The sequence below is a fragment of the Cyrtonyx montezumae genome, unplaced genomic scaffold, assembly GCF_038088225.1.
Source record: "Cyrtonyx montezumae isolate F1298 unplaced genomic scaffold, pur_monq_1.0 scaffold_7, whole genome shotgun sequence".
NCBI classification, from domain to species: domain Eukaryota; kingdom Metazoa; phylum Chordata; class Aves; order Galliformes; family Odontophoridae; genus Cyrtonyx; species Cyrtonyx montezumae.
This window is the reverse complement of record NW_027072078.1, coordinates 10,516,746-10,792,029: the sequence shown is the minus strand read 5'-3', so window position 1 is coordinate 10,792,029 and position 275,284 is coordinate 10,516,746. Positions and strand designations below refer to the sequence as shown.

The following is a 275,284-nucleotide window of genomic DNA, read 5'->3' as shown; positions in this document are numbered from 1 at the left end:
TCTTCTGACGTGTATGTAATCCAGAGATGGTAAGATAAGTCATCTCCTTTGAAAAAGGAAACAAATGAAACATGAAACTCCTCCAATCATTATTGATAATGGAAATGCTACTTGATCAGTTTTATTAATCCTGTAATTAAGAGCCACAAGTATAGAAATTGATTTTAAAAGAAAACATATTCAATTAACCTGTCTTGAGAATGGGAAGTGTGTTATAGCATATTAACAAAATAAAAAACTTCTTAAGTTTTTTTAGTAGAGACCCTCTATTTAAAAAAAAAGTCAAAACATCCCCAAACCAACTACCACCCTTACTTTTGTATTAATGGCAGGATTTGCAATTGAATACTAGCACCAAATGCCTCAATTGTGCTCTATATAGATACATGAGCTGTCTTGTTGAAACTGTTAATGCAAACCAGTGATCAATACTGCTTTAACTATTATTGAGAGCTTTATTAACTAAAATTTCAGTGACTTGTACTGACATAATCCCAGTAAAGTAGAACTGCTGTGTAAGCTTGAAAATGGAGGCAAGTCAGATGTTTTTATTTTACCCAAACTAAACCTTGGGTGGTGTGATTATCAAATACATGTAACAATATTGAATACAATAACAGTAAATTTATTCAAGTGCACCCCAGTTATTGGGTAAATCACTTTTCAGCAGCCTGAAACAAGAATTTATTAGGAATCTGGTAGATGACAATCTATATCCCAAACATTGTGTGAACATACAATACAATGCTATACTGAACCAATTCAGAACATCTTCATTCAGCTTGCATTTGGATAGTCTCTATAAGATACTAAACTCTTGACTGTGTTCCCCCACTTCATGTTTTTTTCCTCTCTCTTACACCACCTGGAGGGGATCTTTGTCTTTCTCAGACAGAATTATGTTGATTTTGTTCTGTAGGTGGATAGTTAGCATGTCACGCAGCTCTGACAAGAAGCCTCGCTCGGTGTTACTGTGTTCACACAGAATAACACTTATACCGTTGGCAACTGCATCCAGAATATCATGGTGGGACATCTCTCCTGCCAAGAGGGAAAAAAAACGATGTAGATTTCTTGTAGTTGAGGTGAGTAATTTGTTTGTGCAATGTATACAGAATCTCAGCTAGAAGCTGAGAAGAAACCCATAAGGGGAAAATTAATGCCACCTGCTCAGTATTCTCCTATAACACTCCTATTCTGGCATCCCTTGAAGGATATTTGACTGATATCCCCCCAGTGTACAATTGAGACAAAACCACAGAAGTTCCATGCTGTCTTCAAATAGTGATATAATTTGCTACTTAGAGCAAGAAACTGAGTGCAGAGTATGGTTTTGGAAGTGAACTGTGTAGTGTCATGCATTTGCTCAACTGGGTTGCTATGATGAAGTAAAGCAACTGAGAAAGCTTTGCAAACAACTGTCTTAGGGTCAGCTCTGTAGTACTGTATATAAGGGGAGAGACAGAATGTGCCTTGCCAAAGAACTTGACTGAATTAAGCACACAATGGAAGGCATTCTTCATGATGTGGAGCAGGCTGTGGGGAGTGTCTGTTGCCAAGTCAGAACAAGGATAATGGACTGTGTCCTTTCCGTCAGACACAGTGGCTGTCATACCCTTGGAAAGATTTTGTAGACAATGTTATTAGCCACTGAGAACTCCGTAGGGAACTGGGGAAATAACCTGTATCTTGCTAAAGAAACTTGCAAGAGATTCTGCCATGTGTTGAAAAAAAAAGCACATATAGTAACATGTAGTTCAAATAACCATCACTATACAGCTATCTGATCCATGTTACCTGTACTCTACTGTTATTTTTCTGTTATTCCAATAACTGATTGTTTCTCAGTTCTAACAGGTAATTCTTCTTGCCAAATCTTTCAGCAGCCAGACAACCCTCTTTCTTCTCTTTTCCTAGTGCCTGTTTTTGTAAAGATAAAAAAAAAACCAACGTAGTCTCTTACCTGTGAGATAGAGGTCAGCTTCCATTCCCTTCAGGACACTGCTCCCAGAACCAGCACACACAGCAGCTTTCTTCACTGGAGAATCTGCAGGACACAAGGTGCCATAAATAATTTCTTTCCCTCTGTTTAGCCCTCATGTCAGTATAGTTATTGTGAAGCTATACTATAAACCTTGATTTTACGGTCAATGTACATTTATTGGAGGAAGAGACACAAATATCAGTTTGAAAGAGTCATAGGCCCCATAGCATCTGTAATAGTAAGTAAAATCCTCTGTGTAACAAAAAGATGTGTAGAAATTTATCTACAAGGGGTGGGAGAGTTTGTAGAGAACTCCAACACCATGGCTGGTTGTTGGCTACTGCAGATCAGTTCTTTTCTAGTGAGGTGTTGTTACTTACATATCTGAACTCTTTGATTGGCTCCTGCTCGTTCCAGGATTCTGAAGTTCCACTACAGTTTTCCAAACTAAAGCACCATTTGCACCCTAAAGCAGATTTCTGTGCAAGCTACGAGCTCCTCCATGCTATTAAAAATGTGTTTGCTATGACTGCTGATTCTAAACTATTGCCTGCATCATACTGACAGGAAATTTTCCGTATATATGTCATATTCAAGAAGAGGGAGGAGAGGTGGAAAGGCACATTATTTTCAAATTCAATTAAGATATTACAGTATCTTGCCATATAACTGCTCTTGATTTAGGCAGAATCATACTCCACACCATAACAAGGAGCTTCAAAATAGGTTTAGGTGCAATTGATAGCATTAAGAGACTTGTAACAAGGCTTCTGTCTCATAAGGTGCAAAGGTTTCTCAACAAATCTGCTCTCAAGAATTCTAACAGCTGTGTTTCTTGGAAGTTAAGATATGTAACTTGGCTGAAAGGATACTTGTTCCAAGTTATAGTAGTGAGCCACAGTTTGAGACAGTTTACCTTCTCTGTCACCATTTCTCTCTCATCAAAACATGGACCATCATTCAGGAGACCACAAAGCATCTTTACTACTTTAAGGTGCTTTTAAATTTAACAATTAATCGCATCAGGGGTCATGTTATGAGGCAGTACAGACTTAAGTCTGATATCTTGGGCAAAAATATGCTAAGTTATTATATGAATTATTAAAAATATCCCATAGTCAGTTCATGCTGTGCTTGCTTCACAGTGACAACCACCATAAAACATTTTCCAGTCAAAAATGACATTCCAGATGACATCCTTTTTGCATGATTTTATCACCAACATTCTAAAAGGCTGCTTCTTGTCTTTGACAGCACTTGATGCTGTTTGCAAGTAAACCTGTCCAAGGCAGCAATTTCTCACACACCTACACACACACAGCTTGTTTTCCTGGAACAGTAGTTCAAATGGGCATTGTTAGTGGCAGGTTTCCTTACCAAGTGTCTTGCCTGTTCCCACGGCGAGGCGGACATGGAGTAATTTTAGGTGGCTTTTGATACGCTCTATTATGTCTGACAAGGAGGCTGGCTCGGTCAGCGTGCAGAGACGTCCCATTCCAGTATGTGGAAGAAGTGGCTGAGGAGAAAAGAAATTCAAATTACTGTGAGAAAGCTGACTCTAGAAGTTCACGTTACTTTCCGTAATGCACAGAAATAAATGTATTGGGCATTAAGGAAGGAATATGCATGTTACTGAATGTAACATACTAACTACAGTAGCTTTCAGAACCAATTTTAGAATTAGTTCAGGCCACACAGTTATTTTAATTGTTTTGGAAAATGGGTGTGGCTTTAAATGCTGGCCCACAGGCCAGTGTTTCAGAGCACTGAAAGGCAGCATAGGAAACCTGCGATGCCAGCAGCTGGATTTCAGTTTTTAGGACATCAGCTCACACAAGCTATGTTGACTGGAAGTAATATACAATTTTATTACCTTCTGTAACAAGAGAATCTCAGTCTTGTGATAAAGAAGGCTGTTCTGGGACAATAATGCCACCACCTCCAGCAGTGCTTTCTGAGAGCAGTTCAGGCTGACTCGTGTTTGCTCCTCACCATCAACCCTGAGGAAAGATGTGTTTGGTTCTGGCTAAGAGACTAGATAAAATTTCAGCACTGTATTCATAGAAAATAAAGGTGTTTATCACAGAGGTCTCCTGTTGAGAAAGGGGAAATAAAAGATTTAACAGTCTAACTTAGTCTACTCTCCTAGAGGAAACGACGAGGAGATTTAACAAAACTGTACTCATTTTCTATTTCTTGTTATCTCTCTTCACCACTTTAATCTCTGTGATGCTACGCAAAGTTGATAGTTACCATTTAATAAAATACAGATTGATCAGAAGGTGATAATTACCCTTAAAATTTATGGTTCTGTTGCTGAAAAAAATAGCACTGCACAGAAGAATAAAGTGGTTACAAACAGTAAAACACTTTTTTGTTGTTGTTCCAGCAACTTAATGTTCTCAAGCAGCAGAAAGTCAATGTTAGAGAGTGAAGCAGATACCTGACAGGGAGAGTAGTGAGACAGAAGGTCTCTGGGATATCGCTGATTTTGGACAGCACTGTCTCTAGATTCTCAGCAGTGTCTGCACAGAATTCTACCCGGTGAGTGCCCTCAGTTGGATGGCTTGGAGCAGTTGATGGGTGCAGTGGGACAGAAGTACAAGCACCTGAGAAAACAGAGCAAGGACTGGTTTTAGAAAGCTGAATGATGTGGCTGATACTGATTTAGCATGTATCCAGGAGAGGTGCAGCTTTGAACAATATTTCCCCTGACCAGAACTCAGGACTCTTGTTCTCTAAAGTGCAAATAAGTTGACTGATATGTATCATCTGTTACTTTTAACACCATTCAAGTTTTATCCTAACAGTTGTACAAAAAAAAAATCATTTCTGGTTTGTAAAGCAGGCTGGAAAAAGGCACAGCTGTTCTCGTTTATAAGCCACAGCAGAAGATAAAAGTATAAAAGAATTTCAGGCACTAAGTCATGTAGGAACAATGAGATTATCTATAAATTTATAAATTACAGGCAGCGATTTAAAGTCAGCAGCCTCAGCTCTAACCGAGATAGACAGTAATCACGCTGCACCTGTTCTGGCTGTGTCCAACAGCACACAGGCACCTGGAAATGTCCTCTGGTGTTCGTAGCTGGTCTGTAGCACACCAAGGTATTACTTGTAAAAGGCAGAGGAAAGGAAAGCATGGAGGCAAGGCTCCCGTGCAGAATAATTTGATGGATATGAATACCGCTGAGTAATTGGAACCAATGTCGTTTTGTTTTGAAAAGTCTCACCGAGTCCCTTGGATAGCCAGTTGTTCACTCCGTGCGGTACGGCATCGTACGCTGTGTGCGGGGAGTAAATCCCGATCCTGTGCTCCAGAGCCCGGACCACCAACCGCTCCTTCCAGGTCCTCCACGTCACCCGCTTGAGCGGAGCAAAGATGGGAGGGTGATAGGAGAGAACGAGGTCTGCGTTCTTCTGCACCGCCTCCTCCATCACCTGCTCGGTGAGGTCGTTGGTGAGGAGCAGGGTGCGCACAGCGTGGGGAGGGCTGGGTTCCACCAGCAGCCCCACATTGTCCCAGCTCTCAGCCAGGGAGAGGGAAGCGAAGTCATTCAGGGCGGGAACGAGCTCTCTGAGGTTCATGAGTGAGCGGGAGGGCAGGCGGCCCGCGGCACGGATGCGACGGAGGGACCGACAGAACAGCAGCATGCGGAACCGGCGGGGGCCGCGCCCGCGGCTCCGCGTCTCATCGCGCCGGGCGGAAGTCCCGCCCGAAGCCGCTTTTAGCTCCGGCGGAAGCACGCCGGGACCGCGGGGCGGAGCTTCCGCCGCTTCCTCCGGGCCGAGGGGCGGGCTGTGTGCGGGGTGCTGGGCTGGTGTCTGTGGTGGGAGTCTCATCTCGTGGATGCATGCCATTACTGTACGTAACGCCGTGGGGAGAAAGCTCAGAGCCGCGTAGACGTTTTAGAATCGAAAAGATATGGGGGTTGGGGGAAGGGTGAACCAAACGCTGTGTTTTCCCATTGCAGGTGATTGCTATATACCCACCTACCTCGCCTTTTGATGAGCAGACATGGTGAGAACTAGAGCGCTTCTTATGTACTTCTGTGTTCTCTGAAATGTTCGTGTGTTGGAAAGCGAATGGCTGCTCTGCGTCTCACGTGGTGATGTGTTGTACACTGATGCTGTGCAGCATTTGCAATGAAAAGCGCGGGTTGCCATTTCAGACTTTTAAAAGGTAGTGTGAGAAATAAAACAGGTCAATCTACTGTTTCATCGATCTGAAATCTTAATCAGACTCTCAGTTCTAAGGCAGTAAGTTTTAAGCATCATTTGGCTAATACTTGGTAATCCAGTTTGTTTCTTTTCCCACCAAGCTTTGTTCGAGTTGCAGGCACTTTCATAGCCCTTCAGTGTACACAGCACTGTACATTTACAGGCTTCTAAGCTCATTTCATTTTTTTTATGATGGATGAAAGTACTGATACTACAGATACAGCTAATTTGCCACTTGTATTAGAGGTACTGATAGAATATAATGTTGCTGGAGAAATGGCTTCTTTGGTGCCATTGAAGGACACTACTAAATACCTTGATTTGTATGAAGCAGTAAAAAAAATACATTCAAGTGATTTTCTTTAATGTTCGTTAGCGTGTCTGGTGGTGCCCCATTGATGGTTGGTAAAAAGGAGAGATTTATAAAATTAATAGAAGACAATGCAGTGGCTGCCAGCAGCTCAGTTTGACGAAATATCACAGCACCGTACATTGAGCAAATGTGTGTGTGAAAGCTTTATAAATGGTGACATCATGCAAATCGTCATCAAAGCAGTGCATTTCATAAAGCCTGAGGGATTGAAGCTTTATCAATTCTGAAAGTTTGTTAAAAGCATGGATGCTGATTATAGGGACGTCGTTAACTTTTCTGAAAGAAGGTGGCAGAGTCAGGGTAAAATGCTAAAAAGACTTTGTGATTTGCATTCAAGTCCTTTACAGAATCAAAAGGAAAATTTGTGTCAGAATTTAAAGATGAAAAATGGCTCACACATTTAGCATTTTTGGTGGATTTGACCACTCTCTTAAATGAGTTCTTAGACATGTGTCTTCAGTGTGAAAATCAACTTGTTTCTGCTGTGTTTCAAACCATAACAGCATTTGAAATTTAAACTTAAGTTATGAGGAGCACAAGTTACAGAAAATGATTTTGTGCGTTTTGATGCGTTGGTTAAACACAGTCCTGGGAATAGCTAAAGATATGCAGCTATGCTTTCCGAATTGATAAAGGAATTTGAAAATAGATTTCAGGATTAAAAAAACAACAACAATATTTTGGTGTATTTGCAACTCAGTTTTTAATCATATGGATACATTAGCTGTTAATTTTCAAGTGGAACGTTTAGAGTTGCAATCAAACATTCAATTCAAATTAAAACTTAGTCATGTCTCTTTATCAGACCTTTCCAAGCCCTCTCTTACCGGAGAAAAATATCCCGTACTTCACGATCACGCCTTATTCGTGTCAACGTTTTTTGGCAGGACATACGTTTGTAAGCAGTTATTGTCAAGGGTGAAGAGGGGATGAGTAATATTTCATCAAAAATCTCTGACAAACAGCTTGAGATCTCACTAAGAGCTGCAGCTGCTCCCACTGAAACAGACCTTGACTCATTAGTTTGAGAAAAACTGGGTCAAATATCCCACTAGTTTTATGTTTCTGTTGCTGTTTGTAAAAAAAAAATATATATTTATAAAAAGGTTTTGTTACTTATATACATGAACTATATGATATATTTTATCTGTGGCCTGGGACAATTTCTGTTTGCCAGCGTGGCCCAGGCAAGCCAAAAGGTTAGATGCCTGTGCCTTCATGGCTGTAGTTCTGTGTATGTGTAATGTGATGTGTAGTTTTGTATAGTTTGTTTGTGGGGGCAGGTTATGCGTTGTGCCATTCACAATTAGCCTGCTCACTCAGAAGGCTGTTGTCTAATAATACCCATCACTTCTTCCTCTGATTGTAATCCAGTAGGGTATGTGTGCTGCAGTATAACCTCCTGAAGTAGATATTACCATGACTCTTCAAATTTGCAGTGAAGTGACCGTGTAAGATGAATAAGGTGTCTCTGAAATGTAACAGCACAAACTGGAGCTCCTGTGTTGCTGTGGCAAACTTGGTTTGGCATGAAACTCACTGAAACTAATGAGTTCTGGTAATTCTACTGGAAGTGTGCAAGGTTTGTGATAGTAGCTTACCTATGACCCAGCGGAGACCAGTGCTTATGTGCAGTGGAACCTTGCTCCTGTCTTGATGGGAGCAGGAAAAAAATCTGATCTGTAGCTGTTAGCATTTCATTGCTGGCTTAATTATGCTTTGTGACTCTTTCTCAGGCTGTCACGCTGCACACTGATGTAGGAGACATTAAAATTGAACTGTTCTGTGAGCGAACACCAAAGACATGCGAAGTAAGTTGAATAACCAGAGTGGGATTGTGTAGTGTTGAAGGAAAGCAGTAAAAATAGTGAAGAGCACAGAGCAGGAGAAGTGTCTGTTCCAGCTAACATTTTCAGATAATAGAATATTCCATTTTAAGTTGGCATGGAACATGTTGGGCAGTGTATTCTTGTGTGTTGTGTCATGGAGTCTTAAGCTTTGCTGACTGTTTCTCACCAGATAAGATTACTTGAGAGTTATTTCTCTCCAATTTCTGGTGTATTTCAGAGTGTCCTTTGCTCTTAAGGTGAAACTTGGGACATGGCCTGGGATTCCCATATTTGCATTGTTTTGCATGCACTCAAACAGATGGGACTTCTTTTTAAAAAGAAGTAAGAATCACTGCAAGTTTATCAAAGACCTCAAGTTTTCTGCATTAAAATTAAGCTTATGTTGAAATTGGTTACTTTAAATAAATAAAAACCTGAGGCTTGAAGTTATTTATTACGAAACTGTGACACATTTACAAAATAGAAATGTGAATGCAAGGAGTATTTATGGATCTGTCTCAATGCTCTTGTTCAAGTGGGATGGCCTTGTGCGGTCAACCTTATTTAAATCCTTTTTATCTGTGAAATTGTCAAAGGAGCAACATAAGCATAATTCATTATGACTGTTCTGATGCATTATTCTGTGGGATTCACTGAGTAATGATTCTTCAACAGAACTTTGTTCTGTGGGAAACCAAGGAAACAGGAGCTCTAAAGACAAACTTGAAAATATAGCACGTAAAAAAGATTCATGGTTTTCCAGCTGTTTCTTTTTTGGTGATAGATCATAAAATCATAAAATCTTTTGTATTGGGAGGGACCCTTAAAGGTTTGTTTCCTATCGCTACCGAACCTGCTATAGAGCTTGCTCCTTGCTTCTTAAAGCCCCCTTTTAGACACTGAAAGACTGCTCTCTGGTCTCCCCGGAGCCTTCTCCAGGCAGAACAGTTGCAGCTCTCTCAGCCTGTTCTGATAGGGCAGGTGTTCAATACCTTGGATCATTTTTGTGGGCCTCCTCTGGACATGCTCTTAACAGGTCTATGTCTCTCCTTCACTGAAGACTCCACACCTGGATGCAGTGCTCCAGATGAGGCCTCACAGACACAAAATAGAAGGGCAGGATCACCTCCCTCGACCTGCTGACCATACTTCTTTTGAATAGGCCCAGTCGGCTTTCTGGGCTGCAAGGGCAAATTGCTGTCTCAAGTCCAGCTAACCATCCACCAGTACTCGATCCTTTCATTCCCCACTTTGTGTTATAGTGGGGTTTGCCACTACTCAGGTACAAGACCTTGTACTTGGGTTTGTTTTACCTCATTAGGTTCACCTGGGCCCAGTGCAGGGGAGTTAGAACAAGACAATCTTTAACCCTTCCAACCCAAGCCACTCTATGACTTGTGAAGCTCACATCATACCTGTTTCTCCCCTCTCCGTATCTGTTCATATTATCTGCAAATGGCTTCACTGTTGCCTGTTAGACTTTCATATAACGTATGATGGTTTTTTTTTCCTTTAATTGTGTTCGGTACTGTTTATAGCAGTAGCAAAAACCTAAAGAGGGTTGGATGAAGCCTGAGTGCTGCTTATGCTTTTTCATAGCCAGTGGTGGTCTGGGACAGGGGACAAATGCCATGACATGGTCACAATGCAAAGCAGAGGCAAAAGTGTTCTTTTTGGTCTTGCCATTTTAGTAACAGGGAATATCATTTCTGGCTATTTTATTAATATGGTTTGTTTCATATCCTTAGAATTTCCTGGCTCTTTGTGCTAGTAACTACTACAACGGCTGCGTGTTTCATCGGAATATAAAGGGCTTCATGGTTCAGACAGGGGATCCATTAGGTAAATTCTTCTGTCAGAGTCTCTCTGTAAAAAAATATACATAAATACTAAAGTAGAACATAAATAAAATATCAAGAAATACAAGGAAATTGTAAGCATCTATAATAATTATTAAAACAAAATGTAAATAAAGTTAATTAAAAAATATATTGCATTGCTAATTGAAGTTTTAATGATGTGAGCTTGCAGAGAAGCAGCCATTACCTCGTTCTAAATAATCTAATGCAGTATAGCATTCTATAAACTATAATTTTTCCAGCTCTTTCCATTAAATATGATAGTTCAGCGGTTGATCAGGTAACAGTTGCTGCTGTGGTTTCTCAGATTTCTACCTAGAAGGTTACATTGCCTCTAAAGCAATTGGGAAAAATGTCTCAGGCAGCATCAGGTGCTTGGGAGAACATCTAATTCAAATGTGTGTCTGTTTGCACTCATGCTGAGTTTAATCTGAGGATATAGCAGATCTGTTTGTTTCACTTCTGATAGGCAATTGTATAGAATTATGGCTCTGCTCAGTGTTAAGACAGGAAAACCTGGTTCCTGGCTCAAACACACTAGGGCGTGTAGCCTTTGTTGAAAATTTTTATAATGTTATGTTATTTTATTTCTGCATTTTCTAATCTGAAAATCCAGTAATTTATTGTGGTATTTCTTCGTCAGGCACTGGGAAAGGAGGAACCAGCATCTGGGGCAAGAAGTTTGAAGATGAATTCAGTGAATACCTAAAGGTACTTCTGTGCTCTCAATATGCTGTTATGTTTTCAGATTAATTTTGTTTACAGGTTGGTGTGTTTAATCCAGCATAACACGGAGCATACCCATTTTGTAATTGTAAAATGAAGTATAATCAAGGAAGAGTTAGTAAGCTTGTTATTAAAACGGAAACAGATATTTTATTACTTGGTAAGTTAGTTTTGAGGGTTCTCATCAGGGAAAACAGAAGTAGAACCAATTTGTAACATGGTATTTTTAATGCACTAAAGGCAGAGAAGTGTTTTTTATTCGCAAAAGCAGATTTGATGAGCTAATTATGAGTTGTGATACCATAATTGTGATACCACGTTGTTGGTTGAAACGAACTAGATTAGTTTTTAATAATGCTGTAGAAGAATACCAAGTGGGGCCCCATCCCTGGAGATGCTCAAGGCCAGGTTGGATGGGCCCTGGGCAGCCTGATCTGATGGGTGGCAGGGTGTTGGTACTGGCTGAGCTTTAAGTTCTGTTCCAATCTGAGCTATTCTGTGATTCAGTGGTCAGGTCATTAAGCACATTGTACATGTTGAAGTTCTGCTTTCACAGGTGATGGGTTATTCATTTTGAGGTTTTTTTCTTTTTCAGCATAGTGTCCGTGGGGTGGTTTCAATGGCAAACAATGGTCCAAATACCAATGGATCACAGTTCTTCATCACTTATGGCAAGCAACCGCACCTGGATATGAAGTACACTGTTTTTGGGAAGTGAGTGACCCTACTGTATGCCTCCTTTTTACAGTGTTTAATGGACATGTATATCTAAAAGCATGTGCAATGCAAATTTAAATGCTTCAGATTCTGAAGTTCTTTAAAATATTGGATGTGAAAGTTTGCTTTCCACTGTCACCAGGATTACTCATTGCAAAATGCTGCTCCATTTTTCTTAAGACAAGGGAAATCGCTTGAGATTGGCATATTAAAAACTAGTTCAAGAATGGAGCTGAGTTGAGTTGGTGGGTTTTTTTGTTTTTTGTTTTTCTTTTTTAAAGCACACTGTTCCTGCTTGCTATCTCATCCCATGCCCAAATGGGTGCTGTCCGATTTACACAAACTCCAGAACAACTGGATACACTGCTAAGGGTTTGCTGAGAAGCAAGAGTCTGCTGTGCAATTAGAGATGTGAATGGTCACACTTCTGTGTAGGTGATACAGGCAGTTTATGAAATCGGATGAGATTGTTTAAGGTGCATTATTATTCTAAAATATTCTTATGATAACAGAAATTGCTGGTAATATACCATCCTCAAAGCACACGTTTAATCTCCGAGTCTTTCAAGTACTGGTTTTTCAATCTCAAAATCATGCTGATATCTTTTCTTTTGCTTGTTAAGAAGTCTGTAAGTCTTACTGAGGAAAAGTTGCACTTTTCAGGGACTTAAATATTCAAAGGGAATGGGTGAAAATTGAAAATGCTGTTCCCTTCCTCTTGCATTGTTCGTAGGCATCTGAGCATAGATGTTTCTTTCATTTATGAGTTCGTTTAGAGGCGTGATTGAAAGTCAGGTTTTTTTGGACATCTTTCTTAGAAAAGAGTGAATGCTCTAACAGGAACTTTGTCAGACTGACCATGCAGTTGTCGGTACTCCTGCCCCAGCTGAATCAGAACAGATTATGCAGTTTGTGCACCAACCCACAGTCCAGCATCCTAGCTTCAGTGAACTGATGAATGTGGCAGTGAACACTGTTGTGCCATTAGATGTACACAGTTATGGATGGTTCTTAGCAATTTTGTATTTGAGAAGGTGGTTCATAGGTACATTAGGTTGGAAAGGACCTACAAGGTCATCTAGTCCAACCATCCTCCTAACACCATCCCTATGCAACTACTAAATCAGATCCCTTAGCACCTCATCTAAACGCTTCTTGAACAGCGCTAGGGATGGTGCCTCAACCACCTCCCTAGGCAGGCCATTCCAGTGCCTGACCACTCTTTCGGAGAAATTATAATCACAGAGTATGATAATAATCAGAGTAATTATAATCACAGGTTTGGAAATTGATTTTCCAGTCGTGGATTTCAGTAATGCACTGAGATGTTTGGTATGACCAGTACCTTTCTGCTGCTATGGTTAGTCATGGGTTATGTGCCATATACAGTGTTTGGTGGCCTTATTTGGATCATTTGCTTGCAGAGACCTTGCACTGTGACGCTTAAGCTAACTGTGAAGTGTTCAGAGATGCCTCTACTGTGGAGGCATTGTTAATTGGCAGGAGGAGGTTCTGAGCAGTTCTGCTTTTCTTCCAGAGTAATTGATGGCTTGGAGACCTTGGACGAGCTGGAGAAGCTGCCTGTGAATGAGAAAACCTACCGACCTCTGAACGACGTTCGCATCAAAGATATCACGATTCATGCCAACCCTTTTGCTCTGTAGCCACTAACAGTCGTGACACATTTAGAGATGGGTCAGACCAACCGCTGGATTGGCGATGTTTGATGCGCCATCATTTGGGGTTTTACTGGAGCTGGGCTGAACCGGGGTGCGCTGAACGTGGGGTTTGCGGAGCTGTTTTGGGGAATTGTCCCGGGGTGTTTTGTGTTCCACAAACCCATGTTTCCACAGTGTATTTTGACTTTTATTGTCTTCTGAGCATTGCTTTACGTACTTGTAAAATAAGACTTATATATACATTTTGCAGATCTCTTTTCTGTCATGTTTCATAGTGGTACAACGTTGAAGCAATGGCCTTTGCACACGGCCAGCTTTCTGAAACCTTCCCGTGTCAATACTAATATGCCTTACTTAGTCATTTTTTCAGAAGGTGTAGTACCGTCTAATTTTTCCCCCTAGGTGAAAGCAGCGTTCCAGACAGAGAAAATTCCTCTGCCAGCGGACGGCGTTTGGCTTCTGTGACGGAAGCAGGACAGCCCCGCAGCGGTGCGGCGGTGGGCGGGGCAGTGGGGGAGCGCCGCCCGCTCCAGAAGGTTGCGCGGCGCCTCCATTTTGTCGCGGCTGAGAGCCGAGAAGCGGCGGCAGCGGAGGCTCCGGAGGAGGTAGAGTCGGCTGTCGGAGAGAGCGGCGACAACCCGGGCTGCTGAGGTACGGGAGCGGGGCCTCGCTGCCGGGCGGTGGGACTGAGGGACGCGGTGCGGGAGCGGGGAGCGCCGTCTTTCCGTCGGCGCGGCCCCGCTCGGTGCCTCCCAGCTCCAATCTCCTCGGGCCGCCATGTTGTGGGTCCGCCCCGCGGCTGAGAAAATGGCCGCGGCGGCCGCCGCGGCGAAGCGGCACGCGGCGGGGAGGCCGGGCCGGGGGAGCGGGGGCTGCGTGTGGTGGGGGAGGCCTGGGTGCCCCGGGCGCGCGGGCGGTTTAAAGAGCGGAACGTGTCGTGGGTTGCAGATGGTGAGCTCCAGGCACAGCAGGCAGCCCGAGTGGCGCGAGAAGGAGCGCTGGGAGCAGCGGCGCGGCGGCAGCGAGCGCCAGGGGAAGCGGAGATCGCCCAGCGGGGCCCAGGAGAGCAGGCGCTACGGGAAGGAGAGCTCCAGGCGGCCTCGCAGGTGAGGGCCGCTGCAGTGTGGTACCTGTGGGCCCGTGCGTGGGGCTGGGCCGCTCCGGCACGGCCTTCGTAGGGAACGTAGCGGTGGAAGTATTTCAGGATTTACGTCCTGAAACCTAAGCAGAAAAACAAACTGGCCAGGGTATGGAACGTCACATCTGTCCTACGAGGACTGGCTGAGAGCTGGGGCTGTTGTGCCTTGAGGAGGTTCCGGGAAGACCTGAGATTGGCCTTTCCCTACCCGAAGGGGGAATATAAGAAGGGAGGGGGGCGGAGTCTTTAGCAGGGCCTGTTGTGATAGGATGAGGAGAAATGGTCTCAAATTAAAGGAAAAGAGATACAGACTGGGTATAAGGAAAAAACTTTGCATTAAGGGTGGTGAGAGACCACCTCATGCCCAGAGAGGTGGCTGCTCCGTTCTTGGAGGGGGCTCTGAGCACCTGATGGAGCTGTAGGTGTCCCTGTTCAATGCGGGGGCATTTGGACTACATGATCTTAAAGGGACACTTCCAACTCAGACTACTCTGTGTCTCTGTGAAGATGCCGGAATTACTTCAGTTGGGTTTACGTTTTGCTTCTAGTAAATGTTCAGAAGCCAAATCCATAAATGACCGGGAGCACCACGAGCGGAGGCGCTACGTGGAGGAGTACAGGAATGAGCACACACAGGGCTGTGACAGCGGGCAGCGGCACCGTGAGCATGACAAGAGTGCCCAGCACCACCACAGCAGCAGGTCCTCGGGCCGCAGCAGGAAGGGCAGCTACAGATGGCAGTACAGGATGCAGCACAGTGCCTACCACCACCACCGCCACTCACAGGTGGTTTGTCCAGTTGTAACTGAGGGGCTTGTGTCTTAGGGAGATAAGCTCCCACCTGGGCAGCAGTAATTGGGGGGGTTTGGGGAATAGATGAGCCTTTTTGTTCCTATTGATTGATGATTCTTTTGTTTGTTTGTGTTCTGTTTTTTTTTTTTTAATCTGTAGTGAGAACGTATACTTTGAAGTTACGCTTGTACAGCTGTGGAACATAGTCTTGGTTTTTGTTAGTTGGCTGTAATTTGAGCCATTAATGAGTAGAAACTATCAGCTGGAGTATTTGTCCAGGAAAACATATTATGACATCAGATACTTACTTCTGTCCTACTCAGAAATCCAAATGCAGTCTCTCAGACTTGCTTTTGAATACGTATCACTGAAATAACAAGGAGATAATGTCAGGTTTTTACATGTTTTTTGGTAATGATTAAGTAAGTTGCTTTAGGTTTCAGATCTGTAGAATGAGATGAGTACAGTAACTGTCCAGTTAGCAGGGTGGTTTTTCTTACCTTTATTGTATATTTAACTGTTGAAAAAGCTGAAGATAGGGTTTACAGTTTAATATCTTTAGCTGAAACAGCCTGAAGTAAAGACGTGGTATTTTTGTAATATAAAGAAAAGCTGTTACTGAATATTCAAATATTCAATATTCAAAGCAGTGATGACTTGATTACTTAAGAGAGGTATTTTTATTTAGCCGCAAGGCTGTTTTATATAATGTAATTATTAAGTCCTTTTGCTATAAGAAATGAGGGCACTGAAAACCTAAATGAAAATTCAGTGAACCAATCTTTTTAAAGAAAAAGCAATGTTGTACTTTTTTATTGCCTTGCCACTTTGAGTATCTCATCTGAAAATCTGTTCCTTGCCATGTTTTTCTCCTGTAACATAAACTATGTGCCCTGTGAATTTCCGGGGACTGAATTTGAAATTGCTCCTGCCAACCGTTTGTGGCCTGGCGTGTATCTGAATGCCCGAATATCTCCCCGCTGAATGAATTTCGTATTCTGACCTGAATTGACTCGGGTTTATTGATTGGCTGGACCATCTTGGTGCCGTTCCAGAGGAGTCATCGAAGGAAAAGATCCAGGAGTGTAGAGGATGATGAGGAGGGTCACCTGATCTGTCAGAGTGGAGACGTACTAAGTGCAAGATGTATAGAATATTTTTCAAAACTTATTAACATTCAGATGTCTTATGCTAAAAGAAATGACTATGTGAGGGGGCTGTGGCAGTCTTTTCTTTCTTTCCTTTTGTTCTGTTTTATTTGGGGGGAGGGGTTGGGATGGTTAATGTTCTTCTGGAGAACTTAAATGTATTTCTTTTTTCCTTTCTCTCTCCCCCCCTCCCCCTTTTTTTTCCCCAAAATAGTAATATGGTAGAATGAGATACCTGTAAATGTGACTTGATGAGAGTTGTCTGATAATAATCTCTCAACATAGTTACTTTTAAAGAAGCACAGTCTAGAATAACCTTCAGTGGTAGCATTTAGCCTTTTCTGTTTGTTTTATTTTTATTTGCTTGTATTTTTTAACGGCTGAGCAGTATGACTTCTGGGGCTGATGGTTCTTTTCTTTATAGATGAGATTGTTGCTACTTTGGGTGAAGGTGCTTTTGGAAAAGTGGTGGAATGCATCGATCACAAAGCGTAAGCCTGTTTTTTTTCCTAAGAACGTGTCGTTTGTTGCAGTGATAGAATCACAGTGTGGTTCATGAAGTGCTCAGTGATTTTATTGATTCTATCCCTATTAGCTCATATGTTACTCTGTATTAACATTTGGACGTAATGCATTCAGGGTTCTTTGTTTTGTTTTCTTTTTAATTCATTAATAACAACTCTGGTAGTTACAGATGCTTTGAGGCTGGAAGTGGAGATCAGACTGCTCCACTTGTTCATTATAATTCCATCTTGGGGCAGGTTTCTTGCATGTTCTTTGGAGCATGTACTGTTTGCTGTTAGAGAGTTTTTGCTGTACCCCTTGAGTTGAATTCAAACACGCGCTTGTGCTTAAAATATAAAAGGGTGTAAGTGAGCAGTGCATTGGGCAGAGTCTCCAAAGATGTGCCATGAGCTGCTTCTTTAAATATGCCCAGATCAGCCCTGCTTCGTGAGTGTTGGCACGTGCTGTCCCAGCCCAGCATTCATTTTGGGCCCCAGTGCCAGTTCCGCTCGCCAGAAGAAGCACCTAGTGTTCGTGTTTTGCAGTTGCTGTGATACAATCCTGGGAAACTTAAGCAGGAAAAGCTTCATTTACTTAGGCAAAGTTATTTTGTCCCTGGTATTTTTGCTTCCAGGGAGTTTAACCCTTCCTGCAGTTAGATCTTACTAGCAGGTTATTCTTTCATCTCACATCACTGTTGACGTATAGTTGGAATTTAAGTTTCCCCTTCGGTTGAGAGGTAGAGTTGGGTGCAGGAGGCTGTACTCTTCTCAGATGTGAATGTGTACTCCATCGCAGCAGTTGTGCAGAGCTGCTGGAGGTGGCAGCAGGAGGTAAACCGGTGTTCATTCGTCAGGAATAGCACTGAAACACCAGGTATTGAGTATACTTGAAACTAGAGCAGCTAGATTTTACTTGTGCTTGTGTCTGTATGGACCTTTGTTATTATTAAAAGTCAGTATATACTTCCAGTTCTTGAAGGGAGCTTTTAAGCGTGAAGGTGAGTGACTTTATATGGTCCAGTAATCTCAGGACGTAGGGAAGTGGCTTTAAATTAAAGATGATAGAACCATAGAATCACTCAGGCTGGAAAAGACCTCAGAGATCAAGTCCAACCAAAGCATAACCACACTGCCCTAATTCTAACAAACCTAAATGTTGTACATTTCCTGATGCGTCAGGAAAAGACTCTGAAATGCCAACTTTCTGGCTTTCCTTATATCTGATAGAAGAAGTGCTAAACTATCCAGGCCTCTTTTAGATTATTTCCCATGTATTCTCATTTTCTGAAAGCTATATTAGGAAGAAATAATTTACTCAGAGGGTGTGGTGAGGCAGTGGCACAGGCTGTGGAGGTGTTGAAGGCCAGGCTGGGGCCTTGGGCAGCTTCATGTGGGGGGTGGCAGCCTGCCTGGGGCAGTGGGCTGGAACCAGGTGGAGTTTAAAGTTACTTCCAACTTAGAACAATCTCTGAGAATGCTTTATCTGATAAGGTTTACAGGTTACATTTTTTTTTATACAGTGTATGGCAATTAGGGAATAATTGAAACTTAACTACTTCTAATGACTGTTTAACCCATTTATTTCAGGGAAGGTAGACATGTAGCTGTGAAAATAGTAAAAAATGTGGATAGGTACTCTGAAGCAGCACGTTCAGAAGTCCAAGTACTCGAACATTTAAATGCATCAGATCCTAGCAATACATAGTAAGTACCTTGTCTCTTTGATTGCTCCACTTTCTATAGTACCAGTGTTATTGAAAAAAAAGAACTGGAATGCACCAAACACCACCTGCAAACTGAATATTACAGACTCAGAATGACTACATGATAGCTTTTGAGTATTTTTCCTCCTAAGTCATCTGAGTTTACCTAGAGCTGGAGGGCGTGTGCTGTTTCTTGTAAGGGGTGCTTGCATTCTCCTCCATGCGCCGCTATACCCCAGCTCCTCTAGGGGCACCAGCTGTCCTGCAGTGCAGGCCCGCCCAGGCTCTAGCTGTTAACTTCTGGATTGGATTTTCAGCTGATCTTTCTCAGGCCTGTGAAGCTGACCTGGGATTCTGCTGTAGCAAAAAATATATTAATGCGTGGGCAGACTAGCAACATGGAAGCACTGTCTTCTCTGTAATGCTCATTGTAAGTTTTGGAAAAGCTTAATTTAGTTCTCCCAGATTTGTTTGTTTCTTTTACAGTGTTTTCCAGCAGGCTTCTTGTTGTTTTTGGCTTGGCATTGCCTTCTGTTAACAGTCTGGTTGTTCTTTATGTCCTGAACCACCATTCGTTAGGGTTTCTGTTTGTTTTGAAGCTCTGCTGCTAGAAGCAGATGGGCTATGTACAGAGGAGTAGTGGGTGTCTGAAGGGTTATTTCCCATAGCTGTCCACGTCATGTGTTGTGCACCTATGAGCACTGTGTAACTCACTGTTGAAATGTGTATTTTCCTGCTTTCTGCAGTCGCTGTGTCCGAATGTTGGAGTGGTTTGAGCATCACGGACATGTCTGCATTGTTTTTGAGCTACTGGGACTCAGTACCTATGACTTTATTAAAGAGAATGGCTTTTTGCCATTTAGACTGGACCACATTAGACAGATGGCGTATCAGATTTGCAAATCTGTGAACTGTAAGTATATGTTGTGCGTAATTGTTTTTTTTTTTATTTTATTTTTTGTAATTTGTTTAATTAATTTTCTTCACGGGCCTTGCTAACTTACCTGTATTTGTTACCTTGCAGTTTTACATTTGAACAAACTGACACATACAGATCTGAAACCAGAAAATATTTTATTCGTTCAGTCTGATTATATAGAGGAGTATAACCCAAGACTGGTAAGTTGCTGTCATCATCCCCTTCTTCCCCACGACCTTCTGGGTTTATTTCATCATTTGCATCTCGTGGTGTTTGTTTCACTACAGAAACGTGATGAGCGCACACTAAAAAATCCAGACATCAAAGTGGTGGATTTTGGGAGTGCAACATACGATGATGAGCATCACAGCACTTTGGTGTCTACGAGACATTACAGAGCTCCTGAAGTTATTTTAGGTCAGTGGAATCCCTTTTTGTCTGAGAGACCTGGGGTTTCAGTTCAGTGCTGATACCTGTAAGCAATGACCACATATGGGAAAACTGGAAAAGGTCTTGTTCAGAACTGGGCCTGTCTGGGTGGAGTGCTTCCTGTTCTCAAAGCAGTAATGAGCTTGCTGAAGTCTGGCACACTGATCTCTTTTACCTGGAGGAGTGTATGCTGTACAGTTGTGCTACCTTCTATCTGGAACTGTGCTACAGAAATGTGTGTACTAATGCACGAACTGTTCATTGTAGCCTGGTCCAACCTTGAGCTTTCTCAATGTTATTTTTTCACAGCACTAGGATGGGCACAGCCCTGTGACGTTTGGAGCATTGGGTGTATTCTCATAGAATACTACCTTGGATTCACAGTATTTCCGGTAGGTATCTGAGCCTCGGAGATGCAGCACATAGATAACTGCACTCCAACTTGGGAAAAACCTTGAGGGAGGTGGGGTTGCAAAACACTGTGATAAACTTCTCTGCATTTCCACACCGAAGGGATAACAGAGGTTGATTCATCTCGCAGACAACAGATACCACTCAAATGTGTGTGTTTTGATAGCAGTACTAAAAGGTGGAATTTATGAGCAAAGAGAAGGCAGAGCAAGATTATGAGGGGGGAAAAAATATCTAATGTGAGTTACTTCTGGAAGCAGATGACTACAGCATCTGTTTCTTTCTTCATGTGAGATTGATTACTGTTGGCAGTGTACAGTCCAGAAATCAGGTCAGGTTAGCGTGTGCATCATGGTAACTTAGTTTAGTAAGATGAGAGAGATGTTCGTTTTCCTTCAGACTCACGACAGCAAGGAGCACCTGGCAATGATGGAACGAATACTGGGACCTTTGCCTAATCACATGATACAGAAAACCAGGTAATTACACGCGTCATTTATCAGTGCAGTATTTGCAGGTATCGATTCAATGATTAAATTCTATTCTGTTCTATTTCTCTCATATTCGATTCGATTCTGTTCTGTTTTATTTGATTATTCTATTATTTCTATTCGATTATTATTTCTATTCGATTTGATTCTATTTTATTCTAGTCTATTTATTCAATTCTATTTTGTCTGTTTTATTCGATTCTATTCTATTATTCTATTCTGTTCTATTGGATTTGATTCTATTCTTTTCCATTCTCTTGCATTTGGTTTTATTCTATTCCATTCTATTCGATTAGATTATTCTATTGTATTCTATTTGATTCAATTCCATTATTCTATTCTTTCTATTCTATTATTCCATTCTATACTATTTTATTATTTCTATTATTCTTATCCTATTCTATTCCATTTTTCCATTTTTTCTATTTTATTTGATTCCATTCTGTTCTATTTTCTATTCTATTATTTTCTATTTTCTATTTGATTCTATTCTTCGATTATTTTTTCTATTCTATTGGATTTGATTCTATTATTCGATTCCATTTTATTCTGTTGGATTCGATTCTATTCTTTCTATTCTATTATTACATTCTATTTTATTCTGTTATTTTTATTCTGCTGGATTATTCTGCTCTTTTCTGTTGGATTCGAATCTTTTCTGTCTGTCCAATTCTGTTGTATTATTTTGTTCTATTTTATTCTTTATATTCCATTATTTTATTCTCTTCCGTTCCATTATTATATTCGATTCTCTTCTGTTTGATTATTATATTTGATTCAATTCTATTCTCTTCTATTCGATTCTACTTTATTCGATTCTGTTTTATTCTATTTGATTATAAGTTTGAATATTCCGTTTGATTATTCAATTTGATTCTTTCCATTCATTCTATTCAGTTCTACTTTCTTCGATTCCATTCCGTTCTTTTTCTATTTGTTTCTGTCCCATCCCCATCCCATCTATCTCCTGTCCTGTCCCATCATTCTCCTGTCCTACATCCTATCCTATCCTATTCTGTTTGATTCAATTCTATTTTATTCTATTCCATACGATTCTGTTAGATTCTTCTTTTGTTTATCCTATCCTATTTTATTCTGTCCTGATTCTATCCTGTTTTATTCTCTTCTATTGATGCTATTCGATGCTATTCTGTTTCATTCTGTTTCATTCTTTCTATTCAATTTTATTGTATTTTTTTCCTGTCCAATTTTATTGTATTTTATTATTTCTATTTGATTTTATTGTATTGTATTCTATTCTGTTCTATTTGATTCTGTTCTGCTTTATTTTATTCTACTCTTTTATTGTTCTGTGTAATTCTGTTCTGTGTTATTCTGTCTATTCATTTTTGTTTGATTCTCTTCTATTTTATTCTCTCTATTTGTTTTTGTTTCTCTTCTATTTTATTCTTTCTATTCAATTCTATTTCTGTTTTGTTCGATTCTATTTTATTCTATTTGATTCTATCCTGTTTTATACTTTTCTGTTTTATTCTATTAATTTTATTCAGTTTTATTATTTCTATCCTGTTCTGTTCTATTCTACTTCGTTCTGTTCTATTTTATTCTATTTGATTAGATTCTATTCTATTATTTTATTCTATTTTGTTCAATTCTATTCTGTTTTATTCTATGTATTTTATTCATTCTATTCTATTTTATTCTTTCTATTCATTTCTGTTCTGTTACTTGATTCCATTTGATTCCATTCCATGCTGTGCTGTTCCATGCTATTCCATTCTCTTCGATTCTTCGATTCTATTCTATTCTATTTTATTGTATTCTTTCTATTTTATTCTATTTCTATTCGAATCTATTGTATTCTGTTTGGTTCTATGCTGTTTGATTCTGCTTGATTTTATTTATTCTATTCTATTTGATTCTATTCTCTTTATTCTGTTTGATTCTATTCTGTCCTATTTAATTCTATGTTATTCGATTCTGTTCTATTCTGCTGTTCGATTCTATTCTATGTTATTCGATTCTATTTGATTCTAATTTATTCTATCTGATTCTATTCAATTCTGTGTGATTTGATTCTATGCTATGTTATTCTATGTTATCCGATTTGATTCGCTTCGATTCGCTTCTGTTATTCTATGTTACTCTATTCTGTTACTCTATTCTGTTCTATTCCTTTCTATTCATTCTATTCTATTTTAGTAGATTCTAATCGATTCTGTTCGATTCGATTCTGTTCGATTCGATTCTGTTCGATTCGATTCTGTTCGATTCGATTCTGTTCGATTCGATTCTGTTCGATTCGATTCTGTTCGATTCTACTTTATTCAATTTGATTTGATTCGATTGTATTCTATTTATTCTTTATTTTATACATTCTATACATTTTTATTCGATTCTGTTCTATTTTATTCTAATAGATTCTGTTGCATTTGATTCCATTCGATGTTATTCGATTCTGTGCTATGTTATTCTTTTCAATTCTCTATGTTATTCTGTTCTGTTATTCTATGTTATTCTTTTCTAGTTGATTCGATTCTATTTGATTCTATTCTAATTGATTATTCTATTTCTGTTCTGTTCTTAGTTTTATTCTGTTCTTTCCCTTCTATTCTATGTTACTCTATTCTATTCTAGTCTATTCTATTTTTATTCTGTTACTCAATTATATTCTATTCAGCTTGATTATATTCGATTCTGTTCTGCTATTCGATTCTGTTATTCGATTCTTTTATTCTGTTCAATTTGATTCTATTCTAGATTGTAATCGATTCTGTTCTATTTAGTTCTATTCTTTTATTCTATTCAATTTTTTAATTCTTGATTTTATTCAATTTGAATTGTTTCTATTCTGTTATTCTATTCAATTGTATTCTGTGTTGTTCTATTCAATCCTGTTATTCCGTGCTTTTCTTCTGTTCCGGTCTGTTCTGGTCTGTTCTGTTCCATCCCATTCTTCTATTTGATTCTATTTTAGTCTGTTCTATTGTAGTCGACACTATTGTATTCTGTGTTATTCTCTTCGATTCTGTTATTCTCTGTTTATCTGTGTTATTTTATTCTTTTATTATTTCTATTCTATTCTTTCTGTTCTATTCTTTCCGTTCGATTTTATTCTATTCTGTGTTATTCGATTCTATTGTTTTATTCTATTTGATTTTATTTTACTCTATTTTATTTGATTCTGTGTGATTCTGTTTTATTCGATTCTGTTTGATTGGACTTGATTCTGTTCTATTCGATTCTGTTATTCTATGTTATTTGATTCGATTCTATTGTTTTTCTATTCTATGTTATTCTATTCTGTTTTTCTGTTCAGTTCTGTTATTCGATTCTATTCAATTCGATTCTGTGTTATTCTATTCGATTCTGTGCTATGTTATCCTACTCGATTTGATTCTATTCTCATATTCTATTCAATTCGATTCTATTCTATATTATTCAGTTAGATTTGATTCTGTTCTGTGTTCTATTCTATGTCATTCTATTCGATTCTATGTTATTCTATTCTGTTATTCTATTGTATTCTGTTTTATTCTATTTTATTCCACTCTGTTTTATCTATGTCATTCCATTCTCTGGTATTCCATGTTACTTGATTCTTTTATTCTATTGGATTCGTTTCTGTTATTCTATTCGATTCTGTTCTGTGTTATTCTGTTCTATTTGATTCTGTTATTCTATTCAATGTTATTCTGCCCTGTTCTGTTCTGTTCTGTTCGTCTCTTCTATTTGTTCTGTTCAGTTATTCTGCTCGATTCTGTTTCTTCTCCCCTCTCCTTCCCTTTCCCCCTCTTCTCTTTTAGTCTATTTTATTCTTTGTTATTCTGTTAGTCTATACTATGTTATTCTATCCTATGTTATTCTATTCTATGCTATTCTGTGTTATTCTATTCAATGTTATTCTTTGTCATTCTATGCTATTCAATTCTATGTTATTCTATTCCATATTATTCTATGTTATTCTATGCTATTCTTTGTTATTCTATTTTCTTCTATTCTATGTTATACTGTGTTATTCTGTTATTCTATTATATTCTATGTTATTCTCTATTATTCTATGCTATTCTATTCTGTTATTCTATGCTATGCTATTCTATGTTATTCTTTGTTATTCTATGTTATTCTATGTTAATCTATTCTATATTATTTTTATTATTCTATGCTATGCTAATCTTTGTTAATCTATTCAATTTTATTCTTTATTATTCTATGCCATGCTTTATTATTCTATGCCATGCTATCCTGTGTTAAGCTATTTTCTATGCCATGCTATTCTATGTTATTTCTATGCTATTCTATTCTATGTTATTTCTATGCTATTCTATTCTATGTTATTTCTATGCTATTCTATTCTATGTTATTTCTATGCTATTCTATTCTATGTTATTTCTATGCTATTCTTTATGATTCTATGCTATGCTATGCTATTCTGTTACTCGATTCTATTTTATTCTTTATTATTCTATGCTATGTTATTATTCTATGCTATTCTATCCTATGCTATACTATTCTATGCTATTCTTTGTTAATCTATTCTATTTTATTCTTTATTATTCTATGCTATTCTAATCTATGCTATTCTATTCTATGTTACACTATATTAATCTAATCTATGTTTTTCTTTATTATTCTACGTTATTCTATTCTGAGCTATTCTATGTTATTCTATATTATTCTATGCTATTCTCTTCTATGCTATTCTATGTTATTCTTTGTTATTCTATGTTAATCTATTCTGTTATTTATTATTAAATGCTATTCTATGCTATGTTATTCTATGTTATTCTACGTTAATCTATTCTATGTTATTGTTTATTATTGTATGCTATGCTATTCTATGCTATGTTTTTATTATCCTATTCTATTCTATGCTATGCTATTCTATGCTCTGCTATTCTATGCTATGTTTTTATTATCCTATTCTATTCTATGCTCTGCTATTCTATGCTATGTTTTTATTATGCTCTGCTATTCTATGCTCTGCTATTCTATGCTCTGCTATTCTATGCTCTGCTATTCTATGCTCTGCTATTCTATGCTCTGCTATTCTATGCTCTGCTATTCTATGCTCTGCTATTCTATGCTCTGCTATTCTATGCTCTGCTATTCTATGCTCTGCTATTCTATGCTCTGCTATTCTATGCTCTGCTATTCTATGCTCTGCTATTCTATGCTCTGCTATTCTATGCTCTGCTATTCTATGCTCTGCTATTCTATGCTCTGCTATTCTATGCTCTGCTATTCTATGCTCTGCTATTCTATGCTCTGCTATTCTATGCTCTGCTATTCTATGCTCTGCTATTCTATGCTCTGCTATTCTATGCTCTGCTATTCTATGCTCTGCTATTCTATGCTATGGTATCTATTCTAGGTCACTATTTATTATTCTATGTTATTCTATTCTATGCTATTCTATGTTATTCTATTCTATGCTATTCTATGTTATTCTATTCTATGCTATTCTATGATAATCTATTCTATGCTATTCTATGTTATTCTATTCTATGCTATTCTATGATAATCTATTCTATGCTATTCTATGATAATCTATTCTATGCTATTCTATGATAATCTATTCTATGCTATTCTATGATAATCTATTCTATGCTATTCTATGATATTCTATTCTATGCTATTCTATGATATTCTATCCTATGTTATTCTATGTTAATCTATGCCATGCCATGCTATTCTTTATGATTCTATGTTAATATATTCTTTGTAATCTTTATCATTCTATGCTATTCTGTGTTATTCGATGCTATGCTATTCTGTGTTATTCGATGCTATGCTATTCTGTGTTATTCTTTATTATTCGATGCTATTCTATGCTATGCTATTCTATGCTATGCTATTTTGTTATTCTTTATTATTCTATGCTATTCTACGTTAATCTATTCTATGTTATTCTTTATTATTCTATGCTATGCTATTCTATGCTATGTTTTTATTATTCTATGGTATTCTATCCTATTCTATTCTATGTTATTCTTTGTTAATCTATTCTATTTTATTCTTTATTATTCTATGCTATTCTATTCTATGTTATTCTATTCTATGTTATTCTGTTATTCTATTCTAAATTATTCTATGTTATTCTATTCTATGCTATTTTATTCTATGTTACACTATATTAATCTAAACTATGTTTTCTTTATTATGCTATGCTATGCTATTCTTTATGATTCTATGTTAATCTATTCTTTGTAATCTTTATCATTCTATGCTATTCTATTCTGTTATTCTATTTTAATCTGTTTTATGTTATTCTATTCTATGCTATTCTATGCTATTCTATGCTATGCTATTCTATGTTATTCTTTGTTATTCTATGCTATGCTATTCTATGCTATGTTTTTATTATTCTATGCTATTCTATCCTATTCTATTCTATGCTATTCTTTGTTAACCTATTCTACTTTATTCTTTATTAATCTATGCTATTCTATTCTATGCTATTCTATTCTACGTTATTCTGTTATTATATTCTATGCTATGCTATGCTATGCTATGCTATGCTATGCTATGCTATGCTATGCTATGCTATGCTATGCTATGCTATGCTATGCTATGCTATGCTAATCTATTCTATGTTATTCTTTGTTATTCTATGCTATGCTATTCTATGCTATGTTTTTATTATTCTATGCTATTCTATCCTATTCTATTCTATGCTATTCTTTGTTAACCTATTCTACTTTATTCTTTATTATTCTATGCTATTGTATTCTATGCTATTCTATTCTACGTTATTCTGTTATTCTATTCTATATTATTCTATGTTATTCTATGCTATGCTATTCTATGTTATTCTATGCTATGCCATGCTGTTCTATGTTATGCTATTCTATTCTATTCTATGTTATTCTATGCTATGCTATTCTACTCTATGTTATTCTATTCTAGGTCATTCTTTATTATTCTGTTTTATTCTATTCTATGCTATTCTATTCTATTCTATGTTACACTATATTAATCTAATCATTATTTTTCATTATTCTATGCTATGCTATTCTATGCTATGCTATTCTATGTGATTCTTTATGATTCTGTTAATCTATTCTTTGTAATCTTTATCATTCTATGCTATTCTATTTTGTTATTCTATTTTAATCTATTTTATGCTCTTCTGTGCTCTGCTCTGCTCTTCTGTGCTCTGCTCTGCTATTCTATTTTAATCTATTTTACGTTATTCTATTCTATTCTATGCTATGCTATTCTATTCTATTCTATTCTATGCTATGCTATTCTATTCTATGTTATTCTATGCTATGCAAATCTATGTTATTCTTTATTATTCTATGTTATTCTATGCTATGCAAATCTATGTTATTCTTTATTATTCTATGCTATTCTATGCTATGCTATTCTATGCTATTCTATTCTGTTATTCTATTTTAATCTGTTTTATGCTATTCTATGCTATGCTATTCTATGCTATTCTATTCTGTTATTCTATTTTAATCTGTTTTATGCTATTCTATGCTGTGCTATTCTATGCTGTGCTATTTTTTATGATTCTATGTTAATCTATTCTTTGTAATCTTTATCATTCTATGCTATTCTATTCTGTTATTCTATTTTAATCTCTTCTATGCTATGCTCTTCTATGCTATGCTCTTCTATGCTATGCTCTTCTATGCTATGCTCTTCTATGCTATGCTCTTCTATGCTATGCTCTTCTATGCTATGCTCTTCTATGCTATGCTCTTCTATGCTATGCTCTTCTATGCTATGCTCTTCTATGCTATGCTCTTCTATGCTATGCTCTTCTATGCTATGCTCTTCTATGCTATGCTCTTCTATGCTATGCTCTTCTATGCTATGCTCTTCTATGCTATGCTCTTCTATGCTATGCTCTTCTATGCTATGCTCTTCTATGCTATGCTCTTCTATGCTATGCTCTTCTATGCTATGCTCTTCTATGCTATGCTCTTCTATGCTATGCTCTTCTATGCTATGCTCTTCTATGCTATGCTCTTCTATGCTATGCTCTTCTATGCTATGCTCTTCTATGCTATGCTCTTCTATGCTATGCTCTTCTATGCTATGCTCTTCTATGCTATGCTCTTCTATGCTATGCTCTTCTATGCTATGCTCTTCTATGCTATGCTCTTCTATGCTATGCTCTTCTGTTATTCTATTTTAATCTATGCTATGCTCTTCTATGCTATGCTCTTCTGTTATTCTATTTTAATCTATGCTATGCTCTTCTATGCTATGCTCTTCTATGCTATGCTCTTCTATGCTATGCTCTTCTATGCTATGCTCTTCTATGCTATGCTCTTCTATGCTATGTTATTCTATGCTATGCTCTTCTATGCTATGCTCTTCTATGCTATGCTCTTCTATGCTATGCTCTTCTATGCTATGTTATTCTATGCTATGCTATTCTATGCTATGTTATTCTATGCTATGCTATTCTATGCTATGTTATTCTATGCTATGCTATTCTATGCTATGTTATTCTATGCTATGCTATTCTATGCTATGTTATTCTATGCTATGCTATTCTATGCTATGTTATTCTATGCTATGCTATTCTATGCTATGTTATTCTATGCTATGCTATTCTATGCTATGTTATTCTATGCTATGCTATTCTATTCTATGTTATTCTATGCTATGCTATTCTATTCTATGTTATTCTATGCTATGCTATTCTATTCTATGTTATTCTATGCTATGCTATTCTATTCTATGTTATTCTATGCTATGCTATTCTATTCTATGTTATTCTATGCTATGCTATTCTATTCTATGTTATTCTATGCTATGTTATTCTATGCTATGCTATTCTATTCTATGCTATTCTATTCTATGCTATTCTATTCTATGCTATTCTATTCTATGCTATTCTATTCTATGCTATTCTATTCTATGCTATTCTATTCTATGTTATTCTATGCTATGCTATGTTAATCTATTCTATTTTATTTATTATTTAATGCTATTCTATGCTATTCTATTCTATGTTATTCTATGCTATTCTATGTTAATCTATTCTATTTTATTTATTATTTAATGCTATTCTATGCTATTCTATTCTGTTATTCTTTATTATTCTATGCTATTCTATGTTATTCTATGTTATTCTGTTATTCTATTCTATGCTATTCTGTGTTATTCTATGCTATGCTATGCTATGCTATTCTGTTATTCTGTTTTAATCTATTTTACGTTATTCTATTCTGTTATTCTATTTTATTCTATGTTATTCTATTCTATGTTATTCTATTTTATTCTATGTTATTCTATTCTATGTTATTCTATTCTATTCTATGCTATGCTATTCTATGCTATGCTATTCTATGCTATGCTATTCTATGCTATGCTATTCTATGCTATGCTATTCTATGCTATGCTATTCTATGCTATGCTATTCTATGCTATGCTATTCTATGCTATGCTATTCTATGCTATGCTATTCTATGCTATGCTTTTCTGTTATTCTATTTTAATCTATTTTATGTTATTCTATTCTATTCTATGCTGTTCTGTTATTCTATTCTATTCTATGTTATTCTATGCTGTGCTATTCTATGTTATTCTTTATTATTCTATGCTATTCTATGTTATTCTATGCTATGCTATTCTGTTATTCTGTTTTAATCAATTTTACGTTATTCTATTCTATGTTATTCTATTCTATGCTATTCTATGTTATTCTTTGCTATTCTATGCTATGCTATGCTATTCTTTATTATTCTATGCTATTCTATGTTATTCTTTGCTATTCTATGTTATTCTATGCTATTCCATGCTATTCTATTCTATGTTACACTGTATTAATCTAATCTATTTTTTTCTTTATTATTCTATGCTATTCTATCCTATTCTATTCTATGCTATGCTTTGTCAATCTATTCTACTTTATTCTTTATTATTCTATGCTATTCTATTCTATGTTATTGTATGCTATGCTATTCTATTCTATGTTATTGTATGCTATGCTATTCTATGTTGCTATGCTATGCTATTCTATGCTATTCTATTCTGTTATTCTATTTTAATCTATTTTACGTTATTCTATTCTTTGCTATTCTATTCTATGTTATTCTTTATTATTCTGTGCTATTCTATGTTATTCTATTCTGTGTTATTCTATTCTATGCTATGCTATTCTATTCTATGCTATTTTATGTTAATCTATTCTATGTTATTTATTATTAAATGCTATTCTATGCTATTCTACGTTAATCTATTCTATGTTATTCTTTATTATGCTATGCTATGCTATGCTATTCTTTATGATTCTATGTTAATCTAATCTTTGTAATCTTTATCATTCTATGCTATTCTATTTTGTGTTATTCTATGCTATGCTATTCTATGTTATTCTTTATTATTCTATGCTATTCTATGTTATTCTATTCTTTGTTATTCTATTCTATTATGTTATTCTATGCTATGCTATTCTCTGTTATTCTTCATTATTCTATGCTATTCTATGTTATTCTATGCTATGCTATTCTATGTTATTCTATGCTATTCTATTCTATGTTATTCTTTATTATTCTATGCTATTCTATGTTATTCTATTCTGTTATTCTTTTCTATGCTATGCTATTCTATTCTATTCTATGCTATTTATGTTATTCTATTCTATGTTATTTATTATTAAATGCTATTCTATGCTATTCTATTCTGTTATTCTTTATTATTCTATGCTATTCTATGCTATGCTATGCTATTCTGTTATTCTATTTTAATCTATTTTACGTTATTCTATGTTATTCTATGCTATGCTATTGTTATTCTGTTTTAATCTGTGTTACTCTATGCTATGCTCTCCTATGCTATGCTCTTCTGTTATTCTATTTTAATCTATTCTATGTTATTCTCTTCTATTCTATGCTATTCTGTTATTCTATTCTATGTTATTCTATGCTATGCTATTCTATTCTGTGTTATTCTATGCTGTGCTAATCTATGTTATTCTTTATTATTCTATGCTATTCTATGTTATTCTTTATTATTCTATGCTATTCTATGTTATTCTTTATTATTCTATGCTATTCTATGTTATTTTATGCTATGCTATTCTGTTATTCTGTTTTAATCTATTTTACGTTATTCTATTCTACGTTATTCTATTCTATTCTATACTATTTTATGCTATGCTATTCTATGCTATGCTATGCTATTCTATGCTATGCTATGCTATTCTGTAATTCTATTTTAATCTATTTTACGTTTTTCTATTCTATGCTATGCTATTCTATGCTATGCTATTCTATGTTATTCTATGCTATGCTATTCTATGTTATTCTTTATTATTCTATGCTATTCTATGTTATTCTGTGCTATGCTATTCTATGTTATTCTTTAACATAGAATAGCATAGAATAGCATAAAATAATATTTATGCTATGCTATTCTATGTTATTTTTCATTATTCTATGCTATTCTATGCTATGCTATTCTATGTTATTCTTTATTATTCTATGCTATTCTATGCTATTCTGTTATTCTATTTTAATCTATTTTACGTTATTCTATTCTATTCTATGCTATTCTATTCTATGTTATTCTATGCTATGCTATTCTATTCTATGTTATTCTTTATTATTCTATGCTATTCTATGTTATTCTATTCTTTGTTATTCTATTCTATGCTATGCTATTCTATTCTATGCTATTCTATGTTAATCTATGTTATTTATTATTAAATGCTATTCTATGCTATTCTATTCTGTTATTCTTTAGTATTTTATGCTATTCTACGTTAATCTATTCTGTGTTATTCTTTATTATTCTATGCTATGCTATTCTATGCTATGCTATTCTATGTTATTCTATGCTGTGCTATTCTGTTATTCTGTTTTAATCTATGCTATGCTATGCTATGCTATTCTGTTATTCTATTTTATTCTATTTTATGTTATTCTATGCTATGCTATTCTGTTATTCTATTCTATTCTATGTTATTCTGTGCTATGGTATTCTATTCTGTGTTATTCTATGCTGTGTTATTCTATGTTATTCTTTATTATTCTATGCTTTGCTATTCTATGTTATTCTATTCTATTCTATGCTATTCTATGCTATTCTTTATGATTCTATGTTAATCTATTCTTTGTAATCTTTATCATTCTATTGTATTCTATTGTTATTCTATTTTAATCTATTTTATGTTATTCTATTCTATTCTATGCTATTCTTTGTTATTCTATTCTATGTTATTCTTTATTATTCTATGCTATTCTATTCTGTTATTCTACCTTATTCTATTCTATTCTACTGTACTGTTATTCTACTCTACTCTGTTCTTCTGCTATTCTATTGTTACTCCATTCTATGCTATACTATTTTATTCATCCTTTTCGACTTTTTGTTTGATTCTATTCTTTATTCTATTTGACTTTATTATATCCTATTTTGTTCATTTTATTCTTCTATTATTTTCTTTGATTCTGTCCTATTGTATTCTATTTCATTAATTGTATTTTATTGTTTCTATTCTATCTTATTCTGTCTTTTTTATAGTAGTCTATTCCATTCGATATGCTTCTATTTCATTATATTTGAATTTGTTCGATTCTATAATTGAAAAATATGTATGCTAGAGTAGAACAAATGAAAATAGTAAAAGAGAGGAATAGAGAGGAAAAGAAAAGAATAGGGAGGAACAGAAAAGGAGAGGAACAGAAAAGAAGAGAGAGAAAAAGAAAAGAAAAGGAGAGAGAGAAAAAGAAAAGAAAAGAAAAGAAAAGGAGAGAGAGAAAAAGAAAAGAAAAGAAAAGAAAAGGAGAGAGAGAAAAAGAAAAGAAAAGAAAAGAAAAGGAGAGAGAGAAAAAGAAAAGAAAAGAAAAGAAAAGGAGAGAGAGAAAAAGAAAAGAAAAGAAAAGGAGAGAGAGAAAAAGAAAGAAAAGAAAAGGAGAGAGAGAAAAAGAAAAGAAAAGAAAAGGAGAGAGAGAAAAAGAAAAGAAAAGAAAAGGAGAGAGAGAAAAAGAAAAGAAAAGAAAAGGAGAGAGAGAAAAAGAAAAGAAAAGAAAAAAGGAGAGAGAGAAAAAGAAAAGAAAAGAAAAAAGGAGAGAGAGAAAAAGAAAAGAAAAGAAAAAAGGAGAGAGAGAAAAAGAAAAGAAAAGAAAAAAGGAGAGAGAGAAAAAGAAAAGAAAAGAAAAAAGGAGAGAGAGAAAAAGAAAAGAAAAGAAAAAAGGAGAGAGAGAAAAAGAAAAGAAAAGAAAAGAGAGGAAAAGAAAAGAAAAGAGAGGAAAAGAAAAGAAAAGAGAGGAAAAGGAAGGGAAAGGAAGAGAGAGGAAAAGGAAGGGAAAGGAAGAGAGAGGAAAAGAAAAGGGAAAGGAAGAGAGAGGAAAAGAAAAGGGAAAGGAAGAGAGAGGAAAAGAAAAGGGAAAGGAAGAGAGAGGGGAAAAGAAAAGGGAAAGGAAGAGAGAGGGGAAAAGAGGGAAGAAAGGGGGGAAAAGAGGGAAGAAAGGGGGGAAAAGAGGGAAGAAAGGGGGGAAAAGAGGGAAGAAAGGGGGGAAAAGAGGGAAGAAAGGGGGGAAAAGAGGGAAGAAAGGGGGGAAAAGAGGGAAGAAAGGGGGGAAAAGAGGGAAGAAAGGGGGGAAAAGAGGGAAGAAAGGGGGGAAAAGAGGGAAGAAAGGGGGGAAAAGAGGGAAGAAAGGGGGGAAAAGAGGGAAGAAAGGGGGGAAAAGAGGGAAGAAAGGGGGGAAAAGAGGGAAGAAAGGGGGGAAAAGAGGGAAGAAAGGGGGGAAAAGAGGGAAGAAAGGGGGGAAAAGAGGGAAGAAAGGGGGGAAAAGAGGGAAGAAAGGGGGGAAAAGAGGGAAGAAAGGGGGGAAAAGAGGGAAGAAAGGGGGGAAAAGAGGGAAGAAAGGGGGGAAAAGAGGGAAGAAAGGGGGGAAAAGAGGGAAGAAAGGGGGGAAAAGAGGGAAGAAAGGGGGGAAAAGAGGGAAGAAAAAAGAATAGAGTAAGGAATAGAAAGAAGAGAGAAAGAGAAGAGAAAGAATAGAGTAAGGAATAGAAAGAGAAGAGAAAGAGAAGAGAGTCGAGGAATAAAAAAGAATAGAACAGAGAGCGAGGAACAGAAAAGAATAGAAAGCAAAGAAAAGAAAGGGAAGAATAGAAAAAAAAGGTATTAATAAAATAGAATTTTATTAAGAACAGAAAATATAGGCAACTAAGTACAGAACACTAAGAGAAAACAAAACTGAGAAAACAAAAAGGAAACCATAGTAGAGAACAGAGGTATAGAGAACACTAGGTATAGAAAACTACAGAACTGAAAGGAACAGAATACTAAGAAGAGAAAACTAAAAATAGAAAACTTAGGATAGAATATAAAAGAGAGGAAAAGAAATGCAAGAATAGTGAAGAAAGTGAAGAATAGAAGAGAATGGAAAAGAAAGATAACAAAAAAACGAAAAAGAAGCTAATAGAAAATAGAAAAGCAAGTAAAGAATAGAAAAGTTTAGAGAAGAGAAAAAAGCTACGAATAATAAGGAATAGAACAGAAAGGAAAACTGAGAAAACAATAGAAACAAAAATAAATAGAACAGAAAGAAACCTAATATAAAAGTATATATACGATTATACATATGTTATTAATTATATATTCTATAGGTTATAATATATTACGATTAGAATCATTTCTCATTGGGAGGAAGCACACTGATTACAATACTTGGTCGGGGACAAATCAGGTTTTAATAACAAGTTGTGCTGTTTGTTGAAGGAAGCGCAAGTATTTCCATCAGGACCAGCTGGACTGGGACGAGCACAGTTCTGCGGGCAGATACGTCGCAAGGCGCTGTAAACCGCTGAAGGTAAAATGAGAGAAGGGAGAGGGCTTGGGGAGGGGAACTGTAATTAGAAGATAATAAAACATGGTTTGTGGTGTTGTAGGAATTCATGACGTGCAGAGATGCTGACCACGAGAATCTTTTTGACCTCATTCAAAAAATGTTGGAGTATGACCCAGCTAAACGTATTACACTTGAAGAAGCACTAAAACATCCTTTCTTCTTCCCCTTGAAACAAGAGAAAAGGAAGCTGTCTCCTGTAGCAGAGCAGGCCAGGCCAGACGGCATCAGTCCACCAAAGAAATACAAAAGATTTTAAGTGTTTATTATGTCCAGTTGTTTTTGTAAACGTCCTATTTTGTATTATGACTTCTTTGGGTACTTAATGCAGCTGCTGAAATAAAAGTTATTTAAGAAAAAAAAGAGATGAAACTGATAATTTCCTTACAAATAAAGTCTCCATACTTCTTTATTTTTTTTAAACCTTAACTTACGGGAAGAGCACCCTTATGAACTAGGCCTCCTAAAAGGGAAAAAGATGAATGATTATTAAAAAGTCACACAAATAGTAAAATACTTGGACTAACAGGGCAGTTTAATGATGCTTGCAGACACCACTCCGCGTTACGTGTAAGAATGGCCTTTATTTGCTTGAAAAAAAAAGTTACAAAGTAAGGAAGATCACTGTAGTATTAAACATTGCACTGTGATCACTGCTTTCTTTTCTCACGTGAGTATACTCAGAAACTGAGTATTTCTACCAGTGCTCACTGTTAGTTTAAAACAGTACTGTCTTTACCAGCTCTTTCCTGAAATTACATGCTGTCCTGAGAAGTACCCTCAAGAATTCAGATGAAATTTTGGTGAATAGATTATCTGGTTTCATACAGCAACTGCCAGCATAAAATAATCCCACGTAAGGGGCAGGGGTAGGTTTTTTTTACTCATCTTACCTTTTCCAGCAGTCCTGTATGGAACAAGCAGCACAGGCAAGGCACAGCCCTGCCCCAGCACCAAGCAGCTTCACTCAGGGCTCTATAAAGCTGCCAGGCAGCTGCACACAGAACAGCACTATCTGCCTAGGGGAGAAGCTGCGAACTGGTCGTTGGCTGTTATCAGCCTGAGCAGTAAGTGGTGCAGTCCCTTAGGAACTTGGGCCACCAGCTGTGATGGCAGGCTCGGAGAGGCCACTCCTCATACCCCACCATTGCTACAGAGGTCACCACCACCACCGGAGCTCCCAGCAGTGGGACAGGTGCCTCATGGAACAGCTGGACTCTGGGATTACTTTATGCTGGAAGTACAGGAGAAGAGATGATAAAGATTTTACAAAGATGGACCATCAACAGGGTTATCTGGAACAGTACAGATTAAAGTGTCACACCAAGATACCACACAAGCCACGGCCTCTTTGCAGCAGAGGCTTTTTACAATTTAATTTGCAAACAGAACTGCCATAAATCTCATTTACCAAATCATGTCTACTCCAATACAGATAGAAAAACCCAAGGAGATAAAATGAATTTAATTGTGGAAGGCTTTAAATTACATTATTACAGTAGAAAATACAGGAGGTAGAATATAACTGAAAGGACAAATGCAGGTTAGAGTCATATCTATAGCTCCTGTAAACTACTTAAAACATGGTTTTAAAAACTAAACCCAGTATTTCAGTAACTATAGAAAACAGTTAAAATAAACTTGCAATGAGAGCCCTTATATCATGCTTGATACAGGGAGGTAGGATGTAAGAATCAGACGGACACATGAGACATGACACTTAATTACAGCTCCTGTTTGCTTTACTGAGGACTGCTCCAGAGGTCAGTCACCCTCCTCTGCTTCAGATTCCGACTCTGCAACAGAGAACCCTGATGAGCCACTGCCCCAGGCTGGCCCCCTGCACCCTGCCCGGCAGCCCCAGACCACAGGGCCTGCTTTTCCACCACGAGGGCACTCCTATTCTGAGAAAATCAGTTCGTGCCCACACTTGACAAAAACACAGCTCCAAGCATCTCCAAATAAAGAACTTACTTATGAGATAAAGCTTTTGATTACCTTCCTCAGCATTCTTGAGCCATTCAACAAACTTCTTCATTTGCTCCAGGAAGACACTCTTTCCTTTCGCAAGATGTGCATCTTTATACCACTTAAGGATGGGTTCTTCACTCAGAACTTCAGCTGTAAGAAAGATGTTCGAGTGATGTTAAGAGGACAAAATACCAAGCAGCAGTCAGCAAGGAACCCTGCCTAGCAGCCTTTGCTTCCTCCCCTAGAAGTTCCAACACATACTTGCTGGTTGCTCCTTGGGCATGGCTGGACATACCTGTGCTATGCGTGATTCCTAAAGTTCTGAGATAAAGTTCTGTGCATTTCAGATGGGTTGCTGAGGGTTTTCTGAGCACTGCCTCTAGAAGTTGCTTTCTCCTCTTAGCAGTAACACAGCCTCGAGTATTTCACACTAATTTGAGTTCACATACTGAGGAAAGCTTCAGTCAACCACTAAGAACAGATGACAGAAGGACACCACAGCAGCTGGTTTCTGTTGTTTACAATTTACAAATACAATATAATCTTCACTGCAACAAGTTTCCTTGTGCCTCTAAAGGCCACAAGCATGTCTTTAAGTAATACCTTTTAAACAGCCATTTAGCAGAAGCCCTAGAGCACCTCAATACCTTGGTGGTCTCAATGTCTGCCTGTTCAGACAGTGAATTAGGAATTATACAATCTATAGTCTTAAGTGCTTATAAGTCTTAACGCTTTTCCCTAGGAGACAAGAAGCACCTGTCCTTGTTCTAAGTACTTCTTCATGTGCCAAAGACTGAAGCATCTACACCTACATTTTATACAAAGTTCTACATTTGCAAACAGTAGAAAATTATTCAGCTACTGAAAAGCAGTGTCATAGCACTAAGCTTCCCTAAAGGCCTTACCAGGATCGAACCATTCTGCCATCCAGGCTTAAACACATCCCATAGGGATTTACCTTTATAGAAGAGCACCACTATTTTCTGGAAGGCCTTCATGAAGTGAATGTTGTCATAACAATACTCCTGAATCTTCAACAGGAGAGTCAGCTCTGACTGACCTTGGGTAGTAAAGGCAGCAAGTAGAGGGCTGTATTGCTGTAATAAGGAAAAACAAGTTGGCATGCAGACACGTAACATTTCTTAACACTGATCACCTGTCTACACTGGCTTCACACAGTTTTTATCAGCCACTGCTTAGAAATTTACAACCCACATATCAGGGAAGCAACTCCTGCATCTCCAGGAGCGCCAAAAATCATACTACGTTTACCTCAACAACAGGAACAACAATCAATACTACAGTTGCAAGGGGAAGAGCTCCCCATCTTATGCTGTCTCTGCATTATGGTACTTGTAGGTTTCAATTCACTTAAAAAAAATAAATAAATAAGGAGCTGGAGACAAAAGCAAGCCCAAGCCCTACCTCAAGAGATGCCAAAGCCTCAACTTGTTTACAATACCTTCAAGTGCTTAATGGCTTGCTCTGCTACCAGCTCCTCCTTTTTGTTCCACTCCACAGTGCTCATCACACTTGACCAGATTATGGCTATCACAGTCTGTTCCGAGATGTTGTTTTTCTTCATCTCCTCCTTTACATACAAGATTATCTGTCACAGAGAATAAAAGATTCATCATATATGTCACAAATGACAAAAACCTTACTTGAAACGTCTAAAGACGGCTTGGAATCCTTCAGTACAGCTGAACTCAGGTATTAAGGAAAGACCACAAAGCTAAAACATGCTGGTACTTCCTCCAGTTGCTAGTGGGAACTAGTGCCTGAGCTCACTATTTAATTAGACATGCATCCTCTTCAGATTAGCATTAAATACTATTGCAGATAAAATAATTTGATCTACATTCCCACAGGAAAAGAACTAAAAAACATAAAAACAACAACAAAACCCACAGCCACATTTATACCTTGCCTGCAGACAAGTACTTACATCCTTAAATGGATCTCCCCGTGACATCTGCTCCTGAAGTTCTTTCTGCAGCTCCTTCCGAGCTCCTATAGTTTGTTGGTTGCGAACATACTCAGAAAGTTCTTTCAGCCCTGCTTCAGTGAAGTACTTGGAGAAGTGTTCAACGCTTTGTTTGTTGGCTGGGAAGAGTTCCTGAAAACAAAGCATGCGACAACTCTTTCAAAAGAGAATCGTGTCAAGTACTTAACCAGTAAAAGCTATTTACCAAGCTGCCTTCAGAAGTGAATCAGCAGTGGCAGCGACACTCACCATCAGCCTGTTATCCATGTTCACTTTACGAAGACTCACAGCCACCGCATTAATGTCTTTCTCATTTATCCACGATTTGAAGAGCTTGACTGCAAAAGCTGCAGAAACACCTGTGAAATAGGTACAGTATATTACTGAAATTCAGAACAAAGGGAACTGAGTGTGTACAAGGCACACAGACTGCTGCACCTCTGCCCCAGAGCAACAGCCAGACTCAGCTGAGGCCCTGGCAGTCTGCAGTACTTCTGTCTGAGGACACAGCTGCTGGCCTGTTAAATTCCTCTCACAGCTCAGTATCACGATGGTTTCCCCATAATAAGCTCAGCTCTCCCTTGTGCAATTTAAGAAGGATCCTGAGGAGACAGCACACCTTCTGCACCAACAAGTCCCCTTCCAGAACACAGCTGCCACTAGCAGGGCAACTCTAGCGACTGCAGCCCCCAACAGTGCAGAGAAGCCTTATGCACAAGATTCCTAAAGGTGGAGTAAATACCTTCTATGTTGTAAGCCAACATGTTTCCCTTTGCTAATTCTAAACTAAAGCTATCACCAGATGAAGTCGGCATACTGTCATCATGGCTTCCACCCACCTAAAGTAAAGCTTTGCATTCTGTTCACATCATCCTTCCCCTAGCAGAGGAGCCAGCAACACTTACCTTCTTTTACCAAGTTCTCATTATAAAGACTGTTGAGAATGGATGCGTTAAGTGTTCCATTGGCTAGCAGAATACCCGTCAGCATGGCCAGTTTGTTCCGCTCAGACTCTGAAAACCCTTTCAGGAACAGCAGCAACTGCAAGAGGAAGAAGAGTTGTGACGTCCATGCTAGGTGCTTACTTTTGCTACTCAACCAGCAGCAATGCTAGCATGCATGCTGTCAGTCTTCTCCAATAGTCATACAAGCTTGCTGTTCAATTAACAAGATTCTGTTCTATTTTAATAACCTATTATATAATTCTTCCATATAGTGACTAATTAGCAGAACATGAAAGTCTCTCTCTCTGCCAAAACAAATCTACTCCATACCTTTTTGACTTCATCTTCAAAGCCTTTCTCCAGGTACTTGTAACGCCTGATGAGCTTGTTAAAAACCTGAAAAGAGACAGTGTGTCTGAAACACTCTGGATTATCATTTAATTTGAGTTAGGAATCAAGTTCAGTACAGCTGGTGATCTGAACTCTTTTAAAGCACTTATAGCTTAGAAGAGTACCCATTCTATACTGGGCCCAAAACCAAGACATTTCTAGGAGGTTTCTTCAAGCCATACTTTTTTATTTTACCTGAACTTTACGCTACACAAACATTTCATTTTTGACCATGGAAAGGATTAAGTAAAACTATACATTTCAGAACTCACCTGAGCAAATGCTTGCATGGTTTCTAGGTCTTCCTGTGCTGCAAATACACAGACATCTGTGCGTGTCATGTCATCTGCCAGGGTACCACCTGGGGCTAAGGAAGGGTTTCAGTATTAGTGCTGTTTACTCCTCAGAAAGAATCAAATACTCATAACACGAAAATATGCTGTCTTCTCATGGTAAAGAGAAGAATCACATCACTAGAGAGACACCCCTGCATTTCTATCTGCTCTGCTGCTGCAAATGCACTGAACTTCAAATCAGTAGCTTAGATAGGAACAGACAAATATTCCAACTCCCTACAGCTAAAATGGACTGACAACACATACTGTTTCTGTCCAAGCAAGTTAACATGACCATACATGCTCCTCTTCCCTTAAAGAAAAAGGCTGAAGCCACTTAATCGTAGTGACATTTTACCTATCTTCTGCAATGCTGCTGCTTTCTACATCAGTCTTAAATAGCCACAGAAGACACCACAGGAGATTAAGCACGTAGAAATGCATATTCACAATTCAGTGCCTTTGAAATGAGCGGGAAACTTTGGCCTGGAAAGGTCATTTCTGCTTTTTAGGCTGAAAAAAATCAGAAGGTGCTTCTTCAATACTCTTCTTTAGCTTACTACATTTGACTGGTACCCAGTCTCATTCACAAGAGTGAGTTCCAGTCGCCAACTTCAGTGTCAGAACACCCTGTGATCAAATTCTATACTATTCTACATACAAGAGAAATTCTTTTGATATGTGGTAGACAGAAACACTTCCAGATGGAAATAAGCACTCGTGATATGAACTGTAAGAGGTGGTATGTTGTTATTTTTTCCCCATGTCTGAATGAAGACCAGAACTAGTCTACATAGCTGCTTCTGCCCGTTATACAAAGCAAGTTGAACACAAGTCCCCTCTGCGTTTTTTCCCTCAGACTCATTCTAGGAAAAAACATTTCCTAACATAGCACATAGTGGTTTTAAGACTTAAATGAAACTCCCCCCGTCTGTACATTAAGATTTCCAAGCAGCGATGCCTCGTGCAGGCAGACAGGCCCACCTTTTCATGCAACCAGCTCCTGTAACATCAGTAAGAGCGGCTCTTGCCAGAACAAACATTGCACAGTAACTTCAGCCTACGTAACACTGTTTCAGCACATAGCCTTCAGATAAGCAGACATGCTTAGATACATTGCACAATTCGGGAAGCCTTGTTTCTAGCATTTCCCTGAGCAAATCACCTGACAGTTGTCCGGGCAGACCACAGACAGAGTCCTCTTCACACCCTGTATTTTAAATAGTTCCCTGCCATCTGAACCCTTTCTCACTGAACAGCAGTCAAATGTGAATCTAAACCTAGGACTGCATCCTTCTTAGCACTTTTCAACCTCATTTATCTTCATCTTCTTCTTGCCTGGTTGGTCAGCATCCCTTCCATCCTTCGCACACAAGTATGAGCTTACAATATCTTCGATCATCACATTTTGCTACCTCAGTCCACATGCTTTCTGCTGACTTGGCCACTACCTCATTTCTCACTCCCACACAAATGCTAAGAGCCCAGCATGCCCTCACTGCCACTAGCTACAAACTACTTAAAATACCACTTCCAAGACACGTCAGTTTTTTCTGCAGATATTACCTCGCAGAACAACAGGGAAGGGTGCACAAGGTGCAGGATCAAGTCAGAATCCTCTAAGACAACTCCATTGGCTCTGTGACCACAGATGAAGAATACCAACCAAGCATTTGTTTCCCATTATCAGAAATGGGCTTTATTACACTAAGTTTTACTCCTGGTTTAAAGAAATTAAAAACAAATTCCAATACGCCTTTCTTTAAGCTAAGTTTGTAAAGCCTACACTTTCAAGAAGGCAAACTATCTCAAGCAAAAGCATGGTGTGATATACAGAATATCTCTGCAGTAGTCTGACTGCTGAGTTAGGCCTGAGATACTCATGCCTACAGGCATGAGTACAGGTAACAAACCCTGCTCTGCATATCCAAGAGGCTCCCTGAGAGAGCCTTTAGTGAGAGAAAACAGTAAGCTTCTGTCAAAAGTCAAATAAGTGAAATGGGATGGCAACCCCATCGAAGGGTACTTACCCAGCATTCCACCAGCCACCAGGATGTCAAAAAGTGTTTCTGCATAGCGGCGATAGTCGAGTTTTGCACCAGAAGCATCGAGGAACTTTGCTACCGCCTCCAAGTCAGTGCCCGTTTCAGTTAAACCTTGAATAATGCAGTCCTGGAACTGGGTAGGGTCAAACCTCTCTTTTTCATCTGCAAAGACAAAGAGTTTGTTGAACTCCAAGCTGTCACACATTTAGTCGGTCTCTAAACATGTGAAAAGTATTTTTTTGTCCTTTTTGTCTTAGAAAAACAGAAAGAAATCTACACACTGCCAATCCTAAAGTGAAACAGAACCGTGAACGTTTCAGCCTCCTGAGACGACTGGGGGTTATTAGCATAAACAGTACCCTAACAGTGCAGCCTAAATGAATTTCAATGGTCAATAACAACAAATTGATGCTTTCACCTCCACACTCAAGCAAGGGGACACTGAAAGCTACCAAAAGCCAAAACAGACCTTATTTGCCTTTAAATGAACTCCTCAGTCCTTTCACTAAGCAGAGCAGTGATCTGGGATGATTCGACCCTAAAAAAACTCAATCTGATTTCTGAGTTTGAGTCTTACAGCCCTGCTCATACGTGATCACAAACTTCTCCCCCAAAACAAAGGATTAAATACACACCAGAATTGGGTAATTCCTAACACATGCCCCACAGCTTTTTATGTTTGATCCAACTACCCAAGTTCTGTTTCAGCCCTCTGGGCCTCTCACTGTTTCAGGTGAAATACTCTTAACTGAGACACTGTATCCCATTAAGATTTACGGGCCAACTGACAGTCTGTGCTTTCTGGACATGAAGACCACCTCCTCCTCCACTTCAGGTGGAGTTAAACAAAAAGCCATCACCCTTTGAGTGCCTGGGGGAAACGTAGAAACCTGAGCTCTTTGTATTAAAGAAACACTAAATGATTAACTCTTTTATATTATTTTAAAGCATTATTTTAAAGCATATTTTATATTTAAGATAAATCATTTGATCATGTTTTTTCCAGTTATGAGGGCTGCCCCAGAAGTAATGCCTCTTGTTTTATTATGTTGTCTCACAACACCAGAGGTGAATGTTGGTGGTATAGCAGTAGAGGTTGAACCTTCCATCAACATCCCATTACATGCTGCTGCTGTGCGACAGATGGCAGCAGAGGAACAGTCTGACAAAATGGCGTCTGACATGGAAGTGTGGAGGAAGCAAAGCTGTGTCACTGAACTCCTTCACATGGAAAAAACAGCACCCATTAACATTCACGGACAATTATGGAGACCAATCAGTAGATGTGAGCACAGTGAGGCACTGGGTGCTCCATTTTAGCAGTAATGACAGCAGTCACCTCCACTGGCGCAGGCTTTTATGAACACAGCATGCAGGCTCTTGTTCATTGCTGGCAAAAAAGCATAGCTAATGGTGGCAACTGTGCTGGAAAACAGTGTTCTGTAGCTGAGAATCTTCTCTATCGAACAGCATTATTGTGCTCTTTGTATCTGTTGTAGCTTCCACGGAAATACATCAGAGACATGACTTTTGGAGCAACCAGCACAATACACAGCACTCATATAACCAATAGGCAGCCTTACATGAAGGCTGTTTGTCCTTAGATTATATAAACCATGGGAAGAAAAAGCCCTCAAATAAAATAAGAGTTCTGCTGTAAGCCTTTGCTAGAGCACTAAGAGCTTAGGTAGCATTGTTAGCACCTGAATTTCTATGAGGCATGTCAGTGTCCTTACATTCAGTGCAAGTTACAACACATCCCTATCAGCAGGGAGGAGGTCTGAAAATAGCAAAGCAGTTATTTTCCACAACACATCTATGAAGCTCATTATTATTGCAGAGTTGCTTGGAAGCCGACAGTGGTTAAAGATGTAAAGTTGGTGCCACCACCTGCTATCAGGTACTTCTGTGCCCCTCCAATTACTACTTCAGTGACTATGGCACCTTCACTGTCATCGGTGTGACACAGAACACTAGGGACACCAGTAAAGGGCATTAAGATGACATAAGGATAGGAGGCAGCAGATATAGTTATTTAAACCAGTTTCAAATCACTCAAGAAAGGCAGCAGTCATAATCTGGCAATAAAGAAGGTATCTCTGACCCCTTTTGGAGGATCAGGACTCAATGAGCCCTGTAAAGCAGGTCATCTCGCACATCCCTCCCTTGCAGCTGCCATCACTTACATGAGGTTACAGAGGGGTGGGCCCAGGCTCCACATTGCTCACACCTGTGCTCCCAGGGCTGGCTACAGCCCTTCCCCAGGTGCGCAATCACCGCTTCAGCCCATACCCCGATGGCTGCCATTAGTGCCGCCCCCACCTCCCCTTCACCATCCAATAAATACGTCCTACATCACTGCTCGCAGCGCCTCAGCTGTTAGCTCAGTCTGCGGGGTCCCCCCGCAAAACGCGGACAGCCGGCATCCCGCTCAGACGCCGCTCCGTAAGCGCGGCCCGCAGCAGCCCGTGACTGAGGAGCACCACAGGGCCGCTTCAGGCCGAGAGCGCGCAGCTGCTCCAACCAAGGTCACGGCCCCGCTCCGCTCCGCCACGCTCGCGAGGCTCTCGCGCAGGAGGCCGCGGGCCGGGCAGCGTCACAGCAGGGCAGCGCTAGGCCGCGGCCCCTTACCTCTCTTCCTGGTCTTGAAGCGCTGCCCCGATAGCGTCGGCTTCTGCTGCTTTTGATTCATAAAAGACGCCCTGCGCGAAAGCACAGCACAGCTCTGTCAGCGCCGCTCCTCCTCCCGCCGCCCTCCATTTTCCGCACGGCGCGGCCTCCCCACTCCCTCCGCGGAGAGGACCACCACGGCCCCGTCCCACAGCACGGCCCGGCAGCCCCAAGGCGCTTCGCCGCCGCCCGCGCGGGGGCAAGGAGCGATTTCCCGTTCCCCGTCCCCCCCAACTTCGCGATCGGCGCGGGCGCCGCGGCCGCCCTGGCCCCCGCTGCCCCGCCGCTGCTCACCGACTTTAAGGTGGAGAGAAATCGGCAGAGGGCCCGGAGCGGAGACGAACGCGAGCGGCGGCGAGGAGCGGCAGCAGCGGAACCCTACGGGCGGAACTAACGCGAGAAGAGGGGGAGGGCGGGCCCCGCCCGGGACGGACCATCGCGCCACGCTGCAGGGGGCGGAGGCCGAGAAAGAGGCCGAGAAGGAGACGGAGCTCCCCGGGGCCGGCCGGCCCAGCGCCGTGGACCTCCGGCTCCTGGCGGTGCCCACCGCCCGTCTGCGGAGGCAGTCGGCCCAAGAACCATCCCTACCCCGGCAGCGAACGCGCTCTCGCGCGCGCTACCGCGACAGCATCGCACGCGGCAGCTTCCGCCCTCCCCCCGCGCGGCGACGCGCGTGGAACGGTCCGCGGGCGGCAGCGCCCCCGGCGGCGCGGGGCGAGCGCGGGCGTCGCCACCCCGAGTGCGCTGCAGCGGCCCCGCGAAACGTAGGCGGCGGCAGCTGCGAGAACCCCGTCCCGCGGGTCGCTGAACGCGCGCTTCCAGGGGAGCCCGCATCGCGTGCCGAGGCTCGCGTTCACCAGCATGGCGGCCGCCGCGTGTTATGAATGTAGCGGTAACAGCGTGCAGCCCATTCCCGAGGCTGCTAGAAAAATGTTTGTTCTGGTGCTGAGCAAAACGACCACCAGCAGATGGGGTGGGTCCTGAAGCCGTGGCAGCGTCGCAGTTAAAGAAGACTGCATCAGGAGCACCAGGCGCAGACCCGGGGCCACTGATACCTTCACCAGGGCTGAATTGTTCTGCAGGAACGGGAGCTCCTTATGTTAGCATGGAGCTTTCTGTGTTCCAGTTTCTGCCTGTTGCCCCTTGTTTTACTGCAGCATACCACTGTTGCAATCCCTGACATACCACCAAAGAGAGTCCACTCACATCAAGTCCCACATTTTATAAGTTTATAAACAGTTATGAGATCCTGTCTCAGCCTTCTCCAGACTCAACAGTCACAGGTGCTTCACAACACTCAGCCTTTACTCATATGGGAGATGTTCCAGGCACTTAATTGTTTCTGTGGCCCTCCTCTGGACTCTTCCTAGGGCATCCCTGTCTTTCTGAACTACAGAGTCCAGAACTGGACATAGTATTCCAGCTGTGACCTCACCAGGGCAGAGCTCACCTTCCTCCATCTGCTGGCCAGGCTCTTTTTAATGCACTCCAGGACATCATTGGCCTCGAAGGCATGCAGCTCTTTCTCTGCAGAACTCATTCCCAGCAGCTCAGCAAATAACCTGTACTGATGTATGTGGTTATTCCCCTCCAGGTGCAGGACTCTACACTTGCCTTTGCTGAACCTTACTAAGCTCCTCTCTGCCCAGCTCTCCAGCCTGTCCAGGTCTCACTGAATGGCAGCACAGCCTCCTGGCACATCAAACACTACTTCCAGCTTGTAATATCAGCAAACTTGCTGAGAGTGGACTCTGTCCCTTCATCTAGGTCACCAATGAAGGTGTTTAAACAAGACCAGAGCCAGCACCGACCTCTGGGAAACACCACTAGTTACAGATCTCCAACTAGACTCTGCACTGCTGATCACAACTCTTTGATTATTAAGAGCGGTAAAACTATTAATTCCTAAAATTCTATCAGTTGTAATTTCTTTTCCTTCAATCCTGGTTATAATATCATCTTGTAAAGACTCAGTGTATTCTGGTCTAAACAGACAAAGTTATAGGTTAAAAACTACTTACATCTGCTGTAGAATCATGTTCCTGACTTCCAGGAGCACAAGCCTTCTCTTCCTTCAGGTAACGCACAGCTTCCTTTACCAGCAGTTGTAGCAACAGCACTCATCCTATCTGCAGGCTGTAGAACAGTGTATCCATTAGAAGACAGCATAAACAAAACCAGTATGAATGTACAAGTCTAAAAAAATCACATAGCAATGCTGAGATGGAGATACCTGCAAGACTAGAGAACAGCAGAGGCAATTGCTGCTGAGTTCCTTGCCCCCAAAAGGGCAAACTACTGATTAACCCTGAGCTCATACAGCTGCTAAACTTCCACCAGGTGTAAAGCATAATGTTCCTGTGGCTAAAACTCTTGAGCTGTTAAGTCACCAGGTGTGTAAACAGAGCAAGTAATTATGCTTTATGAACAGAGATCACCTGCGCAACCATGACTTTAATTAAGGTTGCCCCCAGTCTAACTTATTTTTATTTTTATTTTTATTTTATCCCAACAAACCGTTTCCTAGGCTGTGAATCTTATGTGTTGTCTAGCCTGGTAAGGAAATGTAAATATTCAGAAAAAAGGCAGGAGATTCATGTGTGACAGCACCAAAGGACAGCAAAGTGAGCTGCATTTGCCACTGTCTGAGGAACACACAAGATATGTTATTTTTCAGTTGAGGCTGGTCCTCTGGAAAGCTTACTCTGGAATACATGTTTAAAAAAGCAAATATGAATTCATAAGTGAATAGCTTAAGAATTATATATTTTACAAGAGATTACACTTAAAGCCTGAAAAATAATAATTTTTTTATCTGTTATATTCTTTCACCAGGCACATCTGGTTAACTTGTGCTTGTTCCTGCTACCTTATACAGTTGACTACCTTGAATTCAGACTGGAGGGTGCTTACCCTCCGCAGTCTGTGTTTGCCTGTACTATAGGCATTGTGCTATCATCCAACCAGGCATTCAGTTATTTACACTCCCACACATATAAATAATAGGGTAAAACTTGGAAGAAACAAAATCATTATTCTGTTCAGTCTACAAGGCAAATGTACTGAAAATACACAGTTCAGACCCCTCTGGTAGCTGGCCGTAGACTCTCGGTCTGTCCATTCCAAATTTCCCCCTGTGGTGGCACCTGCAGGTATGAGCCCAAAGCCTGCAACCCCATGCCAGTTGCTGGCACCCAGACCCCCCTGCAAACAACAACCCGTACACCCACACACTACGAGTCATGCTCAGTCAGCTGGTCAACCCAGCTTGGTATTTGCTAGAGATCACATTGCTATATGTACCCTCTCTTGCTTTTGGCACATGTGCTCCTGTTGGTCAGAGCCCAGTTTCTGGTATTTACACACGCACAGGTATGCAGAATAGAGTCCTTCACCCAGAAAAATGGTCAGACATGGAGTTTAATCAGACAAGATAGACTGTGCTGATCAGACATGGGTAGTCATACAAGTGTGCTGATGTTCAGCCTGGACTACCTAGTTATCACTCTTCCCATGCTCATTTCTCACTATAAAAGCATGAGGTGTCCCTTTTCCTGCTTTTGGTTCCTCATCAAATTGCTTCACTGTAAGTTTAGTACCAGACCCCAGTTGCTTTTCCCTCCATCCCATAGTAAATCCCACACCACATTATGCCATAACCCTCCCCAGTCTGGACAGTGCTCTGGACATTCTCTTCTGCTCATGGAGGTTATGTCCTCTCCATGACAGCCCCAGGAAGAGTCAGTGTAAAGGTTTAGGGGCTCCTTTCTCTAGCTGGGTTTGTGGGGTTCCCCTGCCTTCCCTTGTGCCTCTGGGCTCCTTGGTGGTCATGAAGAAAAAATTTTTGTCACACAGCCCAAGTAAGTACTCTGCTAATAGTATCCTTCAAGTACGTCTTGTATTTTGGAATTGAGACAACTACACTACAGATTTAGGACAAGAGGACTACCAAATCCCCCGAGTTTGTCCATTACTATGAAATTCATTACTGCAGCAGATTAATGGCTGTCCTTATTTCAGCCAGGACAGTTATTTTTTCACTTTGTAGTGTCTTGCGTGATGCTTTATTTCTGCTCTGTGAAAAAAACAAATCTGATAACACACCAAGGTTTTAGCTGTAGCTGAGCAGTGTCTGCGCAGAGCCAAGGGTATTTCAACTTTCCATATTGTTCTGCTAGTGAGGGGGCTGAAGGGCACAACGAGCTGGGAGGGGACAGCTGACATAATCTGGCCAAAGGGATATTCCATACCATAGGACATAATGTGAAAAAACTTTAAACTGACCCGGGAAGCAGCTCAGGGACTGGCTGGGCACCTGTTGGTACGTGGTGTGCAATTGCGTTGTGTATCATTTGTTTTGTAAATATATATTATATTATTGCCATTACTATTATTTTCCTTTCACTTCCTTTTCTGTCTTAGAAAATAATTTTTATCTCAATCCACATGTTCTACTTTGTCAGTTTTTTTCCCAGTTCTCTTCCCCATTCCACTGAGAGCAGGGGTGAGTGACTGGTGCTGGGCTGCTGCTGGGTTAAACTGCAATGATGGGAAAACACAAGGCTCAGCAAATCACTCACTTTGAATTGGAAGACCAAACACTGGTTATTCTTACTTTCTGTAAGTGCCAGATTTCACTGATTTCATTTCTCACACTGTTTTCATTGCTGTTTTTTTTTTTTGTTTTGTTTTGTTTTTTTCCTTGAAACAGTACTGGTTATAGATCAGCATCACAAATAGTAGGATAGTGCCCTACAAGTACGCTTTTATTGAAGACTTATATAAGAAAACTCCAGTTAACAGACCAATGAAATCTGGAAAATACATCATCAAAAATACCCCAAGCTAGATCACATTCAGACATAGTGTTTGCAAGTACTTTTCAATCATATTGAACCCAAGGAAGGGATTGCTTTGATACTCATTCTGAAATGAGAGCATTTGTCTAAATCACAACTAAAAGCTGAGAAGATGAATGAAATGAAAAGCTGAGAAGATGAATGACTGAAAATGACGAATGACTGAAAAGCTGAGAAGATGAAATGAAAAGCTGAGAAGATGAATGACAATGAAAATCTCATTTTAAGGAAAAGAATACAGACATATTAAGGAAGTGACTGCAGGAATTAATAACAGTCTCGGACTATGAAACTGCAAAGCATATTGCCAGCTAAGCTTTACTCATTAGCTGTAGCACCCTACAATTTATCAAGAGGAAGATAAAAGGAAAAAAAATAAAAGAAAACTTTACCAAAATAAGCTAACAAGTTTCTAATTACCTGGAATATCAATTTATTTTTAAAGGCATGTAATCTTCTTCTACTGCTACAGATGTACATAAAATGATCTGTCTGATGCTGTGTGCAGATCTCATGCTCTTCTACTTCAACTAATCCAAACCTGCAGGCTCACCTTCAAAAAAAATGAAATAAGCTTAGACATGTTTATGTAACTGAGAGCAAGATATGAAATAAAACTTGTTGAGTTTTTTGCAAGTGTTTTGGTAAACAATGACATTTGTTAAATGTGTTCCTAATGTTACTTTCATTACTTTGAACTATCAAAGGTGAAAGCTGAATATTCATTTGTATGAATATCTACCCTGGCTCAATTCAGCCCAGATATTTTCCTTGTTTTCTCTGAATCAACTCTGAACTTGCTTTTCAGTCTCCTCATGAGGACGTACTCCATCAAGATTCATATAGCTGCCACTACATCAGTTTAAAACCTCCTTTCTAACATGTCTGCCACAGTGCTCATAATGCTTGGCACAGCTGAGTTAAACAGTGAGCTGACACACCTGGTTTTAATGACAAGCTACTCTTGTCATTGTTCCCTCTTAGCCCAGCTCCCCTCCAGTTTTTTCAGCTCAATTACCTGCTGCACATCTGCTACACAATTTCTACTTATCATTGCAAGGAGTGACCCATTTCAAAACAAAATATTTCAGAATTAATAAGACTTCAGTCCTTTTATCTGAAATAGAACATCTCCTGTACCTGACACTCTCTGTTCACCCACAGGTGAATGCAATGGCTGTGACCTACTTCACCTTTTCACTGGAAAGAGGGAGCAAAACTGGATAAGGCAAAGGAGAGGTGGAGTGAACACTGACAATACAGTGAATAGCAGTGGTTGTATTCTAGCTGAGAGAGGTCAAAGTCAGTAGTGGTTCAGAGCGATCTAATGGCTATGGAGTAGACCTAAGATGGGCTGCCAGGAAGTAAAAAAAAACCTATACTGGACTACTACTGTGGTTACCATGGTAGTAATAAATATCACTGTCTGGAAAATTTTTGGCAGTATGTACTCTTAGGATCGCTGTTCTACTATAATATTGATGCATGTCTGTCACTAACTTGTACAAAATCTAATTGATTTATTACAAATATTTTCAAAATTGCATGCAAATTCTTCAAAGTTCATGGAGTAACTCCAGAATTATTCCAGTATAGCATAGAGAACAATTCAGTTTATAAAGAAATATATTCTTCAAAATGAAAGTTGACTTAGTTGACAGTACGTTAGGTCTGGTACTTGTACCTTGTTCTACAAATACATGTATACGTGTGTATATTACAGTTATATTTCTTTCTTGCAGGAATGCTTTCTTTCAGTTAGTAAGTTGATGAAGGAATCACCTGGTTATTCCATACTTAGGATATATCAATGGCCCATGGCTTAGAGCTTCCAGGTTTATCTTTTGGAATCTGAAAAAATGTAAAGAAAACACAATTTTGCTAAGTGAAAAACTTCATGTAATTCACAAATGCATGTTCCTTTTCAACCATTTGAATGTCACTGAATGAATAAATCCACACTTTTTGCATAATAAAGAATTGTGAAATCAACCAACTTACCTCTAGTCAACTGTGAACAGTTAATTAAGGACATATCTCTAGAGCACAGGTGAGCTCACCACCTGAAAGCTTCAGGTTACTCATAGGAGGAACTGACATATGAAGTTCAGTTGTGCAACATGTTTTAATGGAACTGCATTAAGTCTTATGGCCACGATGTATGCAAGGAAATCCTAAATTTTTGAGGGCAGTTATAGAACATCAACTCCTCATGACAGGATAGAAACTCATTTAAACTCTAAGTAGTTAAAAAGTGTACGCACAACACCTAGATGACAAGGGTTCTTGATTGCGATTATGACTGCTATTAACAGAGAAATTCTATCAATGTGAAATACTTGATCACTGGATATTGTGTGCTTCTGCAGAAGTGAATGAATGTGGAATTCACAGTCCCAATCTCTAGGCAGGATGAGGTCAGAATGACTCCAACTGGCTGCTGTTGGAAGAGACAGCAGCCTGCAGGTTTGCCTAAGCCAAGTTCTGTCCCTTTTCATAGAGAAATTTGCAGACTATGTTAGAACACGACTGTTCAAAGTCAGCTTCATAGGCCTTTTGATTAGACTTTCCAAAAGTGAAATACTGTCTTAGTGTGTGGTACCTCTTTTTACCTTGAAAACTGTATTGTAAATAGTCTGTGATTTCTGGAATGCCATAATATTTGCAAATACACAAAGAAGATCTGAAAGCAGCCCTGTTTAGATTTTATACCAGAAATGTGTCCCTGATGTTCTGCACAGGCTAAGGACTTCTGGCTCCTCAGATCTACAAAAAAAATAAGTTGGGTCAAAACACAGCAGCTCTTGTTCTCAGCAGGGTGGTAATTTAATTTGAATGCTAAATTAAAGAATCTTGGCACAGTTTGGTCTGTTCTCTCCCCATTTCCCTGTCTGCAAAATGTTTGTCTGACCAGACATGGACAGTGGTGAGAATGTCTGCAAAGCCTTTGCTGTTAATCTGCCTGATAACTGTTCTCATGCTTTATTCTTTTCACTTTTTTTAAATTTCTTTTTTTCTTCTTCTTCTCCAGCTTACAAATAAACATAAATCTGGGGCAAGTGACAGTGTATTATGCAACACCAGACATATCTACTTATAGAATGCCAAAAGGATGAGTGCAGTGGAAAACCTGTTGAAGTGGCCTTAAACTATTAAGTCAGAAAACAATGTGGTTACTCCCCACTTCTTCTTTGTGAAGAATTTTTTGTGTCATCATCATTGACTTGGACAGACAGGGGCATTTAAGTCAGCTCCTGCCTCAATCTCACAAAAAAAAAGCATTCTCCAACAGCTACTGTTCTGTTCTGCCAGCTCCTAGTGAGAGAAGAGCAAGATGGAAGAAGAGTAGATTTAAGGTCCTACTCTGTAAAAAAAAAAAAAAAAGCAGAGGGTACATATAAGGCTATCCAAATAACTTCAGTGACTGGGGGAAGTTTTGAGAGAAGTGCACAGTCAATCCTTTTGGTTGTCTGTTCTATTTGAGAAAATATTAGAAGACAAGAGTGCGTAAAAAAAAAAAAGCCAGAGCTGGCTTTATGTTTCAGTTGCAGACTGGGAAGCTGTACAGTTCTCAAACCTACACAACAAATCTACAAGAAATCATAGTATCTAAGATAGACAGAAAATAGGTATTTTGCATGTTTACTGAAAGCATGTAGTAAGTTTGGAGTATTTAAAATCCATTGTCGCACCTAGATTGCACGTAGCATCTGTTACATTCAGAAAACAAAGATGTAGCATGACCTGAATGGTAAGGCTGTAGGCAGTTGTAAACTTAGCTAGAAGTGGATTGTACAATGGGAAGAGCTGCTGCTAGCCTCAGCCTTCTTATAAAAATGAAGGATACACTCACTGCAGTAGCTCCAGGAGTACTTATAAGATCATGACACAGAGAATAAGCTTATATGATGTAACAGGAACCTAGACAGTTTAGGCCTCTGCACTGAATACTTTAAATTTGCACCCTCAGATTCTGTGTATGCCACTGTCACTGGTGTTGCCTGCATGAAACCATATCTAGATCTCAAATGCTGTATTTGTGAGTGCTCTTATGCAACCAGTCTATATCCTTTCTCTGCATTATTACAAAACCTGAATGCATATCAGACTGTATTTCTGTCTTCCTGGTTTTTAAGGAAGAAACGTTCAGAGTGGAACTGGCATAGATTGGGAGCTTTGAAAAAGTGGTGAAGCACACCTACTCTGTGTCTAGACATAGTCATATTTCCTCGTAGAGATGCAAATTAAGCGGCACTAAAGACAAACTCAGACCATAATCTCAAAAGTATTTTAAAGGGCCCTTAGGTTAATTACATTGGAGTTATCACTTCTGAGGAAAAGGGACAGATACCTCAGAATTTTGGAGTGTTGCTAACTGTGGCTGTCAATTCATATTACAGCTACGAAAACTGCCACTGCTGAAATAAAATGCATAACTCTGTTAACTGTGGCATGCTGAATAATAGAGATGTGGCTCTGGCACTTGTCAGACTACCTCTATCCAGGTTAAAGAGGAATGCTGAGGAGATAGCTAGCTCATGAAAGACATGAAAATACTGTTACCATCTTAGTAAAGATATCATCACAGGCCACATGAATCCACTCAACGGTTAAGGGGCTGTTCAGCGTGAAGTCCAGGGGTAGTCCTCTTTCTTTCCGTGCAGCAGCTACTGCATCATGTAGTGCAAAAAACACCGAACTGCCCAGGAAGAATCCAGCCTCACCCATGCCCTAGTAGAGGAGAGAGGCAGCTGGAGAGATTGGCTTAAAAACTAACAGCAGAGTTGAATCTCTTATCTTCCCCATAGTTATCCAAACTTCACTGACTAGTACTAGCTAGTGTTTGGTCAAGTCCAGCATATACAAATTTGGCAGCTTTACTCAGATCTCTGGGAGCTTTCAGATGAGAAAAACATCAAGGTCCAAGATTTGGCTAGTGAGGACCATTTTAAAACTTACAGTTTAGCTACATTATCAAAAAAATCTTTCTGGCCTCACTTCAGTTGTTACATTATAAAGCCATGAGATAACTTATGACTGCTCACATAAATTACTTGTTCTATATCCAAGTGATCATACTGAGGAATAAAGCTCCATTTAGCTCCTCTTGCACAGATAAAGTCACTGCCATCTACATCTGAAATTATGTTCTTTGTCTCTATCTGTTTTCTTCATGTACAAGAGTTTGTTTACCCATAAGGATGTAGAAGGATATAAGCATCTGGAGTGGACTTCTGGAAATTACAATTCCTTTGCCATATCTACTCTGTATTCAAGGCTGTAACAATTGGCATTCCTGTCTTTCAGTAGTTAGAGGCCTACACACTCCTCTGATTTCGCCTTTTATTTTGAGGTGCTTTGGTTTTGCATTTGTTTTGAGGCTACTAACTGGGTGCTTCCTCAGGGGATAATATTCCCTCAAAACACAAAGGCTGGTGCTCTGCAAAGGCTAATGGAAGAACTAAGCTCTATTTCCATATCTACTGTAGATTTTCAGTGAGTTCTAGAATATCATTTAATCTCTCATCTCATGACTTCTCTACTTTTTAAAAGGATCACCTTCTTCCATCCTTTCTTGTTGGGCACTTTTAAATTCTTCAGGATGGATTACTTTGCTTTCAATGCATAGCAGAACAAAGAGCAAAAAAAGTTTCAATTTGGATTAGGGCATCAAAGTGCTACTCTAATGGCAATAAATCATAGGAGGAAAATTAATAAAAAACAGTGCTTCATCATTTAAATACATATAATCTTATAAGCACCATACTTGAAACTGTAATTACTTTGGGGAAAAAATGTGTCTACCATACTATATAGCCACTTAAGGTTTTGCAGCAGAATCACCCGGTGTGCTTGCAAACAGTGGGCTCGGTATACTTACCTTGGAAGAATAGACAGCAATTGAGTTGCCTGAATTTGGCAGTAAATAGACATGGAATTGCTCAGGAATGTCACAGACTGCAGGGATCTCATAAGTATCTGGGCCAAGAGTGAGCTGCTCTCCTTCTGGAGAAAAGTAGATTTCTTCTAACGTATAAAGACCAACCCCCTGAATGAAGGCCCCTTCAATCTGAGCAAAATAAAGAAGTTAAACTTATACAACTCATTCAGGCATTTTTAAAAGACAAAAACATACACAGACCTACTGAGATTACACATAAACTGGCATCTTTCCTTCCAAAATTAGAAGTTAGCCAATGTAGACAGTAATAGGAACAAGCTGTCCTCATCTGACTTACACAAATATTTTCATTGGCTAAAGTTCTACTTTTCCTTATTCCTGGCTAAATTCACAGTAACTAGTGCAGTTACCTCTGATCTGCATCGTCAAAAATGAGTTAAGTGAAATCCATTGACTTAAAGCTTATTGTTCACAGGAATTTCACAAAATTGTTCACAAAATTTCACATATTGTTCACAAAAATATTGTTCACACAAACAGTCTGCCCTGTTTGTTATTTTCTTACAAAGATTTGTGGATAGGTAGGGAATCCATTACAGAGAAACAATCCGTCAGGCACAAATAGCTGATAAGTTGGATATGAAGAGAAAACCACAAAGAAAGCCAACATAAAGTAGGAGAAAACTGCTGAGGAGACCTCTGGGCTATCACAATATTTTATATGAACACTGGTGCAAGATGAATATGGCATTGAACTACTAGGAAAGAATGATTTAATATATTTGATAATCCTTGGATGTGCAGAATGAGTGTATTCGTTTAGACAAAGAACACGTACATAAGGATAAGCTGGTAACAGGATAAATAAATAGGATAAGAAAGGCTGTTTAAATTTAAGTCAGATTCTTAGGAGTGTTTTCTTTGATTCTGCAAAGAAATGACAACAATTTTGCATATTTCTGAGTTCACCACTACATTCTTATTTACAAACTATTAGTGAGTGTCACCGCTTTCGTCATTATTCAGTTTGTCTGCAGTTGTAGATAGTCAAATCCCATATCCTACAGATACAGAACCTTTAAAGAAAGGTCTGTTCCACGCCTGCAACATTTTCCATGAAACTGAAGTCAGCAGTACCCCACAGGCTGAGATTAAGCCCTCAGTCAGTAATTCTAGGGTACAGTAAATTGATCAGGAAAAAGTCACAAGTTGGTTCAGGATGCTGATCCTTACAACACATTTCCAAATGAAGATTGATGGTTCTTCTTCTCTCATCACTTCTCAGATGATAAATAAGACATAGAAAACTTAACCTAGTATTTTTTATAGCTGCAAATAAAAACAAGTTGTACATCAAATTAGTCCACCCTCCCTGATAATTAATACATAGCATGTCTTAGGCTTTGGTGGACATTAAGATGACCAGTAGTAGCAACCTTTTAGATATAAAGAGGGAACTAATATTTGATAAAAGGCAAAATTGTAAAAGTACATACCTGTCCTATATCTATGTCTGGATTTATGCTAAAAGAGGCATCCATCACAATGTCTGTCCTAGTGTTCTGTTGGACAAATAAAAGGTGTTATAAAGTTAAATTTAAAATACATAACAACAAAGGGATGCTAAGCAATATATAGTCTCACTTATAGATATGTAATCACAAGTATTACAAATTTACTCTGAAACATGAAAGCTACTTGAGACAGGCTATGCTGATGGAGAGCTCATACATATAATTCACTTCTGATGACTGTCTGAAACTTGCAACGTAATGTGCACATCCAGTGTGTAACAAGATGATAATGAACTCAAGAACAGATTTGTTGCTTTTCTCTGGCAGAAACATAATTGCTGCAAGTGACATTTAGCCACTTTCCATGCTCTGCAGTGAGTGTGGAAGCACTGACACACCTGTAAGGAAGTTCCCCATGTACAGAAGTGGACAGAGAAAAATGTCTACTGGGTTTTCTTATATGAAGTCCAGTGGCTTTCCTTTCTAAATCCTAGCTTGTGTAGTTTGAAAAGATTCAGAGTTTCCAGTTACTTTGGTGTCTAGCTCCACATGGGGTGCTAGACAAATGAGGCACTGTAGATAAATGTAATTCCCCAGCAGCCACGAAGATATTGGACTGGGGCTCCATATAAAGCTGCTGAAAGCTGTCCATGTACTAAACCCTCATTATAACAGGCCATGTTGTATGATTTCCTGTTTTAAATGCAGCTCTGTTAAAAAAAGGGCTGTAACTAATGATCTGGACTTGTGTTACAGAAAAGCTAACCTGTAGGAAGATGTCCACAAAGTCTAATTGAATTTCAAAGCTATCATAGATGACTGAAACATTAGATCTTTTTTATTTTATGCTGTTCTCATAGACTTTCTTATTCTTCTATTCAACAACAGATTTTGTCAAAGAATAGGATGAACAAATTATAATGGATTCTATAGCCATTTATTGTTCTGCTGTTCCTCTATTTTTAGTCAAAAGAGCAAGTGGAAAAAAATGCCACGTGAATGCAATGATAGTGGTCATTACCTTGTGTGCTCCCGTCAGTCTATTTCTACTTCAGAACAGGCAGCTCCATAGTGAAAATATGGGAATGCATGTCCTTTCTTTGTTTCCCAGTTCATGTTTGTAACAAAACCTCTAGAGGAAATAAAAACATTCCCAGATAATATGAATTTGATCAAGACACCCTCCTTCCACTATCCTCATTCTCACAAATAATTCTTGTTGAGGTCACTATAGGAACCTTTTAACATGAGAAGTAAACTCCCTAAATGAATTATTTTCATAGGAACTTCATAATCAAAGACAATCTGGGGTATGGCACCACTGATAAATATCTGTAGCACTGAATACTTCAGGCAAATAGGAAGGTTGCAGTCATGATGATCATCAAGACCTGTGGGTTTCCTGTACTGTGCTGTAGTTGGCCTTGAGGAAGACCCTGTGCACCCACCTTCAAATCTTTTATATCCTTGGTTAGCTAGGCAAGGATATAGAACACTTCTGAAATCAGTATGGGTTGAAAAGATGACTTCCTGTTGTGTAAATAGTGTAGTTTGATCCAGACAACTTCAACATGGTTTGTGTGCTGCATTTGATACGGCCTTGAGAAGGCTGAGTGGGGACAGTTTTATCCTATCTGTAACATACTGACAAAATGGCACTTCTGATGACAAAGGGATTAAAAGACTAACAGCTTTCCTTACTTGAAATACCCAGTAGCTGAAAGGCTGTAGCTCTCCTTGTGAGCTTCACTGATCTGCAAAAGGCATACTTATTATTATAGAGGGAAAATGTTAAAAACTTTCTGATATTCTTTATCATATTTAAAGAAAAAACAAAACTTCAAAAAATTGTTTAAAGAAAATGGAAGCCTAAGTAAAAGCTTTACATTTCCTTGTGCCCTGAGCAGGTCTTTAGGAAGGGACACATTGCAAAAGACAATCTAAAGCTGGCCAGAGTTATTAAGGCATTGTGTTACACCACTTGCTTTTCTACTGTTTCTTCTCTTCCTCTCCTCCAGTTTACTTAGCAGACAGGTTCCTTTCTCCCTTCAGAACAATGGCAAGTGTCACACTGTACCCATGGTTTCATCATAATTTAATAGTAAGAAACAAAGAGAAACATTTACCCAGTCTTCCCATTTGCCTTTAGGATTCTTTCTTCAGATAGGATCCAGACGCTTCCAAAGGATTTGACAAGCGTCCTAGAGAAGAAGGTAAGCAAAACCCAATCTATCTGGTGTTTTCAAAGAAATACAAGCGCTTTCTTGGTGAAGTTAGTTTGTTAAGTGCTCCTTCAACATTTTCTGTTTTACTTGGTAACTGCTCAAAGAAAGGCTGATTTGGGTTAGCAAATTCATTCTGTAGTACATAATTCTCTTTGGTAAATTACAATTTCTTTCCTCTGCTAACTGTCAGCTAGAAAGCAGCACTTGTTCACACACTAGGCTGCTGTTGAAACCATAAACAAAGAGAAGATAGGGGACCTAATTCCCCATCTATCTTGATTTACTAGATATACCAGTAGTTTGAATGATTTCTTTTGAAATAAATGAAAGTAGAATTGATTCCAAAGTATTTAAGTGGATAAGGGTGGCTCAGACTATTTTAAAAGTGCCTAATATGTATCTTATGCTAAATTTTCCTTTAAAATTTGTTCACATATTCAGAATAAATTGAAGATCCATACTTTTCTCTAGCTTAAATCTAAGAAAAAACAAAATTTGTATATCTGATATAGTAAAGCTTAAAAAGCTACTCTTTTTAACAGTATTCTATGATTTGCCTTACTTTAAACTGTGCATATAAATTAAATTAGCAACAGACACTTTGAGATAAAAGAACTGATGCTTTTTGAAAGCTGCTCAAAAATAAAGATGAAGTTATGAATTCTCAAAGGGGAATTCATTATTTAACAGAGCAGATGATCATGTGAAAAAATGGTAATAAGTCTAACCTGTACTGCTCTTGCATTGATTTCTGTTCCAATTGATCCTGCTGTGTACTTGCCATTAGGTACAGTTGCTGAGCTTGTTTCACAGAAGTGTATATATGACAGTGGTATCTTCAGTTCGCGACTAGCAATCTGTAAAAAAATTAAATAAAAATATTTCCAGTCCCACTTGAAGAGACAGTCTCAAACAGAAAAAATAAGACATTGTCATTCATGTCTCTCTATATATGCACACAGAGAAGTGACCTAATTCAACAGTAATGCTATAAGTAGGACAATACTGGACTCTTCCTTAGCAATTATTCTGTAATACAAATAATTTATTAACAAGTTCAGATACCAGAAAATAGGATAAAATAATACAATATAACACTTTGTTTTTGTTTTGCCATTAATTGTTCTACTTAATCAGGTTTGGGTTATATATAAAAATATTTCAACCAAGATTTAAGAATAAATCATTTGTCCTCATGGATTTGAAAATCTTATTTTTATATTTTCCTTTCAGTCTCATTTCAAACAGCTTTGCTAGTTTGCTTTCAAACTTCATTGTTTTTCAGCATTCTAACATCTAGATATCATTCAACTCATTTTGAAGGAATGGATTTGTGTTCCACTGTTTGCAGCAGAATGCATAAATGTGGACTGATGCTATCATCAGTGTTGGATATAATGCAAAGTTATAATTTTTCAGCACTTTAGATCCTTCTGCAAAAAAAAAAAAACATGTAACCCTTTTTGCATGTTCTCTCTGTGCCTCAGCTACCCTAGACTCAGTGAGGGCTATCACACGGATGTTCAGCTACTATTCGGAACTTAAAAGATTACTTTCATTATAGCTTATATTTTCCCAGGATTAGTTTTCATCAGTAACTCTGAAAGAACAACACAGTGTTAAACCTGGCTTTCTTACTGATACATTTGCCTGTTTGCACATATTAGTGGCATTCTTCTTTATGGTTCAGTTATCTTTCTTGTTGAATTTTACTCTCAGATGGTAACTGTAACTCACCTGTAACATCTTAGTGTGAATTCCTTGCCCAAGTTCAACGCCACCATGAGTGACTAGTACAGATCCATCTATGTAAATATGGACAAGAGCACCAGCCTAAAGAAGAGATACAGAAACACAGTGATTCTCTTACTGTACTGAATGAAGAAGGTGCATAAAGAACAAGGGAAAGAGAGATTTATTTCACAACAATCAGTATATTACCAAGAACAAGTACAAATTCTCCAGTAATCTGACAATAAACTTCATTTAAGAACAGGATGGATTCTAAATGAGCTAGTATTTACTAATAGGAATTCTGTAGGGGTCACAGTAATTATTTCAAATTAGAGAAAATCATATCTCTTTTCTTGTGAAACTGAGAACAGAAACATACTGGCTCAAGTTGTAGATGCAGCCCCAGATCCACAGGTAGAGAAGGACAGAGCAGAACTTGAACGTGGTTCAAAAGCATTTTGGACATACAGCAAGTTGTCTGAAGATAAATGTTATAGAATTAATAATAAATGTTTTCTTTCAGAACAGAGTAGCAAAGTTATACTGCTGTTTTTCTGAAATCAAGAGATTAGTTCTAGTATTTTTTGCTTGTATGTATTCACACAGGATAGGAATAAAATTGATGTTCACAGTATATAATTTTCATGGAACACTGACTATTGTTTTTCCATTCTCTCTCACAGGCTGTCAATAGCCTTAGAACCTTATTTACTTTCTGTTTGTATTTTGGTGCAGTCCTATGCCAGCAAAAAGCTATTAAACAGGGGAAATGCAACAAGCAGTTGGAAATAGAAGCAATGAACTGTCTCTCATGGATAAAATGAGAAACAAAGACATTTCAAAGGGATACTGATGAAAGAAATCATACAAGCCCCTCAGTCCTAAGAAGGAATAATTGGATAGTAAAGAAAAATTCTGCAAAACTGCATTCTGCAGCATGAAAACAGCTCCCAGCAGTTACAAACAGCTGAGCCTGAGATGAGCTATGAAATACAGTGCCTCCATAACTTCGTTGGCTTTTTTTTTTTTTTTGCATGTTATTAATTTTACATTGAGAAATAATGGTCATGTGATCTCTTTGGTGTCAACTTGGGACATTTGCAATCAGGTAACACTTTGCAAATGTCAGCCAGTCTCAGCTGACAGAGACCACAGCGAACAATAAATCTATTCTGTATTATTCAAATCTAGACCTTACAGTAGCACAGTGCCTGACCTTTATCTTGACTGCTTTGGTGAACTGTAATTGTTGCATATCCCTTTAATTGATCTTTTGAATCAAGTGAACTGTTATGTTTACCATGAGAACACCGTTGAAGGAAATATATGAATCTCTCTTTAAACACTTAATCTACAAATTTGTCCAGAAACAATCATGAGATGCAGCAAACAACAGAGAGATGAACAACATGCATTTACTTTTTCATGCACTGCACTTCCATAAACAAAGTTCAATATTTGTTTATTTAACCTGGAACCCATTTGAAAGAATTTCTGGTTCGAGGCGTGAATTAAAAACAAAGAAACCATGAGGACAAAACAAAACCACAAAAACAAAACAAAAAATCCCCACCACAATCACAATCAGAAAAAACAGAAGTGTAAAATTTTCCCAGAAGTGTTATCATCTTGAGACATAAGAAATTCCACCAGCAAACTTTACCTTATCACATAGCTGGGACTATCTGAACTGGAGGAGTGAGCATTTCCCTCATGAGGAACCAATCTGAAGTTCCACATTTTGACACGGAATTATTTAGTTTTTTGATGGGTAAGTATAGCAAACTGCAAATCTGAGACCCAGGCTCTGTGAGGTGGATAGTCCCATGTAGAGCTAACATTTCTGAAGATGTCAGTTAGATACAGTGATTTTCTTTCTGAAAGTGAATATTCCTCAGTTGATAATACCTTGTGTCACTCTAGCAAGTAAGAATTATTTTCTCTTCCTCTCTCATTCCTGCCTGCAGAGACTATACACTTCCTCTGTTTTTGGAGAGATATAGAGATCTTAGACAATAAAAGCACCATTTTGAAACAGTTACCTGATGAAAATAGGTTGCATTAAATCCAACGGAAAACTTCATGGGAATGATGGCAATCCCTTTCTTCTTCGAGTAATTCTTCTTGTTAAACTCTTCCACCTTTGCATTCCAACCGTAGTAGTCAGACTTATCCAAACATTCTTCCCAACATTTCCACAGATTCTCTGCATTAAATTTTTCTTTGAAGGCCGTTTTGTTAACTCCTTTGTACATGTTTATTTCCCTAACCTAAAGAGCAAACAAATTTACAAAGAGCTGAAAAGAAAAGTGGCTTTACTATGTAATAACATATTACACAACATAATGGCATCTCATATAACCATATGGTAATATAATTAGTACTGAACTATATTGAATATAACATTATATCAATATCTGTAAGGAAATCACTAAGTGGTATGATCTCTTCAGTCAGGTAAAATGTCTGTGAATTTCAGTGGTGCCAGTGGGACTGTTCACACAACAAAAGGCAGTGCAAAGACAGCTGGTAAACTCAGACTGTAAATAAGACTAGACAAGAACTGCAGAACAACATGGAGCTAGGTGAAAAGATCAGTAGTGGTGAACAAGAGTAAAATGTACACCTATCTCAGGAGAACTCCCTCTCAGAACTCCCTGTCAGGAGGGGAGAGAAAATTCATGGCATATAAGAAAACCATTTTGCCTTGTCTAGAGCTACTCTAAGTTGGCATGAGGAAATCAGTCAGAAGTGTGGAGCATGTATGGGCTGAGAGATAAGCAGATGGATAAGGGAGAACAGAAGTTAAGGTTAAATAATTGTTTGGTCTTTAAAGTTAGGTCTGAATGCTTTCCTGGAATGTGACAAACAGGACAGGGAAGAGATTCAAAGAAATAAGGAAAAGACATGATAGTTAGAGTCCTAGGAAAGGAAGATTATTTACGAACCACAGCTAACTAAACTGGTGACAGACAATAGAATGAAGTTCTGACAAGCTGAGATTCGAGTGACAGCTGAATGTACACAAAATGGTAAGAAACTGAACACACTGCAAGAGATGGTGCTATTTTGACTGAAGCTGGATATACTAATAGCAATCATCAAATATTTTTCAAAAGATCCTGTGTCATCTTTGTCTACTGTTACCTCTACTATATCAAGTATTGTTTGATGGAAGAATAGTTCTTGTATAAAGTAGCACTCAGTCCAAATAAAGTTGCTAGATCTGGCCCCTAAGAACTGATTTAACAACAAGGAGCTTCCAGAAGTCCAGGTTCTAGAAGTCTCTCGTATTCCACATTTTATTTGTCAGACTTAGTTCTTTTACCTTCTCATGTGGTAGTCCAGCCCTGGTTGCCACAGCCACAATACAGGTTTCCACAAACAGACCTGCCTGAGGAAACCCAAATCCTCAGAAGGCAGTATTAGAAGGCAAATTAGTCTTGCAAGCATGGCCCCTGACTCGGAGATTAGGGATATTATATGCATTGTCCACTTTCAGCACAATATACTCAATCACCTGCAATAAGAAATTAAAGAGATTTAAATGGTTCCATTTCCTGTAACAAAATGATGAAACCTATGAAAGAGTCTCAAGAGACCAATAAGTTGCAATTGCTTTAAGGTGGAGCAGTACTATACTTAGGTGTTCTGTTGCTCTGCTGTTTTTACACAGACGTATATAAACTGCATTTAAGTAATAGGAATTAGAATAGCATGAAAAACATTACCAAGAGGAAAAAAACAGAATTTCAATTTGAGGAAAATGAATGAATAATTTTCTGATAATAGGAAATATTCTCTTGTATCTCTGTCCTCATTCAACAGATCTGTTTTTTTTATGTCCCAAATTTTCTATCATCTAAATTTTCTATGTCTAATATCACCTGATGAGAAATACTGTACTGCCTTAATGGCATTTTCTAAACAATATCTGGGGCACAGATGCATTTCTACTTTATGCAGGCAAGAGTTGAACTTAGAAAGAACAGACATATTCTTAAGAAAAATAGATGGGAACAAAGAGCTGTTGTTTTCTTTTTGTGACCAGTTCCGTCTGTGCATGTAGCAACAGTGAAGAAGGACTTACCAACTCAGATTCATCATTTGTACAGCCACCATTTATAGAGCATTGAAAATCGGCAGCAATTATTCTTCCATCCTTCATGATTCCAACCTGTAATATTGCAGCCAATACATTTAGTGGTCTTTCCTCTTACATATTTCAAATTTCCCTTGAGAAATAAGGTAACCACTTATTTAATAATATAAACATATATATTTTAAACAATAAATAAATAAATAAATAATATTAATAAATTATATGTATATAAGTGGATTTGTAAGAAGTTAAAAGGAAGAGTTTTCCCACTAGCTAAACTTTCCATTGTGCTGAAGAGCTGGCTGCATTTCTCAGAAGTGGCTTGTATTCAATTCTGATTTAAGTACTTGTCATATTAGGATGGGCTAAGGCTAATGTTAGCAGTATTTTGAAAGAAAAGAGATAGATATTTTTTGCTTATTACTCGATATTGTATGGGCTGTAGGATTAGGAGGATAGCTGTTGTTCTTATTCATACTATTAGACAGGATATTTTTAGGACTGGGGCAAGGTAGGTGTTGGGTTAGTATTTCAGAAGAGGTGGAGTTTATTTCTTGCTGCCTTTTGCCAGTCAATAAAATGAAGCTGATTTATCCCAGCTGAAATTATTACCCACTAAATGAGAAACATAACCTCTCCTGTCACTCACCTTATATTTTCCAAAGAAAGGGTGACGTCCACCAGTGATTAACATGCCCATGTTTCTTTCAAGGGTAAAACGGACGGGGTGCCCGGTCCTAAAGTAAACGTAAGTCCTCTTTAATGACAGTTTATCTACAAAGGTTGAAAAGGCATTATATTTATATGGCCAAACTCCTAGTGGTGGCTATAAAGCAATCTATTTTACATTTTAGTTTCCAACTGACCATCATTTTATTGACCATGCCTGCTAATACCATTAATGCTAATTCAGCAGATAAAACGTAGATATTCTGCTGCAGTAACAAGGTAGAGGAACAGAGCTTTTCAGTGACTTTCCTTTAGTGTTTTAAACTGGAAGGTACAAGAAGCACGCACATGGCACCACAAGGAAACCTGAGTAGTGAAAACCTGTGGCACAAAGGGTTAATGTGAGCATACCTAATAAATCCTAAAAATAATTTCAGGATGAAAAACACTTTCACTAGATCACAGAATGAGATTCAATCCATTAGACCTGAGAAAGGCCTGGTTTGTTGGGATTTGTGCAGATAAACCCTGGAAAAAACTTTATGAAGGCTTTGTTTTGGCTGTCAGATGGGCAGTAAGTGAATTCCATTGCCAGAATCCCAGGTAATTTTCAACCCTCTATCCAAGACTTACTGCTATGAAAGTCAAGCAAGATAATGTCTTCAAGCCAGCACCCCAAGGAAGGTTCAGGTTCAAAGTTTCTTTCTATTTTGGTCTTACAATTTTTAACTTGATTTAGTTAAATCATTCATTTTATTTAGTTAGACCAACTTACTTGTTGGCTGCCACTGCTGCAATTACGGCAAAAAATGAAGGCTTGGTTATCTTCCCAGCAAATGCTCCACCATCACGTTTCGTGTGGCACGTAATCTTGTTGGACTGGAGGTTTAAAGCTGAAGCCACTAATTTCTGCAAAAGTGAAATCTGTGATTTTACCGAGAATTATCACCTATCAAAATATATTAAAACTACCTATTTTCCATGGCTAATTATATATTAGAAGCTAACAAGCTTACATACAGTGAGCAGAAAAACACAGTTGTTGTGGATACAAAAAAAAAAAAAGTTTTCAAACAAGCTAATGAGATGCTAATGAAAGCACAATCTAATCTTTAAAGAGTTGTCAAAATGAAACAACAGCTCCATAAGATATTTTTATTTTCGATACCAGACAGAGTAAACTCTACACAGAATTGCACAGTTCATCTGCAGCTGGATATAAAGCATCCATTAAAATATCAAATCAAATGGAACAGAGTGATTGTTTACAGCACACTAGAGACTGCAGCTAATATGCTGACAGATCACTGCAATCTGAAAATATATCTCTGACACAGAAAGTGTAAAATATGCAAGTCAGTAATTAATGGCAAAAGCTGACACTAGATATGTAGAAACTATGCATATTCTTTAAAACTGTATATTCCTATATGCTTATAATCCAATTATCCTGTCAGCTAAGATCTGTTAACCTTTTTTCCCTATTACTTCATATAATTCATAAATTCTATATACTTAACGCAGAATTAGATGGATAATGCCACATTATTCACTCCATATCAATTCTGCTCATTTTTGTCTGCACTGGATTGAATCAAACAAACAGCTTCCTGTTCTTAAGACATACTGTTACATTCAGCTTCATCATTAGTAGTCAGGCCTCTTGTCTATATTAAAAAAGACATTCAAATCATTTAGTCTGAATTGGGAGCATAATTAAGGAGTTTCAGGAGAAGCACAGAAGAATGAAAGGAACTCCAGGTCATATAGTTCAGGTTTAAAATTATTTAGGAAGGTAAGAAACATGTAACAAACATACTTTGTTTTACCTTTACATCTGTTGCATGCTGAGTTGATACATACACATCCATTTCTTTATCTTCCATTCTTGGAATAACAAGCACACTATTTGTTTCCAGGTAGAAATGTTCCTGTCCTCCCATATGCAATTCACCTGGTATGCGTATAATTATAGGAAAATCTAACCAAAGTTTTAAGTGAACTGTGAGGGAATTAATATTTGCATAAATATGCAAGTCAGAAAAAGAGTTCTGAGAAAGAAAATACATTCAGTTATTTCTCATTTCTTCGTATCACACATTACATCTTCTGGAAATATGTGTTTATTTAGAAGAAAGATGCTCAACCACCAAAACCCTTTATAGCTGTATTTCTTTATTTCCCTGGGATACAATCAGATTCTATTTAATATATGATGCTTCTTTTCCTTAGGAGGTTACATCTTGTCTTTTCTAACAAGATTCTAATATATTCTCTTCTAAATCACTCTGTGAGAAAAAACATTCCCTTTATCATTCTTTCTTATTCTCTCTCCATCAGTATGCCCTTATCGTATTCACTTTTCCTACCCATTTCCACCCAACACATTCTTTTTGTATAATTTTCCTTTCAGAGAGGGAAATTTGTCAGTGCATCACAATATAGAAGCTAATTCTTTCAGATTTATTTTGTGACCTTTACTTCACGTCATCCTTATGTCTGATTAGTTATTCTTAAAACACATGTTTATGCAGCAGCAGTAGATTCCAGGAGAGGATGACATGAAGTGATGGGAACAGCTGGGAAAAGACATAGCAAAGCAAAAAATAGAAATAAAAAAAAATCACAGAGGTCATGAACTAGCATGGAGAGGTCAACAGAATTGACGAGGCTCAGCCACAGAAAGAGCAGGAAGACATGAATCTTCAAATCTGTGAAAGACGATTGCAGAGGTAGAGAATAGTCAGTGCAGCATGCTCACAGAAGTAAGAACAGTGCAGTAGTGCTTAAGATACAGCAAATTCAGTTAGATGTGAGAATAATCTTTCTAATTGTAGGAATAAATGGTAAAGCACAGGGAAAAAATTGCTAACAAGGGTTAGTTAATCTTCATTTCATCTTGATTACCAGTGAAGGAAGAAAAAAAAATCAACAACAGGGTTGTCATTGTTAGATTTTCTTGAGATCATAGAAAAAACCTGAATTCAGTCACCAGCTGGCAATAGATTCTGAACAGCACAACTCCCCTTCCTCTTGATGCACAACATGCGCAGATTACCTTCTATGATTTTATCAGCACATTTAAATCCTTTCTCAATATCTCCTTTTTCTAGTCTCCTTTCTTCAGTAATGTATGAATTATGTTTTATTGCATCCTGCAGCAAGAAAAAAAAAATGAACGCGTTAATTATTAATTCACTTAGATGATTTTTACATGGTACAATCTTCATTTATCCATATGATCCTTTAATTGGATGGACAGATGGTTGCAGCTAAGTATTTGAAAGAGCAGGACAACTGTTCCTCTTCCACCATGAGAGAGCTTCTGTTTTTTATTTTTCATAGTTCATATAATTCTGTCCTTCCCCTAGATTAGAAATACCTAACAACTGTTAATGTCATTCAGAGTCAATGAAAATATTTCAGTCGGTTTTCTCACTCCTGGAGATGAGCCAGACTTGAAGATTTTCAGAACATGGGTGTAGGATGTGTGATTCCAGAATTTCTGCAAACGTAAGCTCTCTAATTTAATTCTACACTAGCCTACTCCTGCCCAGAATTTGGGTCCCACAAACATGGAAATTTTCCCTTAACCATTTCTGAATATTCTAAAAATTATTCTGAAAAAGTCCAAAGCATGACAAGACCTGCAAAAGGAGGGAATAGCGAACAAGGTGACTTAAGAGTTCTATCAGACAAGGACAAGGAGATGCATTGTTACCTTAATGGTGAGGACTGGCTGAAGATCTTCATACACTATCTTCACCTTTTTAGCTCCACACTTTGCCTGAGTCAGTGTCTCTGCAACCACGGCACAGATTATCTGTCCAACACAAATGACCTGCAACACACCAACATACATTACCTGAGGAAAAAACACAGGAAAGGTTACATTTCTGTGCAAAGAGTGTTCTGTGGAAACTGGTTATGCACAAGTGCCATCATTTAGATTCTGTTCCTCTAATAATGCTATTGCATGCAGACTTAACTTCTTTAGATGACAAATACTATTGTCATCACTCATCTGCTACAACACCTCTGCTGCTCACATCAGTAAGCGTAAGCGTTTTCCCTATGGCCATCCTGAACTGGCCAAGTCCTGCATCAAGTAAAATGCCATGTGGCACGGACTGCTTTCCTTCTCAGAGAGGAAGGAAACTCAGATAAGAGGAAAGAGAGAGAGAAAAGAAACATGCTAGGAAATACACCTTCCCCACTGCAAATGCCAGCCTGAAGTATCATTTGTGCTGTAAGACAGCTTGAGGCCTTGGACATTCTATACAGTCACACTGGCTGTGCAGATCCCATATGTTTCAGTGTATGAAAAGCTCTCCTTAATTTATTTATTTTTACATGACTAAAGCAAAACATCCAGGCACTCCTCCAAGAGCAAAAAATACCTTGTCTTTTGCGAATGCTTCCTCTTCATCATTTCCATTTTTCCCTGTAACATCTTTTGCTGTTACCACACTAATCACTCCTTGCACCCGAAGGGCTTCTGAAATGTCAACTGATCTGGAAAGTAGAGCATGCACATAAATGAATACAGTATATAGTACAAGTATTTTTCGTATAACTAATTCCATGAACTTCACATCAGAAACCTATTCCATAGGTCTCAATAAGTCTCATATTTTTACATATGAGAACATTTTTACATAGAGAAGAAACTGGAAGAGCGTTGATTATCATACTGAGAAAAAATAAAAGCATCAGCAGCTGTTGCATGTACTACAAAAATACCTCTAAACTCTAGCACCAACACATTCAAAATCTAAGAACAGCTTTACTTCCTACATTTTCTGTACTAAAAGTGGTGAATGCATTAACACGAACTCTTCCGTCTATATCTGACACTAGTTTAAGCATACAGTAAGGACATTATTACTTACACATAACTGCATACCTCATTATATGGCCAAATTAGATAACGAGAGAATGTGCTTAACATATTTATATGTATATATTTTTCTTTTTACTTACTTAATCTTTGCATGGGCTTTAATGCTAGTGACGACAGCCAATGAAAGTTCTCCATCCACTGGATGAATGTCATCAATGTAAACCGCTTCACCAGTGGCATGCTTAATACCAGACTGGTGCATGATGGGACATCCCACAGGGTCTTGTGGAGACTGTCCTGGATCAACATCCTGCAAACAGGAAGGCATCTTCAAGTCAGAACAGTAACTACAGAAGCCCTTACTCACACATTTTATCTGAGTTCATTTTCTGATGATAAAATCCATATGGACATGATTTAGATTTTATGAAAATATTATTGGGAAATATTATAAAGAGCTAATTTGTGTTCCACTAGCACCAAGATGCCTTGATTGAGGTTGGAGGAATATACTGCATTAGATATCATTCACATCTCCAGTAAATGTCAGTCTTCTGCAGAAAGATTGCAACAATTAAGCAAGCAAGCAAAAAAAATCTTAAAGGGGACATAATGACTTCTTCCTATTGAGGATCCATGGCAGACAAGATCGAAAACCTTCTGGACCTAGCCTGTATGCTGGATCCATACTTTTCCTGAGAGCACCCTTTTCAAGTCACACTTGCAGATTTCAGACCATGCTTTACATCATTTACTTTGGAGAAAACATATCTGAAATCTGGGGTTTAGTCAGAGATCATCCTAAATCCTTCTTGCTCATCTTCCTAAAGAGATAAGTAAATTTTTATTCTGCTGAATGCTAACCATACCAAAAAAAAGAGGTTTAATTCATGTTTCTGCTAATTAAATCCCCATCAAATCCTTCTAACACTTAAAAGAGCCTGGAGTTAACTGCACTTCAGACACACCTAATGAAAGTACATCTTTGGTGCTCTCTGTTGTTGAGTTTCTGATAAATTACATTACAATGGTCAGAGCCAGTGAAAAACTTCAAACATTTGTATTTTTTTGCACTTCTACTCAGTAAAAGATTCTTCTCCTTAAAAAAGTTAGCATCTGCAAAGAACAAAAATTCATGTCTGAAGTAGGAGGCGTTTTGTGGCAAACTGATACTAAGCAGTCAAAGTGAGACTTTTACAATTTCTGTGTTTTGTAACAAAACAAAGATATGGGTGAAAATTTTTGATTTTTTTTTTTATTATATTTAAATTTTCTGCTGAACGAAGTTTTTAATCCATTAGCTGTTTCTCCCTCTGATACTGTAGCTTTGCAAATAAACTTCTAAGGCTTGAACAATCAGAGAGATACTGCAGCAGGTTATTCTGTTTATTTTTACTGAGATTCACTGAACAATGTAAATGCTGCTGAGCTCACACATAACTCACTGTTCCAGCAGCTTCATAGTACAGTTAACATAGTACAGTTAAGGAATGAGAACTGAGAAGGGCACAATATTAATTAAGACAGAGTCTGTGGCAGTCTCAGCTGCAAATACACCCCACCTGATAGAGTTGGACATCCTGGGGAACACCACTTTGTAGCATTCCCAAAGCACTCATCTTATCCTGTGAGAGATCAGCATACCTGAAGGGATACTGAAAGGAGGGTGATATCAGACTACTACCATCAGACCCTTATTTAAAAAAAAAAAGTTTTTCCCCTAATATATTTTGAAATTGATCATAGCACCTTTACTCTCCCCTCTCCTATCCCCCTATCTTTAGGAAACCAGAAATTTCTTTCAGTCTGTCTGCTGATGTGGATATGCAGTTCTTGTGCAGTCCTTACCATCTGATGTAAGCCATGTAACACTTCCAGGTAAAATCTGAATAAGAAGCTGACAAGCAGAGTTCTATACTCTACTTTTCCACCTGAAGCTGATGGAGGAAGAGAAATTTCCTCCAGCACAAGTTTGCAAGCTTCACTCAGCATCTGATCATTCCACTGTCTGGTAGAAGAATAGGTTAGCATGGACATACACTTTATAAATAAAAGACAGCTGAAAATATTGCAAAGCATGTGGGAAGTATTAAGTAAACAGCATAAGTCGTATCAAGAAATAACTTACTAGGGAGTTAACTTACTAGGTCCCCTGTTTACAGCTCTCAAGTTATTTGACCCTGCTGACAACTTATTTCCCATTTATTTCATATTACTTCATATAATTTTTGTGATGGTATTAAATACTTAGCTTTATGAGCTTTATCATAGATTCACCAAGTTTTTCCCCATATATTTGCAAGTGACATTCATACAGATACATCTGTATTGCTGACTTATTTCCTGTCACAGATCAATACATACCGCCATGCTCCTGATCTGTTCTCCAGCTAGAGTTCTCAGCTGCTGCAAGAGAGCTTGGTAGATTTTTGTTTTTTCCTTTGGGAGTTTTGGGATAGTCTCCATGAGAATATCTCTGAGCTGGGCCAGGCAACAGGTAGCTCCTATTACAATTCCTGAAACCAAATGAGTTTAGATAGTGAAATCGTAATTCCATACTAAAAGCAATACTTATATAGCTGATAAGGCCTCTAAGGATTTGCTACTGTTGATAACTTTTGTCAACAGATTGACAGAGAAATAAGAGTAAGATAAATTTCATATTACATGCAAAAAGAACTGCAAATACTGTTTGCTAATTCAGAAATGTTTCCCACTGAACATATATCTGAAAAATATTACATTCTGTATTTGTACACATAAATGTACATCATGTTTTTATGCAGCGTATCCACAAAGACACATATGAACATATGAACTATGTTTTGATTGATTAGCATGAATGATGACAAAATTACTGGAATCCTTCAGGAATGAGCCCCAAGAACTTGATCACATTTCCTCTAGTATCAGAGAAGCCACTACCATTGATTTCGCTGAACTTTGAAGCATGCAGAAAAGTCTTCAAGTGTCGTGAAAAGTTTTTTATGAATAACGGGGCCACACTCTATGGAAGAGGGCTTAAATGCAGAATTGCATTTATAAATGAATAGATGTAAGGAACATGAGGAGAGAAAAAGGCAATTATTTAAATACATTAATTCTTCTAATTTTTTTAGTAAGATTTCCCATGGAGACGATGATGTAGCACGATGTGCCTACTGCACTGGATTCTTAACTCAGTTCTTTTCATATGAGTGCATCTATGATAATTTCTACTAGCTGAGAATCAGACCCAACCACTTCAAAGAAAATCTGCTATTTTGGGTTGAAAATCTGCATCTAGCAATTTGCGTTTAACATCTAACCCTAGCCTAATTAAGGTTTTGCAAACCCTATTAGACAAATGGCTGTGACTGAAAGGTTCATAACCAGTTAAAAAAAAGAAATAAAGATGATGTAGGGCCTTCCTGTATGCTTGCTGTTCGCAGGAATCTGAGATTTGAACAAATATACTTTTGTAGAACAGTCTAATGAATTCTCACCATCCATCATCATCTCTAGACCATAAGTAAGCTGACATACTGGTTAAAAGGCTTAGTAAAATGACTGCTACAGGAGAGGAAACAAAAGCAAAGCAAAAAAGAACATTCAGCAGAAATAAGAGTCAATGGTTTTTATTGCTTCTGGTGTCAAAATAGAAAAGTCAATTCAGTCACCACCATTTGGGCTATTACTGGAGATAACTTGGAGACTTACCATCATCTGTGATACTCACAGCTTTTGCATTCCTGGAATCCTCAAAGGATGGAGAATGATTGGATGATAGACATCACAGCCATTTTTGTTGAGTCCTGTGAAGCAAAGTACAATACTTTAGTTAGAGACCTTTTTAAAAAATTAAACGTATTCTTTGACACAGAGATTGTGAAGCTCAAAAGCATTCTAACTAAGTAGTTGAAAAGTCTTCTGGCTTTTTATTATGTAGTGTCTTGAACACCACATCCTATTGTTTTTCCTTGGCCAACTTCATCTGACCCGCTTTGTACTTACTCCTTCTCATACAATTTTTTCAGATCAGTTTGAAGGCTGATCTGAAGTCCAAAGTTCAGTATTCTCTTTCCTGACTTTTGCTCCATGTTCCTCTGAACTGGTTTCTGACCCTTAGTCACAATTGATTTCACCTCTCACCTCAAAGCTGAATATAATTCCACTTTTATATGAGAGTTACATCATTTCTGTGCTTCTGTTTTCTCTTAATGTAACATCTTTAATATATATGTATATTCCAAAAATTGTGTATGTATGTAGTCATTAGATTATCTCATGACTTCTCTCTACTGTAAACATCATGCTCTGCATAGAATCCTCTTTGCTCTGCAGTAGCTGTCGGAGCTTTATCAAAGACAACAGGGAACTTTCTCATACTATAAAGAAACCTTAAGTTTTTAGACTGAAGAGATTTGACATTCTGGTGTTTTGTGAAGCATTACATCATGGTGGGGGAGGGACTGGGAGGGAGGGATGAGAGGGTATATTACTAGACAAATGCCACATTAAGTTTTGCAGTGCAACTATAACTGAGAACTGATTTGTGTATCTTTCTCAGTCAGCTTCATAAAATGCAAATTCACAGAGAGTGGCAAAGTACCACAGTCTCTATCTACGGTGAGAAATGCCTCCTGGTTGATTACTCCTTCAAACAAATAAAATAAAAAAACAGCAAACAAAGAAACAAACAAAAACCCAAAACAAACCAAAAAAAAAAACCAACCTACAAAGTCTCAACCCTGTCTACAGTATGCAGAAACTAGCCAGTGGCTAGGTATCCTGGCATATGGGGTTACTGCGCTCTTTTCTTGAGCATTCTTTTGTTACACTCAGACTAATGTGGATGAGAAATATCTGATCCTTCAACTTGAGTGACTCCTTCCTTATCCATACAATTTTCTCTCTGAGGTTACTAGAAGTTAGTATAGACCCTGTGCTCAGGTTATGGTGGTTCCAATCCTAATTCAGTTTCTGATATGCTGCAAAAAATCAGAGAAGATGACCGTGGCCTAAATATAGAAGCACAGTCACTAGGGTAAAAGAATGCTTTTAGGATCCCCAGAAGATAAAATGGGGTCTCAGTTATGTGCCCATCGGAGAATGTAATCCCTGTGTCAGAAGGTCTTCTGCTATTCCATACCTATGCTGGTGTTCCCCACAACCACAGGTGCCTTTGGATACTTGGCTTTCAGCTCCAGAAGCTCCTTCAGACTAGAGGGGGAAATCCATGTTGATTTCTTATTGGAGAAAATTATAGTTTTTCTTTGCTGTTCTTGAGCCATTCTCTGTGGTGAAAATGATAAAGCTTTGTTGGTTTTGATTAATGTCAACATATACAATTCTATTACTATCTAGGACGCTATAATAATAAACGATGAAACATTAATAGGGGTTCTAGATCTGAGGTTTATATAGTGCTGTACAATGCTGAGTTCTTACAACTATGTGACTGCTAAGGGCCAACTAGATAACTTTTCAAGAGACACTAGACTAGTGGTAGGTTAGTCTAATGTTTTCCTTTCTCTTGCTCTGAAAGTTTCCCTTTGTATACAATGTAATAAATAAGAGAGCAATCTGATCTGATTTAGAAGGAAATCAAGATGCCAAAATCTCACTGCGTAAGTGAAATACACGTATTCTGTCAGTGAGAGGATCACTGTATCACCACCTGCCAGATGTCTCCTATCTCTCTTGCTAGACCCTGATTAGTTTCTATGATAGTTTCTTTTTTTTAAATAAAAGTAGCTTCTTTCTCATTTATCTGCAAGAACTGATTTGTTTGGAAATACAGTCTCCTAGGGCTGGTTGATCAGTACTTGCAATTTATTTATTTACTTTTAAAGGGTTTCTAAGGCACCTTCTGTCATACAAGGCTAGATTTATCCCTTTATTCCACTGAGAATACCACATATGTTCTTAGCATATTCAGCAAGTACTACATGGAATCATGACTTCAAAATATGGAAAAGGGACCACTGAAAAACTTTTTTGTTTTTGTTTTTGCAAACAAAGTAGTGAACACATAGACCGGTTGGCAAATGGAAGGACTACTGCAATTATGAATTGGTTTTCTATGTAAAAGACCTGCCTGAAACACATGTAAAAAGGAGCATTGTGCTTGTGGACTCAGTCACAATTAGTGGTTGGGTATTGCTTTGTCATAGAAGAATCTGTCACTAATATTGCTCTCCAGATCTTCACAGCTGTATTTTGAGCCAAGCATTTATTTTATGTGCTTTTTCCAGTATCCACACATTTAATGCATATCATAGAATGGCTTGGGTTGAAAAGGACCTTACAGATCTAGTTCTAACCCCTGTGTCATGGGCAGGGCTGCCATCCACTGATCAGATTATACAGTTCTCCAATTCATCAAGTAGTTTCACATAGAGCTTATGGCCAACCTATTTAAATTGGCTGAGAGCTTGCAAAAGACTTCAACAGAATTTGAACAAACTCAGCATAAACATTCTAGGCCACACTCAGACCTCATATAGCCTGAAGAAACAGATCACTCCTCCTGGCAACTTAATCTGAACATGCCGAACAGATGACACTATCTCCTTCCTTGATGAACAGTTTTTTTAGTTATGAACAGTTTAGCAAAGATGTTTAGACAAGTATAAAAGTTGCAAAATATCCACTTAATGCTTGCATTCTTACAGCATGAATCTCCCAATTGCAAATCAAGAAGCAGAAAGTTAAATCTGCCCTCGACCTTAGGAGACATAAAGAAACTTAAACCTCACTATGCATGTTCTGCACTGAGATTCTATCTTTAAAAACAGAACATGTACTCTGTAACTTGAAGTGATTACAAAGTTAACTGCCATAAAGTACCGTTCTGTAAAGCAAAGAATTAGGCTTTGGCTTCCCAGGATGCTAATGAACTTCTGAGTCCCTCAGGTGGTTGCATAATAGCAGTGAGAAGTACACAGGAATATTTGCAACAAGAGTACGAATAAGAAATTTCACAATAAGCTTTTGAAATATGAGGATTAAAAAAATATAATAATAATCAGCCTGAACCTGCCTGCTTGGTCTCTACTTGATCTGGTCTGGTAACACCCTATTCTATCATTTTCACAGCTCTCTTCTCTTGCCACAGGTCATGCAGCACTTTACATATCCTCCTTTCAAGTTTTCATCTGCTCTGTGACTTTCTAATAACTAATGCCCTAATTGCCCTTTTCCCTCTCCATCCTTTCTCATGTGTAAGTCAGCCCAATCTCAGGTTGCCAGATGGAAGGAAACAGTGGGTCCTGTGGTCATTTGAATCCAACAGAGAATGACAAGACAAAAAAGACTGAGCAGTTAATCTGGGAACTTTCCAATGAAAGGCTGTGTGCCACACAAAGGTCTGAAATTAAATGGCTCTCAGTAAGGAGATGCTCCAGGAAAACAGTTGAAACATTTCTATTCTGGAGAGGCAAACCATTTCTTTCTTGAAAATATAAACAATTTGGAATGTTGATGACATACAAATTATCCACATCAAAATGCTTCAGTATGTATGATGAAAAATGCTTTTTTTCTATTTATCTGAGGATGGAGTCATCATGACTATAGTATTTGCAGGAACTCAGTCATGCTTGCATGACCGAGAAAGTTAAAGATGAAATATGAGTACTTCCTACTGTTAGTTCAGGAGGAAATATAAATTCTTGTGTTGGATCCATGGGTAGGAATTCTTCCAGATTGCAAAGACCTGAACGAATCTGCAAAGAAATTGGAGTAAAAATGGAGAGTGAATATTTTCAGAGTAAGTTGAAAGTCTGGCAAAATATGAGATTCTTTGCTGAAGTGACACTGAGTTTTGACACTTTATGGGTTGAATTCCATCCAAAAATTTGAGATGGACAAATTGATTTTTAATGTTTAGTTATGTTACACCTATTCACAAACTGCAGCAAGACAGGAGGCAGTCACAATAAGTACTCTCGAGCCTTTGCTTAAATTCCATCAAGAGTCAAGAACGATCTTACAGTATTTCCTGAAACCAATCACAGCAAATGTGTTACATGAATGGGTGAAATATCTACTGAGGGAAAAAAAACAGTGCCGGATGCTATAGCTACGCTCTTTTCATTGACTGTGACTTGGAATGAACTGTCTGACACAGTTTGAGATGACAACAAACAATGTAGTAGTCCATCTGACCTGACTTTCTGCTGAAGTCTCTCTACCTTTTCAAGAACTGAATCGCTGGCAACACATCACAAAAAAAAAGCTCTTTCTGTACTTGCTTATAGACGCAACTTTTCTGTTGAGGCCACTCATGAGGTTATGCATTCTCTGAGTTTTCAGTAGTTTACATGAAAAGAGACTGTTCCCAGTACTGATTAGGATTTTATGCCTCATTGATTTATCATCAGAATTAAAAACCTTTTCAGACTAGAAAGCAACAAGTCTCAAGTCTCTTCATCAATGAAAGAAAGAGACTGACATACCCTAGTCTTATCCCTTTCCCAAGCAGTCATTTCCTCTCATCACTCTGAACCATAACTACACTAGCTACAAGACCTGCCTCTGAATGACCAAGTCTAGTCTACTGACTGACTCCACTGATCAAATGGCAATAAATTCCAGTTGTCCCTTCATAATAGCTAAGCAACAGTTATTTAATTTTAATGAAAGCAATCAAAAGGAATATAAATTGGTGAAAGCCAAGCAAGAGAACAAAAAAGAAGTGCTGTTTTATAACCAGCAACTACTGCATTGCTAGATTTGTGCTTCATACAACTGTGTCAAAAACTGGCCAACAATTCAAGTACTTACACAGGCAGAGACAATACATTTAGGTGCACAAACAAACATTCAGTTACAGCCCGTGCAGCTCTAAGATTTTTCACTGCTAAAATAGGTTTGCCTTCAATCACTGAGGACATTTTACTTTAGAGAGTTACTTTACAGTTCCTTAAAGTTTTTCAGCCAGGATAATTATGTCCATGGAACTCAACTTCCCATCACAAAACAAGGAAGTGTTGCATTGGGGCACTGTGGTCTCTTCTTGCAGGTGGATAAACACAACAAATTGCCTTAGTCTACTGGAGTTCCTACAAGTACTCTTATTGATCCCTTGGACTTTTATCAGAAGGTGATTTTTAAAGAATGACATATGCAAAGTAAGAATAAAACGTTATTTTTCCCTTCTTTCTTACTGTTTTCAAGCAAATCCAATATATCTATTACAGTAGAATGTAGAAGACACTTTTTCCTTAAAGATCTTGCACCCACTAACACACAGTAAGGTTTATGAAAACTTTTAGAAGCACAAAATAATACTGCACAGGGATAGCTTTGTTTCCCTGTGAGTTGGCGTCCCAAGAACACACAAACAAGCCATGCTGATGGCTGTAGAACTTCTGTTAAAGGAACTCAACTTCACATTAAAACCAGCTTTTCTAAGGAGACCGTCTCACTTCAAGCTTTCTTCTTCACAGAACACAGACGACTTAAATGTGTAACAGGGAGGTCCACACTCTCACTGAAAAGAGTCACTAAATAAGTCATGCCTCCCTGCACTGTAATCTTCATTCTGACTAAACAGAAACACAGGTAAGTTTGTGCTTCCTTTCTCCAGCACCCAAACCATGAAATTCAGTCTGGGTAAAACATCCAAGGACAGAAAAGAATGGCCCATTTCTACAGATTTTGTAAAGCAAATAGGAGGTAATGAAAAAACAAACAAAACAAAACAAAACAAAACAAAACAAAAAAAACAACACATTCAGTGTATCTTATCCGAACTCCTGTAGAAGTTGAGCACCCAGGTTCTTCCTGATCTAAGCAACACTGTCCAGTTTCTCTCATTTGGCAACATGTTTGCTCCTAAAGAAATCATATCCTGTTCTATAAAACCAACGTAGCAACTTCATGGTTTATTTGTAAATTATCACCTTGATTTTTCCTGTTCCAAAGCAGATTTATTTATTCAGGCAATAAGCTGGTCCAGGAGACCTCTTGAACCTTGGGGCCCATAGGAGTGACTTCCTTTTCGGTACCTGAGTGTCCTTACCCATAAGGTGAATGGAAAAAAGCTAACAATTATTTCAGTGGCACTCAGATCAAAGTGACTGAAGTTGATGTAAAGGATTCTTCTGTTCATTGCAAGAGTACGTGCAAAGTTAAAGACAGCAGTGACTGTAAGTACTTAGCACATTTGAAAAACAAAGAGAAAGATTTTTCAAAAACTCAACCGAAAAGAATTTCCAAATTAAGCTAGGTTTCAGACAGGTACTTCAGGAAGGCTCAGAATTTTCAGATCCCAACAACGATCTCCAAATAACAAACACATTCAAAAGCATTGACCTACCCTAGCAAAAGATGCGTAGCTGTCTATAATTGGTCTGTATCCAGTGCAACGGCATAAATTACCTGAAATAAACCACATAATGAAGCGTAAGAGATTTTAACAATGTTTGGAAGCACCGGCAGAATGTGGAATGGCCTGGGATGAAATCTGTAGATATGAAATTTTGAAAATTATGTCCCTAATTCCCTAATAGGAAAAATCATATCTGCAAAAATAAGAAATACTACTTTAATAGTGATTATGATACATGATTAAAATTCTTTATTTTAGAAAAATCTATTTTTACAAATGTATGGCAAAAATAAATGACAAAAAGCATCTAAGTGTAAATACTATGATTACTCTACTACTATTGCTACTACAATCACTGCAATCTTTGGATTTTATAAGCCAATAAAAAATCTGCTGCTGTTGGCCACTACCATGGTTTTCATACACAATTAATAGCAGTAGGAAAATCTCTGCTGGAATTTCTGGTGCTTCTTGCACGAAGTTAAAACTGTTTATTGGGAGGCATCAATTATTTTGGGAACTATGGGATTAGTAGCAAATTTGCAATTACAAAGTGAGCTCAAGTTGCTTCATCTATCATAGTAAATCTTCAAGAGTCAACATACAATGTCATATCCTATCTTCCCTGCAACTATCTGTTAAAATTTTTAATTGGGATTTTACATTATTGGTATGTGAAGTACTTATACTGAAGACAAAAAAGAATCTATTTTGATTATATTGATTGTGACACTGAAATCATGTTGCATATTGAGGCAGGTTACGGAAGGCTATAAAAACAGTCTGTTCTAAATGCAGAGATTTTCAGAAATACATAGTCAGGACTCAATGACTTTGAGATGTTAGACCACAGCAGTTATGACAAAACACACTCTGAAACATCACCTACTGCTTTTGAGTCAAATCATACTTGCTACCCCAGTTAATATTTATTGTCACATTTTACTTTTTAAAATTTAGTGTCAGAGACATACCATCCAAAGCAGAAATTATCTGTTCCATCGAAGGTTTCACATGATTTCTCAGTAAAGCATATATGGACATCACCATTCCAGGGGTGCAGAAGCCACACTGGGAGCCAGGGCATTTGGCAAGTCTTTCCTAGAACAAAACATATGGCTTCACTGGCTTTCTGAATAACCATTTTCAGGTTTGTCATCAACAGACAATAGACCAGTAGAGGCTTTTTTTTTAATTATCCTCCCATGACCATTCATGAAAAAATTCCCTGAGCAATCATCTAATTAAAAGATAATACTATATATCAGTATTACAGTTCGACACACATGACTTTAATTCCTTGACATGAAAGCCAAATGGGAGGACAAGACTTTCAGTTTAAATATCAACAATAACGACAAAGGCCAGAACATAACAACTCATCCATCAAAGCTTCATCGCAGACCAATCCCAGAGTCAATATCCTTGGAAAACCAATATAGAGAAAAAAGAGAATATACAGAAAACATTCTTAAATCAATGTGGTCAGACCACGATTTTCAGGGACAAGGTAGACTGAAGGAAGTATAGATCTGATCTATTTCAAAGGAAATCTCCAGCACACAGGGAAAAGGTGCCTAATTGAATATCAGTCAATCTAGTTGCCACCTGGGGTAACTCTACAACATAAGCAGCATGTTGTCCTCTATGAGCTCACTAGATACCATGCTGGTATAATAACTGAAACTGAGCAGTGCTCTTTGTTTTTCTCAGTCCTTTCTGAAAATTGCCACACTACAAAAAACAGGAATGGACAGGGCCATGTTGAGGAGATTGTGATATAATCCCCGCAAGGCAGTACATTAGGGCAAACACCTTCCATGCTCCTTATTCTGTTCCCTGTACCCACACCAGACCAACAACAACACAGCAGTTGCTACCTGAATTCCCAATAACTCCTGACCATCTAAAAAGATCAGACAAAACGCAGTCTCTAGAACTCTTTCAGAGATTCTGTATTGTATGAACTCACAGTACCTTTTCACAAATCCCATCTCCTTTACAGACATAGGATGATAATATGATTTTCCTGTTCTATGTGTATTACACCATCCGGTGTGCTCTCACCTGAATTGGATTAATCCTGTTTTTTTATGCTTCCAACCCCTTCCACAGTAGTAACAGCAGCACCATGCAGTGAGCATATGGAGAGCAGGCAGGAGTTGGCAGGATGGTGTCTTTGAGATGTAGAGGAGAACTGCGGGTTAAATAGCTTTGTCATATGGGTCATGGAGGAGGAAATAAAGGGTGTATACTCCAGCTACTGGGCTATAAAGACACGTGGAAAGAATGCACAAGAATACAAAGTCCTGCACTTGGACTGTGAGAGCGTGCACGTTGTTCCTACCGGTATTTCTTTCTATGCACGAAGCAATAAGCTTTCTTAATTAAAGAAGAGAAAGGTTAAGTTCAGAAAAAAATTACCATATGCTCCATTAAAACCTGAGGAGTAGAGTTGGATGTGAGAAAGTTAAACAAAACATTTCTAAATGACCTAAGTTTTGAGAGTCAGGGAGAGAAAGAAATTAGAACTTCTAATCTGGTCTAAACAAAACTGTACAATCATAACATAATGTGTTCATTGCTGAAGTTCACAAAGATTTTAGCTATGATTATGGGAAATGTCTAGCAAAGACTTATTGACAGTGACATATATTCAAATAAGCACGAGAGTCAGAGGAAGCAGATGATAAAAGGGCTGCAGAAATCTCAAATTATAAAGAACACAATTTTAAAAATATCAGTTCTCCACAAAGGTGGGGTAGGGGTTTTTGTATTTGTTCGTTTGTTTGTTTGTTTTGTTCTGCTTTATTGTTTGTGGTGGTTTTTGTTGTTTTTACTTGTTTGGGGGTTTCTTTTGCAAAATTTGAGATCTCAGTCTGTTACTGCATCATAGCAGGACCAACTATGCAATATCTTCTGTAGAGAAAAACTATAGGTAAGGCTTTTAAATATGTACCAGAATTCCCCAAAATCTGTCTAAATTGAAAGGAACCATGTTCAGGTGAACACAAGTTTTCCCAAACATCAGTGTGAGGATACCGTATCTTCTTGGCAACTGGATCATATGTAGATAACATCACAGTGCATGCACCACAGCCTCCTACTCCACAGCCATATTTTGTTCCTGAGAGATGGACTGCAAAAGGAGACTGTTAAAGAAACAAAATACAACATGCAGAAGACACCTTTTCTTTATATTATGCTGAGTCTACTTTGTTTAATGTACATTAGCAAAATTGGAGGGATCTTCCATCCAGACAGCTCCAGACACACACAAAAAAAGCATACAAGATAGATGAAAATAAAGCAAATTAAGAGATAAGAAGGGTAAGAACTGAGAGAAATGAGTGCAAGGCAAAATTCTAACACAGAGGTTTTCAGTCTCAATGGTCAATACCTGGTAAAGCCCCAAAATACTGAAATTGAGTACCCTGTAATTGGAACATGTTGAAGAAATGCAGCAATAGGTTCTCTTAGGAGCCTTACCTGTAACACTTTCTTAAGCCTTATACATAATTATCTGTATCTTCTTTTCCAAAACAGTCACAACAGATTTCATTATGTTTCCATTGCTGCTTCCTGAACATGAAAGGAGTATAGTATCCCAAAAAGAGTATAGTGCTCACACGAACAAGACTAAGTTCTGTATAAAAGGACTTTCTCCATTGTGTGCCTCAGTATAAAAGTTCCACTGTCAATTCACATGCAGTGAATTCACATGGTGCCATGCAGTCCATGGAATCTACTGAATCATTTCATCTTAGCTCCTACATCCTTCAGTATGATATGTACAGTCTTATTACTCTTCCCACTGGGTAAGTACATTTGGATCCATTTTTCTTACTGGTAATAGATCATGTTTACAAACTAATTTTGTCATGTTTCTATATGTTACTACACTCAGTGCAATTTTTGTCCTCTTAAGCATTCCCAATAGTAATGAATATGTAATCATAATAGTAATCATAACAGTAATCCTACTGTGCTTGACTGTTAAAAATATGCTGATTATTCCACTGAATGCTTGAACAATGCAAGCTAATAAAAAAGCTACAGCTTGTAAAGTATTTTCCACTACTGCCTTTCTCCACTTAATCTTTACATTAATGTTGTTTTGCTTCCACCATGGAAGGATCTCAAATGCTAAATTAATTTTGCAACCTGCATGGCATTGTTTTACTTAGAATAAATCACTGAAGTCAATAGAGTCCTGACATCAGTTTAGGAACCTGAAAAATTCCAACTGACAGAAAATTAAGATAAGAAGATAGTAAGAACTCCTTAAGGGACTGGGGCCTAAAAAAATGGTTTACTATAAAAGAAGTTGTTTGTTTATTTCTTCAGTTATGATTTTAATGGCAAATGAACTCAAAGGTTTTTTGTTGTTTGAGAAACTGTAAAGCAGCATTTAGGCAAGACCTAGAACAGTTATACTTCAGAAATGTTAAACACACATAACCAAATAATGCACATAAAGCATTGGATTGCTGTGCCATTAAATATATTTCTTACTTCTACTTATTGTTCTGTTCCCAACAAATCATATTAATCCTCAATTATAGCTCTTTACAGAATTGTAGAATTCAAAGGCAGAGCTCAAACAAAAGGATACGTTTCTTTCTTAGATAATAAAGGAATAATTCTTCAGGATCTGCCTGTTTCTCAATTACCTATGTCATGGAAAAAAAAGAGAGAGAGATTATGTGTTAGGGAGTGGATATAAGCTTCTCACAAGGATTAACCATGATATTGAAATGCTGTGATCGTGGATTAAGGAGGTCTGTTTGTTCAGCAACAGGATCCTGACACTTGATCACAATCTACGGATGTATCAATGAATGTGTCAGATAGTACTGGTGAAATATATCCTTTGAAGTAATAGAAATTGTGGTTTATTCAGAAAAGTGAGAGGGAGGGGAGGCTAAGTAAATACTGGATGGAAAAGAATAGACTAGATCTTTTCACTAGATTCTTTGTTGACTCATATCAGCATGAATCAGAAATCTCCTAGTTTTAAAGCCACACACTTGTGTGTATGAAAATACTGTGTATTTTTATCTCTGTGAAGGCAGTACTAAACCTTGTCTTCAGAAAGTATAAAAACATACTTTAGGACCTATCAACGCAGAATGAAGAGAGATCTCAATTCAGGTTCCCTTGACAGTTTGGCTATATCAGCAGTATGCTCCAATTCACCAGCTTCAACTAGTTCAGGAACACTGTTTTGTGGAATTCAGAGATTACTAAAAGTGCTACAGTAAACTCTCAGCTTCATCAAAGAAGGGAACAAACAGCATAGGAAGTGTTTTGAGTTTCAAAAATATTTTCACCTAAGATGAAGGGATGGTAATAATTTAGGCTATTTACAATCATGTTTTTTCAAAATGTTGAACCCCTTTTTCTCAATCCACCCAAAATCAGGATTTTTTTTTTTAACTCTTTTTAACTCTTGCTCAAGAGAATATTGACCAAACAAGGGAAAAAAAACACAGAAACCTTTTTTTCTTTAACAAATAAGTCAAATTCTTTCATTTCAGCTGTTATATATATTGGGTGATATGTTTATATGTTAATAGGAACTCATTTTTTCTTGAACTGGAAAATCAGAAAAGCTGACAAAATATTAGATGAAGATGACAAAATATTAGAAAATGAAATGTGAGATTTTGACATTTAGAAAAAAGAATCAACCTTTAATTTTCTTCTGCTAAATTTCTGAAACCATACTAGCAAATAGCACATCCTTCTACTAGTGGTGTTCACTCCAAATACATCGACTTTGAGGATGCTACTGTAAATTTTTAGTAAATAGTAACTAATTGTAATTCTAAAATTTTCATGCAATGTAGTATAAAGTCACTAACACAACAAACTGCTTTTTATGGCTGCCTAGAAAATACTGAATTAAGACAAAAATAACAGTTATAGAGATGAGATCTTGAAACTTCTCTCAGATAACTTCATGCTTAAATGTGATTTCTTAAAATGGCAATTTAAAAATCCTTAGTCTTGTACTGAAACCATAAAGAAATAATAAAAAAGAAATAAAGAAAATTAATTTTCCAAAGGAAAGAAAATAACATTTAAAAACTTACCTTCTTGCCATTCACAAAAAATACAAGGTCATCTGACTGTTGGTCATGGTAAGCCATGCTGCCACATTAATATCTGAAAAAAAGTTTTATACAGTGAGAAATTAATGAAATGCTACATGCTCCTTATCTAGTTCGTATGATTCTGACTCAAGTCAACTAAACCTGCTCTGTGTCCCACAGATTATCAAATCAAGTAGACAGGGAGGAGCCAGTGTAAGGTATCCATTTTCACAGCAAGTAATGTATTTTAAGGTGCTAGTGCACCAATTTTTTTACTTGAACTCTGCAGTCTAACTCTGCAGTCTAGTCTTCTCTGGTGAGGTGAAAAACTTTGAAAATAAGATCCGCTCTAACTCTAACTTTGTAACCTAAGTAGATCTGTTGTAGGGCACTTCTGGGTTTTAAATACAACTTCAAGGCTTCTTTTTAATGTTATGAACTGTAGAATAGATGCCTAAAGCTAAAACCTGTGCTTTTCATTTAGTCTATCACTGATAGGCATTATAGTTAGTGTTTTCCTGTAATCATGTTTTCAACAGAATCAGGATTACTACTGAACACATTGTAAAATTTCCTACTGATATCTCTATGCTTAATAGCCTGATTGCTGTCATTGCCATTATGAGTTGATTACACCTTATATGATATACCATATGTGCTAAGTTTATAGAGAAAGATATTCCAAATTCTGATTTGGTACTCTAGAATCTTGTTTAGTTACTCTGGATTCGCATTTAGTAAACAAGGTCATTAATCTCAAAATGCTTCATTACAGCTGGCTTGTTTTTTTTTTAAGAAAATTTATGTGCATGACTTTCAAAGTCTTCTCTTTTTTAAATGTATATGTCACTTTTTTATACTATACAGCAAACGTATCTCTCTCATTTAGAAACAGTTTAGGATTGCAAGACAAAGTAGTCAGTTCCCTTTCTTTTTATCACTCTCCATTGGGAGGAAATTATTCCCAGCAGAGGTACGTGTTGATTCTTTAGTATTGTAGCCCCTGAAGTATGTCATGCGAATTATCACAATGAAAAACTGAAGTTGTGAGGTACTGTAGGCAAAAGCCCTAATGAATTCTGCTAACTGCAGCACTACTGTGGTATTTTTCATGTGTTGCACATACAATATACAGGATTAAAGGACAAGAAGAGAAATAACCCTATCTAATACTGGACTTTGGCAATCCAACATCTATCTTTTAGAGCACCAAAAATCAGAACTAATTCCCTGTATGTTAGGAATTTAAGATTCTCCAGACATAGCTTGGGTGTGATGAGAGTAGAGACTTACAGAAATACTTCCTTACCATAAAAACAAGAAAAAAGTTTTTACCTGCCATTTCCAGTTTGCATGTTTCTGTACAATGTATATTAACATGTCTATAGCCATCCAATGCACCATGCCTTTGGAGACCTAACGCTTTGCTTATGTAGCTCCTTGAGTCTGCAAATCTTTAATACTAAAAGTATAACAACAAAAACACACAAAAAACAAACAAACAAACAAACAAAAAACCCACCTCCTGAACACTTGTATATTCCAACAAAAATTTATTTAATAACATCCCTCATAGGCACATTGTCTACAAAAGGATGTTTAATAGCTTCCATGCAGTTTTTCAAATATCTTAAAGCCAGGAGACTGTTTAATATCTTTCAATTAAAAAAAAATCCACAAGAACAGGTATTTAGTATATAGCTACGTTTTACTGAGACAAAGAGAAAACATAGTCACTTGTAAAGCAACAGGGAGGAATCTTTGCTAATAGTAGCTGAGAAATACTGATAAGTAGATGTGATCTGTACTGCAGATAGCAAGCACAGGTCTAGAACATGATGAATTTCGGGAGTACAAACAGGTAGGGCAACATCATTGCCTGTAAGAGTTGGGCCATAATTTGTACAGTAATTGACTTGCCTGAATTTACCAGCATGTATTATGATGCATAGGTACTAAGGAGAGTCACAGACAGTGGACTTTCCCCAATTCATTAATTTATTATGCTTCCTGTTTCATCAAATCCTGGGATTTACCTTTAGTCTGGAGCTACTACTGACATGTGGGGTTGTAAATCACCTCTAACAAGCTCACATTCTTTCAGATGACCAGCTATAAGCTTTTTGGCCTGCAGTTACAATGTCACACCTTCTAGTTGCATGCTCTCCTATGTCTCTGTTGTCCTAACATGTCCAGAATAGCACTTGATCCCTAGGTTTAAGCACATGAATTTCACCCACTCACAGAGATACAGAGACACAAATTGCAACAGTAAATATTTAATATTTTAATAGCCAAAACAAAGGAAGTCTGACCAGCTAGCATGGTTTCCTTCACAACTTCAATATCTACTCATAAAAAGTAATGAAAGGCAAGAAGAGAAAACAGACTGTGGTAAACTGAGGAGAAGTGAAATGAGAGACTGCAGGCTGATGCGTCAAATCAATTAGAGCCATTAATTTTCATTATAAATAGCAGTAAGGAATAATTGATACGGAGGTTCACTTGACTCACATGTTAAATGTGTGATTGTGCAACTTTATGAAAGAACCTACTACAATTATTTCAAGTGTTACTTTGTGTAACATACACACATACACTGAAAAAGTGCCAATTTTTCTGTGTTACCATGCATCTTATATCAAAGTCCCAAATACAAATGCCACAGACTTCTGGTCATTTTTGGGTATGTGTGAACACGTTCAGAATTGAAATATCAACTTTGCACTTCGATAAGAGGAAAGGCTGAAGTTTTCAGTGAGTTCAGTTCTAGGGACTATAACATTGAAATCAGAAAACCATGACTAGTGCATTCATAATACATTAATATATTTGATGTAATTTCTTGATCTAGTCTTATATTACAAATACATACATACTTCAAATTTAATAACATTAAAATTTCTGTTACTATTCTAAACCATGTTGCTTTATATTTTCCCATCTCCAGCTGCTACTACTTGTGTGCTGCCTAGGCATCAGATGACCAATATCGGCAGATAACTACTGCTGTTTTTAAATTGTTTTTTGTTGTTGTTGTTCTGTTTGTTTTTGTCATTTTTTATCACAGTAATGCTCAGGAGTGAAAGGAAAGCTTTTAACTGTACTATCATTGCTCAATATAGTGCTGAGAAAAGAATTAAGCACAGTCTAAAAATCTTTTCCAGAGACAGGTTCATCCAGGCCCCTATATAAAAGCATACTGAATTCCATGTGAATTTTCCCACTAAGTCCAGTGGCTTTTGAACTGCTCCATGATAGAAAGAAAGCCTTAATGGGAAACTACATCTAAGTGACTCTTCTGGCTTTGAGGATAAAATTAGTCCGTATAGATCAGTCACACCAATTTGTCTGGCATAGCAAAAGAAAATAATAACATGAAGATGTCTGTACCAAGACAAACCTAAACTGACTTTACCATAAATCAGAGCATGACTTGAAATCAAAAACAGACTGAATTAAATAAATGAAGTTCTAATTTTTCAACAAAGATCACTGCACAGACCCTGCACTGCAAGACTTAAATCTCAGGAATATTAGCTGAAGCTTCTCAAAAATCAAGTAATATGAAGTACATAAATGTAATAAATGTTAGTAAGAAATCTAACATACCTTTATAATACATTCTAACTTTCTTCTCCTGCAGATGATTAACTGATCTTTCTGGGGCTGCAGTGCAACAGAGCCATTCCAGCAGACCCTTCTTGTGGAATATGTATGTTTGGAAATATATTTTTAATAATTAAATGTTGTCACTGAAGTGGTGCAATCTATAGCAGACAGAGAATAAAGACCGAGAGAAGAGTAATGTGTTTTTTTTTTTAATATGTTTCTATTCTGAAAATGAGAAAATATTTTATGTGAGTTGATTAGTGTGTATTGGAGCAGGAAATCAGTAGTTGGAATTCTGTTCAGGTCTCATGCACTCTGGCCCAAAGAGTGGAGGAAGCATATTCATCATTCGTAATCTAAGAAAACAAACAAAATAAGAAAAGAATTACATGTTAATATTGTTCGACTGACAAACTTCCAATATTGTTCTTATCAGGTGGCTCTAAGTTACCAGTAGGGTGTTCCACAGAAGATACCCACAGATGATCTCTGGAAGGAATGTAAAACTGGGGTCAAGATGAAACAGGCACAGAGAAGCATGGATTTGTGGGCCTCACCTCCTGCAAAGTCTTGTGATGAAAGCAAGTCCACAGACCTATTGATTTTGGTGTCAGTGACATCTACCACAATCAAAGAAATACTAAGAGAGTAACCTGTAAATGAGAGCTCAGAAGTGGCTTTGGCATGGAAACAAAGGTTCAGGGCACAGTCTGGATGCACAAACTGGCCAGGACTTTGCTTCACAGATTTTATAGACTAACTATAAACTTAAGTAGAAAAAGAATGGCTTTAACAGTGGGAATAAAAAGACTACAATAAACAGTTGCAGAAAACAGTAGATCTGAAGGGTCAGGTTTATGAAAAATGTATTACTTCATTTATTTTTCTTCTGTATTCTTTTGTTAGCTCTGCCTTTCTCTGGACACAGCAAGGAGCACCACAAAGAGGTGACAGTGCCAGAGTGGAAGTTACCTTGAAGAAGGATGAAGCTGCTTGGAGACCGATCTAGCATCCAGTGTACACTGGTAATATGAATTATTTGAATCTCTATGGAATTTGCCATGCAGAAGTAAAGAGAAGGCTTCAGGAAGAGAAGGGATTGAAAAAAAAAATGCTTTTAAGGGAATGAAAGATTATACAAAATCAGATAAATTCCAGACAAGTGCTTGAAAGGAATTTGCTGGAATAACTTATTTGTTTGAGATCTGCTACAGATGTTTCAGATCCAAGAAGTTGTCAGTGGAAGGGACAGTATGATATTGCACTATATAAGGTATTTCCAGCTGGAAACATCTTAGGCTCTTCACCATTCAGGGGTGCCAAAAGCTAATCTTGTTCTATTTACTCAGAGAAAATTAAACAGACCATTCCTCCACCTTGCTATTACCATCTTAGTAAAGTCATCCATGCAGGCAGCTCGTATTTGTTCAGCAGTCAGAGGGCTGTTCAGTGTGAAGGTCTTTTTCAGTCCTCTTTCATTCCTCACAGAAGTTATTGCATCCCTCAATGCAAAGAACACAGAGCATCCCAAGAAAAGTCCTGCCTCGCCTAACCCCTGAAAAAAAAAGTTTGAGCAAATGAGAGAAATGCATGCCGTAGCAATACCAACTGAAAAGCTCAGATGTTGTGACTCAGAGTGTTTTATTCTTTAGTATGCTTTTCTTAAATTTAGAGGAAGCATCAAGTCTGCTGCTGCTGGATGCTTCCAGTGACCTAACAAGGTTGGCTTCAGATACTGGCTTTTGATTTTAAAATCTTTTTGGCTTCTTGTTGAACTGAAATTTAGATAAAATGACAGATTAAATTAAAACAATCTGAATCCAGGAACAGATACAGCTAAGAAAGAAGCCTGAACTCAAGCTAATTCTGTGTAGACAAGGAAACACTGACCTTGGTAGTCTTTACATTCTCTCACTGACTCAGACATAAGATTCACATTTGCTCCTTATCTCAAAAGTAGGTCAAATCTATACTTCTTCAGGATACTTTGTACTGAAATACTGAGTATTTTAATCTGAGTTTAATTAAGATCTTGCAATTGTAATCTGCTTTCTACAATTTCAGAACCAAACATCTTCCCCAAACATGCTGCATGAATACAGAATCACACTTAGAACAAATTCTGAGGGTAATTACAGATGTTCACAGAAAAGGGTAAAAACTGTTTGAAGAGGGATATTAGCATCAGCTTTATAAAATCAACTACGTAACCACATAATGTAAACACAAATTAAAAAAAAATCTTATTATGTGTCACAAACACAACTTTAAACAATTTTAAAGGACTTATTTGTTCTTCAATAACTTTCACCGTAAAAACATGCTTATTCCTCCTGTATGCTATTTTACTCAATTCTAAAAGCGGAACTAATACCTAAAGCAGATGAAATTTTGCAGAACTGCCTTCATCTTGATTTACCATTACTACTTGCAACTGACAAGAATATTTACTGGTGTAAATTGAAGCAATGATTCTACTGCTGAATATTTGAGCCTATCTTACATACACATTCCTATTTCTTATCACTTAACACACACAAGCTGCATACTCTCACTGTCGTGATCCTTTCTCCATCAATTTCTTGATTATTTTCATTCTAACCCCTCAGTCTATCACTATAATTAAAATTTTTAAATTATGTTGCAGATTCTGTGTATGGCTTGTTAACAAAACCCTGTAATTATTACCTGCAAACCATGAAAGCTATGCAGCGAAAAGTTCTGTCTGTGACTAGACCAACAATTCCTTATCCAATGAATAATCCACCCTTCAAATCCATATCTCTCCAATTTAGAGATACAGATGTGATGGGGCAACCATGTCAAAAACCTTGCAGAAGTCTAGTTAGACGGCTTCTTTCTGTTCCCTGATGCCATCACTCCATCGTAGAAGATCACTGCATTGGTCAAGCATGACCTTCCCCTGTGAAGCCGTGCTGGCTGTTTTAGATCAACTGACTGTTCCTCATGTGCTTCAATGTGTCTTCCAGGAGGATCTGTTGCATGATCTTCCCAGTCACAGAGGTATGTCTCACCAGTATGGAGTTCCCTGAGTCCTCCTTTCTCCCCTTTTTATAAATGGGAGTGATATCCTGTTTTCTAGTCACTGAGACTTCATCTAACAACTGTAACTTTGCAATGGATGGAGAGAGGCTTGTCAACCACCTAAGCCAGCTCTCTTAGGACCCTAGAATGCATGTCATCCAGCCTCATATCTTGTATTATTATCTTTTCATACTAGCTTCCTTGTTGCCAAAAAAGTAAAGTCATGGCATGGAGATTTATTTGCTATGCTTAAGAAGATATACTTGTTTTATGTTAATTTCTCTGATTGTCCTGGGATCTAAGACTGAAGTCCTGTGATGGTTTGCTTACCTTGGATGAGTAGATGGCATAAAGATTTTGGGAAGATGACAGCAGGGAAACATTAAACTGTTCTGGAATATCACAAACAGCAGGAATCTTATACTGATCTGGACCCCGAGTATGTAGGACCCCTTCTGGAGAGTACTTTAATTCTTCCATTGTGTAAAGTCCAATGCCTTGAACAAAGGCACCTTCAATCTTTAAATAAGAAAAGACATAATATTTATGTACCTATGTATGTTAAGATGGGGCAAGAACTGATTTGTATCACTGGCTCTTAGAAGATCAGTTTATTTCCTGTTTGCCTAAGAGGATTTTTCAACACTTTATGGCTACTATGATGGGAAAAGCTTTCACACTCTTCTCTCATACCAGAGACAAGTGCATTCATGATGAATGATGAAGTCTGTGGACTAGCCTACAATGAAGAAAGGTGTTTCCATGCTTACAGGCAGGAAGGTAGATTAAACAACATGAGAAATAAGAGGATGCGTATCATAAACAAGATTTAAGTCCAGCAGACAGTGAGCACATACACATGAAGGAAGTACTACAGGTTGACACGAGAGATCGTGGCTAAAATTCAGGCCTTGCTGACACAAATGGAGAAAGAGTGCAAGTAAAGAACTTGCTAATATCATATGTTACAGGTTAATGTTTTCTGAATTAATGGAGAAATATTCACTTCAGCTAAGACTATCAGTTTAAAAGAAATCAGACAGCAGGAAATTCTTGGAACATACCTGCCCTATATCCACAGCTGGATTTATGCTGCATCCAATGTCCATAACTATGTCTGTTCTGAGGTTCTGTTAATAAAATTCAGTGTCATGTTACTGATAGGATAGAGTCATAAGAACACAGTATAGGTTAGAGTTGGCATTCAGTGGAATAACATACACTAGAATGCACGCTCTTTCATACAAACACAATTTCAAAGTAATCTCCCATATCTCATTACAAGCAAAATGAGCTTGTCTCAGCTTCAATGGAGTTTTAGCCAGAGCCAGCCATCACAGATTTTTTCCATTTTCACAAGGAAATAAGTACATATAGTGGGTGTATGATCAACAGGCTATGACACTTACCTGTCTAAATGGTAAGGAACTGGAAATACAATATTAATTTTGCTGTGATTTGTTTGCTGACTAGCAGGGAGAACACAGGAAGAGAACATGTCAGATGTCTGCCATAATCCAAAAGTTGAACCTTTATGCCAGTTGAGATTGCACAGATGTCATACTGTTCTACTTCCAATTTGCATTCACTCTATGAATATATTTATTATCATATGAAAAAAGGTGATTTATTCATGCAAAACCTGAAAAGCTGTTGGAACAGTGAGTGACACAAAAAAATCTAGAGGAAGATCATTCACATTATTTACAAAACTTACATGATGCTCAGTTATTACCTTGTGATCTCCTGTTAAACAGTTAATTTCAACCTCTGAACAAGCAGTTCCATAAAGAAAGTATGTGAATGGCCGTCCTTCCCCTTTCTCCCAGTCCATATTTGCATCATAACCTCTGATGGAAGACACGAAGTCCACAATGAATAATGAATGTTTGTATCATGAAAAAGCACGTAAGCACACAAAAGTTTGGAAATATTTCAAGTGAAATCTAAAACAACAAGTGCATTTGGTTGCCAATTCCAGATGTGTGTTCTAATGCTGCCACTTTTTTTTCCTTTTGTAAAATGCACTGTGATCACGTTTGAGGGAAAAAATGAAAATACAGCACAACTTATAGGATATATAAGTTAATAAACTATAAAAATAGTTAATTCATATTTATTATCACAGTAAATAAACTATAGCCTGCTTTGCGTATTTGCTGTTTTGAGCAGCAGTCACTTTCTCAATATCTCCTGATTTTCTAATGGAAGCATCAAGGAGCAAATATGAGATGCAATACTCTGTTGCTTTCTAGAGAATCTGTACAGAACCAGCCACAAATTAGCATTTGAACGCTACACTCCAACCTTGTCACATATCAAAGGCTTACATAAAGTACAAGCTGAGCTATTAAGAACAATTGGACAAGGTCTCACATACACTGAACTGTATTGTCAGAAATTAGTCCTGGTATTTAAGACCATGTATTTTATAGGAACAAAAATACTTCACCTAAAGTAGCCAGTAGCCGAAAGACTCACACTTTGTTCAAAGGCTTCTTTAATCTGTAAAATATAGCAAGTTTTGTTGTAGGTCAAAGAAGGAGTCTAGAAGGAACACAACACACATCTAATTACTTTAAAAGAAACGATAAACATGTTTAGCAGCATGTGTTGCCTTAGTACTTAACCAAATTCGAAGGAGCAACCTTTTGGTAATGCAATAGGGAACAGACTTGTAAACAGCAGTGTTCTTACAAAATCTTTATTGTTGGTAACACCAGAATCAGAAAGGATCCTGCTTTACTTTCCTGATCAAACTCAGTAGAAATGGCTCCCCCTTTGTCAGCTGAACAGATCTGGTTGATATGTCACTAAGACAAAAGATCTGCATGACATATCTGCATAATGACAGTTAACAAGAGAGAAATGCTCCTTGCAGTATTGTTCTGCCAGTTGCTTAATAATGAAATATGAGGTTCTAAATCTATTTCCTTTCAGTGATGTTAGATTTATGTAGTTTACAAGTTAAGAAGTTTTGGATTTTTTAATACATTAATTTAAATTTATTTACTTTGCAAGTCAAAATTATTATCTGCATTGTTTAACATTATTTATTAGGTTAGCTATTGCTGCTAATGTTTTAGGCGTGCCTGAATTATCCACACTGATTTGGCACATAGATCTGGCACTGAGAGCTGCCAGTTATCAAGTTACCATATGTATCCCAGCATTAATTGCTGCTGCCAGGAATTTATACTGCCAAGAAAATATTTTTATTTTTTGCAGTTACTACAGTATTTAATCCCAGGAGAAGAAACACCCTAGTGTGCTGATCTGTAAATGCCTCAACATAGGGACTGTCATTTTCATTAGACAGTAGATAACAAGAAATATTGGGTCATCAGAAATAATGAACATGCTTTCTTTTAACATACTAATACAGCTAGGTTCACAGCCATATCTTCATAGAAATAGCTGATGTAGCAGAAAAAAAAATAGTTAAGACAATGCGTTGCCTAAAATTATCTTACCACTTCAAGTGGACACCAGATACAGGCCATTAATATGAATAGCTTTAGCATTAATTCTGTATTACCTTACAGTAAATGTAACTAATGTTATAATGAATTACATAGCAAAGCAATGGAAGCAAGCATTTCTACTACCTTTCTTGCTGTTCTGTAATACACTACACATAGCAGATGAAAGTAAGAGGTTGAGAAGGTTTCTGCTTAACTGTGAATTTGTGATTAGTGAAAAATAAAGAACAGCCTTGTAGGAAAACTGGTACTGTACACACATACCTTGAAAATCTTCTTGTAACACTCTGTTTAAGTTGAGGATAATCACACTATTGCACAAGCTAATATTTTATCTGTATAAAAAACTCCAGAATCTCCAATTGTGACACCACAGATAGTTTTCCTTCCTTTCCAGCTAGATATGATGTAGGGAATATTTTGCATGCATCCAAACAAAGCACCTACATTCCAAATATTCTGTGAATCAACCTGTTTGAAAGCGTTTAGCTTTAAGATTATCAGTCTGAGAAGATTAACAAATGACAATACACGTGTCACAGTTTTTGAAAGCACACACACACCTCAGAGGTTTCACGTCTCTTACCCAATCATTCCAGTTGCCTTTTGGGTTCTTGTTAATGATAGGCTGCAGGCGTTTCAGAAGAGTTTGGCAAGCATCCTGGTTGTGGAGAGAAGTCAGAAGAAAGCCAACACAAAATTAACAAACATAAATTCAGCAAATACAGTACTACTCATGATACATTCTAGTTATTGCTTAGTTAATATATCCTTTATTGTAGTTCAGAAAAAGTGTGGCAGGAGTTGTCATTTTAACTGTGTAAGAACAAACCTTATAAAGGCTTGAGTTAAAAGGGCTTGTATTGGTACTAGTAAGTAGATTTAGAACAGGAATAAAATACAGAACTTGTATAAGACTAGTTTGTTTCTGTCTGAAGAAGCAAGGGGTTGGCCAAATGTAAGCCTTTTGAAGGAAAGCTCAGATCATATTCTGAAATTTCATTAGCATCATTACTGAGGTATTATCAATGATTAGTATCTTTTTCTTGTCAATCTTTAGCGATAATCTCAAACAATTTCCATGGAATTACTACTACCTAAAGTTTGGCAGGCATTAAATACCATGAGGAACTAAGTGTTAAGTGAAACACTTCACCTTCACAGCCATGCCGTTGACATCCGTCCCGGCAGATCCTACTGAAGCACACGCATTAGGAACAGTAGTTGTGCTCGTTTCACAGAAGTGAATATATGACATTGGGATGTTTAATTCTCGACTAGCAACCTGTTTCAGGAAGCAGAACATATTCTTCATTTCAGAAACATTACTAACATTTCAACTACTCCCCAGTACTTGCTAGAAATCAGTAGTATAAGGAAAGAAACTGTTTTATTAAGTTCTCTTCTAACCTGCAGCTGTAGTCATTCTGCTGAGTCTGTCAGTACAAAGAGACAGAAAAGGACAATGTTTTAGGTGCACTGAAACTCTGGATTGAGATTCTAGAGTCCAACACTCAGATCCTGATTTTTCGGATTACATCCTCTATGACTGAGGATAAATTATGCATGCCAAGATCCCAGGCTTTCATCAGCTCACTAATTATCTTCAGAGATTATGTCCCAATTATTCCAATTACCCAGTAAACAAAGATGATGGTGGTAATATCACCTCTTTGGACAATATAGTAATCTGATTACTGATTTCTGTTTTGTTATACAATAGGGATTATAGAACTTTCCCCAAATGATCAAAAGATCTTACTTCTAAAAAGGGCCCTCACATACCACTGGAAGAATAATCTATGTAGTTTCTCTACCTCTTTTCTTTTTGCTATCCCTATCACCTTTGCTTTCCAACTCTATCAATCCAAAGCAGCAGGGACAATGATAATGAAGAAACTGTTAATCTGGTACACTAAATATGTAAGAAGAAAAATTTCCCACTGTGTATTACATGCAAGCATAAGTTAATGGATCATTTATTACCTGGATCATTTTTGTATGAATTCCTTGTCCCAATTCAATTCCACCATGCGTCAAAAGCACAGACCCATCTGTATAAATATGAACCAGAGCAGCTGCCTAAAAGAAAAAGAAAATTATTTAAGTGAGAAGTTGTTTCATAAGTTAATGGATCAAAAAAAGAAAGGAGTTTTATACTTAATGCTTTTGAACAGAAGGTGACATTTTGAATGCGATAATAAGCTTCACAAGAAAATGATAGAAATCCTTGGAGGACTGCTTTTTGCTATTGCTAGATCCTGAAATAAAGTCAGACTTAGCAATAGAATCTCAATAGTTTCAAAAAAAAAGCTGTAAGAACCTCTGTCATTGGTGGTTCTAACTGATAACTGAGTGCCTTTGGACACAGGAGTTTTGACTGGCTGCCAGTGCTAGACACAGCAGGAAGGCACTGAATGAGATTTTCCTCATGGATTCAGAGGGAAGTAGCGCTTTAGACTACAAAGGCTCTGTACAGGGACAGACCAGTTTAATATGATACAATGACAACAGATGACTAATTTTCTACTGATAAAATGTTATTCATTCTGAAAAGTAATGAACACCATTGTGAAACAAATATACTGAACAAAAATACTGCTGACCTCCTTTTCCTTCTTGAATTCACTCTTTGACAACTTCAGAGGGTTAAGTCTAAGAAAAACCTCCCATATTAACCCATGGTCAGAAAGAGTAATTGTAATCACTCCTAAAATACTCTTGATCAATCCTTTATCTATATCACATCCATAGAGACCAAGCTGACTTTTAAGCACGCAGAGTTTAAGCTGCCTGGGTCCTGAAGACCAAACAACTATGATCTCGGCTTGCAGACAGCTGGAAGCTAGCACAGTCTCCCAGCAACAACTATTAGGAGAACCATACCTTTCCAGAAGTTGAAATATAACACTTTTTTCATACTATAAGGTAGAATAACTATAATCTACTACAAGTGAAAAGTTTAGCTTATTTATTCTTTAGAAAAACTAACCTGAGAAAGGTAACGTGAGCCTAGTCCAAATGGAAACTTCATTGGAACAATGGCAATCCCTTTTTTCTTCCAGTAATTCTGTTTGTTAAATTCCTCGATAGCTGTTCTCCTATTGTGGTATGCAGATTTCTCCATACATTCATTCCAACACCGCATTAAGTTTTGTGGATCAAGTTTTTGTTTGAAGTGTGTTTGCTCATCCTCCTTATACATATTTATTTCCCTAACCTGAAACAATAAAATTAGCAGATACCACAACCGCATTAAAGTTAGACTGACTCTATGGGAGAACTAGTAGACAACTAGTCTTAGTTTATTTTCTATTTTTTGAACAATTACCAGTTTAGTTCAGTTTTAAAGAACATGCTACTCTTCAATCATCAGACAAAAAGAAAGAAATTGTATCACAAATCATGTTGAACTTAGAAAGACTTGTTCAAACATTGGAGCTAATCCAAATAATTTTAACTTCATAGATTTCATTTCAGGAGAGATGTCTTTGTATTCTCACTTTTTCTGGTGATAAGCCTGTTTGCTCTGCAACTTCAGTTATCCAAGTTTCTGTCACCAGACCTGATTGAGGAAAACCAAATCCTCGGAATGCTGTGTTTGATGGCAAGTTTGTCTTGCATGCATAAGCCCAGCATCTCAAGTTGGGAATCTTATATGCATTGTCCATTTTTAATAAGGATACTTCTGCTACCTGAAGTAGGGAACAAAAAAACAGAGGCAAATTTCAGAACAGTAATTCTTTCAGATTCACATTTAAATCTTCCTCATCTCATTGAAAGACCTTCAGTTTTCTGACAGTCATTAAGCACACACACAAATCTTTTCAGTCATTTCTCAAGCAGCATGATATTAATTTAAGTTCTTTTCACCTGATATTCACAGAAAACAGAGGATGTTACTAGTAGTTGAGTGCCAGTAGCTAGTCACTAGTTAAAGATATAACTAATTATTCGCTTTAAGATTGGTTTTGCTTCTGCTTCAATGTCAAAAGCCATACAGAACTAAAAAATAGGTGGAACAGATTTAAAGCAACAGAAGCTGTGAAAGAAACTGATGAAAGAATTCTGAATTATCTTGTCCTATCAAAATGCACAGTTAAGGTTTGGTTCCAGTAGAAAACCTATGTACTGCAGGCTTCTGGTTCTTATGTAATATTTGTTGTTGGTGGTTTGTTTGTTTTTTAGAGGTTTTACGTGACACAAAAACACAAGAAAAGGAAAATCCTATAGTAGGTATCTCTAGTTAGACTTTGGTACTCAATATCAAAATAAATAAGCCAAATTTTTTTAATGTTTCATGGTCAGGCCATTGGCTCTCTTTAGTGCTAAGCAGATTTCTCAGAATGGTAAATTTAACCTTAAATTCCTACAATTTCTACTGTGCTTTAAAGAATAAACTTCAAAGCATTTCTGTATATAAGCAATCAAAGGGTACTGCTGTAATAACTGTGCATATGGATAATGCCATACAATGGTACATTTTCACTTGGGGGATATAAGTTGAAATGTTATTTGTGGGATAAAAACAGAGGGCATATTTTTCTTGTTACAATCACAACTTTTATGGACTTCAGAGAAAGTGTGTGCTTGAAGCTCAACCGTCTTGAGAGGGTTATTGATAAACCAGAGTTATATAGTTATCTAGTATATATAGTTATACTACAATGCTAAGTTATGCTCGAGTTTCTTCCTAGAAATGTCTGTTTTAATCTTGATGTTTTAAACATGGATTATTCTGCTAAGCCAGTCCAATTTTCAGAAAGAGATTAGCAGCAATAGTATGAGCAATTGCACTGACAGATTTCTCTGCACAGAAAATACCTTTAGGCAGGACAGTAACCCATATAGGCAGTAACCTCAAAAAATGTTTCACTTACAGCTAGAATAACCAAGCACAAATAGCTAGTGATATTTTGTATTTTGTAGACCTATTAAGCAAGGAACAGTTGTACATAGCACAATAACTGCAGAACTGGGACAGAAATGCACAGAGCTAGTAACAGAACAATTATCACTATGTTTATATTCTGAAGGCTAGGGAAGATTTGCTCAGCTTTGCAGACACAAAGCTTTATAGGCACAAATATAGATACTACATATTTTTAAATGAACACATTGTTGACACGTCTGCAATGGGAAAACAAGCCTTAGAGCCCATGTATGAAGTGAACGTGTAGAAAAATATCAAGAAATTGACATAACTATACAAGGAAATGTAAACTGCTAGTGCAGATGTTTCAGTAACAACAAAGACCTTACACCAAATGACTATAAGACTAACATAACACCTGTGCAATTGAGTTTGACATTCATCATTTTCCAGCTAATGATTTCTCCATGTTATAAGGTTTGTCAGATTATAAAATCCTTACCAGGACAGATTCATCAGGGGTGCATCCTCCATTAACATAATATTTGGCATCTACAGCTTGGATCCTACCATCATTCATGAAGCCAACCTACAATGAATCACCAATTACCTTAGATTTTTGACACCCAATTATTTATTTACTGTTTGTACATTTTGCAAATGAATCGAAGCAACATAACGAGGCTCGCACTGCAACATTAATTTCTGAGCAGTAAAAGGACAACAGAGAAAAAGCACAGATACAGAAAACAAGAAGCCTATCGGTAAAGGAAGAAGCAGGGAAGTCCAGTGTTTTTTTGTGTGTTGGCACACAGATGGCTGAAGTGTCATCCAGGAATGCCCACAGGAGGCAAATTCCTTTCTAACTATAAGAATAGAAGGCAGATGCAGTATGACAGTTGCTTATGTTAATGATTTCAGCTGTTACCGTTAATGATAGTTGGTGAGTTCTCAGCATGAGCTACAAATCTTTCCCATCTTCAGGGATGCATCTTAGACAACTCCTTCTGCTTTATCTATGTATGCAAGATTGAAATGTAGACAGAATTTTCCCTAATAAACTGCTCTGAGTAATAGCATTGTATGCGCATTGAAGACAGAAATTTCCTCCAGACTGACTTTTCATGCATCACACTGTTTCTATGAAAAAAACAGCTGCTCCTTTGTGTGAGCTTAACTGCGTGTAGGGTTTAAAAAAAACCTACTGAAGTCTGAGCTAGCCTCCTTCCAGGTCCCAGGAAGAAAGGCTGAAGAAGATATAAAAGGAAAGAAATGAACTACAAAGCAAAACTCTGCAGAGATAGAGGCTGAGGCAGGTTGTAAAGCAACTTTACCTCTTTATTTCCTGGCTAGTAGTTTGTTTTTAAATGGGTCATTATTATTCTAATTAATAGAAAAAGTATTAACCAGTAACACTGAACTCTTTATTCAAGGAATACAATCAGGTGTTTTTTCACCAAATTCTTGAGGTACTCACTTTATATTTGCCAATAAAAGGATGTCGACCACCAGTGATTAACATATCATCTCCCCGACTCAGAATAAGACGGACTGCTCTGCTAGTTCTAAATCAACAAAAGAAAAGTAAGAACTTCAGATAAACTAAGAGATATTATTAATGTTATTAGCGTATTCTATTAATTAGAAATCCAGAACTAGCAATGCATAGAAGTATGCACTGAGCTTTAGTATAAACTGAATTTTAATAGGCTTAAATACGTGCATAATGCTATTTCCAGAGTTCATTTTCTTTTGCAGCTACAATCATGTCAGAATTTTTTATCTCACCTCTTGAAAGTTAATGAAATTTCAATTTTACAATTAAATTGTGTAATATGTGCTAAGAGCAGTTCCATTCATGAACTCTTCCACTGTCACAGCAGGATCCAGTTCACTTCTGCATGGTTAATGTCATGGTTTGAATGCATATACAAAGCTTCAGTGTTTAGGGACTGGTCTTTTTGAAATGGTCAATCATTTCAATGTTACTTCTAACTTAAGTTAACTTATACTACTCGTAATTTCTTCAAGTCCCTTCAACTCAGATGAGACTAAAGCCACTTACTTAAGCATTCTAATCAAGTGAACAAATAAATGATTGAAAAGTCTCACAAAATGTATACAGTCAGGATTTTAGGACTTTTTGGCTAGCAACTTTGAGAAAGGAAAAGGCATTTTAGACAAGATGTAAAACTTGATTCACTCAATTTTCTCTTCATATCCCAATATACACACATCACACTTACTTGTTTGCTGCCACTGAAGCAACTGATGCCAGTAAACCAGCCTTCAGCAGTTTCCCACCAAAAGCTCCACCAACTCGTTTAACATGGCACATGATCCTGTTTGCTGGAACACCTAAACTTGCAGCTACCATCTCCTGTAGAAACAGTTCTACACCAGTATCAGGGCTGGCTTTTAGCTCGAAAGTTAGCATTTGAATTAAGAACCTTTTGTAGAGAATGGCTATGAAGATGTCTTGTTTGTCTGTTTTTAAATCAGCTCGCAAGATTTTTTCCTTTTCCTTAACTTAAAAAGCAAGCAAAAGAGAACAAGAAGCACTCTGCTGTGTTTTCATTCAAAATGTCTGCCATGGAGACTGTAAAAGGTCATGGATGGAAGTAAAGAATATGCGTATCAAAAAGTAAACAATTTATGTATGAAAAACTGAGCAGTTTCATGTACAACAAGAAGTCATTTTAGAATATAGCTAAAGTTTTTATTAAGAAAAGCATTAGGATGATTTTAACTTTTAATTAAAATAGAAGTTTTGTTTTCAATAAATGAAAGCCTTGCTAATATCAGGCATGTTCTTGCTTTGATTGTGTAATATTCATCATTTTCTCAAGGTTCCTCATGCTTCTTGGCTCTTGTTAATATGGTAATGGAAAATGAAAAGCCCGGTTGAACTGGGCTGGGTGTTGAACACAAAATGACAGCATTTGTTGCGAAATAGTATCAGTTTCATGCACCATAGCCATTGCTATACAGACCATATGTTGCATCAGAACTTGCTTTACCATTATGACATAGAGCAGCAGTCTTCCCTACAGCTAATAAGTGTTGCTCTGTCCCTCATCACAACGACTGCAGGGTGCTGATTACTCCTCACCTCAACAGAAGCTAATGGAGAAACTCCACGGAGAGTTTCCCACAAGCACATTAGTAGGGCAAGATGTTTGTTCAAAGTAGAATAAGAGACATTTACTTCCTCCTTATCAGCACAGAGTGGTCAGTGTACATCAGGATACAGCAGTAATACAAAGCACATCCCATTGGATAATCCAGATGTAAAAATTCACTTTCCCACTGGTTATAAACTGCTAAGACGGATTTGTAAACCACACTCAAAGAACCCTACTGTCACCAGTTCAATAACTTTCCTCTGAGAATACTCTGTATTACCTGGATAAATGCTGGATGCTGTGTTGAAACAAACACATCCATTTCTTTATCCTCTCCTTTCGGAATAACAAGCACACTCTGAGTCTCCATATAAAAGTGTTCCTGTCCCCCAATGTGAATCTCCCCTGATCCAAAGAAAAAAAACAAAACTATTACTGAAAGCAAAGGACAGGAAAAAGTGAACCAGGAAAAAATACTGCCCATCACCATGCAAATCCTGGTAGTCAGTGCCAAATCTTCTGATGCATCTTGTACAAAAGGAGCAATGTTTCAAATAAAAACAGGTCAAACTCTTCATAGGTTTAAACTGGTCTTCTTCCACTGACATCAACAGAACTTGATTGATTGCATAGAAATATTGCCTACAAATGTTGGCAATATGAAATAAAATGGAGATCAATTAATCAAAGCATAGACATATTGAAAGCCATCAAGAAGATAAAGGCACTGGAGAACAGAATGTTATAATAAGAGGCTGAGAAAACTGAATTTACTTGGCCACTAGAAGAAAAATTTTAAGGGCAGATTTTAATGTTGTCTGTAACTATCTAAATGAGAGGGAGTAGAGAAGACAGAACAGGACTGTTCTCAGAGGCGTGAAATGAGAGTCAATGAACAAAAGAAACTGCAACTTGAGATATGGTACAACAAAAAAGTCACCACAAAGGTGGTCAAACACTGAAACAGGCACTTGTGGAGGTTGTGGAATCTCCCATCCTGGAAGATTTTCAAAACTTGGTTGGACATGGCCCTGAGACTCCTGTTCTAACTGGAACAGTTTGAGAGTGAGGCTGGATTAGACAACACCCTTTCAACGTAAATTAGTCTGTGATTCTATCTGAAGGGAAAAAGATGCAGAAAACTTGAGCAAAGCAGGACCTCAAATCTACTAGGTTTAATCACAGTTTCATTCAAGAAAGCCAAGAGCCTTCTCAGGCTTTATGGCCACATATGACACCTCTGAAAAAAAAGTCAAATTGGCACTTGAGGAACAAACAGGAAAGACCAAATACTGACAACAACTTGTTATCAAACATATTTCTGCAATGTACCTTCAAGTGTATGATCAACAGTATCAAATGCCTTATCAACATTTCCTTGTTCTAATTTTCTTTTTGGCTCAAAGAATGAGTTGTGCTTTATAGCATCCTGCAGTAGAGAAAAACAGAAACAGTTATTTAGTGTATTTTGAAGGTTCTCAGTTTGTCATGGCAATTTACTCTCAAGAAGAAAATCCTTCTCTTCAGAGACACAAAATTTGCCGGCCTTTAGAAAGAAATTACTTCTATTTTTATATCAGAATGACTATTCTGTTACACTCCATACACATTAATTGAACAAGTCATAAAGTGATTGACAGAATATTAGTTCCCTGTGAACATGTCCTTTGCTCCTTACTTCCACCTATCTCTGTGAGTTCCACATCACATTTCCAAGATTTTTCTCACGTATTCCTCCACCAGTTCCTACATCTCCCGCCTAGCTCCGTCAGCTTCCTAACTAGAAAAGTGCTACAAATAATCATGAATTAATTGTTCAGCCAACATACATATCCTGGCTGTCAAGTCAATAGCTACTAAAAGAATTAGAAATAACCACAGTGCTCATTACTTTTTCCATACTTGGAACAATACAAAAAATTCTTTTTTCCTACTCTTATTTTTATTATTACAAAACTTGTGAGACAGTAATACTTTTGAGACTACCATCCATACATTACAAGTGGCCAGAATAAGTCAAAAGTTTCGGAAGTTATTTATAGAGTCACTGTCAGACTAGTTAATTGGATGTTCAGTTTCACCTTCATTGCTTAGAAAAACATGCTAAAAAACCAAGTGAGGAACACAGACTTCTGCTTTCATTATCTAAACAGATGAACAGTGAAAAAGCAAGAGAAGAGAAGAGGTTAGTACCTCAACTGTTAAGATCACAGGTTCCAGCACTTCATACTCAATCTTCACTTTTGCAGCAGCTTGTTTGGCATGAGCATATGAATCTGCAGCTACAGCACAGACAATCTGACCCACACAAATTACCTATAAAATACATATCATATAGTTGAACAGTGGATTTAAATTACTCCTGAAATTCTTCTTTCACATAACAACTATCAGTGTTTCCTCTTTTTGAATTTTGTTTTGACTTAGGACTTTGTATTTTTAGATCATCCATGAAGCTAACAAATTATAAGAAAGACTTGTATAGTTGGGGAACCAAGAAAGAGAACGTTTCCAAAAATCAGCAAGTGATTTGGTAGTCTAAGTGAAATACACCCTCCCAAGAACTCAGATGATTTTTTGAGATTTAATGTGTGTTCCTTTGATTTACACATACTTCTCTTGGCAGATTAGAACACACATCAGCTGTTGTAAATTAAAAAAAGGAGTGGGGAAATAACTTGTCACACTAATCTCCACTGGTCCCACTCTTCTCTACACATGGTTGCAGCCTCACCTCGAGTATGATGTACAACTTTGGGTGACAAAACATAAAGGACAAAACTATTACAGTGCATTCAAAGGAGAGAAAGCAAAATGGTGAAAGGTCTAGATGGGAAAACATATGAGGAGCAGTTGAGGACTCTTGGTTTCTTCAGTCTAGAGAAGGTGAGAATGAGGGGAGACCTTGTCATGAGCTATAGCTTCTTCATGAGGGGCAGCAGAGGGGCAGGGACAATCTTCTCTCTGGTGACAGCAACAGGACCCAAAGGAATGTCATGGACTGGCATGAGGGAAGGTTCAGGCTGGGTCTCAGGAAAATGTTCTGCAGCAAGAGGGCATTCAGGTTCTGGTACAGGCTCCCCAGGGCTGTGGTTACAGCACTAAGCCTGCTGGAGTTCAAGAAACATTTGGACAACACCTTGAGTTATGATTTAATTTTTAGGTAATCTTCTGTAGAGCCACAGGCTTGATGGCTCCCTTCCAACTCTGACATTCTTTGAATCTATGCCATATGTCTGACATGATTCCCTGACATACACACTCAAGACTCAGCAGGGAAAATTTCATTATAAAGACCTGAAGAAAAAATGGTAGAAATTAAGAAACTAATTAACAAAATAAAAAAAGATTGTTTTCAAACCTTGTCTCTTGCAAATATAATCTCTGGATCATCAGAGTAGTGAAACTCATTCATAGCTGGTACATCATTAGCTGTTATGATGTCAAACACACCTGGTTCCTTCAGAGCCTCTGAGGTTTCTACAGTTCTAATTGTTAGATGGAAAGATAGAATGTAATTCATTAGCTCTACAGAGTAGCACATAGGGAGTGAACACAATCAGACACATTTTTTGTACAGTCAGAATCTGCACATACCGTCAGAATCATACATGTCTTTTTCTTCTATCCCTGGTATGCAAAGAAATGATCAAAGGGAATTAAAAATTCTGGTAACCTGCTGCGATTCTAGAAAATGCTCTAAACAATTCAGGATAGTTATCTGCCTGTTAGGTTGCCTAAACTATATTGATTTCATAAAAATCTGCATAATTGCAACTCATTAAGACTTTACAGCCTACACAAATATCAAACATACAAATAAACACTCTACTAATTGATAGTTCATGTAAAGAATTATGACAGAATTGACAAGACTGGTATAAATGGAGACTGAATGGAAACATGTGGGTGTGGGGAGACCAGAAAAAATTTGCAGAAGGTCTGTAAGAACAGCATGTTTACAGCATCTATTTTAGCAGGTCATCGAGATCCCAACATACCTACAGGCACCTTACCTGGATATGCAATTCAAAAAACAAAATTGAGCAAATAAGTCCTACTGACCCCTACAGAGTTAGGGGGTAGAAGGGATTTCAGCTCTTAGATGGTACCAAAAGGAACAATATCCAAACCCAGCATACTATCACCAACCCAAGAATAAGCCAGGATGTATGACAAAGACTCTGTAGCTAGCAACTCCAGTCCTCTGTCATCACAAGTAATCTTGACCAGAGCACATGGATACAAGTCTTGATGCTTGAATGTTGGGCATACAATATGGGCATTTGAATTTTTGTACCTTAATTACGGAAAAAACTGTTCATATACCAGTACTAAAGTGTAAGTGAAAATAGTTTCCTTTCGAAATTAGATCATCTTCCCACCTTCCTCTCTTACAAGACTTGTATGAGTGTTACACTACCTTGCTGCAATGTTGTAATGTTATTTCCTACATCTCTTTTTTCATAATAGAGTTGAGATTTCAAAGCTATGTTCATGAATGTTTAAGCGCCTCTTTGCACTGCACAGCTCAGCACTACATAGGATGTACCTAGGTAACCTAGGTAAGGTGTGAATACTCTGGCTCACTAAACAGAAATAGTTCAACTTCTGTAGGATAGTAATATGAAACAATATATGTAAATCCAATCAGAGCCTTCTACTGGAGTGACAATAGGGGGCCTACAAGAAAGCTGGAGAGGAACTTCTTATAAGGGCACGTCGCAACAGGACAAAGAGAAATGGTTTTAAACTGGAAGAGGGTAGATTTAGATAAGAATTAGGATTAGGATTAATTAAGATTCGGAAGAAATTTTTTACTGTGAGGGTGGTAAGGAACTGGAAAATTCTGCCCAGTGAGGTTGTGAATGTCCCCTCCCTGGAAGCATTCAAGGCCAGGCTGGATGGGGCTGTGAGCAGTGTGGTCTAGAGGGCAGTACCCTTGCCTTGAGCAGAGGAGTTGGAACTAGATGATCTTAAGGTCCCTTTCAATCCTAACTATTCTATGATCGATTCTGTGATAATAATTGCTTCCATCTGTGGGTATCAAATGTGTTATTCTGTATACACATAATTCAACTTTATTACTGTTATAAAAACATCAGACTTCATAATAACACTTTCTTCAGATACACTTGGAACACTTACACAATCTTAGCATGAGCTCTGGAACTAGTGACAACAGCCAGGAAGAGTTCCCCATCCACAGAAGGAATATCGTCAATGTAAACTGCTTCACCAGTGGCATGCTTAATTCCAGACTGGTGCATAATAGGCCGTCCCACAGGATCTTGGGGAGACTGACTCAGTGCTACATCCTGTACCATCAAAAACAACCCCCAAAACAGTTAAAAAAGAATGCCATGTTAAATTAATTAGAAAACTAATTAGAAAATAAAAAAAGAAATAACTGTATTATCATCTCCAGTTTCTATATTGAAAACAGATGCAGAACTAGACTAAGGTTTTCTCCAATCACTTTTCCCAAGGAGTCTTCTAAGAACCTCGGACAAGTTCATCTAAACATCTGTTTTCCATAATCACATCAAAGTCACACAAAGAGCAGCGATTTTTTTCAAAGGCCAGTTTTCTCCCTTACTGATTGGCATCTTGTGGCTCTGATAATTTTTTGAATTATTCTCACATGTTTCTGTTCTGTATTCTACCAGTCTGTGCTGTACTAATTTCAACAATTTTCAATGGTTTGTAGGTGAAAGACTGTGATCAGTGTAAATCAGACAGAAAATGTTTAGATGGTTCCTTCTCAATTTTATTCCCTTACAACAGTATCTGAATGTCAGTCATGCCATATTAACCTTATTTTTCTAGGTTATACTGAAAGTTAATTTAGAGTTGCTAGATAATTCTGCCACACCAACTAGTTGTTGCCCACTTCCAAACCAGTTCTCCAGTTTTCTGGGTTAGTGATCACAGTTTCTCATTTTCTGCATTTAGAGCTAGTGATTTGCTCAGGTCCCAGAGTTTTTTTTCTCCTACAGCCTCCAGCACACAAGTGTTCTCACTATGCATTTCCCTCTCTTGCACTTTCTGGTACATTCTCTGCTATTAGTCCAAAGACATTTTTCACTTGACTGACTAAAGTTCCTCAAATGGCTGTCTCAGCAAATACATCTAAATTGATCTCATGTTTATCTTTCAAGACATGTATTATTTTTCCCCTAATTTAAAAATAAATAATTAAGAAGTCTGGGTGGAAGATTAGAATTTGCAAAAGTTAAATAGAAATGTAAAGTGACAAACTAACCCAGACGTTCTGGGTTTCTATATCTTCTGTGTTCCTCAGTGATGGCTGATCAGAAAAATAAATTGTGGCCATTTCTGTTGTTAAGTCACTCTCATACAGCTCAGGAATAAATTGTAGAAAAACAAAGAAAACTAATTTCCTTAACCTTGGATCTTTTGTTAATTTTGTACTGCCCTTACTTTTAAGGTAAGTCTGCAGAAGCTGTAGATAATGATTTAAACAAATTTGAAGTATTTAAAACTAACAAGTTATTCTAAGAAATATCTAAAATTGAAACAAAAATATTTCCCGAGATTTCATTTTAATTTTCCTTAGGTTTCTAATTTTTTTTTTTTAATCTGTATTCTTAGAAAAGAAAAGATCAAAACCCTCTCCTTGCCGGATTTCCAATCCAGGTACCATCCCTAAGTCCCCAAAGAGCTCAGAAAATCCAAGATCTATTCTCTGCTGCCATCTACTGCTGACTTATCGTTTAGCACTCTGAACAGATGACACAAACTTCATCTTGATTCCTAAATCTACACTAAGAGCCCTCTTAAAGCCTAGGAAAAGTGCATCTTGAGACAAAAGTGTTACTGTATCCTTGGACTTGTCAATGTTTTTTATTTTTCTCTCAGATTTTTTAAATTAGGTTAAACACAGCCAAGTACCAGCTTTAAGTGGGCTGACAATAGGGTTTATACTTATAATTTATCTTTGGTGAGCTGTTTATAATTTAGTATGTCCACAAGACAAGGTTTTTATAATTTACATACACTTAAAATCAAGCACTCAGTGCCTGTTGCTCTCAGTCCTTAGGAAAATTTATACCTGTGTTCTATAGTAGGCAAGAACATTTACTTTTTACCAAGTCTCACAAAGCACAGAACAATCTTAGAATGAAAGCACTTGCCTCGTATATTTGTATACTCTGGGGCATTTTGGTTCGGAAGTCTTCTAGAACACTCTCATATTCCACAGGTATCCCTGGATAGTGACAAGGGTCCTGAAAAGGAAGTAAAGTACTATTAAAGCTCACATTTCAAATAGTAAAGCTAACAAAAATCATCAAATTCAAGCTCTTTTACCGAAAATTCTTTCAAGATTCCCACAGTTTAGTCTCTAAAATGACAACCTGCAAAGAATTTAGAGATCTAAGATTTCACTGAAGTATATTTATATGTGTGTTTAAAGTAAGCAACATAAAGTAGAGACAGTCACAAGAGATTTGTTCTGAGATCTGATCAAAAGCAGCATAGAATAACTCCTGGTAACAGTAAATTTAGAAAATTATCTAAGTAATGGAAATAGAGACAATAGCTTAAGGTAATACAGAAAAGAAAGGCAAAAGGAATGTTTTTCCTCAGAGCAGATTTTAGACAATAAATAAATAAATCATGGCTAGAATGTACTGGGCCAGTGAAATTTTAGAGTCCACTTCACCCATTCAACAACTCATACAAGAAGGAGGGTTGGTTTAACACAAATAGTAGTTTTCCAAAGACTTCATTTTTGTTTTATTTTTGTTTTTGACTACAAACAGATGGAGTAAGAAGACTTCATGCATGTTTCCCTTGGATCTGAGATCTTAATATTGATATATTTTTGCATTAGCCTTGCTAATTGTTCATTTGTTTTTTTACAAGGCAAAAATATTTGGGCATCTAAATGTTAAGCAGGCAATCCTCCATAAATCTCTAGGATTTAAGTGCTTACATTTTTTTTCAGTAGATCTAAATCCTAAAATAAAATATTTAGCATACTGTACAAACTGTAAACATAAACATACAGAAATAAACCCTTCCATTTGACTGATAAAAGGAAAAACAGATAATCAATTTACCATTGTCTTCAATGACTGCAATACTTCCAGGAAAAATCTGTAGAAGAAACTAACTATCAATGTTTTTTTGTATTTTACTTTTCCATCCCAGACTGACTCCGGGAGAGTTATTTCATTGAGGATTAGCCTGGAAGCTTCATCCAACATCTGTTCATTCCAGTATCTGTCAGAAGGAACAATACAAATATCATCAGACTAGGGCTGACAAATAAGTAAATAAATAAAGATAAAAAATAAAAAGAAAAGAAAAAATAAAGATAAGTAAATAAACACCTATATGTCAGTAATGCCTTTGTACATTTTGCTTACAATGAAACCAAAATATTGATTTTAATGATGGCCTTCGATTTTGAAAACAGCGTTGGTCAATGTCACTCATATAAGTGAGGTATCTTAAGTCAATGAAATTGAGTCCTATGTCAGAAGAAAGTTGACTCAACACTTACCATTTATTATTACCCCAGAGATACTGCCCCATATTTAGAGAAAAAAACAAGACAATATTGCTGCAAACTAGAGATGCTTTCAAGGGATCTGGTGAACTGAATTGTTGTTCCACATTTTCTGACAAGGCTTTATTTGAGTATCTCAAACACAGTTAATTCTGTAGTTACGCAATGTTAGATGTCAAAATATAAATATGTTAGAATAAATTTAAGCACATAAAGCAGCTAAAAAAAAAAAAAAAAGGAATTCTAACTAGCACAGCAGTTGTCTATTAATTGCTAGAACAGTCCAGTGGAGATTCACTTAGATTTTTATTTTAGGTTTTATGCTATTTGAATTATTTGTAGATTTTGCTCTCTAAGCAGCCTTGGAAAGATGCAGCAAATAGGGACAGAATGTCAGGAATCAACTTCAGAAATTATTATGATCTTATGGATGAAAAGAAATTGAAAAGGTTAACGTTTGACACATCTGAAATTCTCACTCCTGGTATCTATTAGAACCAAATAAAAGAACACTCAAGTTATAACCAAATCAACAGGACCCAGCATCATTTCCCAATGCTTTGGTCCAGGTACAGAGGTGACTGTATATACCTCAACTACCTATTTTGCATCTCATATCTTACATCTCTCTGCGGGTCTCACACTTGAGTGGATTCTAAAACACAAAAATCGTGGAATGTCATCATTCTGTAAATGACCTGACCAGGTCATTCACTTGAACACACATTTCATCAGCCACGCAAGTATCGTTCATGCTCCAAGGAAAAACAACCAAGTTCTCAAAATCCCTTTATTCTGCGATGTAGAAAACACTGAAGAATTTTACCTTCCAATAAGTGTCCGACAAGTTTGCTTTGCACAGATTGTTGTTGAGGCGGCACCTCCATAGAAAATGCTCAAATCCTTAATTTTGTCTGTACCTTCTTCAAAAAGGACTCTCATTCCAGCACTAATTATTGGGAGAGCATTTTCTCTTCTTGGTGCTTGTCTAAATGCAGAGACATACTCTCCCTGAACAAGATCAGACAGAAATGAATAACCTGTAGACATGTAAGCATCTGAAAGCAGAACATACTTTGGCACTGCAAGAAGCAAAAGAATAAAAACAGGGAGCACAGATTCAACACCCCAAACACTTAGTATCATACACCTCTGTTGATTTCAGTAGCTTTGTATGACTCTGATTTTCTAGCAGCACATTCTTGAACTTCTGTTGTCTACGCAGTTCAGATGTCCAAACTTTCTCACGTTAGTTGGAAAATAGGGATCTTGTAGAGGGAAGGATGAGGAGAATGAGACCAAAAGCTCAAAGGTTCGAGGTACTGGCTAACTCAGGGAACATCACCTCTTATTCTCTTCTAAGATCCCATATCCACCATTGCAAACAACATCTTTTTTTATTATAATTCACTTCAGAAACATTGTCAGAAGCACAGCACACATGCCCAATCTTAACTAATTTTAGGAAAAATCCCTAAGAGGTGACAATTCTTATTTGCCTACTGCCAACCATATCACAGCTGAGCAGGCTGTGTTGATGAAGACTATGGCACCTTGCCCAAGAACCAAGTACTGTCGTTAAATACTAGCTGTTGCTGTTGTCCTCATCATTTTTGCCTAAATATCACACTCCGTCTATCACCAACAACTTGCTGAGTTGTTGCTTTTAGCTGAAACCGGGCGTTAGCATGACACTGACAGGATCAAATGTAAGAAATCCAGAAAGTAAGCTGTAATAGTATTACTTTAAACATAGGCATTATGCCCCACTCCTGCTGTATATCTACATCTCTAAATCTTCATGTAGCAAATCTAAACCTGCTGGTGACTTACCTTCCTAGAATGGGGAATATGGACAGAGACTAAGATCTCTTCTGGCATAATAGCATTGTTACCAACTCCATCTGCAAAAATATCACTCAAAGGAATCCATCTCTTTCCTCCTAAAACAAAAATTAACCCAGAAGCTTTTGTACAATTGTCCTAAAAAGACACTCATTAAAAAGTTATGGTTGGCAGGAAATGTATGCAAATTTCATACGTAAACAACAACTTTAGAGTTTATATAACATCTTCCCAGTGGTATATTCTACAAATAGGAGTACTCCATATTCCATAGTATCATAATTCCAGAGTTCTAAAAAATGGAGAACTATCCCTGCTTCGTAATCTTCTCTACAATGCTACTGCTTCTCTTCCCCACTCCTGTCAACCTCTTCTAAATCTCTTTAGCTACTGTCATCACTACCTTTCCTGCTAAAGTAAAAGGAGTGAGTAAGACTACCGAATGAGAGAGAACCGCTGTAAAAATGTAGAACTGACTTCTTTTTATTATCTATTTGAACCAACTCAAGACTTTCTAGAATCAGATAATCTTCTGTGTCATTCTTAAGAGTTTCATGTATTAAAACCACCCTCTTATATTCATTTAGTCTGATACTGTAACACTGGTTGTTTCGCAGCAGAACTATTTTCCTCATGTCTTTTCATACTATGTATAATGACAACACAGGAGCCTATTCTCCTGAGAATAACATGTAGCATTCAAATTGCATTCCTAAAACACAACTACTGTAACAGTAAAGCTTTAATATAGAAACTCTGATATTTTTCAGAGTTTTGAATCTGAAAAGTAATACAGTTAAAAATAGCAGCACTGGTGTTTCTGGAGTCTTGCCTTTGCAATTTCATATAGAACACGCTTTGTGTAGATATACTGTCCAATTCCTCTGAGAGCCTGTCAGGATGTGGGAAGATGCATTTTCTCTTACACTGTAACTAAGGTAAATAATAAGAATGAAGAGTGTTTCTGCAACCTCTTTTTCTTGAACAACCCACTTTTCCTAGGTTACACTGAGTATCACTTGATAAAGAAGTACATTAAAAACCTGTGAAAATGTTGGGCTAACAGAAAGAGATGTCTTCTATTCATCACTCAAATAAGAAGGCACATCATTAGAGTTGTTGAATAAGGGGATGCAAATATTTGTGCTTTCACTTGTCAGAAGACATTCTGACATGTATTCTGACTTCCAGCAGTAAACTATGCAGGAAGAAATCATGGAAATCATCAGCATAATTATTTTTTGTGGATCTGTTCTGTTTGCACAAAAGCAAAACTATAAAGAATATTTATTTCATGGTGCTGAATAAACTATTACATGGTCTGAAATGGCAACACATGCTCAGTCTAGATCAAGGGCAAAAAGAGATCTTAGAATCATAGAAACAAACAAGAAAGGACATAAGACATTTGGAAAGAAGGAGAGCACGCAGTTTCAAGGCACAAGACAGTTGATGCTTACCAATAGTTTCATTGCTCTTGTAATGATAAAGAGTGCACAGGGACATGAGCTAACAGAGGGAAGTATACAGTGATGGAAGGAAAACGATGAAATGGAAATGGAAGAAAAGCGCTGGACTTGCAGCTCCTGAAATTGAAAGTTCATGTACAGGAAAAAAAAAGCTGGAGTTCCTGTCAAGGGCCAGGGCATAATTTTAAAGCTAGCACAAAGTACCAACTACAGAGAAACCTACCAGTGGAGTGGGCTACTCAAACAGTGAAGCTTTAGTAATGCTTTTGGTAATTCACTGCCCACAAAAGGACATAAGATGCAATTGGTCCCAATGCTCACCTTGACACGAGAATCTCTGATGTTCTTAAGTTTGTATGTAAAATGCTTCTCTTCCTTAACAAACATGCAACAGCCATTATTACCCAACCTCACATCCCATACAGTATCATCCTGCACCTCCCGCACTAGTACAGAGAAAGGATCTCTCTTACCTCTGGAAGCCAGATTAAGCATACAATTGCCAGCTGCCAGAATAGGATTCAAGTCTGAGGTTGATTTTCGACTCACAATGTTTCCACCTAATGACTTGGGAAAAAGAAAAAAAAAAAGTTATTTCTCTCCATCATCTTCACATTTTCATTATAACAACATACCATAATGATCATCCATATGTTTAGGTGCAATAAAAACTCTAAAACATGCACTGAGAGAAAATATAACAGCTAAAAAATTTAAAATTCAAGTTTTACATGTGGTCAGAAGCAATTTCACAAAGTTCCTGTTCCACACATGCAACTGTTACTGAAAGTAATGTACAACATACAGCAATATTTCTTATCTGTTCTCCACCTAGTGTTCTTAACTGCTGCAAGACAGCATAGAAAATCTTCGTCTTCTCTTCAGGTAACTCTGAAACTGCATTTCCCAAGACGTCTTTCACTAGAGAGAGACTGCAGGCCGCTCCTACAGTTAATCCTGTAACCAAAATATTATGAAAGCATAATGCAACTATTCATTTATTGACTGTTTTAAGCTATGTCCAAACTACAGCCATGTCTGCTCACATGCAGTACAGGCAAATAGGTTTTGCATGCTAGGGGGACTCAGTTTAGCAGATTGAGGGTAGAGTTTCATGAAATGATGAAACTAAGCTAACGATTCAACACACATACTAGAAGAGAACACTTTTCTCTCCTTCCATTTGCTTTCCTTGCACCATCTTAGTCTAAATAAGTCCTTGAGTGAGGCTTCAATCAAAGGTGAGGCAATTTCAACAGGCCTCTTCTATTTTTAAACACCTTCTATACGTATTATCATAGTTACTGTCCTAAGGTAGCACTTGCAACAAAGTAATTCTAACACTAAACATGGTATTATTTTTCCTACTAAAAAGATAAGCAAATACATATAGCTATAAGTTAAGTAGTGATAAATTATTATATCAAGATTATACTTTTTACATTTTTCAATACTATAGAATGGTAGGAAGTGCCTTTAAATTCATATTATTAATAGGTTTTAGTTATGAAAAGTGAGAACTTTTTGAATGGGCGCTGGAATTAAACAAAAAATACAAATCAAAGGACATATTTTAAAATTGGTTTTTATTGATTGAGTAAAACTATACTGAATTGTGTAATTAAAACAACAAAAAATCAAAATATCCTTTGCATTGACATCTAATTAAAGAGAGGAAATAACATTTCTTGTTAACAAACTAAACCACATCTCTATCATGTTAGAATCAGTAACCCTTATTCTCTCATAACTATTTTTTTTACAGAATAAAAGATACAGTAAACATTCTCCCTACATCTTTTTTTCCCAATTCACAGCCCGTTTTCAGATAAGAACAAATCAGTCATTGACTTGAACCAGCTGACTAAAGTGAACTGAAAAATATACACACTCTAGATGCAATGCTGGAAATGTCAAATATACCTTACTACTTCAAAGAAGCTTCAGGCATTTAGGAAGTAACTTCCATTAAATATAGGGCCTAAATTGCCTTAAAACCTTGGCAGTAAACACACACAACATAATTTAATTATGTTATTATCGAGCTTTTAAATCTATTACTAGTTGATACTTCAAAATTCAATAGGGCTTATTTTGAAAGTAAAATCCAGTCTTATTTCAATTTAAAAAATATCTCTGTACTGATGTTAAATACATACATTGAGGTACAAGAGTATTAATTAGTGATATTTAATGCTCATATGTTTGACGTGAGGATTAGTTAATGCATATTATCTACCCCTGTTGAATCACAGCTTTTTTTTCCTAACATAGGAAAAAAACCATCATGTAAAGTTGCCTAATGTTGCTAACGCTCTCTGTGGTTCTCTGTGCTATACAACATACTGCCGTGCAGAGATCACAAATCAAATATTGCATGATTTAGCACCAGAACTGCTCTTACCAGGATAATAGCCCCCATACTATTATAAACATTTCTGATCAGTACTGTATTGTATTATGAAGATGGAAGTCTGTATCACACTCAGTGGTCACAGACAACTTGATATAGGAAATAACCAAGCATGCTTAGGTATGGCTGGAAAGCCAGGATTGTTGTACAGCAATTTAATACCTTCAGCTCTATGGAAAACAGTAATATCTCTTGCTGCAGAGGAATCTCCCCTGCCTGAACAAAGAAAAGTCTACTGACCATCACTCTTGCATTCCACCACATTCAGATCTGGGATCCTGGCTGGAGCAATGACAACTGGATGGAACACACCTCTAAATTTCATATCGGGTCCTGTCAAACAGAAGGACACTTTAGACAAAAGGCCACATTCCATAATCGCAATTCCAACATAGTGGAAATACAAAGTAAGCTATAAATGTAGCTCCATTCCATGCGTGCACACCGAAAATATGGTAATAGAAGACATTCTGATTGTACATACCCACAACAGTGTTTCCAACAACAAGAGGTGCTTTGGGGTGGGCAGCTTTCAGATCCTGTAATTCATCTAAGCTTATAGGAGAAATCCACATCATTCTCTCCCCATGAAAAACCAAAGTCCTTTTTGATTGATTTTCAGCCATTCTCTGATGTAGAAACATACAAGATTTACATATTTAAACACTGTCTTCCAGTACCTGAAGGGAGCCTACAAGAAAGCTGGGGAGGGATTTTTTATAAGGGCATGTAGCAAAAGGACAAGGAGAAACAGTTTTAAACTGGAAGAGGGTAGATTTAGACTAGATATTAGGAAGAAATTCTTTTCTGTGAGGGTGATGAGACACTGGAACACGTTGCCCAGTGAGGCTGTGAATGTCCCCTCCCTGGAAGTATTCAAGGCCAGGCTGGATGGGGCTGTGAGCAACCTGGTCTGGTGGAGGTGTCCCTGCCTACAGCAGGGAGGGTTGGAACCAGATGATCTTAGGGTCCCTTCCAACCCAAATCATTCTATGATTCTATTATATATACAGTTGGCAGAGTCTAACAGACACCTATGAGACTGGAAGAAAAAAGAAGATCTGAAAATACAGCAGTTCTACCTTCATCCTTCAAAGCAGCACAGAAATTGAACTGTCAGGCTGATCCTTGGCACAGTGGTGAATTTTTAGACTTCATGAGTGAAACATCTTCGATTCATTCCAATGGGCTAATAGACCAGATTAATAACAAATACAAGAAATAGCCCCTAAACAAAAAATGTATGAATACGATCTACAATTGCTGAAATGGATAGAAAAGTGATTTCAAATATTTGGAGAGTTGCTGGCACACTTAGTTCATTTGGAAATTATCAGTGATACCAGCAGCTGCATCCATTTATACATACATTTGGATGCCCAGACTGTCACTGTTCACTGATCACTTGGAAGCAACTTGTGAATTAATGTTGGTAAAAATATGCATAGTCAGAAATATCTACCTCACTGTTCTTAACTTCTTTCTGTAAGCAGATAACTAGTTATAGAGAACTTCATTTTGAATGTATAATAATGCAAAGCAATGAGTTTTTGTATTTTCTAGGGCAAACACTGCTGTCAATAATGAAGGATTATTAGCATTTTCCATTCCAGTGCCCTTATTTCGGACGCTTGTGTTTTTGACACACTTTAATCACTGGGGCTAAACACTGACCAGTCTAAGTGGCCATCTGAGGCTGACATTTTGATAGAATAGACCAGGAAAAAAAAACTATTAAATGAAAAAATGGGGAAAAGGCATTATTAAAACGTGTTTGTCATTCAGATTTCTGAGAAGCATTTGTACTTGTACATTCAGGTGCTGCTCAGAAAACCTGCTTTAGGCTACTTCTTTGTATTCTTACTGATTAATTCTGATCTCACTAATTCTGCATCTTTAGTTTTCCAATATGATTTTTTTTAATGTAAGTAATCTGGGAGATCACTGGAATACAATAATATCAATGCAGAATTATATTTAAGATGATATGGCATTTCTTCTGATGAATCACTGCTAAAAAGAGATTCAAAATGAGTCTTGAACTATGGACTACAATAAAGGAAAAGATAGACCTTAAGAGTAGACTAGAAGCTGCAAAAATTACCATTAGTTCTGGAGGAAATATAAGCTCCTGGGTGGGATCTAAGGGCTGGAATTCATCTAGTGAAAACAGTCTGACAGATACCTTAAAAGAGGAAGAAAACAAAACCAAGATTTTTTTCTCCTCGTTAGTTCAAAAACAATAACAAACAAACTAACAAACACACACCAAAAAACTGCAAGGGTTCCACTGAAGTCAGTATAAAATCAGTAACTTTATTACCGTTGGGATTTAATGCAAAATTGCCTAAATGGGAGGAGATGGCTGGGGAACAAGAGGGAGACACTGGACATTGTTTGCTATGTAACTGGGCATTGGCCAGCAAGTGGTGAACAACTGTGTTGTGCATCACTTGTTTTATGTATTCTTTTATCACAATCATAATTACTATATCTTCATTTTCTATCCTATTAAATTGTCTTTATCACATCCCACAAATTTTACCTTTTTTCCAATTATCTCTCCCATTTCACTGTAGGAAAAGTAAGCAAACAGATATGTGATGCTTATCTGTCTGAGGAGTTAAATCACAACAGGGTATAAAGGCAAGTAACTAAAGAACTAACTACTGGCTTCATCTAGTCCTGCTGTAAGAAAGTAGCTGGTTTCATGGCAACCTACAGTACTCAAAAGGCAGAAAAGCAGATCAGATAGCACTGAAAGAAAACTCAAAGTCAAACACACACATGCAGAAGAGATTTTACATAGTAGGGTAATAATAATTTTTTTTTTTTTTAGTAACATAACAGTTCTTTGCTTTTCTTAATTCACATTCAGATCATAACATTCAGCTACTTTCAATTCATCGCTCCTCATAGCTTCCAGGCAGTTCCACATATGCTCTGATTTTTTATACAATTCAATGATTACAGTATAAGTAAAGCTCAGAATATCTGCTACATCATCTTTACACAAAAACACACAAATAATTCTCAATTTTTTTAAGTATTTACAAATTAATTTTGAGGAATAATAAAATAGATGACATTTTTAAACATAAAATCAGATGATAGAAGGTGAATAAGGTAGAATAAAATGGCAGAGGATGAATACATCTTGAATACTTTCACAAGAAGAACTTATGCAAAATTCTTTCCTAAGTTTTACATCCAACCAGGACAGTTACAGTATGTAAAATATTACCTTCTCTTCTTTGTCAAATAAATCCTCCTGTTGATCCATGCAACATCTTCCATTTTCTTTATTCTGACAATGAAAACAAACATTCCTAAGGTAGGATTATCCCATCACTAAAATATTTCTCGTAATGGCAATGATTTAAAGCCTGCTTAAGCCATTCTCTCTTTACATTACATTTAAGAGCATCTTCTGACATTTCAGTGAAATTCTGAATGACATTTAATAATAAATGAAACTGGAAGCACTTGTGTTTAAGAAATAATATCCAATAATAGCTTAAAATCCTATGATATCAAAGTCCTTAATAGAAAATAATTCCTACTATATGAAATTCAGTGGAATTTTAAGAACACACATTCTCCATTATTTCCTTTATACACAGCCAGTTCAGTTTCCTATTTCTTTCACTTTGTCATGTTATTTTTGCCAGTACTGACCAATGGTAAAAAAATGAAAACAAGCCAGGTAGTAACTTTGGATTACCCTGCACAACCCAGGCTATACACCAAGTTCACCTGTGGCAACCAAAGAAAAAAAATATTTTTTTAAGTAGGTTAGGTGACTAGACACCTTGCTCAGATCTACATGTATAATGTATATCAGTATTATTCATGCTCCTCATGCACTTATCTCCATAGAAAAAACTTGAGTTCATGAACACCGTGACAGAACTAACAGGCATAATCCATTAATATTCTAGAGACTACTAAAATCACAAAACAGTGATGAAAGCACTCCTATAATCACTAATTCTTACCTTACAAAAGGTTTTACAGGCATCTAGAATTGGCCTATATCCAGTACAGCGGCACAAATTCCCTGGAAAAAAGGAAATCATTAACAAACATCTTTTTTTCTAAAGAACATGGGTTTTAAATGCTTTTATATGAGATTTCTGTTTTTGAAGCTCAAGGAAAAATGTTAGCCCTCTGAAAGACATAAAAAGATCACAATATCACAAGACTTAAGATCTCACAGCTCCTGAGAAAAAATGGCTTTTGTTTCAAAGTGGAAATGAAATATTTAAGAGCCTCTCTAGAATGAATGCTGACTACAGCTTACTATTCAGGAGATCGTAGAAGGTTCCTCACCCACTCAAAATCTTTTTCCATCCCTTTGGTCCATTCTTAATAGTGGAGGAGCTGAGCATTATACCTCCACCTAGTTCATCTCATTGTAACAGAAAACACCTTTGCCTCCGCTATGGCATAACAAGGTAACGGAGGATATTTTACCTGCAAAAAATGTTTCCATTTGCCCTTAATGAAGACAGCCTGCATATGTCTTTACCTTATTTGACTGTTTAATTCCTACCACAAAGGGGCCCTCCTCCCATAAGGCTTATGACACTCTCGACTCAAGATGTAACAGAATCTCAGAAACTTCCAGATACAGCTGTGTATCCAATCTGCTGTTATTTTTCACACACTGGAATTAAAACACTTCAAAAGATGCATATGAGGACATTTTTGTCACCTGTTCTTGAAACAATCCACAGCTCCATAGCTAGTTTTTCAGGAAAAAAGAATGACAGGAAATAACAGTAACTCTGTTGGGAATCACACTTTAGAGTGCATACAAACATGTGTACTCGCACAGACTTGCACTCACATACATAAAGAACCAGAAGAAAATGGTTTGATGAAATAAATACAAATTAGAAGTGACCATACTTACCAGCCAGAGCTGCAGTCATCTGCTCTGAAGTTGGTTCTGGGTGGTTTCTTAACAAAGTATATATGGACATCACCATTCCCGGGGTACAGAAACCACACTGGGAGCCATGGCACTTGGCAAGCCTTTCCTGAAATGAAACACCACAAACAGCACTCTTCTCAGTGTAGCCATACTAAATGCTGTCTTGAGAATAATTCTGAACTACTGAGGAAAACAATTTAAACATGGTCAAATAATTATTTTGGTTATGATGCCCTAGCACATATTACCAAGGAAGCTAACTAACCTTCAGTAGTTTTCCATCTCTTTTACACCACAGAAAGGGCACTGTCCAAGATGTGCTATTAGCATAAATGGCACAAATCTTAAGAATTAAATATTTGATCTGGATGGCAGTATTACAAGGGCCATCACGAGCCAAACATCATCAGTCTTGATAAACCAACCAATAAGCCAGAAACTAGTGTTGCATTCTGTTATAATTTAGCAGGGAAAATAATCAAAGCCTGATTTGACAAGGGGGTTGTACGAGATGATCTCTAGAGGTACCTTCCAATCCCTCCCATTATGTGATTGTGTGAAACTCCCATGCCCTAAAAATGCTGTCACTACATACAGTCCATACAAAGGAATAAATAAGTACTCTTCTTACCAAATGATACTTTATTCTCACCTGCACTGGATGAATTCCGGTTTTTGTACTTCCAAGACCTTCCACTGTGGTGACTGCCATACCATACAAGGAGCAAATGGGAAGCAAGCATGCATTTGCTGAATAGTGTCTTTGGAACATTAAGAGGAATAAAGAACCACAACTGAATACTACTTTGCAGTAAATCAAGACCTACTTTATACTTACGAAGTCGTCACTGCTATCATTTGGAATGAGAGGAAACTAAGCCATTATAGAAAAACCTCCTTACTAGCTGTGCCTCATGTCCCCAGACTGTATCTACAAGGGCATAATATCAACAGTTGTGGAGAATTTATATCTTCCTTAATAATTCAGTCTTTTCTAATTGTCCTCTCATCAATCCTACCCACAAGCACTTTTCAAGTGTTTTGGAGGAGGTAAATGGGGAGAGTTGGTGTAGATCTCTGCAGGAAACAACTCCTTTGCTGATAAAACTGACATTCAAATTTCTGATCCAAAGGAAATTCTAATGTACATATATATATGAATACCTAATTCTAAATAGGAACAACATATCAAAATGAAGATTCTGGAAAGCTTTTCATAAAATGTTTTGTTTTACCATAGTTTAAAAATTTGTTTTTGGTAATTTCATTCTGATTCTTTTAATTTCAACTCACCTAATAACATTAAACATTCTATTTACACTGTATTCCAGTGGAATGCAATTGTCTAAATGAACAACTAGCACATTGTGATCATTCCTCCACCCACCCTAAAAAACATTACATTGACAATTACATTACCATTTAACAATTTCACTGAAGTTTTCCCAATCTCAATGTAATTCATTTCCACTTTCAGTTTAATGACAAAACTACCAGGCATAATCCATTAGCACCTTGAGGCTCAAAGTCTTTTTTTGGAGAGGAGAGTGAAGGGTGAATTGAGATCACCTTATAGTTTTGTCCACCCTATCTTCAAATGAGTAATGAGACAAAACTGAGAGAAGCTATGTTCTGGTGGTCAGGACAAAGGATGCTAAACATTAATGTCTCCTAAAGAGAGAACTCCTCACTGCAGCTGTCAGCATATATTAACAAAAAAAGCATTTCAGCATAACATCAGCAAATACACAGCACAGTTGAATTAACAGAATTTTTATCCTTCAGATTAAATCTTCTTTTGGATTATTTTACTAATAAGTGCAGATTTTACAACTGTATTTTTACAGTTTCATACGTTCATACGTGGAAACTGTATCTACAGTCATAAAATACGACACAGAGCTTTTCAGATTTCTTGTTAAGGATACCGTATCTTTTTTGAAGTCGGCTCATAAGTTGATATCATCACCGTGCAGGCACCGCAGCCACCTCCTCCACATCCATACTTAGTTCCTGTAAGACGAACTGAAATTCTGCTATTAGGGAAAAAAAAAACTATTTCTGCTTTTATTCTGTTATAAAGATTGAGGACCATCTTACTTTCCTGACTTTTGATGAAATATCTAACTGGTTACACTCAGTATCATATATATTGCATTGCTTTATTTACTGGAATACATATTTAGCAAACAAACAAAAAAAAGATTGAAGCTAAGGAATGACACAAGCAAAATGCTGTTTTCAAGGAAATAGGAAACTCAATTCTGAATTCTTCTGGGGGAGGAATAATCTGGGACAGAAACAGGAATAAAATGGTTTCACAATAATTTTACAGCAGGGTACTGAAACTAACATTTCAATTTTCCCGAGAAGTGCCACTGGAAAAGTAAGGCCCATCTATAGTCAACATTAGCCATCCTCCTAGTGATTTGTGTGGAAGCTTGACATGAAAAAGATCAGTACCTCAATCTGGCAGAGTGGTTTTAGATACAGTTGTGCATGTACATCTCAGGGAATGGCACATTATCATAAAGACATAAATAGCAAAATGCAGGAACACTCTAAGTTGATAACTGAACTGTAAAGTAAAAACATCAAGTAGCTCCTGAGAACAAATTAATCTTATCCTCATTTTGAAGACGGAGTGCAAGGATATAGCAAGGTTAAATGATTCTTCAAAGTGTCAGATCAAGTCAGTGAAGAATTATGTATGGGACCACTCACCAAAATGCGCTTTAACCAGTGAAGTACAACTCTTACAGTAAAGTTGGTACAGAGCTATGCTTTTTAGTTCAATGGAGTTTGAACTTGTTCAGATCACTGAATAATTTCTTAAGTACCAGAACTACAGAAACTTATTCTTCTCCAGGCTCCTCCCTATGACTGGCCAGTAAGGAAAATGTTCCAGTTTAAGTTTTTCATTTGAGACATTTATAAAAACTCTCTGTTGTGTGAATTCTCTAGTGTATGGCACCTGTCACTATGTTCTTTAGGGATATGTTTGAGGCTAGGAAGCTACCAAATAGGAGATTCAGCTCTTTACATCTGCTCTCTGATCCTGGCTCAGGGTCCCTAACATAACACATCACTCAGCAGTATTAGAAACACTGGGTTCTTGATGCAGCAGGTTCCAGAAAAATGGTAACAGCTGAGTGCAGACACACAGTCAAACCTCTGAAAAGATTAACAGAAAGACAGGAAAATCAGAGCAAGTATTGCAGAATTGGTAACAACACAGAAAGCCACTAAACTGTGGAGTGAAACAACACAGGAGTGGAAATAGTCTGCAAAAAGAAAACTGGCAAGAGTGAGTTCTAGTCCTTTCAAATTCTGGTGTTTTTTTTTTTTCTTTTCTGTTTCAGAAACAGAATTGTTCACATTTACTTACTATGAAAACTTATTTGGTTGTGGTTTTTCATTTCTTTGTTTTGAGTTTAGAAATCTAGTTGGTGTACTTAGAAGAAAATGACATTATTACAAAATTCCTGTAGACTTAGGCCATCGTCACAAGGTCTTTCTTCTTACCAGAGACAGAGACTTTCTACAAAACTTGGAGACTATTACTGTTATGTTTTATTCATACTGGCCAAAAAGTTCTTAGGAACAGACAGACAGATACACACATGCAAATAGTGCCTAATAGGATTGCTTGTTTGTTTAGGAAACTCAGCTAAAAACACAGCAGCTCACTGAAGAGCATTTGACTTAAGAACTTCATACTGTTTAATACAGCTATTTTACCTTAAGGAAGTCACAGCTTCTTTAACCTGGTAAACAGCCTTTTAAGCGTCATTTATGAGAAGTCTACTTGAAGAAGGCTTTTAACTGAGCAACTTCAAAGAAGAAATAAGAAAAGGATACGTCTCTTTCGCAGATAAAACAGCAGCATCTGTTCAGGGTCAGCATTCTTCTCTATTATCTGCAGTAAAAAGTAAAAACAAACTTTAAGAAAGTAAAGCTTTTCAAAATTCATGGCACAGGCTACATTCCTAGAAAGCCAGAACATAAACATTCTCTGGTTCTCTGTCATAGGACTACTTGTATTGCCAAAGCCTACAGGAGAGTTTGGACTTCTGAAAATTCCTTCAGAGACAGATATGTTTACAGGATCTACTAAAAATAAATGAAAGGTCATACTGGGGGAATTGACCTTTCACCACACTACAAATAAAAATGCAACAGGATTTGGCTACAACAGAGGTAGCATAGCATAACAAATTAATCATTTGCAGATTTTAGAGTCTCTCTGCCACTTGAAGCTACTACAGTGAACACTAGAGGAAGCCTCTAAGGCTGACAGAAGGAATATTTTTTTCCTAGTTTTGTTTATATAAACTTTCACTTTCTTACTACACTAACAACTGAGAGCAATAAAAATGCCCGCATTCTTGTCTCCAGTAGAGGATTTCTTATTCCATTGCTTAGAATCACCTAGTTCTTTGCAGTTGCATTTAATCAATAACAAGTTTTGGTTTGCTCTTGCATTATTACATTTATAATGACTCGTAGTCTGGATTTTGGCACTTGAGTCTCGCTGACTAGCTTAAGCACCTCTGTAAATTCTCCAATAAACTCTGAAGATGAGAAGTCAGGCACATACAAATGAAAAACTAGTTCACTCATCAGTCAAATCTGATAGCCAACTGAAAGTTCACTTCATAGTGACGCATTCTGTTTTCCCCCAAACTCGGCAGAACTAGCTAAAATGGGATGTTTTAAGGAACAGCTGTCCTCCTCTGACACTTCTCCCTTACTTCCAGTATTTTTTGGATGCCAAAGAACTAGTCAGCCATAATACTAGCTTATTTATATTCCAAAGGCTTTGGAAGGATTCAGTTATGCTCTCCAATCTGAGAAAACTAAATCCTACCACGCCTTTCGGGGATACTTCTGAAACAGCAGTTGCCCTTTCTCCAGGCTTCCCAGTGACACTTACCTTTCTCCCATTCACATAGAAAATCAACTCCTCAGCCCCCACCGCCTCTCGCTGAGACATAGCGTCCCAACCCGGAACCTCCAGGGCAGCAAATCCCAGACAGTCTCGGCAGCAGCCGGAAAGCCCTCGGGCGAGCAGGGCGGAGCCGTGCCGCAGCGGGTGGACCGGGGCAGCGGCAGAGCCGGGGGAGGCAGCCTGCGGAGCAGCTCGGCCAAAGTCAAGACAGACCGCGGTGGGTGGCACGTTGGGTAAACACGTCTGATTTAAATTTCCTACGGCCACTTTGGGAAATTTTCAAATGAAAGCTCTGGAATACTTTATCTGTTAATTTCAATGTGTCCGCTGTTTATGTATTAAAAAATATTCGTACTTAGAGGACACAAAATAAATTCTAAGGCTGCAGCTGCAACCAGATTCTTCTTCCCTGAACGGTTCAGGACCCTTCTGCATTGCAATGTATGCACCCACGGCCATCTGAGTTCAGGACAGCTGGTTATATATATTGGTCACATAAGAGATGGCTGTTACAGTTACCTTTATTTAAGTAGAAAACTTTGTTGTTTAATAAAATAGATGAAATCTCTTGGGAAAATTCAGGTATATCAGTCTGAGAAGTAGAACACATTTTAGGCATTTCGGGAAGGAGAACTTATTGATTCCTCTGAGAAGACATATTCATCTATGAGTGACAAAAGAGCTACGTAGCTTTACTTAATTAGTGTTGCTTATGTGACCTCAGAAGTTATGAGTCACTTTTTTTGTCTTAATATTTCAGCTAATCATACAATTTATTTACTTCATTCTGTTAAGGTAGCTTAAAATATTGACACACCTCCCACTTTCTCCAAGGACAAATATTTCCACCGAGCAAAATGAACTAAGTGAACTGCTAGTACTTTCTACCAGGGCTGCTCTGAAAATAATGCCTCCTATTTTGTTATGGTGGCCCACGGTGTCAGAGGATGCTATGGCAGTAGAGGTTGAACCTTCCCACCAATATCCTGTTACATATTGTTGCTGCGTGACAGATGGCAGCAGAGGGGCAGACTGACAAGGAAGTGGAGATGAAGCAAAGGGAGGTCACTGAATTCCTCTGTGCGGAACAAATGGTGCCCACTGGCATTCAGCAACCCTTGCTGGAAGTTTATAGAGACCAAATTGTGGAACTGAGCACAGTGAGGCAGTGGGTCACCTCTGCTGGTGCAAGCTTTTACAAATATAGCATACAGGCTCTTGTTATAAAATAGGGTTTTGTAGCTGAGAATTTTCTCTATCAAATAGTGATATTGTGCTTTTTGTTATAGTTCCTAAGGAAATAAACAGGAGGCATTACTTTTGGAGCCACCTATGTAACAGTCAAGTTTCCAAATTAATTTTAAATTGTGATTAAACCCAGCAATTAGTGATGGTAAGACCCATGGAAATTATGCATAAATTTGTACTCAAAAAATATTGTTCGTTAACTTCAAGAAATTCTAAGCATTTATAAGGGCTACTTGCACAACTGTGGGTTTATAGAATCACTGATTCTTCTTCCTGTTTAAGTATATTGAAGCAATTTTCTTAAAAATTTTTGAAACAATCAAAATCTTTCAGTGATAAACTAAACTATAAAATATATATTAAAAAATAATTGCATTAGCACAAGGAAGAAAAAACAACTTTGATGGTAAAAACATTAGTCCAAAGTACCTTATCCTCAGCAAATAAATAAAAGATCTTAATCCCTGTGACAGCTACAGGTGCAATTTTATCTGGAATATTATGAGCTGTTTTTACATCATTTTTTCCTTGCTTCTAATGCACCAGTGGATCTGGTAAAAAAAACCAACACATTTAGTGAAGATTCAGTAGGTAATCCAGCATTATAAATAATGCAGAGCCTAGAGTGGCCATTTTATAGGATAAATATAATAACTAGAACTCAGATAAAAACAGAATAAATGTTATCTCGTTATATAGCATCAATTTGAGCAGCTTCAGTGACAAAAAGATGGAAAACAATGAAACAAGCACTGTAATTAATAACGGTGATGTGACTTCAGACGTACTTTAACTTCCACCCTCTTTCAGGTCACTTTATCGTTATTTACTCTGAAAGACATCTGTACAGATACAAGTTGAAGAAAGTAAGGCTTATGCCCAGGTCTTACAGTTTGACTTAAAATTGCATGAAACAGCAGCCCAACTGACAGTAATGAAGGCAGTGTTGAACAGCAAGACCTTCACTGAAAAAAAAAATAAATTGAAACTATCCCAAAACATTCCTTTTTCTTTTTTTTTTTTCTCCCCTGAGAAAAGAAACGAACTTCTGTTTCTCGCTCTCAAACCACAGGCAATAGAGACGAATAACCATTTAGAAAACAAACAAACAAATGAAATCACTGTGTCACACTGCTGCAATGCCAGCACAGGGAATACAAGTTGTAGCAGGTGCTTCTTTCAGATTTCTAATGACACAGCTAGTGATGTTGATACACAGAGAAGTGAAGAGCAGTGCGTATAATCCTTTCTTTAATAATACTGGATCAGGATAGAATCTATCTTTCCATCCATTACCACATCTCTTCATAATGATTTTGCCAATATAGCAACATACACTATATCTCAGAAAGAAAGAAGATTGGTGAGAATCCTGTCAAAACTGCTGTTGAGAGCCTTACTGAAGTTGGGTAAAAAAACATCCACTGCTGTCCCCTCACTCACCAAGCTAATTGTCTCACTGAAGAAGGTTATCAGGTCAATCAAGTACAATCTTCCCTTCATAAATCCATGCTGACTATTCTCAAACACCTTGTCTTTCAAATGTACAGAAACCAGGATTTTCTTACTCACCCAGGTTACAATGCTACAAAAGCTACAATGAAGTACAAAGAGTACTAGTTTTTGTTTGTTGGTTGGTTTTTTAAACTTTACAAATGTAAGAGTATCAGTTACTTATAAAAGGTTACCAGATGAGATCAAAGGTCTAGTTTACTGAAGAACTGCTGAGTCTGTAAAGGTTTCATGCATGAATAACCTTAAATAAAGTATTAAAAACAGTAACCCCTCATGGACTGTTCTTCCATTAATTTGTCTGATTAATGCTGTGTGAAGAATCACCTTCTGTAACAAGTGACTTATTTTATCTCATTAGAAATGAGATACAATTATCTTGGTTCCAAAGTGAGTCTCAACCTTAACCAAGATAATCCACAGAAGCTGTGTAGGTTGTGAGCTACAGCCTGCATCTAGCAGGATTAGTAATTTAGATAATCCCACAAAAATTGTTAGTCTGATGACAAGGCATAAGTGATTTGTAAGGATCCAGAGGGGAAACAGTCTAAAAACTGATAGTTGAGTGATATAGTAGGGTTGTAGTGTTTGTTATACTAGCACACTCTCAACTGAAAATTCAAATGATTGTTTCATCTGGATCCTATTTAATACTGAGCTTCTAATGCAGTGCTACTTTCTTTCTGGTTGCCTATGCCACATATAGGGGTTTCTGTCTAAAGTTTCTAAAAATGAGATCTCTGCATTCAAATTTCAGTGTGATTCTGTCAGATGAAAACAACAGCAACAGCAAAAAGAAAAAACAAACAAACGAACGAAGAAAGCAAACAAACCTAAGGCTCTCTGCATCTGTATTTGGGATGCTTATACCTGTTCCAGCTAGCACTGATAAATTATTCTGCTCACAGTACATACACAGAAATCACAGTAAAATTCCCAAACGTGACTGTTTTTATTCTCGTTCAAACTTATACTTTTCTTACAAATTAATAAGTGCTCCAAATCCTTTGAACAGATTATAAATTAATAACCAAAAATTCAGAACACAAGAATGAATCCTAACCTGAATTTACCACCTTCGGTAAACAATTGTGTCCTCTTTGTAGGGATCTCTTCTGAGGAATTCCACTTTTAAGTCTTTGTTTTACATTTATCTATCAAAGAACAATAAGCATTCTATACTACTAAACTATATTTTTTGAAAAAAAAAAATACCATTTCAGAAGTATTGTTCATAAAGGCAATTCTCTTGTCTTCTTCAAATAAATTTTGATTTACTTTTACAGCTTCTTTTCTTTTTTACTTTATAGACTGGGGAATACAGAAATTGTGTATCTGTAAACTGATCCCCACGTCTTAATTTTCTGTGAACAAAAGAAATAGAAAACATCATGTGAGTATCAGCATACATCTGTGTAGCTACAATAACAATCGCAAATGGTAAATAATTCCACTGAAAACTCATTTTATAGAAAACAAAAACTTTTGAAATAGCAAGGCATAGATAATACTATTTTTGAAAATAAAGCTAAAAATCATAGTCAAGTAATCTAAATTCTCAAGTGAATTCCAATTTTTTTTCTATTTTTCCTTTACTGTCTCTTTCCAGAAATACAAAAACTTATTATCCAAAAGGAGAATGTGTCAATGATATAATATCACAGCATCTATTTAGCATCCAATTAAAATGAGTAAAAGAAAAATGCAACTGTAATCCTTTAGCCTTTTTTTTTCAATTTTACAAACACGATTGCTCTAATACTTCTGAAAAACAAACAAATGGTTTTATAAATTACAGACATTTCTTACTTTGCTTTTAGCTTCTATTCATCCTTAGTCTGACTGCTTCAGTTAATTGTTTGCTTGCTTACAGAGGTAAACAAAAATATTTTGTGTGTATAAAAATACTGTGCTGAAAATTTCAGTTTGTGGCTTTATTTTCTTCTCCTCTCATTTCACCAACATACTCCCTTCTGCACCTGCCTTGTACAATAAATTGTGAGAACCCTTTAACTCAACAGACTACTGTAGGAAAGTCCCAATACTGCCTTTATCTCATGAGTTTGCAAGCTATCAGTACACACAGAGCATACTTTCTCCTTAGATTAGGATTAAAAAACAAACACAAAAGCTGGTGGCTAAAGCTGTCTGAATATGTTCAGGAGTTATTTTCCACTTAACAGTCCATTGAGATTTAGGTCTACAAGTACACAGTTGGTACAAATACACTAATTTTATTAATGGATGTTTGAAATCCTCTCTTAAATTTGAATAGCTATGACAATCTACACCATATCTTCAAAAAAATCTTGGAAATCTTGTACTACTAAATTGAGTAAGAACGCTGAGCTAGATAACTAATTATCTAAATTATCAAAACTATCTAAATGCCAGTGCTCTGTCACCTGCACTGTGAAGAAGTTCCCACACACATTTGTGTGGAACTTTCTGCGCCTCAGTTTGTGGCCATTGCCCCTTGTCCCATCATCACACACAGCTGAGAATAGTTCCTTTGCCTCCTGCTGCTTAGATATTTATAGACATGGATCAGATCCCCTCAGAGTGTTCTTTTTTCAAGGTTGAACAGTCCCAGGTCTCTCAGCCTTTCCTCATAAGGGAGGTGTTCCGTGCCCTTTATCATCTTTGTGGCCCTCTGCTGGACTCTTTCAAGGAGATCCCAGTCTTTTTCGTACTAGGGAGTCCAGAACTGGACACAATACTCCAGGTATTATTCTCAACTGGTATAAAAAGTTTAATCGTAATCTAAATATGTCTTACTCTGGTGCCTGGATATCCTGTCACACTAACAGGAAACATTTTATATGAACACTGAGGTATCATTCCATTCCAGTTTGCAAAATAAGTAGTTCAATTTCTTAGGAATTTGGGAGTTTTAATAGCCAATCTTTATTAAGTTATATACTGCAAACAAAATAGATACCTACCGGTTTAGAGAGGGTTCTTTGTAGCAAATAGCAGCTCTTGCTCTAACTGGTTGTGCTGAATTTTCTTCTAGAATTTGGGGGGATTTAGGTAAGGAAGGGTGAGAAAACTCACTAGCATTTGTCACATCTTGCAAAGCTGTTCTCCCTGTGAAAAAAAAACCTTTTATATGTTTCGTTTTAATTATTTTATGAACTGTTAAGTAAAATTTCAATTTGAATTATCCTTAATTAGTATCTGTCGCTCCAAAAATAATGCTTTCTATTTATTTCCATGGAAACTACAACAGATAGGAAAAGCACAATAACACTATTTAATAAAGCAAATTCTCAGCTACAAAACACTGTTTTTCAACATAGTCATCACTATTAGCTGATTTGAACAGATCAGTTGATTGAGACAGTCTTCATTTTGTGATGTGACTGCTGTGCATGGCCATCCAGAACGTTGCCTGTCTTTCACATTCACTGTTGCCTCCTCTGACACACACCACCCACCACCTCACTGTGCTCACATCCACTGTCTTGTTTCCATAAACATTCAATAATTGTTAATGAATGTCAGTGGGTGCCATTTTTTCCACATGGAGGACTTCAGAGACACACCTTCACTTCATACACACGTCTGTGTCAGATGCCATTTTGTCAGACCAGATAACCAGTGTCTGTCTCTGATGTCATGGGCTGAAACAATAAAATTCTGCTTTCAGAGCAGCCCTTGTATTTCCTATAATTCAGGTACTTTGGCTATTATTCCTGCACTGAAGGTTCTCTGCAAAGAATGGAATGTGATCAAAGAGAAGGCTGTTACAACAGCATTCAGCCTAACCTAGACTGGAGCTGTTTGAGGTCTACCATAGTTCTTGGGACAGAATCAAGCCCCAAAGGTGCCCTAATCTGCAGCTAGCACAGACAATGTTACAGTTTAAGAAACAAAACTTCAGACAGATCATGGCCTTAACTGCAGGGGGTTGGCACACCTGTGTTATCTGGAGGAACAAAACTGTTCTAGAATTCCCTACAGCTAACAATATCTTTCAATTTTGCACCTGCTCTACAAGCATACATGCATAAACTAAGCACAGCAAGGTGATTAAGTGAACCTCCTAAGCTTCAAAACTGTATACTACAGAGCTATTTGAGATGCCTTGTATTTTCAATCATTGAAAATATCAAAATGAAATACCCTACTAAGAAGCAATCAGCCTCAGAAGCACAATCAACTTTGTGAAAACTTTATAAGATCAAATACAGAATGCCAGACTAGACTTCAATACGTAGTTTGGAGATAAATATTTTGATAACTTGAGTGAAATAGTGAAATTATTACATTGCTCCAAATTTCAAAAAATTCTAGGGTATTCAGTGGATCACAGACTTTAGAAAGCACACATATGTAATGCAGGTACCAATCCAAGATGAAATAAACACAGCCTTAATCTGAATTCCTTTCAGTTTCCTCCAGGAGTGTACATTCACTGCTGAAACAGATCAAGTCTTAGAGTTACTGCACACAGATGAGAAAATACTGGATGCAGTTTTTCAATGGTACAGAAACTGAAACTCTCATATTTCACATTTTGAGAATGAAGTCTTAACCCACCTTCAGTTGTCTGAGGCAGAAAATGCTTGCTATTGATCACACAGAGTAAATTCATACACATATTTGATACATGTTGGCTTTTCTCTTGGACCTATTTTGAGACTACTACATTGTAACATCGCATGTAATCCTACTTTATGGAAACTACTCTTCTGTTTCTGTTGCCCATCTATAAAGGGAACAGTATGCATTCACATTTCTTTTATATAAAACTTCAAGTTACTTTGTCTTTTTAATCCCACTTTTCTGAATCATACAACATTCTTGTGCAAAATGAATACAGGTTCCATTTATAACTGCTCCTCAAGAACAGAGACTACTTAATCTGCATGACAAAATGTCTTTCTTGGACACATTGCAAAGTAGCAGTGATATTAGTTACCACAATTTTAAAATACATTGAGACTGATATAAGAATTGTTTTAGTAATTTTCGACCTTACCTTTACATCTCTATTTCATCCACTGTAAACAAGGAATTAGAGAATGCATTTTTATCATTATTCCATGCAGAAGCTAATTTAAATGCTTGGGGTTATTTTTCCCCATTTTCATATACTTACCTTGATAACATGTCAAAGTCTTTTCATAAATCTCTTTAGAAATATGATCTGATTTTTGCTGTGTTTTTCCAGAATCCAGTTCTTCATCTTGATCAGTTTTCCCTAAAATTTCAGAATTTTTCAGTGTAGAGTTCATGGAAGCATTGAGGTTATCAAGAGCTGTGAACTTCATTTCAGGAAATTCTTCCTGGAAAAAGTTACCTGTATTTACTGTCATATTCTTAGAACAATCTACAGATAAGGATTCTACAATTTCTAATTTTTGGACCATGGGTTTTAACTTGTTCATAAAGGAATCCATCTTATGAGAGACTTCCTGTTCCTCCAAAAAATTCACTTGTCCCTGATTGATACGTCTGAAATAATTCTTTTTTTGCCTGCTCTCTGTAATACCAGAACTAAGGCTTCCTTTTTCTTTTACTTGATTATCACAAGTATTACTAACATTAGATTCTTTATGTGCTGTTGGTGCAGAATCTACAATCTTTAATGTATCAGCATTGTTGCCAACATTTTCTGTGGAGGCCTCAGCTTGCAGTGTATTTATAGCCATATTATTACTCTGAGCAACTAAAGCTCCTTGAGATTGCTGAGTTTCAGTTATTTTATTTCCATAAACAGCCTGTGCGCATAACCCTTCTTTATTTTTTAATTTCTCACTTTTGCAAAGTGAGAATGTTGTAAGATCTTTAGTTGGTATTACATATGCTTTACAGGCAGCCTTTGCCAATGTATGTTTTAATCTGCCTGCTGAAAAATTACCACTCTTTTGATCTACTTTTTGAGTAATTTTATTTACACTGTCATTTTCAGTTTTAGTTTGTCTGTAACCACCTTTTTTGTTGCATTTACTCTTTAAAATATTCTTCGGGTCTTGTTTTCCCTTGCTGTCATGTTGGCACCTGTCTGTTTGAGACTTTTTCGAACCATATTCTTCATACTTCCCATTATCTGCTTTACAGTATTTGGCTGTGTTCATTTCAGAAGGGGTTTGAATAGTTTTCCTGTTTCTTTGCATTCTCACACATTTCTCATTTTCATGTAGAAAGTCCTGCTGTAAAGGTGGTACAGGAGAGGTGGTATCCTGGAACGCCAAACTTTCAGCACAACAAACTTGAGGTGGGATCTCTTTACTAGGTAAGTTTGAGTCTGCTTTTTTTATTTTGTTTTCCACATCTTCCAGTGTTTCTGAGGAAACTTCTTTATTTGCTTCTTGCTCTTGTTTTTGATGCACTAGGCTAACAAGATATGTTCTTCTAGCATCTGTATCCTTACTAAGATTATTTTGGTCTTGATTACGGTCATTGTTATTCAATAAATTCTGTTTCTCTCTAGAATTCTGTGTAGGTAGCTGTTCTGTCTGACTTTGGAGTAGCTGAGTTGGTGGGTCAGTAGTTTCTGAAATGTTTTTGTCAGTCCCAGCGTGCTTTTCTTCTGCATAAAAATTTGAACTGGCTTCAGTCCTGTTTTTAATTTTCTCTTTCTCCTTTTTAGAATATTTTACCTTTCTGAAATTTGCCAATACTTTATCAGAATTGGCATTATTATTTTTATGTAATTTGTCTTTTGATGCAACTGTGAGCAATTCACCTGCATCGCTGGCAGTCAACTCCATATCAGCATCATAAACAGTTTCTTCAGATTTCATCCCATCAGTAGGAAGCGTCTCCTTACATTCACTGCTAAAACCAAGTTGTGAAGGAATATTGCGTGATAAGTCACTTGGATTTTCCTGCAAATTCACCTCATTGCTGCTGCTGTTACCATGATGAAGCAGTTTTGAGCTACATTTTTTATCAAAATCAGTTGTACTAACTTGTGGTTTTGACACATAAGATGTTGCACATTTCTTTCTTTCAACCACATTTTCACGGAATGGCAGTGAACTATCATCATATCGTCTTGTAAACTCCTTGGACTGTCTTAGAGATGGTACATTATTGACAGGAGTTAGAAATGCACTATTACTGTTTAGTTCTGTGCAAAACTGATTTTCTGGAAGGAAAAAAAAAAGACATTTTAGCAGCTTGTCAGAATAAGACACCTTACTGAAAGTTGGATGGGAAGCATTCAAAATGACAAACTGCACTCTTCTACAGTGTGGGTGGTGAGGCACTGGAACAGGTTGCCTAGTGATGTGGTTGATATACCATCTGTGGAGACTTTCAATGCCAGACTGGATCAGACCCTGGGCAACCTGATCTAGCTGTGCATGACTTTGTGCACTGCAGGGGAGCTGGACTAGATGGCCTTCAGAGATCCCTTCAAACTCTAAGGATTCTATGAAATAAAAATCTATTTGTTTCCTATGACCTCTGCAGCTATTATTTAGCTATCATGATGTTTTTTCTGTTCACATTAATTTTGTTACACTTTCATATGTGTTGTTTAAATGAACACTAGTCTACAAGTTATAGTCGAGACAGCTGTGCTTATGGGTGATCACTCCTTCTGAATAGTGTAGTAGTAGTTTAGTTTAGGAAGTATAGTGTAGTTTAGGAGTCTTACTATATCTTCTGTATTGCACATCAAATAATGAACTATTTCATACCAACTCTCACCTAGCCCTGAAAAACAGGTCATCTGTACAGAAAATACATCTTGCCTCCTAAAAATGTAATTTTATCAATGGTTGTTCCCACCAGATCTATTTCATTTAACTTCTGATTACTTTTACCAGAAGGCAATGATAAGGCAAACTTGACTTGATCTGATCACATTTCCTTTGTCAAAATAGTGGTACTTCTAAAATAATTTTCTATTTCACACACAGAAGGGCTACCTTGCTGTTTTCCAGCAGATGTTGCAAGTAAAGGAAGCTTCACTGGCAATTCTACAGATCTGAAAAGAGAAAAGCTTACTGTGAAGATTTTACATTTTAGCCATAATATTCAATCATTTAAAACATTTCTTTAATAATATATAAAAGCAGAAAACAAGAACTCTGGTATGAAATGCACTTTACTTCTGCTTCTGTTTTAGAGGCAATGGTATTTATGACATCTCATCTGCTTTGTGCTAGCAAGATCTCATCTCGAATGAAGTAAGTTATTCAAACACATTTCCTCCCCGTCTCCCTAATCAATACAAGTTGCAGATAGTTTCTGGAATAGATAGAAAGCTGTTTTTAGTTACTTCAAAAATATCTAGATCATGAAAAGAGTAATAAAAATAAATAAATAAATAAATAAAAGAAGAACAAAGCTACACGCACTTACCAGCTTCCACATTTAATATAACTTACCTCTCTGACTGACACGTACTCTTCAGCTGGTCATCAGTACAGCTGCTTGGACTGTCTGACAGAAGAAAAGAACTCTGAAGATTCTTTCAAAAGAAGAACAGCGGGGAAGAAGTATTTTTGTTTAAGCCATGTAACTATATGTATCCTTTCATCTGATACATCGTTTTCAGACATTTTGTAAACAAGATTACATCCCGTATCTTTACCGCCTGTAGCGGTGAAATGCCATTGACTTCAGTGGACTAGGGATTCACCTCTACAGCAATAGAGGTAGATGCTTAAAATGCATATATGAATTCAACATTTTAGTCAAATAGATATTTTGAAAATATTATCCTGGAGCAATGGCATAGATTTTGATATGGCAATAGTTAAAAATCTTACCTCAGAAAGACTGCTTATTTCTATTGCTGTTAAGAGGTTATCATTCAAAAATGCTCCTATTTCTCTAAGACTTTTATTCTGCATACAAAGGAAAAATTAAAAAAAACCATATAAATTGATTTTATATTACTTTTTTTTTTTTTTCCTAAGAAAGACAAGATATAAAGGTGAATAGATGTTGAAAACTTTCACTTAGCTGAGGACAAACTAAATTTTCAATATTTTTTAACACAGAAATGAAGCTGACACTAAAACAGCCATGGTTATACAGATTCAGTGACAAATAAACTGGTTAGTGTAAAAACTGCTAAGAAAGGAAACAAACAAACAAACAAAACCCCAATGATTTGCCATGAGATGACAGCTTCAAAAATCTGAGATGCAAGTATTAAAATCACCATTTTGAGAAGCAATGTTACGTTTCAATAAAAGATGAAAGCAGATCTAGGCTTAAACTTTACTGGCACTATACCAAACAGCTTAGTTTTTGACGAAGCAGGATATTATGAAGCTGCAGCTTTTCTACTTCTTTCTGAAGAAAAATCCTCTCATTCTTCAACTTCCGAGAACTTTCTTTCTCCACACTCAAAGCCAAAGCTAACGCTTTATTATTTTGTTTTAAAGATACTTTCAACAATGATGAATTATCTATAGGAGACAAAATTATAACATTTTATTTTCCACAGCTCCAATTCCAGGCCCTCTCTATATATACCATCACTACATAATAATGTTTTTATCTATATTTTTTTTTGCAGAAGAGTAGTAATGCCTGACATAAAACTGTTTCTTGTTGGCTGCCATTCTGAACTCTCCTTTTAGTTTTGAGTTTCATGCAAGGATTCTGCTCACCTGGATTTTATTTATTTATTTTAAACAAAGATATTTTAAGAAGAATTTTAAGTGTATCATTTTAAAATGTACAATGGTTCCAGCCATCTAACAGCTGCAACAAAAAATTACACATAGAAAGTTTAAACATTCTGAGCAAGTATTCTTTGATTCTCTAATTGTCTCAATGAAGCATTTGCTATAAAAACCATTCTGCAAACGGGAATTGAACATGTAATACAATGATAACTATGTTGTAAACTGTCACCGATTTCATTTATTTTTGTACCTCAGGTTTTAGATGCCCAAAACAAATAGAGCGTGGATATTAGAAATGCATTTGAGCATTTTTTTAATTTTTTTTTTTTTGTAATAAACACTAGCACACCAAAGAGAAAGCACTGAATCTATATAGAGAATAAGGTAAAAAAATCAACTTAGAACCATGCATTTTAAGCTTCAGCCTGTCCTAAAGCATTGAACATACTGCATTTAACAGTCGCCATCCAACAAATCACACTAGCTACAACTGCTTTTCCCTAAATTCTAAGTATAGTAAATAGCAGTAATTTTACTTTAACGGGACTTACTTATTAATTTAGATTTGATTTTAGATGCCAAAGAAGTATTCAGTTTTGCAGTTTGTAGTGCTCTGTCTCTCTTCCTGTACCCTCTGACAGCATCGGAGGTAAAATCAGAAGATAATTTAGCAGTTGCCTGTTTATCCATCATCAGAATGAGCCTCGTCAGGGGGAAATCATACTGTCAAGAGGGATCTGCAAATGGCACATGATTTTGCTCACAAATTTTGAACTTAGGCCGCATTACCTCTTAATGAGGATTTGTTATACGTAAAGCTGAGAAGACTGTTCAAGATTTAAGTCACATTATCACATTTAAATAACAAAGTCTAAAAGGGTGACAGCTTTTACTTCTATAGATCCCAACAAGTAACCTTATCCAGATTTACCCTTAAGAGCAAAGAGCGGGAAAAACAAAGGAACAAAAAACTGACGTCACTTGACGATACAACCGAATCAGCTTTGTCCACCCGAGTTTTCAAAGTATTTTTTTAAATAAACCGCGTTACGGATGTTAAATATCGAAGTTCGGTACAAGAAAGACCATCCTTCCCGATCCGTCCCGGCCCTCAGCCGCTGTCCTCCTCAGCGCCATGGGGCGGCGCTCCCGCCTCGCCTCAGGGGCCGCCAACGGCTGAGCGCGCCTAACGGTCGCCGCGCGCCCGCCTCGCGCCCCACATCGTAGGGCTGTTTGCAAAGCAGTGCCATTAGGTTAAAAGCAGAAATCCACCTAGCCCCTCTGCTGACAAGGAATTAATTTTCTTCTTCTCTGCTCTTCAGCTAATAGCAATAGAGGAAGCGACAACCGTGGTTATCAAATTGACGCAGATAACGTTTGCAAACAAAAGATGGCAGTGAGCGTTCGTGCTGCCTGCACACGTAGGAGCGCGCTGTGTTAGAATTAGGCAGATCTCTCCCATTTCAGGTACTGTTAGGTTTGGCAGATGTGAGGAAGTGCTTTAGCCCAGCAAAACTTCCCTGAAAAGTCTGCTCTGATCCCAAAGCACAGCCCGTGCCCTGTGACACTCATTTCACGTGCATTCTCTTTCCCCAAGTCAGCTCAACTCTGCCAGCAGTTCATGCAGACACTGATTGCTGCTGCTGGCCCAAGGATTAGCACGGATATAGTGAACAGTTTTGTGAAAATGTGGAGAAAAGGAAGGTCACTGCTTTAATTCATTTGAAGATCTGCAGAGATGTGGAACGTCAAAACAATAATAACAGTAATAAACCATGTATTTTTTCCTAATTTCCATATGGTATTTGGCACAATTTCTCAGCATGGTCCTGAAGCTTCATAACCTTGTGCTTCTATGCAATCCCTTTAAAGCACAGATTTGACCCAGCAGACCTCATATACTCGTGGTACAGCCTCACATCTATGAGTGACTGCAGCTGCTATAAGGTTCTGAACAAATCACAGAATAACCTCACACAGCTATAACAACAGAAAGCTGGTCCAGACGCCATGACTCACCTCCCTGTGCCTTCCAGCAGGCAGTTTTCATCCAGATCCAGTCGCAAGACTTCATTTCCTTCAGTTTTACAGCAGCCCCAGCACCTTAAGGAGCAATCACCAAACTGCCCTCAGCTAATGCTTATGTCACAACTGCTGATATTAAACAGAATTAAACACCACCTGTTGTGCTACTTTCTTTTGCATTCAGCTGGGGAACTTTTCACATTTCACATGTGAAAATGCTCAGTTAGTTGTCAGCTGCTTGAAGGGGGAGGAAAGAGCCTAAAGGCCTCACACCCTGTATGCCATAAATAGTGCAGAAGTCTGGTTTGCAGTCACTTGGGATCCCATCATTAGCCTTTAATCTGAGTAGAGATGAGAGGGAGTGAGGGAAAGACAGGTAGGCAGACCTGCTGTAGCAGTTCTCAAAGCTTGAAACAAGATGGGGACATTCCTGCAACATGCAGTGTGGAGCTAACTGTGTTATTAGTGGGCTTCAGATTTCAATTAGAAGAATTGGTGTTTTGGGTTTTATCTCTTTTCTACACGTACTTGGCAGAAAGTTTGTGGAAACCAGGGTTTGGCATTGTTACATTTTGTATGATTATTAATTTGGCATTTACAAGTATAAGGCTCTTACCATATGCTGTGGCAGAAAGTAAGGTCTTTTTGTTTTGGAGGCAACTTTTTGCTTGTTTTAGAAAATGAGGATACATCCTACAGCAAGGTTTCACGTTTATGGATGTTTTTTATACAGAGGCCAAGACGAGAGCACAAGAACCTGATGCTTCGTGTCTGTTTCTGCAGCATTTTGGTCAGCAAGCAGCTGCACCACAGCCGTAAACCACTTCTAGAAGATTTTCTGTAAGTTGTCATGCATGAGGGTGCACAGGAAGCAAATAGCAGTCTGCTTTTCCAGGGTACTTAAATATGTTAAAGCATTAGTAACGCGCTTTAAGATTTAAAAAAAAAGAAAAAAAAGGTTTCCGCCTTACAGAGCAGCCAAGTTCATGCACGCCCGCCTCCCTTCGGAGGACGAAGGCACCGAAGCCGCTCCCCGCGGGCTCGGGTCAGTGGTGCCGGCGGTGACCCGGCCGGGAGGTGCCGCGGCGGCTCGGCTCGCACGCCCCCAGCCCGGCCCTTCCTGCCGCCATCTTGCGGAGCCGAGGAGGGCCGGAGGCGGCGGCGCAGGTACTGCGCGATGGCGGCCGCCTGCCGGTGTGTGCGCGGCCGCGGAGGGCTGGGGGGGGCTGCACCTCTGCCGCGGAGTGGATCCAGCGACAGGAGGGAGCTCGGGTCTGCGCGGGCGTCTTCTAGGATGCATTTTGTTACTGTCTTTCGCCCGTACTAACCACAAATCTGCCTCTCCATACGACTTGAAAGAGTAACTTCGTGATTGCCTCGTTTTTTATAGTAAAGGCACAAACGTTATTTTGAATTTTCTATTCACGCTGATTCATTTGGAAAGCTGATTTACAGTACTGTGTTACAGACGTGTAACAGCTGAGCTAACAGATCTCCGTGTAATATTTCAGTCTTAACGTTAGATTGACTCTTCTTTGTACCTGTTACAGTGTGGAATAGCTCATAATTAACATTCACGTTTGCAGATGCAATGGCAGAGGGCAAGGCGGCAGAGGAGCAGGGTATCCTGCGGCTGAACGTGCGAGGATGTCTGTACAGTGCCAGGCGCCAGTCTCTGTGCCGCTTTAAGGACTCGATGCTAGCTTCTATGTTTAGTGGACGCTTTCCTCTAAAAGTGGATGAGTCTGGTAAATACGTTAAAGTTGCATCTAAAACATTCTGCCTAGGGAGCTCTGTGGAAGATATTTTACATATCCATTTTATTGTCTTCTTCCAATTTGTTGAGCATCAGTTGGTATCTTGAATACCAGGATGTAAAACAATTACACGTGCATGACTTGTGTGTAATTCATCAAAATTCCACATCACTGTTCCTGTTTGCAAACATACATGTTTGTACAGTGCTTCACCCTGCTGTGTTGCAGTCAAAACTGCAGAACACACTACTACAGTATGAGTGTTAAGTCGGGTTCTATTTATGTCTTCCTATGTTCTCCCAAGGCATGTGGCTCCGTCAGTTCATTATGCAAGGAGATTGGGCTTTTATCTTTCTTCCAGAATGCCTCAGTATCCAGTAAAGACTGCATTTCTGACCAACATGGTATGATATAAAATCTTGAATACAGCTATTCATGAGTCAGATTTCACCTCTGTTTGTGACTTGGAAGTACTACCAAAGTATGCCCAGTTCTAAAGCTACGGTGGACAGACAGTAGCGACTTATTGATGTTCAGTTTAAAATATCCAAAATGCTTAAAACTTTTTACAGGCAGGATTTTGCTATCATCCTTCAGTTGCAGTGAACAGAATATTATGTACAGCAGCATACAGTTTGGGTGGTGATTTTTGTGTGGTCAATGAGCCCAGCATCAAGAGAGAGAAAGAAAGAAACAAAACTGTAAAACTTAGGCAAGATCCTGAGAAGTTGAGACCGGATACATACAAAAGCTGGTGCTGCTTTTTACACCGCCCAAAACTGAAAAAAACAAAAAACAACAAACAAGAACCAAAACCCTTTCTGAAGAGCAAAAAAAAAAAAAACCTAGAAATCCTTCTGGAATAAAATTTTAGGATTTTAAGCACTTGAGTGCAGTACAGTTGAGGTTTTATACTGGCATGGTCCTGTGCAGATTAGCAATATCACTGCCATTCCAAACAAGCAAAAAATTTTTCACTATGAATTATATCTTCAAGTAACTAGTATTCCAGGGAAACAAAGCAGCAGATTTAAAATAACAGAGAAAGTATACTCAGTTACTTCTTCTAAGTAAGTAAAACTAATAATTCTAAGTTTTACACAAAAGCATTACTTGACGATTTGGTAGAATGTGAGAAATCTGTATTCACTTGTTGGAAACAGTATCTTAAGTTCATTATGTGTATGTTTTCAGGGGCCTGTCTGATTGATAGAGATGGAAGCTTGTTTAAATATCTTTTGGATTATCTTCATGGAGAAGTTCGGATTCCTGAAGATAAAGAGATTCAAATTGCACTGCAGGAAGAAGCAGATTATTTTGGCATACCGTATCCATACAGCCTGTCTGACCATTTGGCCAATGAAATGGAGACGTATTCTTTAAGGTCAAATGTAGAGCTTAAGAAGGTCTGTATGTTTCTTAAATTTTTAAAGATACACTATTTTAAAGATGTACCACACCATTCATTAGCAGCAGGTATTAAAACGATGTATGTGCAAGTTAGCACTTTTTGTTTTTTAAATCACCACTTTAAATCATTGAAAATTTAGGAATAAGAAACCCTAGAACTGATAACACAGTCATAGTCATCAAGTATATCAGCCTTTCCACCCTTGCAATACAGCAGCAGTTTAAAGGTGACTCTTACATGCAAGTTTGCTTTAAAAACTTGTATAGTAGAAAAGATGTATAGTTCTCTATTTTAGACTCTTCCTTATTCATCTCCTTTTGAGAAGCATAAAACAATTCTAGTCTTTTGAGGGTTTTTTGCAAATTAGGGGTTTGCTCTGTCTTCAGGCATTCCTGCTGCCTCTCAGTGAATTTCTCCTACCTGTAAAACATTCTCTGTTGTCATCCAATAAGATATACTGCTCACAATATTCTATATAAACTAATATATATAAACTAATATTCTATATAAACTTGACATACTTAAAAGAGATCACCAGTACAGTTAAAAAAAATTCAGGAGGAAAGTTTATAAAACTAAACTTAATGACTATTATATTTTTTGCTTTTTTTTTGTTGTTGTAATTGTTTTATTTATTATCACTTTTTCCTAGGCTTTGTTAGATTTCTGCAATTCTTATGATTTAGTCTGCACCAAGCCTACAGTTTGGGTCCTGCACTATCTCAGCACTTCTGGAGCAAGCTGCGAAAGTAAAATTATTGGTGTGTATGCCACAAGGGCTGATGGGACTGATGCAATTAATAAGGAGCTAGGAACAAAAATTCATAGTAAAAGCATCTACAAAAGGTAAGCTGACTTTCAAACTCATGAAAGCACTATTAAGAGACTATGAACATTAATGTATCATAATAATACCTAAATATTACTTTACGTAGCTAATATAGCATTATTCTAGTATAAATCAGTGACAGGAATGAGATTATTTCCTGCTTTGAAGATACTCAGCTAATATAATATTCACATTTAACAAAATAAAGACTAAGCACAAAGGATAAGAATTCAGGAGAGTCCACAGAAGGTCACTAGACACAGTTGCTCTGAGATCTCAGTTGCTATTTTAAAAATGTCTCAACCATTTAAAATCACATTATAATTTAGGATCGTATTTACATCAAGCATTATCAGTGATATTTACACTAGGAGTTATCACTGAATACTGAAAGAGTCCCTCAAAATATTCACAAAGCTGGTAACGATTAATGAGATTCTATTTTGCAGTCTGCTATGACAGCAGAAGGAAATATTTAACATAGAAAATAACTGAAAATGAAATTATTCATACATTTCAACAAATATTAACATATTTTTACAGTAGTAATTTTAAGATATTAATAGACCTGTACTTCCAAGTGTCTGGAAGCAATTTCTCTTTCCCTTGATCCCGCAGTACTGAGTCAGGAGTGTAATCCACTGTATACCTTCTGAAAAATGATTAAGATAGAGCTTTTGATATTACATCATGTTTATAATTAAGATTCATATTCTCTTAAATTAGGCTGGGAAAATGCGTTTCTATTCTGAGATGTTTGAGTATGTAGTAATTCAAGTATCTGTCCTCCTGCTGTGTTTTCCCTTTAAAAACATGATTCATGTGTAGAAAATTTTATATCATTTTACATCATATCCAGATACAGGGCGTTCACATGCATGCAGATAATAGGAGAGTGCCTAACTGGAATTCTTATAGAAATTACAATGAAATTCACTTAACATTTTCTTACCCACTTTACAAAACATTTACTACTGAGTCCTTCCCTAGTTGGAATTTGGTAAAGGAATAATAGCTATCATAGCTGTAACACTATTTTATCAGTGTTACGTTTTTAGGGACCTAGGTAGATCTACCATGTAACTGTTACCTTAAAAAACAATATTTCTAGAGAAGCTGGAAATAACATCCAATACATCTGGAGCTATTACTCAGAAGCTGAACTGAAAAAGATGATGGATGCTTTCGGCACCTGGGAAGGAAGAGGTAGAGTATTAATTTTTTGCTTCTATTTTGATATTTTTCTACAGAAAAAAAAAAGGCAATAATTATATAATAATAAAATCTATGGATGTTTTCACTAATTCAGTATATGACATGTAGAAACTCCAATAGAGGGGTTATTTGAAGGGAAAACAAAGTCTTGATGTTCTAACGAGCTGATGTGAGCTAGCACACATGAACAGATGCAGTGAGAGCCACGACATGCAAGAGGTGACAGAGAGTCTGAGCACGCTGATGGAAACCCACACTGGTTGTAAGCACGGGTACTTGTCAGCATAACTTCAAAGCTGAAATTCTACCTAACAAAATACATGCATTCATTTAGTCAGCTAGAGGTACACACAATACTGTGTTCTCTCAGCTCAGTGATACAATGTCTCTTTGAAATACAGGCGTCAGCTACTGGAGAGTGCCCCAGGAGCTCATTGAATGCTGGACTCTTGAAGAGCGCTCTTTGAAAGGCAGTTTGGGCCATATGCCTCCAGTTCATAAAAGGTATGCTGACTTGCACAGTTGGCTTAGGATGAAATGGAAAACAGCATAAGGATTTTTTATTTGTGTGTGTGTAATTTCAGGTTCTTTACACTGTTATGAAAGTTTTCTCAGTTGTTCCTATTAGTAATTACATGCAATATCTTATATTCACTGAGAGCTTATTTGGAGAACTGACCTTGCTATAAATTTTCTTGGCTGCTGAAATTCTATTCTACTTCTGCAGCCTTTAGAGCATCATTAAAGAGTGGAAAGGAGTCATTTCAAAAAGTAGAGAACAGTATTAGCTAAATGGACTGATTACAAAAACTTGAAACTTTTCAAAGTGATTTTCACATTTCTAAGGTGCTCTACTTTTACACTAGAATATTTTCTTTTCAGTTTTGTGGTTGTAATTTTAACAACAGTTCCATTCTCAATACATTACCTAAAAGCATCATTCACAGGTGCATCTACACAGTTATCTCAGCCACTCCACAGCCACTTTACTGCTTGCTACCTGGGGAGGAGAATCCTGCTCACCTTATGTCTGGCCACGCTGTCATTTCAGCGGCACCCACAGAGCTATGTCAGTGTAACATGCCTTACAGAGGTAGAAGAGGTTGCTGGTACTATTGATGCAAAGGCATACCTGACTGCTGTGATGAACAGCTGAGAGTGATAACAGATACCATCACCAGCAGAAAAATAACAGAACATCGGATTTATGCATTGCTGATTTTGGAATTTTAAGAAAAATAACTAAAATGCACTGTCTGTTTCTTCAATTAAGATCCTCTGTTTTACAGACGCTTAACTGATTTATCTGGAGTGGAAGACTGTATACCATGCAAAGTGGGTCCCAAGCCAATCCGATTCTCAGGTCCCTCCACAAGTACACATATCAAAGTCAAGAACTCAGCTTCATTAAAGGTAGCTGCTTGCAATGCTTCACATTCTGCAGTAACTCTTAAACGACCAAACAGTGAAAGTTCGATACTGCAGAGAGCAGCTTCTAAAACTGTGTCCACAACACCCACACCAGAGCCCATCAATTCCCACGTCCTTCATGGAAAGGGGAGTGCTGATGAAGAAGCACCGTGTCAAATGACTTTCAAGATCTCGGTGCACAGAAAGCCTGACAGCAACCGTGTAGTAAAGCTGAAGCGAACTCCACTTTTTCTTGTGACACCATCTCAGTCATCATCTGTGTCCCCTAAAACAACTGAACAGGACAGAGCTGCTATTGAAATTCCCACTACATCTACAGTGCAGTAGCAAGAAAGAACCAACAGAGACTATTAAGCTTAAGTGTAATAAAGTGGATGGATAACATTGGACTCAGCCTGATAGGCTGTGGAGCTTGGGAACATCTTGCCTAAGAGCTCATCATGCCATTTATTCAAGGATTTGATAGAAAACCATGGTAAAAAAAAGTTAGTGAAGAGCACAGGGAGAAATAAAGTCTATTTTCTGATGGACAGCATAGAAGATGACATGCTTATCAAATTTAATTACAGTTAATTCCCTTAATCCATCCATTGCAAGTAGGGCAAAAATAGTAACAATGATTACCAGTTATTAGATTCAAGTTCGTCACAAGCGTGCAATGTACGAGTACTGTAAAGATTATTTGTTTTTATTTTTTTAAGTTGAATGCACAATTACTGGTACTTTCAGTGAGCAGAAGTTGCCATTCTATTATTAATAGCAATTAAAGGGACCATCTTTACACGTACACAGAAAACTGATAAACATGGAGAAAGAAGAGCATGGCTAGGGAGTAATAAGGCATTTTTTCCTTAGACCTGAGACATACATACACTAGTTTCCTCTGGGGTGCCACATGCCACTAGAGCAAGGCTGCTGCAGGCAGCGGTGCAGCTTTCGTATTCTGCGTTACACTGCTGCGGGACTTCTTGTCCTCACTAGTACTAGAGTGCATTTTGAGCAACAATACTGAAAAGCTCCTGTATGTGTCTTATCAGAAAAGGAAAGTAGAATTTGGGACACCTTTTAAATAGTCCTTTTGGTTGTTTAAACCAATGCTGTTTAAGTTTCCCAAATCTGGCTTCATTTTGTGCAACTGTTGGCTTACGGTTGGGTACTGTTTTCTTTTTGCTAATGTTTTTGCAACACCATAAATACACCTGGCCATAGATGTTGAGAAGTCCTATTACATTATCAAAATGAAATGTTCTTAAAATTTGGTTCTTTAAGTCTTTTATTTTCTAGGTTATTTAGAAGAAATCACATTTTAAGGCTTTTCATCATAACCACAAGGACTTGAAATTTCATTTTCAAAGTATAAAAAACACATTTTCATGTACTAACATGCACTTTAAGGAGACATTTTGCAATGAATGATAGTTATTTACTGTAATCACAGAATCATAGGGGTTGGAAGGGACCTCTAGAGATCATCGAGTCCAATATTTTAATTTTCTGCTATTATGTATACTGAAGACCAGCCTACCTTTAAAATCATTCAACCACCATAATAAATCTAAAAAGCCACAATACGAAGGCTCTCCTGTCTCACAGATGAGATTCTTTAAATATCAGAAAGAGCAAAAATTAAGGGAGATACTAACAGCGTAACTTGTTCTTTGAACGTGCAATTCATCACTGACACTATGTATTGAAAAGCATTTTTTAAATAACTACCTTCTGTGTGACATTTATTTCAGTACTTACCAAATAGCTGAGCCCTTTACTGGATACCTTTAGGTTGTTTTACAATGCTTCCTCTTCAACTTTTGATGAATTTTTAGGCTTCTCTCAACATCATATAAAAGCTTTCAAGTATAGCTTCTTGCAGATATCTAAAAGTACAACTGATCCTGTTGGACTTCCTAAGCCTGTGCTAGTTCAGGGTTTAATTGTTCTGGTGGTACAGTATTTTTCATGTAATTTTCATATCATTTGCATTCCAGTGGCTTCAGTGTCTCATCTTTGTCCTAAATACACTGGCATGTGGTTAAAAAAAAAAAAAGAAAAATTCCCTTTAATTTCAGCAGATGAAATAGAGAATGAAAGTGGCTGTGATATGGAGGTAGAGAAAGTATTTTATTATTTTAGATGCTTGATTTTTTGATCAGATGAGATCCAAATGTGGCTTTTTAAGTAAGCACTTTTGTCTTTTTTTATTATTATTTTTAATCTCTGTGAAGCTTGCTAACAGTTTTTTGTAATGGCTGTACTGATGTTAAACAGCTTTATAACAGCTGAACCTTCAAGGTGACTCTATTAAAGATTTGTCTATATCCACCCAAAGCCCTTAAAAGTGTAAAACTAAACAGCATGTAATCTTCTCTCTGGGAGGCAGAGAGCTGAAAACAAACTTGCCTGTTCAAGGATTAGTCATCTCTTACCCTAGCTAACAGACTGTTTTTTTGAGGCCTGGAACAAACAGCAGAAATTCTGCAAGTCTGAGAGTTTCCTGCAGGTTAAATTTTCCTTAATCTGTGTGATCCCAAGTTTCTTCAAAGACCACAGTTTTCCTAATGTTACACTTACCGAGCTCAGGGTTACCAGGCAGTATTGTGAACTGAAGTGATAATGGCTTGCTTTGCATCCCTATACAATTGCCACTCACAGAAGAAACCATATTTAGAAAGTTTCTTCACTGTAGGAATTTAATAGCTGCACTCTAGAGAGTGACATGCATCACACTGGTGAACATTGATGTTTTTCTCTTCCCCCTCACAATCACAGTCAATTTTCCAGTTGTTCAGTCTTCACTTTCACTACTGTTCCTGCAAACCATCTGTGATATGTCATTATGTAGAAAAACACCATTCCAATTTAATTTCTAGAAGATTAAGTGCCTATTATCACCAGGATGCGTTTCAAATAGATGTAATTCTATCTGTATGCTTCAGAGTATGGAGAACTCACACTTGCTGTAACCAAGCAGACATTATTTCATCTGTTAGGGGCACATGTTAACACTGATTTTCAGAGAGACTTTTGAACAGGCTTTTTTTTTTTCAGCTAAAGAGTCATGGAAACAAAATGCAATTAAATGATCTTCTGTGAACTAGGTGTTAATTCAGAGATGCTTCTCTATGAAATACAGCTCAAGTTACTTGCAAGTAAAGCAACTGATGATTCTCTCAAGACAGAACTGACTGTTCACACACTGAATGCTCCTAACAAAGCTTTCTTTTTCCTTCTTTCAAGCTGTTCATTCACTCTTTTAAACCCACTTAAATGTTTTAGATAATAAACATTATGTAATTCAAATATTACTATGGTCAAAAGGAAATGCCAACATTATCCAGGAGGTAAGAAGAGTTTGTCTGTTTAATTCTCAATCCATGATCTCGCTTGACAACAATGGGAGGCCAGTTGTACCATCAAAAACTTGACAGTGAAGAGTGAAAGTGTGCCTACAAATAAAGCTCTGTAAATATGTGGTGGTGAAGCCTCCAAGAGATCGAGAGTCATTTTGGGCAACTTTTAGCAAAATGTCAAGCAGCAGAAACAGGCACAGCTGATGTTACAGACCTTTGCACTTATTCTGAGTTTCTGAGTACTTCCAATGGAACTTTTGGAACAAACAAACAAACAAAAAAGAAAAAAAACACACACAAAAAAAAAAAACCCAAGAAAACAAAACAGCAATCAGTCACCTTATACCAGCATTTATCACTTAGCTGAGTAATACTTCGCATCAATAATCTGACCATTTTCAAATGTCCCATTCCTATATGCATTTTTAGCTGATTCTACTTTCAGATACAACATCCATGAACGTTTTCAATACAGTTTGTTTAGTTGTTTGCTATACTGAAATAGCTGTATAATCTCAGGTTTCTGTTATATACAACAGGTGTGTAACTGGCAATGGTTCTACAGCATGTGGCCTCTGCAGCCCATCATATCTCTACTGCAGTGATAAGTACACAAAAGTTAAAGGTGCAGCGGATTTATAAACTCTTGATACATCCCAGTCACTGCACAGGGAAACAGACTCACCACAGGAAATGCCATTCACCCAAGATTAGACCAGGTTGCTCTCCTATAGTAGCAGGATCCAGGAAAGTGGTATATAAACTAGAGTACAAACTTATCCTTTCCAAAATTATCGGTTTCAGTTCCAGAGCAACATCTCCAATGACTTTAAGTCACTTAACTTTTTTTTTTTTCCCCAAACTTCTTATTTTTTTCTTTAAATTTTGCTTAATATAGCTTGGCTATGTTGAATTACATTATCTTTCTAGTTTTCCAGCCACATACCTGGTGCTTTGTTTTTATGAGTTCTAGTGTTAATCTCAACTTGATTGTACACAAAAAAGATTGAACCTGTTCTAAAATACCAGGTGTTAGGGTGTGTTTCCACTTTCAAAAGACAGTACAAAATGCAGTGGGAATTCCACGTTTCAGTGATGCAAAACACCTGTATTTGGTTTGCAAATTAGGGGAACTATTCTTCTCTAAGATGACTTGCTGGCCTTAAAGCCAAGGCTTGTCCAGCCCTTAATTCTCCCACCGACTCCTGTACACAACCTTTATGTTAAAAGTATCACACACAGCTAGCTTGAAATTTGAAGACAGGAAGTTCTGCTGAAGATAAGTCTGGGAGTATCTGATTAATTAATTATAAGTATAATAAGCAGTAAAACACTCCAAGAAAATGGCAAATAAAATTCTAGCAGAAGCACAGAAAGATAAAAGGGATACCATTCCGATACAGCTATAGTTTCAGAGCCAGCCATGTAACAGTTAAAATGTGCACTGCAATACTAAAGCATATTTGCTGTGTCAAGACTGCAGAGTTCCCAGAACCAGCCATATCTACACTTTTATCTCTCATCAAAGATATGTGTCTGTGTCACAGTCTGAAGGTAAATGCTCTCTCTCACCTGTTAGTCTTGGATCTGTCATGCACTAAGCCTCCAGCACAGCAAAGAGAAGCTGGTATTGAAGAGCACAGGGTCGTCCTGTTGTGCTGAGTTATGATTTATGTTACAGATTTGATTTGAGGAAGCCTGCTTGGAAGGGAGCTGACTTGTGGAATAAAATAACTTCCTTTAATCCTGTTAAATGGAAAAGCTATAAGGAAGGAGTAAAAGTCATTATAGATACATCAGGTATCTTTAGGAGGGGATACAAGAAGAGATATAAGCAACTTTCAGAAATTGTGTAAATGCAATATAATACTGTTCTGGTGTTATATCCATACAGATATTGCAATTACATCTGTTGTCCGTGAGGCTACAGGTCAAACAAACAGCAGACAAATTTTGAAAATATACTTTTCTGATGGGTGTGCACAACACAGAGATTCTGAATTTTCAGCTCAATTTAACTAAAACATTCAGCCTAAAAGCTTGATGGGTAGTTAACCCAGATAGAAGAAGGGTTTGCAGTGATAAAAAAAAAGCCAGTGTTTACCTATGAATACTTATTTTATCATCACTATTTTAGTAGAAGCTATTTGCCTTGTAAAACCAGGTTTTACCATCATTCACAAATAGAAAACTATACAGATATAAAGAGAAACAAAAAATAATTAAAATCATTCATAGCGAACGCACCTCACTTTATATTTTGAGATTATTTTCTGAGAGTACACAGGAAAAGTGGAACTCAGTACAAAGAAAGTGTGTAATCAGCTAATGGAAATTAGGCAGAGGAAATTGGTAAAAAGCAATTGCCAACAATAAACATTTAAAGTGTGCTACTCTTAGCGATGACAGTGGGAAACAGACCCTTTTTACACTTCTCTGATTCTAACCCCAGGCCTCTAGTTCACTTGATGTCAGGTCTGGATTCTGATACCTTAGTATTTCCAATGACAACTTTCAATACAGGTTTGTCCAAGATGAATTCTTCATGGGAAGGTGCTGTTCCGTGCACCTGTGGTATTGGAATTTAGCCAAAAGCTAAAGCTTGGTCCAAGCCAAACTCAAACCAAAAGCCTCCCACTGACACCAGCTGAATTAAACAGACATAATTTGAATACAAACACAACTGGTCAGGTACTGCGAGGCAGCAAACACCAGAATATTTTAGAAAGAAGATTTTAATTTTTTTTGAAGAAACAAGATTTTTGAAATACATCATCAGAACATTAACACTAAGATTTTTATTTTAATAGAAAACTCAGAAGGACGCAATATCTGCTCAAATATGTACCTCCACATTCTTTTGCGTGTTGCTGTAACAAATTTATTAGTCATAGCTCTCATTAAGGACAGATGGTTCCTACAGAAAAAAATATAGAAAAATAATCTGGATTCAAGGCTAGAACACCTGTGACTTTTCATATGCAAAAAAAAATAAATCCAATAGAAAAGTGGCTGACAAGGATGGAGAATAGGGCTGTGCATCTGAATAGCCATGACTATATATAATCTAAACTTGAATGAAATGAGCATTTTCATAAAAATAGTTTGTCAATGAAAAATACCAATATGTAATACATTTACTACAATTCATAGGTGAGTCTAAAGATCTCTGTTTATGGAATAATAAGCTAAAATCAAATGTGCTGCTTTTTGAAATGTTCTTGTATGTAACAATACTGTGTGTGTGCATGTGTGTGTATACATGCGCACACAGATACATGCACTGAAATAAAGAGATGTATAGAGATTGCAGAAAAATTCTACAAGATTATCTGATTTCATTGCAGACCACAACACACAGGTGTCCTGGGATCCTTCTAACACAGGCTTCTCTAAAGAACAATACTGTTGACTGTATAACCACGTATCTACAACAAGCCTTTTGCTATTGTGAATTTAATTCTGAGTGTATTTTTCCAATCTAGATTTCATTCTTCTAAGTTGTATATGCTGCTTTGGTAAGATTCTGTACTGTCATAACAAAATATTGTGAACATATTGGGCAAAGCTTTGAAAGTATAATTAATTTTGATAATTAGTAAATAATGAAGATACCAATGAATTTTAAGCAGCAACAGATTTAAAACGACTGTGTTCTGATTTATTTTCTTCACCAACAAGCATCTTGAGGAAGAAACTAAAATGAGAAGATTTTTCTGCCTGCCTTCACTGTGACATTTTAAGCCACCAAAGTCACAGCGGGCACTGAAAGAACAGTGGTATCAGCAGAGACCTCCATCCTCGCAGGGCACAGATTGCACTGCGACGCCCTGCCAACACTGCCTCGGAAGGGCCTGTGATCTGCGGCGTCTGCTGTATGATGCTTTCGTCGGGTCTTTTCTGGATGGGTCACATTCTCTGTGGTCCTTGCAGTTGCAGACTGCTCCAGATTTTTCATAGCTCCTTTATTTTTAGGTCTGAAATTGCTATGCTGCTGTCTTCTGTGTTCAGACCTGGAGCCACTCTTTATGTTATTATGATCTGCCTCATTAGTGGTGCCTTGTGGCTTAAGAGATCCATTGAGACGGACGTTTTGGTGCTGTGGGTTGAATCTTCGTCTTTGACTAGAAGGCCCATTCTACCCAGAAAGAAATTTTATAATTGTTAGGCTATCTGAACTCTTCTAATAGTAAAAGAAATACAGCCATCAGAATTAACAAAAATTGCAGAAAAACACTACCAGTGTAACTATATAACAGTGTACCTAGAGAGAGAAAATTGTATTGAAATAGTTTTGATATAACCCAAAAACTGAGCTATGATTACTATGTTACATCTGAGTAAACTGTAAACATGTTTCTACATTTTCGAAAATTGTGAATTAAATATAGAATAAAAGCAAGTATTTGATTTTGCAGTAAAGGCTTTCAATAACGCAAGATTTCCTGATACTTTTGACATTGTTTAGTTTAGTTTTAAACTGTTACTTACCTGCTTAGTTGTTGGGATTCCCTGGGGAGAAGATTCCGTAGGATTGGAAGAATGATGACTTTGTACTTTAGTGCTGATTGTTTTATTATCAGAGTTCTTGGCATTACTAGAGGACTTCCGAGTGTGTGTATTTTGTTTGCCAGTTGTTGCATGTGAGGTCAATGAAGATAGCACCGAACTACATGGTGTTCTTGAAGAATAATTGTTCTTTGGGTGAGAAACTATAAAAATAAAAGAATTATTTTCTATTACCTGTTAAATGATGAATATCTGAGGCCGAATTCTTATCCTGCTTACAGTTCATTTTTGTAGCATCATTTAAGTCTCACTTTAGATAATGAAGTAAGCTAGATAATTGGGTCAGAATTAAATCTTTTTGTTTTACTTCTCTAAAAGTGCCTCTAACTCTAAGGCACTCTAAGGGTGTCTTCTAGACAAAAAAATTCTATGTGGAGGAACTGCAGTAAAACTGGACTGAGGCTGGAAGGCCTGAACACCCTGGTTCCTGTGGACTTGTGCTTGTGCTATAGGTTGTACTACTTTGTCCATTTGTACTGTAAATGTGAGAAATTATTTTCCTTGGTGCAGCTACCTAAAGGTTAACCAGAACAAGGAGAACCTAGAGAGCTACCTTGCTGTCTGGAAGACAGTTCAGCTTGTGACTACCCCAGAGGGCTTTTGAGACTGCAAGTTGGTTTAGCACTATTTAGGAATAAGAAACGTGTTGTGCAAATGTTGGAATTGTTCTGAACTCCACAAAGCAAACAGATAAAATAGACCAACTTCCTATAGGCAACACTGTAGTTCACCACTTTTTCATCAACTCGAAAGCCCAGCTGACTGTCAGCCCTGGGCTTCAGTTATCCAAGAAAATGTCTCAAAATTCTTGTCACCTATGTGTTTGCTTGTGAACTTACAACTTTAGTTATGGTAAATCCACGTGTTGTCAGGACTGCCCAATCACACTGCCGTACTACCAACAATGCTTCTAATAGGAGTTTTCAGGCAACAAAGGAAGAAACACGAGAAAGAAGAGAAAGGTAACTCTCTACTGCTTGAAGTCAAAGGAAGTAGTGCCTGCAGATGCCACATACAAATCTGATTTCAAATCATTCACTGATCATGGAAGCTGAAGAGCCTGGAGCTCGCAGTTTACAAACATAACAACCACAGCATGGTTAACAGCTATGAAAGCTTCTTCAGTATTTCTGAATAGTTTTCAAAAAGGAAAAGATAGTAAAGAGTAACAGGCAGTAGACTCTCCAAAGAAATGGTTAACAGAGATTCTTCTGTACCACGGTTATCTATCCAAACCATAACTGAATACAATCCAGTAATCCCTTTCACACAGGTCATGGCAAAGTTTGCACTATCAAGAAACATTTCGTTTTCATCTCAAGTGTATTCTTGCTCTCTACTTCTTAGTACTTTGAAATCAGAGGATTTCTTAAGCAATTCCATATCTGAATGTGAAGTATACCAAACAATCCTTGATTCCTACCTCTCTGCATTTCCACAAGCTTTTTGAGCTGCCTGCTTCAATAAAGTGGCACCTCAAAAAGGAGCTAGAAGCTACTGAAGTAAAGCTCTTGATCTTAATTTGTGGTTTTGATTTTTCTGATTATGTAATTTCCCCATTTTCATCTGGCACAGATGACAAACTAGAAAAAGACACATGTTCTTTTATCTAGTAGGTACACCAATTTTTTCAACTTTTAGGACAGAGAACAAAGATGTGGAGTAATTTTAGCAACTGAGCATCATATCTGCAGTTTTGTTGGGTGGCTTTTTGAGGCTCCTACTAACTTAAGCTAACATCAGATATTCTCCCACTAAGTGTCTTCTTCAGAAAAACAACGCAGTGATCTGCACAAGGACCTGCACTTTTTGTCACAAGGTCTGAAAGTTATACTATTACTGAATAGTACTGCTTTCTCTTCCCTAAAACAGACTGCCTTACACAGAAGGCCATGTAAAAATCCAAGTGTTTGACATAAAAACATATTCTTAACAGAAAATATGTACAAGGAGTACAAGCCACCAGCAAGTATTCCGGAAAAGCATCAGTACCGATTTCTTTTACTCCTCTTTGACCTTCATAGTAAATTTATGCTGGCAGTGCACTCCTGCTCCTTGTGCTGGAACATGCCTACCTTTGCACAGGTGGGAGTTTTGGTTATTGGTGCTAAAGCTTTCAATAATGTGTATTTTTAGCTACAGGTCTGGTATCATCTGTGTTTGAAGGGCACTTCAACTTCTGTTTGAAAGGCACCTCCTAAGTAAGGTATAGACGTCATTGTAGGATGCTTCAAACACAAACAATTGGAAAGCTCCTAGCAAAGACATGCCAATAGCATGTAAGTTATCTCTTCTAAGGTCACTAAGAGCAGATCAGAGGTTCTTCAGACACCCAGTACTCAACTGGAAGATGGCACTGCTTCCCTACTAACAGCTGTTCTTTGAACTTCACTGACTTGATTTCAACCTGAATAATGCTTAAATAATGCTTAAATAATGCTCCACTAAGATGAGGTATAAATAATTAATTTCCTGAATTAACTGCAGCTGGAAATTATTTAGGAGAGTAGCTGAATGAGAACAGACTGTAGCATCAACAGCAGCTGTGGTTATATTGTTGGTTAGAGTAAGCTACATAGAATTTTCAATCAGTTAAGCTTCAGGGTATGAAATAGGTGCAATGACGTGAACAATTAGGTGCATTACTGGGAAGTTTATGCCTTCCTTTGGAACATCCTGGGTTGGAAGCAATGAGAGATAGGATATGGGCACAGTGGATCTACAAAGTGTTCTGCAAAAGCAATTCTTACAGTCTAGCACATTAAATCAGTTATGCCTCACAGCAGTCAGTTCTTTAGTCATGTAACCACAAGACTGCATTGACAAACTATGTGATTTTTTTTCCCCTTCTGTTTCTAGTAACTCCTTAGAAGCACTTCTTCCTAAAACTATTTTCCTCTCCCCAGAATGCACTACATTGGTACTGTGTTAATAGTTTTTCTCCTGATTGGTGGTGCTGATGGAATATCATACAGCAAGGTGACATGGCGCAAAGCACCACAGCATTTACTTCTTTGGGGAACAAAAGCTTAACAAAGATGAAAAGAGTCTAACTCACATTTTACATCAGGAACATGATATATGGAGCAGAAGATGAATATGAATTTCCAAGCACAAAGGCAGACAGTTTCACAAAAGTAGTATTTGGGATTACCTTTAGCTCCTGAAAAACCCAGTGAATATTCTCGTAAAGCTGGGAACTTGCTTCCTAGCAGCAGATTCATGAATTGATCTCATAATACTATGTTCACACAGAGAAGCTTCCAATTTACTAGTTATTCATAAGCAGCTACTGAATTTGAGAGTTCCCTACAGCTGACTTCCCATTTAGATGGAAAACTCCAACTGACCTCAGTAATATCTGAAAATCTCTGACAAAGAAGGCAACCTTGCACATGCAGATGGTCTGTGGAGCATATGTATACTGCATATGTATAATGTAAATTGTAAAAGTGATGTGTGCATGCTCGACAAACCTCCTGCGTTGACATACCATTCATGCCAGACTTGCTGCACACACATACACTGGCAATAAAAATGCCATTACCTCTGCCCAGCATTTTCTGGACAAGCATTTGGAACACTACATTCTGAGATTGTAGGTGTGATAAACCACTAACACTTACTCTCTCCACAGAGCTGAATTTGGGTCTTCAGCTGTTCTGTGTCACAGGAAAATCGGGCAGACCTGCCCAGCTCTTCATCATATTTCCGTTCACTCACGAAGTGCTGCAGAAATACAGACAAATTAAGGGTAATTTGCATTCTGATCAGAAGGCCAATCAATACTTATCTGAAGTCCACTTTAAGTCTATGCAATCTCTTGACACTGTCCTGTTGGCAGGATCTTTATGCAGAATCAAAAATTTTCACATCCTTACCATACGACACTTCTCACAGCCCAGTGATAGGTGGATCTGTCCCGCATTTTGGAAGTGGGTCACTTTGCTGGGGTGCATGCATTTGATCGACCCAACATGAGGCTATCAGGTTTACTTGTAAACTGGGTCTGATAAATGATACACAAACAGCAAAACTCTCCACTGCTCCGCCTCTAAAGGGATAGCTTACACTTCTCTGATAGCATATCCAGATTGCTCAGAGGGCCTATAATTCTTTAATAAGGTATGACTTCCCCACAGAAAGCTAGTTACCCTTTGGTCCACAGGAGGAATAAGCAGCCTGGACATGTTAGCACGATAGCACTTTCTTCACTTTTGTGCAGACAGATCACACGCTTGAGCAAAAGTGAATGCCTGACCTTAATTTCAGCCCTGAGTTCAGACAGTTGTCCTTCAGCCATCTGACTAGCTAGGTCCGTCAGCCTCTTCAGTTCTTCAGCTTTCTTCTGCCGAGCAGTCAGGATTTCCACTGCCAAATACCAATAGTCAATAATTAATGCTTTGAAGCTGAACTGATCTGTAATTCATTATTCTTTAGGTATTAACACTGTACCACAAGTGAAATACACACACACTCCACACTTCAGCCAAACAGAATATGATGCTGCTTGCACAATCAGTGTATTTAACTGAACTGCCTGACATTTGAAAACGATCTCAAACTGGGATAGCTGTCACAAAATCAAAGTTAAACTAATCCTTCAAAGTTTAGACAAACAGGGCAGAGACATGCTGTTCTGAGTCTTCCAGTGCCTTATTCTTCAGCACGAATTCAGGCGACCTTTCACTTAGACGTTTTCCATTCCCTGAGCCAGCAGCCTGTTTCTAAAGAAATGTTATGTTTTATGTATACAGGGGCTTATAGCTCCCCTAAAAAAACAAAACAAAACAAACAAACCACCTGTTCACATTTGGTTTATGTTCAAATCACTGGCACTGCAATTTTGCTTTCAAGTACAGAATATGCTCAACTGCCACTCCTAGGGCAAAGCAGTATTACAAACACAACCATTTCTAGGGCAAAGCAGTCTTACAAAGGCCAACAATCCTTATGAAAAAATACTAATTATTCACTACTGCCCATATTATATATTTTGAATAAGGAAGTGATGAATATTTACTCTTCTACAGGAAAAGATTAACCAAGAGTCACAATGTAAGTCCACATACACTCAGGATACCGTGACGTATAATAATTTTGGTAGAAAATTGCAAATTCTGCTACCTACACAGTGTCTTAATGTAAAAGACTGATTCATGGCTGGTGGGATCAACATTTACAGCAGAGAGGAAAGACAACATCTACATGTAAAACACTAGCAATCATATCCTTTCCAACTGTAGCCTCCTGTCTACATATAGGGTAAGTGGGCCAGAGATTTCATGACAAATGCTGAGACTTTCCTGCTGACTTCCCTAGAATTCCAGAACAGTCCTGGCAAGTCTCAACCAGCTCATTCTTTATAATGTCATTTTTTGGGGGGAAGAATTTATTTCTCAACCCACTAGCATTTACTTAATTGGATAGCAGCCTCCTCCGGAAGCGCAGAATGGCCCAGCAGGTTCAGGGAAGACAGAGCAGTGGCTGTACATCTGTACGGGAGTAACCACAACATGCAATAGAGGAGCATGTGTCACACAGAGCAAAGATTACAAGGAAGGCATGGGTGGCTACAGCTCCTTTAAAGCTGCTGATAAACCTCTGCCCACGTTACTACTTTTGCTAAGAACAATCATTTATTTGTCTCTCCAGTTGACCTTTAATTTCCTTTCTGTGAAATAGAAACTGCAAGAATGAGAAATTTTTATTGAATTACATGAAGAATTCACTAGCTGTTTTTCTTTGGCCAATAGTTTTACTGTTTATTCTAGGTGATAATACTGTTTCTTGCAAAGGTCAGCTCTGCCTTTGCTGAAGTGACTGCTCAAACCATACGATCTCATTTAACAAACAAAAAAAAAAACATACGACCCAGTTTAACAAAAACTGGAATGATCACGTTTGGAGATTTTCTCAGTACTGTCGGTAAGAGTAAGATTGCCCACATTAAAATAGGCCTCCAGTGCAGCAAAGAAGTGTAAAAATAATAATGTAAATCTTGGAAAGAATGCTATAGTCTTAACAAGAACTTTTTGCCTATATTTTGAGGGCACTTTACAGGCCTACAATGGCCTTGAGAGATAACAGAAACTACAGAGCTACAGAAGCCATCTAACGTCATATAACAATTCAGCATTAAAGCAGGGAAACCAAATATGCCATGCAAGAATACAGTACTTACATGCCTCTAGATAAGAATTACATTTACTTTCCACAAAAATCACTACTGTCCCTCGTCAAAATTAATGAAGCGGCCATCACGATATCATCATCCCCAGACTGAGGATTTCCAAAATATGTTTTTGTTTATGCGGTTGGATCCGCGTCTGCTGACATCAACAGGAATTTTGCCATTGGTTTTCCTGGAACTGAACACATGCTCTGTAGCTGACTATGGCAGTCTCTACAGGTAAAAAGCATGTTTCCATCCACAATTCCTCCACAGGTTATCAGCAGAAAAGTTAGCATACAAAATTCCAAACAAACTAAAGCCAATTGCTGCTGCAGCAACTCATTCTCTTTAGTCTCTGTATGTATAAAACTGTAAGAGGTTTAAAGTAGCAACAGAGGATTTGGAATTTTTTTGATTAACTTAACTGGTATACATTTGTGAGCTCAGTGAGAGTTCTAAATACAAGTGAAACATTAAAGAACACTGCATGCATTTGTTACACCCCTTGAAAGGGATCTAAATTCTTAAATTCACAAACAAATGAAAGGATTATATTCATATATGTCAGAAATATTTTAATCTATTAGGCAAAGCATCATTCTAACAATACTTGGGTTATTCTTTAGTTCCAAACTTAGCTTTCTCTACTGAATCATGTTGCCTTCATTACTTGCCCATGAATACTATGTCCCTGGTGGGTATAAGAAAGATAATATGGCATGCTAATACATGTCAAATTGCTTTTCCCCCCTTCAAACCACATATACGCCTTACTTATGTAAGAAACAGAAATGACATAAAAACCTGGAATCATATCAACTGTCACAGATTATTAAGAAAACAGATTCCAGTAAACATCTCAGTTTTTTTTATTGTTCTAACTCATGAGCTCGATCGCTGCCCCTTAAAGTTAGGCAAAACCAGAATAACTTGTTCCTCTAGCAACTTCCAGCATTGAAACCCATGTACTGTGACAAGCAAGTGAAAACAATGGTTAAGGAATCCAAATGAAGTAGTCAACAAATCACAGAAATGAGGGAAAAAAGAGTGGCAGAAATCTGTGTTAAGTGAGTAGAAGAAGAAAATAATTTTAATCTAACTTCATGCAAATTTTTGGTTTATCCTAATGTCATAATACTGAAGCTTTGATATTCAAAACTTCTAGATAGAAACTACAGAGAAGTTCTCTCAGAACACCTGAGAATATGCATATAAGGAAAGATGTGAGAATGCTGATAATTGAATTGATATATTGTGTGGTTTTCTGTGAAACAAAACAAACACGTGACTATACCATAAGTTCCCTGATGTGTTTTGTACTTACTCGCTTCTTCTTTAACTTTGTCAATTTCTGCCATTAATGACACTTCTTTGTCTATGATGCTGAAGAAAAAGAAAAAAAGAAAGAATACCACCATTTAATCCATGCCAGAATTCTACCAAGATTAAAAGCTAACCACACAAATACTTCAGATCTTAGTTACATGAAGTAATGATATCAAAAAGATGAAGCTGAAGCTAGGCATGTTCACTACAAAAACTGATAATAATCAGTGCATGTTAATTTAACCAGGCAATTCCCTGGTCTGCCTGTGTTCTTGCATAGATGTGAAGGTCACTCTGATTTACCTCTTCTGCATTGCCTGGGCACCAGCAGTCATCAAATGACAAAACAGTCCCTTTTCTAATTAAGCCAGATACACCTCTGCTGCTGCTCAGGTTCATATGGCTTAGCTTTCAGTGCTGTACAGACAACGAAACAGAAATAAAAGCACATGGAAAGAGCTGTTACTCTTCCTAGAGAGATTTGTAAAGTATATTAGAGTGAACACAAAAATAGTTTATGATATGAATAATCCTAAAAGTATTTCTGTGAGAGAAGCCAGTTTCCTCTCCCACAAAAGACTGGGAAGGAATGGTTCCCCTTTTGCAGGGTCTTCTGAAGATCTCACAAGCACTTCCTTTCATAAGCCCCTCATGTTCAATTCCAGACAGCACTTTTAGTCATCAAACTGCAAGCTGATTAGGTGGGTCTACTAAGAGCAGATGAGATCTGGAAAACATTCATATCACCAATCCAGCAACATCATTTGGTGAAGTATCAACCGTTTTCCAGTGGGTACCACACTGGTATGCCCCTCACAGGATTATTGTTAGCCATATTATCCCCTCACAGGATTAATTGTTAGCCACAATTGGAAAGTTTAATAAACAATCCAATTGTTAATGGTTCTGTTTACTGGCTGAGTAAACTCAAGCAACTGCGAAGAAACTGCAAAAAGTTGGTCAAACATCAGGAGTAAGCCCAGGCTCACACACAAAGGAATAGTGGAGTTCTCAGTTCTTTCAGTAAAATAATCCCCGAATGCAAGCTTGTGTACCCACCTGAGATAACAGGACTTCAAGACATTAAATTTGCTTGCTTTCAGAGACAAATTGCACAGTATCTCCAAAACACAACATACTGAAATAATACATAGGCATGGAAGGCAGAGCCAGCCCAAGGTCTCTAAGCAGCTTGTCTCACAGATCTGCTATTCCACACATACTTTCAGCATCTAATCTATATTTCAAGATAGCACACTGTGTACTGGTGAAAATAGAGGGCTTCTTAGGATCAGTGGGATGGATGATGAAGGTTGAAATGTGAGTTGATGGCATTCAGGTGGGAGAAAGGATTGGAATATTTTGAGAAAAAGCTAAACAGCCTTTGGGGTTTTGAAGAGCTGCTCCCATGCAGAGAGTTGCCTCATTTTTTTTTCCTTCCATATGAAATATCTTCCCATCAAAAAAGACATTATAGAAAATTCAGCATCAAAACATTTGTCTAAAACACCCTTAACAAGAATGGAAACATCCTATGGAGTTCAGTGGGCAGCAGTCAAAGACAAAAGACTTATGGAGAGAAGGACACACAGGCTGTTGACTAAAACACAGCAAGATTAAGGAGCAGGAAGTGTAGGTAACACACGGCAGATACACAGCTGACTCAGCCAGAAATTCACCAGACAGATCACCTTCAAATGCTATGCAGCCTTCTTGAACACCTTACCATAAATACACGAAGTTCACGCAGGAGGTTTACAACCAAAGTTCTACAGTCCTACCCTCAGGTTTTACCAATCAACCCTGCCACTTTCACACTGGCTCCCAGAAGCCAACAGAGAAAATACAACAGCATGACCTTTTAAGGTAAAGAAAATTAGTTAAGAAAGTCTTACAACAAAAGCACACATTTATTCCTGTTGGCCGACAGCATTCTCCAGGCATAAGCATTAATCTTGAACTCCAAAGAATCAGGTGATAATTTAGCTCTTTAATCTGAATAGAGATAGCTTTCCAGAATTAATTTGTTTTCAGTTAACCTTCTGTAAATACATGCTACAATAAAGTTCCTTGGCTTCCACAGCAGGTGACTGAAGTGAGCTGTGCAAGTTCTCAATTGGTTTCTAACCTCCACAGAGACTGTTATGGTCTTCAGTTCTTTCCTCTATCTTCAAAAAGTCTGCACATTTTTCTTTTTGCTATTTCTGTTACAAAAGTGTTTCCCTAGTGTACCCCACAGATTATATAAAATTTTGGCTAGAAAAAATATTCAAAGCAGCAAGCTCACAATAGCAGAGCTCATCAGAATTGCATTTTGGCTCAGGTCATTCCCTGACTGTCCTCCCCCTGAGTCCAACAACACATCCTGGCTAAACAGCTTGGCCGCTAACATTTTATTTTGATGCCAAATAAAAACACTTCTAATACCAGAATAAGAACACTGTCATAGCAGCTGTATACTTCTCATATTTTATAGTCAGATCTAATCTGTTACTAGACAGTTTTCCAGTCCTAATGTTTTAGTGTGGCCTCTGAAGAATATTTCAGGAAAGCATCTGGATGTTGCAGAAGTGCAGGCCAAGACTATGACAACTGTGACAGAGCAACAAAGTCTGTAGTTACAAACAGACGTAAAAGAAAACTACAGTGAAAAAGAAATAAAGAGAAAAAAATGAGTATGGCACCTTTGTCAGTATCAGACTTGTTAATGTAATAAATTATGTTTATTTAATGGACAGATCTTCATAGGTTGCCTTCCCTGAAGAAAAGGCAGCTGTACTGACTGATTCCAGCTGAGAACACGCATTCTCTCTCCATATCAGGAATGGAACATGCTAATTCTCATCTGGAAGTGTACAGGTACATTTATCAGCAAGGAAATCAAACTATCACATATCATGGAATAATGGAAAAAATTAACGTTTCCTTTGAAATGTTGTAAGCCAAACCAGCTCTAGGAAATGTCACATTTCTTATTAGTTCACAGAAGGATGAAGGAAGCTGAATAGGAATCAATTTGATTCCTCTTCTATCCACAAAGAGCATCTTGCCAATTGTTCATCACAGGCGAGCATCTGTAGCTTGGAGCACAGGTTCCAGCACCATTTGATTTTAATGACTAGATAATTTTGATGTGAGTTTCAAGAAGGAGACAACACTACTGAAGGAACACAGCAACAAAGAGACTTAACATAGAGAACATTCAAGTGTAGCAAACAGGGCCAGGACACAGGAAGTGAGAATGCTGTAAAGATATGAGATGCTGATGGGAAGATAGGTGAAATGATTCATAGTCACTGCTAAGAGATTCTTAAAGTAAGAGCCTAAGCATCCTCCTCTTTCTTAAATAAATAATAAATTGATTGTGCCTGAGCTTACATAGGTCAAAAGTCACTCTAGCACACCACAGCAAAAGAGCTGAAAAGATAACCTCACTGCACTAAGTTGCCAGTACAGCAATGACAGGGTAAATCATTATGACAGCTGCATCATTACACACACTCAGAAAAAATTCTAAATTCTGACATTAGAGGAAACAAATTAATCTCTCTCCAGGTTACAGCATGAAATTAAGAGCATGTATAGTGGAAGAGACTCACTTGTGAGTTTTCACTCAGCTGCAACGCCACGATTTCAATCATTTTAGTGGAGTTTTAATAGCGTTCCTTCAAAAAATAACTGCTTTAGCTTGCCAGATTTATAACCTTTTGATAAGGATCAGAAGGCTTCACAAAAACCAGAATATTATCTTTCCTGTTGCCTCTTCTAGGCATTATGCTAAACCCTAGTGAGCCTGAAAAGTCAGGAAAATAAAAAGGCCAACCTGGTATGGAGGCAAGCATACTGATGCAACTCATAACAGCAGACAAAGATGAATGAGCTAGCAGTTACTGTTATAGATGCAATTCAAATTATCCTTTCAAAACTCTTTGAAGCCTCAGAAATGTGTCAATTTTGTACTAGAGGTGTTTACTAAGCTCCACTACTTCCTTAAAACAACCAGCACTGTACACAGTTTGAGAATTAATGTTGTTTTGGCGATTGAGAAAGAGTCAGCTGTCACTTTCTGAAAGACTGAAGTAGGGCTCATCTGGAAGGACCCACTGGTGGTCTCAGCAGCTAAGGAGCTCAAATCACAACATACAATTCGAGTTTTCTTTTCATGAGGATGGGAATGTGGCCTGCAACAGCAAATAGGCAGTTAGCTGTGGGACACTACTAGGGACTGATAACTTCAGCTTAAAAAATATAAAAGAAATAAAGGACGCTGTTCTTCAGTGACTTTGCTCTGGCAGTGGGCTTTGGAACAGGCTCCAGGAGCTCTCTAAAGCTGAGCTGGTTAACCACCTGCTGACAACTCAAGCAAGTGGTAAAATAGCATGAGGGAAGTTAGTACTGTCACAGACTCAGCTATATCTAAGCTGAGATTACACAGTGTATTGAAGCTCTACTCAACTCCATCCCGGAGACTTTATTAGCTTATGGTTCACCACTGCCCTTTATTTCATATATCCATTTCCCTTGTAGCAGAACATACCTGATTCATAGGTAGAGAGAAAAGATAACCACAGAAAAAAAAATCTCTATGCAAACTGCATATTTTACAACAGAACTCACACTGCAATCTTCAACCCAGAACTGTGCCTGTGAACTTTAGCACAAAGAACTAGAACAGTGTGATGAGAATGTAAATATAAAACCAATCAGAACCTGTAACAGGTTTTGTAGGATTCCTGAATGGCCACGTTTCATGACTGCAGAAGCAATATTTGAAGTTTCCTCTACAGCATTAAACATTGTATAAAAAGGTATTCTTACTATACATATTTTGCAATGTCTCAGTAAGCAACATTCTTCCAATATTAGCTCAATTGTATGTTAATGTTCACTGTACTTAAAGGTTATTTGATCACTGCATTAGAACAAGCACAATGTTTACACAGCAAACCACATTACACGAATTTTCATTCCAACCACAAATACAATCTCTAAGCAGATAAACAAAAGATAGTAAATCAATTTCACTGGAATCCTTCCTCTCCATAGGGCACAATCTGGTAACAGTAAAAGATCCCCAGTGACTTTCAGTTCTTAAGTTTGTTATACATTGCTCTATATCTATGTATGCTAATATTATTCTCTCCAGCAGCCAGCTAGCACAGTTGTTACTGGTGAAGTCATTATAATTAAATCTCTATTTGCATTTTTCTTTCTAGATCTAATTACAATCAGTTAAGAATTTACTATCATAAAGACTTGCAACTTGTAAAACAACACCCCTAAATTGTATTCATTAACAAATGAAGGCATCACCTTAGAATTCTACCAAGGTTTAACTACTGTTTGAGTTGCACCATGGCTTGTTAGAAACTGGCAAGCTTTTACATAAACTTAGAATGAATTCTTTCTTATCTAAGTCTCAGTTCTGCTCCAGTTACTGCTATCTCAGAATTGTACAGGTTTTATACAGTTAGCCTAAATGCACTCTGGTATGGCAGAAGGTTGTGGTTCCTGCTCTTGTGCTCCTGATATACAAGAGAGGTAACTTCCCAAAAGCATCCTGAAAACTCACGAAGAAGGGAGAGGAGTTTGGCTCTTGGAATCTATTAACATTTTTGAGATGATTCCATTTATTTGTTTTATTAAGTCAGATTTCTCCTTAACAAGACACTGAGACCAGAAAGGGCATATTCACTTTTTTTTTTCCCCAAAAAATAACATGTACAAAAGCAAAAATGTGTGCACATCCCAAAAAAACATGCTTGCATTTTGCTGAAGGTAAGAAACACTCCTACAAAAGACTAGGAAATAAAAGGGAAGATATGAGGCCATGCAGTATGAATAGGCCATGAGACAGGAGAATCTATCTTCCCAAGCTTAGTAAAAAAAAATATGTATGAGAATTAAGCAAGCATTTGTAAAACACTAAGAAGGCAGGAGGGGGACTATGAATCTCCCTGTTTCAAAAGATCCCCCTCAGCTTCATGAGATCCATCTGTTCCCTCCACTAATAGTAAGCCAAAGAAAGTAATCCCAAACTCCTGGAGACAGCAAGAAGAGAGCAAGCACAAGCTCCAGCTGCTATAGCTCTGCAGGCATGTGGCCAGCCTCATATCAGAACTACTCTCTTCAGTCCTTCCAGATCCCCCAGATAGCATGAGCAAGGCTAGGTGGGGGGGGCTAAGGTAGAGGCACTGATCTTAGGAGGTACCTGAAAATAAAGCTGGGCTCCAGGAAACCTAAACTTTAGGTAGAACATTCTTCCTCTCTGCTGACAAGGTTATGGACTGGATTGCACGACTGATGAGCAAACAATTACTAGAGCAAACAGCAAGTGGATGCGAAAATCTCTTTAGACACATAAGGACTACAAAACGCCAGCTGGTAGACATGTAGACAGAAAGCTAACAAGGACTGCCTGGAAATGCAGAGAGTAGCGCAGAAACACTACTCAATGTAAAGCAGTACCAGCCCTGGTCTTCCCAGGCATCAGCCCTCATCAGCCCTTACTCTGTAAACTACTACAGCTCTAATAAGGAAAGTTCTACATCCAGTGCCATTGAAGCTGGACTACAGGAAACAGAAAACCATAATCTAGTTCACCAAGTAAGGACCCCAGTAAGAGGATGACACTTCTGCAGTTGTGGGAACTAACAGTACTGCCTATCACTTAGCACTGAATTACTATGTCCTTTTAAATGGCACATTCCCCCATTTAACTGCTACTCTGCTTTTATTTTAAATTAGATGGCAATTAAAAACTTGCTTTATCTTCCCCACAAACAGTATATGCTTCCCTGAATATATCTGAATGTATTTTTAAGTTGTTAGTGTCAAAGCCCATTTTTCTTTTCCAGTATTATGTCAGAGATAATTTTTTACCCAGACTATGGCAAAGCTTTCAAGTGCTTTTTGTCCTCTCTTGGTGCTGATTTCCATGCTTTTTATAAAGCGTTAGACATAGCAAAGAGTTTGAGATGCAACTAGAAGAATAAGCTTGTCTTTCTTTGGTCAGGTTCTGCACAGAGAGTAATTATATCTGTCCCTCACTGATACAGAGTGCTTTCCTTTTGTGGCTAAAAGGATCTGCAACATGTCCATACTGTCTGTTTCTTTTCAGTCCTACATATGACTGTCTGAATGCACAATAACGTGCAAATGATTTGATGCAAGTGGTGCTATGAGGAACCATGTCTCCCCATTTGTGCTTTACTCATTTCACTCAGACTTCCTAGGGCTCTCTTTTTATCCCCAAGGTGACTATTCAATCTCTGTAGAAGAGTGAGGACACAATTACAGCATATGAGTTTGAACCTTGGCAACAAACACCTCATAGAATCACAGAATCGCCAAGGTTGGAAAAGACCCACAGGATCACCCAGACCAACCATCCACCCATCACCAATAGTCCTCACTAAACTCCTCTCTCACTCACAAAGCTTTATTGACCCTACCCCTGCAACTTAAACAGTTTGTTGTTCTTCTCTTCCTTGTCCTACCCTACTGTATGATGTGGCTGTGCTGTAACTTATTTTGCTTCCAAGCAGCCACTGGAGCAGCTTATGTTCTCACTCATACAGAGGTGCACCAGATGCCCATGCCCCACAGACTGATGCAAGAAGCAGAAACACTGACTCAGGCAGATCTGAAGTTAGATGAGGATCTTCTTAGCTTCCAGGTACACAAACAGGTATAAGAAAGAGTGCCCATTCAAGTTGCTCTGCCTAGCTCTCTAGTCTTGGGAAAAGCAATACCACAGCTGTCTTTGCAAAGAACAGCAGAGAAAAGAGTGCCAGGTCACAACAATATGTGACATGCTGGAAACAGTTCTTCCCACATTTTTCAGAGATTTGTTTCACAAGGTCACATTAAATATCCAATAACTTTTTAATTTTACCAAAAGTTAATTAACACATTTTGCTGCTTAAACCAATTTTCCTCTTCATATGTTTGAAGAAAAACTTGAATACTAGTCTTCTGAGCTGATTAAATCAATAAAGTCCACACTGAAATTTCCATAAGCATGTCCTGACATTACATTCTCCTTGTTGTACGTATTGTTGTACTACACACATAAAATGACTGTAAGGCCTGAATATGGAGCACAGGTCTGTCACATTCTAGAGCTTCTGACAGACTCCACTCTAGCCGTTTAAGTACTAGATCTGGTAGGAGGTGGAACTCAATGAAGTTTATTCAAACATTTTTCTGGTTATTTTTCATCATTCTGAATTAACTTGGATTTACACGGTCCTTTCAGATCATTCTGTCTTCCTCTATTAAGGTAACATTTTAGTATTAGGCAATGTGTTTTAATATTTTTTTCAGGCTAAAACATGAATGTAAACAAAATGAGTAATTTCAGTTCTGAATCTAATAGTATTATCCACTCCCCAAACATTCTTAGATCAGGATAGTATCTATTCCACCACTGGAATAACTATTATTTAAAGCTACAATTAACTGTGACTACATGCAAATAAGACTAGACATACGACATGCTATGATTTTAACACTGTTGCAAAAAAATTGAGGGCAAGAGAAACTACACAGCTAGTGAGACCCAACTATCAGTTTACTCAGAAAACACGTCAGAGCCATCTGAGCATAAGCAGTAAATATAAAAGTTTTGTAAGATCCTGAGAGAACACATCTAAACACATCTACCACAAAAAAAAAAAAAAAAGAAAAAGACAATGAAATTCTCTTAATTTTTTTTGTGTTAACAGTGTAATTTGGAGCACTCCTGACAACACTAGCCTGTTTTGTACAACTGCCAATCATGGCCCATGCTCATTTTGTTCAGAGACAGGAACAAAAGTTCTTTCTGCTAGAAAATGAAGTACACCACCAGCTTGGTGCAACAGAATCTTTTTCAGAGAACCAGCTCAGTAATGCACTAACTTTCCACCCATACAGAATCAATGGCCCAATAGCACTTAAGTCTCTCAGGATGAATCACTGAAGACAATAAATAATAACTCAGTGCTTAAGGTGTGTAATTTTCTGCCACTACTACCATACATTCCTAAGAGCTGCTTGTAAAACTACTGATAAATGTTGTGGATGCATTGAGGACTAAAGGTTTTGTATAGTTCTTTGATTTGTATGTGAACCATATACATTTTTTTCTGTTTGCTGGGACACCATATAAAACGTAGGTTTTATATGGCATTTACAGTTAGCTAAAAGGTAGTTGATTAAATAAAAGCTAGTTAAGTAAAACCTAAAACCAAAAATATATTTTAAAGACTTTAAGCTCTTTAAAAGTTACATACTTTTTTTTTTTTTTAATGTCGTATACATCAACATGGAACAACTGAAGCAATCATGGCAGCTACTCATTTTCAAAGGGACAGGACATGTATGCTGAAGATTAGGAAAGAGCGAAATAACAATGAAAAATTAAAAAAGAATAGGAGATAAAAGCATGAAGAAAAAGAATGAATTAGAGATGAGATCTAGAAATGAAGTGAGAAGAAACAAAGAGGAGGAAAAAAAAAGAATTGTAGAATAAGAAGCAAAAAGTATGGGAAACGAAGAGAGAACAAAGGACTAGCTGCCAAAGAAAGTGAGCTTGCATAAGATGTGGAGAAAGAAGAGATTCACAGAAGAAAAGAGAAACTATTGAAAATGCTACAGGCAGAATTTTGGGGAGAGCTTTCATTCGCTCAGTTTGCTGCTGCTGAACTTGATGTAAAAGAAATAGACCAAGACAGATCATTCTGAAAAAAGAAATCTCACTAGGTTTTATTTTCTAAGCACTACAGTTTTGTTCCCCTTTATATAAGTATGTAAACAAGCAAATGTGCATGTATTACTTTCCTTATTGCTGAGGTGTTCTTAATTGCATGTCTTTTTTAACAAGAAAAAATAGAGCGCAAGACCACCAATGCCAGTGGCCTGCATGAGCCCCTTATTTTTAGGTGTTGAACAGTGATCTTCAGCTGAATTACCTACCAGCTGTGTAATTCTGCAAAAGCAGCTTTGATCTTCTTCACTGAATTATCTACTTCCTCTTTGATCATCATACGATATCTAGTTAGAGAAACGGTGCAACGCTGTAAGTCTTTTACTGATTTTTCAATGTTTGGCCCTAAAACAAAACAAACAGCACAGACATCAGAAAGCTGGTTTTGGTTTTTCTGAATGAGGGAGCAGACAGAATTCAACATACTATTTGCCCACTGAAATCCACAAGCCCTTATTTTCCATAGTTCTATGATATTTTCCAATTCCTAAATGTGCAGTCAAATTAATTCCTCAAATGAGATAATTGTCAAAGTAGCTGTAATAATTCAAATGATTCATTTCAAATTTAATATCATTTTAAATCAACTATAAAATGTTCTGCTCATTTTCATTAGACTGAATGTGATTTTACTCCCACTTTCCACCACACCTCTTCTTCACATATTTGTTCTTTCTCACAGAGGAACCATATTTCTGATCATTTTATTTCACAGCAACCACATTAAGGGACTTGCTTTACCTCTTTTTTTCACTGAATCATCTGTTTTTGTTTCAAGTTGGGTCGTAGCATTGGATGATCTAACTGAGGAGGATTTTGTCTTTGGCTTGCCTAGGTTACCCTGGAATTGAACTGATGACTGAAGGGGCTCATGCTGCTCTACTCCATTCACAGTCTTTGGGCTTAATTCCACAGACACTCTCTGATGCTCACGTTCTTTGCCTGCAAGAAAACATTAAGGTACAAGACATGGAGTTTCTAGCTGGTCTCGACTTCTTGCAGGAAACAATTACACACAAAAAAAGCATGCTAAAGACTTCTAATACAAAGAGAGACAGACTAACAGCAAAAAACAGGCATACCTAAATTAAATGCAATATCCACAGACTCTCTCGTATCACACTGTGGCACATTACAGGGAAGCACCAGACTTACTTTACTCTCTTGCACCTGGAGACCCTTCCAGGCAGCCAAGCTTTTATGGCTCTGAAGGACCTAATCTCACAGACTGTGAGATGGTACAAGCAAGGCTTCAGCCTGCTGTTCCTCATGGGGAGGAAAACATAAGGAGCTGTCAGCAGGCACCTGTGATACTTCCATGGTGTCAGTAAAATGCCTACAGTAACATTAAATTGATAGGAAAGAAACAAAACCAAACAAGACTGACTATGACAAAACATAAGGGATTGCAACACCAAAGGGAAAAATCTGAGACGAGTGTTCTTTGGACTTGCTTCAGCTTTTCAAATGTTTTTAACACAGCCTGTTTGACTTGCTAAAAACCATGAAGGCACAGTTTCTGAACCAAAAGATTCTGTTCACCCTTCTCTTCTGTTTAGTTCCACATAATTCAGTGCACATTTAGTAATACCTTTGTGTTTTTTGACCTCAATAAAGTAGCTACTAAACTGCCTGCAAGATTACAATTCTAGTGCATCTGGTAGTGTTGAAGAATCTCCTAACTCTGCTATATTACTCAAGTTAGCAGGAATTTATCTATGTAAGGTAAACTTCTAATACTTAAGTTCAGCTTTCTTTTCTCTCCATTTCCTTTCCATTCTCTCCTCCCACCTCCCTCTTCTTTTACCGTCCCCTCCTTTTTTAGCAAGGCCAGTTTCTGGGTCAGGACATGCCTAAAAGTTTATAAAAATCTTAAAGCTATGGTAATATGCATCATCCTTGCCATTTGTAAAAACAAGAAAAAATCTGAGATCTTTCTTGCCCTTAATATGTACAGGTCTAAACTGCATCACATCAAAGAGGAAAAAGTCACATAGAAAGATCACTTCCACCACAGCTAGCTGAGTTCCTGAATTCAGGTTTGTTGCCTGCTGGAAAACACTTCAGGGTCAATTCAAATTTGACAAGACAGCTTGATTATACATTTGTACCATGCAATTTGGAGGAAAAGAACAAACAAATGTACACATGTTGCAGAATTGGTAGTAAAGCCTTCTAGTATCATGGAACTGCAGAATTTTCTGGCTTATGGCATATTCTATCCAAAATAAGTAGGAGTCTTCAGCAACAGCAAGCAGTATCTCTGGCCTACCACATAATTCTTCAGACAAAATGCTTTGATAAGTAGTTCTGCTATTTGGCTGCTATGCACTGCAGAGCTTTTATTTAACTGACCAAAGACTGGCACTCCCTGAAGTCTCCTGGAAGCAGCAGTCAATTCATTTCAGGACAATTATCAATTTAGGACATTACCTTACCTTAAAATAAGTTTCAAGATTTATAGTTGCCATCATTGAAAAAGAGATTACAATAAAAGTTCTTCTAACAGTCTTATGTACTGCTAAAGACACAGAAAGGGAATAATAACAGCAGCCATAGCCTAGGGCTGCCAGAAGTTTCAAATGTGAAGAGATGAAACACCATTACAACTACTGACAGCATTAAAAAATGAGTTCTATCAAAGGACAATTGAAAGCAAAAGCTTTCACAGAGCTTCTGCAGAGGTTTGTTTTCATTGGGGTACAACTATGGACAATAATTCTATACCTACTAGAACTCAACAAGGAAGAATTTTGTGTTACTGTTCCCCAGAGCTTCAGATTCAGTATCCAGACCAAAGCAGAAATGCATGTGCACTAAGCAACTATCACACCACTCTCCTTCAACACTAAGGCCCTCCTTCTCCTATTAGGGAGGATGAGTGGGGATCCACTTTGATTAGACTATTCAGGGGAGATGAAGAAAAAAAATGAACTAGTCTGGACTAGGCAATAATGACATTTTACAATATCTAGCAGGCCCATACTGCCTAAATTACTTTGTCCCAGGTGAAGGACTTGATTACTTCTGTCACCACCTTACACTGAAGCCATTTTCAAACCTTGTATTCTTCTGTATTTATATCTGTCATACTCTGCATCAGCTCGGCCTCTCTGATTAGAGTCTGAACTTCTGGCTCTAAAGAAAAAAAGATATTTTGCAAGGATACTTGTTGCAAGACAAACTATGCCCAGACACAGATCTACTTGCACAGTTTTAACAGATACGTACATTTTGCATAATCTCTCTCATTTCTTTTTACTATATTCTACTTAACGGCAGTAAAAACTATGATCTTTATGTAAATAGGCTTGTCTACTGTCAATTAAAATGTGCCTTGTCCCAGATGAACTGACCTGTGGTTTCTGAACGGGCTGGTGCTGATGCTACAGATTGTGAGCTTTTGCTCTCCAGAGAAGTGGCATCCAGTTTCTCGTCGGCAGAATCACTGCAACGGTTGTCCTTTGAGCATCCATTCAGATGGCAGCCGTATATTCTCTGGGGCTCTTGAGATGCCTTCTCAGGCCCATCATTCTTATTTTTAGCATCCTTGTTGCCTTGGTGTTGTTTAGATTTGCTTCTTTTTCTCCTATTATTCTAAATAGAGAAATATTGCAAGAACAGACATTACTCAGAGCGGCTCAAACTCAATATATAACAAAGACCATATAAATATAAAATGGTCAATACTCTTAAAATGACATTTAAGTTGCATTCACTATAGTGCAGCTTACATACAGTGTATTACACAGCACACCATGATACCCGTTCAGCTGAAAATACAGTTTCAAATACAAACAGATGACCCATGCAGTTTTTCCTCTTCCTTCTAAACAGAACAGTTACACTGCAAAATGGTAACAGAGCCTGGGCTTCATTACTGCTCAAAATGTTCCCAACCATAATGGGGACAGCCAATAACTAACATGGACAACCCCTGAAGGCATCACAGAGGACAGAGCTTAGGCACTGCTGCTGCAATTCTCCAACCCATAAAGTGGAGCCTCCAGGACAGTGTCTCCCTGGGCTGCCACTTAGCACACAGTATATGTATACGCATCCTAAACATATTCTTGAAGTGTCTGACTTGGGAGCATCCCTAGTACACACTCCTAATTGATGACTCCTATGCATATGTTATTCCTACACCCAGGAGCAGAACTTCTAGCACCAAGTGGCTGTGACCCTCCAGGACACAACTGCATATTAAAAGCGGGCTGTTTGGGAATTTATTCTAGACCTGTCTAGAGCCTGGCTTCCACAAACACAAACGTGTCAGAACTCTGCACTAGAGAAACAGCAACAGATGAACAAGATAAAAACAACACTACTTTTCCTTCAGGTATTCTGAACAGAGGCATAAACGAAGTTACCTGTGTTAGCGAAGGCGGAAGTAGTACTGGCCAAAATGAAACTATTACATTCAGTGGCAGACAGCTGATAAATGGTCTTAATGCTCAGATTTTCCAGAGCAACTACTTACCTTCTTTTTCCCTGTCATATTCCATTCTTTTAGAACCTGAGTTGCACTACCTACAGAAAGAAGAGAGGAAACATTTCAACAAGAGTTCAGCCATGAAAAAGAAAATTTGTATTTGGGAACAGCTTCCAGTTTCCTAGCCCGGAAGCACTTCTATTTGTTTCTGTGAGCTTTCTCATGTTGGGAAAACAAAAGGAGAACTGCTGCCTCCCTCCTTTTTACTTTGTAGCTTTAGCTGGTTATGCTGTGGATGAGCTATTTGGCACTCCAGCTGTTTATGCTCTTTCTTGCATGAAGTAATTAGGGGGTGCCTAACTTAATGAATAAGCATAAGTTTCAGAAAATAAACAATAATTTTAAAAAAGAAAACCAATGCTAAAATATTTTGGCTGAAAGAAAAGCATCTCAGTACCCCCACATAACACTGTATAAACTAGGTTCTTCACTATGTTTCTTCATATTGTTTTTTTTTTTTTTTTGGAATTTTGACATAAGTTTCCTGTATATTATCTGCCACACTGCAAAAACCTAAGAGCATAAAACTGAAGACTTAAAAACCATAATTTTGTAGACAACTGCAAAAACTCTGCATCAATTTCAACATTCTAAAGTTAAAAACATGCTCAAGTAAGCATGCACTGTTAGGAGCAGTATCTGCCACAGAAATCTTCTTAATCACAACCAAATAGGAACTATTCTGTGTGAATTTGAGAATCAGTTCTCCCTTCTTCTAGTAAATACTTATTTACTATCCTGTGCAAATGACTTTAAATTCTGCTGTTCCTTTGCTCGTTTCAGGCGACATCAGTGTTAAGTACTGCCCCTTTAAGACTACAGTGAGTAGTCAACTTGTATTCAGACAAAAGCACACAAGGTGTTCAAATATACCAAAATTATTTTTCTATTCAAATAATCTAGATGTGAGATTGTTTGGTGACTCTCTTGTGCATATGGGAAGCAATTACATCCATTTGCAACAGTGGTAAGCCTTATTTGTTAAATTGTGAACAACCACCTATTGAATCCAAAGCCGTACTTTGTTTCTCAGATGACACAACATTGAAGAGAGAAGGTTAAGAAAGTTTCCATTGTATGTATAGTTATTTGTTTATATTTTGTTTTATATATATATATACACACACACACAGTATATAAACATACACAATCCCCCTACCTCTTTCTTAAAAGTATGCTATCTTTGACAGAAGCTGTTTCACTATGATGAAATAAAACCACACACTTGCTGCCCACTTAAGTGGTGAAAACGTACAATTTCACCTGACAGCTTTGTCAGCTATCTACACAGCAGCATCCAATGCTTTTTACATTGGATGGCATCACCTTAACTCTACTCCCCTCGGTTGCCCCGTGCACAGTTTGCATTACTGCAGGGATCTCTCCCTGTTGCAAATGTACTATCTGTGCAAGTTCAGAAACCTTTATCACAACACATAAGAATAATTTTCTTGAATACACCTACAAAGGAGCTGTACAGAACTTCTGTATTATATGCTCATTTAGGTAAATGCTAACACAGCAAAGAAAACACGTTAACTGCTGTTTTACAACTCACATTTCAAATAAATGCACAAATTCATAATATATAATATACGTATCTCACTTCAGATACAAAGAAAGATAGGAGCGTCCCCATGTTTTATGCTGCATGTAGCAGTAGGTTCTCTGTGATTGTGAGATATTTAAATCTTGGCAATTTTTGTCATCCACAAGAAAATATCACTTAAAGCTCTATTTATATTCATTCTATTCACAGTAGCAGCTGAATGGACACACTCCCCTGGTGCCACTTCATGCTTGAACTCCAGACTTCTGGTTTTTTTAGTTTTTCTTTTTTTAAAAAAAGCACCGTTTCCAATGGGTGGCAAATACTGGCTGTTTTCAAATGCTCAATTTGAAAAGACTTCTTGACTCAAGGCATAAAGATTATCAACTAACCAAATTCAAAGGAAGGCCATTTGGGCCATTTGGTGATGGGTTACATCACCTTGGTAGTTCAAGTTTGTTTTGTTTTTGAACTCTCTTACAAGGCTTACTTTTACCACTTGTTCCTCAGAGCTAGACAATGCGTGGATAGGAATGCACTTATTTTCCCCCAGTACATGAAAGATATTTGCTGTTGCTAAACAAGGGAGAAATATGTGGGTCACTCCAAATGTAATGCCTCCTAGTTATTTCCACAAAAAACACAACAGCTACAAGGAGTACAATAACATTATTTGATAGAGCAAATTTTCAGCTAAAAAAAGTTATTTTTCTACAGTCACAGCTTTCATTTATGTGTTTTCACCAGTGACAAACGAGAGCCTGTCATGCTCATAAAAATCTATACCACCAGAGGTGACCTACTGTTTCACAACTGCTATGACAGCATCATTGCTAGGAAAACATTTCTCATGTAATCCAACATTTACTGTGCTCGTATCCACTGTTCGGTCTCCATAAAAATTCAGCAAGCATCAATGAATGTCACTGGATGCCATTTTCACCACATGGAAGAAATCAATGACACACCTTTGCTCCATCTGCATTTCCACATCAGACACCATTTTGACAGACTGCCCCTCTGCTGCCGCCCACCACAACGGCAGCAACATGTAATAGGATATTGGTGGGAAGGTTCATCCTCTATTGTCATATCACCAATCTTTGACTCTGATGTTGTGGGCCAACGCAGTACAATAGGAGCCGTTACTTTCGGAGTAGAATTTTGATGCATTTGTGACTAGTTTGCTCACATTTCTGCATCTTTGTCTGTAATTCTTAGTACACGATGACACTTTCTGACAGCTGTTTCAGTACATTAACACAAACTATTATCAAAACTATTCTGAAATAAAATAGCTATGGAATAAGCCCCTTAGAGAATCATTATGAATTATCTAATGTTTCCGTATCACTGGGCTATATTAAAAGCCTCATAATGTTGATTTATTTTTTTTTTTTACAATATACTGGGCTTCTGAAACACTGAGTTTCTAGTATCTTTGAAGCATCCATCCTCAAGTCACAAAATTTTGAGAGGATTTCCTCATATTTTGCCAGTATTCCTACACAATGTTTCTCACAGACTTCAGGGAAAGTTCAAAATTCTTGCCATTATGTATTTATCAGAAAAGTGCTATTTAAATGCAAGTGACCTTTCACAAGAGATGGCCACATGATGCAAAATACAAAGCCAGATATAGATTTAGAACATCTCAAAGCTTCAATGGAGTCTTGGTTCAGCCATTATAAATATCAAAGCTATTTACAAAATTTAGATTGAGGTTTAAATGTCAATGTATGCATCAAGTTCAGGGGTTTGTGGGCCCAGTTATCCGCTTCAGAAGTATTCCCAATTTCCATTAGTAGTCTGTCTCCAGCAGCGAATCATATTATAACATACTTTAAAGAGCATTAGTTTTCAAGAGAAAAAGGTCTGCAACAAGAATTGAGCTAAAAAAACCAAAAAACCTCAGGGAGAATAGATCAACAGCCAGGTAAAGTTCACACTGTGAAGAAACAAAGATAACAGCAGGATCAACTATAAGAAATGAATGGCAGTGTCATAACCATCTGAATTTCAGAAGAACAGAACACATACACTACAGGCAACGAATACTTTAGGATGTAGTTAAATCCCTCATGCCTTAGTGGAAAAAAAGTATTGTACTTACCATCTATGAAAGCTTGGACAGCTTTATCTACATTGTTATCAAACTGCTGCAGCACCAGAACTATTTCATTATTGCTTTTGTTTGGAACAACTGATCGGATTGCATTGATCTGGAAGGAAAAGAAGGAAGATAAAGAATGTGATAAAGCTATGTATTATTAAGAAAACAAAGTACTGTGCAAATGTCCATTTATATAAACGCTAACAATATACAACGATGACATTGCTTTATACAGGTACGATGTCCTCACCTGCCTCATGCAACAAAAGGAAGCAACTTCTTCAAGAGATCAAAACAGAGAACTAGTAGTCAGCATACTTGGAACCAAATCCTACCCTTAACTATATCTGTAGAACCTGAGCTTATAGTATTTGCCCTTAGGTTTCTTTCTTAAATGGTCTGTTTGCTATCATGTGACTTAACCCACAACACCTTTGAGTATATAGCTACTTCAACAAGGTTGTTGTGATGCTTTACTGAACTGAAGTTATAATGACTGGTGTCTTTTTGACATTTGGAAAGTAATTGTGTGTGCAAAAAAAGTCACAGGCTAAGGGGAAGCAGTATCACTTTTAAAAGTTCTAGTACCTGGCCAGTATAATATTGGCTTGCTGTTCCACGTATATCTGAGCAGAAAGCTTGTGCACCAGATCTCTTAAAAAAAAGGACAAGCACTTCCTTCAGGATACTTTATGAGTCATCTGTTACAGCCATCAACAATTCTGACACTGTAATGCAATTCCATAGAATTTCCTATTCTTGTATTGTCTTTGTTACTCTCATACCAAATTGTCATTCAATCCACTACTTTCTTTTAATATACTACTGCTGGAATCACACTGACCATTAACTTTCTCAAGTAATTACTTGAAAGTAAATGAAACTGAATGATTATATTGTTTTAATGCTTGGTTATACAAGTATCTTGCAAAAAAAAAACCCAAAACTTAAAGCCTACCACAGCAGTTTGTAAAAATACAAGAATCAGTGCCCAAATCAGTAAAGTTGCTCCAAATTATCTGAGCTACTCTTCTCCAACTATCCAGCACACATATACTATTACAAACTATTTTCTGCAATGCAGAAATTCAACTGCTTTCTTTGCCCCTATCTGAAGAAATACACTCTTGTGTACTTTAATTATCAAATCAAAATGTCATTGTGCTAATTTCTGTTTGATGAACACTGTTGGTCTTTTCACAATGCCATGAAAATACTGAATTGTGAAAATATAAACACATGAAGATATGCCTGTTTGTGTAATAGAGATAGGTGAGAGTATTCACATCACCTTGACTTAGCTGTCCAGTTAAATGCTGAAGAAAGACCAATCTAGATACACATTATCACATCTTTACCAGTGGAGGCACCAGAAGGCAACTCAGACTAATAATCATATTTATTACTAAAATGTTATTTAGATGCTTTACATCAACTTCCATCTTCAGTCATACTGTTTCCTGCGTACTAACATAAGCCACAACTTATTTCAACTTCTGTTAACAGGCAGTGACTAAAGGCTCCGATTCATGATGCCTGCTAGATTTTGCCTCAGCACAGCAGATGGTAGGTACTTGCTTCAGGTCCATCCACGCAGGAACCAGTTTTCTGGATAAGTTAACCTAGAAGGCCATTTCTGACTTCAGCAGACAAATTTAGTGACTCTGCTTTGTCAGAATTGACTTTTCTCCTGTTCACCACCCTATCGCTCATCTCCCTGCAGCTTCAAATTTGTCCACAACATAACAAACTCAGCCTTGGACAACTCAGGCCATAACTATCATTTATATAGTTTCAAAATTAGCAACTAGAGCATGGTACAAGAGTCAAGTTGCTTGTCTCATATTCAAGGACCCTTCCCAAAGGCCCATCTAATCATGTGTCTACTGTGCTTGCCTCATGGCTTAGCAAGATTTGCCCACAAGCTAGGGTCCCAGCCCAACAGCTAGCTGCACTGGAAATTCCAGCAAACAAAAATATCATTGTGTTGGAAGTTGAGACAGTCTAAGTGATCAAATGAGCTGCCGGCATCGCCAGGAACTATCTAGAAAAAAATCTGTCTGCTCAAGCTCCTCTCTTCAGTTGGTATGCATTAGTGGGAGGGAGGGAACAAAACAAAGACAAACGACCTAGCAACTGTGAGTACAGCTCTTTATGCACTGCAGGCATTCTAGGTAAAAACCATCTCAAATTAATAGAATGCACTAAGAAAACCCAAGAAAAATGTGTTTTATTCATTCCCTAATTGTGGCACCAGCACTTGTGGCAACTGCTAACAGAAAAAATAGCAAAAAAAATTTAGTCTATTCCTGCCATTCCCATAAGCATGGAAATTTCACATGGCTGCTAGGTCCTTCCTCACTATGAGAGGTCTGGAAGCCTTAAGAAGCATCTGGAAACTACAAAGTGAGGCCAAGACCACAAGATGAACCAGGCAACTTGCCACACACTGCAGTTTGGAAATTTTTGATTAATAGAAAAATGAAAATTAAAATTAAAAGCTACTCTGTGCTTGATCCCACCCCTCCCCCCCCACCCTCCTAGTATTGCAACCCAAAACTGAAAACGTATGGACATGTTCTAGTTATGGAGATAACCCAAAAAAAGCAAGATGAGGCTCTAAGGGAAGAACATTTGCTAATGCAGAGAAAAGATATTATGCATGTGACCAGTTCTGTAGACACAGTTCTGTTTTATTTGGACCACATAAAAATTCAGTTTAGGGGAGTATTTACATACAGCAGAGCTCTATGGTTTTACTGCAAAAAAAAAATTGCCATTGTTGACTGTTAGAAAAGATACTTTCTGGAGAAAAAAATAACTGTATAAGAATTTTCATGTTAAGATTCTTTAGCAAATGAGTATCAGATTGTACAGTAAAGCATTTTGGACTTTGGGAAAATCCAAACCAGAAGATGATTAACAAACACACTATTAATCAGCTTCCCTTGTGTACATACGGATACCCACTCAGGTATTAGTACTTCTGCTTTCCAGATTTCTGCAGTGACTTATTTAGGATAAGAGAGATGAAGACTAGAATTTCTAACCTGTGGGACAAGTGTTCCAAAACAACAAAAGCAGATATAAAAACAGAACTTCAACAACAGAGAAATCACAAAAGGTTTTTCACCAAAATTAAAATACTTTGCCTTAAAAATTTTTAGGAATAAAATGAAATAAACTAGACATGCTCTCTTTCTCTGGAATTTCAAAGTCAGCCAGATTTGCGTGCGTCAGACATTAACGTCTCCAACATATACACTGACTATTTCATCCAGAATAAACTGGAAATGTTGTATACATACAATGAAAAATGTCAGTGATTTTGGGACTTCAAAAAATAATGGACAAATGCATGCAAGTCGCAAATTCTAACCTAACAGCCTACCTGACAGGAGGACAAGGACACGCTGAGGAAGACAAGGTCATACAACAGTCTTAGCCCAGAAACAGGAACTTCACGGTCCTTAACATTCTATCACTTAGTTCCCTTACTCCAACTTCAAAACCTATGTAGACTTCTACATTAGAACTTGAGGTCTGCTTCTACATGCAAAATGCATCCTATATATTTCTAGAAAGAAACATGGGGATATACAAGAAAACACTGAAGGAAGAGGTGAACAACCTTCCTGAAAGCGTAAGCCTAACATAAATGCACTTACACAGCTGAAGGTCATAAAAGCCTGCCCTTTGCCAGTACAGATACACACCTAAATTGCTTACAAGTCTCCAACTGCTTGAGTGAAGTCCGCCACTCTTCAATCCAGATAGCTGTACATAGCTCATTTTTATTAATGGTTAGGTGGGTCAATATCTCAGGGATGGACATACATCCAAATTATATCTCTCTAAACTTACAGTAATCAAACTTACCAAGAATAGCTATCTTTACAACGCATAAGCAACACAAACTAGAACTGGAATAATCCATTACATTGACTTCTCATCAACAAACAAATTCCTTTTAGAAAAACACATCAACCTCGTGAAAAGGATGATCCAAAGAGCCTCATCCTATCACATGACTGATACTGTGTTAATACCTGACAGTCTGCAAGAACAAAATTTGAACGTTAAATTTATTTCCCTGTGTGTGTGGGAGAACAGACAGAGAGCTTTCTCATACTCACTGAAACCTGACCTTAGAAAGAATAACATTAACAGAGAGACTACAGGGAAGTCAAGTATTCTAACAACTTTGAATCATCATGTCTTTATCTAGCATGGATTCCTAAAGAATTTGGGTCATCATTTTGGGCAGCAGACAAGTGTTCTGGGACATATCTTCTAAATCACAAATAACTGCACAGTTAACACCAGCATTAGCTGAGGTGCTGTCACTGGCAGTAGTCATACTCCTGAGCTTTCCCTTCTGTGGCCTGACCAGAGAATTCACTTCCTTCTTGATTTATCGCTGAGAAGGCTAATTCAACATTCCAGTTTACAAAACTACTCTGAAGCTTCCAGAGATCTAAAATATAAAGCCCTATATCTTGAAAACTACTATGTATGCTCAAGAATGTGGAAAGCAGAACCCTTTGTTCCATTTGGTCAGACATATCTGACTGTTCTTCTGAGGATTACTGCTCAACCACATGAAATCTCACTTGGCATTCATTTGCCTAAAATGAAATAAAAATCAATAATAAGATATTTCTGAGGAGTATGACCCAGAAGAGGACACAAATTTTAACTGCTCATTATCTTACATATCTGAAGTCCTTGTGAACACTTATCTTGTGAGAGATCCCTGATGTATCAAGCTTGAAAAGAAATACAGCCTGCCTCAAAGCTGTGAGAAGGAAGCTGTGACAACAGATCACCTAGTCTGCACCCAGAACCAAGCTGACATTCCTGTGTACTCATCCAAGTCCTTTAGGTTTTCCTTCAAGTTTCAGATAGTTCCCAGGCAACTGTAACAACATGGAATCAAGCATTGCCTGCTTGCTGCTCTACTCCATCTGCTCCCCTTTGGCATCATCTCAAAGAGGATGTTTTTGGTGAATAAGTAATATATCCGGGGCTCAGAGAATTTGTTTAAATATTTGTGACATAGTGACAAATTAAACTACTTTGCTGAAAGCTCACGGCTGTTCTGAAGCCCCTGAACACAGCTGCTCTAATCCCTTTGAAGTGAGTTACGATTATGGTCACATACTCATTTAAAATACTTTTAATCACACTTGGTTACAAACACTAACCCATATCCACCTTCATAGTATGAGCTATTAAGTTCAGCAGATTTCCTCTGAGTAGGAGTTAAATTCATTTTTTAAGTACAGTTATCAAAGAACACACAAACGTTTTCTGATCCTGTTTATTTTTACTGTGTCAGTAGTAGATCTTTATGAGCACACATATAGTGCACATACCCACTACAACTGGGGACAGGTAGCAGTGTAAGCCCTGTATGCCTAGATTACAGTTCCAGCTGGGGCTGACACAAATCCTGGATGAGGACCAGAGAAGGAGAGCTGACTACAGTGCTCCACTGGTTTCTGCAATTTATGAAGTTAGCATTAGCAGAGACCCTGACAACGCCGAGAAGGAAAATGTGTTTTCAGAACATCTCATAGCAGAAATGGATAAGGTTTTGAAAAAAACTCCAACAGGAAATTTTTTCATAAATACAGTTGGAATTTTCTGCATAAACAGCTTATTATTTATGTAGGACCCATTCTTCCAGAAGCTTTGCTAACTAGATTAGTTCATTGTGACACACTGAACATATGCTCTTAACTTGTCCTTTGATCAAAATAACAGCTTTGATCAGGTCTGTACCTCAGTATTTGCAATATGTCCTGTTTATCCCATTTCAGATCACTTACAACTGATAAACACAAAACAAATTCTACTTGCTGCGCTTAACCTAGCTTGGGCAAATATCTTGGATTTACAGTGTTCTGCATCCTCCTCTACTATAACTTTTAAACTAATGAAATGGAAATTGGATTTGTGAAGGCACATATTTATAAGAAATATGTATAAATAAAGAGGGTCTGGCTCAGAAAACCTGTTTCACTTGAATAATGGCAGTAGTATTTAGAAACCTAATTCTGTAATACTCTTAACCAAAGTTAAATAGCTCATCAAACAACAGAAGTTCATTTCAGTCCAAAACCAGCAAAGTTGGTTAAGTCCTTTCACATCAACACATGGATATGAAACAGCTGAGAAGGTCAACCTTAAGGAGACCTAGTGAAATCATAGATTGGAAACTGTCTGCTTTTTGTAATGGGAGTTTTAAGACACTACGTTCCTTCCACAACAAATCCTACTATTTCCTTTTGTATGTTGCCCGTCACTTACGAAAACTACAGTTGTGATATTGAAATTCTCCAAAGTATATCTGAATAGAATTGTCTTGCAGCTAACAGAACAAATGTGCTTGTCTGTTCCTACGGTTCTAATGTTTGAAATGAAAATAAAATGAAGCAGCAAATTTCTCTGTGAAACTGCAGCAAAACTTCACCTCAAAGAGAATCCCAAGAAGAGTATTTTCATTTGACTATTTTGCTTATTTCAGTTGACACCAGATCTTGTTCAAACATGACCAGACAAAAAAAAAAAAAAAAAAAAAGATGGTCCTAACAGCAAGTTCAGAAGTTTGGACCATTCCCAATATTTTGTTGAATCAAAACTCAGAGCCACATGTGAGAACTGAACGATTGTTCTGGGGAATGCCTTGTCTTCACTCCCCTCTTGTTAGACAAAGACATTCTAGTTGCTCCAGGAAATGACAAGCTGTTCATATTCTTCACTCCAATTGCTTCTTATTTGGAGACCCCCATCATTCAGAACCTTGGCACCTTTTCTGGTGGAGTACTTGGTTAGTGCTTGAATAATTCAATTAGTTTTATGAAATTATTTTGAATTTAAGTCAATGAGTTTGACCAATTTCATTCTTTAATCCACATAAAGTTTCAAATTGCATGTGCATGATCTGAGCTATTTATAACTCTGTCTTTAAAGACCTTGATAGCAGGAAAAAAGTCCTCAGATACACGGCATTTTTAGGTACAAAGGAAGATAATCAGGAGCAAGAGAGATAACAGTATAGTCAAGGAAGGGTCACAACAAAAGGAATTATTCTGAGATAGGACCTGATGGTAAACTCCTTGCACTAACTACACTGGCACTGTAACCCTAGCTGCAGCTGCTGAAATGCAGGGCTTATATTATTTCATAAAACCTGTGGATTATCTGCATGAAAATATGGTAATAAGAACTGCCTTGGCTCCACACATAAGCATCACAGCTGCAGAAGTCTCTGCCAACTATGCAAACACTCATTAGGCTGACATCACAGGCCAATATTTACGTTACTTTCTTGGGGAAAAAGAAGGGAAGAAGATAAAATAGAATGCTTAACCTATTGACTTTATGAACTATTTTCAACTGAAATGTTATGAGTAAGTTACACAAGTATCAGTATAATACTAAAATTCTCTTAAGACTCACATTAGGAGTAGGGTTTTCTAAAACCTGCAGATGTGAGTATCCTAATTTCAATGAGTATTACTTGAAATGTCTGCCTCATCCATATGTCACCTTTAAAGCAGTGGCAGAAGTTTTATTTCCCTGAATAACTAGAGGCTGATCACAGAAAGTACATGGGGAGACACTATTTAAACAAGAAAAGCAAACGCAAATCAACCAATCAAACATTATGCCAAAATTTCATGGACCCTCTATGTTATTTGTTACAGAGAAACAACAATGAACTTACAGTGCATTTTGAGTTCCACTCTTGCAAAATAAATAAATAAATAAATAAATAAAAATACACAGCTATCATGTTCCATTTAAGTCCTACCAGGATCAAAATCTTAAGTATACCGTCATTTGCAAGCACTGAGGTAGGAAAGAGGGCAGCTACAGAAGGAATTTTATTTTATTCTGTTCTTTTAAAGAAGAACTGATTATATTTGTACTGATGGTGATGGTTGTGTGGAGCACTGAAAAGTAATTAAATTTATAAATCTCATTTTTGTTTCCCAAAAATATTCAACAAATGATGAATAAAAATAAACATTGAACTAATTCCTCTTATGCTTTGCAGCATGACAACTTTGCCCCATACATAGAAATTATTTAAGTGAAAAAGGGTTCTATCTGATTGCTAGGAAACTATAAATATGTCGTGCACAACACACTAAGACGTGCACAAGGTCCTTATATTTTAGCAGCATATGGGCAAATACAGTTAAAGCCAACTCAAAAAGGCATATCTGTTCACCCCATGCTCGCATTTCTAAGGCACAGCTCAACAATAACATGAACGTAGCTTTAGAAGTCTCTGATAGATGAGCCTCCATATTGTAAACCAACAGCATTTTTGAAATGGATGTTTTATGTCCTGTCATGCCAATCACTCTTTAGAACAAGACAGAATTGTTCAGTTGAAGTGGCAGACTGATCATGCTAGCTCTTCAGCAGATATGTACAATATGAAATTTATGCTGTTCAGTTGCTAAGCCTTTACTCAGTAGCTTATTAGACTGCATTTTTCAAAATAAAACCCAGTGATTTTGCAGCAAGATTTAATTGCTGATAATTTAGATTTTAAATTTGGCATAGGAACTTATTAACATTAAACACTGGTGAAAAATATAGCAATAAAAAGAGAAACTATTATAAATAAGTAGATTTGATTTCGTTATTTACCTGCTTTAAAATGTGCATATTCAAACATTTAATTTTAAGATGCAACCATGAGATATTGGACTTTGCACAGCAAATATCGCACTGTGAACAAAAGTCCTGCTGCAGTTCTGCATTCTAAAACTTGTAAAAGACAAACAGGCAATTTATAAAATCCCACACTTGTAAAACTCACTAAGCTAACAACAGAAATTAAGCTACATATTAAATAAGCATAACTTGAATTGACTTACTAAGTTGCATTTTAAGTTTTACTGTAATTTATTCTGGCACTACAGAATGAGTGCAAAATTTATCATGCTACTCAATATTTAAACCCTAGCTGTTATTAAAGACTATGGAAGATGGTCTTCACCAAAATACAAATACACGTTGGCATGCAAATCCTCAACTACAATGAGTAATTCAGCAGCTCAGAGCAAATATTAGGGGAAAAAGGACTAAAAAAAACAAAAACAAAAACCCAGGTGCCTGGGCCGCACATCAGATAAGGAATCATTTCCCATCAAGGAATATAAAAGCAAAATGGTCTTACAAACTTTTGAAAGTAAAGTGAATACTTAGAGAAAGATGGACACGACAATGTGAACTCATACCCAACTGAACTATTAGTGTCATCATTTGCTATCCTGTTTCCTCAGCAACTTCTCTCCTGTGTCAGCAAACAACACTTTGTAACTTTTCTTTTGGGAAACAATTATCTGAAGCTTAAGGAAAAATTGTTTCAGGATCAGTAATCCTGATCTCTAGAGTTCAGGGCTATGTCTTTGTGACCCTGTGGTGTGCTACATGTTATCTTAATTCTCTATCGCTTATTGCAACTTCGCTAGTCTGGAAAGCCACATTTACAGTATCTTGTGGGTGCTACTCATGTCAAATCACTTTCATAACTATCGGTCCACTTAATAGAGAAACTGCAGTTTTGAATGCAAAACTGAAGTTAGGGAAGTTATCTGCTGAATAATATTATCAGTCAGTTGGGAAAAGAGTTAATACAAAAAAAAAACCTATGCTTTTTTTTTCTTTTCCATTGACAGGTCTACAGAGAGTACTTTTACATACCTGACAACCTGCAGGAGGTGTGCAGGTCTTATGATACAGTGGAAGATGACTATGTTTCTCAATTCCACATTGCCTTCACTTTTCTGTATACCCTTCAAGTAGCATATTTTATGAAACACACCCAATTAACTTTACATCGATACCAGAATAAACTTGGGCTTACTAACAGAATTGGGTTCTGGCCCTTAACATACATCACGCTGCCTTAGAATCTGTCACTTAATTATTTCATAAAGCAATTCAAAGAACCCATTATCTTTTTTTCTGAGCTTCCTAAATGTGAAGGTCCATATCTTCCCAAACGTGAAACAAAACAAAATCTGATTTTATAAACACAAGGATTGCATGAATTTATCAAAATCTTAGCTTCTTTTAAAAAATACATTATCACGTTATACTCCTACACTCCTCCTACTTCTTTCTTCTCCTGTTCTTGACAAATTTCCTTGCTTCCCATCTACACTGGTGAGGAATATAATTGAGGCAGATTATCTCTATACATGCTGCCTGCTGGGAGTTAAAAAAAGGTCAGGAAATCTAGCTGTACTCTACATAGCATATAAGCAAAACTGTTCTAGAAGAACAGAGCTCTTTTTAGATAGTTATGCTGCATATCTGTGGTGGCTACAGTAATGGTGGGGTTTGTGTGAGAATATGTGCCCAGCACTGCAGCATTTCAGATACAAGTGGCCTGAAGAACAGCAGTTCTAAGTGCTTTAGATCCCTCAATGCTTCTGAAAGGCCAAGGAAGGCTGTAGCACTAACCAAGTTATGGAGAGGATATACTCATAAAAATAGAATGCAATTAAAAGCAGAGCTACTCAGGTAGGAAAAAAATTCTCCTATTTTAAGGCTCTGTAACTTTAGGAATTGCCTCTAAGTATTACAACATTTTTGGTTAGAAAATATTGTTTCTTCAAAGGCTGAATTTTGTACCATAGCAACCATCAAAGTGCTATTCTCCATAGCATCAGCAATGCACAGTGACCACAAGAGAATAAAAGAAATATATCTGACAAAAACATGGTCTCCTTACAGAAAAGTTAAACTCATTCCTCATCAGCCAAAATTAATATTCTAATCCAAGCAATACCTGTCTATGTACTTAAGTTCATACACAAAGTTAAATTAAAGTTATGTAAGGGAACAGTCCCTGAAGGAGCAGAGATGAAATGTGTATGTGACATCATTTGTGTTTGCACTGTACTGTTACTTGTGCCTACCTTTTCCTTGATATTTACTGGAGAACTGATTTCTGCCATGTCTCTTCTTATGAGAATACTGTCTGTGAAAAGAATAAAAAAAACACAAGAGATCCATTTTTAATCCCAACCTGACAAGGGTACACAAATACAAATTGTATGTGATTACACATAAGCATTGGAGAAACTTGAGAAAACTTACCTTTCCTGCTCAATCTTGCAAAAACAAAAAATAACAAAAAAAACATAAAACAAACCCTAAACAAGTTCAAATCTCATACTCTTCCCAGATTAGTTGTACACACACATTCTAAAAATGCTTCTGAAGTATGAATTGGGATAGGAGGGGTATCATGCTTCTCCTAGCCATGTTTCTTGGACCCTATTCATTATTACTTGATACACCTTTGAGGTTTAAGGAAGAGGAATACCTTAAATGAATTCAACATCTCCTTGTTCTCCTATTCACCAGAAATAATATTTTTGCAAAAAAAAAAAATCACTTTATTGAAGATCCCATCTTAAAAATAAGTTAAAAGAGCTACTACTGCACAGTTTTGTGGGTTTTTTTTCGAAACTAAACTTAAGGATTTAACCACATGCTTCCTTATTTAAGCTAAAAGGGTCTGAATGGTTAAATCTCCAAGTCTGTTCTGAAAATTTAGTCACATAATGGAATTTGCATGTGATTAAGAAACCCTGCAATATCCTATTTCCAGTTACTCAGCCACATAACTGAGAGATATTACACCACATGATGAAGAATTAACACAGAAGGGAGTCCACTTGCCTAATCCTGATTCCATAAAAACCAATGACCTTAGATTTCAATAAGAAACAAACTTGAATCTTCACATTTTTTAAATTAAGTCACACATGAAGAATTACAGCGAAGACGAAGTCAAATGATATAAAGGCTTGGCTTAGTTGCTAAATTTAACTCCAAACTCCAAATGTTTATATTATACAATTTTCTAATTGATAGAAATATTATTTATTATTTATCTTTTATTCACTTGTTTTCTAAATAAAAATATAAGGTTCAGGGAAGCACGTTTTCAAACTTAAGACTTTGTGGTAAGCAGGAAGAAGATGGTAGGAAAAAGAAATGGGAATGCATTTTTGAGTTTGTCTGATGGTGAGTACACACAACAAAAAGGATGCCAGAAGAAGACAAAAAAACCCCATAAAAGTAACCTTTATTAAAGTATCATTAAAAAATGCCTAAAATGAGTAAGGTTCCTCCTGCCATCTGTTCTACTATGTCATGAACACATTTTATCTGTCTATATAAAGCACATACCTTTCATCTATCTCTACTCAGTGGCTCAACCAGTTTGCAAAGACAGACCCCAAGTCTGGCTATGTATCTGGTAAGATTTCTTCCTGGCAGCTGGGTCACTAATGCCTTACCATCTGCTGAATACAGTATTTCAGATTAGAAGACCCCCACACTTCATTGTTGTTTCTCAAATCGAGGATCAAAGAGCTCGAATTAGTTTCTTTGTCATATCCATCTAATGACAGCAGAATGATAAAATGTCAGGAGAAAGCAGGCAGGAAGACTACATGGAACGTGAACTTGGGACAACTGTCATGGTTTTGTGACTTTTGTTGTTGGTATTCCACATCATAACATCATGTACTGCATTGGGAGTTAAAGACTTAATGCTCCAGTTCTGTGGATCATTGATTGTTACAGGTATACCTGTCTCAGAAGAGAAATATGTACTCCAGAGGACTTAGTGTTGCTTTGCACCTTTTTTTCCCCCATTTTCCACTCAAGAGGGAAAGATAAAAACTATTCATGTGTCACAAAACACAAGCTCTTTCCCTTTTGGAGCAGGTGCTCCTTAGCAGTCTCACCTTCAGCGTTAGCATAAGGCCTTCAGTTTTTGGACACTCTCTCTAATTTTATTTGATTTATTAGCTTCAATTCCAATTATATTTTATTATATTGTGTTATTTTGCCTTCTGCTATGAGTAAGAGACAAAGAGACACAAAAGTAAACCACTGACAGACAACTCGATTTCCAATATTTAACAAGAGAACTTAACACTGTCTCAATCCCTATATAACATTTTTCCTTTTACTTCAGTTGTCTGCTGTTTCTCATGCCAAGGAAGCACAGAGCAGGAGATGGAGGCCACCAAATTTCCACAGAGACAGGAAAACCTAGCTCTAAAAATCACACTACCTCATCACTATCCCTTAAAGCTTTTCAGAAGAACATGCTTTCTATCTATCAACATCAAGCTATGTGTTGTGTTGATATTCTTCTGTTTTAATATTTTAATGGTTATTTTACTTGTTTACCCTCATATCTATTATCTAGCAGCTTCAGCAACATTACAGACAAACAAGTCTGTTCTCTTGCATACACTTATACCAATACATACATTGTAATAAGTTAAAAAAGCACAGTATCAAGAGAAACAACTGAAAAAAAAAAACCCTAGGAAAACTTTGGAACACATCACAGAAAACAAATACAACAAGGTTTGTAGCCAACAAACCCCTGTGATCCTAAAAACTATTAATATATAAAACCAACAAATAATGGGAAAATATGTCACTAAATCTTCAAATTCTGCTTTTTCAGCATACTGTACCAATTTTGAACCAAAACTGTATAGTGTAAAACTACATCTTGTATGAAGTAAATTAATGAATAAATAATGATCTTAGAGAAAAACCCAAACCTGCCAGTTCATGTTAGTTTGAAGACAGTAGCTAAATAATGCACCTAATTTTAAATTTGCTGATTAAACCATGCAACAACAGCACTTAGCCATATTTAATCTTTGTAGCAATGCTCTGACCCACTTTAAAATGAGACACACAACACCTTGCCAGAGTTGACTCGCCTCTCCTTTGCTCCGTGTTCCAGGTCTTACTACAATAATTACTACAATAATAGTTTTCTACTGATGAATGTGATGCTGGTTCAAGCTGGCTTACAATTGCAAGTTGTACCAGGACTGAGCAAGCCACACAAAACAGATCTTCAAAAAAGAGGTACGTTTCTTCTCGTCTTCTTGCCGCCCCCCCCCCACCCCACATCCTCCATGATCCAACCAGATCATGAACTAAGGCAACATCAGTTTTTGTAAATAGAGTCATTCCTCTACAGTTCAGACTTTTCATTAATATGCATATTATGGATGTCAAGATGAAGATGCTAAAATTGAACTGGAGCTATTTTCCTTTCACTCTCTACAAGGGCAGATATTCAAATAACCTGCATCAAACACTTGCTCTTTTATATAACTCACAGTCCAGCACAACTAGCTACATAAAATACAAAATATTCATTGAAATCTCAGTGTATCATCGTTTTTTAAAAATATCCTCTACCACTATATCTAATAGCTAATTGGTTTTCTTATTGCAGCAGATCAATTTATCAATTTATTGAGTTGACTACTTCCCTCAATTTTTTTAAATCCCATTTTGAAAAATTGCCGTATTTCTAAATCCTATGACGAAAGATTATAGCACATGAATAATTTCATGCACAAGAATGGTCCCAATTAAATTTTAAAGCTTTGGCTGAAGGCTTGGATCTAAATTTGAACAGCCTCATTCTGATCTGCAGTACTTCAGAGAAGCTTCTTCATGCCTGAGCTGTGCAACATCAGAATGTGGCCCACAATGGCGTTCTAAAGGTAGTGCAGTGTTCTGTATGTCAGCACCTGCATAAAGACACAGCTGCAGAAAAGCCTGTAGCAGATTTTCTGTAGTGCCTAAATTTTTCAGTTAGCATAAACACTGAACGTATTATGTATAAAACATTCTGTATAAAGGGTTCTCAGGTGCTTTGTCTCTCTGTATCTCTTGCTCAATTTTGTGTTCTTGAAAAGTTAATGTACCATCAACAAGGCTTACATGAGAAGGGAACGACAGATAAGAAATACTAGAGAATCCTATGTTTAGACAAGTTGTTAATTTCTGATTGCAATTTTCAGATGTGTTTCCTGGAATAGGAGCTCGCTCTCAGTTGCTTGTTACATCCTGATCTCAAATACTGATGGAAGCACATTATTTTTTACACCTGTTACATACTTGTGAAGGAGATGGTATACTATGCCTTGTAAACTGAAGTGTCTCAGTGCAACAAGAAAAGAAAAACACAGTAGTGACACTTCAAGGGAGTGCTGCAGAGCAGACTAGATATCAAGTCTGCCAGAGCTTATTTTGCTCCTCTACTAAAATAAGCAACTCACATTGCTCTTTGCAGGTTTAAGCTAAGGTAAAACTTCACTGGGGCTAGCTGAAGTTCTGGCACATTCTGTTCACCTGACTTTACTGCAAGCAGCAACATCCAGCAGGGCAGGCAGTCAGGTATGGCCTTTAACCACTGCAGCACAACATGCCTGAGCTCACCTGTCACAGCCTGCTGGGTACATGGCTGCTTGCCCAGCCTTTACAGCCATTTCTTTTCTGCCCTCAAGCAGCTTCGAAGTCTCACTGTTGCTGTGTTCAGCCTCCAAAGAACATCTGCTATCTTTCAGCTAGTACTACCTCCTGGGATTTGTCACTCACAAAGCACTTCTGCCTAGGCAGGCCTTGGGGTGAAGCTGCCAGACTCCTTTTGTGAAACATTCTGCATAGGTGGGGTTGCCTGCAATTCAAGCATCAGAGAATCAGGAAACAAGAGTATTCGCCCTGCCCTGCTGCATAATCCTGCAATAATCACCTGGTGCATTTAAACTTCAGATTTACAAACAGGATCAGAAAAAGAAAAGACATACTTCTCCCCCCTCCAACAAAACCAAAGGCATCAGCCCACAAATACACAGAAGGGAAATGTGTCAGTGATGCCAGGCAGATAAAATTTGTAAAATCACCCCAGCAGCAAGCTTTACAGAACAGAGTGTGACAGCTGTTCCACCACTTCCAACACTGAAGATGTAACTTATCTTCAGCAATAGAGAAAAGACATCTCCCCACAAAATATCACAGAATAAGCTTGTTTGGGAAGGTTTCCCACATCTACATGTAGAGATGAGCGAAGTCTCCTACACCACCAGAATGATATATGCCCTTATCTGCCCACTGCAAGTGTTTCCTGTTTTAGTGCTACCCCCTATACAACAGGAATCCCAGGCTTCAATGATCTGACTCTTCTACCTGTTTTTGCAGCCATCTGCTGCATCTTGTGCAAACCCACTCCCTTCCCTTCATTATGCTGATTTTCTACAAACATCACATGGTTAACATTTTCCAAGTTCCAATCAGCACCCAAAAAAAACCTCTATCAGTTTTCTTCCTGTACTGTCCTCCTCTCTCCTTCACTAGTCATGCAACAGCACAGCTACATATCCTTTGGGTTCCAGTACAGCAACACAAGGCAGGAGATAACTCTACTGCTGATAAACTTATCAGCCCCACCAAGCACGACTATGCACAATCACTGAGAAAGCTTTAACATGAGCACAGAAATATGTTCATAAGCTCCAGTTTAAGTGACAAAATTGTAAAGTAGATCAATGCAAGAATGTAGATTTTTTATTTATAATTAAGGATCATTTACTTATTTCCAAGTAGTTCAGCTAAAACACCCTAGATCAAAGAAGCTGACATTCTTAGTCATGCCCAAAGCTATGCCAGTGTGGTGCGGGTACTTGCCTCCACTATCTTGAAACAAGCAACAGATATGTTTTTCTAGTTTTTATAGCCTAATTACTAAAGATGAACAGGATTGTTAAAAAATAAACATATTAAGAGCATCTAGAAGACATTAACAAGCATACTCCTGGCTGCTTTTAGCTTTCTGTCCCATTTGAAGTGAAGATATTTAGAAAAAAGAATGAAGTATAATTAACAGAGCTGATATTTTCCCAGTACTGTTTTAAACCTTTCTAAAGTCTCCACCCTGGAACAGCCTATGCATTTATTTTGTATTTCTTACTTCACAGGAGTTTGAGTTTATCCACTTCAGGCTGCTTAAGTGTTTGGGTAAATTCATTATCTGAAGACTTTAGTGTCTCCTCCTTTAAAACTTATATACATAAGTGCAGAGACACTACAGAGGTCGTGCTCCTCTCAACTACAGAATGCAGCAGTTCCCCCTTCTGCTCAGCTAATGCAGCCTGATTGCCTGATGGTTACCACACTGCCTGAAATCCACTGGCTGCAGAGCTGTAAACAGGATGCAGGAAATAAGACGTCTCACTGATTCCACATGTAAGTCTGGATTCCAACAGAAAACAGGTTTGTGCTTCCCCCTGTTCATCACCTCCTCCCTGAGAATTTCTGAGATGTCTAATGCGACAGTCTGCAAAAGGAGCAGATGTCTCAAAGATACAACAGCCTAACAGACTGCTTGCTTGGAAATAGGTAGCAAGACATTAAAGTTCAGAAAGTACGCAAAGGTGTATCAGAAACTCAATTATGTCATTTAACACCATAAAATCTATGGACCTTTCTGTTGTAATAAGAGAGAAAGCACAGAGGTGAGTAGTACTGGAAAGGTATGGATTTGATAGGTGGACTGTTTCATGGACAAGGAACTGGTTGTGAGATTGTACCACGAGAGTGGTGGTCAATGGCCTTTCAATATCTAAATGGGATTAATAAGAAGGAAGGGGACAGACTCTTCAGCAGGGTCTGCTGTGGCAGGACAAGGGGATATGTTTCAAACTAAAAGGAGAGGTTTAGACTGGATATAAATAAGTTCGTTTGTTTTTTTTTTTACAACGAGGCTGGTGAGGCACTGGAGTAGGCTGCCCAGAGACATGATGGAAGCCTCGTTCTTGGAGACATTCAAGGTCAGGCTGAACAGGGCTCTGAGCAAACTGATCTAGCTGCAGACAGCCCTATTCAACGTAGGGAAGTTGAACAAGATGATCATAAGGGCCCCTCCCAACTCAAAAGGCTCTGTCATTCTATGATTCCTTCACATCTGGATCAGCTTCCTTTAAACCCTGTCTCTTACCCTTGCTGAACTTGTTCCAAAAGCAGGAATGGTTCTAAGCAGGCATCACAGCAACACTGGGATGTCCAACCGCTGTCACAACAAGATGTTTAAAGATTAGCAAGTCCTGTGACCTACCACACCAATCTTGCTGGACAGTCTTTGAATACTGAGCCTATTCTATCACAGAATGGCTTATGATGGAGGGAACCTTAAAGACCATCTAGCTCCAACACCCGATTCATGGGTAGGGTTGGCAACCACTAGATTACACTGCCTAGGGCCCTATCCAATCTGGCCTTGAAGGCCTTCAGCAATGGGGCACCCACAACATCTCTGGGCAATCTGTCCCAAAGCCTCACCACTCACTGAAAAAAAAATTTCTTAGTAATATCTAACCTAAGTCACCCCTCTTTTAGTTTAAAGCCATTCCCCCTTGTCCTATCACTATGAGACTATGTAAGAAGTCAGTCCCCTCCTGCTTGTAAGCTCCTTTCAAGTACTGGAAGGCTACAACGAGGTCACTCTGGAGCCTTCTCTTCTTCAAGCTAAAAAAGCTCAAATCCCTCAACCTTTCTTCACAGAAGTGATCCAGCACTTTGTTCATCTTCATGGGTCCCCTCTGGGCCCACTCCAAAAGCTTGGCATCCTGCCTATACTGAAGACCTGAGGCTTGAACACAGTACTCCAAATGGAGCCTCACAAGGGCAGAGTAGACAATCACCTCCCTCACCCTGCTGGCCACTCCTCTTGATGCAGCCCAGGATATTGTTGGCCTTCTGGCTGCGAAAAGCACACAGCTGGTTCATGTTCAGCTTTTGATCCACCAGGACTCCCAAGTTCTTCTCCACAAGGCTGCTTTCAAAGAGTAGGTCTCCCAGCCTGTACTTGTATCTGGTATCGCCTCAACCCAAGTGCTACACCTTAACACTTGGCCTTGTTAAATCTCAATAGATTCTCATGTGCTCACTTTTCAAGATTGTTCAGGTCCCTCTGGATAGTATTCCTCCCTTCTGCTGTGTACCAATCAGCTTGGTGTCATCAGCAAACTTGCCCAGGGCACGCTCAATCTCACTGGGTCACTGATAAAGATGCTGAAGAGCACCAATCCTAAGACAGATCCCTGGGGAACACCACTCGTGAACAGCCTCTACTTTATGTGGACATAGAGCCACTGACAAAAATCCCACCAATGCTATCCATGCTGAGCTCTCCCTTAGCACACATTTCAGTGTGGTTTCCCCAAAATATCAGTGTCACTGCACTAGCTGCAACTAATGCCTCATGACTGACACCACATGATGGTTAGAACTAGAGCTGCCATCCCAGTGATAATGTAGATATAAGAATCTGCTAACTTTGTAAAATGTCTCAAGCTGAAAAGATCTAAATCATCTGCTTATATTTAGATCATTAAAACCACCCTGCATCCGAGCAATAGAAATCAATTTCTTCCAAAAAAAAAAAAAGCTTAACCAACTACAGTACTTTTAGGATCAACCTTTAAACAGCCAGTATTCCATTTGTGAGTAAATACGGTACAGGCAACACTATACCACAGTGAAATCAATCAAAGTGATTCTCATAGCCTCTGGCTCACAAGAGCAGAAAATTAAGGAGAACAGCTGAATTCAGCCAGCTGTAAAATAGATGACTGCATCTGTGGTAACAGTAAAAATATATATATATAAGTGGTAACATTTTGCTGATCTTTCCTTGTACCATTCAAGAAGAAATTTAGTCTAACATATGGTTACTATGCTCTAGAATACCAACCACTAGAAGTTATTTTTCTTCTTTACTGATACTTCAGGCTGAATTCTAAATCCATCTCTTCCATCCATGGCCAAATGCTGGCTTCTGCTCTTACCATTTTAGTAATGAAACAAATGAAAGCTCTGCCATATGAGATATCTGAATCAAAACATTGACAAAAGGTCAACTCTGTATTATTTACACTAAATTATAGGGATGGAGAATCAGGCTGCAGAAAAGGACACATGAAATTCCTGTACAGAGCAACGTAACCATGTTGCAACAGATGCGTATCAGTACAATGACAATATTCTTTAACTTCTGAGATAGGAGAGGAAACAAACACATTCCTAGAAAAGATAATTAAAAAATAATAATTAAATTAAATCACCTGCCAGAATCATCACAGCATCATCATTTGACACCAGCCATCCCCATCTAGCTACCCTCTAATTTGAATAAAACTTTTTTCTTCCTAACAGCACATACATTCTTACACCTACAGTTACCTCCTATACTAAACACAGGGAGTGAACAACCACTCGCTTACATGAGATGCAAACACTGCCCTCCTGATGGCCACGTGCCCTTCATCCATCCAAAAGTGTTCTATTTGTTACCTCACATTCTTTATCTGTGCATTAAAAAAAATGCAGAACACTTTCTTGACACCACTCCATTACCTGAAAAAAAAACACTCACCAGCAGGCTACAATAAGGTACAAACAAAAAGTAAATACTAAAAATGTTAAAATACAGTAAGCTGGGACATCACTCACCAAATTTTTGTTTCAAAGTAGGAAATAATCAATTCATTACAACTGGACCTTCTGAAAGAATGATTCCTGTTCCATAAGTACCTCAGATAAATGTTTATTTGGACAAAGGGAAACACCTCAAATGGAAAAGACTATGAAAACTCAACCCAGCAATTCAGTAATAAAGGAATGTCACCCACCTACAGGTATTGAAGACCTACTGCCTGTTCCAAATCACTCTGCAGTAACACTAGAAGTGTGCTTTAACTCCTAGATTACTCAATAAGAGGAGAAAAGGAATTTACCTATTTTTCATCTTCTCCTCAAACCTACCTACTGGCTTCCTAGCACCAGCCAAGAGCCAGCAAAGGCATTTCCCTGCTCCGAAGCTCCAAAGGAAAGAATTCCAGCAGTACCCTATCAGTAGCAAAACTGTCATGACTGCCCAGGAGGATGCAGCAACTTGCCTGGCTCCTACAGTTCCCCGCTGCAGGGACTGTGCCAAGGGACTCCATTCCCTCCCTGTTCCACAAGTGTGATGTTTGTAACACTGCTGAGAGCCTAAAGCCTGTGTTCTGCTGGCTGGAATCTTAGAGTAGCATCTGAAAAGAAACACTGATCAAGCATAACCTGAACATGTATAAAATTCCTGGACTTACTACATGCACCTCACTAGAGAGACAAGTCTAGTTTTATTTGGGTTCAAATACACAGCCATTAAAATGTTCCTGTCTGATGTGTGGGATAGAGGGATGGGGGAATCTGGAAAGAATTTCAGATTGAGACAATTCACTTTCCACAGCAATGCTTCTCAAAGTAGTTCAACACTGCTAGATGCACAGGGCTGATGCTGAAACACATGTTGGAGCAACTCCTTTAAATTCAAGGATTTATGTATAATTTCATCCGCTGCTTGCACAGCAAATGAAGGACAGCACAGCAGAGCTCATGATCAGAGAAAGATCCTCTAGGGAGAGCACTTGGGATATAGTGGCTGGAGCTGCCCTGGCTGAACATGCAGGGAAGCATGATGACAGCCAGCAAGTTTACAGTGAGCTCTGGGTAAGGAAGAACTTCAGACGTGCTCTGAAAGTACTCCCTAATGTTTTCATGAATTCTGATAAAGACAGATACTCAAAGGGAGGTAAAGAAAGTCCTACAGAAATCTTATGCAGATAGGTGTTGGGTGACTAAAGAATGTTTAAACCATATGTAAACTTTGGAGTTATGCATATGTTTGAAGTACTTATTTGATCTAAATGTGTCAGAGCTGTATAAATCTTGCAAGATTGAATCCTGAAATTAAATGCAGCCTTTCATTTTCATACAGTGTAGGTCCTCTGAAGATGTATTTTCTTAAACACTACTTTAAATTAAATTGTGTACATGCACATTTGAACATACGTATAAGAAATGCTAAAATATCTTTATAAATTACTACAGCAACATGATGCATACATGAAAACAGATCCAGACCCAGCAGCACTACCCTGTTTACAGTACCCAAAATCACACCCTATACTGGAAGCAATATTATTGATATTTTGCTGTTCCTAGACTTAGACACAGCTTTCTCTTCCCTCCCCCACTTTCCTACTCCCAAGGAAAATCTTGATTTCCTATGTTAACAAAAGGTATTCCTAGAAACAGCAACAACAACAAAAGCACTAAATAATCTAACCTATAATTACTTATTGTTCAAACAGGCCCACCACCTAGTTGCTACTGCACACTAAATAAGTGGCTATTAAAGTGTTTACTGGACCTTGAACTGCACCTTTTTTTTTAGTGAAAGAAAAGAAAGAAACCAGTTATTCTTAGTAGTTGAAACCAATGATACCCAGGTATTACTGTTCACAGGTATATCAACATTAATGTAAAAGTCAGTCAATGCAGATTGAGTATCGCCAAAAAAGAAGCCAGGGCACCTTAACCAGTCTCCCCCTGACAATCAGGGAGACAGAGAACCATTCTGCTTCTGAAGGTCAGTATCACATGAGGTGCTCCTGACGTGCACGGACTTAGACCACGATTTAGCCAGGCACAGAAGAGGATTAAAAACAAAAATAAAAATGTAGACTTCTTAATTGGCCAGAGACAACCCTGATGGGCAAATAGCATCAGGCAGATTTTTTTTGTATCTATCCAGAATTTCTACAAAGGAATAATTATAAGACTTTTGTATGATGAAGTAATATATTTGCTTTGTGGGATCTAGCATTCAAAAGCATCAGGTTAAGTTACTGCTTGCAGTTCCCAGCTGTGCCTTATCTGTTGGAACTGTCAAGTGTACTGACAGGTACCATACACAAATTGCCTGTGCAAATGTATATGTACTAGCAGACTTCAGATGAGCAGCACACTGAAACAAATGCCCAATCTGCTACATTTCCACTGCCACTGCTGTTAATTATCAATGCTACTATAGCAATTACAAGCTCTTACATACCTTGTATAGGCACTGTCAAAGAAACAGTGCTAGATCACAGAATTAACTCACTAAGCAAGTTGAATTTTCAGCTTCTCAACTTGCTCTAACCATTCTGTAAGCAGTAAGAACTGGCACGCAATAAACTGAGCTGGCTGGGAATTTTCCAATCAAATGGGGCTTTTGTTGGAAAAAAGTATTACTTCATCACAACTGGAACATTTCTCAGAAACATCTGCTGAACAAAGCTTCTCCAAAAAAGCCATTTGAATTCCCTGTGAGCCAGTTATCCCTCCCCACAGAGTCCATATCACAGTAAAACTTAGGATGAGAGAAGTTCATATCAAAGCAGGAAGTTACTGTGGTTTATGCATTCAAGGAAGAGCCAACAACAGCACAGTCAAGCAAGGCCCTGTATCAGTTATGCCTTCATTCCCCTAGAGTCCCCTCAAGTAGTGACAAAGATGACTCCTGAAGAGCTCTTGTTTTAAATGTCTAACAGTATACATTTTCATGAAGTCTTGCATAAAGCTGGCATCTTCATTTACAAAGGGCAGTCACACTCGTCATTAAGACTGACTTCTTACTGTAGACAAATCATGCAATCAGAACTATGAAATAACACCTCTGATTTAGCTACAGTGAAATGAGCAGAGCTGGCCCTGCAAGCAACTGAAGTGAGCTGCAATTAGATTCTGTGGTTAACAGAGCACTGCTGCTGGCATCCACAGAACCAAGGACTTGGCTAGAGAGTGCTGGCTCTATAGTAACTCAATATTTGGACTCTTCTCTCCAAAAATGAAAATGTGTCCCATATATGAGAAGCAGCTTACACAGGAAGAGAAGTCTAACTCCACCAGATGTCCTCCTTAGAAACACAGAGCTCCCAATAACGATCACCAGGACACGTCCCAGTTTCATCCATCACTATTTTTCTTGGGGGTTCTGGTCATTAGCTGAGACCAGAGAGTCTAACCACCTTGTTCACAATCTGAGCACAGCAAACATGGAATGCTTTGGCTTCTTTTAGACTGGTCTGAACTACACTGTCAGAGGAGAAATACAGTAAGCCTTTCAGCACCTTATCCCCACGTACGCCCTGCTTTTAGACAGGACACAAATCACAGCCTTGGTTCTCAATTCTAGCAGAGCACAGTCTCCATCTCACTGCCCACAAAGGATTTTGTCCTAAGGATTCTTAAAACATTTTTTCTAACTTAGTCAGAGAGCATACTCCAAAGATGGAACAAAAGATGCGAGCTATCTCTGACCCCCCAGAAAAGAAACTACTATCACAAGTATGAATATTTTCAAAACATACTTCCCTGCAGGCTGCTCCTTTATGAACACATTCACTTCTCCTAAGTATTCAGAGAAACTTTCACACAAATCAGTGTTTCAATTAAAAAGGCGAGAGTTTTTGTAGAAACACAGAAAACTCATTGCATGTTGTGCGTTTACCATGTCACCATACAATCTTTACAATTTCACTCAAAAGAGAAATGTGACACGTCCACTAAGAGATTTACGATGGCCACCTTCAACTTTTATATTCATACATGTCACGTACATTTGCCCAGTGCTAGTACCTAATGTCTGAAAAAAAGGAAACATCACTTCCATACTCAAGCAAATGAGAAAGGAAGACCCAGGGAACTACATGCCAGTGAGTGTCACTTCTGTGCCTTTGAAAACAATGGTGCTGAACCTCCTTGAAGAGATGTTAAGGCACATGTGAGATACAGAGGTGATCTGAGACAGCCAGCATAGCTTTACAAAGGGCAGATCCCGCCTAGCCAATCTAGTGGCTTTCTATGAGGGAGTGATGACACCGGTGGAAAAAAAGCAACTACTGTCATCTACCTGCCTTTGACATAGCCTGGAGCACACCTCCCATGAAGAAAGACTGTGGGATTTGGGCTTGTTTAGCTTGGAAAACAAAAAGCTTCAGGTAGACCTCACCGCAGCCTTCTAGTACTCGAAGACAGACCACGAGCAGGAGGAAGACAGACTTCTTACATGGTCTGATAGCAACAGAACAAGGGGGAATGGCTTTGAAGTAAAAAAGGGCAGATTCAGATTAGATATTAGGAAGAATTTTTTCTGTGAGTGATGATGCATTTGGACAGGTTGCTCAGAGTGGTTGTGGATGGCCCACTGCTGAAGGCATCCAAGGCCAGGTTGGATAGGGCCCTAGGCATCCTGATCTAGAGCTTGTCAACCCTGTCCATGGCTGGGTGGTTGGAACTAGATGATCTTTAAGATTCTCTCCAACTTAAGCCATTCTATAATTCTATGATTTTGTGATGCGTTTCACCACCTGTAACAAGTGATTATCCAACGTATTTTTAGCAGAATTGGAATAAAGGGCTTTCAATAACACAGTAATGTACACATCCAAAAAATAAAGAACATCTTCACAAACTCAAGTCTCCTTTAACCTTTATGACTTCCTCATAAAATTCTGTGAAAGCTCAACTGTTTTCAGTCAGACTCTGACCTGAAGTATTGCTTGAACTGTCAGCAAACAGCTACTTGTTATTCTTGACAACAGCATACAAGACCAAAAATAACAGGTTGCAGGGATGCAGCCACTGACAGTACAGTGATTCACTTAAATTTCTTCATCAGATTTGAATTAAGATTCCGCTCTTTCTATCTTTTCTTTTGCATTCTCCTAGCGTAATTACATAACTCTAACTCTTAACGTGTTAACTTTAGAAGCATTTTATGTCAAGCGTCATTATTATCTCAGAAAATAAGAGTTATTTTTAGGCAGAAAATTACATATTGATACAGACAGCGCCAACATGCATCTATAGGCAATTCCATAACTACCTGTTTCTGAGACCGCTTGGCCAGATCTACACCAAAAGTTTCTTCAGAACTGCTCTTGCAGAACACAGCACAGTCAGGTCAAACATGCAGCATCAATTCAGAAAAGCTCTTAAGCGCTCCTGAATTTCATGAAATTTAAATAAATGTTTTCAAACATTCTTCAGAGAAAGATGAACTTAAACACACACTTGTTGAACTGTTTCAGAAGTTCTCGTGATATGAACATGAAATTTCACATCTGTAGATAGATAATTTCAATTATCTATTCTGGACACCTTATAACAGGATTTTTGTTCTTTGGGTAATTACTTAGGACTACATTGCATTAAAAAGTAAGCATACTGAGCTTCACTGGGATGGAGTTAATTTTCTTAACAATAGCCTATACAGTGCTGTGCTTTGGATCTGCAGCTGCAATAGCACTGATAACACACCAGTGTTTGCCTATTGTTGAGCAGTGCCTGCACAGTGTCAAGGCTCTCTTCTTCCTCACCTACACTGTCCCAACTGCAAATATGCTGAGGATAGGCAAGAGTTTGGAAGGAAGGGGTGATCTGCAACGGCTGACCCAGACTGGTCAGAGGGATAATTTCATGCTATGCATCATCAAGCTTAGCAATAAAAACTGGGGTAGAGGCTTTTCCATTGTTTGAACAGCAGCAGCCTTGTAAACGAGATAGGCTGGGCATCAGCCCACACATGGAAAATGGTGAACCAATTGACTTTGCTTTCCTTGCGTTATTTCCCCTCCTCCCCCCAACCTTCCTTTACCTATTATACCATATTTATTTAAAGCCATGAATCTTTTCACTTTCGCTCTTCCTATTTTCTCTCTCTGTCCCACCAGTGTGGGGTGGAAGAGTCATTGATCCACTTAGCGAGTGCTTGGCTGTTGTACAAGGTGAACCTACAGCAAGTCACACAGAAAACCCACATCAGGTTAGTGTGCTATACTCTCCTCAGTTTCTGATGTAAAACCTTCTCCCAGTATTTAGTGTCTGCAAGATCCCATCATTTCTGTAGTTATTTATATGGCACTCTAACTCCAAATAGCTGAGCTGTAAATAGATTAAGAGTATTATTACTAAATTATTTTATTGATGGGTGCTGACATAGAAAGAGACATTTCTACCATGAAAACATTTTCAGAATTGATTAGAAGTGTTGGCCTTATTTCTATAAGGTACATCAACACACACCTGCCATCTTTTAATAGCAACCTGGAGGTTTCTCAGAGCTAGAAAATCAGTCCTTTATTAGCCTGAGGGATATAATGACCTCCTTTATCACTGCGTCTCCAATTACACGATTTGGTTCACTACCTTGGCCCTCCAGTGACTTACCAGCAACAATTTCCCTATTTTCAGAGCCACAGGGCATTATCCTGATTGTGAAAGGCCAAGCACAGCTGAGAAATTACCATCTTTTAATTGAAACCACTGAAAACCTGCTCTGATCTTCTTAAAAATTCCTGTGTTATTTAACATTTCTGACAAGGGAATAGATGCTTCCAAGGTATCCCGGGCTCTATGCAGGTCATCTGCTTCTGGTGTGTTAAGGTCTGGCCAGGACCTGACCCAATGATTCACTTAGCTGTACTAAGTAGTCAGACAAGCAATATTTCAGCACATCCTTGGCCACAGTCAGGACCAGCAGATGTGTGGGAACAACTTTGAGCGCCCACATCTACCCTCCTTTCTTTGAGGAGAAAAAAATGCTCACTGCTCATAGCTACCACATTCCAAGTGCTAAACCTTTACCTAGAAGACAGTCTATTCAGCCACTCCCTCTAAGCCTTCCATCACCAAATGCTTTGTCTGTCATTTTCTCATGTAGAAACTACATTAAAAAAAAGTTTAAAAGAAATTCTTAAGAAAGTAGTTTTGCAGAAATTTGGTATGTGCAGGACATGTAAGGACATGTGCAAATAAGCCCTCCTTCTGCTTATTATAATAACATCTGAGCATTCCATAAACCTCAGTACAAGATCTATTTATGCTCCCAACACCCATGCTCAAGTGCAGAAGAATAGTATTATGTCACTTTACTAATATAAAAATGAAGTATTAGTGATTCACGGAAGATTTCTCAGAAGTTATTGATAAGGAAAAAAATCCAGATGTCCTTAAGGACATTTGATAAACAGAAGGGCAAGGTGACTAGCCCACTTGTCAGGCTCACAACTGCAGCTTTTGCTTTCATAACATGCTGGACAAAGGCACACTGATTACTTTCAAACACAGTATCACTCGATACCCTTAAAGGAAGTGTTTTCTTCAAAACAAGTGTCAAAACGTATTGGATTCAGGCTTCCTTTGAACTGAGGCAATCACAGTCTCAATTTCTTCCCTCCTCCCCTCACCTGCCTTTTTTTCCCCCCTATATCTACAAAGCTGTCTTTTCCTCACTGCTCTCTGAACATGATCTTGGACAGTGTTAAGTGAGAGATCATTTCCAAATATCAATTCAGCAAAACCTTCAGCTGCAAAACATGCTATGTTTTCACAGTACTCAATTTCAAAAGTATGAAGAGAAGCAGTAGGACATAATAGTAAAAGATTATTAACTTAATGACACAGAAAAGGAAGCTAAAGGAAATAATTTTAACTACAGAAGTGAATGATAAGCTCCACAAACAAAATAGGAACCAAAGTGCCTTCTGCCACGTTCAGATAGTCTGCATTCCCATGGTGAAAGCAGTCCCCTAAAGTTCCTGGCTTGTCACTGAACTGATAGAACCTACGAATAAACAAACTTTATATTTACTATTCATCACACAGATGTGCAATGCAAAAGCGAGCATACTTAACCACTAATCTGTATCTCTGTAAGAAGTCAAAGCTACAAAGTAAGGAGTTAAAATATAATTTTTATAACTGTTGCATTTGTCTTTCCTTTCGGTTTCTTCTTCTGACCTTGCTGTGGCATGTTGCACACTGCACTATGATCAGCTTTAGTATAACAATTCAAGAAACCTGATGAACTCAGCTGTAAAGGATAGAGTGTGACACAAGTTTGTGGCACAAGACTAGGCAAGCTTGGTCACAACGATTTGCAAAGAGAAATATGAAAGGTATCTTACCACTACGAATGTCTCCAGTTTCTGTTCTTGTTTTTCTATCTTCTCCAGTGGTCTATACCCTGCAAAGACAGGTGGAAGATAAAAAAAATTATCAACTATTTGTTTACTTTAGCAATCTCTCCTTACAGGAGATGGTTTCCTAGAACAGATTTGTTTTGAGTGTAGCACGTGTGGTCAAGAACGGACCTAATAACAAATCTTAGACAACTGCCTAAGCTTGTACAGTAGTGAGGATAAGGTAAAAACTGGTAAGGACATATGTCAGCATTCACACATGTTGACCAAAGCAGCAAATGAATAATGAATGCTTATTTTTCACACAACAATCTCATATTTAAACTCAGTCTAGCCAGCACACTGGGATGGTACCTTACATTCAAGTACCTGAGTTGTAAATAAACCTTAGATAATGCAAATTGTTCTACCTAGGAGAGCAAGATGAAATAACTCACCAGTGACTAATTCAATCCCTCTGAACAGCACCAGCATAGCATCAGTGTGACCATCCTCTAATAAGCAACATGATTATCTCAAGAGCACTAACTGAGCTGAGACAAAGTGAAGCCCAAAGACCAACACCAGCACTTCACCCACGTGACAAGGCCTTTGCTTTACATATAGATTTTAGAGTAATTATCCCCCAGAGTTAAGAGCATACAGTGATGGGAAGAAACTCACTTCCTCATTTCACAGGTGGGGAAAAAATAAAGGAATAAAATTAATAGCTTAATTTTGTCCTCTCTTCTGCAGCAAGAAGGCAGTCTGCAAATTCAAACATGCATGCAGGATGTTATTTCTAGTTGCCACTCAAGGCAGGCACACTGGTCCTTGTTTGCTAGGGAATAAGATCTGTAAAGCAGTCTCAAGCTAACCACAGAACTATCACATCACAGTTCTGAATATCCCAGTCACTGAAATCAGCCTCTCTTAAGCCAGTACAAATGGTTTCCCTTAGCAAGTTGAGTTCTTCCTTCCGCATTAGAAAATATGTGACTATTTCATTTATGCTTTTTGAAACCACATTTTCCCAAAGATTACAGCAAAGCAAGGAAGTCCTATCAGAATCACAGGTTTTATTTTAAAGCAAGGTAGAAGTTCTTAATTGCTTCTGCATCTGAAAGAGCCAGGTGTTTCCTGAAGAACTTCACCCAGCAAAGCTTCCCAAACATAGGCTCTGACAGCTTAGGTCCTAAAGTTCACTGCAATCTAAACACATATTACTGCATGGCTTGCTGAGTCACAGTTATGTTCAGAATAAAAGAGATGAATGAAGCAATTTAAAATGTGATGCTCCGCTGAAGAAATACAAGTATTCACACATGTAATGACATTGATGAGCAGTTCTGCGTGTCAAATATACACAAGCACAGATGTGAGAGGCAGGAAACCTGGTGACAGAAGCACACTCACTAACATGCTTTTGGCAGAATACCCATCCTATGGGCCCTATTGGCAATTTGTTCTTTGATACAAACAAAGACAAGACTTGAGCCTTATTTCCCTTCAAAGAGACACAAAAAACAATCCCTTTTGCCTAATGAACACTTGAGTCTGTTCTGTAAAAGGTTTGGTAGTTACTGCATTTCTTAGGAAAAACATGGCTCTCTACCTCCTTCCAGTAACATCTGTAGTCTGCAGGTGGTACTTTTAGGGCTTTGAAAGATCAAACCACGTGCATTATTGTACTGAGAAATCTTCCCCCGCCCAGTACACTCCCTGCTAAACTTCAGTTTTGTTCTCCCTCAAGCCATGTTGTGGGAGAGATTCCTTTCCAACGACAGAGGAAAATTAAAATCTGAAAATCAAATGGGAGGAAGCATACAACTTCAAATACATATACATATTTTTTTCTTCCCTGATCAATGACTTCTGACAATTTCTGCCCTCATGAACTTCACAAAACATGAATGACTACAGCAACAGGTAATCACAGAAGTCCACTCTTGATGTGGCCTCAGGTGTGAAATATGGTCACTGGTATGAAATTATTTAAGTTAGAACTGTGCTACTTGTACTTCAAAGGTTGTTATTTTTAAAGATTTTAAGAAGACAAAGGAACACAAGCAAATAATCGAAGTCAAAAGTCTTTGTTTTGAACTACTACACAAAAAAGACAATAAGCTACATAACACATGTAAAATCTTCAAAAAAAAACCAACAACCAAACAACGTTATATTGGATGTTGGAAAGATTCTTTCTTCCCAAATGTTACATCTGTCAAGTTTGACCAAATGAAATCATGAGATGCAATACCTTCAGGGCGGGGGGGAGGAAATCATAAGGAACATTGCTCCATAATTTGCTACTTTCTGATTCACCATTTTGTCCTCATTCTATGTTCCATGACATAATATTAAAAAAAATGTTATGCAGGAAATAATGACTCAAGGGAAATGAAAGGAAATTAAGAGTACACATACAACAGTTAAAAGGAACCTTATTTTCTTTGATACTATATAAGTGAAATACTGTAACTTCAAGTCTGTAAACGTTTAAGACAATTTCTCAACAAAAGGAAAAGGTCAATTCTTGCAATTATAGGTTAAAGCGATTTTTTAATTTCACACACACAAAAAACAACCCTCAAGTAGGAAATGATGCAACTTTGCAGATGAAACAAACACTTCAGGAATAGTATAGCCCATATCTCTTGGTGGCAAATCTATGGCTGATTAAGGCCACGCGTACAGAGAAGACACCATTAAATACCTCCTCAGAACCTTAAATAAAAAAAGACAAAGAAAAAAAATCATGGAAGAAAAAATGTACATATTCAGATATCACATCCCTAGACCTCATATCAGTGAGGAACAAAAGTGCAAAACTAAACATAAGCCAAAAAAAAAAAAGTAGCGGGAATAAGGGTTCATCAGTTTTACAGCCTTGGAGAATATAGAAATGAATCCAAAACTTGAATCTCTTCCACCTTGAACTCTGATCTCTTTAACAGTTGGCTAATCCTAGTTCTAACGTGATGCATTACACACATGAACACCAGAACTACTAATATAAAATTTAGACCAAAACATTGGTTCACAGTGATGTGTGCCTTAATAGTTCTAGAAAACAGACCCCAAAAGTCCACGAGCTTTATAACACTCTGGATAGGAGTCTTCATCCTTGATCAGCTTTCTTTCCACTTTTGAAGTGACAAAAAAAAAACAAAAAACAAACACAAAAACCAACAACCAAAAACCTCTGATCACTTCTGATGCCTAGCTCTGACCCCTTAACCTGAGGTTTCATTATACACATGCCACACAGGAGAGCCTGAACACTGAACACCGCACTCTGCTGATTCCACTGCAGCCCTATAAGCCTTCTGGATGCTAACAGTAAATATAACCTTCAGCACCTCCTTTCCTGAGTAAATAACCTAAATGCAGCTCAAAAGGTGTTAAGTACAGCACGCTGACAAAGGTCAGTGCTGAAGGAACCTGTAGTGTGAAGAGGAATGAGTCCACAAAAGGCAGGGAACCTTCCATGACATGCTGACGTGACAAAGTACAGAGGTTATTTACAGTCTGTTGTTACAAAAAAAAAAACACCAAAAAAAAAAAGCATGACTCAGTTGAGAACCTTGCCATTATGTTTTTTTTTAACATTTCGTGTTTTTAGCTTTTTGGCCTGAGCTTGTACACCAAACACACATTCCTAATTGCCAGTGCTCAATTGTTTAGCACCTGGAAAGCAAACTGTGGTATCCTTCATAATTCACTAAACCTTAAAGACATTTAGTGCCAGCCTCACGCTCAGCACAGACTGCCAGCTCTGACACAGCCAATACAAGCGGTGCTCCTTGTCTGCCACTGCTACACTTCAACACAACTGCAAGACTGCTGTTTTGCACCTCAGTACTCCATCATTTAAAAACATCCCCCAAAGTCAAACTGGCTCCCGTGATGTCTCATTTTGTGTGCTGAAGTTTCTAGCTCCTGCCAGGAATGCAGCCTTAAAGATACTCAGCAGGATCCAGCTGCTGAGGATAATTCATCTCAATGCTTAAAATCTGCGTTTCTTACAAAAACAAAACTCACATACAATTATAACACAGCACAAGCTCCCGAGTAAAATTATCTTCTATCTGGTATTTGCCAAAGACTTTATAGCAAAAAGAATCTGTTGACTTTAGGATTGGGAAACAACCAAATAAAAGCTGGACTGGACCAGTTCCTACACCACATTTCTGTCCAGCGACACAAGCATGATAATAATACCTCAGTAGGGCAAAGGATAGGATCCATGTTCAGCACTGATCCAATCCAGGCAGGAACTACAGTAAATGAAGAGCAGCTGCAACAAGGGAGAAAACCTATTAATGCTGTGTGGTCTTGTTCTTGAAGGCTCTCACAGCAGAAAGCAAGCAATGCAATGCAGAGATACAGCTGGCATGGCTTCAGTTCCAGCCAGTTTGTGATATCACAGTTTAAAAAACAGATGAGCTCTGCTGTTCACTATTAAGTCTTAGAGGACTTGAAGATCAAGAATTCTATCCTTTTTTCCATATGAAACTCTGCCTGGTACTGTAGGAGCTCTGAGATGAACTAAAGCACAGGTGGCTTGCTTTTCAAAAGTAGTCCACATTAAAAACTCTGCAAGTACCTTTATTCCCCTAACTGTGATATGTCATTATTTTAGGCCATTATTCCTACTAACTCAACAGCAGCCAGCATTTTCATCTCAAAGGCCTAACCATTTTCCAACTAACCAAAACGGAACTGGAATGAAACTGGAACACTGAAACATGAGAGCTGCATGACAGCAGAAAAACATCATATAGTTATTACACCTATTATCTCAGTACATGTGAAACCTCTCTTAGAAGTTCCCCTTCAAAAGTACACTATAAACACAAAGCTGTTAGAGGACTGGGTTATAGGAACTGCTAAAGCACCTTCTCTCAGAAAATTTGCGTAAGACAACACTTGGAATTTCTACTGCCTGAACCAATTTCTGCCTGCTTCCTACAGCAGCCATACTTCTGACAGATCCTTCCACAGTTGGGCATATTTATAGAGATGTGGGATCTCCCCCGCTTCTCTTGCTGACTTACAGATGTACCCAGTTATTATTCTTAATTCCCCACTCTCAGAAACAGTAGGAGAGCTTCTGTGACCCACTCTAGGCAAACAGTTGATGACTTCAGCAGATCTACTGAAAGCTCTTTTCATTACTTAGTAGCAAACTCATCTACAGAAAAATTCCCAAAATGAGATTTCTCAGGAAACAACTGCAATAAAAAAGAAAAAGAAGCAAATAAATAAAAAAAAATTAATCAGCAGCATATAATGCCATCTCAGATCTGTAAAATCTTTCAGCCCAAATATGACATTTTTCATTTGACAGATTTTTCCATGGGACAAAGGCAACAAAAGAAAACTACCCATGCACCTATGGTGCATCAAATTCCCAGCATCTATGTGCTTTGTCAGGATCAACTATCTGGACAGGAGATGAGAATCTGCACTGAAACAGATGAGCCCATGCATCAAAATTATAACCCTAGGGGCAGGAAGCTGAAGATACACTCTGAAGGACACAAAATCCTCAGCCAAACCGTCACAAAAGTTCTTTATTATCACTATTACATAAAATAGTCTCTCACACATTCCAAGCTAAGCTTCATCCTTTTTCCCACCCTCAACAGAGGATGTGCATAAAGTATATCTAAAAGGCAGTCTCTTGGCCACAGGTAGCAAGACTGCCCGACAGCACAAGCCATTATTTGCTGTTCCTTACCTTTAGCCAGGATCCTAGTTTCTGAATTTAACGAGTTCACACAGAATCCTAGAAGCAGCCTAATGTACTGAAAAAACATATTTAAAATAGAAAGCCTTTACAAGCAGCCAAACGGAATACTTGAGACAAAAAAAAAAGACCATTAAAGAAGCTACAGAGGATTTACAGTTCTGTTTTGTTTGGATCTGTACAGTAGACCAGTCCATAAACAGAAACTTAAAAAAAAAATACCAACATTTGCTTTGTTTTATTTGAGAGTTGTGGGAATTCTGGTAACTAAGCAACATCACAAAGCTGGAGAACCCTAGTTAAGACAATCACTGATGCCCTGACGAGCCAGGATACATTCAGTGCAGAAAGGGAACTCAATTTCTGTTGACTTCAGCAGACCTGAGAAAACTGAGAGAAAGATTATGCAGTCTGTGGACTCTACAGATCTCCCATGCCTCTGTGCAAAAACCACCTTCTCTTGGCTGAGTTCTGCTGTCACTTGAAGTCCATTGTGAGTTTTACTTGCCAATTTTGCACAATGAGAGGCCAAGCTGTAAGAGTAAGCTTTTCTGGCAAATGCTGTAGAACTCGGGGAAAAAAAAAAAAGAAAAGAAGAAAGTGTCTCGGACAGCTTAAGTGTTGACAAGTTAAAAATAATCACTGCAGATTTATTAGAAAATTTAGCATGGACTTGCCTAAATATACCTATCTTAGCTCACACAAAATTATCTTAGAACTAATTCTAAAAGAAGATAGAAAAAAAATGGAACTACCAAAAAAATAACAATGTCATTTTCTGGGCAGAAACTATCCTCCCATTCACTTCCAGTAAATAAGAACAATTAAGCATTTTACTGCTTCTGCGATTAATGACAGCTGGAATACCTCATTTCCAATTAACGTGCAATCACCACTGTTTTCAAACTGGCACAGCCTCCACATAATCTGTCTTCAGCCTCCCAATAGAAGGACAGAAGCTGTACTTCATACTTCACACACTAAAATGAAATTAGTCACACCCTCTCTGTCAAATATTTTTTACCCAGCACTTGATAAAGGATTTTTTTTTCAGCAAACAAAACCAAACCAGACATTTTCTCAGTAAAGCCATCCATGTATATACATTTCTAGACAGCCATACTCCAACAAAGAATTTTCATGACACTTTGAAAGAAATTGGTGAATTGCTTACCTAGATAAACAGAAGGCAGAGAAAATGTCTAAACACATGTGCTTTTAACTGAGTAAAGTACAATTTTTGGAGACAAAAAGGGTACCTAGTGAACATAATCACTGAGTGGCAGATAATGCATCAAGGCTGTGGATAGCACACAGAGGAAAGCACACAGAGCTCTCTCATAGCTCCAAAAGAGAAGGATCCACGAAACATTAATTTATATGTCAAAGCAGACACTTCATGGGAATGATATACAAATAACAAAATAAGCCCCAAAATTTTGGGGCAAACTTCTCATGTAGGAACTTATTGCTTCTCTAATTATTTAAAGGCCAACTTGGTCTTCAGATAAAATGCTTGTGTCAATGTTGAGTCAAACATCATTTTTTACTAAGATTTTTTTTAATGCATTACAAACATTTTTTTTTAATGAAAAAGGCATTTTACATGGGATGTAGTTGGAGGAGGAGCAATTACTTTAATCCTTCAAGTTTAAAAATGGAAGCAGATTGTAATGTTACAATGGGGTGGAAAGTACTGAGCTAATAGCAAAGTCTTGAGCTACAGCAAATGAGAACAAGCCCAAACAGCAACCACAGATACAGAAATAAAGGAAAAAAGCTGCTTACTTTTCAAAAGCCTCAGGTAGGCAGGGAAGTCCAGTGAGGGATACTCTCACCTCCACTGCCCACCCTTAAGTGAGGTCTGGGAAGGGAGGGGCACCCTGGATCCACCCCTTCTGGTCACTCATTCACCTGAGCTCCTCTGCATTGGCCCTGCCTTCCTACTAGGTGCTCAGTCACTGCTTCAGGCCATGACTTAGCATTTCCGTTACAGACACGAAGGCAAAACTGTTGTTCTTCATTGTGTTAAGCCTTTTAAAGAGAAAACCAGCCCTGGTTCTCAACAATCAATGTTAGAACCTCCAGAAAAATTCAAAGTGCGGGCTTTTGGTTGTAATCGACCTGTTGCTCCCTGCCCTTGAAAACAAATATGCTGTAAATGCAAAAGAGAAATATGAGCTATGAAAGAGCATGATACATAACACTGGCCCATTAAGGAAAAAAATGTGAAGCTGCTGATATATTCTCCTTCAGCACTGACGCCTTATGGTTAAGTAATAGAAATTTAAAGACCATCAAGTTTTAGATATATCTGAATATAATAGTTACTTACAAAAATAATCTTAAAAAAAGCTTAAAAATAAGAAAAATTAACATTCTAATAGAATATAAATTCCAAAATATTGCCAGAAATACCAATAGCAAGTCCTTCTCACACACCTGGCATTTAAATAAGAAAACTTCTGGAAACGTAACCTTTCCTTAGGATAATGCTTTGACCTAAATTTGACTACTGTACTATCAAGGAGAGTAAGGGATAGAGCCACTGAAGAATAAAACAAACCCCAAGCTCCCAAAACCAAAAAACAATGATTCCAAACGCCAATTCAGAAAGTGACCAAGGCAAAGTGCCAGATGAAAGGCAATGCAGCCAGGGCTGGAGAGGACCTGCATGCTAGGTTGCTTAACAAGCAGTACTCAAACCACAGAGAGCTGATCTAGGCGTTGCTCTGCTCCTACCACTTACAGGCACATTGCCTGTGACATGGAATTGCACAGACATTTTTGTAACATGAAAGACACTCTGTACAATTAGTTCTTTTTTGGTAGCAAGACCTTTGGAGACTCAGTGTTGCTTGTTTCTCACAGAAGAACGTTCACATTTGTCAGTGATCGCACAAGTGTTATCAGTTGGCTGCTAACGTGTAATGGATAGGGCCCTGTGAGCAGCCATCTTCTTGGCTTCTCCTTTCAAGAAATTCTGTCAACTTATTTCTTCACGTATCTTCAAATCAAGTCTTCTACACAAATTATCAGTTTGGATTAATTAATCTCTTTGAGTCCAACATAGTAACTTCAAAGTTAAAAAAAAAAAAAAAGGGCAGAAATCTTTAATTCTAAAAAGCAGCAACAGCAAACAAGCCCTAAATCTCAGCAAATGCCCCAAGTATGGAAACAGCACTCCAAGCAATACAGGAAGACAGGAACGTGCCAAATTTTGTGTCCCATTTCCTCTTACATTGATCCTGATGTAAGATGAAGCTGTGGGACAATAAATCTGGTCGACCCTTCCAGGGAGGAAGCCACACAAAAACTTAAAACTGTGATGTAAAAAAAGCGTTCAGTGTTAGACTGGAGTAAATGATATAATCTCTTTACATCCTGATGCATGACAAGACTGAAGGATACACACTTCCCAGAATTCCTTATAGCACATATACTGAAAATCTTACCTAGCAGAATCCAGGTAGTGCTGAACACGAGTGGCTGGTACATTTCCACCCTGCTCCCATCATCTGACGGCTCTGCAGACACTTTCTTAAACTACACACAATTTGTACACTTGGTTTTGTTGGGTTGTACGTCCGTGGTTCTGTGTGTTTGTTTTAAAACAAACCAACCAATCAACTTCCACTCCTGGACAAGTATCTTTCTACACCCCTATTAATGTGGTGGCTTGACAATTTATGTCCTATACCTTGAGTCATCCATCTTCTGTTCAAGAGCCTACGTGTCCCTACCTCTTCCATTTCAAATTGACAGCGTAATCCTTCCTAAAGTTCTTGTGTCAGTGCTGCAATCTGAACATGTCCAAAAAATGCAGTGAAGACCCTTCCTAAAGATCCTCAACTAGCAAAAGTTCATTCCTTTGATGGAGTTTGGAACATTTTTTTTTCTTAGTTAAAAAAGTAAATCATCACACTCAACAGGAAGGATCCTAAAGCATGCCGGCTGCCAGCTGGCACCAGCTCCAGTGGTTTCCCCATGCCGTCCATAGCGCTGGCAGAAGAAACGCGGTCTGCAAGAGCACTGCTCTAACATATGACCTTAGAGTCCTACCTTAAGAGTTCAAGATTTCAACATGAGCTGTCATCTCTAGGACTTCTGGTACTGCAGGAAATGGCACTGTCTATGATGCTGTTTGACCATTTCCCTTTGTGACATCATTTTGGAAGAGTAGGTCTCTAAATTCTCTGGCAGTTCATTGAGGATACAAAGCGTGATGGGCAGAGCTCAGCTCAGACTAAGCATTATAACGTGACACAAAACATCCTTTTTTTTTTTGGCATAAGTAAAGGTAATCTGCAGGTTTGTGGTTTTTTCTAGTCAACAGAAACTTTGAGTCTTAGCATGTGTCTAAAGAAGACTCATTTTCAATTTCAAGAGAGCTCAACTAAAATAGTGAATGTTTTAAGAGTGTGATATTCAGTGTAATTAATAATTGCATTTACTTTGCTTTGTTCCTTTGATATGATTCAGTATAGTAATTACTAACCTTTACACTGCAACTACAAGATGATCTCTCTTCTGTTTAACAAATGCCTTGCAATAGCTTAATTAATCTGGTTTTACTCTTTGGCAACTCATTAAAAAGCATCAGAAGATACCATTCACCTGCAGTCTGATCTTCAGAGTTCCTGACTGCATGCAATTCCAATTAAAACTTTCTGTACTCATTACCTCTGAAAACCCAGCATGAGGATGGCAACGAGAAGTTTCCCACCTTTCCTCATTTGCAGGATAACATGCAGAGAATAAAAGTGGTTAGGGCCAGATACGATGTAACTTGAGAAGGAAATCATATTAAAACACTAACATGGGAACATCAGCTCAGCCTATGAGCCATGAGAAGGGGAACTCATCATTCTTTGTCAATGAATGGCAGTGCAATGGATGAATTTACATCCATGACCATCTGTTGCCAGATTAGGCAACAGCAGAGTGACTTTCCAGAGTGCCTGTCTGCTCTTGCTCAGAATTTCCTTATTTTTGTAGGCTTAGCCTATTTGTTAAAAAAATAAACTAAAATGCTTCACATTACTGAGCACTATTCAACTCACTCAGTGGACTGTGAGCAATCTCAGAGCTGCCAGGAGTTTCAGGACCGTGCACTACAGAAGCACCAGAGCACTCCAGTGAAAGACAGCACACTGCTCCACAGCTGCCTCCCATGCGGTATTCCCACACAGAGCCAAACTCCCACTCACATCAGAAGCACTGCAAAGCTGCTAACATAGCTAAAGCACTGACGAGGCCTTAGAGGGAAACATCCCTTCCTCAGGAACTGAGCTGCAGAGGACCAAGACTTTATTTATTTCAGATGTACAAAGGGCTTACACCTCTGAGAGGAAATAACTACAAGGTCACGCATTGCACTGTGATGCAGACTCAATGTCACATCACTGACTCTTCAATGGTTACAGACACCTTGTACCAAAAATAGCAATACAACAAAGAGAGAGCAGAATTTAATTGAAATATTAAAAAGATCATGACAAGATACAGAAGTAACACCAGTATCACAAATGTACAACTTCACTAATGCTGATGGTTTCCCATATGAAGCATGCGCCAGATAACATACGACACCATCCATAGCCCCTTTTTAGACAAAGATAAATACCAGAGAGTAGATCTTCTGCTACAAAGCTCACTGCCTGCTCAGCAAAAGATTTCCCCCCCATCACCACCAAGCCCTGATCTTGCATTACCATCACACAGAGGAGCCATTTGCTGTAATCCCCCCCATGTTTTCCACCACCTCACAAGCTCCCATCCCCATTGGAGTACCTCAACATAGTTGAGAACCTAGTGCCCTCTGGCTGACAGCATATCTTCCAGTCCCTGGGAGCTTTCACTCTCACTACAGGTCTTTCCAACCACCAGGCAACTCTCTTTCCACAGCCACAGCAGCTGCTCTAGTTCATTTGTATTTGCCTCACTTTGCAGATGTACTCAGGTACCACTGGAAAGCGTACTGAGCTGAAGCATGGTAAGACAAGATATGCATCTGATACGAGGGACGATATTCCAAACCCGTTCTGCAGATCTTGTCTTCACGTTCCTGATCTGACTGCCTCTCTGTTTGCCTGATGCATCATGCCACACTTTCTGGCTTCCACCATGCTTGTACACAATGTAATTTGGCTGTGGAGGAAAAAGCTCAGAAATTCTTTGGGGATTTCCATGAGAAATAGATTTCCTTTGTCCAGAGCAGTAGCAAAGCAGCTCCAGTACATGGAAAGCCGCAGGAGTTGTGAAAGACTCTCCATTTGAGTGCTGTGCAAGCACACTGGCTTCGCGCTATCACTTCCCTCATCAGCTCCACAGCAAGGAATGCAAGTTCTGATCATAACAGTGAAGCACAAATTCACGCCAACAGCTTACACTAGCCAGCTCAAAACAATTTACAGTCAGCACTAAGTTATTATTGGAAAGCAGCATTACAAAAAAGGCAACACTTTATTCAGACCAAGTCAGAAAGTCCTAAATCAAATTCCATAAAGACTAGTATGAACGCATAAAGTAGTTATTCTCCCCATCAATACAGTGTGACAGGTCCCAGCGATGGCATTTTGACTCTTGTAGGTTTTTCCTCGGCTATTACAAAGCACAGTCTCTGAACACATTCCCAATTTGCTTGAGTGCCACAATACCCAGATGGCCATGTAAAGCTTTTAGTGCACTTAATTGTGCACCAACCGTCACACACAAACTTCATTTAAATATTAAAAGTGGATAGTTCAAAAGAAATAGAAAGCACACACATGGGATACATATGTAAACCACTGCAATCTTAAAAACGTTATTTACACGTTCTGAAGAAGCAATTCAGTCTGAAATGACCACCTGAGATTATGCATGAACTGACAGTCACCTGAAGCCCAGATACGCCTTATTGGTAGTTGCATCTACACTCAGAAGGCCGCAAGTCCAGTCTCCTACACCATTAGCTCTGCCAGCACGCATCAGCCCTCAGCAGCAATATAAGCTTTGTGCTTCCCTACACTATGGAGAGCACTCACACAGACATGTCGTTGCTGAAGCACAAGTTCTGCACATATTTCTAACAAAAATCAACCAGTTACCATCACTGAGAAAAACTCACAGCACAAATACTACCTTTTGGTGCTGTCCCAGGCAAAGTTCAGTAAACACTGTGAATCCACGCACAAGACTCTGTACGAGGCCGGGGTAAGGGCCACCCACCCTGGAGCAGAGGGTATTCATTCTGAAGCACTGCCAGGCAGACAGGACTCACCAGCACCAAAGGATAACAGCGCAGTGAGACTGCATTACTGACGCGACACTAGTAGCAGCTCCTTTAGTGCTAACTCAGAACACAGCCCCAACTTTACAGATCGGTAGTGTCTTTAGGAAATCATACTCGCTGTCTGCTCAGACACCTGTGCACAATCAGATAAGACTGCTTGCCACCACACCAGCCAGCTTACAGGAACATAGTTCATGGAAATAACAGGTTTAAGTTACCTACCAGTTAATTAAAAAAAAATAAAAATAATTTAAAAAATCCCACAAAAACAGAACAAAACTAAATAGACTTTTAGCCAACGAGCATAAAAATAAATAAAACTACACCAGCTTATACAGACCGAAATCTATCTCCAGATCTGAGCAGCATCACACTGGTATTCACACATGGGTAAAGCTTATTTTTGCCCTTTCACTTCTTATCCTTTTCAATACTTGGAAGATCAGATCCACCAGTAATTTAAAGTCTGGATATTAGTCTGGATACAGTACCCAGCCATAGGCATCTTTTCAGCCAGCAAGCCACTAGAAAGGGTGCTGAAAGGCCTATTATGAAGGCCAATCACCATCCTTTTCTTGAATGACCACATGAAAAATCAGTAACCATTCCATAATACATTGAAAGGGCCTTTTGTTTGAAGAAAAATGACTAGAAGTCACAAAGTATCGCAGATTCATTTGTAACTCATGCTTTTAAAAGAAACTGTATAGCTTCACTTAAGAGAAGCCAAAAGCAGAATAAGCTTCAAAAATGTTACGCCACAAACCTTTCCGAGTATGAGTGTACCAAGTGTATTTTTGGATCAATCTCTCTGCATTCCCAAAACATGGACAGGCATTCTATAGTAGATGTTTTACAAGATGAGTTGAAAATAAACACAGAACTTGGACTTTATTCCAGAATCCTATTTAGGATCTGCAGCACTAGTTGCCTCATCTAAATAGAGAAATCATTGGAAGCATTTTAAGCACAACAACCGGGAAAAGTATAATTACACCAGGATAATAACTGAAAGTACTGTGACTGCTGCTTAATAGTCACTTGGTAATAGAGCAAATTTCCTATGGTGGCCTCCTCATTAAAAAAAGATTTTTCCTAACTGAGAAACCAGCATTTGACTCTTAACTAATTCTGATGTCTGTTTCTGAAGTCTATCACAAAAATGGGTCAGTTATGCTTGATGGCTTTGCACAAGTATGGAAATGTTCACTTCCCCCTCCGCCCCAATCACACTGCAGTTCTGAGGCGGCCGTACATGCAAATGCATGCACACCCAAGATGGAATTCACATGTATGATCTCACTACAGTTTCAAAACAAGTCTCACACAGACAAACTTTCAGCGGGAAATACATTGGAGGCTCATAAGCAAAAACAGATTTCTTCTAATCCATATGCAGAACTAGGGGAATTACTGCACTTCTACTCCGACCCAGAAGTCACAGCTGTTAGACCTGCCCTCTTCACCCACCCATTCCACCCACATGCTGTGAAAGGAAATGGTCAGAAATTTTGGTTTACACTCCACAGCATCCCAGATTTCACATTCCTCATGCTCTCACAACCCCTCCTGAAACTAATCAATATGTTTTGTGCACACTACTGATGAAGACGTCAGGTGTGAGATGGACGCAGCTTTCCCTACCATCCTATCAACTCACACCGAGAGGAGCTGGGCTTTGCTGCAGTACCATACAGCACCACCAAGGCCAAAGGCTTGGCTGCAAGAATGCCACACAATGGCACTTTCAAACATCAAATGGAATGGCTTAGCTGGAAGGAACCTCCCAAGATCATCTAGTCCAACTGTGAAGTATATGTACACTGGCAACAGAAGTCCTGGCATACCAAATAAACCTGCAAGTGATGTACATCACTGTTTATCATCCCCAGGACGGCAAATGCAGAGACAGAACAATGCTGCGCCGTCTTTCTGAAGCTCAAGGTACTCAGAAACAAACAGGTGGGATTCTGCAGCCCCCTGCAAATCTCAGTGAAGTTCAGGGTCAAGTTCTTTTATATAATAATTCTTGCAAATAACTATTAGCAGGAGGAAGGTGGCAGACCTTCCCATCTGAAGTCCAGACTAAAATAAAGCCACTTTGCTACTGAAGTTCACCATCTCACATCTTTTGCACAGGAAGGAGAAAACAAAGAGAAAACTGGTGAAGCACCTGAGAAAAGCAGAAAAGGCAGGAGGGTGGAGAAGCAACAAGGATGGGAACAGCACAAAACCATGGAGGATGGAGGAGACAACGGCAACAGCTATGGTGAAGCATGCTTCCACAGAGCAGCACAGACAAACCTTTAATATTATCTAAAGGTTAATTACAATCAACAACTAGTTGTTTTTCTCCCCTTGATCTCAGCACAAAGACTCACCACCTTCTGCTCCAAACTGTTATACATTTTTCTTTTAAAACCCTCCATTTCAGGGTGAAAAGTGAAGCTTGGTCTCTTCACCACTTCAGATTGTTTTTAGGCAACGCCTGAGCATTTCTTTATACCCTGGATGACTAACATTGTTTAACAATGTTCTAAGACCTCTAAGGCCTGGGCCCTGAAAACACACAATTAGCAATACAGGGCCTAGAATGACAACAGAAACAATGCATAGGTGAAATGGAACACAAATACAACGTGGGGGAATTAATAGCTATAGCTACTGACAGGCCCGATGGCTTTGCTAATTCTAGTATTGATACAAAAGAGCTCAAAGAACGTGTGAAATGAAGTTTTAAGGCATTGTAATCTTGCATTCTCTCTTAAAAACAGATCCAAACCATAAGGTTAGTTTCGGGGTAAAAATTTCCTTAACATTTGAGAAAGGGTCACAGCCTTGTTACCATTTCCTTGAGAAAGACTAGGAAAGAAAAAATGACCCAGATCGAAAACCAAACCTTCTCCAACACAGACAGTACTAAAAGTCACACAACACAAAGACCCTCACGCACACATTCCTTCTTCGGTTAAATTAAGTTCAGAACAGCTGCTGTGGTCGTGGCTTTGGAAGCAGACCCTTTGGGTAGGGGCAGTCCTGAAAACATTTTGAAGGGTATTTAATTTCCTTCATCCTAATCACAACACTTTCTTAAGCAATAAGTTTTCCAGAGTAGTGACCTTGCCCCATTATATGTTTATACAGCACCTGACACAGTACAATCGTTATCTTGATTGGCATCTCCTTACATTTAACAGAGCTTGCTGTTCTCCTAAAGGGCCAAATTTTTTCAGCTCCTGTACCGCAGTGTGTGGGACAACACTCACCCTAGTAGCAGCGTTCAGCTCCAGCAGGCTGCAATGGAGCCTCACAAAGCTCAACCTGCTCCAACCTGGAAACCATTCCATGTTTACATGCTTTGACCACATCCACAGAAAGAAGTGTGACCAGGGCGCAGTGCCCTGCTCAGGGCAGCTGGAAGGCTCCATCCAGCTAGCAGCATTCAACAGGTCACTGCTTACACAGCTGCGCTCATGACCAGCACAGATCCATCCCTGGTTAGCCTTGACATTTAGTATACAACATTCTTCCACGTCTGTATTTATCAAGTTTTCAGTTTAGCCCCCTTGAATAATTGCATTTTGAAGAAAAGGGAGATAAACGCTTCAAAACGTACACAGGGAATTCAAATCAAAAAGTTACTGGAAAAGAATTCTCACAAAAGGACGACAGCTCCCTCAAAGCACAAAAAGCTTCACGCGTTTCCGAGCCAGAATCAATCAAACCGATCCAGGGAACGTAGCCTGGAATGAAACGGACAGATTCCAGCGGCAGCTCTCAGCTCTCCCAAGGAAAGCAGCCTGCTAGTGATTCACAGCGCAGGGCGGTGGGGCAGAGGGTGAGAAGAGGCGTAAGCTGCTGGCTTACAGCTGAGCCAAGGCAGCGCTGCACTGTGCCAGAGGGTAACACGCAGCCAGCTCTCCTGCTACCAGCAAACCGCACACCTAACACCCGAGTAGTGTGGGCACCGTGAGGAAGGCACCAGGTGTTAAAGAACAACCTCAGGACGGGAGTCGACAATCGAAACCCTTCAGCATTCGCGCAGGGACAGCAACGAGGGCGCAGCGACCTCGGTCCGTCCATCGCCGCGTCAGCCGCCGCCGCAGCGCTCCCCAGCGCGTGCGAAAGCGCGAGGCAGCGCTTCAGGAGCGACCGCGGCGCCGCGACGAGACAGCCGGGGCTGAAGGCTGCGGCCGGCAGGAGCCAGCACCGCGCGCCCGAGAGCGGTTAATCATTGACGGCCGGAACGGAACGGCGTACGACGCCCAACGGGACCGCGGGAGGGAGGGCGGCTGTGGGCAGAGCGGGCCGAGCCCCGCCGTGTCCCCGTGCCGCCGGCCGAGCGGCCCCGGAATGCTCGCCTCCCCGGCCCGGCGGCAAGAAACTCCGGGCGGGCCTCCTCGGCGCCTCTCCCGAGTCCCGCCGCGCAGGTGCCGAGAGGAGAGCGGGGCACCGTCTTACCTCGCCGCGGCCGGGCCGTAGAGCGGGAGGAAAGGACGCTGCGGTGGTGCGGCCGCCCGCCGGGATACGCCTCGCGCCCCTCCCCTCACGCGCGCGCCGCCCCGGGCCCGCCCCGATAACGGCCGCCGCCCCCTGCAACAGCCGCGTGCCTCGGCCCGCGGGTGTGCGGTGGGCAGGTGGTGCCGCGGCCTTCTCGCCGCCCGAGCGCGCCCCTCTGGCACCGCACGTGCGCTCCAGAAGAGCCCGAGCGCTTCTCGCCGAGCGGAGCGAAGCGCGCGACGTAAATCAGTGCCGGCGCGTGGCCCTTCGTGTCCGCCAGCGCTCCCGGGGAGCGTCGGGACGTGAGAGCGCACCTCAAGTTTTTCACTTAGCGACAGTCCTTACCTCCTTCTTGCTGCCTCCGCCGAGTGGGCTCCCTGGGCCGTAACACGGCCCCGCTTCCCCCCCTGCACTCAGCAAAACGGCCCGCTGGTGCCCACCAGCAAAGCTCACAGGCAGCACCGGGCCCTCGCTGCTTTCAGCCAACCACCCCAGACCACACTGTGGAAATGCCACGGGGTGGGATCTCCCTCTTGGCTCTGGGTGCCCCAGCGGACCACCCTCAGTCCCTCCTGCCCTACTCGGCTGCAAAGCAGTGTTAGTGCTAAGATGCAACAAGCTCAGAATTTACATTCCTTTGGGAATCACAGCCTCAGAACTATTCAGATATTTGGTAAAGGTTAATTTGTTTTAAACACCATTTTAAGCATCATTTTGAATTTCCAGGCTTGCATTTGCACTCCAAAAGTGCTCCTGCTCGTACTGCTGACACCTATCTACTAACCAAGCTCCATGAATTTTGCCTGGGAGTTCTGGAACTGATTTTGAAGTTCAAGAGAGCAGAGTGTTATGTTCATAAATCAAGGATGCTGCCGAACTTCCTGCACGGGAGAACAGATGTGAAGCATGGGCCTGAGACTCATCTAAAGGAATGCAGTGGAAACACACAGGATGGAAGGCTCTGAGGGCTTTACAAATTACATTTGGATGGGGGAGAGCAGGGAGAAAGAGAATGTGGGAAAAAGAAGAGTGAAAAGGGATCCTGCTGTTTAGCTCATGCATAAACTGTGTGCTCAGCCAAAGGTCACTCCTTTTATTTTCTCATTAATTTCAATGACAGTGAATGGTATATGAAGAATGACCTAAAAATGAGAACTGCCAGAAATAGCTCAGGTTTTTCTGTGACAATGCGGAGGAAGAAAAACCTGTGTGACAACTTCATTTCGTATCTTAAAAAGTAGTGGCTGAAAGGAAGTTAATTATTTGAGATGAACCATAAGTTTATTTAGGAAAGTTAAATAAAAACTCAGTCATCCACTTTTTATGTATTTGCCCGTAAAGGTTTTATACCCTCTATGCATTGAAATCACTTCATTCCTATTTTTCTTTTTTGTAATCCAAGAACTAGTATTGTGTTCTGAGGGTGAGCGTCGAGGTACTAAACACAAGCGGGAGGAAAAAGAAAAGGGAAAGGAAGGAACAAAAGCTTTGGGAAGCCCACAGATGTCCAAAAGCTGGCGTGAGGAAACTGCCCCTATGGGCAACCTCAGGGAAACCATCAGGAAAGAGTGTAACTGGCACCTGGTGATGCTTTATAATAAATGCATATTCAAATGCCCTGTGCTGGTTCCAGAGGCTCAGCTACAGACAAAACAGCCCCACTGAGTGCCAAACATGAGGCAGTCAGAGAATGTTCTGCTGCCTCTGCACAAACACATTTGAGGAGGAGGAGACAGGCAGGAGATGCAAGAGACTCCGGGACAGCAGGGGTGAGAACAGGAGAAGCTCTAAGGACAACAAACACCACGCACTGACCTTGGTCTCCCACACTGCCCATTGCCTCACTGAAAGGACCAGGTGTCACGTGCTGTGGGGGAATGGAGAGCAGGAAGGGGAGAGGAGAGGTGCCCGGAGGTATGTCTACAAGGGAGAATGTGTTCGGTTTTTTTTCAATACTCGAATCGGTAATTCAAAGTTTTTTAATTGGGAATAAATTAAATCAGTTTGAATTCCCCTGGCACACAACCGTTCCTGGCTTGCAACAAGGAGAAACTGATTCAACACAGAAATTTGCAAACAAACTGGTGCAGTCACAGTGGTCTGGCAAAGGATCTAAGGGCGAAGATAGGCAAAACAGCAAATTATGTTGCTCGTGTTGTAAGACAGTTGCTAATCTGGGGTATAAAAGTAACATGGGTCTTTTAAGCCAGGAGAAGGGCTGATAATAACATTTTATCCTGGCATTTGTTAACTGCAGTGAAAAACTGCAACGTAAGTGGAAAAAAAGTTCAAAGAGAGCACCAGAAGTGATGAACAGAGATACGTCTTCAGGAGATAGATGTTTACATGCTCTGCTTAGGAGGGTGCTGCCAAGCAGAAAAGGCAGAAGGTCCTTTCAAGGACCTGTGTGGATCATAAGGAGCATTTATGGAGTAACAGCATGGGAAGAAAGAGACGATTTATGACAGCTACAGAAAATTCTGACAGGCAGTCAGAACAGACCAAAAACTAGAGAGGCTGCTTTTCTGCATGGTATCAGCAGGTGATAGTTACATTCAATATTCAGAAGAAGAACAAAGTATATATATAAATAGAAAAGCTCTTGCATTTGAATGTGTGAAAGCAAAAAAAAAAAAAAAAAAAGTTTTGGCTCCCAAAGCTTTGGGTCAAATTTAGAAAGGGTAATTCACAAGTCACAGTGGCCATTCATTTACTCAGACAAGGCCTAAATTTGACTAAATGGTTATGAGCACATAGACTGTACACTATGGAAACAAAAATCTGTTCTGAAGTGAGATTATTTACATCACAGATAATTAAAACTGCTGCTCTGAGGTCTCACATTTGCTTGAAAATACAACGTCCTCAAATGAGTGTGACAGTTGAAGAACAATTCCTAAGGGTTTTTTTTTTTTGTTTTGTTTTTTGAAGATTGGGAAACAGTCCATTAAAATCTTCACAGAAACATGAAGATGAAAAAAGAACCTAACACACAAGCATTTTCTGCTCCCAGAAACCATGCTACTGTATCTTGTGGTGTTTGGTGTTTCAGAGTGAGTGTACTTGAGTGGGGTGGTAAACACTTAAGAATGACTGAAGTTCAAAAACAAACAAAAAGAAGCCTTGAGCTCACTCTGGTATTAAATGGGAAAGAAGTGAGGGAAGGCTTGGCAAAAATCAGCATAATAGTAGCTTCATTGTTGGATCTGAAAGCTTCATTTTCCAACAGTGTCCCTTTTCTGAGAAGCTGCAGAACCACTCTGAAAGCACTTTCTATAGAGAAGATAAATCTGTGGTGGAGATTTATGCACATTCAGATTAAGTCAGGAAATCAGTCATGAAAAGGATAATTAAATAGGGAAGGACAAAAACCTCGAAGAAAAATTACCAGAACCCCCCAAAACAAACACAGCTAACAATGCACTATGATGCATCAGGTCCTGGGATTGTGACTTTGACTTTGGCACCTATTGCTTGAGCAATGCACAGGGAGAGCAATCTCAGCTTGTTCCTGACTGCGGTTCCCAGGGCTCCAGAGAGAGGCACTCTGCACAGCAACAGCTTCTGGGCTGGAGCAGTGTGTGAACAGATTGGGCTTGGTATCTTTCGTCCTTTCTTATTTATTTATTTTGCACAAGCTCTTAATGCATTGTAACAGTGAAAGGCATAAGAAGAAAAGCTGTTCCATAGCTATATATGGAATTGCTTGAGATCACAGTCTCAAACTGTGTTCATACGCTGGATGAGAGCTCTTGAACACTACAGTCACCATTTTAGAGCAAACAGCTCAGTCTGCCCAGGCACTAATCACTAAGGTGCTGTGAAAGAGAGCTGGCTGTTCTGACACAGAGGTGACTTTTTCTCCTTTCAGCTTTACAAGATGTGCAGCTGATTCAGAGCATTAATGGTAAATCAAACACATTTGACTGAAGAAAATTTAGTAAAAAAAAAAAAAAAAAAAAAAGCCCTTTAGTTTTGCATCACTGCAATTCTAAAACATGCAAACTCAGTACTGTATCACAGTCCACTGAGCAAACTACTCTAGGTTTTGAAGACAGGGTATATAAACACTGCAGTTCTGTGAAAACCTCTAATTTGTGTACCATGACTTTTAAATTAATGCATTTATTTATTAAATCTTGTCCTACTTCTCTAAAGTGGATTCAGTCTTGGAGTCTGATTGGCCCCTTGTGGGAGCTCAGGACAGAAGAAATTAACACAGACCACAGAGACAAGGGGAAACAAGGTTTGATCTATTAAAAACAACGTATGTAAGCACAATGATCATGACAGAAATTGTCAGCAGCGTGATCCAGAAATGACTAAGGTCATTTAAGGTTTAATTCAGAATGATGCCAAGCACATATTGAGGAAGCTTGAGCAAAGCTCAACATGGTCAATAAAAATTCCTCAAAAGCAAAAGGAAAGCATCTCCACGACTCCAAGCAATATGTAAGAGCAACGCTACTTAACTACACACACATACAGTAGAAAAAATAAAATTTTGGGGTCATTCTTGTACAAGAGTCCTACTTCACGTAACAGGATTCAGGTAATATTTCTGTAGTCATGTTCAACAAACCTTCTAGAAGGTAATGAACACGTCCTCTATTTATGACACATCTCATTGCACAAATATATAATTCTTTATTAATTAAAATGCATAGGCTGACTTCAAAATTTTAGTAGAAAGACATTCTTACTATACACGAGACTATTTCCCCCTAAAGGATATGTGAGGAGTAAACTCAGATGTACACACTACATCAGCACTTCATCGCCATTACTGCTGCAGAGATAGCAAGGTGAAGACAATTTTGTTCTGCTGCATCCTTTCATCTGCCAGCAGAATGTCAGTCAGCTTCCAAAGTCACAATCTTATTAGATACCAATGTTTAAGGCCAAATTTTGTATTGTGTCCTGCAAGCTGAATCTGATATTAAACGAAACGGAAATGAAAGGCAGAAAACACACTTCATTTGTAAGGCTACCTGAACATTAAGATTATGCTATCAGCATGCAATATGTACCAAAAAAATCAAACATGACTCAGAACAAGCATTTTCTGGAGCAAAACATGGCTAGAGCAAAGCAGAGATGTCTCACCTGGGGTAAGTCAGCCCCAAAGAATATTCATGTCATTTGGAGGAAAAAGGAACTTGTAACATTGCCTGAGTTTACCCTACTGAGTTCACCACACCACAACAAACTACTTTGCATTCTGTCCATTATGTCACAAACACTAGATACGCTGAGCTAGTCTACAACAAAGTAAGAGTTAATTACCCAGCAGAAACAGAGGGAGACAGAGAAAGGAAAGCCAGGAGGAGACCCAAAGGAAGCTGCAAGCTATGCTATTCAATTCTCAGCTTTAAAAACACCACTTGAATTGAAACAGGTTTTTTTTTGTGTGTGTGTGCTTGTGTGTTAAAATCACTGCTTTTTAATATGCATCAGTGCTCATGTTTCCAAAAATGACTGCTTTTCAACTCTATATGTTCAGTATTGGAAAAAAAGACAGCAGAAAATGTGTGTGCAGTCCTCCAACACCCCCATGCTGCACTCAACACTCATTGACTACAACAGTAATAAGCATTTCAGTAACAGCTGACATTGTTTTGTAGACACTATTCAGAAATCTTATCTTGATCTCTATGAACCACAGGCCCAGTGGTACAACTCCACAACTGACAAGTCTGAATTAACTATGGAAAAAAACCGTACTGTTTTTGTGAATTTCATTTGTCAACAAGATCTTCAAGAGACACAGAAGAGAATATGCCATTGTGAACAAATAAACACTGGGGATGTAAAACTGAGTTTCAAAGGACTCTCCTTTCTTCTGCCTCCTACACCTCACAGAATTAGACTAAAAATACCAAGCAGAAGTACAAATAACTTCCTCACCAGAAAGTAAGTTTGCATAAATTCCATACTAGGGACACCTGAGGAAATTTGGCAGCTTTGCCAAACAAACTCACCTAGTCTATTATTTTGTTAAAAAAAAAAAAAAAAAAAAAAAAAGGAAATCGAAGAAGAGAGGGCAGGGCATTTTTAAACTGACCTCTCACAAGGATGAGTAATGTACATAGAGAACAAAGAAAGTACTTCATTCAACTTTTCTACCGTGTAAATCTTGCTTCAGTATTTAAAGGGTTCACCCTTGCTGCTTATGAGAACTCCAGAACTCTTTGTACATTTGTTAAATCTCTGTCAGAATTGCCAAAGTTTTATCTTCCAAATGATAAATAAGAGGTCTGTGTGTACCATACATTAACAAATGATGAAGAGGACCTCACAAAATGCCTGCTGTGCACTTGTGTTTCTGTAAACAACAGCTATAAATTACAGATTGCAAACTTGACTTAGTGGGATATGAAGCTCTAAGTTCAGAAGTACTGAGCTGTAATGAAACACGCTAGAAAGCAGTTGTTAATTTTAACTGAATGATATAACGGAATAAGCTGCTTTGTCAAGAACAAAACCCCAAACTGCAAAGACAATGAAAAAAGGTCAGGTTTATACTTATTTGTCCCGTCGTAAAGCTATTTATTTATTTTTTAAGAAAACAGCAGAATTAGAATAAAATCTAAGGTAGAACTGCATTTTACTGTGCCTTGAAATCCTGATATTGTTCCAGAGATACCAACAATTGGGTACAATCACCTTATCAAAGTGTTGTGATTAACAAGATAGAAAGCTGCATAGTGATGAAGTAAGATGAAATGCTAGCAGTTTGCCAGAGTGTGGGTTCAGGAAGATATCACTTGTCACACTCAGCATCCCTATTGCAAAGCTGCCCTGAGATCAAAATCCTGATGGTAATCCATCAAAATCATAACAGCAGTGAGTTGAATGCCTGAGCAATTGTGATGACACAGCTGGTTGCTCCTAGGAATTAATAAGTGAAGCTGCTATCAGTGCATACATATCTCCTAGATGAAGGGAAAAGCAGCATGATTGCTGCTAATAATGATAACACAGGAATGACATCAAAAGAGATATTAAAAGCAAACCCAATTGTGTCACACTGATTTTTGAAGGAGAAATATTTGGGCTTTCTGTTTACAAATTAAACAAGAGATGTATGGGACTCTGCACATCTCTTCAACTGGTAGGGGCGGAAAGATAAAGTCCTGTTCCCAGCCCATACAGAGCAATGTGAGTGATTTCCCATCACTGCTCCAGACATTTCTTTGGTAGGAACTACCAACCAGCAGCTACAGCCACAAGCTGATTTTTAGGACAAGAGTGCTGGGCAGAAGAGTCAGGGTGCTGGAAAATTCCAATGAACTGAAAACTGCTTTCATAGATGGACAGCAAGAATACCACTGTCACGCACAATTGATTTTACTGGGGGGCACTGCCAGCTCTGTGGCTTCATCTCACCTACAAGATGTGGTGCATGAGAACTACCCAAACTGTTTGTGTAAAAACATCTGGTACTTTTACCTCCACTCATTAAACTCTAACCAAACCCTGCTTAATTGAGCCCCAGCAAGTCACCTCAGAGAAGCCTTCAGTGTGACAGAAATCCAAAATCAGTATTCCCTTCTTTGGTTTCAACTTCCTCTTCCTTTGTTATCTTGATCCTTCATCTCCACCCCGTGAGATTCTTACTCTAGTGCACCTTTTTTTTCCCCATCTAAATATAGCAGCTCTTTGTCCTTTTTGTTTCCCTCCCACAACTGTAGCTGCCTTTAATGGATCCTGAAGGAAATTAGGCCTAGTTTCCATTCTAATCAACTTCAGAGACATATGCTTTTAATTAGTCCTTTAATATTCCTCCTGTTTGCATAGACAGTGCATTCTAAAGAGCCTTTCCTAAGTCTCACTGTAGTTTCAACTAGAGAGGCAAAACCATGGTATTTTTAACAAGTGGAAACATAAGCAATTTATGATAAGCCATTATGATTTTATTTTCTCCAGCTGGAGCAGCAGATGTGTCAGTATATTTTTCCAATTGAAAAAGTACCATGCCATTTTTTATTCCATGAGGAGTAAAGGTCCAATAAGTCCCATATTTGGGCTCTGCCTCAATGGGATACTCAATGTAATGTAAATTGCCAAATTTCAGTAAACCCTCTCCAAAACCACACTGGGCCCCTGAGTGCCTTGCAAGCGAAGATTTAACGGGTTAATTGAGCAAATTATGCTCACTTCAATAGCCCCTTTGTATTCAAGAAGAGCTCTGGTAGTTTAAAGCACAACATAAGTGGTAAGTATTACTGGGTCACATTTTGAGGTTCAGGATCAGTTGTTACTTACCGTTTATTCAGGCAAACTTCCACTGAAATAGAGCACTGAATTTAAAAAAAAAATATATATATAACTTGAAATTTCATCCATTATTAATGATTTGAAGTATCAATTAAACATAGCATTTTGATATTTTTTTACTCTTAGCTGATTAAGTATCATTCCAAATAAAAGACATTCAACTCTCACTTAAGAGGTGTGATTTATTGCCAGCCAACCTGCTCGTCTGTAGTGACTTTCTGTGAGGGTTCTTGAAACTATTTTTCATTACAGTTCCAATTACTGACAGTTCTTGACTGTATTTAACAATAATTACAACGATAACTCTAGAAATGAACTCTGAAAAAAAAAAAATGCTAACAACTTTAACAGTGCATATACCAGCAGTATTTCTAAGATGTCACTGAGATCCTTCTCCATCATACCAGACATGGTAATGCCATTAAATGTATTCACAAGTGGTTCAGAGCAATGGGAGGTTTTTTAGTACTGATGAATGGTTCTCTTAGTATTTCACATCTCCTACATAATTTGTTTTATTAATGTATTTGTTTCCCTCATGTTATTCAAAATAGATGAGCTTGGAGACAAGCAGGGCTCTAAAATTTTGAACCTATCTAGAACACTTTGTTCCATGAAAATAATACAGATAAATCCATAGGCCAATGGGTGTCAGTCAGTACCACCAGGATTTCACCCTGTGCCTAGGGAACCGGGCAGTTTGCCACACCAGCACTAAACGTGCAGTTTTCAACCTTGTGGTTTACAGAAATCATTTGCTTGGTAAATGAAAACATGACATATACTCATTTCTAGAAATTAAAGATGAAACGAGTTGACTCCTGTCATCTGAGGAAGTGACATTTCAGAGAGAAGAGAGCACCTGAAGGTTTTAACATCAGTGTACAGAGTCAGATCACAGGTCTATCTCTCACACACAGTCACTGACGCTTAGGAAAGTGCAAGACAAGAGAGCAAGTGTGCAGCAATGCTTCTCCACCAAACCCTTCTAGTTTCCAGACATTTTCATCTTGGGCTCCTTTCTTTCTCAATGTTCAGTATCTTAATATTTTGTTCAAAACCCTGAAACAAGTGTCAAACTGTACCTGAGTGTTTAACCTTATAAAAGGTAACAACTCCCTAAGTCCAAACAACTGCCTTGTCAAAGGGTAGACCCCTATACCCCTGACAGAAAAGAAATATTACAGCCTGGGAGACAAATGAAAATGGAGTAGGGGGCTATTTTTTTTATTTTTTTTAAACCTTGGCTGATTTTGCTCTGAGTTTGTGAGAGTTTGAAAGAAAGTTTGAAAGAAAGCAGACCTACGTTGCATTAAGTTCTCACTGTTTACAAAAGCCTTCTTACCAAACAGTGCATTATGGATAAATACTAAGCTAGACTCTGCAGAACTTATTCATTCCACTTCTGCAAACTTCAGAGGAACTTTAACAAGATTTTATGCAGGTTTTTCAGCCAAAGGGAAATAAAACATACAGGGAAAACTTATTCTCTCCAATCCTGGGAAAGGAAACAATCCAGCTCAGATCAAATCTATCTCCCTTGAAGGTAACTGACTTTTTAACAGGGGAGAATTTTATCCCCAGGTGCTGAACACATTAAGTATTTAATAATTAGCAAAAACTTCTGTTGGATTGTTTGTTAGAATGCAAGTTTGAGGGACGAGATGCCTGGTGTTCAGAACTTCCTACACACAGGAAAATATACATTTTTAAAACCACCAGTAAAACAAATCAGAAAAATTACTGCCCTGTGTGTGACAAATGAAGGGAAGAGACATTACTTTAATTTTCTATATAAACTCAAAATATGTATACACAAAATGAAAGGGAAAAAAAATTATGACTACTATGTATTCAGAATTTAGGGAAAGAGCCGAGTATGTCAGGTTTGGCTTTTCCTCACATGCAGGACAGAAATAAAACATTCTAACGTAATATAACGTTCCTAATGTTTCACAATTCATATATAAAATATGGTATTTTTTCCACTTTTCTTTCCCTTAAAATGCAACCTCAACACAGCAGGTATGGTTCTAATGCACTTCTGCTATTTATCCACTCAGAATGCTCCTTAGAAGGAACAGTATGCTGAACAATATTCTGCTAAGCAAACACAGTCCAACTTAAAAAGTCAAATGATGTAAATCAAATACAGAGCAGCTTTCAGCAAGATCAGTTACCCAGAGATTTCAGTGAAAGCAACTTGTATCAGTATAAAGTTCTTTCCATTTACCAAATCCTTCTCTGGAGAATCTTTTGTTTTGCTGTAACAAGAGCTGGCACATTTGCCATTTGCACAAGCTACTAAATTTCCTGTTTGTTGCATAGGAGCTGAAACATGGAATCACATAAATGCCTATCAGCTCTGCTTGTCTGAAACACTGGGAAACACATCAGAATAACTTAGCACAGCCTAAACAGGCTCAGCATTGTGTACCTCAAAAAATCATGATGTAGGCAAAATCAAAACTGGGAGACTGCCTTCAAGCTGTAGTATCTTTACAAAATAATTTGCTTACTTTTGACTTCCATTTACTGAACCAACCTGTAAGCCACTGACAGCAGTACCATCACAATGGATAGAAATATTACTTTAGGAAAATCAGAAGCAATATTTTCACTTTATCTTATTCCGCCAGGCTCCAAAATATGAAAAAAAAAAAAATTCCATAAAAGTCAAAATAAATTTTGAAAGAAACAGACATACTGATTTCAGGAAAAGCTCACCTGAATAACAACAGAAGACCCACAAAAGCATTACTAAACTAAGCACCCAAACAATTAGAAAAAGAAATAGGGAAATTAGGAAAGCAGAAGTTACATGCTGTTACTTATTTGAACAAAAATGGTTAAGAATCAGCTTTCCGTGAGAGCAAAAACTGGGTTAGCTTTGTCTACAGTGCAGTATTACAAGTCATGTTTGCACAAGAAGAGAATAACCAAGGCCTCAGAGGGATGAGAGACAAAACAGCCTCAGAACAAATCTGCTCTATCCTGGCAGGTGCCTGCCCAGCAGCTCTGAGGGAAGTTCTTCAGCCTCTCTGAATACTCCAGCTTTTTGAAGCCTGAATAATTAGAAGATCTTTTCTCATTCCAAAATTCCATTTTCCTTCCTGTCACTTAAGCATATTCCCCCACATCTGGCAGACAAGGACTATTTATCACTGCTCTCCTTAGATCTATTTTAATATTTTAAATTTTATCTTCACTGAGCTTTCTCTTTTCCGGACTAAAAAGTCCCCTTCTTTCCACTTATTTCATAAGCAGTATTTTTTTTTTTTGCTTTCATTATTATCTCAGCTTCTGCAAGCTCAAGTTCTCTACAGAGTTCTCACAAAAACTTGTGACCTGTCTTATACTTACATTAACTTGACAGTCAACAGTCTCATCATCACTAAAAGATACATGATCTCTCCCCACAGTTGTTTTCCCATCCATTAATACTTTTCCAATTGAATTTGGGTAAGAACATTTTGAAGAACTTAGGTCTGTTCTGTAACGCACCTTCCATACTTCAGACTGCACACAAAAGATCACACAGGATCAATAGCAGTTTTGGATTTTAAACATTTAGAAGTGAATGAAATGTTTCATTTTCTCATAAAGGTGATGAAATTATGAACAAACGTTTTCTCCTCAGAGAGAATCTAGGGAGTAGCTAAAAAAAATTACAGGTGCTAAGGAAAGGCAAACATTGAGAACTGCCTTTTTGCAAATCCACTGAGTACAGTGTGAAGGTTAAAGGTACACATTGTATGACTAATTTCAATCACATAAAATGGAACATAAATCTTTTAAACCTAAAACTACGAAAAGAAAGTGAAAGGCAGAAAAGCTGCAGAAGAGCTTGTAACTGACCCAAGAAAAATAAATGATCCTTTTTTCCAAGAGTGACAAAGAAATGTGAAGCTGGGCAAGGAGAACCAGGCAAAGCAGTAGGTATGAGTGGGCCAGTGCAAGGCTGCGGTTGTTCCCACAAGCAAATAAGACTACTTGGTATTGAGAATTAGAGAGTGAAATTGGTATCCAGTTGTGCAAACCAGTAAGCTGAAGCAAATGCTGTGCATAGAAGTTGGCTGCTTATTTTAATACAGACATTGAGAAACTGTAGGAATTAAGTGGGTTCCAGCATGACGAAATATGACAGTAAAGGCAAAAGTAAGTTGCTCACAAACATCTCAAGAAAAACTTGAAGGATATGCAAACCATACAATGAAATGAAGTCTAGAACTAGATATTACACATGCAAACCCAAATAAAGACACACCTTGTCTGGTAGAAAACTGGAATGGTGAAGCAGGATAGCCATGGAACACCACAATGATGACTTTGACTTCTTACCACAGCAAGAGCATATTCTCTAAGTCCATTATCTGCCAAGAGATAGGTCGGAGTCTGACTTAAAGGAGATCATCATTTGTAGATGCTGGACAGATAAGCAATCACAAAGGAAAGAGGGACATTTGGAGTCTGAATAAATCTAAGGGAAGTACAAATAAACTTCTTCACTGGCCTCAAATGAATACCTTTGAAGCAAGTGAGAAGAGCTAACACGTACATCAAGAGGGAGGCAAGCCAGACTGAGCAAAAAAGATTTTGTGCTTTTTCTCATTAGTACTTAGCTTTGAGTTCACCTAGACTTAAAAACAAATAAATAAAACCACAGCGTTTATTTACTCCAATGACAGTCTTGCAACCACTACTCTATGCAGATGGGAACTTCTGTATTAATTTTTCTTCACCTATTTCCAAAAATCCTTTAACATCCAACACTTGTTAGTTCACTTCCTACTTCACCTACACATATGCCTGTTATAAAACCATATTTAAAAACATAAATCAGCAAAAAACATTCTCAATAATCCTATCCTCTGTAAAAGGAGTGAACATATCACTCATGTAGAACGAAATTGTGAGAACTCACACAGAAAGACTAATAAAATATCTCAACAACTTCGCTCGCATCATTGACATGCAATCATTAAAATTCTTTATAATGACCCAGTTGAAGAAATAAGACTTAGAACCATGATAACACGATATTGCATGGTTGAGAGCCATTAGGGATGCTTTATTTTGTCCTGAAAAGGAAGAAATGCAGTGTTTATACACTAAACAGATAAATATTTGACAATGGAAAGGGGACAACGTGGAAGATTTAAAGATGGGAGGGATACTCACTAAACATTAATAAATCCTTTAAATGGTATGAGACTGAGAAGTAGCATGTGTTTCACAATTTTCATATATATATATATGTGTGTGTGGCATGCTCTGAAAATAATGTCTCCTATTTTATTACATCAGCAGCACATGTTGGTGGTGTGGCAGTAGAGGCTGAACCTTCTCACCAACATTCTGTTCTGTTTTGTTGCCGTGCAACAGATGACGGCAGAGGGGCAGTCTGACAAAACAGCATCTGACATGGAAGTACAGGTGAATCAAAGGTGTGGAATTGAATTCTTCCCTGTAGGAAAAAATGGCAGCTACTGATTCATTGATGCTTGCTGAATGTTTATGGAGACCAGAGAGTGGATGTGAGCACAGCGAGGCAATAGGTGGTATGCTTCAGCAGTGGCAACAGCTGGTCACCTCCACTAGTGCAGCTTTTTAGAAGCACAGCATACAGGCTCTTGTTCATCACTGACAAAAATAACTGTGGTGACTGCTGAGAAACAGTGTTTAGTAGCTGAGAGTTTGCTCTATCAGACAGTGTTATTGTGCTCTTTGTAGCTGTTGTAGTTTCCATGGAAATGTCTCCATGGAAGCATTACTTTTGGAGTACCTACATCTTACTCTTAAAGAAATCCAAGTGGAAAAAAAAAAAAAACAATCTATACCTTAGATTCTATTCCAGCAAACGCCCTCACACTGCTAATATAGGTCACATAGATGTAGGCTGACCCATGGAGCGAAGACTATGTGCCAACACAGTCAACTGAGGTTGTTGTTTAGTTCTGCAGCACATTAGAGAACATATTTCCATATTCAGATTGTAAACTCCTGAAGCAGAAACCAAGTTCTGCCATTTCTAGTACATTTAGCTAGCAGTTGTTTTTACTGAAAACCTGATAGATGAGACTTTTTCTCATATCCTCCAGGTATGGGATTCAGGACTATAAAGTCTAATCTTAAAAAGCTTACATAACAGTTCTAATGACTCTTAAATCTCATTAACCTCTGGGACTTAAACTGAGAGAACTCACTGCTAAAGGATATACAATATACAGGAGCATACTTACTTTCAAGGTTGAAAATAAATGTTCATCTCATTTATAGTTCTGTTCTTTTAGTTTAAACAAAAAGTTAAATATCTAAAAATAAGATTTAAAAGTCCAGTAGCATGCAGATTTTCATGGCATTGTGAAAAATTCCAATATTACCTTAGGCTCTGTCCAGAGCAGAAGGAAAGTGCTTGTATTTGCAATCCAGCCATGCCTTCTTCTGGCACACTGAATTTCAATTTCATTTCCAAGTAAGTTAAACTGCAGAGCTGAGCAAACTACGTACATCAGGGTCTTAGCTTGATCGACCCTTTTCAAGATGTTATTTCTGCAGAGTGGTCAAATCAAATATACAAGTGAGATGTAATCTATTACTCAAATATAAACTTTAATGCAACAGAATTTCTCACTGAAGTAGTGACTGCTGTCTAAGTATCCTAACAAAGAAAAATTAAAAATAATTCATATTTCTGCTAAATACAGTAGAGCTTCTGGCTTGATATTGATGTACTTTTCAGGAGAACAAGGTTTGTGATATCTGAAAGAGTTGGCATGATACTATGCATTTATAACACAGTGGTGTAGTTGTTACTATTTTCCTTTACTTTCAAAGGTTCCTCTCTCACCTGACCTGACATTTAAAGTTATATTTTGAATACATGGAACTGAGAACAGATCTGATTAGGAGAGGATGCAGGACTGCGTAGGCATTAGTCTGCCTCTGGGAGGTGGTGAACTATGTCCCTTGACTCACTTATTAACCCTTTTCACTTGATAAGCTGTTTTTATCTCAATCCAAATTTTCTTGGATTTCTTCTTCCTGTTTTCACTGCCCACCCCTAAAAGGTTAAACGGACTGAATGAATGAGCAGCTGTGTGGGTGCTTGGCCAACCAACTGGCTGAATAAACCATTATGTGTGCTTGTTTTTCAATCATACCTCATGAAAGGATAAAAGCAAGAGATTTAGCAACATCTCCTCCTAGAGATCCTCTGTTAATTTTTATTATCAATTCACGAAGTCTGGTATTGTTCAACCTGATTTTTTTCTTCTCCTTGTTTAGAAGTTAGAGCATAATTACTTGCATTATGCCACTTGTGACAGTGTGAGCTGATTAGCTTGCAAAGCTCTGATTAGTTTGAGGTTATCTTAGTGGAAGGCTATGAATTAAGGAGGTATATTCAGATATGCCTAGAGAGGCACTTATGACATGAACCAAATGAATTGTATATATTAAGAAACATTCAAAATGAAAATATTTCATAATTGCAGATAGAAATACATGACTCTACAAATGATTATGGAAATCTTCTCCTATCCAAACAACTCACATCATTTCATAGCCATAACATATTTCCATTTCACAGTACAGTAACTTGCTTCTCACAAAAAGGTCACTCTGCATGCTCCTTCTCCTAGTGATGGATTCACTACATATCTGGCTGATGGGAGAACAGCATCGTGTTTGTAAACATCTCAGCAGAACTGCTTACCAGTGGATTACTTTACAGCATGCACATTCTGCCTGTCGACATGGATCAAACTCAGAACAGAAAAGTTTTGCTTTTTATAGCTGACTGCTCTGCTCACTGAACCACTGGTGCTCCCAGGCCAGGGCACAATGGGTGGGCTAACTGCAGCTCAGTGGGATATTTTCTACAAGTCCTATTGGATAATGAGATTTTGAAACAGAAAACATAGTTGTTACAAATGTTCTTAACTCCTTTTCAGCAAAATTAATACTCTGTTGCAGTACTTCGGTATGTAATTGTGGCTTGTTTGTTTTGACTGTTGCAACATGGCACATAATGTGCAGGTGGGAAAAGAGCATACATGATTTTTAGCCTCACATCACAAAGTCCCTCAAGGTTAATTTTAAGTGATCAAAGTGATTAAAAAAATGTGATTAAAAAAATCAGTAGTTCGGAGCACAGCTTGGGCAATAGAAACTAAAGTATACTTTGAAATTTCTCAGTGAAAAATTGCCAGAAAGGAATCAGCTTCAAAAGAAGTCAAAGAACTCTTCACCTGAGTGAGGTCTGTTGTTTAAAGACCCAAAATTGCTGCCACTACATTAGAGCAAAGAGCTCTGAACCCCATTCAAAAAGATTCAGGGCTGCTTATACAGACAAAGCTCTCTTTGATGTCAGAATCAGGAGTACTTTGACTAAAGATTAAAAAATCCATTGCTCAATGTTTCTCAAATTCCCAGAAACTCCTGCTTCAGATATCAGACTCAGATTCACAGACTGCAGTTTGTAATATTGTAAGACACTTAGTACTCCAAGTAGAATTGCATGTTACTTCACATGAATGAGAAATAACTTTACACTCTGCATAATCCTGGTAGAACAGGAATACACAGTACCTGAATGATGTTACTCCATGATTCCCACAGCACAGATTGAGATTATTCACAGTAAAACAGGGCAAAAAAAAATCAGAAAGAAGGGGGAGCTCACTGGGGAAAGTCTGTCTCATCAGTAAGCCAAACATTCTCCTATTATTATACCTGAAATGAGTAAAAGCTGATGTCAGAGAAAAGTCCAAAGGGCTCTGTAAAACCACCAAACCGTACCTCTGATGTACCACCAGCCAGATCCTACAGTGTGACAATGGATTTTGTCTCCATGGAAAAATGTAGGAAACCACATGACCTCTATAGCATAAACAGGTCACGAGAATTAACCAAACTGAACTTAAGGAGTTACACTGACTGAGGGAGTCCAGTTCTGTTTTCTTGAAAGTTAAGCACCTTTTTTTTCTTTTTGGATGGCCTGACAAACTATCAAGTTGCAGAATTCAGTTCTTTTCACACAGGTATCCAAAAATGAACATAAAAATCTACTGCTAAGTGTCCATTTTGGCAGTGATCTATTTCTTTCTGGTTAAACAAACTCCTTTTACAGAATGTGATCCAACTGTTTTTTAATGTCTGCTCCCCTTCATAAATTGACTTACATACTTTTGCTATTAGCTTTAAGATAAGAGGATACAATATCCTCTGAGTGTCAGAGTGTGCAAAAGAATGTAGGCCCACTGACTGTTGAAGAACATGGTGGATTTACAGCAGCTGAACAACTTACTGTACTCCAGCAGAACTGTTGCAAAGGTCACAGCCACACGTATCCAGTACAGCATCAAACAATGCTTGTATTTCTATTTTAAGCTAGATTCCTCATAGCTGCTAAATTCACACTAATTCATATTGCATTGTGTAGCACAGATTACTACGAATCAAGTGCCTATGCGCACACACATGGCATAACCTTGATTACGTTACTACTGAATCTGACTTTTAACTGAGCCTAAGATTAGGTTACAAACTGAAGTTGAAAAACGTGTCACGAGATGGCCAGTTTATGCTTAGAGACATTCAATTTGTTTTAGTTGTCCTTTCCAACTATAGCTCACAATGTGGAACAGGAACGATAAACTTCTAAGTTGTTCTCCATCCACTATTTTTCATCAAAAGTATCTTCTTTACATTTAATAGCCATTAAATTATCTTAAGAATTGTCTTACTCTCTAAACACGTGAATGGCACTTCTCCTCTGGAAAATATTTAGTAATATGTAATGACTATGAAGTATTATGGATTTAGAAATTAATGTGTAATCTTTTTCCCTCCCCCACATGAGCAAACCAATGAGATCAGTTTTCAGCTCTGCTGGAAAAATCTACTACTCCACGAGAAACTCTGTACAAAAAGCAGTATACTGATCCTCTATAAATTTAAGTTGCTTACTCTGGGATCTGATACTAATCACCAGTTTGAATTCATTAGACTCTGGATGACCAACTCTGTTTAGACTTCTACCAACTTATGCTCTATTTCACGTGAAATTTTTGCCACTAAAACACATCCACACAGAAACAAATGGATTGCTTTTGCAGGACTACATTGCATAGAGTTCTAAAAGAGATTTCATAGAATAATGCAATCATAGAATTGCTCAGGTTGGAAAAGACCAACCACAAGCAAACTGGACTACCCTAATTCTAACAACCCACCACTAAATCATGTCCCTGAGCACCACATCCAAATGTATTTTAACCACATTCAGGGATAGTGACTCAACCACCTCCATATAGAGCCTATTCCAGTGCTTAACAACCTTTTCTGTAAATAAGTTTTTCCTGATATCCAACCTAAACCTCTCCTGGTGCAACTTGAGGCCATTTCCCCTTGTCCTGTCACCAATGAGAAGAGACCAACCCAACTGCAATCACCTTTCAGGTATTTGAAGAGAGTAATAAGGTCTCCCCTCAGCCTCCTCTTCCCCAGTGTGAACAGCCCCAGCTCTTTCAGTCACTCCTCAAATTCTATGACTAGAATTAGAATCACGTGATAACCATTTGGGCATAATAAGTCAGCCTCTGTCAGCACAACTAGCTCTGTTTCAAAGCAGAAATTCCTTCTATTTTCTTATAAGCTCCAATGAATTCCTGCTAAATGCCTTCCATTTTTGTTTCCTTAAATGGAAAAATATTTTTCTTGCTATACTCAATAACATAATACTCACAGCAGAGTAAGCTTTGTTTTCTTTAAGAATATATATATAATAAAAAAAAGTTCTTCATTTAAAATCCTTGAAACACCTTAAACACTAAAAGAACACTTTTGTGAAACACAGCATTTGGAGGAAAACAATAGTTTTCGGGATGGAGGAAGAAAGGTTGAGGCTTGATGGCCCTAATTTTTCAGTAAATTCCCTTATGGCCAGAGAGGCAGCCAACAGCTCTGAAGGAGCTTCAATCTATTTTACTTCGTCACAAGGAATTTTGTGTGATGGACAAATTAAAATATACACTCAAGAGAAAAGTACAGTATATAAATCAGGAGGAAGACAAAATAAACAAGTATCCTACAGAGCCCTTCAGCTCAGAGCAGTGGAAGCAGCTACAGCGGAAAGTATTATCCACGGAATTCAATACTTCAGCCTTGGTATGCTAAAGAGCCCTTTGTCCTTCAGCAAGTTTTGAAGGTTATCTGAAGAATACATTCTTCTCCTGTACTTTTAAGAATCCTATACTAGTTTACCACATAACATCTGTACCAGGAAGCACTTGCAAATACAACCCCATACTACACAGAACACACTAAGCCTTATAGTTAAACAGATATAAGCTAATTTTGTAAAAAAATGCATATTACTGCCAGGGGAAATGGTCCCAGTGAAGTTCTTTCTCAACTGTGTGTAGCTAATTTTGGCATGCTTCTATTGTCATCATTATGCTCTTATATTTACTTGCAACAACACCCATGCTTATCATCTCAGCATATACCTAGGACAACAGAAAGAGGAATAAGTACTGACCTGTACTCCTATTTGTTCCCATAAGCCTCATTTCTTATACTTAAAAAGAAATCACATCAATTTGGGGCCAAAACAAAGAAGAGTTCAAACAAAGATACCATGATGTAAGCAACAAGGTCTGCATGTGCAGACAATTTGTGAATTACCAGAAAAGAAGCCAGACGTTTTGGAAACATTCACAAAAACCACGTGTACTGGGGTTGCATGGTTTACGTCCCCTGGGCATTGCATAATGCATGGAATAAACCACCACTACAGCACAGGGTCAGGCTCTGGTACCTCACCCCCTAATTTCTGTTGAAAGCAGGCAAAGATCATGACTATTTTCTTACTGCGATATTTTCCACTTAATCCATATTACTCTTTTACAGTGTTTCATAGCTTATTTCCTTATCTGCTTAGTCTTATCCATTTTCATATCCATTTTCTGCACAGTCCCTCTCATGTCCTGCAATTTAACCTAAAAGCTGCAGCAATCACATAGCACATTTTTACAGAAAAGAAACCTCTGCCAGGTCCCTGGAACCACAATCGCCAAATTACTTGACAGCCCTGAGCGAGAGCAGGATAGCTGGAAATGTTTTGTGCTCCTCAGCCTTAGGAACAGAGCCGTCATCACTAGAGCTCAGAAAACACCGGTATGATTCACTCTAATTTGAAAGCCATGCCTCCTCTGGCAGGAAGACACAAAGTCCATTCAGCGTCATACTGAAATTTTCTTCCCTAAAGGCTGCTTAACAAGAAGACCATCAAGACTCCCTGACCTATTTTCTGCTAGACTCACCACCTAAGCAGGGCTTTGTAAAGGCATCCCTGCCCAACTCAGAAAAGCTGGGTCTATATATGCTCCAGTTACACCATATCAGGGGATCTCACATCAGTACCATTCCTTCCAGGGTTTCAGATTTATGAATTTGCCATACCTTGGCTGGGCAGAACCCTCAAACAAGCTATCCATTTATTTGCTTTATGCTACTCACGATACTTAGAAAAAGATTTATTTATTTATTCTAAGTCTCAGCTTTTCCCCCCTCCATTCTCCTTGTACACGTGACTTCTGAAGCACTGCGTGCTGGTCTGTTTTCACTTATTTAAAAAAAAAGTGTCATACACAGTACAGAATCAGAGCAGTTATGGTTTACATCTGTGAACATATGTGACTACATTCTTTTGCTTTAAGTAAACAGTGAGCAGCAGTATAGTTCACGACCTTCTGGAAAAACGAAGTCACCACTGGAAAAAATTAGCTAGTAGATAGCTTCACGTGATTGTGGCTACAATTCATTATGTCAACCAGGGGGTAAAAATAAATAAATAAATAAAAAAGAAGAGCTGAAAGGAACACCCAGGAATTATCACACATTCACATACGCTCCTAAAATAATCTGAGTCTAGCTTCTGGAAACGGAGGTGGTAAACTCAAATTAAGGTTGAATCCCTGGACAAAGTCCATCTCTGATGTAACTCACTGGAGGCCTCTGAAACTGCCAGAGTCTGCTAAGCAGAGCAGCCTGAAAAGCAGCACACGTGGAAGATGTGGCTCTGTGGCCAGGTGCAGTCAGCACTATGCACAGCACCTCACAGCTGAGACAAATCCAACACTGAAATGAAGACGAGCTTTTGAGTAGCTGTATACTGAAAAATCTGCAACTATCTTCCAATCTATGCAAGATTCTAGGGCACTGACTAAGCAGAATAAGGCACAGCTGCAGACACTGGCTGGCAGCCTCATATCCAAATTCCTTTTTTTGTAATAGGATTTAAATCAAAAGGTAAGCTCCTCTCTCAGTTAAGGCTTTGACAGAATTTCCACTGTTTTGCTTGGAGTTACAATTTTGCCCATCAAGACAGGAGATTTATCAAATGTTAATTCCACCATTTTCTCTCAGCAGTCTCTTTCAGATATTTCTAAAATGGAAGGAAAACTCAGGCCAGTATCCATTTAAGGTATCCTTCTCCACATTTATGAATTTTCTAGGAAGGAAACCAGACACACCCTTGCCAAGGTTCTACTTGCCTACACAAGGAAGCTGCACAGAAATAGAGCACAAATTTTCAAGTTTCCTTTGAAACTACAGACAAAGGAGCTTGTATACCTCCCCTTCCCTAGGGCACACAAGATCTGCCCTTTTGAACATTAAGCACATTGAAAATCCATCCTTCAGCTTGTATTGCTCATTTCCCTGCACAGAAAAGTTAGGAGATTAAAGTTAAGCTGACAGGCACAAAAGAGCTGTTGGAAATGTTACTGGGATGTGTCAGCACACCAGGTAAGTACCGCATGTGAAGGTTCTCATATTTTGTTGGTGATAAAAGTGACAGCACCTTCCATTCTGCCATGGAAAGTCTAATGGATGGAGACAGTTCTCAGCCAGCTGACACTTTCATCCAAGGAAAATGCTTTGATAGGGAAAACAGCTGCTAACATGGATTTCTGCAGCATTCATTGTACCAAGTACAGTGTCAACAGTGAGAGTTGAAAGGACTACTTTGAATGCAAAACTATACAATTCTTCCTCTTCCCTTTTCTTTTTCCTTGATGCTTTCCTTGCAGGTGTGGAGAAGTAGTGAAGGAAATCACAGTTCTGCCATCACACTGCCAATGCCAGCTCGCAGGACGGCAGAGAAGAGCTGCTGTGGCTCAGTGACACATTTCAGTTGCAAACTCATGCAGGTCCTGTGCTCTTCTGGGAAAGCAGAATGGTTTTGCCATTGCTGTTATATGGCCCTGGCTTCTTCTCTGATAGTTACTTAAGAGATAACGAAGACACATACATTTTATCAACAAGTCCATCAAAGAAGCTAGGTGTGCAATGATAGTCAGTGCTTACCCAGAGAGGGGAGAGGGCTTGTTCTCCTGTCACCTCTGTAAGCAAACGCAAAAAACATTTATAGAATTATTTTCTTGACACCTATAATCTCATCCAGATGCCTCGATGTTGTCATACAGAGATGGTATATCAACTCACTATATCTGAGAAAACTGGAAAAACTAACATACAAAAAAGATGAAAATGAAACCTATAAGCATTCCAGAAAACAAGTAAATAAATAGAAATCTGACATCTGCAAACAATTGTCACTTAAATGTGACAATTTTCAATTTGGCAGGTATTCCATTTCCAGCATTCTTTTCCTGTATTTATGCAGCCTTTTTATCTCTAAACCCCAACAACTTTCCCTCCTCTCATTCAACAGTGCTGCATGCTGTGGAACCCATCAGACTTGCCCTATTTTTCTAAAATTTTTTATTTTTCAAATTTTCTGCCCAGGCAACAGGCAGCCCAGCCTCCAGTCCCTGCTTTCTGGCCTGCCCACAGCCCCACACACTCCTCCTTTCTCACAGCTGCTCCAGGTACCTCTGGCCATGCATGTTTATAATCTAGCAGCTCTGCTACAGACAGTCCATGTGGCTGCAGCCTTCACAGCACAGCCTGCAGGTCTGCCTTATTTTAGAGGCAGCTCCCTCCCATAGATCGCTCTGATCCTTGGCAGCCACTGACACTTCCAAGTTTGCTCCTGTCAGCCTCTAAAACATGAGCACAGCAGTACAGCTATCCACTGAAGTGGAAGGAGAAAGCCAGCACAAGCTACTTTTCTTGATTACCACATCTACCTTCTCAAGGAGATGACAGAAGATTAATATTATATCCCATCAAAAGCTAAGCACAAGGATAATGCTTTTGGTATAGGGAACTCCTGACATGCAAACAGCTGGAGGATGGGGGAAGATACGGGAGATCAGTGCTTTGCTTGCCTTGTTTTCCCTCTATTGCTACAGATCACTGACAGGTCTCAGTGCACAGGACAGAAGTAGCAAGGCTGTAGGCCACAGCCAAGCTCCACAGAACTATTCAGTAGCAAGTCCTCACAGCAAAGACCTGTCAGGAAGATGAACAGGATTGACAGTCACAGCCAATAATAACAGGCAGTACATGCTTTCTGTTAGATGCAGCACTGACACAAAGACTGTTCTGCTTTGCTCTGAGGCCTCTAGACCTTCCCTGTTACAAAGATTAGCAGGAAATCTGGTGATGTCTTACTCTCTGTTCAGTGCATTTGTGACTTTTTAGTTCCTATTGAAGTTTTGTTGTATCAAAACATTTCTGGGCCTTGAACTTCAGCAAGGAAACAATCCAAAGGACTAAAACAAATCTGAGCTCATTTACTGCACAGCTAGTGTCAGTTGCAGACACCCATCCTTGCAAAGCATCACTGCAGCAAGACAGTCATGCCTACTACTTCTTCCCAGCACCCGATGAATAAATTATTGGCTGTAACTTGAATTTCAGTGATTAATGAAACTTTGTTTTACTGAATGACTTCTCTACTGCAACACTTCCTAAGGCAAAATGCTTTTCAAGTTATTTACTTGACTTTCAGAAAAGAAAGGTCTGAATATCATTTTGACATGTGTGAGATAGCTGACATTCTTAATAAAAAAAAGTAACTTATCAGCCTAAGGATATTTCTGATATTTCCATTATACAGACTTTCTACAAACAGTGAATTTCTGGAGGTAAGGTATCTGACCCTCTGCGTCTTTCCCTTTTGAACTGTGACCCAGGTTGTCATTGGCAGAACCTGGCAGGAAGAATACGCAAGATACTGAAAGCTAAAATTAAAATCAGTGAATCCTCCATTTAAATTAAAATTAAAACCTAAATAAAATAAATACAGTGTTGTTAACTCTAAAGGTCAGAATGTGGTTTCATGAGATTTTGCTCAATGCAACAGGAACTGCATGTGTAAGCACTTTCCTTTCCCTGCATGCCTTTAACTTCCCAGTGCAGAAAACCCCTTCTGTTCCAGGCAGCTGACACGACACTTGAAAACACAGTGGTAGAAATATTGTAGGAATAAAATTAATCGGTGACTGTTTGCCAGAAGACAATCTTCATTCAAAAGTAAAGCTGAGCCCAGCAGATAGGACTACATTAGAAATCACAAACTCAGGACAGGAACACACATCAGCTCTTCATTTTGCTAGCCAACAGATGTTACTTTTAAAAGTTGTAACCTGTAAACAGCCAGACTTTTAAAGGGATAGGGATGCATGTGAGTACACATGGAGTTTTTCAAAAGCAAGAGCATGCACAATTCCAATGGATGTCAACAGGAAGTAAGCAGTTTGCAAGAAGTGGCAGTGAAGGATTTACCTGCTACTTCTCAGTGTTCGTCTGTCTTTGAAACATCAACATCCTCCTTGGTGAAAACAGTTTTGCAGAACGGACTTTGGGTTGTGAACCATACTTCAGTTACAGAGCACATCAGAAATCAAAGTTAGTCACACAGAAATAGAGGAATTGATGATAAATGCTTCACAGAGTGGGATTTGTACAAGCTAGGATGCTGATGTGTTGCCTGAGCCTCATCTTTAGCTGAAGTAAGACAGCACCTGTTGGACCTCTACAAAGTCTGATTTTATACCTAAATCTGATAAAATTGAACCAAAAAGGAACAAAATTTGGAATTCATATTCTAATAACAATGTTATATAACATGAGGCTTGGAGGATTCATTTTTCTCTTAAAACCCACTGATGGAGACAGTGGAAACAAATGCTCTTTTTAGAGTTCAAGTAGCGGCACTTTCTGCTGAACGTTAACCTTCAAGCTAGATACTATTCTTTCCAAGAACACTCAGCATCACAACTGCACAAGATGTACAACCTTCAGTGCTTGATTCTGTTGAAAACTGCCCAAGTGGACTGACCTCCAGCACTGTCCCAAAAGGTGCTGTTTGATCAGGCAGTGGTTTTTCACTAATTAAAATTAGATGAAGCTGTGGTGCCAGTCTGGAAATTAAAGGAACTATAAAAAAGATTTAAATAAATTACATCACTTATGACAATTTAATGCAAACATCTTTTCAATCCAACTTTACCAATTGCTTGAAATCCTCTGGTAATTTGAAACAGGAATCTTTTTTCACTCATGGACATCCCAGCTCCCAGTCTTTAACTGAGACAGGACAGCTAAGTGCGCTGAAAAAGCTGAAATGACCACAAGTTCAGGCAGAATCTGGGACATTCTCTGGCAAGACTTGACTTTAAAGATCATAAAATACCTACAATTTTTTATTTTTTATTTTTTTTCCAGTCAGGAGCAGCATGTACATATTATATTTTTCAGAGTATTTCCGGTGACTTCACGTCTGAATGAATTCATCATGAAATTATGAGTGTCATTAACATTCACACCAAGCAAAAGAACAGCTTTGAGAGCATCCATACACATTTGTTCCACTCCAGCCACAGTTCACTACATCGCATACTCATTCAACCAGACTGTTTGGTCCTGGTAAACACCAGACAAGTTTTCCTGGCTCCAGTAGTTACTAAAGCAAAGGAACATTTTCCTGACAAGTGTGTAGCTGGTGTATTTCAGAACACTAGAAAGCATTCACAGGCTTTATCTTTGAAAAAGTCTCTTTCATACATGATCATAAACCAGGCCTGTACACTAAGAAATAGAACTTTAAACTCAACAGAGCCTTCCAATAAACCAGGGAAGCGTTCTGATGATGGGAAATGTGAAGCTCTGAGAACTTCTCAAAAGCTACACAGCCCACAGTGTACAATGAAATTCTACTTTCTACTGTCACCTTACATCCATACCTTACCTACATGGCTGATGCATCATTTCAAACAAAAAAACCGCACCCACCCAGATGTATAATTGAGAGATACTTTAATGAAACTAAGTCCAGTGTGCCCACTTTTACCCACACATCAAGCTAATTTTGATTCCATCCAAATACAGCAAGAAATCTGTTCTGCACTGAGTGCAGATCCCTCCAGACACTTCTCTCCACAAAATGTAATGTCAATAGCATACAAATTAATTCCATATGCAAATGAGCAGCTCAGTGAAGAGTGACAAAAAGTCCTGTTATTCCTGTTCTGCAACTCAAGAAAAAAAACAGGCAAGCCTCAGTACAAATATGTTACCTTTTATTTAAAACCTATATTAAATGTTTAGTTGCTAGATCCAGAATAAAGCATGTACATGTCCTCGTCTATGAGCTGACTTACTAGAAAGGTAGGATCTGTTACTCTTGTGGCAACTAAAGGTGGAAAAAGTTGGTTCCTAAAGGAATTAAAATGAAGCTGGATGGATACTAATAATTCAGTTTCTTCCTCCTATATAAAACAGGAATAAGCTTTCTATGATTTTAGCTGGGGTACTCAAATCACAGTTCCTCCTTTTCTCCCCTACCTGCTAAGCAGGTCAATACTTCTGGCCCCAGTTATCTCCACAGATTTTCCCCACAAATCTACAATCAGAAGCCAGGAAAAATCTGTACTGATCTCTTTTCCCCACACTTCTTTCCATATCAGACCTGCACTATGGAAGATCAGTCACAGCCCACACATTAAACAATATAAGGCAAAGCTCTAAATATTTTATGACATACCCCATTTTAAGTTAATACTTTATGCACTTGTACAAAAAGCGTATTGCACAGTAGAAGCAAGAGGAGCAGTCTCGGATGACTGCATTGATGAATAATTTTAACTTCCACTGCATAAATGTGAATAAAGAGGCTGTACCAAGAGACAACAGATTCATCACCTTCTAACGGAAGCTACTATCAACCCTGAACTATGAAGATCTCAAATGTGAAACTACTCTGCATAAGAGTTTAAAACTACTAGCAATTTGCTTCAAGATTCTTTCCCAGAAAGGTAAAAATCCACCTTTACAACAACAGGATTGCATACTTCAACATCGTGGTATTAGACCTCTAAGCAGTTTAATTGTATGGATTTTCAGAGCTCATTTCACTAGCTGCTCATTTTACAAAGCTATACCACAGCACACTGCAAAAATTCAGATGCACTGCATAAATCCATGCAAGAGAATTTCCCCCTGTGAAGTTTTCACAGGAAACAGCAGTTTATTGAGTGACCAGTTCAGCATATCTTATGACCTAGCAACTACCTGCCAATTTCAACAGCACTTCAGATGCTTCAAACTTACCATAGTTCTCAAATCAGGAAAATTATGGCTATGTTTGAAGCAGTTTTAATCAATTTGGTTATATTCACTCCTAGCTGTTGTCAGTACCAGCATTTTTGTTTTTATTGTACTCGATTAAATCCTAGGAACTTGATATTGTAATACTACCTTAAAAGTACAATTTGCATGTGAAAAATAATCTTTTTCTCTATCTGAATCTAAACTAGTTACTAAAACTTTAACCATTTTCACATCCTGGTGTTGCCTGTATAAAACAACCAACATTTACTAGGTAAAACACATCAGAGTTCACTGCACAACTGACATTAAGATGTTCAAAGGTAGTCCCAGCTACCTTAAGCTTCAAAAACAACACTTACTGTATTTTAAGACAACTGCATGCAAAAGTTACGCTAAAAATCTCACTAATCGTTAGACTTCAACCTACATTTCTCATGAGAATTAAGTCATACTACTTAAGGCAATACTATATGAAGAAAATCATATATGGGAAAATGCAGATAAACATTGATTCAAAAAGCATCAGTCTGATTTGCTTCCTGCATTAATAAGTTGCTATGGTCTCAAGACACAACCTGCTACATTATTCCAGCAAAAGTAAATACAGAGGCTGATGAGATTCAACTTCAAGAAATCCCTTGCCGTTATCACTGAGAGGTTCCAGGAAAAGTGAGCATTGATTTCAAAATAAGTGAGTTTATGGATCCAAGTGCTTTTGCTCCCTTTACTCAACTCTATTTTGAAGGTTAGAGGTTAATTTCAACACAAGCACAAACCCGCAGCAGACAAAGTACGCAGCCATAGTTCCATCTCAGGATCATACTTACTAGATTAGATTTGAGAAGATTTGAGAACGTCGCCCATTTCCTCTCAACTTTTGCTACATAGGGCAATATACTCCTAGGGCATTTGATGGACACGATACAGTGACACTGCACAGCTCTTCTGTGCCTGCATCCACATCACAGTCACATCAACAAATGCAGGTATGCTAGGGAAGCAGTCTGCTGGATGGATGTAGATCCCTGCGGTAGCAGCACTGTTGGAGCTATGCATCTCCTGACCATCATCAACAGATTTCTATCCCAGTTTCATCAGGTGATGAGTACCCTCTTCTAAAGAATTGCCCAGCAGGTATTTATGGCTGTTTGACCTTTCATTTAGGAGTAGGACACCAACAACAGTCTCAGCTAGAGCTAAGTCTGAAGTATCCCAGCACCCCAGGGTACACTGATGCATTCACCTCCACACAGCACTGTGCAAAAGCAGAAAATCTCTCGTGCATAAGCAGAGCTCTGCTATCAACAGAGTGCTGACAGTGCCCCTCACTGAGGAAAACACTTTGTAGAACAAAACTGAAAGCACCATGTGCATGACCTTGGGAGAGCCTGCTGTCCCTGGGGACACAGCAGCAGCACATCTTCCACAGAGCCTACAATGAAAGATAGTTCAAACTCTAAACAGAACCTGACGTGAAGACATTATAATGCATTTCTTGTTTGCAGCTAACAGCAACTTGCTTCTATCTCTGAGGTCTCATGGCTCTGTTCTGTCGGCCTTGCAGAATGCCTAGGAACACTTTCTTAAATTACAAGAAATGCAGCAGGAGCAAGCAAGCTAAACTGAAAGAGGGTTTTGATAAGAACATTTTGTTAATCATTTCTCCACCACATTAAACGTTTAAAGAAAGCTTCATAGAAGAGATGAGTTTTAGGGAACATTGTTGGCCTTTGATGTTTGTCATCAGAAAAGGTTTTATTCTTCCAAGTTGTATATTGATGCTAATTTTGTTACCTTCAGCTTCAGAAACACAATCATGTAGTATAAAACAATAGAGGTTATAAATAAATAATAAGGAATTAAAAGTGCACTTAAAAATTGTTTTATAAGTGCAGTATTCAGTATCACATAGCCAACAAATACATTTGGAAAAGGTGCCATGACAACTCTGGAATAAATCCTTTCCACCTTGTACACCTTTGTTGATTCCAATCTATCCTTCCTAAGATGATTGTGGCACTTAAAAAAAAGTTGTGTTTTGCACTATAACTAAATAAGAATACGATAGTCCCTCTAGACTATAGACCGCAGAAATGGACTTCAGCTGAGGGAAGATGGAGCAATTCCCAAAGTTATCCCATTAAAATGAAAGGATATGTTAGGGTGGGAACTGACCTGTGCAAATAAAGGTTCTTGCTAACAGATAAATGTTTGCCCAGAGCAGTGATGTATGCCCTGTCCTTGGAAACTTTCAAGGTCAGGCTGGGTGGGACTCTGAGCAACCTTATCTAGATGTCCCTGTTCATTGCAAGTGAGTTGGACTAGATGGCCTGTAGGGTCACTTTCAACTCAATCTGTGATTGTATGCTATATAATCAACTCTGTTGCTATTGTCCTTACACAAAGAAAACAACAACTCTCATAGAAGCAGTCATACACACACACACCTATTTTTCAGACAAGTAAATATCAACAACCATAGGATCAGATGTATCCTGTGCTTGACAATCTTAGTCTCTGGATATTTTAATATAATATTACCCATGGGATATGTTATAACTGGTATAACATAGCTCATGCTAGAAGGGGAATAAAGCCACCAAATGAGGACGTCTTGACAGTTCTACTATTAAAAATAAAGCAAATCCGGCTCTGTTTCATTGTAAAATGCACCATCATGTAACAGTTTTAGATAATAAGCATAAAAAAGGTCTTTAAAGGCAGATATAAGTCTGTTACAAGCTTTTTACAAGCTTTGTCAGAAACATTTACATCCTGGCAGATGCTGTGAATAGAGCATTAATTGCGTACTAAGCTGAGATTAAACACTCAGTCAAAGCACCTTACACTAAGCCTATGTAGGGTAGGGTGATCTGGTGATGCCACCTTGCAAGTTCCCTTCTGTTACTGACCTATGGAGTAGACCCAATGATGGACTGACTTGGACTGACCATGGTGAGTGTACACTGACACGTCTATAAATTCAGTGTCCAAGTTTCAGCAGCAATTCTCCTTTTTCTGCCACTTAAAAAGACACGGAGTTATCAACTTTAGGGATAGTATATTTGAATATTCAAACATTTAGGTATATAGACTATGACTATCCATGAATATATATACTTTTAATTCAGGGATTGAAGTGCAAATGTGAGTAAGGAAGATATTTAGTAGTAGTCCATCAAGAGGACAGCTTAAAAAAATCCCACCAAATATTCAATATCAAACATAAGTTCCAGCTTAAAGTCACACACAGCTGTCATTGATGCAAAAAAATCAGAGCACACTCTCTAAAGTGTTAACTGTGTAGTTCTGTTTAAAATTGTTCAGCTCACATTAGTGAGGACTACAAGGCAAGGGCTGTTCTCGTTGCAATGCTGACTGTGACACTATGACAGATGTTTCTCATCCTAAAGGCTCCATTAGCCCTTCTCAAAATTTGTGTTTCTAGACAGCACTGGTTAATAGGTTCTAATCCTTTTCATTTATGCTATAGCCTCTGCACCAGGTCAGCTCATATACCTCCAAATCAGCTCATGGAATCTTCAAACGATCGTTTCTGTACAGCCAGTACTGACCACTTCAGTAACACAGCCATCAGATAGTCAGTCCTCATGTGGCCTCTCCTTTCTGCTACACTGTTTGATCCCCCATCAGTCTCTACTTAAAGAGCACACAACATTCCCCTTGCTTGCATGAATTTGCTGCATAAAGATTTTGGTCTCGGTCACTGATTATATCAGTCATTGTATCATCAGGAACAAATGCATAAAAATTCATGCATCCTGGAAGTCTTACACTTTTTGCGAGATACCTACTCTTCCCTTCTTTTAATTTTTTTTTCCACTCACATGTTCAAAAATCCTTCTAAAACTAAAAAAAAATTGAAAAGATGTTTTATACTATTAATATGTGCTTCAAAAGCAAAACAGCTGATTTTAAAGATTTCCTCTAACAGCGTGCCAGTCCAAGTCCCTGATTAAGCTAAGGCCATCTAGAAGAATTTAAACAATCTGAATTCTTTAGGCTTTAAATTACCTTTGATTTCAGAAGGAAGAAACTAAAAGAAGACAGTAACATAGAAGTACTCTGGAAACAATTTGCTTGCGAGAGATACCCAAATCTCTTTTCTTCCCTAATGGGAAAACAAAATTGCACTAGAGGACCGAGCTCTTCCCTGAGCCCTGCTCTAAGCCCCAGGCCCCCTCAGGCACTCACAGCAATCTTCAGCAGCTAAAGTGGAAATCAGACATAGAACTTCTTGCTGTAAGGGACACAGTCATGTAATGTCCTAGAGGGAAGGTCTTGGACATCAGCTAGCCCTAGCGCACACCTTGACTTTTTCATTTACTTTAGACTGGGGATTGGGATATGCTCTGAACTTGGAAATCTAAAACTTCTGAAAGCTAAATGACTGCTGGTTTTGGCAGAGACTGAGATCAAATGAGGTATCAGTAGAGGGCAATGCAACGTTTTCTAGAACTATGACTTTCAACAACATGACTAACCTTGTCAGAAAAGTTCCCCAATACATTTTACAGTGTTACTTTAAAATAGCAAATCTCTAACTGTCAAAACATTAACATTACAGATTCTTTAACTTTTGTACAGAAATCTACGACTTTTTTTTCCCCTATGAGTTGCAGATCTGGTTTGAAGAGCTTTCTCTATTTGGCAAATTATCCTTATCTCAAGATCTCCATACTTTCAGATCTCTGCTGCTCGCTTCAGTTTTTCCTATTTTCCAGCTCCATTTTACAAATGCACTCTTGGAATTGTCACCAGGAGGGAGGATTGAGGAAAGAAGAAAAAAACATAACTAAGTGTTGAGCTCACTTTACCATATGTGAAATTGCAACTAGAAGCCAAGGCTTTTTTTTTTTAAACTAAACTATTGAAGAAAATGGAGGAGCCGAGGACTTATCAGGTAGCGGGCCAATACGCGTGCACTGAAGGTCTATTCCAGCTGTCAGCAAAACCACTGGAAACCCTGGATCAAGGCCTACAGCTTTTTAAATCTGAAGCTGAAAGTCTCCCCGTGACAAAAAAAATCTAGTTTGCACTACACCATAATCAACACTAACAGTAACCTTTTTGAATTACTCCCAATGTAAACAGTGTCTCAAGACAGTCATACTTGGTACAAATAGACAACAGTTGTGACAAACAGATAAGGCCTAAAAATATGAAACAACTATGTGCATGCACACTACAGCCATCAGCTCACACAAGATCATTAAAAATCTACTAGAAGTAGGTTGAAAATTGAAAAAAAAAAAAAGACCAGGGAAGTTAGCTATCAGCAAATGCTCCAGAAGAAAACTCTAAAAGAATTATCTACCTACAGGCTGAGTTAGATATCGCAGGCTTGTATAGGTCAGAGAGTGAACAGCAGCCAATGAGGATATACACAGAGGATAACAGTCCGCAGAACACTGCTCCTTCCACACTGAAAAAGCATCTGCTAGAATCCTCTGCTTGTTTTTTCATCTTTATTCCCCCCTTTCTTTACTCCATCTATATTCTCAACTTTCACAAGAGTTAGAGTACTATTTGGGAAATCTAGTTTGGAATCCTAGATACTTCATTTCTGAAGATAATAATATGCAAAGGAATTTGATCTAACTTTCACAGCTAAAACACTGTGATACATACCTGAATTTGTCTAGCTTTAGTTTCCAGCCATCAGATCGTACATGTCACCCTCAACTGAACTTAAGGCTGCCAGAAGTACTTATTCAATGACATAACTTTTAGTAGAAAAACATTCTCTCAAGACTAAAACAATCTTAAAGCCTTCAAGTTGTCTTTTCTAGTTCTCACACCATTTTCTTTCTAAATGTGTTCCAAACGTCTAACATGCTTCTGAATGCATGGACATCAAAGACCCACACAAACTATTCATAGAATGGTTTTGCTATTGCAAGATTTCCGTCAGGTAATCACCCATTCTTAGGAACAGTTTGTTTTCTTCTGCAGCATAGGTTCTCTCCATGGATGTAATTAACACAAGTGAATGCAAGTCTTCAGTTAAGTTTGACAATATGGCAAACATATTTATTAGTTTTCTAGGCTCATTCTGCATTGCTCTATACATATGTGCTAAGCTGAAGTTTTAAATGTCTCAGTATTTCTTTTTTGTTCCCCTCCTGTTCCCAAAATGTCAGTGGACTCAATCTGCCTCAACGTGTGGCTTTTTACTTCTAGATGCTGAAGCTGTGCATCTTAAGACTATCAACCACAACAGCTGTAGACCTACACTCCCCTTGACTGAGCTGGTGAAAATGGATGAACTCTCAAGGCTTACACATCTGGAAGCAGGAAGGAAAGCAGAACCAGGACCCTTCTTACCCTTCCAAAGGCCACCGAGCCTGGACTAGTACACACTGCAGTACCTGATCTGCTGCTATACAATTAAACAAAAGGACAGAAGCTTTCCACTTAAAAAAAATGAAAGCTGTGATTCTATTAACAGAAAGATGAGCTAAAAAGCATGAGCAGAAAATCCACGTGCTGGCTGCTGCCCACACCTGTCAGCACCACCACAGTAACATTTGTTTCACACATGCCTAGTTTGGCAGGCACCTGATTTACATTTTCACACTTTGTATCAGCTTTCTACACACTTGCTCTCTAGCATATCGTTCATACATTAGATACCACAGTATTGTTTTCCAGAGCTAAGTGACATAACTAAGTTATTACACAAGACAGAGATCTTCCTCTAAAGTCACCTGCATCAAAACAGTGACCTTGAGACAACATATGAATTAATGATATGACAATTTTAAAAAGCCATTAGCTTGTTAATAACTATTAACCTGTTGCATTTCCAGATTTATTCTTGCTGCGCCATTTTCTGAGATGCCAAGGTAGGAAAGACCTGTATTAAAACCCTCTTTTTAGTAAATTATCTTACTGAGAGCTGGCCTCCATTTCCAAGTTACCAAAACTATTATTCCAAGGCACGTGCTTACACCCTGAAGGAAGCAGAAGTAGAGGGATGCTTTGCATCTTTTGCAGTGATGATAAGAATGATGAACTGACAAAAAGGCAATCATTCTTCTGGCTAGTCTCTTAACTGATGAAGTTAACTTTGATTTTCTGACACCAGTATAGATACATCACTGAAGGACTGCCAGTAAGCACTAACAGACTTGTGCTTGCTTGTAAAGATGCTGAAAAAGTACTATTTAACTGCATTATGGCAGGTAAAACCAGCTAACACATAGCATGGGACCACGTTCCTCAAAAAGATGGCAATCTTAGCAGACAAAATGTAAAAGGAAAAATAAAATTAGGGAAGCAAAATGGTGTATAAGTCCCTTGCAGAGTATGCAATGGAACCTAGGTGTTCAGCTCTTGCTCCACTGTGTGAGTTCACACTTTTCTCCAGAACTACAAGTTTTACACTACAGCAAAGCAAGGCAGAGATTTTACAACTTTCCAGAGGCATCTGTCTAGTGCTATGAAAAGGACTTTCCCATGTAACATTTAAGCTATAAATTAAGATAGCAAGAACCAATTTACTATAACTGATAAAACAACACAGGACTACCAGATACCAAAATACTTTTGCAAGAATTCCTTTCTTTGCCAACTATTTCCCAGCAGTGGATGCTCCTGCCTGCACAGGGGTGGCCTGCGGCTGCAGCTGAGCAGCACAGGGATGCAAAAGATCACAGAAGCAGCAGCTGCTACGTGACTTAAGCGTAAAAACCCTGATGACCTCCCATAAATGAAAAGATACAGAAAAGATTGTTGAATAACATCCAGATATGCTCCCCAAGCATGACGTAGGCAGAAAATTCCAGAAGATCTTCAGCTGCAGGAAGTTCTGCAGATCAGATAGTTAACTGGCACACACAGATGCAGCAGCAGACAAGTCCCTGGCTTCAGCAAGCAGCCTGAGCTCAGCTTTAGGGAAGCACTCTGGGGAGAGCTTATTACTGACCACTGAAAGCAATGCCTCCCAACAGCAGGACATCTGTCAGGATTAGCAGGGAAACGTTTCTCACATGTTTCTGCCCACATGCAACAAAAGATCTGGAAATTCAGAGAGAGCTGGCACTACTGTGAATTCACATCTCCAGCACAAGGAATAGCCCAGAAGGTTAAGACATTTGTGCGGAGGTTTGTAGTAGATGTTTATAACAGATTTTGCTGCTTTCAGCTTTCCTGTCTGAGGTTATAGCTGAGGCATTTTTGTGGAGAAAGCAGAATAATTTCAACTAGGAGAGAAATGAGGGAGATGCCTATTGTGCCATTTTCACAAGTTAGTGGAGCCAGATTTTTAGCAAAGGACTGTTTGTGCTCACTGCAGACACCTTTAAAAAGATGTATAGTCATACCTTAATCATTAGCCCTCTCATTTTGTTACAGTGATGGAGATCTATGAATGAAGAAAGAAAGAAGGGGATGAGTACACAGTGGGAAATAGAGAGGGAAAAAGAGATTCAGCTTGATGGACGAGCAGGCAGAAAAGCTTAGAGTCCATGTCCCTCCAGAGGAACAGAACCAGTAGTGCAGAGCAGAAGCTGGATGGCTATCTCACAAGCCTCACTCACTACAGAGGAGGAATTTATATGTGCCTTTCTAGGAAGGTGTACACTAGCGAATTCAGCACGGTTTGCAAGTTAATACTTTATATCTTCCTCTGTGACAATGAAACCAACAGACCCTCACTTGGATTTAACTGACAAATGCTTGCAACCTTCACAGGTCTTCAAATTACAAGCAAGATCTTCTAGCAACAGTAGAGAAGTTTTAAAAATACCTTGGCTAGGGAGATAACTGTTATTTGAGAACAAGACAAAAAGCTACGAAAACAGTGATATGAGCGTATATCCACCCACAGTGAGGTGGGAGGAATGGCCTGGCAGACTCTGAAGGTCACCTTCAAGTCCTGTTTTCTCATGACTCAGCTACAGGGGATACAATTCTGTTTCCACATCAGGCACACCATCACACAACTCAATCCTCAGAGGAAAAAAAGAAAAAGAAAAAAAAGAAAAAAGATTGACTTGACTCAGTCATTGAATTGGTATGAGACAGCATTCATTTGTCAAACACCATGACAAGGTTTTACCCACTGGACTACGCAGCACCTCCTGGTAACTCAGAGTTCTCTGCTGGTTGCCTAGGGAATGAGACTGTGATGGTCACAGTGTTTTTGTACACATTAGGTCACATCCTGCGTAGCTTGCAGATTTGTAAGCAAATTTCAAATCCAGTTGACAGAGGGATGGAGAATTCAAATAATGAAAACAGAAGATGCAGTTAGGTGGAAAATACTGCTGTCTTCAGGATTTGGCTATGAGGAAGGCTTTTTCAGAGAATGTAGCTGGAAGGCACCTCTTATAAAGTTTGCCACTGCAGAAAAGTTGAAGTTTGCATATATCATGAAGTAGAAATATACAGAAATCACAATTTGTTACTAATTCACTTGCTCATTTTGTCCTGCTAGAAGAAAGAAATTCAAGGCTTTTTTTGATGGGATACTATTCCCATATTTGTTTATCGGGGTACACAAATCCTCTTACTGTATCATAGCACACACAATACATGGAACTAAATGCTTGCTGACTGCATGACTGAACAGCAAGCAACAAACAGAGCTGCATACTTGGTAACAGTTTCCCTCTCCCTTGTCTGTTTTCACTATCTTAGCCCTTTTCAATCTCATGTAAATTCATTTACTTAATAGAAACAAGGCAGAGCATTTTCTTTGCTGACTCAGTAATGAAATGTGTCAGCTTTTGCTTGCCATGAGACACACACGTGTCACTAACAAAGGAGTTTGGTGCCAGCATGACAGCTGATGTCATTATCAGTATAAGTAGAATCATGTTCCATAAATGTGTGACCCTGGACTACTCAAAGGCATTTAATTAGAACAGAGTGATTCGTGTTTTAGAGAAATAAAGTTCTACAAGCAAGAGGAAAACAGCATTTCACAGAGAGCTGGGCAAAGGTTATTTTATTGATCTGCACTTGACACTGTGCATTTTCAGAGCAGAAACTTCCTTGTAACCTTCAGATTAGAAGAATTGCAAGCTAAGGCTGGCAGAAAACGTGTCAGAACCCTGTAGCTGCTGTCTGACTGAGGTGCTCAGGGTGTTGTGGTGTAACAAATAATCTTTCCTTCGTAGGACACATGGGAGACTGTTGTCCTACATTTATTCTCTGTCATTCGTATAATCTTTCAGTGTTGTAATAAAAATATTAAGGAAAAACTTCCAGGTTGCAAACTAGAGTATATGGATCTGATGCACACTTCACTGTCACTCCTTCAGCATCACAGTAAAGCCTTTAAATAATGCTTAAAAAGTGTACATATTATGCTCTCTCCTAGTAATCATAGCTCTCCACTTTCCTAAGTCAAATGTCAATCACAACCTCCACCTACAAAGTCACAGTGGAAAATTTCCAGAGAGGAACGAATGTCAGGAGGATACTGAATGCAAAGGTCCAGATATGACAGTTTTCACAGAATCTGTGTTCTTCAGTTAATAAGATGGAGTTGTACAAACAGTAATGCAGGTCACTAGAGAAAACAAAAACACTTTCTCACCAAGACATCTGAGCTGCGATGTGTTTCCACTAGACACTTCTGAATCAAACATCTGTTGCTTCTCTTCTTCCAAAGATCTGATGAATCCAAAACAGCCACATATTACACACTCCTTTTCTAATTAAATTCTTTTAAGAAAGTCTCATGAAGCAGATTTTCTGTAGAAAAAGAGAATGCTTTGATACAGGTGAAGAGAAGATGGAGCACAGGTAGGTAAACTGTTCATGCACTTGACTGATGTTCTTTGTTGTGGGGGAAAAAATGAGACAGAAGGTGGGACAAAGAGAGAGAAGGATTTTTTAACATTTTATTTCTCATCTGATTCAGCCTACAGGGATTTTTGCTGCTGGTACTACAAGTATCCCCAGGTAACATAAAAGAATACCCTGCATTTAAAAACATTTACACTACCTTATGAAAATGATGCATGGCATCAGAAGAGAGAAGCACTTCTGGAGGCCAAGTCACAGCGGGAACTTCACAGAACCCAATCTGTAAGCCACCTAGAAAGAAGAGTTCACAAAGTTAGGTGAAGGTCCTTAAGCATCTTTTGGTGAGACTGCCCTAAGATGCTCATGCTTCCAAAGAAACAAATCAGACCCAAAGCAGCAATGTCACAATAGTAGCACGTATTGTAAACCTACCTGCTACTTAAATAAGAAAGACAAAGCCTAAGTGAGAACTGGCAGTCTGACTGAACTAAATAACACAAGGAGAGAAAGGCAAACCATCTCCTTGAAAGCCTTATGGCAAGCAGCAAACAAACCAAGACTGAAGCCCGCATATGATATATCTCTCTTCAGTGGGTGAGAGATCAAAAAAGGAGAAACACCCTGTGAGCACCTAACACTAGGAAAGCACACCATTAGCTCAAAAGCAAGCAACTTTTCAATGCTACATTACTACACTCTGGTAGAACTTCTGACACAGCACACATCAGCAATAGACAAATACCTGCCCTGAACAACAGACCAGCATAGTAAAGAGTCAGGCTCAAGACTCAGGTATCACAAGTGAATTGCAGCAGATCAACAAGCACAAAAAGGAAGAGCACTTAATGCTGCCCTTAGTGGTCTACAAACCAACAACTTTTTGAGTCCAGTTCCATTTGCTGTAGCTAAACCGGTACAGAGTGACTTGGTGGTATCTAAACTTTAACTGTAATCCAGTTTCAGCCCTGTAGCAGCCCTGTAGCACTCTCACTGTAAATGCCAAGGAAGTGGTAGAACAGCACTTGGTTTACATGCAGAAAATTTAGGTTCATTTGCTATTGATGAAGTGACAGGCACTATTCAGAATTCAAATACTGATTTTTTTAAACAGTACAGATGGAAAAAGGACATATGGTATTCTGGGTTCCATTTGCATATGTTTATCCCAGGAAGCAGTGAAACTGCTTCTAATAAGTTCTTTGGGATACCAGGCAAAGTATCATTGGGATTACCACTAACCACATACAGGAACACTGTTGATGAGGGTCTCTAGAAAAACCCTTCCCAGGAAGCAGCCTTCATCCAAGAAACATCCTCCCTTTGGAGGCTAGCCCTTAAATGAGCCAAGGGAGGGGGGGTAGACCCTGAGTCTATCCTTTCCAGCCACTTGGGAAGCACAGGTAAATGGTTTGCATTTGTTCTTCCTGGGCCAGCCACCCGCTTCATCAGGTGCTCGATCATCAGCTTAGGCCATGACATAACAGTTCCCCTACTTCACAACAGTATAAATAAAATGGAATAAAAATGCCTCATGACACACAGCCTTTACTGTGTTGACTGGAATAGACACATGAACTCTCCACAGTTCTCCAGTACTGCCAGGCAGAATCATCCCTAGAAAAACACAGCCATTATTCCACTTTAACCAGTGACTTAGAAGAAACTCTAATTCTTACTTTGCAGGGAATGATGTATATTTAAACAAGAGTGGAGTGGATAGTTAGAGGCTGCACAGGAAAAAAATCTGTATTTTTCAAGATGAAAATAATTTGAAATTCCACAGCAGTTATATTCAAGTGTCTTAGCATCTGTACAATACATAATGTTTCTTGCCTAATGATTTCCATCTAGTTTGACTTTTTGAACTGACATGACTGTTTTAGCCTGTATATATGAATTTTTGAAGAATATTATCTTGCTATTAAATTCTTTAAAAATGCTTTGAAAGCTATCTAAACATAATTATCCTAATGTTGTACAAAGGATAGTAGAAACATTGACCTTTTTGCTTCAACAAGGAATTACAATCAGCATCTGGCCTGCAGTTTCATCTCCTAAATTAATATTTCTTCGCCATGCCTTTTAACTTACATGTTGGAGCTAATTGAACTTCTTCCTGATCTGCTATGCAGATAATTACCTCAAACAATTCACAGCCAGACTATATATGTTCCCTGTTTTATGCTAAGTTGTACCACCATTATTTGCATCACTGTAATGTTTAAATGTCCCAAACGTCACTGTTTTTTTATCTTCTGGATGCTGCACCGATGTATAGTTAGCACTTTCGTATCAATAAAACCATTTTAATGTTTAAGTGCACACAAAGCATTGGATGAAAAGCAGAATAGCCAATCCTTACTGATTAGATGAAGAAGGAACATAAAATTGAACCAATTTTATCCAAGATCACATACAACATCAAAGGAAAGAACCGAATCACGAGTGTTCTGAACCAGGGCTGCAGCCTCACAACTTGCTCATAACTTTCAAGCATACATGCCACAAGTCTAGACTAGGAAAACCTTAAGAGAGTTGTGATAGCACAACTAGCATATCTAAATTGCACAGTCCAATAAGGGAGAGAAAAATAAGGTCCTGGTTTCCAAATCAACTTGAAAAAAATTCCTCTCTGAACAGAAATGAAGACGAGGAAGACAGACAACTGAAAATAGCAACATGGTAAGAACATGCTGTGTTTATACAAAGCTTTTTCATTTAAATAACTGATCAAGAGAAAGGCAGGTAACCAGCAGAATCATTTGTTTTCACACCAGTAATGGGCACAGTAAAGTGTATCGAGATTCCGAAAGAAGCTCTCATAGCTGAAACATCTACTTGAAACAGTTTTTACATCTCCCTGTAGAAGCACAAAGGTGAATTACAAAATATGAGGAACTACACAACATTACTGAAAAACAGAATAGCTTGAATTTTAATATTGTCTGAGAAAAAAAATCAAAACAAACAAAAAAACAATCCTTTCAGGTACAGTCATTAAAATAATTAAATGGAATCAGGATTCAAGCTCGTGAGCACATTTTTCCCAGTGAGCAGGGAAATCCTTAAAAAGGAAACAAAACAAAAAATCTGCTATTTTGAGGAACTTCAAAGTAATACAAACTAGAGATGCTAAGTGATCAGGACTCTGAAATAGATGTTGATGACCTATTAAAAGGAAACAGATTCAACAATATGTACCAAGCCAGGCTGTGACCTTATCTGCAGGAAGCAGGTCACATCAATTAGTGCTTAAATCATCACCATCTTTCTTCAATTAGCTCAGGAAGTTTTCATCAACACTTCTCTGAATCCCCCATTATTCCTCAGTAATGATACAAGTGATCTCAAGTGAAAGGGCTGCTCAAGGAGAGGAGATCTCTGCTTGTTCATTATCCCATCACCACAGCAACTTGTAAACATAACCTTTTCAGGCAAGACTTTCTTCATAGCCACTACCTTCTCTCTCCACTCTCCTTCCTAGCTTCATACCACCTACAAACCTACAACTCATGCAATACCAGTGCACAGAAATCTGGAAATTTTGCAAGTGATTTGTTGATTGGCACAGATGAACACTTTTTAAAGAAGAACTTCTTGAGTAACTGGACTGTGGTAGTCAAACCATGTTCTCATTTACTTGTACCTGTTGATCTGTCAATAAATGAGCAACAATGACATTATTTCCTGTTTGCCCATGGTTAACAATTCTAGAATTGGCCACAGCTATCCTAGGTACTTCATGTTCAAATATCGCCACACTATGAAGTAGTGCTTTAAGATAAAATTTACTGATATCTACTCCTAATGTACAGCCAACTCAAAGGATTTTCTGCCTGTAAACTTATAAAATTAATAACATTATTCTCATGTAGTTTCAGTAGACCACAGCTCTGCTGCCAATTCATAAAGTGGCTTCAAGGTCTGTTCACGCTGGAAGATATTCAAGAAGTAAGGAAAAGAAAATACTCACTTAAGTTTAAGGTCAATAATACACCACATTAAATATATACCAAAATGCATCAACTGTACCACATTAAATACCCCAGGAAACTTTGCTGATTATGGTCAATTTCTATACACATATACCATATATACACACACACACTTCACACATACATTCCCCCCCAAAATATACTTCAATCTTCTGGCAATATAACTGTAAAATCATTAGGATACTGTATGTGCCTCATTCTTGAGCCTGATTGGTATCACATGAACTTTGAAAGAAACAGGCTCATGGTTCTAATTAATAAAGACATAAAAGTGTTTACGTAGCAGGAAAACCTAGAGATCTTATCATACGCAGTGCTGTTCAGAGCCAATGTGGTTTTGTCATGTGTATGTTAAACTGGCATGGCCATGTTTGGTTACAGACCAGCACAGCATCTGCAAACCATTTACATACCTTTAAATGTCACAGATAAATACGCACAGCTCTGTGACAATCTGAGGGTTATGTCTGAAAATGAATGAAAAGAAAGCATTCACAAATGAGTAGGTCTATTTATGAATGCAACCATTATAGAATTCTCTAGACTGAAATTATGGAGGGGTAGGAATAGAAGAAGCCTAAGATGTATTTCTAAGGGCTTGAGCAGAAATTATATTTTGCCCTCCTTACTATCTCAGAAGTATCCCTGACACATGCTTACTGGTGCCACGTGTACTGTTCAGATATTACTGCTTTTCCACGGAAATATATGCTTTGCTTTGAAGGTAAGAATCTCTCATCTTACTTGAGATCTCCCCCCAAAGTAGCAAGAAAAATATCCACTCCTGGATCTACATCCACACACTGTGGCCAACTCCAATGAAGAGTCCTAATAGTAGAATTACAATGTAAGGTCTTTCGGAGAAAGTTTAGAGTACTACTAGCCTCTAATCTGCTTTTGTACATGCATATAAGCTCTAGGAAGGGACTAAAAGGATGTGGTGTAATTTATAAGGAATGTGTTTGGACAAGCACTCTGCATTATGCACTTCTTGGCTATTGTCAGCTTCTTTATATTATTTTTAATGAGCAGAATATTCAGTGCATATAAAAATACAGCAACAGTCTCCTTTGAAATAGAAAAATACATATACTTGGAAGAAAAATGTTAATCTGTCAGGCTATGAGTTATACTGATATTTCTGACTTCCACATCAATGGTAACTGTAAGCTGACTTCATTGGTGACATCCCTTGCAAAGACAGTCAAGCTATCTCTGGACAGTTTCTATTTACTCAAAAGTTACAAGCATATTTTTAGATTTGGATTTACAGAGCCTACACTCTTCAGTTCAAAGAATCTCCAGTGAGACCCAAAAGAGAAAAGTCAACCGTAACCAGAGTTGCAGCCCATACAGCTGGGCAGCAACTGTACCTTCAAACCAACCTCAGACCTGTTCTAATTTAGACTGAAAGAAGTAGGGATGAGAGAAAGCCTTGTCCAGCTTGAAGATTACGTGAACAAAAACAGCTCCAACTTCTTGCCACAAA

The 275,284-nt window shown here is 38.2% G+C and overlaps 8 protein-coding genes, 1 long non-coding RNA gene and 1 pseudogene across 11 annotated transcripts in view; 3 read left to right on the top strand and 7 right to left on the bottom strand.

The window, feature by feature from the left end:
• Positions 1 to 849: 849 nt before the first annotated feature.
• Positions 850 to 5,614, bottom strand: NIF3L1 (NGG1 interacting factor 3 like 1). The gene is made up of 6 exons (XM_065750950.1): positions 5,218 to 5,614; positions 4,428 to 4,593; positions 3,858 to 3,984; positions 3,362 to 3,500; positions 1,964 to 2,047; positions 850 to 1,041 (listed from the first exon to the last, which is right to left on the bottom strand). Exons 1-6 carry the CDS (start codon positions 5,570 to 5,572, stop codon positions 857 to 859), a joined length of 1,056 nt encoding a protein of 351 aa, XP_065607022.1. The 5' UTR covers positions 5,573 to 5,614; the 3' UTR covers positions 850 to 856.
• Positions 5,615 to 5,939: 325 nt separating this feature from the next.
• Positions 5,940 to 13,579, top strand: PPIL3 (peptidylprolyl isomerase like 3). 2 transcript variants are annotated; one of them, XM_065750952.1, is made up of 6 exons: positions 5,940 to 6,005; positions 8,315 to 8,389; positions 10,156 to 10,249; positions 10,910 to 10,977; positions 11,588 to 11,706; positions 13,247 to 13,579. In XM_065750952.1, the coding sequence occupies exons 1-6, from the start codon at positions 6,003 to 6,005 to the stop codon at positions 13,371 to 13,373; spliced, it is 486 nt and encodes a 161-aa protein (XP_065607024.1). In that variant the 5' UTR covers positions 5,940 to 6,002; the 3' UTR covers positions 13,374 to 13,579. The 2 variants fall into 2 exon arrangements, with proteins under 2 accessions (XP_065607024.1, XP_065607023.1); XM_065750951.1 differs by lacking the exon at positions 5,940 to 6,005 and adding an exon at positions 6,019 to 6,093.
• A 323-nt stretch (positions 13,580 to 13,902) lies between these two features.
• CLK1 (CDC like kinase 1) lies at positions 13,903 to 36,074 on the top strand. Its single transcript, XM_065750953.1, has 13 exons — positions 13,903 to 14,039; positions 14,337 to 14,494; positions 15,075 to 15,312; positions 16,374 to 16,464; positions 16,891 to 16,957; positions 18,560 to 18,676; positions 19,422 to 19,588; positions 19,700 to 19,794; positions 19,882 to 20,011; positions 20,333 to 20,415; positions 20,834 to 20,913; positions 35,585 to 35,675; positions 35,755 to 36,074. The coding sequence occupies exons 2-13, from the start codon at positions 14,337 to 14,339 to the stop codon at positions 35,968 to 35,970; spliced, it is 1,533 nt and encodes a 510-aa protein (XP_065607025.1). The 5' UTR covers positions 13,903 to 14,039; the 3' UTR covers positions 35,971 to 36,074.
• A 1,067-nt stretch (positions 36,075 to 37,141) lies between these two features.
• Positions 37,142 to 46,427, bottom strand: BZW1 (basic leucine zipper and W2 domains 1). 2 transcript variants are annotated; one of them, XM_065750364.1, is made up of 12 exons: positions 46,348 to 46,427; positions 46,015 to 46,085; positions 43,369 to 43,545; positions 41,276 to 41,370; positions 40,944 to 41,009; positions 40,575 to 40,710; positions 39,919 to 40,028; positions 39,631 to 39,801; positions 39,145 to 39,291; positions 38,641 to 38,779; positions 37,710 to 37,832; positions 37,142 to 37,507 (listed from the first exon to the last, which is right to left on the bottom strand). In XM_065750364.1, exons 2-12 carry the CDS (start codon positions 46,073 to 46,075, stop codon positions 37,476 to 37,478), a joined length of 1,257 nt encoding a protein of 418 aa, XP_065606436.1. In that variant the 5' UTR covers positions 46,076 to 46,085; positions 46,348 to 46,427; the 3' UTR covers positions 37,142 to 37,475. The 2 variants fall into 2 exon arrangements, with proteins under 2 accessions (XP_065606436.1, XP_065606438.1); XM_065750366.1 differs by lacking the exons at positions 46,015 to 46,085; positions 46,348 to 46,427 and having other exon boundaries at positions 41,365 to 41,370; positions 43,369 to 43,538.
• A 5,150-nt stretch (positions 46,428 to 51,577) lies between these two features.
• Positions 51,578 to 88,418, bottom strand: LOC136057602 (aldehyde oxidase 2-like; annotated as a pseudogene).
• Positions 88,419 to 90,580: 2,162 nt separating this feature from the next.
• Positions 90,581 to 130,699, bottom strand: AOX1 (aldehyde oxidase 1). Its single transcript, XM_065750370.1, has 35 exons — positions 130,596 to 130,699; positions 129,521 to 129,578; positions 127,588 to 127,684; positions 126,312 to 126,420; positions 125,639 to 125,765; positions 124,719 to 124,780; positions 123,965 to 124,027; positions 122,825 to 122,905; positions 121,205 to 121,349; positions 120,961 to 121,053; positions 119,113 to 119,264; positions 118,781 to 118,874; positions 116,827 to 116,936; positions 115,820 to 116,004; positions 114,542 to 114,704; positions 113,612 to 113,704; positions 111,603 to 111,772; positions 109,816 to 109,942; positions 108,648 to 108,770; positions 107,787 to 107,883; positions 106,735 to 106,859; positions 105,576 to 105,709; positions 104,807 to 104,894; positions 103,832 to 103,918; positions 101,960 to 102,151; positions 101,449 to 101,676; positions 100,443 to 100,538; positions 99,613 to 99,741; positions 99,043 to 99,117; positions 97,427 to 97,479; positions 96,710 to 96,824; positions 96,039 to 96,104; positions 95,305 to 95,493; positions 93,317 to 93,484; positions 90,581 to 92,285 (listed from the first exon to the last, which is right to left on the bottom strand). Exons 1-35 carry the CDS (start codon positions 130,653 to 130,655, stop codon positions 92,229 to 92,231), a joined length of 4,011 nt encoding a protein of 1,336 aa, XP_065606442.1. The 5' UTR covers positions 130,656 to 130,699; the 3' UTR covers positions 90,581 to 92,228.
• A 3,612-nt stretch (positions 130,700 to 134,311) lies between these two features.
• On the bottom strand, positions 134,312 to 139,312 carry LOC136057599 (uncharacterized). Its single transcript, XM_065750368.1, has 3 exons — positions 138,478 to 139,312; positions 136,316 to 136,460; positions 134,312 to 134,734 (listed from the first exon to the last, which is right to left on the bottom strand). The coding sequence occupies exons 1-3, from the start codon at positions 139,028 to 139,030 to the stop codon at positions 134,629 to 134,631; spliced, it is 804 nt and encodes a 267-aa protein (XP_065606440.1). The 5' UTR covers positions 139,031 to 139,312; the 3' UTR covers positions 134,312 to 134,628.
• Positions 139,313 to 146,591: 7,279 nt separating this feature from the next.
• Positions 146,592 to 153,037, top strand: KCTD18 (potassium channel tetramerization domain containing 18). Its single transcript, XM_065750626.1, has 6 exons — positions 146,592 to 146,748; positions 147,952 to 148,163; positions 148,821 to 149,014; positions 150,109 to 150,203; positions 150,614 to 150,716; positions 151,502 to 153,037. Exons 1-6 carry the CDS (start codon positions 146,592 to 146,594, stop codon positions 151,968 to 151,970), a joined length of 1,230 nt encoding a protein of 409 aa, XP_065606698.1. The 3' UTR covers positions 151,971 to 153,037.
• Positions 153,038 to 157,703: 4,666 nt separating this feature from the next.
• Positions 157,704 to 213,734, bottom strand: SPATS2L (spermatogenesis associated serine rich 2 like). Its single transcript, XM_065750363.1, has 12 exons — positions 213,684 to 213,734; positions 195,924 to 195,985; positions 184,969 to 185,077; positions 181,295 to 181,344; positions 180,168 to 180,408; positions 177,553 to 177,753; positions 177,021 to 177,156; positions 167,059 to 167,117; positions 163,821 to 163,930; positions 163,186 to 163,288; positions 159,482 to 159,702; positions 157,704 to 159,128 (listed from the first exon to the last, which is right to left on the bottom strand). The coding sequence occupies exons 2-12, from the start codon at positions 195,960 to 195,962 to the stop codon at positions 158,730 to 158,732; spliced, it is 1,668 nt and encodes a 555-aa protein (XP_065606435.1). The 5' UTR covers positions 195,963 to 195,985; positions 213,684 to 213,734; the 3' UTR covers positions 157,704 to 158,729.
• Positions 213,735 to 269,522: 55,788 nt separating this feature from the next.
• LOC136058107 (uncharacterized) overlaps positions 269,523 to 275,284 on the bottom strand; it is a 9,335-nt gene continuing 3,573 nt past the window's right edge. Inside the window, exons 2-3 of the long non-coding RNA XR_010623112.1 lie at positions 270,000 to 270,091; positions 269,523 to 269,746 (exon numbers count right to left, since the gene is read on the bottom strand). This is a non-coding gene — a long non-coding RNA (uncharacterized LOC136058107). The remainder of the gene's footprint in view (positions 269,747 to 269,999; positions 270,092 to 275,284) is intronic.

Excerpts from the sequence above, each read along its gene's own strand:
- PPIL3 (XM_065750951.1), top strand. The coding sequence starts at position 6,049 with ATGTTCGTGTGTTGGAAAGCGAATGGCTGCTCTGCGTCTCACGTG. Across the intron at positions 10,250-10,909 it reads TCAGACAGGGGATCCATTAG|GCACTGGGAAAGGAGGAACC; the intron begins GTAAATTCTTCT and ends TTTCTTCGTCAG. Across the intron at positions 10,978-11,587 it reads AATTCAGTGAATACCTAAAG|CATAGTGTCCGTGGGGTGGT; the intron begins GTACTTCTGTGC and ends TTTCTTTTTCAG.
- CLK1 (XM_065750953.1), top strand. The coding sequence starts at position 14,337 with ATGGTGAGCTCCAGGCACAGCAGGCAGCCCGAGTGGCGCGAGAAGGAG. Across the intron at positions 16,465-16,890 it reads AGACGTACTAAGTGCAAGAT|ATGAGATTGTTGCTACTTTG; the intron begins GTATAGAATATT and ends TTTTCTTTATAG. Across the intron at positions 20,914-35,584 it reads CACATGATACAGAAAACCAG|GAAGCGCAAGTATTTCCATC; the intron begins GTAATTACACGC and ends TGTTTGTTGAAG.
- AOX1 (XM_065750370.1), bottom strand. The coding sequence starts at position 130,655 with ATGTCTCAGCGAGAGGCGGTGGGGGCTGAGGAGTTGATTTTCTATGTG. Across the intron at positions 124,028-124,718 it reads CCTGTAAAACCTTTTGTAAG|AATAAAGAAAATGGAAGATG; the intron begins GTAAGAATTAGT and ends TTTCATTGTCAG. Across the intron at positions 119,265-120,960 it reads GGTGGAATGCAAGAGTGATG|GATTAACTGTAGGAGCGGCC; the intron begins GTCAGTAGACTT and ends TTTTGGTTACAG.
- SPATS2L (XM_065750363.1), bottom strand. The coding sequence starts at position 195,962 with ATGGCAGAAATCAGTTCTCCAGTAAATATCAAGGAAAAG. Across the intron at positions 167,118-177,020 it reads TTTGCAGAATTACACAGCTG|CATCATAGACAAAGAAGTGT; the intron begins GTAGGTAATTCA and ends CTTTTTCTTCAG. Across the intron at positions 159,129-159,481 it reads GAATCCCAACAACTAAGCAG|AATGGGCCTTCTAGTCAAAG; the intron begins GTAAGTAACAGT and ends CTTTCTGGGTAG.
- LOC136057599 (XM_065750368.1), bottom strand. The coding sequence starts at position 139,030 with ATGGCTATAAATACACTGCAAGCTGAGGCCTCCACAGAAAATGTTGGC. Across the intron at positions 136,461-138,477 it reads GACTTTGACATGTTATCAAG|GGAGAACAGCTTTGCAAGAT; the intron begins GTAAGTATATGA and ends TTTTTTTCACAG. Across the intron at positions 134,735-136,315 it reads AAAGAACCCTCTCTAAACCG|AAAATTAAGACGTGGGGATC; the intron begins GTAGGTATCTAT and ends TTTTGTTCACAG.
- NIF3L1 (XM_065750950.1), bottom strand. The coding sequence starts at position 5,572 with ATGAACCTCAGAGAGCTCGTTCCCGCCCTGAATGACTTCGCTTCCCTC. Across the intron at positions 3,501-3,857 it reads AGATTCTCTTGTTACAGAAG|CCACTTCTTCCACATACTGG; the intron begins GTAATAAAATTG and ends TTTTCTCCTCAG. Across the intron at positions 2,048-3,361 it reads GGGAACAGGCAAGACACTTG|ATTCTCCAGTGAAGAAAGCT; the intron begins GTAAGGAAACCT and ends TGTGTCCTGCAG.
- BZW1 (XM_065750364.1), bottom strand. The coding sequence starts at position 46,075 with ATGAATCAAAAGCAGCAGAAGCCGACGCTATCGGGGCAGCGCTTCAAG. Across the intron at positions 38,780-39,144 it reads AAGCCATTAAGCACTTGAAG|CAATACAGCCCTCTACTTGC; the intron begins GTATTGTAAACA and ends TCCTTATTACAG. Across the intron at positions 37,508-37,709 it reads GCTCAAGAATGCTGAGGAAG|AGTCGGAATCTGAAGCAGAG; the intron begins GTAATCAAAAGC and ends TCTCTGTTGCAG.
- KCTD18 (XM_065750626.1), top strand. The coding sequence starts at position 146,592 with ATGGCAGAGGGCAAGGCGGCAGAGGAGCAGGGTATCCTGCGGCTGAAC. Across the intron at positions 149,015-150,108 it reads AGTAAAAGCATCTACAAAAG|AGAAGCTGGAAATAACATCC; the intron begins GTAAGCTGACTT and ends CAATATTTCTAG. Across the intron at positions 150,204-150,613 it reads CGGCACCTGGGAAGGAAGAG|GCGTCAGCTACTGGAGAGTG; the intron begins GTAGAGTATTAA and ends TTTGAAATACAG.